Source organism: Oncorhynchus gorbuscha, linkage group LG11 (assembly GCF_021184085.1).
Source record: "Oncorhynchus gorbuscha isolate QuinsamMale2020 ecotype Even-year linkage group LG11, OgorEven_v1.0, whole genome shotgun sequence".
Classification (NCBI taxonomy): Eukaryota; Metazoa; Chordata; class Actinopteri; order Salmoniformes; family Salmonidae; genus Oncorhynchus; species Oncorhynchus gorbuscha.
Genome location: NC_060183.1, coordinates 40,304,016 through 40,592,373, shown reverse-complemented (window position 1 = coordinate 40,592,373; position 288,358 = coordinate 40,304,016). Strand labels below are relative to the sequence as shown.

At 41.9% G+C, this 288,358-nt stretch overlaps 8 protein-coding genes and 1 long non-coding RNA gene across 18 annotated transcripts in view; 7 read left to right on the top strand and 2 right to left on the bottom strand.

The window, feature by feature from the left end:
• LOC124048634 overlaps positions 1-26,902 on the top strand; it is a 29,521-nt gene extending 2,619 nt beyond the window's left edge. The window contains exons 1-4 of one of the 3 annotated variants that reach the window (XR_006841261.1): positions 21,798-21,822; positions 22,604-22,877; positions 22,973-23,166; positions 24,303-26,902. This is a non-coding gene — a long non-coding RNA (uncharacterized LOC124048634). Of the gene's footprint in view, positions 1-21,797; positions 21,823-22,603; positions 22,878-22,972; positions 24,040-24,302 lie in introns of those variants that run through there. The other 2 variants (XR_006841260.1, XR_006841262.1) reach the window with 2 other exon arrangements.
• A 19,719-nt stretch (positions 26,903-46,621) lies between these two features.
• On the top strand, positions 46,622-85,174 carry fer (fer (fps/fes related) tyrosine kinase). Of its 3 annotated transcripts, none has more exons than XM_046369611.1 (19): positions 46,622-46,741; positions 51,593-51,901; positions 53,483-53,656; positions 53,855-53,954; positions 54,482-54,665; positions 59,506-59,643; positions 61,364-61,483; positions 61,614-61,736; positions 65,229-65,418; positions 72,649-72,744; positions 73,031-73,234; positions 73,838-73,960; positions 75,631-75,687; positions 75,832-75,947; positions 76,143-76,237; positions 76,365-76,488; positions 79,388-79,542; positions 80,757-80,879; positions 81,482-85,174. In XM_046369611.1, the coding sequence occupies exons 2-19, from the start codon at positions 51,692-51,694 to the stop codon at positions 81,616-81,618; spliced, it is 2,469 nt and encodes an 822-aa protein (XP_046225567.1). In that variant the 5' UTR covers positions 46,622-46,741; positions 51,593-51,691; the 3' UTR covers positions 81,619-85,174. The 3 variants fall into 3 exon arrangements, with proteins under 3 accessions (XP_046225567.1, XP_046225565.1, XP_046225566.1); XM_046369609.1 differs by having other exon boundaries at positions 73,028-73,234; XM_046369610.1 differs by lacking the exon at positions 46,622-46,741 and adding an exon at positions 48,764-48,841 and having other exon boundaries at positions 73,028-73,234.
• A 250-nt stretch (positions 85,175-85,424) lies between these two features.
• On the bottom strand, positions 85,425-101,170 carry pja2 (praja ring finger ubiquitin ligase 2). 2 transcript variants are annotated; one of them, XM_046369612.1, is made up of 10 exons: positions 101,039-101,115; positions 100,233-100,308; positions 98,079-98,273; positions 96,481-97,522; positions 95,860-96,021; positions 95,064-95,249; positions 91,767-91,878; positions 88,037-88,151; positions 86,052-86,167; positions 85,425-85,914 (listed from the first exon to the last, which is right to left on the bottom strand). In XM_046369612.1, exons 2-10 carry the CDS (start codon positions 100,237-100,239, stop codon positions 85,789-85,791), a joined length of 2,061 nt encoding a protein of 686 aa, XP_046225568.1. In that variant the 5' UTR covers positions 100,240-100,308; positions 101,039-101,115; the 3' UTR covers positions 85,425-85,788. The 2 variants fall into 2 exon arrangements, with proteins under 2 accessions (XP_046225568.1, XP_046225569.1); XM_046369613.1 differs by lacking the exon at positions 100,233-100,308 and having other exon boundaries at positions 101,039-101,170.
• A 1,388-nt stretch (positions 101,171-102,558) lies between these two features.
• Positions 102,559-175,026, top strand: man2a1 (mannosidase, alpha, class 2A, member 1). Its single transcript, XM_046369608.1, has 22 exons — positions 102,559-103,701; positions 104,601-104,858; positions 113,450-113,594; positions 115,364-115,535; positions 117,825-117,952; positions 118,994-119,167; positions 125,019-125,205; positions 130,271-130,448; positions 130,730-130,929; positions 153,743-153,928; positions 154,177-154,291; positions 154,813-154,880; positions 155,124-155,289; positions 155,539-155,769; positions 162,821-162,943; positions 163,289-163,403; positions 166,265-166,398; positions 171,148-171,289; positions 171,589-171,722; positions 171,950-172,141; positions 173,432-173,545; positions 174,300-175,026. The coding sequence occupies exons 1-22, from the start codon at positions 103,561-103,563 to the stop codon at positions 174,450-174,452; spliced, it is 3,456 nt and encodes a 1,151-aa protein (XP_046225564.1). The 5' UTR covers positions 102,559-103,560; the 3' UTR covers positions 174,453-175,026.
• A 1,110-nt stretch (positions 175,027-176,136) lies between these two features.
• Positions 176,137-188,903, bottom strand: tmem232 (transmembrane protein 232). Of its 4 annotated transcripts, none has more exons than XM_046369603.1 (13): positions 188,613-188,903; positions 188,166-188,277; positions 187,487-187,592; positions 187,026-187,183; positions 186,764-186,863; positions 186,481-186,602; positions 179,736-179,884; positions 179,402-179,528; positions 179,161-179,164; positions 178,475-178,653; positions 177,546-177,865; positions 177,353-177,431; positions 176,137-176,956 (listed from the first exon to the last, which is right to left on the bottom strand). In XM_046369603.1, exons 1-13 carry the CDS (start codon positions 188,741-188,743, stop codon positions 176,771-176,773), a joined length of 1,773 nt encoding a protein of 590 aa, XP_046225559.1. In that variant the 5' UTR covers positions 188,744-188,903; the 3' UTR covers positions 176,137-176,770. The 4 variants fall into 4 exon arrangements, with proteins under 4 accessions (XP_046225559.1, XP_046225558.1, XP_046225560.1 ...); XM_046369602.1 differs by having other exon boundaries at positions 178,987-179,164; positions 188,613-188,901; XM_046369604.1 differs by having other exon boundaries at positions 178,987-179,164; positions 187,487-187,587; positions 188,613-188,757.
• A 64-nt stretch (positions 188,904-188,967) lies between these two features.
• On the top strand, positions 188,968-195,970 carry LOC124048630 (solute carrier family 25 member 46). Its single transcript, XM_046369607.1, has 8 exons — positions 188,968-189,447; positions 191,908-191,950; positions 192,138-192,195; positions 192,406-192,483; positions 192,642-192,742; positions 193,321-193,377; positions 193,638-193,695; positions 194,599-195,970. The coding sequence occupies exons 1-8, from the start codon at positions 189,198-189,200 to the stop codon at positions 195,172-195,174; spliced, it is 1,221 nt and encodes a 406-aa protein (XP_046225563.1). The 5' UTR covers positions 188,968-189,197; the 3' UTR covers positions 195,175-195,970.
• Positions 195,971-202,719: 6,749 nt separating this feature from the next.
• Positions 202,720-222,524, top strand: LOC124048627 (WD repeat-containing protein 36-like). The gene is given in 24 exon segments (XM_046369601.1): positions 202,720-203,022; positions 203,539-203,566; positions 203,905-204,005; positions 204,216-204,333; positions 204,534-204,666; positions 205,336-205,390; positions 207,931-208,063; positions 208,224-208,399; positions 209,121-209,241; positions 209,321-209,386; positions 209,526-209,609; positions 209,732-209,886; positions 210,042-210,156; positions 210,251-210,416; positions 210,553-210,661; positions 210,782-210,861; positions 211,098-211,205; positions 212,350-212,447; positions 212,745-212,887; positions 213,168-213,287; positions 220,389-220,470; positions 220,733-220,920; positions 222,155-222,170; positions 222,173-222,524. Coding segments are annotated over 24 exon segments (2,682 nt in total). The 5' UTR covers positions 202,720-202,866; the 3' UTR covers positions 222,304-222,524.
• A 3,038-nt stretch (positions 222,525-225,562) lies between these two features.
• camk4 (calcium/calmodulin-dependent protein kinase IV) lies at positions 225,563-252,748 on the top strand. 2 transcript variants are annotated; one of them, XM_046368093.1, is made up of 11 exons: positions 225,563-226,095; positions 240,417-240,495; positions 240,605-240,667; positions 240,777-240,859; positions 240,965-241,037; positions 243,349-243,439; positions 243,718-243,792; positions 244,147-244,222; positions 244,867-244,993; positions 245,886-246,042; positions 251,146-252,748. In XM_046368093.1, exons 1-11 carry the CDS (start codon positions 225,974-225,976, stop codon positions 251,208-251,210), a joined length of 1,011 nt encoding a protein of 336 aa, XP_046224049.1. In that variant the 5' UTR covers positions 225,563-225,973; the 3' UTR covers positions 251,211-252,748. The 2 variants fall into 2 exon arrangements, with proteins under 2 accessions (XP_046224049.1, XP_046224048.1); XM_046368092.1 differs by having other exon boundaries at positions 225,566-226,095; positions 245,886-246,038.
• A 742-nt stretch (positions 252,749-253,490) lies between these two features.
• On the top strand, positions 253,491-270,316 carry LOC124048626 (E3 ubiquitin-protein ligase KCMF1). Its single transcript, XM_046369600.1, has 7 exons — positions 253,491-253,691; positions 263,219-263,386; positions 263,600-263,739; positions 264,042-264,143; positions 264,292-264,469; positions 264,844-265,132; positions 269,594-270,316. The coding sequence occupies exons 1-7, from the start codon at positions 253,676-253,678 to the stop codon at positions 269,880-269,882; spliced, it is 1,182 nt and encodes a 393-aa protein (XP_046225556.1). The 5' UTR covers positions 253,491-253,675; the 3' UTR covers positions 269,883-270,316.
• The last annotated feature ends 18,042 nt before the right edge of the window (positions 270,317-288,358 follow it).

Below are 288,358 nucleotides of genomic sequence, written 5' to 3'. Positions count from 1 at the left end.
TCTGGCAGCTCCTGACTGATGGGCGGAGACCTACAGGAGGCCTGGTGCGTGGAGGAGGCACGGGATGGCCCGGGCTGTGGGGGAGCACTGGAGCTCTGGTGTGCAGCCTTGGCACCACTCTTCCAGGCTGGATGACCACTTTAGCCCGGCCCCTCCAGAGTGCAGGCACAGGTTTAACAGTGCTGTGGGTGAGCACTGGAGATCTGGTGCATGCCACTCGCACCTCTCCCGTATGCTCCATGCCCACGTTCGCCCGGCACGGGTGGAGCACAGGCATAGGGCGCACTGCACCCTCCCAGCGCCTCGGAGACACAGCACGCAGAGCCGGCGCAAGATACCCTGGGCCGAAACGGCGTACCGGAGACCAAACACGCTGAGCCAGCACAATACGCCCTGGCTGGATGCCCACTCTCGCGTGGCACTTGTGGGGGGCTGGCGACACGTAACACGGTGCCTGACCAGTACTGCGCTTCTTCTGGTAAACACGGGGAGTTGGCTCAGGTCTATCGCCTGACTCCGCCAATCTCCCAGTGTGCCCGCCCCAAAAATGATTTGGGGGCTGCCTCTCGTGCCTGTTGCGCTGCCTTACCTCATATCGCTGCCGCTCAGCTTTTGCTGCCTCCAGTTCTTCTTTGGGGCAGCGATATTCCCCAGCCTGTGCCCAGGGTCTCTTGCCGCCCAATATCTCCTCCCAAGTCCAGGCGTCCTGAACCCTCGGCTCCCTGTTACCATGCTGCTTGGTCCGTTTGTGGTGGGTAGTTCTGTAACGATTCTTGTCTTCGGCTGAAGAGTATGAAAGATCGGACCAATGCGCAGCGTGGTAAGTGTTCCTGTTACTTTCATTTGAACAGAAACACTAAACAAAATAACAAAGGGAGGAAAATGAAACAGTCCTGTAAGGTGCAGCAACACAAAACAGAAAACAACTACCCACAACCCATAGTGGGAAAACAGGCTGCCTAAGTATGGTTCTCAATCAGAGACAACAATTGACAGCTGCCTCTGATTGGGAACCATACCAGGCCAAACACCTAGACATATAACACATAGAATGCCCACCCCAACTCACGCCCTGACCAAACTAAAATATAGACATAAAAAAGGAACTATGGTCAGGACGTGACAATTAAAATGTTCCATTACAGTACCACTGTCCATATTTTCAAGCATAGTGATGGCTGCATCATGTTATGGGTATGCTTGTAATCGTTAATTACTGGGAGTTTTCAGGATAAAAAAGAAACAAATTCATGCGAAGCACAGGCAAAATCCTAGAAAACCTGGTCCTGTCACACCTTGATCAGTTTCACCTGTCCTCATTATTGTCTCCACCCCTCCAGGTGTCGCTTGTTTTCCTGTCTCTCTGTGCCAGTTCGTCTTGTATGTTTCCAAGTCAACCAGCAGACAGGAAACCACAGATTAAACAGACATAAGTGTAATGGCCGAAGCCATACGTGCTTTACTGTGCATAAGGGCTTAGGGCAAAGAGGAGGAGGTGACCCTTAAATACATGATCTATTATGTGGTCCTTCTGTAGCTCAGTTGGTAGAGCATGGCGCTTGTAACGCCAGGGTAGTGGGTTCGATCCCCGGGACCACCCATACGTAGAATGTATGCACACATGACTGTAAGTCGCTTTGGATAAAAGCGTCTGCTAAATGGCATATAATATTATGGAAGGAGCAGGACATCATTATAAAGATTAGATAGAGGGTAAAGGCCACAAGTGCTTAGGGTAAGATAGATATACATTCATTTTAGGACATGAGAGGGTCCTGCCCCCATTGTAATCTAATCAAGAGCGGATACAGGCGTTATTAGACATGAACAAGCTGGAAGCCTGGACTGAAAGATAATGGGGACCGATGACTTGAGGGAAGTAACTTCATTAACATATGGAATGGACTCGTATACTGTGTGTGTATAAAGACAGAGCCAGTGCTCTGGGAAAGTGTGTGTTCCGCGAACCATCTAGGCTTCTGATATGTTTGTATTAAAGGCCTATGTTGAATTCACAAGTTCTTGTAAGTGTTCAATTTTGTTACGATTCTCCACGACACCGCCTCCCTGACCATTCTGCCTGCCTTGACTATGAGCCTGTCTGCCACTCCGTACCTCCTGGACTCTGATCTGGTTTGGACCTTTTTGCTTGTTCACGATCATTCTCTTGCCGACCCCTTTGGATTAATAAACTTCGTAAGACTCCAACCATCTGCCTCCTGTGTCTGCATTTGGGTCTCGCCTTGTGCCATGATAGGTTCAGTCTGCTTTCCACTAAACAATAGGATATGAATTCACCTTTCAGCAGGACAATAACCCAAAACACAAGACCAGATCTACACTGAAGTTGCTTACCAAGATGTGTCTTCCCCTATTCCTGAGTGGCTGAGTTACAGATTTGATTTAGATCTGCTTGAAAATCTATGTCAAGAATTGAGTTCTCCAAAGTTTTGGCATCTTCCAGAATTAAGGCCGCAAATCCACCATAGTAATAGTTAGAATGAATAATATGAAGTTCCAGAAATATGGATAACTATTGCATACAAGGTGCAACCTTTGGTAGGCTGCTGGCAGACTTTGGATGCGGTACAGGAAATCCATGTCAGCCTGGGCTCGTGGTTCACACTGGGTAAGTGAAATGATAGGTTGCAATAATAGGAGTGATCATGCGTGCAGCAAATGACATGTAACTATAACCCAGCGAACAACAAACGTTCCCACAACTTTATAGACGTGCAAAGAATGTTTCCAAAAGACCATTCCTTGATGTAAAATAGTTCTCAGAGTGTAAGATATTACGTTTATTGACATGTTAAATGAGAATGATGTAAGAACATTCATGTTAGGAAAATATTCCATCAACATCCCACCAAATGTATACAAAACATGCTTGCCATGTTCTCAGAATATAAGATATCCTAAACATGTTTCATGGGAACGTTGCAAGAACATTGTGTTCTGAGGGTTAGGTGAATATTCCATCAACGTCCCACCAAAACATACATAGAACATGGTTGCCATGTTCTGAGAATATAAAACGTTAATGTTCTAGACACGTTTCATTGGAACGTTGCAAGAATGTTCCTGTATATCAGTTATCAGGACATCGTCTGATGGTCCCAAAGAAACGTTTTCCAAAAAACAACAATTGTTTCATCATCACAGCAAACTAGGAACATTCCCATAACATTAGCTAAGATTCCCATGAAGTTCGAGTTAGGGTGGCCAAAGAGCTCTTTTTCATGTCATCTGACCATAGTACAACCTGGAGTTTGACAAACAAGCTCTTTGGCCACGCACACCAGTGGTGAGGTTTACTTAAAAAACAGAAGAATATGCAGAGAAGTACCTAATTACAAAGGTAATCATTTGAACCTCGATTCTTTTCTTGATTTAAAAAAAATGACTTGTTTAAAAGAATGCTTTGGGATTTTGTCAATGGGGCCCTTTATCTACTTCCACAGATTCTTCTGATTCTGGGGAAGAAGATAAAGGGCTTCATTGCCAAAATCCCGAAGCATCCCTTTAAACAAATTATTTTTCTCTGAGCAATTTTATTTGTAGAAAATATACTGAACAAAAATATAAACATGGAACATGCAACAATCCCAAAGATTTAAATAAATTCATTAGGCCCTAATCCACGTATTTCACATCACCGGGAATAAAGATATGCATCTGTTGGTAAGAGATATCTTCAAGAAAATAGTCCTCACAATGGGCCTCAGGAGCTCGTCATGGTATTTTGGGGCATTCAAGTAGCCATTGATAAAATGCAATTGTGTTCGTTGTCTGTAGCTTATGCCTGCCCGTGCCATAAACCCACTCTATTCACAATGTTGACATCAGCAAACCGCTCACCCACATGACGCCATACACATGGTCTGCGGTTGTGAGCATTTCACTGTAAGGCTTACACCTGTTGTATTCGGCGCACGTGACAAATAAACTTTGATTTGATTTGAGGCTGGTTGGATGTACGTTCGAGGCGGCTTTATATAGAGAAATTAACATTACATTCTCTGGCAACAGCTCTAGTGGACATTCCTGCAGTCAGCATGACAATTGCACGGTACCCTCAACTTGACATCTGTGGCATTGTCTTGAGTGACAAAACAGCACATTTTTCAGTGGCCTTTTATTGTCCCCAGCACAAGGCGCACTTGTGTAATTATCATGCTGTTTAATCCGCTACTTGATATGCCACACCTGTCAGGTGGATAGATTATCTTGGCAAAGAACAAATGCTCACTAACAGGGATGTTAACAAATTTGTGCACCAAACTTGAGAGAAAAAAGCTTTTTGTGGGAATGGAACATATCTGGGTTATTTTATTTCAGTTCGTGAAACATGGGACCAACACTTTACATGTTGCGTTTATGTTTTTGTTCAGTGTAAAATAGACTATATATACACAAATGTATAAGGACACCCTTTCAAATAACTGGATTTTGCTATTTCAGCCACACCCATTGCTGACAGGTTTATAAAATGAAGCACACAGCCATGCAATCTCCATTGGCAGTAGAATGGCCCATGCTGAATAGCTCAGTGACTTTCAACGTGACACCGTCATAGGATACCACCTTTCCAACAAGTTCGTCAAATTTCTGCCCTGCTAGAGCTGCCCCAGTCCACTGTAAGTGCTGTTATTGTGAAGTGGAAACGTCTTGAAGATGTATTCCCAGTGGCAATTATAGCATGTAAATCTTGGTGGGGCAAACTCCCCCATGCCAGCAAAACCACTACACAACACAACACTAAACAATACTGTATATTAATTGCACGATAACGGTGACAAACAGTGCCCACAAACTGGGCCTACATAAAGCTTTTCCAACTGCAGTCCCAACACCTTACCACTGCTACACCTGGCTATCAGTGGAGACTTGTCTGGCAGCGAACCAGTTCATTCAGCCTCATTTACTGCCTTTGAAAAAAAATATGCTTTATCAAATGTGGTTTCAACTGACAATTGAGATGTACAAACTACGGCATAAGGTGACGACGAGTGGATAAGAGGCAATCCGTAATTTCTATTAAGACATTAATGAGCGAGCTGGGATGGACGTAGTCAATATAACTATTTGTTTAGCACTTTTGAAATGTACAGCGACAGAATTCAGAACATGGGCCGTTCTTACAGCATTCTCCCTGTACACCAAGTCAGAACCATAGGATAAATGCATATAAGCAGACAATGAAAGCTTTGACAATATTCAATGATTACATTTAGCTAAAACAGACTATGGATGATCGTTCAAAACTTATTTTCCAAGTTGGAGCTTGTTTTTTCCTGAGTTCCCAGTTACCTTAAACTCAGTGAAGTCTGAGATTTTCCAGTTCCGAGTTTCCAGTTGTTTTGAATGCGGCAAAAGTCATGCCTACTTGACAGCATGGTCAATGTTAAATGTTTATTCTTTTAAATTTGCCAGGAAAAGAGACCCTTAAACTCAGACTTGGACCACACACCCACTCCACTGAATACCAGGCTAGTGATTGCTTTAGCAATGCTTAGCCACTGATTCCTTCCAAACTCATTGTTGAATTTGCAATTTCAAACTTGTTGTATAATGTTTAACTCCAACGGCCGATCAGCACCGATACGTTTAATCTATAATTTCTCTTCATAATTTCTCTTCATATGACAAGGATTGATAAGGGTTTGCCAGTTGATTGTCGACTTGATTCATGACAATGACTGCTAGCTTGTTAGCTAAGATTTTGAAAGTATCAATCAAATCAAAGCTACGGTAGATATGTGATTTGACGTCATTTTATCTGTGGTCAATGACCTTGTATGGAACATTTCTGGCATCTTTTATTTTAGCTCTTGAAACATGGGACCAACACTTTACATATTCCATGTATATGTTTTTGGTCAGTGTAATTGGTTGTTTTGACTTCTTTCTACCAATGTAATTCAAATGGAAACGGCCCAAGCTGCTTGCTATAGTTAGCACGCTAGTTAGTCTGTCAGGCAAGAAAATAAAATTTGGGCTGCGCTCTTGTAGCGTCAACCTCAGCTGTCACTTTCACTAGCTAGCCATACAGACAACCAGCTAACTAGCCGCTGAAATGAATTGACTAATTTGTGTTTATCTGTTGGTCTTAGTTTATGGTTTGTCATGTTTGCTAGGTGCAGACATTCATAGGCTATACATTGCCTCGTTTTCCTATTATTTGACAGCTTAGCTGTTGTGTTAGGGTAGTGTAGATGCCCGTGCAATGGAGCTCATATGATGAGTTGGATATATGTTTACATAGCCAGCTAACAAGTTGCTTGTTGTATCCCGTTTCTACAGATGCAATTCATTTGGAAACTGACCCAGCTTTGTAACTAATCAGCTAACATTGGCAAACTATGTAGTCTGTCAGGCAACAAAGCAATAGTTGATTGGAGTAGAGAGAGAATCGAATGGGAGGCTTGTAACTATATCACACAATGAATTATGGACACCCATTCTTAGGAAAATGGTTTGTGTATGGTTGAGAAAGAGAGGAAGGAAGAGGAAGGAAGAGAGAAACGTGTGTGAGAGGAAGAGAGAGAGGTTATGTTCCTGACCACTATTTCGTTCTATTTGTTCCCCTCCTTCGGTTACTCTGTTCCACTAGATCAGTGAAAGGGAGTGATGTGAGCTCAGCAGCAAAAGGCAAGGAGGAAGAGGAGAAGTCAGACACTAGTGGGCCACCAAAAGCATTGTCGGAGGAAGGCCAGGTGGCAGGTTAGCTTAGAGGAATGAGCCCACTCCAGGACCAATCCCCCCCCCCCATCCCATAGTTCCTCTCAGGGGGATTGAGACAATGGGACAGGAAGACAGGAATGCAGCTTTTGGTCCCGGGCAGACCGCTGGGACAGGACGGCCCTCACTCCAACATCAGAAGCATAGACCTCTACCACTGCTGTAGTCCTGAATGAAGTGGTGGTATGGGACAACGTGAACAGAACCTTGGGAGAGAAGGTGCTGGGTGCTGTAGTCCTGAATGAAGTGGTGGTATGGGACAACGTGAACAGAACCTTGGGAGAGAAGGTGCTGGGTGCTGTAGTCCTGAATGAAGTGGTGGTATGGGACAACGTGAACAGAACCTTGGGAGAGAAGGTGCTGTAGTCCTGAATGAAGCGGTGGTATGGGACAACGTGAACAGAACCTTGGGAGAGAAGGTGCTGTAGTCCTGAATGAAGCGGTGGTATGGGACAACGTGAACAGAACCTTGGGAGAGAAGGTGCTGGGTGCTGTAGTCCTGAATGAAGCGGTGGTATGGGACAACGTGAACAGAACCTTGGGAGAGAGGGTGCTGGGTGCTGTAGTCCTGAATGAAGTGGTGGTATGGGACAACGTGAACAGAACCTTGGGAGAGAAGGTGCTGGGTGCTGTAGTCCTGAATGAAGTGGTGGTATGGGACAACGTGAACAGAACCTTGGGAGAGAAGGTGCTGGGTGCTGTAGTCCTGAATGAAGTGGTGGTATGGGACAACGTGAACAGAACCTTGGGAGAGAAGGTGCTGTAGTCCTGAATGAAGCGGTGGTATGGGACAACGTGAACAGAACCTTGGGAGAAAAGGTGCTGTAGTCCTGAATGAAACGGTGGTATGGGACAACGTGAACAGAACCTTGGGAGAGAAGGTGCTGTAGTCCTGAATGAAGCGGTGGTATGGGACAACGTGAACAGAACCTTGGGAGAGAGGGTGCTGGGTGCTGTAGTCCTGAATGAAGCGGTGGTATGGGACAACGTGAACAGAACCTTGAGAGAGCGGGTGCTGTAGTCCTGAATGAAGCGGTGGTATGGGACAACGTGAACAGAACCTTGAGAGAGCGGGTGCTGTAGTCCTGAATGAAGTGGTGGTATGGGACAACGTGAACAGAACCTTGGGAGAGAGGGTGCTGTAGTCCTGAATGAAGCGGTGGTATGGGACAACGTGAACAGAACCTTGGGAGAGGGTGCTGTAGTCATGAATGAAGTGGTGGTATGGGACAACGTGAACAGAACCTTGGGAGAGCGGGTGCTGTAGTCCTGAATGAAGCGGTGGTATGGGACAACGTGAACAGAACCTTGGGAGAGGGTGCTGTAGTCCTGAATGAAGCGGTGGTATGGGACAACGAACAGAACTTTGGGAGAGAGGGTGCTGGGTGCTGTAGTCCTGAATGAAGTGGTGGTATGGGACAACGTGAACAGAACCTTGGGAGAGAAGGTGCTGTAGTCCTGAATGAAGTGGTGGTATGGGACAACGTGAACAGAACCTTGGGAGAGAAGGTGCTGTAGTCCTGAATGAAGTGGTGGTATGGGACAACGTGAACAGAACCTTGGGAGAGAAGGTGCTGGGTGCTGTAGTCCTGAATGAAGTGGTGGTATGGGACAACGTGAACAGAACCTTGGGAGAGAAGGTGCTGTAGTCCTGAATGAAGTGGTGGTATGGGACAACGTGAACAGAACCTTGGGAGAGAGGGTGCTGTAGTCCTGAATGAAGCGGTGGTATGGGACAACGTGAACAGAACCTTGGGAGAGAGGGTGTTGTAGTCCTGAAGGAAGCGGTGGTATAAATGTGCAAGGCCCAGAAAACATTGGAGCTTCACTCTGAAGGTGGGTTCAGGCTAATCAACCACTGCTCTTATGTTGTCAAACTTGAATTTGACAACAAATCACTCCATGGAGGAGCTGGGGATAAAACCGAGGACCTCACAATTGGGTTGCACCTCATCCCCTTTCTTTGGTCGACATAATGCCATATCAGTACAGTGTGCTGTTTCATATACAACTCCAATACCATGATGTCAGTCATCTTCCATTATGGTACGGACGGGGATTGAATCAATGATTTGGTTAACAAAACTGACACCTTCCACTTGGCCACCATGCAACTATTTTCTGCTTGGAATATCGAAAGTAGTAGTTGCGTAAAAATGTGAATTTGACACAAAACTCCTTGGAGAAGCGAGGACCTCATGCGCTCCACCTCCGCGCAATACCATGTACTTTTTTTTTATATACACACACACACACCACTCCATTGAAACTACAAGGCCATAATATCAGCAATCCTTAAAGTGGTTGTTGCACTGCCATGGCGCGAGCTTCTAGAACCCACCCAGATGGATCTTGGAGCTCGTGCATGCGCATAGTAATTTAATACCATGTGGTGCTGGGCCAAATCAGATCACACATCAGCATGGAAGGCTGGAGGGAGAGAGTGCCATGTTCATTCAGAGAAGCACAAGTACTATTCCACCCAGATTCACTCCCAGTCAAGAATCATGTTATATTACCAAAACTGTGTGTGTGTGTGTGTGTGTGTGTGTGTGTGTGTGTGTGTGTGTGTGTGTGTGTGTGTGTGTGTGTGTGTGTGTGTGTGTGTGTGTGTGTGTGTGTGTGTGTGTGTGTGTGTGTGTGTGTGTGTGTGTGTGTGTGTGTGTGTGTGTGTGTGTGTGTGTGTGTGTGTGTGTGTGTGTGTGTGTGTGTGTGTGTGTGTGTGTGTGAGTGAAAATGAAAGAGAAAAAAAAACCTGAAAAAAAGAAGCATTGTTACCAGACATCCTGTGCAGGGTCAGGGCCCAGAGGAGCATCATCATTGTTCATATAGGACATTCTGTGGAGGAGGGTCAGAACCCAGAGGAGCATCATCATTTTTCATGTAGGACATTCTGTTGAGGGTTTGAACCCAAATCAGTCACCATAATTGCACTAGAAGGTGAGGGCATTCAGTCGACTGCTCAGACGGGTAGGGCATACCTGCCAATCGATTTTATTAATATACTTCATACATTTTGATTGAGTAATTTAGTCAAATGTACTAAAATATTCTAGATTTGTTGTGTTGAGAGTTAATCTTGTTTTTAATAGTGGGTGTCTTTACATAATGGAAGAGAAAATGAGTTCTTATTGAACAACTATTAAAGAAAAGGTTGTTTTTAATGTCACATGCAAAAGTACAGTGAAATGGCATTCTTCCAAACTAAAATACCAATAACTTATCACTAGAAAATAAACACAATAAATAATAGCAAATATTGAATACACAACAAATAAGAAACCATACCATATTCAGGAATGATTTAAAAAGTCAGTCTCATTACCGTATTTACATGTGCAGGGATACAGGAGTGATGGAGGCAGATATGTACTGTATACGGGTAAGGGCAACAGGGTATACCATTAACAGAGTAGAAGCCGCTTGTATTGTGAGTGGGTGTGCAGGTGGGAAGTGTTACGAATCTCTTTTGGCCCGACAGTCTAGGGGGGATGGTAATGAGACCTGTAACATAACTCATGCAATTTATAATAGTGACAAAGTAAAAGTGAGAACGAAATAACCACAACTGAAATCTATCGTCAAACTCAGGGTTTATTAGTAAACACACGGTAATGGGGGGAGCAGGAAAAGGGGCTGAGCTGGACCCAAGGAAAGAATTAATAAGGATTCAAAAACACCCCTAAACTAGACTAGCCTATTTCAACAACAGCTAACTAACCAAAAAAAAAATACAGTGGGTGGTCCACCCAGTTCTAACTAGTGTATTTAACAAAGTTCACCTACGGGTAGTGTATGCCCATGGGCGACTTGTCTTGTTTCCCCCTTTTACCACCAGCAAACAAACACCATAACCAAAAACAATACTCACAGGTGAGGACAAAGTGATATGGAGGTGCTCAACAAAAAAAAAAGCGGTCAATGCATAAAGAGAGAGTGAAAGCGAGACCCAACAGACATGGCATTTACAGAGAGATTGAGCTCTAGAGCAAACAACTGACAGGGTTTTTAAACCAAGGGAAATGAACTGTGATTGGGTAGGAAACAGGAGGAGGTGTGTCTTCTGATTGTGATTTATTCATTGTTTTTGAGCTATGTCTGTTTGTTTGAAATGTGTGAGAAAATCTGCCTCATCTTGAAAATTCTCAGTAATCTACAGCAGTCTTCTAGAATTCTATTTGGGTCTAAAGGATTAACTAATTTACCGTCTGTGTGGGAAATGGCGTCTTAAACTACACTGGGTCGTTGGACATTCAAGCCAATCACTGCGAAGCATTTTTAGCGTCAGACCAATCAGGTGCAAAATGTTATGCTGCACAACATAAATATGGAGCCTTTGCTGGTAAGTAGCTAGCTAGCTAATTTCGCCATTGCATACATATAACTATATCCATTTCCTACATTTATTAGCGATGGTAAGTACACTTTTTAATAGATATTAATGTAAAAAATGAATTGTAAACTAAGGATCAAGCTACTCAGTAAATTAGCTCAAACACATTGTAAAGAACATAAGCCCCGAGGAGCAGTAGATGATTCCGCTGGCAGAGAATGCAATGAGGAGTGCAGGTATGTAGATGTCTCTACCCAATCAATTAACTAGATATACAAAAAAGTGCATCTCCTGTTTCGGTAGTGTGAGGCAGCAGTACAAGTACAACCCCTGGACAGGACGTTAGTCTGTTGCAGGGCCTTGGATACCTAAAACATGTGTTGTCCCTGCTATGTTGTCCATTATTTCCAGATCATGTATAGAGGTTCTGCGTTTATCCCTTACTAATCGTATAGGCTAATACTGTAGGTTACATGTCAGAAGAAAATGACATACAGTTGGGAGGAGATGAAGAGGCATACAGATGGGCCAGAGAAGATGTCAGCCACAGCCCTCTGCATCTACCTGCGGGTATGTGAGGACCTGGCAATGGTGTGTGCAAGTTGGCCTGTGGATCGCTCTGTGAAAACAGCAAAAGTATGCTCTTGCACAGAGCGACGATCTAGGCAGCTGGCACCCCATGGCCATGAGCTTCTCTAAGCGGGATGGAATAGAGAGGGAAGCCGTAGTTGGGGAGGCCATTTGTGGCCTCCATTAAGACCGTAACCTTACCATAGGCCATGACATTTTTCCTAATTTCTTTTGTCATCAGCACAAGGGCAAGGTTTTTGTTGTCGATATATTGTTCATGAAATAGTTTCCACTGTGATTTTTTCCTGAGACATGGATGGCATCATTTCTGGCCATTTGTTGTCTCTGCATCATTGTGTTCCTGATGTTTTGTATGTCCCCTGGTGTCAAAGTACTCTCCCGTGTTCCAGTCACTTCCCACGTACCTTGGCCCAATTCTGTGCAAGTACCAGAATCATTGACGGTGTTACCCCCAATACGCAGCCAGCTCTGCAGGTAGATACGCACGCAGCCAGCTCTCTTTCCTTCCTCAAGGTTGGGTGGATCTGGCTGCAGTGTTGGTCTTGGGGATCATGACTGTTGTGGATGTCATACAGCCTTTCTATAACAATCATGAAGTCTGTCCTGGACTGCAGAGTGAAGGAGATATAGGCGTTCCATCCCACTCTTCTGAAACCATTGCCAGTTTCAGAACGTCCTCTTGTACACTTGAAAAGGAAATAGTTACCAGCCCTGGAAAGAAAGAAATGGCAGCCAATATAGTTCAATAGTACCCTTCACAGGAAACAACACAGCAAAACAACTGCCTGCTGTCAGTTATGCCTTTTATTTCAAAATGAATACATGGACATGGAGCCATGATCCTAGATCAGCACATCTACTCTGCAATGCTTTATGAATAAAGGACAAGAATATCACCTAATTGCATTTACATAATTGATACCAACGATTACAAAGGTGTCTGGGACTTCTGGGATACTTCGGAGGCGAGGGTGAAATGAGTGGTTGTGAACAGACTTCCTCTCCCTCCTGTGTTCCCATAGCTGCCCAGCAATCCCTATAGTCAGGGCTATGAGGAAATTGAGGTCCATGGGTAGCTCCCAGGCTGCGAGGTTGTCTTTGACCCTCTCCGATAATCCATGAAGGAAGGTGTTGAATAGGGACTCTGGATTCCAGGCACTCTCGGCAGCCAACGTGCGAAAATCTACAGTCAGCCACACTACGGGAATCCTGACGCAGTTGCAGAAGCTTCTGAGTCGCCTTTCTCCCGGACATCGGAGAATCAAACACCTTCCTTACTTCCGCCTCGAACTCCTCCAGATTATGTCACACGGCGGTTTGTTGCTCCCACATCACCATAGCCCAGACGAGCACCCTCCCAGACATCAGCGTTATAAGGTACGCTATCTTCGAGCAATCCGAAGGAAATGAAGAGGGCTGCAGCTCGAAGATGAGGGACAACTCGGAGAGAAACACCCGGCATGTTTCAGGATCCCCAGCATAGCGCTCTGGAGGTGGTAAATGGGGTCCTTGGAGTGCCGGGGTGGGAAGGGGAGAAGCACCGCTAGAGGCGGGGTTACTGAGAGTCTGGGCAGGTACCATTGTGGCTTGCTGCCTATTAGATAGCCCAAAGAATTGCTCCAGTAAGTTATCGAAGGTTTGGTCATGGCGTTCTGCCACAGTGTGGAATCTTTCTATAAGGTTCCGTAGCAAGTCCTTGTGTCTTCTAATGGTGGCTCCTTGTGAGGAGACAGTGTTGCAAAACTGGTCCGAGTCTGCTGGGTCAGTCATAGCCAGTTCGTACTGTCACAACTCAGGATATGACCCAGATGCAGACACAGGAGGCGGATAGTACAGTTCTCATAATATTTATTATACAAGGGGACAAGCCGGGGCAGGTTGAGAGCAGGCAGAGGTCAGTAATCCAGGGCAGAGTCAATGAGTTACAGAACGGCAGGCAGGCTCAGGGTCAGGGCAGGCAGAATGGTTGGAACCAGGAAGACTAGAAAACAGAAACTAGAAAGACTCAAACGTGAAAACACGCTGGTAAGACATGACGGGGCAAGATGAACTGGCAACAGACCAATAGAAAACACTGGTATAAATACACAGGGGATAATGGGGACAAATGGGAGACACCTGTTGGGGGGTGGGGACAAGCACAAGGCAGGTTAAACAGATCAGGGCATGACAATTGGGTACTTTTTCCATGACTGGACAAGACAATAATCTGTAGGCTATGGGCTATTCATGTTAAATTGGCAACAGGATAGATCGGAGGCTTGAGTAAAAAGCAGATTATACGCACATTCAGTCTCTGGTGCAAGTTGACCGAAGTTTGCTGGATGGGTTTGTGTCACGTCACACAGCTAGCCAAATCAAACAATTTCTTTGGTTACAAGTCAGTGAACGAGAAGTAAAGCTGCAGTCTGCAGTGCTCTGTCTGACTTCACCATCTACGGTGGAGCAATTTACTTCATGGAAGGACAAAACTCCACCCCACCAAAACAAGCCAACATAATTTTAGTGCAAGAACTGTTTAAAAAGCTATCATAATTTTCACAGTATCTCATAATGTGTAAAGTGTATGTTTTCAACTGCTCTGGAGCTTTAAGGAAAACAAGTGGGGTCTGACATCAAAATATATATTTTTTGCCAAAACCCCAATATGGCTGTCATAATATTTGATGGAGGTTATATCAGCTGTAAATAGAACACTTAAGTACAACACTCATGCCCATAATTAATGTTTTGGTGTAAATCTACTTTATTCTGAATCTCAATATGGCTAACATGATTACACTCAAACACCTTTGCCTGCTTAGATGTTGCCCTTGTTTATTTTGTATTGTGTTATTCTGTTTTTAAAAGGGGTTCATTTGGCTGTTGGTAAAGCTAGTGTGGTGGAAATTCAATATTAAGTCAATATTCAATGAATCCCTTCAGTCCTCTTATTTACTGCTCTACAAAAAAAGCTACATAGGCATGGGTTCATAGGGTTGGTTCCTGTGCATGACTGGCTGTTTCCCAAGAAACTCCTATCTTAACTCCCAGAACAGATGCTGGGCCTTCTGCCAATTGGTCTGAGGAGGAAGTCACAGTCGCCTGTGTAACGGATGTGAAACGGCTAGCTTAGTTAGCGGTGCGCGCTAAATAGCGTTTCAATCGGTTACGTCACTTGCTCTGAGACCTTGAAGTAGTAGTTCCCCTTGCTCTGCAAGGGCCGCAGCTTTTGTGGAGCGATGGGTAACGATGCTTCGTGGGTGACTGTTGTTGATGTGTGCAGAAGGTCCCTGGTTCGCGCCCGGGTATGGGTGAGGGGACGGTTTAAAATTATACTGTTACACCTGCACAAACCAAGAGAGTGAGAGGAGATGCATACTGTGTACAACTCAAGGCTCTCTCTTCAGACAATTACAATTTCCCTTACACTCAGTTCTGTACTAACGAATGTTACATTTTAAGGTAATCATTATATTATAGCTTAAACTATCAACGGAGGTTCTATCAAAAAATTGACTCCCTTCCGGCGCCGACAGAGATGGCCGCCTCGCTTCGCGTTCCTAGGAAACTATGCAGTTTTTTGTTTTTTTTACGTGTTATTTCTTACATTAGTACCCCAGGTCATCTTAGGTTTCATTACATACAGCCGAGAAGAACTACTGAATATAAGATCAGCGTCAACTCACCATCAGTACGACCAAGAGTATGTTTTTCGCGACGCGGATCCTGTGTTCTGCCTTTCAAACAGGACAGCGGAATGGATCCCATGCAGCGACCCCAAAAAACGACTCACCGGCACACCGTGCACCACTCCCTAGCATTCTTCTTGCCAATGTCCAGTCTCTTGACAACAAGGTTAATGAAATCCGAGCAAGGGTAGCATTCCAGAGGGACATCAGAGACTGTAACGTTCTTTGCATCACGGAAACATGGCTCACTGGAGAGACTCTATCCGAGGCGGTGCAGCCAACGGGTTTCTCCACGCATCGCGCCGACAGAAACGGACATCTTTCTGGTAAGAAGAGGGGCGGGGGCGTATGCCTTATGGCTAACGAGACATGGTGTGATGAAAGAAACATACAGGAACTCAAATCCTTCTGTTCACCTGATTTAGAATTCCTCACAATCAAATGTAGACCGCATTATCTACCAAGAGAATTCTCTTCGATTATAATCACAGCCGTATATATCCCCCCCCCAAGCAGACACATCGATGGCTCTGAAGGAACTTTATTTAACTCTTTGCAAACTGGAAACCATTTATCCGGAGGCTGCATTCATTGTTGCTGGGGATTTTAACAAGGCTAATCTGAAAACAAGACTCCCTAAATTTTATCAGCATATCGATTGCGCAACCAGGGGTGGAAAAACCTTGGATCATTGTTACTCTAACTTCCGCGACGCATATAAGGCCCTGCCCCGCCCCCCTTTCGGAAAAGCTGACCATGACTCAATTTTGTTGATCCCTGCCTACAGACAGAAACTAAAACAAGAGGCTCCCACGCTGAGGTCTGTCCAACGCTGGTCCGACCAAGCTGACTCTACACTCCAAGACTGCTTCCATCACGTGGACTGGGATATGTTTCGTATTGCATCAGATAACAATATTGACGAATACGCTGATTCGGTGTGCAAGTTCATTAGAATGTGCGTTGAAGATGTCGTTCCCATATCAACGATTAAAACATTCCCTAACCCGAAACCGTGGATTGATGGCAGCATTCGCATGAAACTGAAAGCGCGAACCACTGCTTTTAATCAGGGCAAGGTGACTGGTAACATGACAGAATACAAACAGTGCAGCTATTCCCTCCGCAAGGCTATCAAACAAGCTAAGCGTCAGTACAGAGACAAAGTAGAATCTTAATTCAACGGCTCAGACACAAGAGGCATGTGGCAGGGGCTACAGTCAATCACGGACAACAAGAAGAAATCCAGCCCAGTCACGGACCAGGATGTCTTGCTCCCAGGCAGACTAAATAACTTTTTTGCCCGCTTCGAGGACAATACAGTGCCACTGACACGGCCTGCAAAGAAAACATGCGGTCTCTCCTTCACTGCAGCTGAGGTGAGTAAGACATTTAAACGTGTTAACCCTCGCAAGGCTGCAGGCCCAGACGGCATCCCCAGCCGCGCCCTCAGAGCATGCGCAAACCAGCTGGCCGGTGTGTTTACGGACATATTCAATCAATCCCTATACCAGTCTGCTGTTCCCACATGCTTCAAGAGGGCCACCATTGTTCCTGTTCCCAAGAAAGCTAAGGTAACTGAGCTAAATGACTACCGCCCCGTAGCACTCACTTCCGTCATCATGAAGTGCTTTGAGAGACTAGTCAAGGACCATATCACCTCCACCCTACCTGACACCCTAGACCCACTCCAATTTGCTTACCGCCCAAATAGGTCCACAGACGATGCAATCTCAACCACACTGCACACTGCCCCAATCTGGACAAGAGGAATACCTATCACTCATTCATGTATCCTTATGTACATATTCTTTATCCCCTTACACTGTGTATAAGACAGTAGTTTTGGAATTGTTAGTTGGATTACTTGTTGGTTATTACTGCATTGTCGGAACTAGAAGCACAAGCATTTCGCTACACTCGCATTAACATCTGCTAACCATGTGTATGTGACAAATAAAATTAGATTTGATTTGAAATAATTATAGTAAAAGTAAGCCAAATCAACGCATAGAACCACAGACACGTTCAAACCCTTCATTCTGGGTTTTACAATCTGACGAGTAACTGATCCTTATTTCATAGCCTTTACACTTCTAAAACCATTGCAGTAGAGTGGTTTAACTTAAGAATTTTGCTTCATACAGTTACACACATGCTTCCTTACACGGAGGGAAAATGTTATGTTTGTGTGTATCAGATAATACACAGATCGTATGTTTAGCAAAAATGCTGCTTTTCTAATAACCAACTCTGTTGTGTTCATTCGAGTGACTGATTGATTGTACACTGATTGATTGCACATGGGATAAATCATCACTATCACTATTTAAGAAATTTGGCAGTATGTCCAGAACATTACTCTGGAAACCAAAAGGAGTATCTCAGTTTCAAGGTCTCAATGTAGATCAGTATGTAATATAAGATGTAATATAATAACTGAATGGGAACGCCCTTTTCATAGTTTTCATCAAGCTTTGATTGAGTTTGTGAACCTCTCCGGCCGTGATAATAAAGATTGATTCATTTACATTGAGTTTAAGTCCATAGTGGTGAATTTCCACAGCAATTTTGGCCTCACGAATACAAAGGTTTAATCTTCTCAACATGATCCATCAGTGAATGTCTGAGAGGGAACACTGATGGCGCATTCTTGGGAAGACATTAAGGGAAATTCCCATCTCACTAAAAAAGGATGAGGACACGCCCGTAACAGACTTTCACTGTGGGATGCATCTGGGAGGAACACAATATCTACAAGACTTATAAGGACAACTCAACTGATTTCAGTAAATCAATTTAAATAAATTTGCTTAAAAAACAATAAAACTAAACATAAAAATGAGCAAAGGTACAATATTCTTAAGAGAAGGCTATAACTAATCTCAGGAGAAGTCTAGAGTGAGGGCTGTAAAAGCCCCACTGACAATTGTCTGTAAGCATTTATGAGAAGTGTCCTCATGATCTGAGAACCACTGATAATAGCACAAGGTGCTATTGAGCACAAGGTGTTATTTTATATGTGTAGGAAGTAGCAGAAAGTGAAAAAAATCATGTTCAGTTAGCACTCCAAAGGGCAGTCAGGTTTTTTTGTGGCTTTGTTTGGTTATGACAGTTTGCTCTGGGAAAATGGGTATGGAGGGAGCCATACAGGCCCTGTTACAAGCGACAGCCGCCCAACAAGAGGCAACTAGAGCTTAACAAATAGCTCATCAGGATGCAATGCGAATGTATCAGGACACATTACAGGTCCAGCACAGCACCAACCAGCTGCTCAGAGAGGAGCTAGAGAGAAACATCCAGGAGTTAAGAAAAGGCCTAAAGGGGCTAGCGGACCAAATTGGGGCTCAGTTACCAGCTGCAAATACCCAGAGTCGAGCCAAACCTTTTCTTTAAAAAATGACACAGCAGGATGATGTGGAATCTTATCTCAACACCTTCGAAAGGACGGCAGAGAGGGAGAAGTGGCCGAAAGAAGAATGGGCAGGGCTTCTGGCACCATACCTGGTAGGGGATGCTCAAAAAGCATATTTCGACCTGGAGTTGAAATACGAAAGAAGAGCCAATGCAATGTAACCTCTGTGAAAAAGAAGAAGCTGATATATTGTATGCATGTCCTGTGGTAACCACTGTACTTGAAAGATCAAGAAACAAACGGTAAAGGTTGAAGGGAAAGAGGTTGAAGTCCTGCTTGATTCTGGAAGTATGCTAACCCTGGTCGTTGCAAACCTAGTGCCGACTCATAAACTGGATACAAGTCAGGATATCAGTGTTACGTGCATTCATGCGGATACCCGCCCGTACCCCAAAGCCTTAGTAAGCATACAAACCGAGGACGGGCTGCTGGATCATGAGGTCAGCGTGGTCCCAAAGATGTCATATGATGTAATACTGGGTAGATACTTTCCTAACTTTGAAGTTACGCCAAAAGAACGGCATATTTGACAAGCCAACAACCCTGACCAAGCAGGAAGTAGCATGTAGCCTTCAACCAAAGCCAAGAAAAGAGAAGGTATCCCAGGGGCCAACCTCACAGGTGCTAGTAGGGGAGGATGAGGAAGAAGTGGCAGACCTCGTCCATAACAAGCAGCCTGGTACTAGTGGGGCCGGGGTCGATCTGGATCCAGAGGACAACTATCTAGAACCAACAGACATGGCAGGGTCCCTGACTATTTTCAGGACAGCCCTAAACCAGGATCCAACCCTGTAGCGAGCCCGAGCAGAAGTGCAGGTCGTAGATGGTACTCCCATAAATGATGGGACGATGCCTAATAGCTTTCCCCACTTAATCATGAAAAAGGGTTTGGTGTACAGAGTCTCAAAAATAGGGGTTGATGTGGTGGAACAGTTGTTGGTCCCAACCCGGTACCGGAGGACAGTACTGGATCTAGCTCATGTGTACATTCTGGGATGACACCTTGGTATCGATAAAACTCGAGACCGGATTGTAAGGAGGTTTTACTGGCCAGGAATTCAGATTGAAGTGGCTCGGCATTGTGGAGAGTGCCCCGGGTGCCAGGTAACAGCTCCCCGACCAGCTGTTAGAAGTATGTTAGTGCCACTCCCCATAATCGAAACGCCATTTGAGAGGATAGCGATGGATATAGTGGGATCACTACCCAAATACGCCAGAGGGCACCAAAACATTCTGGTCATTCTACGTAGATTATGCCACTCTCTACCAAGAAGCCATTCCCAAAATTATTGCCAAGGAATTAATGCTACAGTTCACCAGGGTAGGGGCTCCAAAGGAGATCCTTACTGACCAGGGACCCCCTTTATGTCCAGCCTTATCGCGGAACTTTGTAAATTGTAGCAGGTGAAACCGTTGAGGACATCGGTTTACCATCCCCAGACGGACGGGCTGGTTGAGAGATTCAACCGCACCCTGAAGTCAATGCTCAGGAAGGTAATCGATAAGAATGGGAAAAACTGGCATCGCTTGTTGCCGTATCCGATGTTTGCCATTAGGGGGGTTTCCCAAGCCTCGCTGGTGTTTTCCCCCTTTGAGCTGGTATATGGGAGGCACCCCCGGGGAATCTTAGACATCGCCCGGGAACATCAATCCATCCCATATACTAGTGCTATAGCGCACGTCACAGCAATGCAAGACAGGATAACCACAGTCATGCCCATCGTCAGAGAGCACACGAGACAACCCCAAGAGCACCAGCAGGCTACCCTGAGGGAATTTCAACCAGGAGATAAGGTGTTAGTACTGGTCCCCACGATAGAGAGCAAACTACTAGCCACATGGAAAGAACCATATGCAGTACTGGAGAGAATAGAATAAGTTAGGAGATGTAACCAAAGGTTACTGGCAAATTCCTCTGACCCCCAGAGCCAGAGAAAAGACAGCCTTTGCAACCCCTGACGGTTTGTTTCAATACACCGTCATGCCCTCACGGTGAACCCTGCCAAGTGTTACATGGGGTTAGAGGAAACAGAGTATCTGGGATACACCGTGGGATGAGGGTTAATCAAACCCCAACGTAAGATTGTGGAGGCAATTGGAGGATGGCTGAAACCAGTAAATAAGAAGCAGGTTCGAGCCTTCCTAGGGTTGACTACCGGAAGTTCATCCCAAGTTATGCCACAGTGGCCGCCCCACTCACCGACATGACTAGAGCCAGAGGGCCAAACATGGTCAAATGGGATGAAAAGGGCCACCAAAGCATTTAGAACATTACAGGAGGCTCTCTGCTATAATCCTGTGCTGGTGGTACCAGACTTTGAGCGAGAGTTCGTGGTTCAGACATGCCTCAGAGCTCAGAGCAATGCTATCCCAAGAGGTAGAAGGGGTGGAACACCCCATCCTGTTTTTAAGCAGGAAGCTGGAACCATGGGAGGCCAACTACTCAGTCGTTGAGAAAGAGGCGCTGGCAAAAAAGTGTGATCTAGAAAGCCTGAAATACTACCTGCTAGGGTGCCACTTCACCCTCATCAGTGACCATTCCCCACTCACTTGGATGCAGAGGGCAAAAGAGAAAAACGCTCGGGTGATGTGGTGGTTTTTGAGTCTCCAACAGTTTCACTTTGACTTGGTCAAATCTAGGGTGGGAGATGTGTGGCAAAGAAGGGGTCGAGTGATAAATGGCAGATATGTGAGAGCAGAACTAATAAACTGGCTCTGCCCTCTCACTAAAATGGCCACCCGATCAGAACTACATATCACAAAATGGCTGACCACCAAAACTACCATTCCCAGAAGCAAGGGGAACGCTCAGAAGGTGGGGCCGACCCACAAATAAGGGGTCAAGACAAACCAGGAAGAAAGAGAGGAGGGGCTGAAAGGATCTGTAAACCATAGACAAAGAGACAATATATATCGTCTGGATTTACCGTGTATGAGCTGGACTGTTTGGACTTACCTGTTGGCGTTTGTGCCTGGACCTACCGAGAACCCGGTTTGTGTACCGAACCCTGCTATCCTTGACCTCGCCTGAGGCCTGGGTGGACCAGGATGGAGAAACAAACACACAGGTACTATCCTGTTTGAAAGAACTCTCATTCTGGGGTGATTTTGGGGACAGTTTCCCGTTTAATTTGTGACAAACTCTCCTAATCTTGAAGAGGTTTGTCACAAGGGGTAATAGTCTAGTTACAGTTTGATATTATACATTTATACTTTTGTCATAAAGTAGTTTTCATTGCAAGTTAAAGCTTGATGTTCGCTAGCTGATGGATGGCTGGATTGCTAGCTAACATTGAACCTACTATATTTGGTTAACTATAGCTAGCTATGACAATCGGTTTGTATTGCTAGTACGCTATGGTTTGGGATTATAGTTAATTGTTTAGCGAGCTAACATTGACGTTACATGTCTAAACAAAAGACCCCAAGTTAAAGCTTGCTGTTAGCTAGCTAACATTCATTTACGTGTATGGACTTTGTAACGTGACCATAGTGCTGTTTTCTCAGAAAGCCATTTCGCATTGCTGGTTACGGCCTAATGTTAGCTAGCTAACATTGACCCTATATTGTTAACTTTAGCTAGCTGTGACATTCAACTTGTATTGCTAGCACTCTATGGTTTGGAATGATGGTTAATTGTTTAGCTGGCTAGCTAGATAGCTAGCTAGCTACATGTCTAAACAAAATACCAAGTTAAAGCTTGCTGTTAGATAGCTAGCTGACGTTAAGATGAACTGTGTGTAGTGATATCGCAGAATGTGTAGTAACATATTAACACATGTAATATGCCATTTCACATCTATTATATAATAATGCTAAAATATTTGTATCTGAAATTTGTCTTTTTAGAATCAGTAGAACACGCCTGACTCTCCTCCACCAGTCATACAAGGATAATGGTCTAATGCCTCCCATCAAAAAGAGAGCTGGCAAAAGCAAACACAGGTTTAACCTGAAGTATGAAGACTTGCAGCGAGTAGTGAACTAAGTCAACAACTACTCCGAGGATAATGTATTACCAGAACGCCACCCAGGCCACAAACACTTTGGTGGATTGCAGCTGCCATCCCAAGTGACAAAACAGCAGTGAGGTGTCTCTACAAGGAATCGATGACAACAATTGGTATGTAAAGCATAAACACATTTTGATTATTTAATTGACCTCCAACATGATTGGCCCTACTTGTATTGATCTCACATTATTGCTGTATTTTCCAGAACCTGTTAAGTCAGCCAAGCTGAAGAAGCAAGAGCAGCATCTCCTGTTTGTTCAGAGTGAGCAGTCTTTCTAAGAGAAGATGGTTGCTGACTGTAAGACCACCTGTCAAGACCTGCATTTGTCTCTGGGGACCCCTACTAAACCAGCAAGCAAAGACATTAGGATGCATTACAGCTTTGATTTTGCTCAACAAGTAAGCAACATTTCATCCTGTATACTGATTAAGGACATACACGGATAGATAGAGCATACACCAAAATATATATTTTTTATACATATATATACATCTATATATTTATATTTTTGGCAACTTTTACTTCACTACATTCCCAAAAGAAAATAATGGACTTTTTACTCCATACATTTTCCCTGACGCCCATTTTGACGGGAAAATTCTCCAATTCACACACGTATCAAGAGAACATCCCAGGTCATCCCTACTGCACTTGATCTGGCGGACTCACTAAACACATGCTTCGTTTGTAAATTATGTCTGAGTGCTGGAGTGTGCCCCTGGCTATCCGCCAATAAAAATAAAGTAGTACAATTGGGCCGTCTGGTTTAATTTGAAATGATTTATACTTTTGATACTTAGGTACATTTTAGCAATTCCATTTACTGTTTACATTTAAGTATATTTAAAATCAAATACTTTAAGTCAAGTAGTATTTTACTGGCCTACTTTTACTTGAGTCATTTTCGATTAAGTTACTTTTACTCTGTGACAATTGTAGTACTTTTTCCACCACTGGATGTGGCTGGGGGTTATAGCATTTCTTTCACATGACCCATCAATTTAGACAAGTGTGTCTGGGTAAGTGTCATCTAATATTTATAAAATATTTGTATAAATGTATTTTGTTTGCTATTTACCTGGACTTTTTCCTTGTTCTAGACTACTACCACTTTTAGTCTATCTTTACTACACTACTCACTGTTAGACCTCACCTGTGAATCCTTAAAGAGATGGGTGGGGCTGGCTTAAGAGGGTGTGAAAAAATGCTGAATGGGTGTAAAGGAGAGCTCTCCAGTAGGTACCAAACCATTCAAGGCCCTTTTCTCAAAAGTAAGTTTACAAGTTTATCAACATTCAAAGCAGAATGACTTTCCAATTGTTCCTCAAAATGTAGTGTATGATATACCATTTGACTTTTTACCAATGTAAAAAAAAAAAAAAGTTCCTAGACAGAATCCAGGTGGTGAGTCACAGTCGCATATGGAAATAATGTTCCCTTCTGACCTCATTTGCTCTATTCTCTTTCTGATATTCTGCACAGCAACAGGGACATGTGATAGACAAGCCTGACTTCTCCCCTCTCTGTGCCCCAGGTGACTGAGGCCCATATGAGGGAGGAAGTACAGCCACGAACACCAGAGTCTGAAGGGAAACATAAACAGTTCAACAACGGATTTAGTATAGGAAAGGGAAGTAGGATGGAGGATACGTGCTGGGAACCAAAAGGGCCGTGTTGTGAATGGTTCAGTACCCCCCAGAAGACTGGACAAGATAGACAGATGGAGATTTCCCTGCGGATGGGACACTGAGCACAGAAAAACTGGTATCTGTAAGAGGGGACTGCGGCCGCAGGGACTGCGGTTGAAAATTAGCCGGCTGGCTAAAACCGGCACTTTTACTGAAACGTTGATTAATGTGCACTGTCCCTGTAAAAATAAAATAAACTAAACTAAAAAAACTTGAAGAGAAAGATTAAAGAAAAAGAGGAAGCCTGGCTGGCCTTTCTCTGAGGGGAACCCTTTGTATCCGCCACTGCCAAATCCTCCACCAGCAGATGGAGATGGTGGCCTTCCACCCCCTCATAACCCACGGGGGTGGGCCTGTGCCCGGTGGAGGACCATGGTATCAGGAGCTGTTGGAGGAGCTGCAGAAGGAGCTGGAGCTGAAGACAGAAAGCAACCAGCCAAGACAAGAACCATAGAAAATGAGCAAAGAGAAGAAGAGGCAGATGAAGAGGTAGAGGATGAGGGGCCCCTTCTGGAACTGACAGAGGGGGAGACTGGAGCTGCTACAACTGTGGGCAGTTAGGGCATTTCTCTAGACACTGTCCTAGAGCTGGAGAAGGCAAAGGAGAGTGGCCGTCCCCACCTGTTGGCATGCATGTGGATAACCCATTTGAAAGAGGTGGACGAAGGGACTACTAAATATAGGATGAGGCAGAAACAGAAGAAAATTAAGAACCAGGAGAAACCTGTCAAACCTATTGACATTTTAGTTGGTAAACATAGAATTCCATTTTTGGTTGGCACTGGGGCCACAGTTTCAGTGTTGAAAATATCTTCCCTGTCTGCCCCCCCCCCCCCCCCCCCCTTAAAGAAAACAATGCACACAGTATGAGCATATGAAATTCCCTGAAGGATTGTCATTGGGATCGAGAGAAAATTGAATATTTCTGTTACTATGTTTGCCACCGGAATGATCAACATGTTGAGGGAGAGCTGAGAGAGCAGTCCCTCTCTTCCCCGTTGCATGCTAACTGAGAAGTGTCTGAACACCTGCATTGTACTGCTGCTGTTCCCTCATGCGAAGAGGAACCAACAGAGATGGCCAAAACAAAAAGAGAAAGTTGAGATGACCATGAATGGGATATACAGAGGAGAAGACTTCGTAGCAGCTGGAGTGCTGCTGACGGAAACTAAGACTAGTCTGTTTGAAGCCCCTGGCTCTGTTCCCCATTGTAGTTTATCAAAAGCTTCTGACACGCAATGGAAAGATGTGGGTGTTTGGATGAAGAAATTAATAGAAGTAACTGACATTTACTCCTGAGGGACTGACCTGTTGCAACATCTACAACCACTGTGATTATTATTTGATTCTGCTGGTCCTCTACGAACGTTTAAACATCTTGAAAAACAATCTGGCCTTAATTTCCATGCACTCTTATAATCTCCACTCATCACAGCCAGAAGAGAGATGGCCACCCCTCAAAGCCTGGTTCCTTTCTAGGTTTCTTCCTAGGTTCCTGCCTTTCTAGGGAGTTTTTCCTAGTCACCATGCTGTTTGGGGTTATAGACAGGTTTCTTTACAGCACTTTGTGACATCTGCTGATGTAAAAAGGACTTTATCAATGCATTTGATTGATTGATTGATTGGGTGGCCTGGAAGTGGTCAACTTCCAACAGCAACTTTCCATTCCCCATACTGGGCTACTGCAATGACAATACCATGAAAATAAACAATTGAAACCATGCCTGTAGTGTTACAAGATAATTCACACATTGATTGGCTAAAAGATGTACCTGAAGAACTGTGGGCTAAATCAAAGACCGACATTGGACACATGAAAGAAGCTGTGCCAGTTGTGGTTAGGGCTGTTAACGCCAGATTAACGCCATACCAGCAGTAAATCATGACCTCTGTAAAATTCCATGTGACCGTTGATTCACCGTAACTCGGCTTAACAGCCATCAAGTCAACCAATGGCCTGGTACTCAGGGCTCTATTGTCCTTCTAATCACTCTGACGTCAATGCAAATGCAGTTGAAAATCAAACACTTCATGATTGAATTTTAATAATCTGCAGAGATAGCAATAGCATAGACAAACATTTTTGAAAAATCTGGTGTATTGACTTACCTTGATTTAACCATGGCTTCCCATATGGACAGAAAAGAGCAGAAGATCTGAGCAGTCCCATCAGGCCCAGTTTGTCAATAACAGGTGGAAACTGATTCTAAAAAACTGTCATAGATATTGTTTCAAAACCAAACACAAGTGCAGCCATTTGGGCACATTTTGAATTCAAGTCAACTGTGAAAGGTCAGATAATAAACCTGGATGAAGCCATTTGCCGAATATGTGAGAGGAAAATATTTGTTAACTTCCGGGTTGGAGCGAGCGGTCGCATCCACACTTCGGTCCGCAGGTAGTATAACTTTTTCATTACATTTCATTATAGTACAACGGTTTGATTGGTCTAATCTTAGCAAGTTCTTCTTAGCTAGCTACATAGCCGTCTTTGTATCAAAGATAATTGCGTAATTATCGTATTTCGTCGTCCTAACGTAGGCTACACTGCTATCTGCCCAAGCAGCTAGCCAGCTAGCAAACGTCCACCGTCTACCGTATAGCAGCACTGTAGAAACTATTTCACACAACTGAACGACTTGATTAGTGTAGTGTTAGCTAGCTACATAGTTGTCTTTGCTGTCTTCGTATTCGAGATAATTGTGTAGTTTAGAGTGTGTAGTCTTAGAGTGATTATCTTAATTTACAGAGGTTAGCTAGCCAGCTATTTGTCGTCCTTGACGTAGGAGACACTGCTAGCTAGCCAACAGCTAGCCAACGTCTTCCGAATAGAACTCAACAGCCCGGTCGCATTCCGCTTCGCTCCACAGGTAGTATCACATTTTCATTTCATTTCATTACAGTACAACGGTTTGATTTGTTTGATCGTAGCTAGCTACATAGCTAGCTACATAGCCATCTTTGTATCAAAGATAATTGTGTAGTCTAGAGCGATTTTCTAGGTTAGCTAGCCAGCTATTGTCGTTCTTTTAACGCAACGTAACGTAATCAACACTGCTAGCTAGCCAGCTAGCCCCCGAATAGCAGCACTGTAGAAACTATTACACTCAACGGAACGACTTGATTAGTGTAGTGTCAACAACGCAGCCACTGCCAGCTAGCCTACAAAGTCAACAACGCAGCCACTGCCAGCTAGCCTACTTCAGCAGTACTGTATCATTTTAATCATTTTAGTCAATAAGATTCTTGCTACGTAAGCTTAACTTTCTGAACATTCGAGACGTGTAGTCCACTTGTCATTCCAATCTCCTTTGCATTAGCGTAGCCTCTTCTGTAGCCTGTCAACTATGTGTATGTCTATCCCTGTTCTCTCTTCTCTGCACAGACCATACAAACGCTCCACACCGCGTGGCCGCGGCCACCCTAATCAGGTGGTCGCCGCGCGCACGACCCACGTGGAGTTCCAGGTCTCCGGTAGCCTCTGGAACTGCCGATCTGCGGCCAACAAGGTAGAGTTCATCTCAGCCTATGCCTCCCTCCAGTCCCTCGACTTCTTGGCACTGACGGAAACATGGATCACCACAGATAACACTGCCACTCCTACTGCTCTCTCTTCGTCCGCCCACGTGTTCTCGCACACCCAGAGAGCTTCTGGTCAGCGGGGTGGTGGCACCGGGATCCTCATCTCTCCCAAGTGGTCATTCTCTCTTTCTCCCCTTACCCATCTGTCTATCGCCTCCTTTGAATTCCATGCTGTCACAGTTACCAGCCCTTTCAAGCTTAACGTCCTTATCATTTATCGCCCTCCAGGTTCCCTCGGAGAGTTCATCAATGAGCTTGATGCCTTGATAAGCTCCTTTCCTGAGGACGGCTCACCTCTCACAGTTCTGGGCGACTTTAACCTCCCCACGTCTACCTTTGACTCATTCCTCTCTGCCTCCTTCTTTCCACTCCTCTCCTCTTTTGACCTCACCCTCTCACCTTCCCCCCCTACTCACAAGGCAGGCAATACGCTCGACCTCATCTTTACTAGATGCTGTTCTTCCACAAACCTCATTGCAACTCCCCTCCAAGTCTCCGACCACTACCTTGTATCCTTTTCCCTCTCGCTCTCATCCAACACTTCCCACACTGCCCCTACTCGGATGGTATCGCGCCGTCCCAACCTTCGCTCTCTCTCCCCCGCTACTCTCTCCTCTTCCATCCTATCATCTCTTCCCTCTGCTCAAACCTTCTCCAATCTCCTGATTCTGCCTCATCAACCCTCCTCTCCTCCCTTTCTGCATCCTTTGACTCTCTATGCCCCCTATCCTCCAGGCCGGCTCGGTCCTCCCCTCCCGCTCCGTGGCTCGACGACTCATTGCGAGCTCACAGAACAGGGCTCCGGGCAGCCGAGCGGAAATGGAGGAAAACTCGCCTCCCTGCGGACCTGGCATCCTTTCGCTCCCTCCTCTCTACATTTTCCTCTTCTGTCTCTGCTGCTAAAGCCACTTTCTACCACTCTAAATTCCAAGCTTCTGCCTCTAACCCTAGGAAGCTATTTGCCACCTTCTCCTCCCTCCTGAATCCTCCTCCCCCCCCTCCTCCCTCTCTGCAGATGACTTCGTCAACCATTTTGAAAAGAAGGTCGACGACATCCGATCCTCGTTTGCTAAGTCAAACGACACCGCTGGTTCTGCTCACACTGCCCTACCCGGTGCCCTGACCTCTTTCTCCCCTCTCTCTCCAGATGAAATCTCGCGTCTTGTGACGGCCGGCTGCCCAACAACCTGCCCGCTTGACCCTATCCCCTCCTCTCTTCTCCAGACCATTTCCGGAGACCTTCTCCCTTACCTCACCTCGCTCATCAACTCATCCCTGACCGCTGGCTACGTCCCTTCCGTCTTCAAGAGAGCGAGAGTTGCACCCCTTCTGAAAAAACTTACACTCGATCCCTCCGATGTCAACAACTACAGACCAGTATCCCTTCTTTCTTTTCTCTCCAAAACTCTTGAACGTGCCGTCCTTGGCCAGCTCTCCCGCTATCTCTCTCAGAATGACCTTCTTGATCCAAATCAGTCAGGTTTCAAGACTAGTCATTCAACTGAGACTGCTCTTCTCTGTATCACGGAGGCGCTCCGCACCGCTAAAGCTAACTCTCTCTCCTCTGCTCTCATCCTTCTAGACCTATCGGCTGCCTTCGATACTGTGAACCATCAGATCCTCCTCTCCACCCTCTCCGAGTTGGGCATCTCCGGCGCGGCCCACGCTTGGATTGCGTCCTACCTGACAGGTCGCTCCTACCAGGTGGCGTGGCGAGAATCTGTCTCCTCACCATGCGCTCTCACCACTGGTGTCCCCCAGGGCTCTGTTCTAGGCCCTCTCCTATTCTCGCTATACACCAAGTCACTTGGCTCTGTCATAACCTCACATGGTCTCTCCTATCATTGCTATGCAGACGACACACAATTAATCTTCTCCTTTCCCCCTTCTGATGACCAGGTGGCGAATCGCATCTCTGCATGTCTGGCAGACATATCAGTGCTGAACCTCGGCAAGACGGGGCTGCTCTTCCTCCCGGGGAAGGACTGCCCGTTCCATGATCTCGCCATCACGGTTGACAACTCCATTGTGTCCTCCTCCCAGAGCGCTAAGAACCTTGGCGTGATCCTGGACAACACCCTGTCGTTCTCAACTAACATCAAGGCGGTGGCCCGTTCCTTTAGGTTCATGCTCTACAACATCCGCAGAGTACGACCCTGCCTCACACAGGAAGCGACGCAGGTCCTAATCCAGGCACTTGTCATCTCCCGTCTGGATTACTGCAACTCGCTGTTGGCTGGGCTCCCTGCCTGTGCCATTAAACCCCTAAAACTCATCCAGAACGCCACAGCCCGTCTGGTGTTCAACCTTCCCAAGTTCTCTCACGTCACCCCGCTCCTCCGCTCTCTCCACTGGCTTCCAGTTGAAGCTCGCATCCGCTACAAGACCATGGTGCTTGCCTACGGAGCTGTGAGGGGAACGGCACCTCAGTACCTCCAGGCTCTGATCAGGCCCTACACCCAAACAAGGGCACTGCGTTCATCCACCTCTGGCCTGCTCGCCTCCCTACCACTGAGGAAGTACAGTTCCCGCTCAGCCCAGTCAAAACTGTTCGCTGTTCTGGCCCCCCAATGGTGGAACAAACTCCCTCACGACGCCAGGACAGCGGAGTCAATCACCACCTTCCGGAGACACCTGAAACCCCACCTCTTTAAGGAATACCTAGGATAGGATAAGTAATCCCCCCCCTTAAGATTTCGATGCACTATTGTAAAGTGACTGTTCCACTGGATGTCATAAGGTGAATGCACCAATTTGTAAGTCGCTCTGGATAAGAGCGTCTGCTAAATGACTTAAATGTAAATGTAAATGTTAAACTCGCAAACACCTCGAATCTGAGAAGCCACCTTCGAATTAACCACCGTGCAAAATTAGCTGAACTCAGAGGAACCTCTGCCACAACAGATTCAACAGGTGGCAGCAAAACGTGGGGCAAGGGGCAGCTGAGTTGTTGCTTAGGCGTTCTCCTGGGTGGAGGAATACAAAAGAGACCGCAACAAATGGCAGAGAATAACTGACTTAATGACTCACTACTTGGTAAGGGAAGTGGTTCCTTTTCATACATTTGAAAAGCAATCGTTTAAATAATTATTGCTGGAAATGGACAGTCAGTATGAGTTATCATCGAGAGCATTCTTTCACGAGCGGCTGTTCCCAATATGTAAACTCAGCAAAAAAAGAAATGTCCTCTCACTGTCAGCTGCTTTTAATAATCACTACAAAGGGTGCTTCAACAAAGTACTGACTAAAGGGTCTGAACACTTTTTTTTGTTGCAAAAAAACGTTTTTGCTTTGTCATTATGGGGTATTGACTAGTCAAGGACCATATCACCTCCACCCTACCTGACACCCTAGACCCACTCCAATTTGCTTACCGCCCAAATAGGTCCACAGACGATGCAATCTCAACCACACTGCACACTGCCCTAACCCATCTGGACAAGAGGAATACCTATGTGAGAATGCTGTTCATCGACTACAGCTCGGCATTCAACACCATAGTACCCTCCAAGCTCGTCATCAAGCTCGAGACCCTGGGTCTCGACCCCGCCCTGTGCAACTGGGTACTGGACTTCCTGACGGGCCACCCCCAGGTGGTGAGGGTAGGCAACATCTCCTCCCCGCTGATCCTCAACACTGGGGCCCCACAAGGGTGCGTTCTGAGCCCTCTCCTGTACTCCCTGTTCACCCACGACTGCGTGGCCACGCACGCCTCCAACTCAATCATCAAGTTTGCGGACGACATAACAGTGTTAGGCTTGATTACCAACAACGACGAGACGGCCTACAGGGAGGAGGTGAGGGCCCTCGGAGTGTGGTGTCAGGAAAATAACCTCACACTCAACGTCAACAAAACTAAGGAGATGTTTGTGGACTTCAGGAAACAGCAGAGGGAACACCCCCTATCCACATCGATGGAACAGTAGTGGAGAGGGTAGCAAGTTTTAAGTTCCTCGGCATACACATCACAGACAAACTGAATTGGTCCACTCACACAGACAGCATCGTGAAGAAGGCGCAGCAGCGCCTCTTCAACCTCAGGAGGCTGAAGAAATTTGGCTTGTCACCAAAAGCACTCACAAACTTCTACAGATGCACAATCGAGAGCATCCTGGCGGGCTGTATCACCGCCTGGTACGGCAACTGCTCCGCCCTCAACCGTAAGGCTCTCCAGAGGGTAGTGAGGTCTGCACAACGCATCACCGGGGGCAAACTACCTGCCCTCCAGGACACCTACACCACCCAATGTTACAGGAAGGCCATAAAGATCATCAAGGACATCAACCATCCGAGCCACTGCCTGTTCACCCCGCTATCATCCAGAAGGCGAGGTCAGTACAGGTGCATCAAAGCTGGGACCGAGAGACTGAAAAACAGCTTCTACCTCAAGGCCATCAGACTGTTAAACAGCCACCACTAACATTGAGTGGCTGCTGCCAACACACTGACACTGACACTGACTCAACTCCTGCCACTTTAATAATGGGAATTGATGGGAAATGATGTAAATATATCACTAGCCACTTTAAACAATGCTACCTTGAATAATATAGTGTAAGTAACATTATATATCTCATATGCATACGTATATACTGTACTCTATATCATCGACTGCATCCTTATGTAATACATGTATCACTAGCCACTTTACCTATGCCACTTTGTTTACATACTCATCTCATATGTATATACTGTACTCGATACCATCTACTGTATCTTGCCTATGCTGCTCTGTACCATCAGTCATTCATGTATCCTTATGTACATATTCTTTATCCCCTTACACTGTGTATAAGACAGTAGTTTTGGAATTGTTAGATTACTTGTTGGTTATTACTGCATTGTCGGAACTAGAAGCACAAGCATTTCGCTACACTCTCATTAACATCTGCTAACCATGTGTATGTGACAAATAAAATTTGATTTGATGTACTGCCAAATTCTCTAAAACGACTTTGGATGCAACTTATGGTATTAAAATGAACATTCAATTCTTTGTCAACAGCTCTGGTGTACATTCCTGCATTCACCATGCCAATTGCACACTATGTCAAAACTTCAGACATCTGTGGCATTGTGACACAACTGCACATTTTAGTGGCCTTTTGTTGTCTCCAGCACAAGGTGTACCTGTGCTTCATATTTTTGTTCAATAAATACAGTCAATGTTGTCATACACTGTAGCCTATTGATGTTTGCTTTCTCACCAAACACAAGAAAGAGGGGTATTTGTGGAGCACAGTGGATGTAAGATGTGTGATTTGTTGGACATTGGCGCTTGCATGTACAGTTCCTTCAGAGTATTCACACCCCTGGACTTTTTCCACATTTCACGTTATAGGCGGAATTTAAAATGGATTCAATTGAGATTTGACACTGGCCGACACACAATAACAGCAAAGTCAAAGTGGAGTTGTTTTTAGAACTGTTCACAAATTTAAAAATGAAAATCTGAAATCTCTTGAGTAAATAAGTATTCAACTTTGTTAAGGCAAGCCTAAATAAATTCAGGAGTAAAACTTTACTTAAAAAGTGACGTAATAAGTTGCATGGACTCACTGTGTTCAATAGTGTTTAACATGATTTTTGAACGACTACCTCATCGCTGTAAGGTCCTTCAGTCAAGCAGTGAATTTCAGATTCAATCACCAAGACCAGGGATGTTTTCCAGTGGCTCATAAAGGGCACCTAGTGGTCGATGGGTAAAATATCCCTTTGAGCATGGTGAAGTTACACCTTTTCAATTTTTATTTGATTTTTTACAACGGGTGGGTCTAATCCTGGATGGTTTAAACCACTTTCCAGCCGGTGTCTATTCCACAAGTTACCTCCGGCTAAATCTATGATGTTAAAATGTATATTTCTTTGTTCCATCTGACTGCGCATTCCAATGTCTCATTTTCAACAGCGGAGATTTGTATAAACCTGTTGCCGGTCTGTCTCTAACATTTGCAACATTGTTGCAATATTCAAATTCGATCTCCAACTGTCCCATAGTAATGAACGTGTAGGGCACGGGACGAGACAGGCAGTGTTTCTCAACTAGTCAGAATCATGAATTAACTGCCTTTTTTCATTTGAAAAAAGGTCACACAAAACTAAGTGCAGCTAGTTTACAGTCTTTCTAGATTCAGTTTGAAGTGATTGTGTTCGCTGTTTTGTTGACTAGCTTCTCTGAACAACAGTGTCCTGACGAGTGAGCACATTTTCTGTGCCAGGCGAAATCGCTCCTCATTTGCTCATTGTTATCCAAATAAATGTCACTAGAAAACAGCTTAAATTCAAATGCAGCTACGTTGCCGTTATTGTGTTACGAAGCGGCTTGTAGCCCATAACAAAGAGGGAGACAACTCTCTTGTATGAAGTAAACTACATACAAATAACAATGGTGTGTGTGTAGTCAGTAGTGTTCAGTGGATGCACGCATAGATGCTGATAATGAGAGGTCAAATCAAAATGCACACAAAGACCCAAAATGCCACAACCAAAAACAGTGTGCATGTGTGGAGAGAGTCTCTTCAATGTATGGGGGGAAAGGTGCATTTATTCCCGGGACACACCCAAGCCCAGATGTGTCCCATTTCGTTGACAACCCTCCCAGCTCCACCCATCGACATCCTATTAAGGAAAACAAGAGCAAAGAGAAAGAATTCGGCAGACAGAGTGGGAGGGATATGAATGTAATCAGCGAATACGGCAATGGAACATTTAGAACAAACGACTGGGTCACGTCCATAGATACTGAACAAAAATACTTTGACTGGGTCGCGTCTGTAGCAACCGAAACGATAGAACGAACAACCCGTCGGCTTGGGTAGTAACCCTAGATTTGTGTCAGGACTATATCTTGTGGAAGAATGAATACATTCATCAAAATAACGTTATGAAAATATGTCAATCATTTGAATATGTTGGTAACCCGTTGTATAAAAGTGATAATGTTCTCGAAACTGGTGTTGAGGATATTGGCACTGTTTCGGGCCTAACGCCCGTGCCAATATATCCTCCAAACACCGGCTTTGAGGGAATTATTACTTAATTGGATGGTGTTTCAATACACCAGTCATTAAAGATACAGGCATCTTTCCTGACTCAGTTGCCGGAGAAAAAAAAAAAAAAGTAAACCGCTCAGGGATTTCATCAGGAGGCCAATGGTGACTTTAAAACAGTTACAGAGTGGCTGTGATAGGAGAAAACTGAGGATGTATCCACAATGTTGTCGTTTTGCCACAATATTAACCTAATATACAGTGCAACAAGGCACTTAAAGCAATACTGCAACAAATGTGTCAAGGCAATTCACTTTTTGTCCTGAATACAAAGTGTTATGTTTGGGGCAAATATAATTCAAACATACTGGTGGTTTCATCATGTTATGGGCATGCTTGTAATTGTTAAGGACTGGAGTCTTTCAGGATAAAAAAGCTGAATGAGTTAACCAGCTTTTCCTCAAGGATTTTTGCCTGTACTTATCTGCTTTCATCCAGACACTGGGAGACAAATTCACCTTTCAGCAAGGCAGTAACCTCAATCACACAGCCAAATTACACAAGTCGATTACCAAGAAAACATTGACTATTCCTGAGTGGCCTAGTTACTGTATTGACTTGAATCATCTTGAAAATGTATGGCAGACTTAAATGGCTGCCTAGCAATGAACAACAACCAACAGAGCTTGACGGTATTCAAAATGTGAACATATTGTACAATCCAGGTGAGCAAAGTTCTTAGAGACCTACCCAGAAAGACTCAGAACTGGAATTGCTGACAAATTTGAGTCCAACATGCATTGACTCAGGGGTGTGAATTGTTACGTTCCTCAGCAAGAACACCAAAAATGTCACTCAAACAGAAGGGGGAATTATCCGAGTCGCTGAACAACAACCAAAACAAAACAGGTGGTGTTTAATAAGGGGTTCTGAAAGATACTCATGAGGATGTTCACTAAAAGTTGTCAAGCAACAACAAACAGATACCTACTAAATGTGTCCAAAAAGAGGCAAACAAAAGAAAATGTCACATTAAACTCCTTTCAAGACAGCTGAAGTATTAGGCCAGCCACTCTTAAATAGCATCTGGGCCAGCACCAGGTGAAACCCCTTCCCACTAACGAGATGGCAACCAGCACAGGTGTAACACATACTGACTAAGGCGGTGACACCAACCGGTGTCATATTGTATATTTTTGTTGGACATGTTTGCTCACCACCAACAGAAAACAACTTCCATTGCTCAACATAACCAACTTAAATGTGCCACCTTGTCAAGTATAAACATGGTGTTTACTGGCTGTCAACAATTAAATTTAAGATAAAACACACTTTTGTTTCTTGTATATATATACACACACACATATATATATATATTCACACATATATATATATACATATATATATATATATACATATATATATATACATATATATATATATATATACATATATATATATATATATATATATATATATATACACTACCGTTCAAAAGTTTGGGGTCACTTAGAAATGTCCTTGTTTTTGAAAGAAAAGCACATTTTCTGTCCATTAAAATATCATAAAATGAATCAGAAATACAGTGTAGTCATTGTTAATGTTGTAAATAACTATTGTAGCTGGAAACGGTTGATTTCTAACGGAATATCTACATAGGCGTACAGAGGCCTATTGTTGTGTTAGCTCATCCAAGTTTATCATTTTAAAAGGCTAATTGATCATTAGAAAACCCTTTTGCAATTATGTTAGAACAGCTGCAAACTGTTGTACTGCTTAAAGAAGCAATAAAACTGGCCTTCTTTAGACTAGTTGAGTATCTGGAGCATCAGCATTTGTGGGTTCAATTACAGGCGCAAAATGGCCAGAAAGAAATACCTTTCTGCTGAAACTTGGCAGTATATTCTTGTTCTGAAAAATGAAGGTTATTCCATGTGAGAAATTGCCAAGAAACTGAAGTTCTCGTACAATGCTGTGTACTACTCCCTTCACAGAACAGCGCAAAGTGGCGCTAACCAGAATAGAAAGAGTGGGAGGCCCCATGCAACATTGTACAAGATCACCTTTCCTACATGACTTCAACTGATACAGTATCGCCTGTCCCTTTATAAGATATAGGGAAGATGTAGTCAAATACTGTATGGAAACTTATACTTACCATCTATTATTATTACCATCTTTCTATTCAGCACTTCAAAAATAAGAATTTTGAAATGTGGGTCTTGTATTTTTTTCTATTGGATTAAATGGTAGTTAAAATGACTAAATCATGAGCCTACCATTTCTGGTAACGAAACAAAATGTTATCTTTGTGAAACTCCAATGAATACACAATGTTCTGAACAAAAAATAGGGGGCATTACAAGTGTTATCAGTTTAGAGTTTGGTACTTAGAATTTTTTTAATATACCACTTACATCTGAAAAATGTGCCACGGCAATTTTAAAAAATTATATTAAACAGCCTCATCTGGAGGATGCATAATTTATTGCAGCCTGAAAAAGCAGACCAGTCAGGGTTGGGTAGGTAACTCTTTCTAATGTAATCCGTTACAGTTACTTGTTACCTGTCCAAAATTGTAACTTTTGGATTACCCAAACCCAGTTACGTAATCTGATTACTTTTGGATTTACTTTCCCCTTAAGCAGCATTTGAAGAAGTCAAAAAGGATCCATCAAATGCATTTGGTGTGTCATGATAGTGGTCTCGGATTTGTGGTCAGACTAGTTCAGATGGAACAAACTTCAACTTTGCCTCTTTCTTTGCTGAATTTAATGTTGTTGAGACATCCGTAATGTTTCATAATGTATTTTTTCCACATACATAATTTCTGAATTTAAAAGTATTCCATGAAGTAATCATCTAGTTTTCAGTATCTGTAATCTTATTACAATATGTTTTGCTTGGAACATAATTGATTACAGTTACAGCTTTGTAATAAACTCAGCAAAAAAAGAAACGTCCCTTTTTCAGGACTCTGTCTTTCAAAGATAATTCGTAAAAATCCAATTAACTTCACAGATCTTCATTGTAAAGGGTTTAAAGACTGTTTCCCATGCTTGTTCAATGAACCATAAACAATTAATGGTTGAATTCAGGAAGTTTAAGCTGCCTATCAAAAAACATTTGAAACCAGTGGACAGCTAGTGAAAAAGGCACTCTTGCAACAGCTGCATAGTGTGGATCCCGGCCTATGGAATAAAAGTGTGGCTTTTATTGCTCAATCTAATTCATGCTGATAAAAAAATTCATACAGAGGCCTAATGGATACGTGCTCAAACTCACACACTTTTGATAGTCTTAAAGGGGCAATCTGTAGTTGTTACATCCATTTTTGGACTTATAAATTATATATATATTCATGTAAAGATATAATTGAATCATATTATTATATGTAGTAGAAAGTGATGGGTAAGAAGAAGAAGCATACACAACCAACCCATAAAGTAAAATGTATCATCCCATATATGGCCAGCTATGTAAACTTTAACATTGATTTATCCTGCAATACATGTCGTTCAATTGGTAAGATACATTTTTGTCTTCTTCTGATGCCTCTTAAGGGGAAAGTAATCTAAAAGTAACTGTAATCAGATTACGTTACTGAGTTTAGGTAATCCAAAAGTGTCAGGTTCGTTGTTGGAGTGAGTAGACCAAGGTGCAGCGTGCACAGAGTTCCACATATTTTAATAAATCGAAACTCACCAAACACAAACAAACAAGAAAGCACAAACGAAAAGTGACGTTCTTGGCTGCTCACAGGCAGCTACACAAAAACAAGATCCCACAATCTAAGGTGGGAATAAGGTCTGCCCAAGTATCCCCAATCAGAGACAACGATAAACAGCTGCCTCTGATTGGGAACCATACTAGGCCAACAAAGAAATAAAAACATAGATTTGCCCACCCAAGTCACACCCTGACATAACCAAATAGAGAATAAAAAAAGGCTCTCTAAGGTCCGGGCGTGACAAAAAGTTACGTTACTGATTAAATTTTGGACAAGTAACTAGTAATGGGAACCTACCCAACCCTGTGAATTATAATATATTAGATTAGTTTATTAGTCATATGCACAGGGTTGCAGATGTAATTGCTTGCAGGGTACAGTGAAATTCTTATGCCCTAATGCTCCGAGCACAGTATATCAGCACCAGGGCATGGCTAGATTGTGTCCAGCTTTTGTGAAATTAACTTTAAAAAGTGGAAATGTTTAGCATTTTAGCTAACCCTAACCCATTTTCTAACCTTAACCTAATTCTCCTAACCTGCTACATTAGTTTTTTCTAAAACTGTTTGAATGATGTCTGTGAGTATAACAGAACTCATATGGCAAGCAAAAACCTGAGAAAAAATCCAACCAGGAAGTGGGAAATCTGAGGTTTGTAGTTTTTCAAACCATTGCCTATCGAATATACAGTGTCTATGGGGTCATATTGCACTTCCTAAGGCTTCCACTAGATGTCAACAGTCTTTAGAACCTTGTTTGATGCTTCTACTGTGAAGGAGGGAGGAATGGGAGCTGAATGAGTCAGAGGTCTGCCAGAGTAGCATGAGCTTATCACACGCGCTCACGTGAGAGTTAGCTTGCGTTCCATTGCATTTCTACAGACAGGCATTCTCCGGTTTAAACATTATTGAAGATTTATGATTAAAAAAAAACATCCTAAAGATTGATTCTATACTTCGTTTGACATGTTTATGACTTTTTGTCTGAACTTTCGCCTGGACTTGTGAGTTTGGATTGTGTACTAAACACACAAAGAAAAAGGAGGTATTTGGACATAAATTATGGACTTTATCGAACAAATCAAACATTTATTGTGGAACTGGGAGTGCATTCTGATGAAGATCATCAACGGTAAGTGAATATTTATAATGCTATTTCTGACTTCTGTTGACTCCACAACATGGCAGATATCTGTATGCTTGTTTTGTTGTCTGAGCGCTGTACTCAGATTATTGCATGGTGTGCTTTTACGGTAAAGCTTTTTTGAAATTTGACACAGCTGTTGCATTAAGGAGAAGTTTATCTAAAGTTCCATGCATAACACTTGTATTTTCATCAACATTTATGATGAGTATTTCTGTAAATTGATGTGGCTCTCTGCAAAATCACTGGATGTTTTGGAACTACTGAACATAACGCGTCAATGTAAACTCAGATCTTTGGATATAAATATGAACTTTATCGAACAAAATGTACAAAACATACAAAAAAAACGTACAAAACGTAAAAAAATAATGTATTGTGTAACATGAAGTCCTATGAGTGTCATCTGATGAAGATCATCAAAGGTTAGTAATTAATTTTATCTCTATTTCTGCTTTTTGTGATTCCTCTCTTTGGCTGTGTTTTTCTGTGACTAGGTGCAGACCTAACATAATCGTTTGGTGTGCTTTCGTCGTAAAGCCTTTTTGAAATCGGACACTGTGGTGGGATTAACAACAAGTTTATCTTTAAAATGGTGTAAAATACTTCAATGTTTGAGGAATTATAATTATGAGATTTCTGTTGTTTTGAATTTGGCGCCCTGCACTTTCACTGGCTGTTGTCATATCGATCCCGTTAGCGGGATCTAAGCCATAATTAAGCAATAAGGCCTGAGGGGGTGTGGTATATGGCCAATATACCACACGACGCAACGCAGAGTGCCTGGATACAGACCTTAGCCGTGGTGTATTGGCTATATACCACAAACCTCCGAGGTGCCTTATTACTATTATAAACTGGTTACCACTATAATTAGAGCAGTAAAAATAGATGTTTTCTCATACCTGTGGTATATGGTCTAATATACCACGGCTGTCAGCCAATCAGCATTCAGTGCTCGAACCACCCAGTTTATAGCATGCATTATAGGAAAATAATGCACGATTTTGAATGCCTTTAAATCCAATCAGAAACGACTATTCAACAGTGCCATGCTATCAATAGCAATAATTTGAGCTGCACTTGATTTAGCTGTGCCATGTATAATGGAACCACGTCCGAAAAGTGCAAACTCCAATGTCAGTCAAGCCATCTCAAATAATTTCAAGCATTTTACATACTATTTGACCTATATCTTAATACTAAGAGCAAATAGAGTTTCAACAGGCATCAAGTGGTTTAACATTTTAAAAAAGTAATGTTTCCAAAAAGAGTAAGGTTTCCAAAACTTCACACCTCAGGGACTTTGTCAGTGTCAAAGGCTCTGATGATCACCTTGCCAGAAAACATGAAAATTATCAATGCCAAATTATTTTGCATGGGTAATAGTCACAAACTCTGAATGAGTATTTATTAGAAAAAAGTAGTAAAACAAAGACTGGGCGCAGGTTTTGTTTGACTGAACTAGGAAATGATACATGATATTTTAAGCCACTAGAGGGTGCTACTACCTTCATGCAGAAATATGTGTTAATCAATATGCAGTGCTTTAAAGGCGCAGTGCAGTCACAAACGTGATTTCCAGTTTTTCGTTAATTATATTTCCACACTATGAGGTCGAAATAACACTCTTTTAGTGTAAGTGAATTTCAGCCTGTTCAGTTGGGATGGAGTTGTTGGCCCACACCATGACATTACAATCTGACCTGATTATTCTGAGCAATGACTAGTCTTGAAAACCGGACCCTAGGCAACACAGTGACTAGGGTCTGGTTCGATGATAGACTCTTTTGTTGAGCTCTGCTACCTGACCGACGGGCCGACGGGCCGACGGGCCAGGCTCAGATATCACTCAATTGATCACTAACACTTTGAAGCTGAGCCATTTGCCCATGCTCTGCTGCGCAGTACAGCAGTATCTGACTAAGATCATAACATAGTGTTAGAAGTGCTTCAACCGTGTCAAATATAAGACAGGGGTTATTGTTTCACAGAAAATAATAATGGTCCCTGAATGGTTTTGTCTTAGTTTAGAGTGACAAAAAGTAGCTAACAGCTCTCTCCTGTCTCTTAATTGAGCAGGTTTTCGAGACTAATTTATGACCAGTCATCTTTTATGTGAATATGTATCCTCATACTATTAAGTGGGGTAGGCTTTAGAGCAGGGGTTCCCAAACTTTTTGGAGACCGTGACCCGATTTGGATTTTTAAAATGTACCAGGACCCCACCATGTAAAACAAGTAATTTAATCAAAGGTCAATGTTTAATTTTTGAATTGGGGTCATGACAATCTATTACAAATCAGTCTGACAGTGATTTATTAAACATACAATTAGAAATACTGCATGAGGGCTTTAAATGTATAATATGAGTTGTTAAATCATTTTGTGGATGATCTGCTCAACATAAGAAATTATTGTTCAAAGTTGAGATTAGAGCTATAACCAGTTGATATTTACACCATACAGTATCTACAAAACGGGGAACTAACTTACAGTTGAAGATCTCTGTCAACTGTATGTGCTGTTATTGTGAAGGGGAAACATCTGGGAGCAACAACTGCTCACCCGCGAAGTGGTAGGCCACACAAACTCACAGAACAGGACCGCCGAGTACTGAAGCACGTAGCTCATAAAAATAATCTGTCCTCTGTTGCAACACTCACTACCGAGTTCCAAACTGCCTCTGGAAGCAATGTCAGCAAAATAACTGTCCCTCGGGAGCTTCATGAAACGAGTTTGCATGGCAGATCAGCCACACACAAGCCTAAGATCACCATGCACAATGCCAAGCATCGGCTGGAGTGGTGTAAAGCTCGCCGCATTAGACTCTGGAGCAATGGAAACGTGTTCTCTGGAGTGATGTATCACTCTTCACCATCTGGCAATCCAATGGAAGAATCTGGGTTTGTCAGATGCCAGGAGAATGCTACCTGCCTGAATGCATAGTGCCAACTGTAAAGTTTTGTGGAGGAGGAATAATGGTCTGGGGCTGTTTTTCATGGTTTGGCCTAGGCCCTTTAATTCCAGTGAAGGGAAATCTTAACGCTACAGCATACAATTACATTCTAGACTATTCTGTGCTTCCAACTTTGTGGCAACAGTTTGGGGTAGGCCCTTTCCTGTTTCAGGATGATAATGCCCCCATGCACAAAGTGAGGTTCATACAGAAATTATTTGTTGAGATCGGTGTGAAAGAACTTGACTGGCCTGCACAGAGCCCTGACCTCAACCTCACCGAACACCTTTGGGATGAATTGGAACGCCGACTGCGAGCCAGGCCTAATCGCCCAACATCAGTGCCCGAACTCACTCATTTTCTTGTGGCTGAATGGAAGCAAGTCCCCCAGCAATGTTTCAACATCTAGTGGAAAGCCTTCCCATAAGAGTGGAGGCTGTTATAGCAGCAAAGGGAGGAACCAACCCCATATTAATGCCCATGATTTTTGGAATGAGATGTTCGAAGAGCAGGTGTCCACATATGTTTGGTCATGTAGTGTATATGGTCCCAGTCCCACCCCTGGGAACTTATTTATGGAGTATGTAGTAGGCAACATTACTATTGTAGTCTCTTTCAACTGATAGTGTAAAAATATGGCTATTATAATCGATAAGAAACATGTAGCTGATAAGACTCTCACACCAAGCAATAGGCCAAGAGAGTTATCAGTTTGTTCCTTGTCAATTATAATTAATAGGACATCCTTACAGTGCGCCTGCCTACATTTACATTTACATTTAAGTCATTTAGCAGACGCTCTTATCCAGAGCGACTTACAAATTGGTGCATTCACCTTATGACATCCAGTAGAACAGTCACTTTACAATAGTGCATCTAAATCTTAAAGGGGGGGGGGGGTGAGAAGGATTACTTATCCTATCCTAGGTATTCCTTAAAGAGGTGGGTTTTCAGGTGTCTCCGGAAGGTGGTGATTGCCTACTTTACAAATGCCTCCATAGAATTTTGTCATACACCCTGCAAGTCGTAAGATTTGATGAACATTGGGGCTTGCAGAAAGTATTCACTCCCTCGACTTATTCCACATTGTGTTGTGTTACAGCCGGAATTTATAATGGATTAAATTTAGATGTTGTATCACTGGCCTACACATAATACCCCACAATGTCAAAGTGGAATTATGTTTTTAGAATTGTTTACAAATTAATGAAAAAGGAAAACCTGAAATGTCTTGAGTCAATAAGTTTTCAACCCCTTTATTATGGCAAGCCTAAATAAGTTCAGGAGTAAATATTTGCTTAACAAGTCACATAATAAGTTGCATGGACACAACCTTATTGATGTCACTTGTTAAACACACTTCAATCAGTGGAGATGATTGACCACTGTGTGCAATAATAATGTTTAACATGATTTTTGAATGACTACGTCATCTCTGTATCCCACACATACAATTATTATCTGCAAGGTATCTAAGTCGAGCAGTGAATTTCAAACACAGATTCAAGCACAAAGACCAGGGACGTTTTCCAATGCCTTGCAAAGAAGGACACCTACTGGTAGATGAGTTAATTAAAACCTCTCTGGGATAGGAGGCAGGATTTTCACATCCGGATGAAAAGCGTGCCCAAAGTAAACTGCCTGCTACTCAGGCCCAGAAGCTAGGATATGCATATTAGTAGTAGACCTGGATAGAAAACACTCTGAAGTTTCTTAAACTGTTTGAATAATGTCTGTGAGTATAACAGAACTGATTTGGCAGGCAAAACCCCGAGCACAATCCATCCAAATAAAACATTTTTTGAGGTCAATCTGTTTTCCATTAGTTTTCTATGGCAAGCCCGTTTTAATAGAAATATACTTGCAGTTCCTATGGCATCCACTAGATGTCAACAGTCTTTAGAAATTGGTTGATGTTTTTCTTTGATTAATGAAGAAGTAGCCCTTTCCTTTCTGGGTGTACAGCCAAGTGGACTGTTTTGTTTGGTGCACGTGACCTGGAGCTCGCTACACTTTCATTTTATCCGCTATTGAACACAGTTTATCCCGTCTTAAATTGTATCGATTATTTACGTTTTAAAATACCTAAAGTTGGATTAGGAAAGTTGTTTGAAATGTTTGGACCAAGATTACAGGTAATTTATTAGATACTTAGTAGTCATGTTGGGCGAGTTGGAACCAGTGTTTTTCTGAATCAAACGCACCAAATAAATGGACATTTTGGGGATATAACGATGGAATTAATCGAACAAAAGGACTATTTGTGATGTTTATGGGACATATTGGAGTGCCAACAGAAGAAGATCTTCAAAGGTAAGGCTGAATTATATCGTTATTTCTTGTGTTGCGCCTGGCGGGTTGAAATATGATTGTTATGTGTTTGTTTGATGGGGTGCTGTCCTCAGATAATAGCATGGTTTGCTTTTGCCTTAAAGCCTTTTTGAAATCTGACACGGTGGCTGGATTAACAAGAAGTTAAGCTTTATTTTCGTGTATTGCACTTGTGATTGTATGAAAGTTAAATATTTCTAATAATTGAATTTGAATTTGGCGCTCTGCCATTTCACCGGCTGTTGCCTAATCAATCCCGCTAACGGGATTTGATCCATAAGGTTTTAATAAAAAAAAAAAACAGACAACAGTTTACAATTGGCTCATTCATCCCACACCTCTCCCCTGTAACTATTCCCCAGGTCATTGCTGCAAATGATAACGTGTTCTCAGTCAACTTACCTGGTAAAATAACAAATAAATTAAATAAATAAAGTCATTAAATATCCCTTTGAGCATGGTGAAGTTATTAATTACACTTTGGATGGTGTACCAATATACCCAGTCACTACAAAGATACAGGCGTCCTTCCTACTGTAACTCAGTTGCTGGAGAGGAAGGAAACTGCCCAGGGATTTCACCATGAGGTCAATGGTGACTTTAAAACAGTTACAGAGTTTAATGGCTGTAATGGGAGAAAACTGAGCATGGATCAACAACATTGTAGTTACTCCACAATATTAACCTAATTGACAGAGTAAAAAGAAGGAAGTCTGTACATAATTGTTTTTAACCATTCCAAAACATGCATCCTGTTTGCCATAAGGCACTAAAGTGAAACTGCAAAACATGTGGCAAAGAAATTAACTTTATGTCCTGAATACAAAGTGTTATGTTTTGGGGCAAACACAACACATCACTGAGTACCACTCTTCATATTTTCAAGCATGGTGGTGGCTACATCATGTTATGGGTATGCTTGTCATCAGCAAGGAAAAGGGAGTGTTTAGGATAAAAACAAACAGAATAACACAGGCAAAATCCCAGAGGAAAACCTGGTTCATCCAAATATTGTTCAATTCAGGTGTGCAAATCTCTTAGAGACTTACCCAGAAACACTCACAGCTGTAATTGCTGCCAACAGTGATTCTAACATGTATTGACTCAGGGGTGTGAATACTTATGTAAATGAGATATTTCTGTATTTTAATTTAATACATTTGCTAACATTTCTAAAAACACGTTTTCACTTTGTCAATATGGGGTATTATGTATCGATGGGTGAGAGAAAAACATATATTTTATCCATTTTGAATTCAGGCTGTAACACAACAAAATGTGGAATAAAATGTGGAATAAATCAAGGGGGTATGAATAGTTTCTGAAGGCACTGTATATCAGGATCAAAGCTGTGTAATTTAACATTTTATATTTCTTTCTAAAACACAATATTTTACACACACGTCATAATCCTATGGTACCAGTACAGAGCTCGAAGCGGAAACCCCTCCCGAATCCCAACTCGGGCAGCGGAGCAAAAGAAAAGAAGAATTCCAAGGAATCAGGAAACACTGAGAAATAGTAGAAGAGAAAAGAAACTATCAGTATAAAGTGAGTGCAATCTGCCATTGATTGTATCAACTGTCTATTTGAACGGAATCGACATGTAGATGTGATATTTGCTAGAGAACGAACACTCGAGAAATGGTTTAGATTTTTTTCCTAAAGAAAAAAAAAAACGTCCAGCCAGGCACCCGACATTAATAGCAGGAATAGCTAAGTTTACCTAGCGGGCTAGCTAGCAAGCTAATCAAAATACGGATAACTTAATTAGCCATGATATTATTATAGCGACCTTTTATAATACATAGCTGTTTATCGCCCGTAAAATAGTCACTGTGGGTAACGTTACCTAGCACGCTACCGCTAAAATAGTTTGCTAGTTAGCCAATGTGAATCAGATTATGTTCAGATTTAGCTAGTTAGCCTACTCTTGCTAATTAACTACTGGACTGTACTTGGTAAGAAGAGGCACCGCCGTACTGTAAGGAGATTTGTCTGTTGTGTTGTTCTAGCTTGCTAGCTAGCGAATGCCTTTGCTTTGCTGCATAATTGTTAACACAAACTTTCCTCGGGATGGGAAACATGTAACGTTAAATAGCCATTTTAGGTGAAACGGTTCAAATTATGTCAGCTTTCAAATAGTTAGTCATGATTGTTATTGTTTTAGCAGAACTGGTTTTGACATATGACAACTTGTTTGCAGTATAACAAGTATTATTGGGTAAAAGTTCAATGCTGCTGTGAAGTACTGTATTATGAATTGCTACAAAATGGGCGGAGGGAACGGATGCAGTTACAGCAAACCTTATCACAGCCAACTGGTCCAATAGGACTTGACAAAACCTTTTGTCACACTCAACCAGCTGTGTCCAATATTCTCTCCCATCATAGATAGGCTATTCGTTGGCCAAATGAAATATATTAGCTAGCAACAGTGTTTGCATACACCTACATTAATACACACAGGTTAGAAATGCAAATCCAGAAAACAATGTATCGTCATCAGTTGTTTCATGTCAGGGACACTGTTTGTCTGTCAGCCTTGAGTTCCATGACCTTTTCATGCCACACCAGTGAGAAGAATGAGGACATTCCTTTACTCGACTGCTCGCTCAGATGGGGTATTCAAGTAGCAGTACCCTCCCTACAGACCCTGTTCTGTAGCACACAGCAAATCCTTGTTGAGCTTAGCTAACTCCCACTGATGATCTCCTTCAGCAGCCCACCACCACCCACTCTAATTGTGTTATTGCTGGTGAGAGAGGATTGTAACAACATCACATGAAGACATTTCACTGTCATACTCCTGTGTGCAAGTGTACAACCACACTGTTTGACTCGTCATTTGTTGCACACATTAGGGAGGAAAATAACCCAAATGTGTCCAAACAACAACATTGTGGCCCATTTGACACCCATTTACTGTAGCTGTTCCAGGCTGCATTAAATCATGAAAATAGTCCGGGCATTGCACCTTGCTCGCTGTCCCTCATTTAGGTCAAATCAAACTTTAGTTGTCATATGTGCCTAATGCAACCGGTGTTACTGTGAAAATCTTACTTACAAGCCCTTAACCAACAATGCAGTTCAGGAAAGAGTTAAGAAAATATGTATACAAATAAACTAAAGTAACAAATAATGAAAAGTAACACAACAAAATGACAATAACAAGGCTATATACAGGGGACTAGCTTTGTCCTGAAACTCTCAATAGAAACTTTATTAGTTCTTTGTGAAGCTCGGACGGAAAGAGCCTATCTTTTACTACAAAGAGTCGTTTGAAATTGAGAGCTGTTCATCTTTATCATTAACTTATTGTTTGACCAGTTTTTCACATCTGTGGGCTTATGAAATGTGCTCATGAAATGCGCTGGCTTTGGTTGAATTTCCTTTTTTGTACCCAAGGTTTGTTGTTGTCACGATACACTGTCAGGTCAAAGTGATCTGTCTCGTAAGTGACACAACAAACTCCCTCTTTTACTTTCACTAGATGGCCAGTCAGAGGCTATTTCTTTATTGTGGATGACTCAGTATGTTATGCAAGCTTAATTTTCAATGTTGTCTTTATAGACCCTAAAGGCTAAGTATTGAGATGTTGCCTGCCGGATGATGGAGGAACCAACAACCATTTTGTGTCAGGGGAAAAAGGTGAAGGTTTACCACAGTTTACAGCTTCCTGTTCCTGAAGCTCCAAGTCCGCAGCTTTGCGGCTCTCTTGCATTAGGAAGCATGGAGAGAAAAAAAGCCTTGAAAGGTGTTAAATGTCTACTAACACAGACCTATTCAATGGTATTTGTTTATCAGGATGTCAAATGCTGAAACGTGTTCTTGCAGTCCACTCCATTGTTTTTGTAAGTTTGTGGTAGTGCTGGGAATTGCCAGGGACATCCAACAATATCATGTGATACGTTTTGCGATTCTATATTTATCTCAATTCTTTATGTTTGGCTTTTGCGATTTAGATTCTGCGATTTTATTCAATTTGATGTTCCAAACATATTGCTCACTATGTCTGCTGCAGAGGAACAAGAGAGAGCCATTAGAAAACAAGTTTAGGAAGAAAAAAGTACTCAAACATGTTGGCACACCATTTTAAAACATGTAAAAATGACTATAGGATGAGAAATACTGGAGTCTCGGCGCAGGTACAACTATATAGTGCTAGCTAACATAACTACCTAGCTATTTTATCATTTTTATCGATACTTGTAGTCACAGTATACTCTACTGTATCGATCTTACCCCATCCCTAGTTGGTGTTTGCCTTCACCACTTTTGTCTCCCTATCAGTCAGACACTGACATTTTGTGGCTTTAGTTTAGTGGGATGAATCAGTCTGGTCATAGTTAGGCCTATAGTTTGTTTTGTATGTTTCAATGTGAGTTTTATCAATCTTTTTTTTTTGTCATATAGCCTACGGTGTTTGAGAATAGGGAGTTGCGGCCCCCCTTAGCGTTCTCTTGTTGGTGTCCCATGGCTTGATTCTTAGGCCGGCCTACATCAATTGCATTATAACCACTTTGTGGTTTTCTTTCATACTCTTTCTCTGGATGCTTGCTGGTGGCTTTTACATTTGGTAGGCGACTGATGACTTGAACATGCACTGTAGTCTGTGTTCCTGAAGATGCTCCCTTGATCTTCTCTGACTAGTAGGTGTTCTAGAAAATGGTCTTTGTTGAGGTCAAACGTGTGGTGTTGCCTGTGGCTACAGGTAAGTGTTCAAAGCCACCTTGTAAAGGGGATGTTAACTGTTCACAGTAATGTAAGGGGCAAGTGGTAGCCAGGAGATCAAGTTTCACAAAAATGCATGGTTGTTAGGCCTAGGCTAATACAGAAGCTATTCTAGAATGGCAAAGTCCCTGTTTAGCTAGTTAACTTTTAGTAGCCTAGTGTATGTCAGTTTATGGGGTTTCCTCAATGATAAAAGGCCTATGTTATCATTTTGAGGATCGGTTCATGCTTTTGTCTTCTGCTGTGAAAGATTTGCTTCTGATCCAGCTTCTGTAATGGTATTTTAAAGCTTGTTTTTAAGTAAACCAGAGACATTAGCTATAAACTGTATAGTTTCAGTACTCGCGCTGTAGAGTGGAGTCATGTACCTCATCCTTGTTAGCCTGTGACTTGTGGGTGGTAAAATTACGCCTTTTGAATTCCTTTCAGGCAGTGTTCACATCATCATGCCAAGAATGTGCAACAAGCCTGAATATTTCACTGTGATCCGTGACCGAAAACCTGACACTCCGTCCACTTGATTTTGCATGGACAGCCTAAATACAATTCCCATGATCTTCTGTATCATTAAATTGTTACAATTCAAGACTAAAAAAGGTTTCCTGAATGTGGAGGTCATTTTAGTGTTTGCTTAGTAGCCTCTTGTTGTGCTTGTCCTGGTATTTATGCTATGACCCATTGATGACACAGGTTAGACAAGTCTGCTTGACGAATGAGGCGGTTCTTGTTAAGTTTCTACATCTCTGAATTTCAGCCACTCCATTCTCATAAGGGAGATTGCACGTTTTCAAATATTAGACCAAGGCACACTATTTGAAGACGTTCCTTTCCAATTAGTCTACAGTGGGTGGCACGTGTGATCTTACTGGGACACACACAAGCACATTCCCAAATAGTAAACCACATTTTTCTACCCTCTGGGATGCTTGGTACATCTTTGACAAATTGTATTTGCCAAACTTTTTACCTTCCAAAACTGATAGTTCAAGATATGTTCTTGGTACCTTTTTTTTTGTTGTACTCCCTTGTGAGACATAACTCCCTTTTTAAAAAAAAGAAGTATTTTGTGTGAGACAATGGAACAGAACAGAAGGCTCGGAGATAATGCGCTCTCCCCCCCTGAGGTTTAAAGACAGATTAAATATCTAGTAGTAGCAGAGGTACAGTGAATCTATCTATAAAGGTTGACCCTTATATCTCATGTTAGAGAATTCACCAGCCTACATCCTGTTGTTGTAGATACAGTATATCAAACAATGGTTTCTGGCCTCTATCAATGTCTCCATGTGGTTTAACAGGCTACTTACCTGAGAGCTGATGAGCTGTGGTGTGATGCGGCTAGGGCTAGTCTATGTGTTGCGTCTCTTGTTACGCTTCAGTTTTGTGCTGTTCACTGTTCTCACACCCACTTCCTGAGCTAAGCTGGTCGTCCTCCCCTCCTTATTCATTATTTCAGAGATCTCTGCCTCTTCCATTAACAGGCTGTTGCAGTCTATAAAGGGTTTGGCTAATGAAAGGAGTGCCTTTTTATTTAGGCTATGTCATAGAAAACCATCCACAAACTGTTTGCTGTACTTTGTAGAAAAATAGGTTTCACCCATGTACTATAGCTTCTGTATGTGCAAATATCAATGCTTCGTTTTCTGTCCCTCTCAATCCTCCTTCCAGGAAAGATGCAGACCTGAGGGTGATTTCCCCGTCCTCTCGGCCCAGCGAAGTGTGAGCCTAAACAGCGTGCCTTGAGGAAGACTGAAGGGAAGAGGGACGATGGGGTTCGGACGGGACCTGCGGAACTCCCACGACGGGCTGTTGAAGCTGCAGGACTGGGAGCTGAAGCTGCTGGAGACGGTGAAGCGCTTCATGACGCTACGGGTGAAGAGCGACAAGGAGTACGCATCACTTCTCCTCAATATCAGCCAGCAGGTGGAAAAGCACGACAACTCCTCCCAGATGGACTACATCAGCAATGTCTCCAAGGTATCAAACTATTCAAACATATCAATACACAGTAAAGACCGGTACAATACAGACCCAACAGTGAACACCGACTACAGCAACCTAAGGCAAGATAGGAGATGATAAGATGGTGGTTTGTTGACCGCCGAAGCCAAAATGATATTTTTTATTTATTTATTTTTTTATTTAACCAGGTAGGCTAGTTGAGAACAAGTTCTCATTTGCAACTGCGACCTGGCCAAGATAAAGCATAGCAGTGTGAACAGACAACACAGAGTTACACATGGAGTAAACAATTAACAAGTCAATAACACAGTAGAAAAAAAAGGGGAGTCTATATACAATGTGTGCAAAAGGCATGAGGAGGTAGGCGAATAATTACAATATTGAAGATTAACTCTGGAGTGATAAATGATCAGATGATCATGTACAGGTAGAGATATTGGTGTGCAAAAGAGCAGAAAAGTAAATAAATAAAAACTGTGGGGATGAGGTAGGTGAAAATGGGTGGGCTATTTACCAATAGATTATGTACAGCTGCAGCGATGGATTAGCTGCTCAGATAGCTGATGTTTGAAGTTGGTGAGGGAGATAAAAGTCTCCAACTTCAGCGATTTTTGCAATTAGTTCCAGTCACAGGCAGCAGAGTACTGGAACGAAAGGCGGCCGAATGAGGTGTTGGCTTTAGGGATGATCAGTGAGATACACCTGCTGGAGCGCGTGCTACGGATGGGTGTTGCCATCGTGACCAGTGAACTGAGATAAGGCGGAGCTTTACCTAGCATGGCCTTGTAGATGACCTGGAGCCAGTGGGTCTGGCGACGAATATGTAGCGAGGGCCAGCCGACTAGAGCATACAAGTCGCAGTGGTGGGTAGTATAAGGTGCTTTAGTGACAAAACGGATGGCACTGTAATAAACTGCATCCAGTTTGCTGAGTAGAGTGTTGGAAGCAATTTTGTAGATGACGTCGCCGAAGTCGAGGATCTGTAGGATAGTCAGTTTTACTAGGGTAAGCTTGGCAGTGTGAGTGAAGGGGGCTTTGTTGCGGAATAGAAAGCCGACTCTTGATTTGATTTTCGATTGGAGATGTTTGATATGAGTCTGGAAGGAGAGTTTGCAGTCTAGCCAGACACCTAGGTACTTATAGGTGTCCACATATTCAAGGTCGGAACCATCCAGTGTGGTGATGCTAGTCGGGCATGCGGGTGCAGGCAGCGATGCTATATTATTAGACACAACACACACCAGTGAACATGTAGATTCATTAAAAACCATATCTCCCTTTTTATCTGATGTTTTTACCAGTGGGGATCCCACACTTATGAATGTGGGTTGTTTTTCTGCTGTTGAGCAGGATGTTGGAAGGGGAGTGTGGAACTGGGTTGGTTATAGTGGGATATCAGCCACAGCGTTGTGTTGAAAGTGTTCTACAGGAGGCGTTAAATGCTTTTGCTTCGAAGAAGAAAACATTTGCACAATACATCATGCCTTAAAGTTCCAGTTGATTTTCCTATATACTGAAATCAGGCGTGACATTGCGATCTCCTATATCCCTCTTTCTCTCCCTCTCATCTATCTTCTTCCACCTACATCTCTCCAGTCTTGGGCCCACATGGTCCAGCAGACGGAACAGCTGAGTAAGATCATGAAGTGTCACGCGGAGGAGCTGAACTCGGGCCCTCTGCACAGACTCACCATGATGATCAAAGACAAGCAGCAGGTCAAGAAGAGCTACCAGAGCATCCACACACAGATCGAGTTTGAGATGAACAAGGTATTGTATGCACTCACCTTACACACATTTACCGTTTCTTCATACACTATCCTCCCTGTGCATTGACTTTATTTACGGTTATGGAGCGTTTGTTGACAGGGTGTTTCACATGTAGTCCGAATATAAACGAGGTGAACTTTACTTATGTCAAAGATGCTTTTGTTGACGATGTGATGTTTCTGACATTATCTCTTCTAGGTGACAAAAAGTGACCTAGAAAAGTTAAAGGGCACCTATAGACAATTGACAAAGGACGCCCACAGTGCCAAAGAAAAATACAGAGAAGCAATGGTGAAAGGTAAACATTTCTACTGAACATTGACAGAAAGCTTAAGTTGAATATGTTTTCGTAGTGGAGTTTTCCTTAGAAATGCATGAAGTCTTAGTAGAAACCATCTGAAGTGCATCAATACCTACCGCACCAAACCTTTGGAGGCAGATCGTATGACTGACATGGGAGGCGAATGATGAGGCACACCCAATTGATGTCCCTCGAATGATGAGGCACACCCAATTGATGTCCCTCGAATGATGAGGCACACCCAATGATGTCCCTCGAATGATGAAGCACACCCAAATTAAACCTCCGTACAAACCAGCAGCACAGCATTTCTTTGGCGCGGCAGACTAGTGGTTAGAGCGTTGGGCCAGTAACCGAGAGGTTGCTGGATCGAATCCCCGAGCTGACAAGGTAAAAATCTGTCCTTCTGCCCCCGAACAAGGCAGTTAACCCACTAGGCTGTCATTGTAAATAAGGATTTGTTCTTAACTGACTTGCCTGGTTAAATAAAACAAATTAAAAATGTCTTCTTGTTTTGATTTCAGGCAAGGAGCCAGAGAAGGCGAGGGAGCGCTACGACAAGACCACTATGAAGTTGCACAACCTCCACAACCAGTACGTGCTGGCGGTGCGGAGCGCCCAGCTCCACCAGGAGCACTACCACGACACCACGCTGCCCCTCCTCCTCGACTCCCTGCAGAAGATGCAGGAGGAGATGATCAGTGCACTGTGAGTGTGTCAAGCGGAGATTCGGGAAGGGATTACAACATACTCATGATATCTCATGGCTTTGAAAAGATGCTGGAGGTCAATGTACTGTGATGTATGCTCCAAGTGTGTTTGTTCTGTTAGGTTACTTTGTTAGGTTACTTTGTTTCAATTCTATATGATGTGTTACTTTAAGTCATGCTACTTTGTTACGTCTTTGTTACGTGATGTAGTATTGAAAAATAAGGTAGGTAAACAACGCTGTTCGCAGTGAGTAAATTAAGTCCTGATACTTTGCATTTTTCCCACAAAGGTGTTTACCCTCCACTACACTACTGGTCCCGACTCTTAGGTTAACAACTGATGAAGGTCTACGGGCTGAAATGTTGTTGGTTAACACACTTGGGTGCATATGTCACTGTGTGCAAAGTGCTCCTTTTTCTGCACTGTCCAACCTAGACGTCCAGCAGCACACTGCAGATTACCATATCTGTAACACCCTAACATGTCAGGCAATTTAAACATTCTTCGGAATTACGTAAATCCAGAATTATTTTAGTATAGCGAGTTAGGAGTTATTGTTTTCATGTGGGACAATCCCAGATGAGGCTTAATTACATAATTTCATAGCTGTCAAGGGATTACTAGGAGGCAGAGGCATTTTCAGATGTCCTGTTTAACTTCTTGATGCACCCATCCCGTTAGCAGGATCATTTTTGTCAACATCCGCTGAACTGCAGAGCGCCAAATTCAAATTAAATTACTAAAAATATTTAATTTTCATGAAATCACAAGTGCAATATAGCAAAACACAGTTTAGCTTGTTGTTAATCCACCTGGCAGTGTCAGATTTCAAAAAAGCTTTTCGGCAAAAGCATATCAAGCATTAATTATTTATTTCACCTTTATTTAACCAGGTAGGCAAGTTGAGAACAAGTTCTCATTTACAATTGCGACCTGGTCAAGATAAAGCAAAGCAGTTCGACACGTACAACAACCCAGAGTTACACATGGAGTAAAACAAACATGCAGTCAATAACAGAGTAACAGAAAAATGAGTCTATATACAACGTGAGCAAATGAGGTGAGATAAGGGAGGTAAAGGCAAAAAAGGCCATGGTGGCGAAGTAAATACAATATAGCAAGTTTAAAAAATATATATATAAAAAAATAAACACTGGAATGGTAGATTTGCAATGGAAAAATGTGCAAAGTAGAGAGAAATAATGGGGGAGCAAAATAAATACAGTAGGGGGAGACGTAGTTGTTTGGGTTAAATTATAGATGGGCCATGTACAGGTGCAGTAATCTGTGAGCTTCTCTGACAGCTGGTGCTTAAAGCTAGTGAGGGGGATAAGTGTTTCCAGTTTCAGAGATTTTTGCAGTTCGTTCCAGTCATTGGCAACAGAGAACTGGAAGGCGAGGCGGCCAAAGTAAGAATTGGTTTTGAAGGTGACCAGAGAGATATACCTGCTGGAGCGCCTGCTACAGGTGGGTGCTGCTATGGTGACCAGCGAGGTGAGATAAGGTTGGGACTTTACCTAGCAGGGTCTTGTAAATGACCTGGAGCCAGTGGGTTTGGCGACGAGTATGAAGCGAGGGCCAGCCAACGAGAGCGTACAGGTCGCAGACAGACCCGTCCAGAGTAGTGATGTTGGATGGGCGGGCAGGTGCAGGCAGCGATTGGTTGAAGAGCATGCATTTAGTTTTACTTGTATTTAAGAGCGATTGGAGGCCATGGAAGGAGTGTTGGCATTGAAGCTCGTCTGGAGGGTTGTTAACACAGTGTCCAAAGAAGGGCCAGAAGTATACAGAATGGTATCGTCTGCGTAGAGGTGGATCAGAGACTCACCAGCAGCAAGAGCGACATCATTGATGTATACAGAGAAGAGAGTCGGTCCAAGAATTGAACCCTGTGGCACCCCCAATAGAGACTGCCAGAGGCCCAGACAACAGGCCCTCCGATTTGACACACTGAACTCTATCAGAGAAATAGTTGGTGAACCAGGCGAGGCAATCATTTGAGCAACAAAGGCTACCGAGTCTGCCGATGAGGATGTGGTGATTGACAGAGTCGAAAGCCTTGGCCAGGTCAATGAATAGTTTATGTAAAGACATCTTTCTCAGCAGACATCTTTCTCTGAGAGCATTTTACCAACCATGAAATCTTATTAAAATCTGTTCATATACACCCACAGGTGACACTTTTAAAAAATAAATTGTAAAAAAAAAATGTAAAAAATCTGGCAAGCGACCACTTAGAATGTTTGGTAATTAGGTATACTAAGGCATTTGTGAAAATTCTATAGTAATATACACCGGGAAAGAGGCTGTGCGTTTGGACAATTAATAGCCACTGCAATTAATAAAACCGAATAAAAACATCTGTTTTGTCTAGGACCGGAGTCTACACAGACCGGTGTGCCATAGCCAATCAGAGCTACAGTAGGCCTTTATACAAACAAGCCATTTGCTACAAGGGCCTGCCATCATTCACTTTGAACTGGACTGTGTGTTTACAGGCAGTTGCAACAGCGTGACTTTTAGATCATTAGAACGCATTTGCCAAAAGCCACAAAATACACCTGAATGGATTTCTGCAATTATGTAAACACCACGGGAGTCCTCTTACATTTGAGAACTTTACAGTCCTATTGATCAAACAAGCATGATGAGGTAGGCTCTCTCTCCCTCAGTTATGCACATCAACAAGTAATGCTAGCCAGAGCAAGATGAGCTAAAATCTAATGAAAGAACATCAGATATACCCTCTCAAACTTTTTCAGCTAGTTTGACGTCAAAATTGCACTGATAAACGATGGGAAATTGTAGCCTCCTTGTCCTTCTGCAGCTTGCCTGCCAATGCATGCTTGTCACAACCATGCACTCAAGTTTACTGACTAAAGTTGGCTAGCTAGCTATTTACAGACACAAATGGGAACACACCACTGACCATTTTACTCTCCGTAGCAGAGCTGGTTAGGCTGTTTACATGTTATCTAGAGCATTCTTGACCAACTATGACTTTTTTTGCCTACATTCAGTGGTTTAAAATACTTATATTAAAAATACTTTGAAGTACTACTTAAGTGGTTTTTTGGGGTATCTGTACTTTACTATTTATATATTTTTACCCCTTTTTCTCCCCAATTTCGTGGTATCCAATTGTCTCATTGCTGCAACTCCCGTACGGACTCGGGAGAGGCGAAGGTCGTGAGCCGTGCGTCCTTCGAAACACAACACAACCCAACCAAGCCTCACTGCTTCTTGACACAATGCCCACTTAACCCAGAAGCCAGCCACACCAATGTGTTGGAGGAAACACCGTACACCTGGCAACCGTGTCAGCGTGCACTATGCCCAGCCCGCCACAGGAGTCGCTAGTGCGCAATGGGACAAGGACATCCCTGCCGGCCAAACCCCCCCTAATCCAGACGACGCTGGGCCAGTTGTGCGCCGCCCCATGGGATGCGGCTAGCTGCGACAGAGCCTGAACTCGAACCCAGTATCTCTAGCACTGCGATGTGGTTCCTTAGACCACTGCGCCACTCAGGAGGTCTACTATTTATATTTTTGACTACTTTTACTTTTACTTGACTACATTCCTTAGGAAAATATAGTACTTTTTACTCCATACATTTTCCTTGACACCCAAAAGTACTTCTTACATTTTGAATGCTTAGAAGGACAGGAAAATAGTCAAATTCATGCACTTATCAACTGAACATCCCTGGTCATCCCTACTGCCTCTAAACACAAATGCTTTGTTTGTAAATTATGTCTGAATGTTGGATTAAAAAACTAGAAAATGGTGCCATCTGGTTTGCTTAATATAAGGAATTTGAAATTATTTATACTTTTGATACTTAAGTATATTTTAAACCAAATACTTTTATACTTTTACTCAAGCAGAATTTTACTGGGTTACTTTTACTTGGGTCATTTTCTATTGAGGCATCTTAACTTTTGCTCAAGTACTTTTTCCACCACTGCCTACGTTTACTGACACCTGTCATATTAAGCGGGTGTTGTGTGTTCGTAAATGTATCAGTTCTGCGCTCTGGCACACTCAGATGAGAGTGCTCTGAAATCGGAGTAGATCGCCAGAGGGAATTTGCAAACGCAAGACATGTGCTAACTGGATGACAGGGGTTCTTGCCAGCTTACCAAATCACACCTGCATCTCTAGTTGTGTTATAGACTCAGAAAAACAATATAAACAAAGGTCAGTCACTCACCCACTCCAATGGCATAACATGACATCCTACGAGCAGCTAGCTAGCATAAACTGGGAATTTCTGTAGTACTCGAGTACTTGTATTACTTTTAGATTTTTGTAGTACTCGAGACCGGACTCGAGTACTACAACATTGAATAAAATTGCACCCAAAAACTATCTTTTGGTATTTGTTTACAGCCGGCACCATATGATGCTAAATGCATCATACCGTCTGTATTTATGTATTTGAAAAGCTATGTATCTTAAACTTGATTACTGACATGCAAAGAATTTGTGACGATATCAGCAATGGGCTAATTTACCGAATAACAAAAGGTGGTTTTGGGGTGCTGTTTTACTTTAAGCAACTATTTCTAACTTTTCTAACTTTTCCCCCTTGTGGAAGTTTGGCAAATTGCAACGACACTTAGGCTGTATTCGAAACAACTATCCCCCTCCCCTGCATTCCATTTCCCGCAACACGGTGGAGAGTTGCACTTGAGTCTTTGGCTTTCAGTTTGGTCCACCAACTTCAAAGAAATATGTATTCAATATTTTTAGTTATTGGATAATATATTTCATAGAGATTTATACTAATAGATAAATTGAGCATATTCTAACTGTGTTTTATGTCATTTTCAGGAAGGGGATTTTGGAGGAATACAGTGAAATTACCAGTCTCTTAACTGATGAAATAGTAAAGGTCCACAAAGAAATACACACGTCCATCGACCAAATTGACCCTGTGTCAGAGTATGAACACTTCATTGAGGTCTACAGGTAGGTTTTTAGTGATTTTGCCTTAGACTGAACTGAAAAACCAACTTCTCTGGTTGAAAACAGCCATGTGGCATTGATGAGTCATAAACATTTATTCTAGTGTCAAAATTGACTACAAAGGGTAAATCGGATCATTTTGGTCATAAAGTCAGTCTTGTCCAAAATCTGAGATTTGTGAGATGATTAGGGGGAAAAATGTCACAGAATTAAGGGAACGCCACCATTTTCTTTGGGTTGGGGTTATTTCAATCCTGCCCACATTTGGCTGCACCCAAGTAATCATCAAGACCCAATCGATAATGCACATGGTCAATTTGGTTTGACTTTGGATATCCCTATGATGCTAGTGAAGGACTAACAGTAAATTACACAATGTACAATGAGTGTACCAAACATTATGAACACCTGCTCTTTCCATGACATAGACTGACCAGGTGAAAGCTATGATCCCTTATTGATGTCACTTGTTAAATCCACTTTATTCAGTGTAGATGAAGCGGATGAGACGGGTTAAAGAAGGATTTTTAAGCCTTGAGACAATTGAGACATGGAGTGTGTATGTGTGCCATTAAGAGGGTGAATGGGCAAGATAAAAGATGTAAGTGCCTTTGAACGAGGTATGATAGGTGCCAGGCGCACCGGTTTGTATCAAGAACTGCAACGCTGCTGGGTTTTTCACACTCAAAGGTTTCCTATGTGTACACCCAAAGGACATCCAGTCAACTTGATGTTGTTCTGAGAGCAAGGAGGGGGGGGGGGGTATTCCTAATGTTTTGTACACTCAATATTGGGACAATATTTTAACATTTCAATAGCTCCAAGTTTCAATTGACTATAAACCTCAAAACCACTATATATTGTGGAAATTCATATACAAATATTGAAAGCATTTAATGATACAACTAAAAGGTGTTCAACATAAAAATATTGTCCCATTTACATTGTGTAATTAATTGGCGGTCCCTAAATAGCCCCACAGATAGGCTATCCAAAGTCAAACCAACTTTGCCACGGTCACACAACAGCCGGCTGAAGCTAATTGGCGAAGGAAGCTACTTCCAGACTCGACCTGATTAGACTGTTTCAAGTTATCTAGAAGGGTGAGTGACTAATTGTGTACTGTTTTGGCAGTGTGTACAAGCGCTTACCGCGTGCGAACACACACACACACACACACACACACACACGAGACAACCACATCAAAGCATGCCTCCAAGACCCAAATCTCTTTCTCAGATACATTTCCTAATGAGGAGGATTGACCTAGAGGCTAAATCAGTCAGTTCAGCCCATCTTTAAAGGAAAATTCCACCCCAAAATTATCTTTTGGTATTTGTTTCATTAGTCCATTGTTGATATAGTCTCAATGTTTTGCATGTCAGCAATCAAGTTTTCAAGATGCATAACTTTCAAAATACCCAAATCTGGCCTGTATGATGCATTTAGCATCATATGATGCTGCTTTTTGCATCATATGGGACAGCTTGCTGTATTTTTGAAGTTAAATATCTTGAAAACTTGATTGCTGACATGCAAAACATTGAGACTATATCAACAATGGACTAATGAAACAAATACCAAAATATAATTTTGGGACTATATCATCAATGGACTAATAAAACAAATGCCCCAAAATAGTTTTGGGGTATTTTCATTGAAGTAACAGTACGTTTGTCCCCATTTTAAATGATTTTGGTTAACGTGAGATGTCATCTTCCAGGTCTCCAGAAACCAAAGAACCGAATGTAGAATTTGACATTTCACTGCTGGAGGAAACAGAGAATCTTCAAGCAAACGAGATCCTATGGAACAATTTGACTGCAGACAGTTTACAAGTGATGTGAGTACAACAATGTATGAAGGGAGGAGAGTATTGACCCTGTCTCGCGCTGATGTTTTGAAAAGAAGGTGGGAGGATGTTGTGAGGAATCAAGGAAGGACTTTTGAGATCCATCCATCTTCTTCCACAGGTTAAAATCCACATCCGATGAGCTGGTCCTCACTCAGCAGAGCCTACGCAGCAAGGAGGATCTTATGCAGGACCTGGAGAACAAGATCGAGGAGTCCACCAGAACATGTGAAAGGAAATCTGAGTACGTTGCTACCTTGTCTGATTAATCAGGCTATAATACACTATTAATTGGTGTTTATACAGTGGGGCAAAAAAGTATTTAGTCAGCCACCAATTATGCAAGTTCTCCCACTTAAAAGGATAAGAGAGGCCTGTAATTTTCAGCATAGGTACACTTCAACTATGACAGACAAAATGAGAGAAAAAAAATCCAGAAAATCACATTGTAGGATTTTTAATGAATTTATTTGCAAATTATGGTGGAAAATAAGCATTTGGTCAATAACAAAAGTTTATCTCAATACTTTGTATATGTGTGTGTGTGTTTGTGTATATATATATATATATATATATATATATATATATATATATATATGTATATATTGTGTGTGTATATATATATATGTATATATGTGTGTGTGTATATATATATATATAGATATATATATATATATATATATATATATATATATATATATATATATATATATATATATATATATATATATATACACACACATACATATACACACACACATATACACACACATATATATATATACACACACACACACATATACACACTATATACACTGCTCAAAAAAATTAAGGGATCACTTAAACAACACAATGTAACTCCAAGTCAATCACACTTCTGTGAAATCAAACTGTCCACCTAGGAAGCAACACTGATTGACAATAAATTTCACATGCTGTTGTGCAAATGGAATAGACAACAGGTGGAAATTATAGGCAATTAGCAAGACACCCCCAATAAAGGAGTGGTTCTGCATGTGGTAACCACAGACCACTTCTCAGTTCCTATGCTTCCTGGCTGATGTTTTGGTCACTTTTGAATGCTGGCGTTGCTTTCACTCTAGTGGTAGCATGAGATGGAGTCTACAACCCACACAAGTGGCTCAGGTAGTGCAGCTCATCTAGGATGGAACATCAATGCGAGCTGTGGCAAGAAGGTTTGCTGTGTCTGTCAGCGTAGTGTCCAGAGCATGGAGGCGCTACCATGAGACAGGCCAGTACATCAGGAGATGTGGAGGAGGCCGTAGGAGGGCAACAACCCAGCAGCAGGACCGCTACCTCCGCCTTTGTGCAAGGAGGAGCAGGAGGAGCACTGCCAGAGCCCTGAAAAATGACCTCCAGCAGGCCACAAATGTGCATGTGTCTGCTCAAACGGTCAGAAACAGACTCCATGAGGGTGGTATGAGGGCCTGACGTCCACAGGTGGGGGGTTGTGCTTACAGCCCAACACCGTGCAGGACGTTTGGCATTTGCCAGTGAACACCAAGATTGGCAAATTCACCTCTGGCGCCCTGTGCTCTTCACAGATGAAAGCAGGTTCACACTGAGCACGTGACAGACGTGAAAGAGCCTGGAGAAGCCGTGGAGAACGTTCTGCTGCCTGCAACATCATCCAGCATGACCGGTTTGGCGGTGGGTCAGTCATGGTGTGGGGTGGCATTTCTTTGGGGGGCCGCACAGCCCTCCATGTGCTCGCCAGAGGTAGCCTGACTACCATTAGGTACCGAGATGAGATCCTCAGACCCCTTGTGAGACCGTGTGCTGGTGCGGTTGGCCCTGGGTTCCTCCTAATGCAAGACAATGCTAGACCTCATGTGGCTGGAGTGTGTCAGCAGTTCCTGCAAGAGGAAGGCATTGATGCTATGGACTGGCCCGCCCGTTCCCCAGACCTGAATCCAATTGAGCACATCTGGGACATCATGTCTCGCTCCATCCACCAACGCCACGTTGCACCACAGACAGTCCAGGAGTTGGCGGATGCTTTAGTCCAGGTCTGGGAGGAGATCCCTCAGGAGACCATCCGCCACCTCATCAGGAACATGCCCAGGCGTTGTAGGGAGGTCATACAGGCACGTGGAGGCCACACACACTACTGAGCCTCATTTTGACTTGTTTTAAGGACATTACATCAAAGTTGGATCAGCCTGTAGTGTGGTTTTCTACTTTAATTTTGAGTGTGACTCCAAATCCAGACCTCCATGTGTTGATAAATTTGATTTCCATTGATAACTTGTGTGATTTTGTTGTCAGCCCATTCAACTATGTAAAGAAAAAAGTATTTAATAAGAATATTTCATTCATTCAGATCCAGGATGTGTTATTTTAGTGTTCCCTTTAATTTTTTGAGCAGTGTATATATATATATGTATGTATGTATGCGTGTGTATATATCTATCTATATATATATACACACACAACATTCTGGCTTGTATATATATTTCCACACACACACACACACACACACACACACACACACACACACACACACACACACACACACACACACACACACACACACACACACACACACACACACACACACACACACACACACACACACACACACACACACACACACACACACACACACACACACACTCTTCACAGACCGGTGCGGCATAAACAATCAGATCTGCAGTAGGCCTGAATGCAAATAGACCATTGTCCTATATGGATCTGTGCCATTTACTTTGAGTTGGACTGTGTTTACAGCATGAGCGGTCGTGAGTAGATGCGAATGTTTTGAGATCAAAGCGAGAGCTGCATGTAGCCATGTGTGCACATTTTTGTTCATATCCTTTGCTAGCTAGTGAGTTATTAGTTATAGATAATTTGTAGTCAGCAATAGTGGAGTGATTGCTACCTACAAGAGCACAAAATGTGTACATTTCTAGATGTCTTTGAAAAGTGAGACTGGTAAATAGTGTTGTATTTTGAGACAGGCTTGAATAAGCTAAGTAGCCAATAGGCAGAGGGTAGTATAATTTGTCTGATTCTCTGTAATAATGGTATGGGAATAATAATGCATTTTATTTTGTAAAGTGGTTTCTTGCATCCAACAACAGTCACCTCCTTGTCTGAAGGACAAGTGGATTAACAGATTTAATGTTAAGCCCTGCATGGTTTTTTTCTTCAAAAGTCTCATGGAATGTAGGCCTACATTGAACACCACACATTGGCTGTTACTGTAGGCTGAATGATAGAACAGCTAGTTCCATGTTAAAATGTTTTGGGATGCATTTTCTCCATTGTTTTTGATGGTAGGCCACTCTTGTAGTCAAATAGTCACACTAGGCTACATGGCCGCTGTTAAAACTGTAACTTAAAGCGGGTATTGCCTCAGTGTTCACAGTCAAATTTGCTCAGTGCCAGGAACATTGGTCTTCACACCCATTAATCAGAGCACAGATAAAGCTTAGCAGTTGGAGCTGTTGCACTGTAGGCTATATATCGCTCTGGGAGAAAGCAAACCCCAAAATAATTTTCCTCATTCCGAGAGGCAGATTAAGCCGTAATACTGTTTGAATTCAGACAAGCGCCAGAGTGTGACCCCCCCCCCTCCTCATATCTATCCCTATCTTTTCACTCTCACATACACATACTCCCATTTTCTCTCTCCATCTCACTGCCCCTCTCTCTTTGTTTCTCTCACAACACACTCATTCACTCCCTAACTCATTCTCCTTCTCCCCATCAGTGCGGTTCTGCTGCTTAGTCAGAAGCAGTCTCTGGAGGATCTGAGGCAGACTGTCCAGTTGCTGCGCTGCACCGTGGCCAAGCTGGGCGCCCAGAAGGACCTGCTCGACCACAAGATGCAGGAGAACGAGGGCAAGGAGCTGCCCCCCATGGTCAACTACGAGGACGACGCGCGCTCAGTCAACTCCATGGTGCGTCAGTGTTGTTGATTTGTTGTTGGTTTTTAATTGGGAAGAACTTACTTGTCTAGCCTGGAATCCAAGCTGATATATCGATGGTGAACCGTGGTGAAACAGAGCCTATCAGTGTGGATTTCAGGCTATTACTTGTCACTCAGACACAGCTTTGTAAATAAGAAGGAATGCAGCACTTTCAACTCGGACTGACCCACGGTATGAACTTCTGTCCTGTCTTAGAACGTTTTGTGTCGAGCCAAACGGTCGTATTTGCCGTGTTATTTCAATGCATTCCCCAGAGAGATGCTGTATATCGTTATGAAGGCATGTATTGATTAGATCAGTGGTTCTTAACCTGGGTTCGATCGAACCCCAGGGGTTCGGTGAGTCAGTCTCAGGGGTTCGGTGGAGGTCAAGACACACATCCGACTCATATGATTTGTGATGACACGCCCTGCTTGGCCATCATTGGCTGCAGGTGATCACGCTACAACGCTTGGCCTATCTGTGCTGCAGGGAATTTGGTGTGCCCAGTAGTCTACTTGTGACTGTCGGGATGGTATGTCTTGTGATTTCTTTCTTAATATTTGAATCCCTTCATACTTACTATGTCGAGCAAAAAAAGAAAGTGGTCGGACGAATATGTACAATATGGATTCACATGTATAATGGAACGTGATGGGAGTCAGCGTCCTAACTGCATGATTTGCAATGCCAAGTTGAGTAATTCTAGTCTAGGACCAGCAAAACTAAGAACACTTCCTTAAGCTGCATGGAGATGGAAAATACAAGAACACAACGCTCGCTGAATTCAAGGTGAAGAGAGCCAGATTCGATGTAAAAGCTACTCTGCCTGTTCTCGGCTTTGTACCCATCAACAAACTGACAGCATCGTACGAAGTTGCTTACCTGATCGCAAAGCAGGGCAAACCACACACCATTGGTGAAACACTCATAAAACCAGCTGTGTTGAAAATGGTGAATATATCATGCTGAGCAAAGAGGCTGAAGTTAAGTTATCCCAAATTCCTCTTTCAAATGACACCATCAGCGACAGAATAGAAGACATGAGCAAAGACATCTTGGCTCAAGTAGTTGCAGATCTGATTTCAAGCCCGGCAAAATTCTGCCTTCAACTCGACGAGACCACAGACGTTTCCAATCTAAGCCAGCTTGCTCTATTCGTGCACTATGTGAAAGACGACGTGATAAAGGAAGATTTTGTTTATTTTGCCTCTTACAACAACAACTAAGGCAGCCGATGTGAAGAAACTTGTGGATGACTTCTTCAAAGACAACAATCTTTCGTGGGTTTCTGCAGTTTGTTTGGACGGAGCTCCAATAATGCTGGGAAGAAAGTCTGGTTTTGGTGCGCTAGTGAAAGCCGATGTACCACACATCATTGTTACGCATTGGATTCAGCACAGGCATGCGTTGGCAACAAAAACCTTGCCTCCAAAACTGGCAGAAGTATTAAATATTGTAGTGGAATGTGTGAACTATGTGCCAACTAGTGCTCTGAGGCACCGCATCTTCAGTGAGCTGTGTAAAGAAATGGGCTCTGAATTCGAGGTACTTCTGTACCATTGTAATGTTCGGTGGTGTCCCGGGGACAGGTGCTGAATCGTGTTTTTGCCGTGCGTGTGGAATTAGCCCTGTTTTTGCAAAAGCACCAACATTGTCATGCAGATTGCTACAAAAATGAGTTCATTCTCATTTTAGCGTACATGGCTGATATCTTCGCAGTTCTCAATCATCTCAATCAAAAGATGCAGGGCGGTGGAGTCAACATCATCGAAGTGGAGGAAAACCTGAAGGCTTTTCAAAAAAAGCTACCGTTATGGAAACGATGAACAGAGAACGATAACTTCGCAAACTTTCCCCTGCTGGACGACTGTGTAAGTAAGATCGAAGATGTATCTGGAATCGGAGACATTTCTGTACCTGCGGAACTGATGCAAGCAATGGTCACACACTTAGATGAGCTTCCAAAGTCTCTCGACGGATACTTCCCTACAAGAGAGTCATATCCAGCATGGGTGAGACAGCCGTTCACGTTTAGTGTTGAGACAACAGATGTCAATGATGAATACCTCGATGAAATCATTGAAATTCAGCAGAGCCAGGTTCAACAGCAACTCTTTAAAACAACAACGCTTTCAACATTTTGGTGTCAACAAATGGTAACGTACCCTGTTATTGCTAAGAAAGCTCCTGAGATTTTCATACCGTTTGTTACAACATATCCTTGCGAGCAATCCTTTGAGGATGCTGGACATAAATGAAGAAAAGGAACAGACTTTGTTGCGAAAAGGACATGAGAGTGGCACTTGCCAAGGTGAAGCCGCGCATTTCTGAACTGGTCTCTGAAAGGCAACAGCAGAAGTCACACTGATTTGCAGTAAATATTCATTATTATGTTTTTGTTTTTGTGTGAAAATCATGTTTTGATGATTTTGTTCTTTGAACACAGTGATGTTGACACACGGTTCATTTTGTGCACCAGTAAATTATATACCTATGTTTTGAATTTGAAAAAATCATAATTTATTTTTCCAATTAAGGGTTCGGTGAATGTGCATATGAAACTGGTGGGGTTCAGTACCTCCAACAAGGTTAAGAACCACTGGATTAGATCAAATAAAAAGGTGTCGACTTTACAGACAAATTCTTACTCACGAGCCCATTCTCAACAGTGCAGAGTTAAAAAGTAAAACAAATATTAACGAAATTAAAAAGGAAATAGTAACACAATAACAAGGCTGTATACAAGGAGTACCAGTACCGAGTCAATGTGCAGGGGTACGAGGTAATTGAGGTAATGCAGTATGTACATGTGGGTAGGGGTTGAAGTCACTAGGCAATCAGGGTATATAATAAACAGAGTATCGGCAGCATATGTGTAAGTGTGTCGGTGTGTGTATGGCGTCAATATGCATGTGTGTGTGTGTGTGCGTGTGTGTGTGTGTGTGTGTGTGCGTGCGTGTGTGCGTGTGTGCGTAGAGTTTAGTGAGTGTGCAAGGGAGTCAGTGAAAAACAATAAAGATTCATAAATAATAGAGGGGGTCAATGTAAATTTGATTAACTGTTCAGTCGTCTTATGGCTTGGGGGTGGAAGCTGTTCAGCTGCATTTTGGTCACAGATTCGGCGCTCCGGTACCACTTGCAGAGAGAACAGCTTATGACTTGGGTGGCTGGAGTCTTCGACAGTTTTTAGGGCCTTCCTCTGATACCGCCTGGTATAGAGGTCCTGGATGGCAGGGAGTTCGGCCCCAGTGACGTACTGGGCCGTATGCACTACCCTCTGGAGCGCCTTGTGGTCGGATGCCGAGCAGTTTGCATACCAAGCGGTGATGCAGCCAGTCAAGATGTTCTCAGTGGCGCAGCTGTAGAACTTCTTGAAGATCTGAGGGCCCATGCCAAATCTTAACGCCTGTGTTGGTGTGTTTGGACCATAATAGATCCTTAGTGATGTGGACACCAAGAAACCTGAAGCTCTCAACCCGCTCTACTACAGCCGCGTCGATTTGAATGGGGTCATGTTCAGCCCTCCATTTCCTATAATACAGATTTCAGTGTCCCTGCATTATAATCATGGCCACTGGGAGCGCCGCATCTGGATAAGCATTTTCTTGTTTGCTTATAGCCCTATACAGCTCATTGAGTGTGGTCTTCGTGCCAGCATCGGTTTGTAATGGTAACTAGATAGCTACGAAAAATACAGGTGAAAACTCTTTCTAAATTATATGGTCTACATTTAATAATTGTGTATTCTAACTCATCGCGCACCAGCGGTTGTTCATTTGTATTTATTTATAGGGGACAATGTACACATAATAAAGAGACACAAAACCACCAACCCTGATCTTACCGGACTCTGCTGCTCTGTCCTGCCGATGCATAGAAAAGCAAGCTAGATGTATATTATCCAGGTCTTTGTTTAGCCACGACTCCCGAGAAGCATAGTATATTACAGTTCTTAATGTCCCGTTGATAGGATAGTCTCAAACGGAGCTCGTCCAGTTTATTCTCCAGCGATGGGACATTTGCCAGCTACAGTTAGACTACCAAACAAGTACATGTCTTAACCTCTGATTAAATGTATTTCACACACATAGCTAGCTACAGTGCCTTCAGAAAGTATTCACACCCCTTGACTTTTTCCACATTTTGTTATAGCCTGAATTTAAAATTGAAAAACAGATTTTTTTATTTTTATCACTGGCCCACACACAATACCCCATAATGTCGAAGTGGAATTATGTTTTTCGAAATGTATACTCAACCCTTTTCTTATGGCAAGCTTAAATATACTGAACAAAAATATAAACGCAACATGTAAAGTGTTAAAATAAAATATCCCAGAAATGTTCTATACGCACAAAAAGCTTATTTCGCTCAAATTTTGTGCACAAATTTGTTTACATCCCTGTTAGAGCATTTATCCTTTGCCAAGATAATCCATCCACCTGGCAGGTGTGGCATATCAAGAAGCGCATTAAACAGCATAAACATTACATTGTACTGTGCCTTGTGCTGGGGACAATAAAAGGCCACTCTAAAATGTGCAGTTTTGTCACACAACACAATGCCACAGATGTCTCAAGTATTGAAGGAGCGTGCGATTGGCATGCTGACTGCAGGAATGTCCACCAGAGCTGTTTCCAGATCATATAATGTTCATTTCTCTACCATAAGCTGCCTCCAATGTCGTTTTAGAGAATTTGGCAGTACATCCAACCGGCCTCACAATCGTAGATGACGTGTAACCACGCCAGCCCAGGACCTTCACATCCGGCTTCATTACCTGCGGGATCGTCTGAGACCAGCCACCCGAACAGCTGATGAAATTTAGGAATATTTCTGTCTGTAATAAAGCCTTTTTGTGGGGGAAAACTCATTCTGATTGGCTAGGCCTGGCTCCCCAGTGGGTGGGCCTATGCCTCCCCAGTGGGTGGGCCTATGCCTCCCCAGTGGGTGGGCCTATGCCTCCCCAGTGGGTGGGCCTATGCCTCCCCAGTGGGTGGGCCTATGCCTCCCCAGTGGGTGGGCCTATGCCTCCCCAGTGGGTGGGCCTATGCCTCCCCAGTGGGTGGGCCTATGCCTCCCCAGTGGGTGGGCCTATGCCTAGATGTGAAATCCATAGATTAGGGCCTAATGAATTGATTTCCTTATATGAACTGTAACTTGGTAAAATAGTTAAAATTGTTGCATGTGTGTGCTTAACAAGTCTCATAATAAGCTGCATTGACTCACTCTGTGTGCAATATAGTGTTTAACAGGATTTTTGAACGAGTACCTCATCTCTGTACCCCACACATACAATTATCTGTATCAGTCAAGCAGTGAAGTTCAAGCACAAAAGCCAGGGAGGTAATCCAATTCCTCACAAAGAAGGACACTTATTGGTAGATGGGTATATAAACATTTTAAAAAAGGATAAGGAATATTCCTTTGAGCATGGCGAAATTACTAATTGCACTTTGGATGGTGTATCAATACACCCAGTCACTAGATACAGGCGTCCTTCCTAACTTAGTTGCTGGAGAGGAAGGAAACCGCTCAATACTAACCTAATTGACAGAGTGAAAAGGACACCTGTACAGAATAAAAAATATTCTAAAATATTCATCCTTTTTGCCACAAGGCACTAAAGTAATAATGCAAAAAATGTGGCAGAGCAATTCACTTTTGTGTCCTGAATACAAAGTGCTATGTTTGGGGCAAATCCAATACAACACATTAGTACCACACTCCAGATTTTCAGGCATAGTGGTGGTTGCATCATGTTATGGGTATGCTTGTAATTGTTTAGGACTGGGAAGTTTTTCCATAATAAAAAATAAACGCAATGGAGCTGAGCACAGGCAAAATCGTAGAGGAAACCCTGGTTCAGTCTGCTTTCCACCAGACACTGGGATGAATTCACCTTTCAGCGGGACAATAAACTAAAACACAAGACCAAATCTACACTGGAATTGCTTACCAAGAAGACGGTGGGTGAGTGGCCGAGTTAGTTTTGACTTAAATCTGCTTGAAAATCTATGGCAAGACTTGAAAATGGTTACCCATGAAGAAGCATAGCCATAATTGCTGCCAAGGGTGATGCTAACATGTATTGAATACTTATGTAAATGAGAAATTTCTGTATTTCATTTTCAATCCATTTGTAAACATTTTGAAAAACATGTTTTCACTTTGTCATTATCAGGTATTGTGTGAAGATGGGTGTCAGAAAAAAAATGTATCAGGTTGTAACACAACAAAATGTGGAATAAGTCAAAGAGTATGAATACTTTCTGAAGGCACTGTATGTGTAGCCTACTTGGACAACGGATCCCCACTTTTCCCATTCTCCCACGAATAGCCTAAGCCACGGGACTTATCGGCAGGCTCATATTTCCCTACGGGAGAGCATTGCGAATCGTAGGTCGGGAATTTTGACCTGGTTAAATGTACATTGAACAACACAGCTTTTTGGCATGTTTTGCTCTGTTTCAATGGGGGAAACAATGTTTGGTTTCCCCAAGTTGTGGTCGAGGGGAATTCGTCCTTATCACGTGAATATCGTATCAGTTGATAGAACATTCCAAATGACCATGAAAATTATTACATCACAATTACTCGGCAGCCATTGCGAGTGCACTTATGAGTTTAGCAGTCAAATTGTCAGGGTTCGAGCTTCTATGACCGTTCTATTCATTCTGTGCATTGTCCTGTACACTTTCATTGTATGGTAGTAGGTCAGTGTGGGTTTTTTTTTTTGTCTTCTGCTGTCTCCAAGGACATATTCATTCAGACTACTGAAATGTTTTTAGTTTTTTTTCTTAAGGACAATGCTGTGCCTGCCCATCTGGGGAGATGAAATGTGACAGTGTGTCTTAAAAGACGATGGTGTCATAGAAAACCAGTTCAGAATGATGTTGCGTACTAGTTTTCCATTGACTTAGTCATTTTAGTGAAATGGGAAACATATTTCATTGACATTGAATGGGGCAACGTATGAGCGCGACATAAAAAGCCTTGTGTTGACTGGTATGTGAGATGATTTAGTGCTGTTGAGCCTCCTTTGGGCTTCAGCTCTCTCTGCAGATAGCTGGGTGAACAGCGGAGGGCAGTGTAAGCACATAGGGATCACTCTAACCCTCCGGAACATACAGTACAGTCAGGTTTTCTATATTGGGCTTGTTCAATTGTTAATGCTCGACTGCTTATCAGTCTAACATATTTCTCTGTCATTTTCAGGACAAAGGCAAAGACAAGATATCAAAGTTTGACACCTTGCGTCATTCCATCGCCGGTATCATCCGCTCTCCGAAATCTGTCCTTGGCTCATCATCTGTAGGTTCTGAAGTCTGTTATTTCAAAAATAGTTTTTAAAACCATTGTTTGTTTTGCCTTGTGTAGTGAGTGTGGAAAATATGTTGTGTATCGTACACATTGCATTCCAATTGTGAATGATCTGTTTTATCATGTCTCGTCAACAATATGTCCTTATCTGAGTGGAGTGACACAGATCTTCCAGCTGTCTTGACTGACAATTGTAGAGTAATTCACAATTGATCCCTAACTGTCATTATCGTATCATCGTAATATCATATTTCATTCCGTCGTACGTGTCCAGCAGTTTTTTGACGTGATCCCGACCAGTGAGAAGCCCCTGGGGGACCAGGAGTGGTACCACGGGGCCATCCCCAGGACCGAGGCCCAGGAGCTGCTCAAACAGCAAGGCGACTTCCTGGTCCGGGAGAGCCATGGCAAGCCTGGCGAGTACGTCCTGTCTGTCTTCTCCGACGGACAACGGAGACACTTCATCATCCAGTTTGCAGACGTGAGTTCTACGTGTTCAGTTGTGAATAAGAGCTGTTTGTCTCCCTGCAGAGCAATTGGGTTTCGGCAGTATAAGAGACAAAAGAAAAGGATGTCTTCGGGTATATTTGATGCGATGATGTGCGTCAGCCAATGATTACTTTGTGTCTGTTACATATACAGAGATACGAGTTCACAGGCAACTTGGTACGAACTGAAACTATTTGACAAGGAATTATATGGTTCATTGATTCAGATGGCAGTTACAAGTAATACTGCTAGTAGTGATTGCTTGTGAAGTTATAAGGTTTTTCGTAAAAACAAAATATGATGATTAGCAAATATTTTGAATGGATTAATGACTAAGTCAGTAGCCTTGCAGTTAGTGTCTTCCCTGAGATTGAAAGATTGGGAGTTTGATCCCCAGCCGAGTCGTACCAAAATGGTACCCGATGCATCTCTGCTTGGCACTCAGCATTACGGAGGTGGATTGGGGGTAAGGCCCTGGGATAGACTAGCGTCCTGTCCAAGGGTTGTGTACTTGCACATCAAGCTGCTCCTATGAGCTGTTCTGGCTTTGCACAAGTCTTTCTTTTTTCACCTACTTTCTGCTCTTTGTCCGCAGAACCAGTATCGTTTTGAAGGCACTGGCTTCCCGACCATTCCTCAGTTAATTGAACACCATTACACCACAAAGCAAGTCATTACCAAGAAGTCAGGGGTGGTGCTTTTAAACCCAGTCGTCAAGGTAAAACATTTTCTCTCATATCCATGTTCATTCACCATGTGATGTAGATCAGAAGTCAGTGGGAGTTGTCTCAACAGGGATGGGAAATGTAATTATTACAACAGCCATCAAGCTGTCTTGGAGGTCTTTTAATGGCACACTGTAAAACTCGTTAATATGGTCAGGTTGTCCAGAAGCGTCTGGTGTTAGGCTAATAGACGTTCAGAAATAAGTCCCGTCAATTTCAAAATTAGCATTTACATTTGATGCTTCTAAAACAGGGAAAAGGATAGCAAGCAACACCCACGTCTCAAGTCGTTTTCAGCGACATCAGTAGTCTAGGCACTATAACTATTAGTCCTAGTTGTACCTTACGAATAGGGCCCCGACTCCTGGCCCTAAATCATGATATTAAAGGTTCTGAAGTTCTTATTTACATTTTCATAAAGTTTTTGTCATTTAGCAGATGCTCTTATCCAGAGCGACTAACGGTAGTGAGTGCATGCATGCGTTTTCATACTGGTCCCATGTGGGAATACGACCCACAACCCTGGCGTTGCGAGCGCCACGCTCTACCAAACTGAGTCACGGAATAAACATACATCGGTTTGCATGACTGCCGTGGTGTTTTTGTACTCGGCTCTCATTTCAGTCAGTTTTCACCAGGTCTTTCATTTGAGATGCATTACGTTTTCGACAGGCTCTCTCACTGAGACTCATTACATCCACTATCTGCCGCTGACATCAGCATGATGTTGATTGATTTTTCCGACGTTCTGACATACCGCACCATCTCAGCGTTATTTGATGTTTTGTTCCGCAGGTTATGGCCATATCCTGAAATATAGTGAGAATCTGACATCAAGTAAATATTTCAGTTTTAATAAGTACTGTGCTGTGATCACAGTTGAACATCTTTCTGTAAGGTTAAGTTCTAACTACACTTACCACAATTTAATGAAACATATTCCAATTGGGCTTTTCAGTCCTCTGTATTAAATGACATTGATCGTGATGTGCTCCAAAAGGTTCCTTGGCTATTTTAGCCATTGACGCTGTTAACCTCTGTTTTCCTGACCTGTATGACATCTTTCATGGCACATTTCTCATGTATAGGTTCGTAGTGCAAATGTATTTTAATATCCGCTATGTGCTGCAACTGGATCCAATATGCCTGACGTTTTCTCAATAGAGGGGAATAAGTCAACACTTTCAATAGCCAGGTTTAATCATAAAGAAGTGCTAGAGTCCTCCTAAGCTACCCGGTTGGTGTTGAACATAATGGGGTTTTAATTGCCCCAGCCATTACGAACACAGGGTTAATGGCTGTTGTCATTACTACTGTATTGGGTCTGCTGAAGCCGCCGAACACTAAGTGTTTTTAAATAGTCTTTTTGTGAGCACTTCATGGCAAAGCGGTGACATTTTACCATTAGGCACCACATCGCACTTGGAAGATTTGATCATTATTTTTATTCAATGAGACTGGCCATTGGAATGTGTTATGTTTAGCTGGGCCATTATTTTCTTGCTCCATGAAAATGTTTTTGAGGCTGAAGTAATTATTTCTCGGTTTTATAGGAATTCTGATATTATAATAGTCAGTCGATGCTTTGTTGCACAGTAGCGTGTGTGGTGTGTGTTTTGTATTTGGTGTTTACATTGCCTGTGTTTTGTTCCATCTTTCGTAGGATAAAAAATGGATACTCAACCATGAGGATGTTCTTCTTGGAGAGCTTCTTGGCAAAGTTAGTGGGTTTTGGATATCCTCTTCGTGTTCACCACACCTGTAGGACAGAGGTGTTTTTTTTTTGGTTGTTAAATTAATATATACTAAACAAACTTTTGTTACTGTATCTCTGTTTTTTTCCCTATCTTTTCTTTGTTCTTAGGGCAACTTTGGTGAGGTATTCAAAGGAACATTGCGGGACAAGACTCCTGTGGCAGTCAAGACATGTAAAGAGGATCTTCCACAGGAGCTGAAGATTAAGTTCCTATCAGAAGCCAGGTGAGAGGAGCAACATATCCTGCAATATAGTGGAGGGAAATGTCCGCAATCAGTCGCAGGTCCCTTTTTTAAGTGCCTAGAAACGTCTGTTCACTCATCTTTGACATATATTTACCTGAACAAACTTTTAGTCTGGTGTTTTAGAGATCTGACAAATGTGTAACTGTCTCGTACTGTCAAATGTTGCTGCTCCAGGATCCTGAAGCAGTATGACCACGCCAACATTGTGAAGCTGATAGGCGTCTGCACACAACGGCAGCCTATTTACATTGTGATGGAGCTCGTGTCAGGTAAGTCCAGTAGCGTACAGTACTGCCATACAGAAACAAACTTTTTTGGGGACTCCGTTGTTGTCCCGTTGTTGTCCCCCCCCGAATGTTACAATTCTGAACATAGATTTTGATATCTTATTGGAAGGAGGGGACTTCTTGTCGTTCCTCCGGAAGAAGAAGGAAGACCTGAAGACCAAACAGCTGGTGAAGTTTTCTTTAGATGCTGCTGCAGGAATGGCTTACCTCGAGCTCAAAAACTGCATCCACAGGTATTGGTTTATGTGTGCTGTATGTTCATTATTCTGCATCGAGTATTCCAGCAAATAGCCCTATCTGTCTAACGTTCAAGAGATTGCAAATGCTTCGAACAGAATTTCAGTTCAGCTGTTCTTATTTTTACTCATGGGTCCTGTTAATGGTACAACATTTTAGACATGAAACATCTTGCCCTAGCAGCAAGCCCACTCCATTTTCAAACCTAACTACAATTCCATGATCCTCCCCCCCGAAGTAAGATATGTGAGAGGACAACATGGATCTCTCGCTGCTTAACACGGTTTACAACACTATCAGCTTTGATAGTAACACCTTGAGCTCTGATCCATTTCTCTATGCTGGCTAATTTGAGATTGTGTTTTCAGTTGAAAACTATTTCCACCAAGCCAGATAGTGGAGGCAAGAGAAAGTGAGGTGCTGCTGCTGCAATCAGTCTTACATTTCTCTTATCACAGCGGGGCTATCAAATCATCTCCGGTGCATTGCTCTTACTTATCTCACCAGGACCAGTGTCCCTGAGTGACAGCCTAATTTGGCCCAACTCTGCGGCTTAGTGCTGGCAGTCAGCAGAAACGCCAGGAGAAGTTCTTTGAAAAATAAACTCAGCAAAAAAAAAAACTCCTCACTGTCAACTGCGTTTATTTTCAGCAAACTTAACATGTGTAAATATTTGTATGAACATAACAAGATTCAACAACTGAGACATAAACTGAACAAGTACCACAGACATGTGACGAACAGAAATGGAATAATGTGTCTCTGAACAAAGGGGGGTCAAAATCAAAAGTAACAGTCAGTATCTGGTGTGGCCACCAGCTGCATTAAGTACTGCAGTGCATCTCCTCCTCATGGACTACACCAGATTTGCCCGTTCTTGCTGTGAGATGTTACCCCACTCTTCCACCAAGGCACCTGCATGTTCCCGGACATTTCAGGGGGGAATGGCCCCAGCCCTCACCCTCCGATCCAACAGGTCCCAGACGTGCTCAATAGGATTGAGATCCGGGATCTTCCCTGGCTATGACAGAACACTGACATTCCTGTCTAGCGGGAAATAATGCACAGAAATAGCAGTATGGCTGGTGGTATTGTCATGCTGGAGGGTCATGCCAGGATGAGCTTGCAGGAAGGGTACCACACGAGGGAGGAGGATATCTTCCCTGTAACGCACAGCGTTGAAATTGCAACAAGCTCAGTTCGATGATGCCCCAGACCATGACGGACCCTCCACCTCCAAATCGATCCCGCTCCAGAGTACAGGCCTCGGTGTAACGCTCATTCCTTCGACGATAAACGCGAATCCGACCATCACCCCTGGTGAGACAAAACCACGTCTCGTCAGTGAAGAGCACTTTTTGCCAGTCCTGTCTGGTCCAGCGACGGTGGGTTTGTGCCCATAGGTGACGTTGTTGCCGGTGATGTCGGGTGAGGACCTGCCTTACAACAGGCCTACAAACCCTCAGTCCAGCCTATTGCGGACAGTCTGAGCACTGATGGAGGGATTGTGCGTTCCTGGTGTAATTCGAGCAGTTGTTGTTGCCATCCTGTACCTGACCCGCAGGTGTGATGTTCGGATGTACCGATCCTGTGCAGGTGTTGTTACACGTTGTCTGCCACAGCTGTCCGTCCTGTCTCTCTGTACACTGTCTTAGGCGTCTCACAGTACAGACATTGCAAGATATTGCCCTGGCCACATCTGCAGTCCTCATGCCTCCTTGCAGCATGCCTAAGGCACGTTCACGCAGATGAGCAGGGACCCTGGGCATCTTTCTTTTGGTGTTTTTCAGAGTCGGTAGAAAGGCCTCTTTAATGTCCTAAGTTTTCATAACTGTGACCATAATTGCCTACCGTCTGTAAGCTGTTAGTGTCTTAATGACCGTTCCACAGGTGCATGTTCATTAATTGTTCATGGTTCATTGAACAAGCATGGGAAACCGTGTTTAAACCCTTTTACAATGAAGATCTGTGAAGTTATTTGGATTTTTACGAATGATCTTTGGAAGACAGGGTCCTACAAAAGGGATTTTTCTTTTTTTGCTGAGTTTATATTGAGTATCTGTCGTCTCACAGAGGGGCTGCGGGGCTGTGCAATTGAAACGGGGGGATACAGGGCTCAATTTGAACATGCCGCACGCACACACTCTTGCGCATACATACACACATACAGAGAGATGGTACAGGGTCATCCCATTCACCTGCTGCAGGGCCCAAACAATCTGTTGTATGTTTTCTCTCTGTAGATTATAAATGTTCACATCATCTGATTTACAGACAGTATGGTGACCTTTAACCTACATGTACCGTAGTAGTTGAGATCCCCGTCTGTCCCGACTCATGTACATGTGTTTTTAGGTGTCCTGATTTGCCTACTATTTAAGTCATTTATTTAATGGCCCATTGTTAATATGTACATTAAAATGGTTATTCATATGGATAGCATCTGTCACAATCAGCAGGCTCTACCACTACATCCATTCACTTTGTTCTGTAAATATTCAGATCTAGCTACTGCACCCAATGTGTCTGTGTGGTGTCTGTGCGTGCGCATAAATTGCTTGTTTGATGGAGATGTTGAGGCAGGCAGCAAATAACGTTGAGAACAGCTATCGAGCTGAACGGTCAGACGCTATGTTGCCAGTCTTGTCATGGTATAGAAACTATTGACTAATACTTCTCTGAGAGCAATGGTTTCCGTTGAAATGCCTGTTAAATGTTGTGGTCATGAGTGACTGTTCGTACACGAAAAGTTAATAAAGGCCTACTGTGTTGTTGTTGTATTTTGAACCCACCACAGCCCATCTTTTTTGTCTACACTCTGGACTTGTCATTCCCTCTGCTGCACCACCCCAATATCACGTAAAGTGATATTGTAGCTCCGTCTGTCTCCCACAGGGATCTGGCTGCCAGGAACTGTCTGGTGGGAGAGAGCAACCTGCTGAAGATCAGCGACTTTGGGATGTCGAGACAAGAGGATGATGGGATCTACTCGTCGTCCGGCCTCAAACAGATCCCCATCAAGTGGACGGCTCCAGAGGCATTAAATTATGGTAAAACTGCGTGGCTTTACTTTTTCACCAATTTCGTTATCAAACCTCCAAATAGATTTGTAATTATGTGCTTAACAGCAACACTGGCCTAGCCCCATAACACTGGCCTAGCCCCATAACACTGGCCTAGCCCCATAACACTGGCCTAGCCCCATAACACTGGCCTAGCCCCATAACACTGGCCTAGCCCCATAACACTGGCCTAGCCCCATAACACTGGCCTAGCCCCATAACACTGGCCTAGCCCCATAACACTGGCCTAGCCCCATAACACTGGCCTAGCCCCATAACACTGTCCTAGCCCCATAACACTGGCCTAGCCCCATAACACTGGCCTAGCCCCATAACACTGGCCTAGCAAAATAACACTGGCCTAACCCCATAACACTGGCCTAGCCCCATTACACTGGCCTAGCCCCATTACACTGTCCTAGCCCCATTACACTGTCCTAGCCCCATTACACTGTCCTAGCCCCATAACACTGGCCTAGCCCCATTACACTGGCCTAGCCCCATTACACTGGCCTAGCCCCATTACACTGTCCTAGCCCCATAACACTGGCCTAGCCCCATAACACTGGCCTAGCCCCATTACACTGTCCTAGCCCCATTACACTGGCCTAGCCCCATAACACTGGCCTAGCAAAATAACACTGGCCTAACCCCATAACACTGGCCTAACCCCATAACACTGGCCTAGCCCCATTACACTGGCCTAGCCCCATTACACTGGCCTAGCCCCATTACACTGGCCTAACCCCATAACACTGGCCTAACCCCATTACACTGGCCTAGCCCCATTACACTGGCCTAACCCCATTACACTGGCCTAGCCCCATTACACTGGCCTAGCCCCATTACACTGGCCTAGCCCCATTACACTGGCCTAACTCCATTACACTGGCCTAGCCCCATTACACTGGCCTAGCCCCATTACACTGGCCTAGCCCCATTACACTGGCCTAGCCCCATTACACTGGCCTAGCCCCATTACACTGGCCTAGCCCCATTACACTGGCCTAACCCCATTACACTGGCCTAACCCAGCAAAATGCAACTACAGTAGTTGGTATTTAGGGACAAAAACAGCTGTTGTATTTTTTTGGAGTATATGATTTGAAGTCTGCAGAAGGTAGCATAGCTTTTTGATGACACAACATCCCCAACATTTCTTCTCCAATACATGGTGGCTGAGAGTGTTGTTGTTGTTGCAGGGAGATACAGCTCGGAGAGTGACGTGTGGAGCTATGGGATCCTCCTATGGGAAACGTTTAGTCTCGGAGTGTGCCCTTACCCTGGGATGACCAACCAGCAGGCCAGAGAGCAAGTGGAGAAAGGTAAGGAGACGTCCCTCCGAGGGTTCAGAGTGTCGTCTTGATTTCCTTTGTCTGACAGAATATCTGTATTGGCTTGGTAGCCGGATCCGTTTGTGCTTTAGCCAACTCCTCTGTTGTTGATTTTTTTTAGGCCAGTGGCCAGAGGAGTATGTGCTCCAGTATTTTGTTGGAGCCTCTTTTTTAAAAATGTTTACCTCGACAAGATCGTTTAACCGATTGTATCTTATGATTTTGCCTGTTTCTAGAGATTTGCTAATGATATCGGACACCACATATGACCATTAGTGGTCTGATGAAGGCATTTCTGACTGGTAACGGTCTTTAAGAATGAATGAACGGTATACTAATTAGGTATAAAACTGAAGGTAATGAGGGAACTCAAAAGACTATGCCACCATAATTATGCATTGATCATCGAGTGAGTCATCTGTGTGTTCTCATGCATTGGATTTGGCCTTAGTTTTCCAAGCAATTGTCTCTATGAGCAGTCGTGAAGAGAACCGCATTGGTTGGTATTTTGTTTTCCAACCTTATACCCCGCCTCGATCCATCCTAGGAAATTCACTGAAAGTGTGTCTGTCTGTCTTTCACCCCCATCTTAGGCTACAGAATGTCCTGTCCACAAAAGTGCCCTGATGAGGTTTACAAAGTCATGCAGAAGTGCTGGGAGTACAAGCCTGAAAACCGGCCGAAGTTTGCCGACCTTCAGAAAGAACTGGCCTCGGTCAAGAAAAAATAGCACCCAGGTAGGAGAAGGGGGACCAAGTCATGCATCACCTCCAGGGAATCATGCCCTTACAACCCGAAGTAAACACCACAGAACGTTACGTCCTTGATGCTACTTGTCTTGATTGTATTTACGGTTTATACTTTGTCACAAAATCACTGTGTTATTTGCCTATGCAACTGTTTTGAGCCATTATCGAGGAGAGAGGTCTCTGCTTAGCTTGGATCATTGTCAAAATACGACCGTATTTCTTTTTAAACCTGGTGTTCTTTTATTCCTGTTCCTTTCTTTCACCTCTTACTGAACCTCAGTAAACTTCAGGTATTTTGGAGCAAAACCATGCAAACTTGGAAAGATTGTAAAATACATAATACGATCATGCTCCGTTGCGCGTAGTGAGCTCCAACTGTACCGGGACAGTGACAAATGATACAAATTATATTTGTGCATCATGATTCACAATTCATTCAGGATTATCTGTAATCGTGGTACCATCCACATTAAGTATTGAGAAGCAAATTATATTCATATTTACAATAAAAGTGACTCCAAAATGGCGCAATACATTATTTACCATTCATTTCTGTTGGGCCCAAAATAATCTGAAACAACCACATTAAACAGCAAATGCGTCCACAAACTTGATGTAGTCATTGTGTGCTATGAATATGGGACCAAATACGGAACTTGTTACTGTCTTAATTCTTTTGGTGCCCTAAAATGGGGCGACTATGTACAAAAAGTACTGTAATTTCGATTCTCTCAATTTGGATAAAAAAATACTCTCAAATTAAAGCTGACAGTCTGCACTTTAACCTCAGTCATTGTATCATTTAAAAGCCAAAGTGCAGGAGTACAGAGCCAAAACAACAACAAATGTGTCACTGTCCCAATACTTTTGGAGTTCACTGTATGACTTCTGCTGTTGCTCATCATTCATTCATAGCCACAATAATGAACATTTTTAGGGCCCTGAGTTTGGTCCTGTTAAGGTAGCATGGTTTATGAGGACGTGAAAAAGGTTTCTGGGCCTCCGTGTAGCTGTGCAACCTCAAACAGACAGAAAAGGTGGATGTACTCTGTAGCTCATTTCAGTCTTTAGACAGATTGCGTATGAGTGTTCTGTTCTCTTTACCAGCAGATCATACCTAGGGGGTTATTATTGTATGTCTCAAGCTTGACTTTGACTTTCCAGGAAGATAAATACTTCTAGCTGAATTTCTTATTTGTGACGATTTTGAGATCAGCTACAATGTCTTTCCAAAGATCAAGTATTCTCTTCACTCACACCATTCAATCTCGGAAACCTTTTCAGTTTAACATAAGGATAAGTGCAATTTGTTACACCATTTTCCTATAATTATTCAGGCAATATAATGCAGAAATATTGCAATAATACTGCCTTAATTATAAAGTGAATGAATGTCTAAGTTGTGTATTTGTAATTAATACAATTTTACTTTTAATACAATAGACCCTCCAGATTGCTGCCTCATTTAAGTATTGGTCTCGGTCAGTTGTTACAACCTCAATAGTTTTGTATGATCTGAAAATTAGAATGTGTCAACTGTACTATCTGACGTGAACTTTTCGCATTTTGTGTCAGAAACAGTCCGCTGTTACATTAGCCATGACAGTTAAGGATCTCCATGCATTCATTTGTGGTATTTTCTACTTCAAACAGACAATTATTTTTGGTGAAACACACAATTGTAAATCATTGATAGACATTGCATTCAGTAATGTACAGTGAACTAGTTTTCATTAAGTATACTTAGGGCCAGTTTTATCTGACCATGCATCCTGACAGGATAAAACTCTGGGACCTAGGGCTTGAATCAATCTATCGCAATTCGCAGAAGATCGGCGGTATGGCGTGATTGAAATGTAAAGATCATTTTTAATTGAGCCGACATATGCAGCGTTTACCGGGAATGTTGCCTTTTAAATTTAAATCGTGCTTTACCGTGAATTTTCTGCAACACGGATTGAATTGAGCCCCTAGGCCTAGTCAATAACTAGGGGCTCTAGTTCTTCCTGGCTCTTTAGTGAATTAGCTATTCCAGTCGCTTCTGTATTCGGTCATTCCTCGAAGGCTGCCATGTTGACTCCATGTAGCCAAGCTCCTTGCCATTTTGTGCTGACAGTCCAGGTGTCTCTTTAAAAGCATCTTCTGTGAATTAAACACATCACATCCATCTCACTTCTTGTCTTTCGAATTTGACAAACATTCCTCTTCCTGTATTTTGTAAATACTTGTAGATGCTATAACCTTTTCCTGTATTGTTTTTTGAATACTAATCTGAGAAAAAAAATGCAATCATAAAAATGTAGGTCACTCTTTAGGACTGTTTCTTCCAATGGTTTATTTTGATAAAGAAAACGTTGTCCGTTTTGCGTCTGCATGATTCATTTGTACATTTTTAGTATGTATAAAAGATATTTGGAAAGATCCTCCTGTTTCCTATCCTCTGTATACAATGTCAAACTGTCATGACCTCGTCTGTCGTCTCTCCAATGACATCCTGTTTACCATGTAGTGCACTACATGGTAAATGGGTTGCCGTTTGTAGACTGGAGTAACAGTTGTGGTTTCTCCAGTCAAATTACCTCCAGATTGGTTCTCTTGCGTTCCAGACGAACTAGTTAGCTTTAGTTGTAAACCCCCCAAAAACATTTTGTACGTGTATTTTTTTAATTAACATGGTCTTTAATAACAAAGGTGTAGAATGAAATGGGTGATTACATCACAACTACTGGCTGAGCGCAATATATCTGTTTAAACAAATTTAAGGCATACACCTTTTATTAGTAACCCTTATTTATTTGACACTAAAATAGTATCCTCAGCATTTTTTTAAAATAAATTTCAGTCTCTTGTTAGTGTATGAAGATATTTGCCAGTGTTATTTGTATTATTCTCATGCAAAGTGACCAAGTCTAGATTTTCCCATGCGTAGTTGGAGATTCACCTCTACACTACTGGCCAATGCATGATATGCAAACCATTATTACATCGGTGTTGAATGGAATTGTATTTTCTTTTGTTACATGTTTTTTTTAGTGACTAATTCTGCTTCACAATTTAAAGTGAATGCCTCATGCTGTATCGTTTATTTTACTCCAAGGCCAACTTTACAGCATTCGAAAGTGTGTGCGTTATGGAGCGCTTTTCCTAAAGTATATTGCTAATATTTGAGTCTGTGTCAGACTCATTTAAAGGGCTGGGATATTTATTGCCACAATAGACCTTTTATATATTTTGATTGCACTTTTGGCCATGTTAAAGAAACTAATCAGAAAAGGCACACTAGTACCTGTTGTGTTCATTGTTTAGCTCAACATGCTTCCCTGTTAATAAAGACCATATCTAAAGTAAAAAATAAATAAGTGGACAATGCACTGGATTTAAGTAATTATCAAATTAATGTTACACGGTTACCCCACTTCAGAGTAAGAATTGAAAAATATCCTTAACTGTATTTTCCCCTTGTTAATGATCAAATCTCATGTCCTGTTTTTTTTTTTATACTGTGTACTTGCAATAAAGCTCTCTTGGCTCTTTGAATTCAATCTCTCAAGTGTTCTGTTTGGGGAGGTGCAGAGATGAATTTCAACAAACCATAATCGTTTATGTCCATTTTCAGAATACAAATATTTGATCCTGATTCTTTTTCATTCAACAGGCAACCAGAGGCTTACAAATGGGTAAATTGTATGAGAGATGGTGTGGTGCCTAATCTTTCCCTCGTATAAATGGCTTTTATACAAACTGAGTAAGGAAGTTATTAATTTTGATAGACTTCTTGAAGACAAAGCCTTGCCCACACTACAGCCTTTATTGAACACGGGAAACAAAATTATTTAGAAAATGAGTACAATAAGGTGCATAATAAGCAGTGCTTTCATCTGTATAAAAAAAAAGTGCATGTAAAATGCGTTAACAAAAATCTGGGCTAAACAAACTGCAATTTCCTATCCTTCATTAAAACACAACAACTTGATTACACAGATAATATTTTCTCAGAAAATAAGCCTGAACTGTCACTCTCAGACATGGAACTTGTTAACATGTGCAGAACTAAATAAACCTCATTCATGAAGTGCTAAATTGTGGAGAGGCAGTGACAGAAAAAGTAATAATTTTAATTTAAGCGTTAGAGGCCTCTTATGGCTGTGGATTCACCGTGTTCCGGCTGCGCTGTGATTGGACGGAGGGATGTACTGATCCGACACAAACGAGGTGGGTGCAGGGGTCTCAGCGACAACAGGCAACAGGACGTGACGACAGACAGGGCAAGTCCCAGACTAGAGAGAGGATACCATAAGTCAAATCACAGGCCAGGTGCTAGACTGATGCCACCATCATTTAAATTACATGCAAGGTTAGTTTATTATTTATTTTTTTAAGACTTAAAAATAAGTAATTATCCACACACACAAACCTTCTGGAGCCAGAGAGTCACGCAGATCTTGTGGAACATGTGGTGGCACGGCAACTGGGTTGCAATCTCATCTTTGACGTACTCACAACAGCAGATGGCACAGCACTGTTCCTGCCCTAGAGAGAGAAAAAGGCAAGGATAAAGATTGAGGGATGCATAGCGAAAGGACAAAGGCTATAAAAAGAGAAAGGCCCAGTCATACTGACACGGAGACACACGGGAAGTACTAATTGTCAGTGTCAGAGAACAGCGCCGCGCCATCGAACACTTCATGTTCTACATCCCCAGCCTCAAACCACACTGTTTTGTATTCACAGCCCCAAGCATTCACGTTCGAATCACTAGATCCACGCACACACAGATGGAACTGTACACTCCGACACATGGCATGACGAATGGCGGCCATCTTCCCTCCGCCTGCATTCCGTGATTTATTCCCGAGGACGCCCGGCGTGTCATAAACTTGACGCGGCGCCAGTGCATGAAAATGTTCTTTCCCCCTCTCACGGTTACATTATGCATTATTTTACAGTTATTTCCTGTCGTGGCACCACATCAGCTATGTAGCAGCGGGATACTGCCATGGGGAATGCGTTGATGTGTTGAGAGATTGTGACACCTCTTTTTTTATGAGCCATTTTCTGGCAGAGTTCGCAGACTAATAAAGACTTTAAGCTCTGTTTATACCACGACGTGGCCAAGAGTGTGTATACATACCTGCTCCTCAAAGATCTCATTCCAAAATCATGGGCATTAATATAGAGTTTCTCCCCCCTATGCTGCTATAACAGCCGCCACTCTTCTGTGAAGGCTTTCCACTAGATGTTGGAACATTGCTGCAGGGACTTGCATTAGTAAGGTCGGACACTGATGTTGGGAGATTAGGCCTGACTCGCAGTCGGCGTTCCAATTCATCCCAAAGTTGTTCAATGGGGTTGAGATCAGGGCTCTGTACAGGCCAGTCAAGTTCTTCACACCGGTCGACAAACCATTTCTGTATGGACCTTGCTTTGTTCACAGGGCCATATTGTCATTTTGAAATAGGAAGGGCCTACCCCAAACTGTTGCCACAAAGTTGGAAGCACAGAATCGTCTAGAATGTCATTGTATGCTCTAGCGTTATGATTTCCCTTCACTAGAACTAGGAGGCCCGAACCATGAAAAACAGCCCTAGACCATTGTTCCTCCTCCACCAAACTGGCACTATACATTGGGGCAGGTCAATCTGCTAGATGGTGGAGTGTTATTCATCACTCCAGAGACAGTGTTTCCACTGCTCCAGAGTCCAATGGCGGGGAGCTTTACACCACTCCAGCTAGGCATTGCACATGGTGATCTTAGGCTGCTCAACCATGGAAACCCATTTCATGCAGCTCCCAATGAGATTGCATGGCTGTGTGCTCGATTTTATACAACTATAGCAACGGGTGTGGCTAAAATAGCAGAATCCACTAATTTGAAGGTGTCCACATACTTTGTATATTTAATATATTAGTAGCTAATTTCTGACTTTAAGACAGTCTGGACTGGACTGCTGGTTGGCTAATGGTAAAACTGACTAAAGACAGAGGTTGGGGATTTACAGAGTGGATAGTCCCACTAATTAGGCTACATGTTTTATTTTTATTCTGATACAAAGGCACTCATCGTGTTGGTATTAAGCACAGCATTACCTAGGCCTATTACAGTAATTAGTGCATGCCAAATTAAAACTAATCTTACTCGTTCCATCACTGAAAATATGTTTTTGCTTGAGCATTTTCAAAGGTCATTCAGAATTTCAACATTGACCAATGAATGGAGTTCTTTACAGTATTGCACCTTCAGTCGTATTTAGCTACTTACACCCAGAAAGAGTGACAATCTCCATTCCCCCCCAATGCAAAGTGGGCAATTGCACACATTAACAATACAGCCAATTCAAAAAGGAACGAAGGGAAGGGCTAGTCTGTTAGGACAAGATGTGGCCCTACCACTGAACTTACCACTGTGGTCCTCCAATATGGTGATCTGAGGCAGACACTCGATGATCTGTTCTGTAGCAGGAGGGTGAGCCTGCTCCACGTCGATGGACAGAGACTCAAGGTGGGCTAAAGCCGCCTGTGAACCAAACAGAAGAACATCAGGTGCCAACGTCCCTACGCGGTAGTTACACATTTTTTAGGAATGTGTCTCGATGTTGTACAAGACCGCAACACGGTGCCACCCTACGTTGACAGACCATCTTGAAATGCACATTTGACGCAAACCTTTGAGCGATGGAATGGTGTTTAACAGATATGGTCCTAAGATGCTTCCATCTGCACTTATGCCTTACGTGACTCATGTCATTGTAGGCAAGGCAAACCAGTTATCATGATTTCCCAATGATCAAAATAAAATAAAAAATTACAGCACAGACTCATTCAGCAGTTTTTACCTGATTAACCTCTTCGAGATAGGGGGCACTCTTAATTTTTGGATAAAAAACGTGCCCGTTTTAAACAAGATATTTTGGCACGAAAAGATGCTCCACTATGCATGGAATTGACAGCCTTGGAAAGAAGAAAACTCTGACGTTTCCAAAACTGCAAAGATATGATCTGTGAATGCCCCAGAACTAATGCTACAGGCGAAACCAAGATGAAGTTTCATACAGGAAATGTCCCAGATTCTGAAGGCGCTGTGTTCCAATGTGCTCCTTATATGGCTGTGAATGCGCCAGGAATGAGCCTGCGCTTTCTGTCGTTTCCCCCCATTGTCTGCAGCATTGTGACGTGTTTGTAGGCATATCATTGGAAGATTGACCATAAGAGACTACATTTACCCGCTATACACCAAGTCACTTGGCTCTGTCATAACCTCACATGGTCTCTCCTATCATTGCTATGCAGACGACACACAATTAATCCTCTCCTTTCCCCCTTCTGATGACCAGGTGGCGAATCACATCTCTGCATGTCCGGCAGACATATCAGTGTGGATGACGGATCACCACCTCAAGCTGAACCTCGGCAAGACGGGGCTGCTCTTCCTCCCGGGGAAGGACTGCCCATTCCATGATCTCGCCATCACGGTTGACAACTCCATTGTGTCCTCCTCCCAGAGCGCTAAGAACCTTGGCGTGATCCTGGACAACACCCTGTCGTTCTCAACTAACATCAAGGCGGTGGCCCGTTCCTGTAGGTTGGTTCATGCTCTACAACATCCGCAGAGTACGACCCTGTCACACAGGAAGCGGCGCAGGTCCTAATCCAGGCACTTGTCATCTCCCGTCTGGATTACTGCAACTCGCTGTTGGCTGGGCTCCCTGCCTGTGCCATTAAACCCCTACAACTCATCCAGAATGCCGCAGCCCGTCTGGTGTTCAACCTTCCCAAGTTCTCTCACGTCACCCCGCTCCTCCGCTCTCTCCACTGGCTTCCAGTTGAAGCTCGCATCCGCTACAAGACCATGGTGCTTGCCTACGGAGCTGTGAGGGGAACGGCCCCTCAGTACCTCCAGGCTCTGATCAGGCCCTACACCCAAACAAGGGCACTGCGTTCATCCACCTCTGGCCTGCTCGCCTCCCTACCACTGAGGAAGTACAGTTCCCGCTCAGCCCAGTCAAAACTGTTCGCTGCTCTGGCCCCCCAATGGTGGAACAAACTCCCTCACGACAGCGGAGTCAATCACCACCTTCCGGAGACACCTGAAACCCCACCTCTTTAAGGAATACCTAGGATAGGATAAGTAATCCTTCTCACCCCCCCCCCTTTAAGATTTAGATGCACTATTGTAAAGTGACTGTTCCACTGGATGTCATAAGGTGAATGCACCAATTTGTAAGTGGCTCTGGATAAGAGCGTCTGCTAAATGACTTAAATGTAATGTAAATGTGTCCCGCCCGGTGTCCTATCTCGAAATTATTGCGTAATCTGTAGGTCCATGCGCGTTCCATTTCTTCAGAAGAGAAAGTCAACTGCCACGATGGATTTTATCATCGATAGATGTGAAAAACACCTTGAGGATTGATTCTAAACATCGGTTTGCCATGTTTCTGTCGATATTATGGAGTTAATTTGGAAAAAAGTTTGCGTTTTAATGGCTTTTTTTTCCTTACCCAAACGTGATGAACAAAATGGAGCAATTAGTCGACAAATAATATTTTTTGTAAAAACGGAACATTTGCTATCAAACAGTCTCCTCATTGAAAACATCTGAAGTTCTTCAAAGGTAAATAATTTTATTTAAATTATTTTCTGGTTTTTGTGGAAAATGTTGCATGCTGAAATAGAGGCATAATCCTATGCTAGGCTAATACTAATACTGTTACACAAATGCTTGTTTAGCTATGGTTCAAAAGCATATTTTGAAAATCTGAGATGACAGTGTTGATAACAAAAGGCTAAGCTTGAGAGCAAATAGATTCATTTCATTTGCGATTTTCATGCATAGTTAACGTTGTGTTATGCTAATGAGCTTGCGGATAGATTTACACAATCCCGGATACAGGTTTTTTTCCGTAGCTAAACATGACACAGAAAACGGAGCGATTTGTCCTAAACAAATAATCTTTCAGGAAAAACTGAACATTTGCTATCCGAGAGTCTCCTCATTGAAAACATCCGAAGTTCTTCAAAGGTAAATGATTTTATTTTAATGCTTTTCTGGTTTTTGTGAAAATGTTGCCTGCTGAATGCTAACGCTAAATGCTACGTTAGCTATCAATACTGTTACACAAATGCTTGTTTTGCAATGGTTGAGAAGCATATTTTGAAAATCTGAGATGACAGTGTTAACAAAAGGCTAAGCTTGAGAGCAAATAGATTAATTTCATTTCATTTGCGATTTTCATAAATAGTTAACGTTGCGTTATGGTAATGAGCTTGAGGCTGTATTCACGATCCCGGATCCGGGATGGCTCGACGCAAGAAGTTAAGTAGAATCCTATTGGAAATGAATGTGTAAAGTTCCATTCATATTACTGAAACAAGTTGAAAATGATGCCATTCTGCTTACTGTTGACAAGAACTTTTGATAAATAGCCCAAAGTCAAAACACTGTTTTGAAGTGTCCAAATCAATAGTCAATACGCAGAAACAGTTTGTGATATATTGAAAACCTAAACATAAAAATGTACAACCTACCCATACATGTGCCACAACAGTAATCAGATTACTCATATTTTATTAAAACTAGCACCATAAACTACATAAGCAAAAAATTTAAAAATAGATGTGGCAATAAAATCACATGTCGATGAGGGGGGAATCAGATTGTATGCACTGTTGAAACTAACCCCCCCATCACAGAAAATGGAACAAACCACTCAATGAATCACGACCCACAATATGATATCAACAGTGATAACTGTTGGCTGCTTTTTCAGGGATAGTTTGTCAAATCCGTGTATTGGTGTGTCACTTTTATAGAGAGGCCGCCCAGAATTGTTCTCTAGTCTGTCCTTTTAAATTAGAAAATGACAAATCTAAATTTTAAAAAAAGGTACAAAATCAAAGACATTGATCTGTTTTAAGCAATACATTGTGATTATTAAACTTTTATACTAACAAAGAAATAGTGTAATTCCCCCCAATTCAATGTGTTCAAAACGTGAGGTTGTCTAATGTAGTAACACATATTGTCCAAATCAAGGAAAGTAGCATAACATAAAAATGGAAAAAATTATTCCATATTTAATTTTAGGATGACCGTAAATGAAGCAAACTGAAGAGTCTAGGACTTGGGCCTTACCTCCATAGCTTGGGCAAGGCGCTCTTCAAGAGCCATGTATGTGAGGAGCTGAGGATCCACATAGGAAATAGCCTGAGCCATCCCAAAGCCCTCTCCAAAGTCATCTAGCAACCTAAGATGAAGCCAAACAAAATGCATTTAATTGTGCTGATTTCTCTCATAACAATAGCATACCATGTAAATTCTTCCTGGTCAGAGAAAACTCCTGGCTTTACATACAGCTTACATTTAGGAAGTGAAACTACTATGTTGTGAAAGTCAGAGTACAGGCAAACATTCCCACCTCTGGGAAACAAAGCATCCATTTTCTAAGATGGGAATTTCAAGAAATTCGAGATGCATTGCTTCGACAGACATGGCTATAATTCAAACTTGAGAAATTCTCAGGTCTTGAACACTGCCTCTGGAGGGATGCGCTAGACACTCGCTGGACATTTGCCCCCCTCTAAGCAGGGCAGTAGAAACAGAATTGTCTAGCTGAGTTCATTATACATACAGTAAAAATACTAATAGCATAGCAATGTTTTTGAAACAGATTAAATGTAATATAGACATTATCACTATATTTGAGACGTGTTTCCAGTGGCAACCCATCATTCAGGGCAGGTGGGGCAGAGAAATTAGAGATAAAATGTATCGGTGCTCATCGGCCATAAACAATACAAGTTAGAAGTCGAAAATTCAACCTTGAGTAGTTTGGAAGGAATCAGTAGCTAACTACAAGCATTGCAAAGCAATCACTAGCCTGCTATTCGGTGGAGAGCGCTTGTGGTCCAAGTCTTGGTTTAAGTGTCTCTTTTCAAAGCTTAAAAAGTATAAAAACAGTCGACACCATGGGCCAGAAAAGGTTGAATACATTGACCATGCTGTCAATCCATCATGACTTCTGCCATGTTCAAAACTCCTGGAAACTTGTAAGTCTTAGACTTCAATGAGTTTAAAACTGGGACATTAAAAAAATTAAAAATACATTTAAAAAAGGGGGTGGCCGCTTAAAAACAGAACTTGGGCCTCTTTCTAGAGCTCCGACCTGAAGATCCGACATCATTTAAAAAAATGTTTTAAATATTTTTTCCTTTATTTAACTAGGCAAGTCAGTTAAGAACAGATTCTCATTTTCAATGACGGCCTAGGAACAGTGGGTCCACTGCCTGTTCAGGGGCAAAACGACAGATTTGTACCTTGCCAGCTCGGGGGTTTGAACTTGCAACCTTCCGGTTACTAGTCCAACGCTCTAACCACTAGGGTACCCTGCCGCCGTCATGATTAGACCTTGTTTTTTCCCGATTTCCCAGTTGTCTTGAAAGCAACATGAATCCAGAGAATGCCAGACTTTGATGACACAATTTGCCCACAAGAAGGTCCGCTGCGACACCTTCCTGTTCAAGTGAGCACAGTAAGGAGAGTCCAAAAATGACTTATATGCTACTGCATAAATTGTGTAATATGCCAGGGAAATGTGTACTGTAGTGTACTTCGCTCATTAATGTCTTAATCGAAACTCTGGATTGCCTCTTATCCGCTTGTCGTCCCCTTATGACATAGTTGGTACAGATCAATTGTCAGGAGAAACCACATTTTAATGAGGCTGAATGAACTGTTCTGCTGCCAGACAAGGCTCCACTGATGTAGTAGTGGTAAGGATTCACTCCATGGTGCTGAAAATAAAGCTCCTCTGTTGAGACAGCTTTATGTAGGTCCTAACAGTTTGGTGGGCACCTTTTGTCACCGTTATTGTGCAATGAATGTATTGTTTAGTGTTGTGTTATGGCTTTTCTGGCATTTTTTATATTTATTTAACTAGGTAAGTCAGTTGAAAATAAATTCTTATTTACAATGACCGCCTACTCCGGCCAAACCCGGACGGCGCTGGGCCAATTGTGTGCCGCCCTACGGGTCTCCCAATCACGGCTGGCTGTGACACAGCCTGGAATTGAACCAGGGTCTGTAGTGACACCTCTAGCACTGAGATGCAGGGCCTTAGACCGCAGCGCCATTCAGGAGCCCCCAGAATTCAGAACAGCCCATGTTCTGAATTCTGTCGCTGTGGATTTCAAAAAGTGCTGAACTAATAGCACCCATCTAAAAAAAAAAAGGAATAATGGGGAGTTTGCCCCACCAAGATTTACATTTAAAAATATAAAAAAATAAACCTTTTTTTTTTTACATTTAAAAAAATTATTATAATAATAATAGTAAATAAATCAAAATTGCCACTGCTTGTTTTATTGAGTTACATTCTGAAATTGCCGCCGTATCCTTAAGGGACGCTCAACAGTGTTCCCCCACTGGCTGCTCTGACCCACCGCCCAGGCAAGAACTCCAGGGGAATCATCAACATTCTCGGTCACAATTTTGAATTTACCTCATACAATAACTTCCACGATATTGATTAAATAAAGCTGGGTTTGTTCTCGGGTAACTTTAATACGCTGAAACCGTACATGTATATTCGTGTGAGAGGGGTAATGCTAACATTGCTAGCTAGCAGTGTTATTGTCTTGCAATCTACATTTAGCTAACGCTTGTACGAACGAGAAAATATAAACTGTCATTGTCCGCACATTATTAAAGGCTGTAATATGGTTTGGTAGCATTATTAATGTGAACCCAATATGTTTGAGGAAAATTTGCTCACATTCGTTGAATAGTTTGCAAGCTTTTACTGCCAGCCGCAACCAAAGGTTAGGCAAGGATGTACTGGAAATTGAAAAGTGTGTACATATTATGTAAATTAGAAACCTGTCAAGCTGCCTCCCCTTAAAATATTTGTCAATGAGAATAGCCTCTAAACACAAAAGAGCCTTAAATTATACCCGCCGTGTAGAAAACATTAGGAACACCTTCCTAATATTGACCTCAGAACAGCCTTAATTCGCCGGGGCATGAACTCTACAAGGTGTCGAAAGAGTCCAATGCTTCCCACAGTTGTGTCAAGCAGGCTGGATGTCCTTTGGGTGGGTGACCATTCTTGATACACACAGGAAACTTGAGCGTGACACACTCTAACCGGTGCGCCTGGCACTTACCATACTCCGTTCAATAAGGAACTGACCTTTTCCCTTTCCCATTCCGCCTCAATGGGCCACATGCACAATCCATGTCTCAAGGCTTAAAACCCTTCTTTAACACATCTCGTCCCTTTCATCTACACTGATGGAAGTGAACTTAACAGGTGACATCAATAAGGGATCATAGACTCTCCAGGTGAAAGCTGTCATGGAAGGTGCTCCTAATGTTTTGGACACTCAGTGCAACTCTCACAATTTGGAGTAGAAAGCTTCATGTTTCCCCCACCTCCACTCAGCGTCCAGGTCCTCGCTCATGCTGGAGTCATCCTCCAGGTTGTTGTTGCCGTCAAGGATGAAGAGGCCCGGGTGGACAAAGTGACTCATGCCGTCGGGGTCTTCGTCACTGCTGCTGCCCGCCTCTCCGTTGTACATCAACCAAGGAATCTCCCCCTCCTCCAGAGGTGGAGGCTCCCTGCACACACAAGGGCTATGTTCATTGGGCACCAGACAGAAGAGAACGGACTGAAACGGGGAGGAACTTGTCCAATAAGGAACACTGATTTTCATTGTGGCAAACAAAGTTTTCACCTTGCAACTGAAAATAAAAAAAAGTGTATGTACTGGAAAACATAGGCTATGCAACTCGCTCTTTATCAAGCTACACACATATGCAAACAAGCCAGAACTACCGTACATCTTAGCTACTTAACTCATCAAAATCAATATCCACGGGAATGATTAAGCCTGCCTCAACGGATTTAATGTAAGACCTTGCTTGGACAGTGTGCTGCTGTGGCACTTAGCTTAATCGTTATTCCAGTCCACACTCTGGTTAAACATCACAGCAGTCACACATGGAGATGTGCATCTGAGGGCTGGCGGTGCTTACCAATGAAATTCTATATACATACAGTTGACTGATGAATGCTAAGTGTAGTGGTCCCCAGTCTCAATTTGAATAGTTTCTATTAGACCAGTCTCAAGCAATTGATTGCATTTATCAGGAGTGAACTGTGTATAAGACCTGTATCATCATGGTGTATTTATTGAACTGTATATAAGGCATGTGTTATGGCGCTTACGCAGGGGGCAGGCTGAGCTCGGGTACATCCTCCAGACTGCTGCTGTTGCTGATGTGCAGCTCGTCCAGGCCGGGCAGAATCTCCCAGCTTTTCTGACGCTCCGTCTCCAGGCCAGAGTCCGACGTCCACGAGGCCGCCCACTCCCCCTCGCTGCACTCCGAGCTGCAGATACACACACGCGCACGGATGTGTAAACACACGCACACACACTTCGCCCTAGTAAACACCAACCAATCCGCTAGCAGAGGTCTTAGCAGTAAACACAAGACCTTCGCGAGCAACCTTTGCTTCCTCAATCCCCAGTTAATACTTTTATCAGGACAACAGAGAGCTTCGTATTCGCACTTTCCCAGAAAGGCTTAATAATATTGCGAGGTGCAATGTCATGGCTCATCAGAGATCTCGAAAATGACCGGTCTACTTTTATGAATAACTCCCAAGTGCAGACAATCTATACTGCTAATGTTTAACTGACGTTTCCCCATCACCGCAATCCAATCCTTATGATTAGATTTCACTGACCATGTACACACACTCGCTGTGCGTTTTGTCATATCTTACTAGGCTCCAAGACCAATAAAAAAAAGGTACTACGTGAAAAAAAAATGTATATTACAATACCTTTCCTCAGCCTTCATGAAAGGAGCACACGTCTCATTGAAATCCTCCAGATCTTCCCAGATCTCATCTTCCTCATCTGAATTAATTTTGCTACCAGCATCTCCATGTTCACGCCACCGCTCTATAGGGCTAAACCCATTCGATTCAGTCTGAGGAAAATCAAAGAGCATCTCCTGGTTTGGCCTTTCTGTTTGCGTCAGAAAGAAAGGAGGCGCAGACACACACTTGGTCTTGCTGGCCTGCTTGGCTATGCCAGAGTCTACCTCCTCGTGGTGAGGACTCTTCCTCTTCTCCAGGTGTGTTTCACTCGTCTGCTTACGAATTTTGGGCCTCACCACCATCTCCGACTGTGTCCCTCTCTGGTTGTCGTTCCCCAGCTCGGCAGGACCTTTGGGACCGACGGGAGAGCCACCGGCTGCTAGGTCATCTGGTATATGATGGTCATCAGTGCCGTTTTCCATGTGTTCTGTTGCGTTGTGTTCCGATATATTCCTCTCAGGCGGGGGTTCCTCTGTGTTTGAATCCGATTTAGGATCCGTTCTAGAATCTTTCACTGACTCAGTGTCTCTGAGGGAAGAGTCTGTCCCTTCACACGATTTTGTATACAAATACGAGTGCAAACCGCTGAGATAGTCAAACTCCTTGCCCAGCTCGAAGATCATGTCATCCAGTCTTTTCTGGAGACCGTGAGACAGGTCGGAGCTCTGCCCCTCCTCCTCGCCTCCACTACTGTCCGGCTCATAAGCATCAATATTTACAAAGCTCAATACGCTAGAATTAGATGGGTTACTGTCCTCGGAGATAGGCCACGCACTGGCCTCAGCACTTTTCTTCAAGACATTTTGGTCCTGGTCACAGGCTACAGGTGGATCACACTTTAGTTTCTTGTAATGGACAGAGAGGGCTTCCGATGGCTTCCTAGAAGTTGACGGTTTCTTGCGGGGAGGATCTTTGCCAGATTTGGCTTTTACTTCTGGGCGAACCGAACTCGATGACACAGGAAAGCTGGTGTGAAGCATCGAGGAGATGTTCCCTTTTGAAGCTAGAGGAGGAGAGGGAGGCATTTAGTCACAGCTAAATAAAACACAACCAAAACGTCTACCATGACTTGTCAATACACAATGATCACACTTGTTGAAAGAGAAAGGAAGAGAGACAATAGAGCAAAGACAGAAAAGAGCAGTCCTTGTTTTCTGAATACAGATAGTGTGCAGCAGCTCCAAGCAGACATATTTTATTAAAAAGCGGAATAAGGGATTCATAGGCTTAGCTGCTTGCTCACACTGCATTCCATGTCACAGGATAAATCAATCCAAACCTCAAGCTATGCAGTACTCGCTCACATGCTGCTGACTACCCTACACAATCTGCTTAATGGTCTGCCATGGATGATATCACAAAAACAATAAACACAACTTTCATTGATTTGCCAACCTTGTTATCATTGCTAACATGCAGAGATATAGACCTGTATCATTGCTTGAAAGATAAAAATATGCTCTTCAGACTCAAATAGCCTACATCTTGTCCCTCGGCTAATCAATGCACTGCAAATGGGACTCAAAAGCATAATAGATGTATTTGCACAGTGAACGTACGTATGGAATGCGCTCTGTTAACACCGTCCATTTCCGTAGCTGGCCAATCCTCCACACTGGCTGGGTTCCTGTGCTTGGCAGAGGTTGGACGGAAGCTAACGTATGCATGCCTCCTGCCATATCTCCTTCCTGTTATTGTGTGATATCCAACAGCCGGTTTGGGCCAGGCTGGCTTGCCAGCTTCCTGACCCATCACTAGAGAGAGAGAGGAAATAACAACATTGAAATACACAGCTTCAAAACTAAAAGCTGCAAACAGAGTGACTGATGGTTTAATCGAAACCTGAAAGTAGACCAATTGTGTGAAAAGAGGGGAGGGTGAGAAACTGCAACTTTGAGCTTTGATCCATACAAAATACAGCACAGTAAAGATACAAGAAACATTGCTGCAAGCCATTACAGTTGTGGTGTGCTTCTTTACACTTACAATCTGTCTGGAAATGTTGTCAAAGGAAAGTAAAAACACTCAAATATGATTAACATGGCATGAAAGAAAAGTAAACCATCATGGTATTGCTAAAATTCTTATTAATCTACAAATGTGGCCAAAATTGGAGATAAATGGAAAAGGCAGAATGTATATACACCATCAAATGCAGTACTACCAGCAGTGCTATGAAATTATCCAAAGAATGAATGATATGCCTCCCTCTGGCTGGGTTCAAATAAAATGTTTTGTCACATTCGCAGGATACAACAGGTGTAGACCTTCCTATGAAATGCTGACTTACAAGCCCTTAACCAACAATGCAGTTCAAGAAAAAGGGGTAACAAAATGTTTTAAAAAATAAAGTACAAAAATAAAATAAGTGATACCGAGGCTCTATACAGGGGGTGCCGGTACCGAGTCAATGTGCGGGGGGGGGGGTACAGGTTAGTCAAGGTAATTTGTGCATTTATTTTACCTTTATTTAACTAGGCAAGTCAGTCAAGAAAAAAAAATCTTATTTTCAATGACAGCCTAGGAACAGTGGGTGAACTGTCTGTTCAGGGTCAGAAAGGCAGATTTGTACCTTGTCAGCTCAGGGATTTGAACTTGGTTACTAGTCCAACGCTCTAACCACTAGGCTACCCTGCCGCCCCATGTACATTTAGGCAGTGGTGGAAAAAGTACCCAAATGTCATACTTGTGTAAAAGTAAAGATACCTTCATAGAAAGTGACAAGTGAAAGTCACCCAGTAAAATACTACTTGAGTAAAAATCTAAAAGTATTTGGTTTTAAATATACTTAAGTATCAAAAGTATAAATCATTCCAAATTGCTTAAGATCAGACGGGACAATATTTTTTTTTTTTTGTATTATTTACAAAACAGCCAGTGGCACACTACAACACGCAGACATAATTTACAAATGAAGTTTGTGTTTATTGAGTCCTCCACTTCAGAGCCAGTAGGGATGACCAGGGATGTTCTCTTGATAGGTGTGTGAATTTAATCACTTTCCTGTCCTGCTAAGCATTAAAAAAATGTAACGAGTACTTTTGGATGTCAGAAAATGTATGGAGTAGTAAGTACATTATTTTCTTTAGGAAAGAAGTGAAGTAAAAGTAGTCAAAAAAACAGTAACTTAAAAGTACAGATAACAAAATAAAATACTTAAGTAGTACTTTAAAGTACTCTTTACACCACTGCATGTAGGTAGGGGTAAATAGATAGTAAACAGCAAGTAGCAGCAGTGTAAATAGGGGGAGGGGATTCAATGTAAATTGTCCAGGTGACCATTTGATTAATTGTTCTGTAGTCTTATGGCTTGGGGGGGGGGGGCAGTAGCAGAGAGAACAGTCTATGACTTGGCTGACTGGTGTCTGACCATTTTTTTGGACCTTCCAGTGGTTAAGTTTAACATATCGTTGCATAACAGAACATGCATTATCATCATCATGCCTTGTGGAAGTAACCAGCAACATTACTTGCGTAAGGTGCAACATTATTTAATAGCCAGCTAATGGTAAACAAACATTTAGCTAGATTATGGCGCTAACTAGACTGCCCTGATTGAAACGGAATAAGCAATACTGTTGCTTGTTAGCTAGAAAGCTGAATAATTACTGCAACCGGCTTGCCAATGTTGTCTTGCTTGGTTAAAAAGTTATTTTCATGACGTCATTAGCTTGCTAGCTATTTGCACCCAAGCAAAAATGTAGCAAACTTACGATTCATATTCGTTGTTTAATAGTCACATGTTCCAGGTGTGGTTGCAGGGTAGCGCTCCAACAAGTGAAATCAAATCTTGAAAACGGTAAAGAGAGAAATATAACTACATACATCATAACTGTGGCAGTGACGAATAAATATTGCATGTCCATTGGGGATGGAGGCAGACTAAAGACTTGAGGTGGAAATGGCTGATAATAGGAGGGGGCAGAGTGACCCTTGAGGGGTTGGGTTGTACTTGTAAGGGCCAAGTGAGGAAAAAAAAAAATCAATAATACACATTAACAACTGCAACATTGATGAATGTCGTTTGGGTACGGGCAGAGTAAACGTCCGTTGTGGGGGAATATCAGGGGAGAGCAGGTAACGCGTTAGCTAACTTAGCTGACTAACGTTAGTGGTGGCTATTCAGCAGCCTGATGTGATGGTCTGGAGGTAGAAACGATTGGCCTCGATACGATAACAGTAACGTTAGTCAATATAGCTGATTATTAGTGCGTGTATTTTCACAAGATAACATTTTTATTTGTAGATGGAACTTGGAAAAACGCTTGGCCCTGGCCTAACGTTGGCTAACTAACTGTGTTGTGTTAAGCTAGCTAACGTTAGCTTGTCAACAAAAAAAAGCTTCCCTCTTCTGGTTATCAACAAGGCATGCAGTAAACTAGTTGGCTACTGTAGCTATTTTCAAACGACAAGGGACAAAACATTTCAGATGTTATCAATCAAATATTATCGATCACCTTATTTTCAACTAGCTTGCTTATTTGAACCAATATCAAATACAAAATAATGGTCGTATTACCTGTCCCCGACACTTCCTCTCCGTCCGAAACTGCGAACAAACCTATAAGCCAACGTCATCCGCAAAGAGTGTCATGTGACTGGCTTTCTCCAATCAGAATGTCCGAGACTGCATTAGCAACATCAGTAGTGAGGAGTAGGAGTACGCCTTTTCAAACATTGTTTTAAGCTTTGTTTGACTATTTACATTTACAGCTGATTCCGGGATTGTATATCGATTCGATCCTTAAATATTTGTCATCCGGTTTGTCATCCGGTTTAACAGTCAGTTAAGAAGAAATTCTTATTTTCAATGACGGCCTAGGAACAGTGGGTTAACTGGTCTAGGAACAGTGGGTCAACTGATCTAGGAACAGTTAACTGACTGTTCAGGGGCAGAACAACAGATTTGTACCTTGTAAGCTCGGGGGTTTGAACTTGCAACCTTCCGGTTACTAGTCCAACTGTTCCTAGGCCGTCATTGAAAATAAGAATTTCTTCTTAACTGACATGCCTAGTTAAATAAAGGTAAAATAAATAAACATCCACTGGTACACCTCCAATTGACTCAAATTATGTCAATTAGCCTATCAGAAGCTTCTAATGACATAATTTTCTGGAATTTTCCAAGCTGTTTAAAGGTAGAATTTCTTAACTGACTTGCCTAGTTAAATAAAGGTACAAATAAAAACTTGTCCTAGGGCTGCAATTCCAGTACATCTCAGCAGAGGGAATAGTAATATATTGACATAGTTTCCTTATATACATGTTATTACATTTATAGTTTAAAATGTCCATTCCGAATGCGCTGTATGTATGAGCTAGGCCTACTATCACATTAAACATTTTTTTCTTTAGATACTATCTCAAAATGTTGACTTACATCTCTGACAGTTTTTTTTTTACATACTATCCAAACATTCTGATATACTATCTCGAAATGTGGACTTTATTATCTCAAAATGTTTAGATAGTGTCAACTTTTTTTTATGGTGGTGGGAATGAGCTTCTATATGATCTGGCTAATAATGGGAGCCTCAAGGGGGAAAAAATGGGCCGGTGTGGGGGCCAAGGTGGATGAATGAAGGCTGTGTTTCACCAGGCTAAAGAGGTTGCATAGAAATCTGTTCCCAACTCAGCTTGAGTTCCAAGCCAAGCAAGGGATGGGGATCCTAGAAGCTTGCTTTACAAAAAAATCCGACATTGCAGCAAGATTCATTAAGTTATTTAAACGAGTAAATGATTGACTGACAAATCTAGATGATTTGATCTTGATGATATAATTACATTTCTTTAAAAAACAAGTATGTATTAATATTATTATTAATATTAGTAGTTGTATTAATAATATTATTAGTATTAGTAGTAGTATTAGCCTAATATAAATAGTGGATAATTTACACTCCGAATTACTCCATTAATCTATCCATATCTTTTTTACCTGTTAAATTTGATCCAAATTATATTTTTCGTCACCAAATGATGTCAGAGGAGGCGTATGCAAGTTTCGGTTCTCCTGTGCCCTACTAGGCTACTACTATGGCCCGGAGAGAGAGAAGGGAGACGTTTCTCAGCTGTGAGATTACATTCACAAAGAAAACTTGTAACGCAAAGAATTGCACGTTCGTCTCGCTTTACTCAATCGATTAATGCTGAGTGAAATGTGTTTCGTTTTCAATTTTATTTGCTTATCTCAATCTTACAATCAGAATGGAGTAAGAAATGATTTTTTTTGTCGGTGGAGCTTGTCTATTTCCGCAGATGCTGTTGACGTTTGCAATGAAATAGCGTCCCTTCTTTCTCTCTTTTTCAATTCCAAATGTTGAAAATATGAACGCGATCAAGTAGAAGCTGGCATTTGGACAGCCTGGAATCATCAGTGGCGCGCGCTGAACATGCCCATGCAGCTGTTTTCACGAGGTCTCTGGTGTTTTCTGGAGTTAATGACCAAGTTTTGGCAACACAAATGAATCATTGGAGGCGTGGTTTCTGGGAGATACTACAGTGGGATAAGGGCAATGATCGCAAAACGATGGAGTTGGAAACGTTTACGCATTGTGCGCTGGACTAAAAACGCAGTAACGCACGACTTTACCTGTGCGCCTCAAATGAAAGTTGTGAGTCGGTAGGCGGCGCACGTTCATACCATATGGTTTTCACTTCCTCGCTTAATTTGAACAGAAAACAAATACAGGAAGGAGACGGGGTCGATCTGCTGAATCACACTAATCTTTCACACTAAAACTTTGCGACTGACGACGCAGTCTGTGGTTCAGGCTACCTTTGGGTGACAGATCCAGCTTTTTAAAGTTTATTGTACATAGGAGGGAATGTCAACAATTATGTAAGTTCCGTCGTAACACATTAAAGCAGAATGTATTACTATTTTATAAAAGAGTTTTAGGAATAGCATAGACATTTTCCGATCCTCGCCGCGGAGTCAAGACATCGACCATTCGCAGAGGGGGATTTACATGACTATAGGTTATTGCTGTCACTCAATGCGATCAACTTCGATTCATCTGGCAGTATCGATTGTAAATTATGATAAGGCTCAATCGGCAAGTCACTGTTTTTGGCAGTGCCATATTTTGTGTAGTGGTCTTCTCATTGTACCTGATGCTGGATCACCTGCAATTAGACAATACCAAAAGTCCAAACAACGGTGGGGATAGATTGCAAAATGTAAGTCTGACTTATTTTTCGTACGATATAGCCTATGACTGATGAACCTTGTTTTTACATAGTTGCACAAATATTAATGAATTTGTAAAGTAGCCTATTTCCTCAAAATCGTATCAACTGCTACTGTGTAGATAACTGGTGTTGATTGGCTGCTGTAGGCATGGGCACGGTTAGTAGGCCAACTACTAGTTTTTTCATTGTTACAATGCACCAACGTTCTAGACAATGTTTAACAGTTTTCGCTTCCAGACAGGAAACACATTTTCAACTGATATATAGTTATCGTCTTGAAACATAAATGGTTCCAATAAACACAAGTGTATGACTTTTCTTGGAAGTCCTACGGTCATATTCATTTTGAGATCTTGATATCGTGGGGTTGTGTGTCACATAATTCCATTCCTGAATCAGTGAAAACGAGTATTTCTAGGCAATCGGGTTGCCTCCCACAATAACAATGTTCCAGCATAACATACACCCTCTTATTATACACCTATTTTGCGCCTATTGCTATTGCCCAAGGTATGAGATATCGAGACTAAGTGAAACTGGTAAAAGTGGACATGTTTGTGCAACAAGAAGGTGACTGACCTCTTGTTATCTCTTTATTCGTCATTTCCACTTCCTTTCACTCAGGGCTTAACAATTATCCCTATGACACTTTGGATTTGTGTGTAATATAGTATGCTATATTTGTCACCATGGAGGACATACCCATAGGTCCTCGTTTTGGTAACAGTATAGTAAGGTTACTTTTATTAAGGGTTTATTGACTGTCTAGTTTATTGACTGTCATTATAACTCATTTATCAACGGTTATTGCATAATAATTAGATGCATACTGTATTGTATAAAGCCAGTGAACTTGTTTTCCTCCATCACTTCTTTTCCTTGACCAGGGCCAGTTGTCAATCCTGCAGGGTAAGATTGACCGCTTGGAAAGACTACTGGCAGAGAACAACGAGATCATAACCAACATCAGGGACTCTGTGATCAACCTGAAGGAGTCGGTCAAGGATGGGGTTCCTGGTGGAGGGAACATGAGCCAAGGACCCTACCCAGAACTGCTGGCTTCGCCTCCACTGGTCCTGCCTATTGACTCCCAAGACTGTCAGTTTGCAGCAAGGGAGTTCTCTGAGCCAGCAGATGGGGTGCAGGTAAGACTTTTAGAGAAAATCAGAAACAACTCAGGTATTTGTAGATGCAATGCTGTTGTAGGCTTGAACATCGATTTGAGCTGTAAAGCATCCTCCGGTGAACGTTTGAAGTGGACAAAACTTCAATGGACAGCGTTATAACTGCCCGTGTTATTTTTACTGAACTCTAACCTATTTTGATAAGATGAATTCGTTATACGGAGCGACATCATCGTGGTCTCATTACCACGCTGAATTGCTCCTACCATCAGTGTGAAATATGAAGCCTTGCAATAGCCACGGGGGAAATCCTTGTTACAGTGTGACGTGACTATGGTGTTAAAATGAAGGACAAATGTAAAAGCCATTACACTATGTGTCATGAATATTCTTCATAATTAATAACATGATAGTGCTGAGAGATTAGTGCTTTTTGCGGTTGGTTTGGTTTCGGTCCGATTCTAAAAAAAACATCAACTTTTTCGGTTTTGATCATTTTATAAATATTAAATACAATACGTGGATTGAATGCTTTAACAACACAGAATAAAACAATTAATAAAAGTCCCATGATGGCAGTGACTGCCCATTACCGCATTACCATCATTTATTCACATTACTTTAATAAAATATTTCAGTTGTGGTGTATATTACATTTATTTTATTTGATGACATTGTTATTTCATTCCAAGTCATCATCTCTGTACTACTGCTGCCTATGCTGTCTGACAAAATCACTATTTTAGTAGTTCTTCAAAGTAAATCATGTATACTTTTATGACTGCTGAACACCAACTATCAATCACTTAGCTCACGTATTTTCAGGTAGAGATACCTCCCGAAGCAACTGCTCTCTATCCCTCTCGATCGTGTATTATTTTGTCTCCCACGCCATGTCTGCCCCACACAAACCTATTGTAGCAGGTGTAAAAGAAACACACAGACCAGACAAGTAGGCACGCAATGGATTGTGGTCATTGTAGTTAATTACCATGTTTTCTGCGCTAAACCATGTAGAAGATTGGCCTCTTGGAAACTAGAACTCCCTACTACCTCACATAGTTTGGGCTTGATCTGATTTACCTCTAGAGAAACTATGTTTTGAGCAAAATAAAATAAAACATTAAATGGAATTCAAATAATGGAAACAACATTGGTCAATTAGTTGTTTAAAAACAAAATAATTACCAAAATGTTGGTTAATTGCTCAGCACCTATATCATGAGCATGTGGGGTGCGTGCTATGCCACTGCCTATAACTAACTATAAGTTAAAGCTACGATATGTCATGTTTTGAATGGCCCGACCAAATTCACATAGAAATGTGAGTCATAGATATTTCAGTCTCATTGAAAGCAAGTCTAAGAAGTGGTAGATCTGTTCTATGGAGGGGACTGCAGTTTGACTTGAAATACAGGTTTCTTTCAGTAGAGACAATACCTTTAGGTACAATTATGTCAGTCAATACTCAAGAATGTTACGGATTAAAAAGAAACCTGCCACCCCTGTGCTTAAATAGACAGAATGAGTGTATATAGCCACCGTGTGTGTATATTTTAAATTTTTTATTTTAACTTTATTTACCTAGGAAAAGCCCATTGAGACCCAGAGTCTCTTTTTCAAGGGAGACCTGGCCAAGAAGGCAGCAACAATCAATACATTTCATAATTAAAACATACAACAATACAACACAACATGATCCAGCCTAAAAAAAGCATTTTACACTCCTTCGTAACAGAGTCTCCATTCAATATATTAAATTCATTCAGGGGCACTAACATATCTATATGAAGCATGGATTGTAGACTATTCCATGAATCTGGTGCATAAGAAGAGAAGGCAGTCTTGCCTAATACTGTGAATGCCCTGGGGACTTTAAGTAGCAACCACCTAGCAGACCAGGTATGGTAACTGCTGGTGGTGACTCTTTGATCCACCTCTACGCAGACGTCTCCATTCTGTATACATCTGGTCCATCTTTGGACACTGTGTTAACAAACCTCAAAACGAGCTTCAACGCCATACAACACTCCTTCCGTGGCCTTCAACTGCTCTTAAATGCAAGTAAAAAACTAACTGCATGCTCTTTAACCGATCGCTGCCTGCACCTGCCCGCCCATCTAGCATCACTACTCTGGACGGTTATGACTTAGAATATGTGGACAACTATAAATACCTAGGTTTTTGGTTGGATAACAAGTTGTCCTTTAAAGTTCATTTGAATAATCTTGAGACAAAGCTTAAATTGAAATTGGGTTTTTATTTTCGTAATAAGGCTTGCTTCCAGCTTATTGCTAGAAAGAATCTTGTTCAGGCCACTTTTCTCTCTGTAATTGATTATGGTGACTTGTTGTATACATTTTACATTACATTTAAGTCATTTAGCAGACGCTCTTATCCAGAGCGACTTACAAATTGGTGCATTCACCTTATGACATCCAGTGGGACAGTCACTTAACAATAGTGCATCTAAAACTTAGGGGGGGTGGGGTGAGAGGGATTACTTAACCTATCCTAGGTATTCCTTAAAGAGGTGGGGTTTCAGGTGTCTCCGGAAGGTGGTGATTGACTCCGCTGTCCTGGCGTCGTGAGGGAGTTTGTTCCACCATTGGGGGGCCAGGGCAGCGAACAGTTTTGACTGGGCTGAGCGGGAGCTGTACTTCCTCAGTGGTAGGGAGGCGAGCAGTATACGCATGCAACCTCCTCTGTCTTACAGAGACTGGACTCTGTTATCATGCATCCTTGTGCTTTATTACAAATGTCAAGTCACTCACCCACCATTGCACCTTGTACCAAATGGAAGGTTGGACCTCACTTTATATGCGCAGAAAGATATGTTTGCATGTGTTCATCTACAAAACCCTTTTGGGTAAACTCCCTCTTTACCTGTGTAGTCTGGTCTGCTTTTATTTCAATTTTATTTTATTTCACCTTTAATTAACCAGGTAGGCCAGTTGAGAACATGTTCTCATATACAACTGCGACCTGGCCAAGGTAAAGCAAAGCAGTCCGACAAAAAACAACAACACAGAGTTACACATGGGATAAACAAACATACCGTCAATAACACAATAGAAATATCTGTATAAAGTGTGTGCAAATGAAGTAAGGGGGTAAGGCAATAAATAGGCCGATAGTGGCAAAGTATTTACAATTTTGCAATTTACACTGGAGTGATGTATGTGCAGATGAGGATGTGCAAGTAGAAATACTGGTGTGCAAAAGAGCAGAAAAACAAAAACAAATATGGGGATTAGGTAGGTAGTTGGTTGGGTGGACTATTTACAGATGGGCTGTGTACAGCTGCAGCGATCGGTAAGCTGCTCAGACAGCTGATGCTTAAAGTTAGTGAGGGAGATATAAGTCTCCAACTTCAGTGATTTTTGCAATATGTTCCAGTCAGGCAGCAGAGAACTGGAAGGAAAGGCAGCCAAAGGGGGTGTTGGCTTTGGGGATGACCAGTGAGATATACCTGCTGGATCACGTGCTACGGGTGGGTGTTGCTATATGGTGACCAGTGAGCTGAGATAAGGAGGAGCTTTACTTAGCAAAGACTTATAGATGACTTGGAGCCAGTGGGTTTGGTGACGAATATGTAGCGAGAACCAGCCAACGAGAGCATACAGGTCGCAGTGGTGGGAAGTATATGGGGCTTTGGTGACAAAATGGATGGCACTGTGATAGACTGCATCCAATTTGCTGAATAGAGTGTTGGAGGCTATTTTGTAAATGACATCGCCAAAGTCAAGGATCGGTAGGATAGTCAGTTTTACGAGGGTATGTTTGGCAGCATGAGTGAAGTAGGCTTTGTTGCGAAATAGGAAGCTGATTCTAGATTTAACTTTGGATTGGAGATGCCTAATGTGAGTCTGGAAGGAGAGTTTACAGTCTAGCCAGACACCTAGGTATTTGTAGGATGAAACTTTTTCTATGAATTAGCCACCTGATGTGACAATGCTAACGTTCTCTGGCAGAGTTCTAGCTCTTGTAAAGGTCATGAAGTTAGTTTTTTGTATATTCAAGAACAGTTTGAGACCATAAAGGGAGGCCTGCAATGACTGAAAAGCAGTCTGGAGCTCTTCAACAGCCTGAACCAGAGAAGGAGCATTCGGAAAGTATTCAGACCTCTTGACTTTTTCCACATTTTGTTACTTTACAGCCTTATTTTAAAATATACTAAATAGTTATCCCCCCCCTCATACATCTACACACAATACCCCATAATGACAAAGCCAAAACAGGTTTTTAGACATTTTTGCAGGTTTATTAAAAATTCAAACTGAAGTATCACATTTACATAGTTGAAGTCGGAAGTATACATACACTTAGGTTGGAGTCATTAAAACTTTTTTCAACCACTCCACAAATTTCTTGTTAACAAACTATAGTTTTGGCAAGTCGGTCAGGACATCTACTTTGTGCATAACACAAGTAATTTTTCCAAAAATTGTTTACGGACAGATTATTTAACTTAGAAATCATTATATCACAATTCCAATGGGTCAGAAGTTTACATACTCTAAGCTGACTGTGCCTTTAAACAGCTTGGAAAATTCCAGAAAATGATGTCATTAGAAGCTTCTGATATCATTTGGAGGTTTACCAGTGGATGTTTATTTATTTTACCTTTATTTAACTAGGCAAGTCAGTTAAGAACAAATTCTTATTTTCAATGACAGCCTAGGAACAGAGAGTTAACTGCCTGTTCAGGGGCAGAACGACAGATTTGTACCTTGTCAGCTCGGGGGTTTGAACTTGCAACCTTCTGGTAACTAGTCCAACACTCTAACCACTAGGCTAACCTGCCACCCCAATGTATTTCATGACCTACCTTCAAACTCAGTGCCTCTTTGCTTGACATCATGGGAAAATCAAAAGAAATCAGCCAAGACCTCAGCCTAGACCTACACAAGTCTGGTTCACCCCTGAGAGCAATTTCCAAACGCCTGAAGGTACCACGTTCATCTGTACAAACAATAGTACGCAAGTATAAACACCATGAGACCACGCAGCTGTCACCTAGAGATGAACGTACTTTGGTGCAAAAAGTGCAAATCAATCCCAGAACAACAGCAAAGGACCTTATGAAGATGCTGGAGGAAACGGGTACAAAACTATCTATATCCACAGTAAAACGAGTCCTATATCGACATGAAAGGCCGTTCAGCAAGGAAGAAGCCACTGCTCCAAAACAGCCATAAAAAAGCCAGACTACGGTTTGCAACTGCACAAGGGGACAAAGATTGTACTTTTTGGAGAAATGTCCTCTGGTCTGATTAAACAAAAATAAAACTGTTTGGCCATAATGACCATCATTATGTTTGGAGGAAAAGTGGGGATACTTGCAAGCCGAAGAACACCATCCCAACCGTGAAGCACGGGTGGCAGCATCATGTTGTGGGGGTGCTTTGCTGCAGGAGGGACTGGTGCACTTCACAAAATAGATGACATCATGAGGGAGGAAAATTATGTGGATATATTGAAGCATCATCTCAAGACATCAGTCAGGAAACATCCGTCAGTCAGGAAGCTTGATCGCAAATGGGTCCTCCAAGTGGATAATGACCCCAGGCATACCTCTAAAGTTGTGGCAAAATGGCTTAAAGACAACAAAGTCAAGGTATTGGAGTGGCCATCACAAAGCCCTGACCTCAATCCTATAGAAAATTTGTGGGCAGAACTGAAAAATCGTTTGGAGCAAGGAGGCCTACAAACCTGACTCTGTTAACCCAGCTCTGTCAGGAGGAATGGGCCAAAATTCACCCAACTTATTGTGGGATGCTTGTGGAAGGCTACCCAAAACATTTGACCCAAGTTAAACCATTTAAAGGCAATGCTACCAAATACAAATTGAGTGTACATAAACTTCTGACCCACTGGGAATGTGATGAAAGAAATAAAAGCTGAAATAAATCATTCTTTCTACTATTATTCTGACATTTCACATTTTAAAATAAAGTGGTGATCCTAACTGACCTAAGACAGGGAATCTTTACAAGGATTAAATGTCAGGAATTGTGAAAAACTGAGTTTAAATGTATTTGGCTAAGGTGTATGTAAACTTCCGACTTCAATTCTAAGAATTCAGACTCTTTACTCAGTACTTTGTTCATGCACCATTGACAGCGATAACAGCCTCAAGTCTTCTTGGGTATGACGATACAAACTTGGCACACTTGTAGTTGGGGAGTTTGTCCCATTCTTCTCTGCAGATCCTCTAAAGCTCTGTCAGGTTGTATGGGGAGCTTCGCTGCACAGATTGTTTCAGGTCTCTCCAGAGATGTTTGATCGGGTTCAAGTCCAGGCTCTGAAGGGGGAGGTTTCATCAAGGATCTCTCTGCACTTTGCTCCGTTCATCTTTCCCTCGGTCCTGACTAGTCTCCCAGTCCATGCCGCTGAAAGACATCCCAACAGCATGATGCTGCCACCACCATGCTTCACCATAGGGATGGTGCCAGGTTTCCTCCAGATGTGTTGCTTGGCATTCAGGCCAAAGAGTTCAATCTTGGTTTCATCAGACCAGAGAATATTGTTTCTCATGGTCTTGATTCATTTCGGTGCCTTTTGGCAGACTCCAAGTGGGCTGTCATGTGCCTTTTACTGAGGAGTGGCTTCCGTCTGATCACTTTACCATAAAGGCCTGATTAGTGGAGTGCTGCAGAGATGGTTGTCCTTCTGGAAGATTCTCCCATCTCCACAGAGGAACTCTGGAGCTCTGTCAGAGTGACCATCGGGTTCTTGGTCACCTCCCTGACCAAGGCCCTTCTCCCCCGATTGCTCAGTTTGGCTGGGCGGCCAGCTCTAGGACGAGTCTTGGTAGTTCCAAAGTTATTCAATTTAAGAATGATGGAGGCCACTGTGTTACATTTACATTTACATTTAAGTCATTTAGCAGACGCTCTTATCCAGAGCGACTTACAAATTGGTGCATTCACCTTATGACATCCAGTGGAACAGCCACTTTACAATAGTGCATCTAAATATTTTAAGGGGGGGAGGGAGGGTGAGAAGGATTACTTTATCCTATCCTAAGTATTCCTTAAAGAGGTGGGGTTTCAGGTGTCTCCGGAAGGTGGTGATTGACTCCGCTGTCCTGGCGTCGTGAGGGAGTTTGTTCCACCATTGGGGAGCCAGAGCAGCGAACAGTTTTGACTGGGCTGAGCGGGAACTGTACTTCCTCAGTGGTAGGGAGACGAGCAGGCCAGAGGTGGATGAACGCAGTGCCCTTATTTGGGTGTAGGGCCTGATCAGAGCCTGGAGGTACTGAGGTGCCGTTCCCCTCACAGCTCCGTAGGCAAGCACCATGGTCTTGTAGCGGATGCGAGCTTCAACTGGAAGCCAGTGGAGAGAGCGGAGGAGCGGGGTGACGTGAGAGAACGTGTTCTTGGGGACCTTCAATGCTGCATAAATGTTTTGGTACTGTGCCTCAACACAATCCTGTCTCAGAGCTCTACGGACATTTCCTTCGACATTATGGCTTAGTTTTTGCTCTGACATGCACTGTCAATTGTGGGACCTTATATAGACAGGTGTGAGCCTTTCCAAATCATGTCCAATCAATTGAATTTACCACAGGTGAACTCCAATCAAGTTGTAGAAACATTTCAAGGATGATCAATGGAAACAGGATGCACCTGAGGTCCATTTCGAGTCTCATAGCAAAGGGTCTGAATACTAACGTATGTTATGTTTTTCATTTTTAATAAATGTGCAAAAATGTCTACAAACCTGTTTCCACTTTTGTCGTTATGGGGTATTGTGTGTAGATTGTTGAGGATTATTAAAAAATATATATATTTTTAGAATCAGGCTGTAACATAACAAAATGTGGAAAAAGGGGTCTGAATACTTTCCGAATGCACTGTATGTCATCATGTTTCTTCTTGACACCAATCATGATAACAAGCTATTTTCTGCGCTTCATGTTCCTGTTATTAAAACCATGGCTTTAGTAAGGGTTCTTGTACCATTCCATACTGGACATATAAACCCATGACAGACAACACATTTTATCATCTTGTCCTCTCGGTATCACATTCCAATTATTCCGTTATTTTATTTGGCAGTAAAACAAAGACAGATATTTAAGTTGGCGCGAGTCCCAGAGAAACCCCAAGCAGCCTCTGTTGCATTAGAAGTTCCATCTCTCATTTGCATTCTTCTGACCTGCCGATATCACAGATGTGAATGTTATCATACACCGATTTCCAGGAACAGATGCGTTGTTTTCTTATTCTTTTTCTTTCTTTCCACTGTGGTGGAGTAGGGCACTTAATTTGACTGCTACTTGGACATAAAGTGAACACAAAACTGAAGCTGAAGCAAATACATTAAACTTCCTTGAAACACATTCTAGAGTAGGCAACATTGCCTAATAAAGTGACGCTTTGCTGCAAACCAGTGACACAAGACTGACTATCTGTGGCCATATTGTTCAATACTTTCAATACTACTAATCATACATTGTTGATAATAAACAGGTGAAATATACTTCAGTGTATGTTAGCCTTCTTCACGGTAGTCGTTTACCTCAAAGAATATCCCACTATTTTTCTCAGGGGAGAAAACAGAAACAGGGGTTGGAGTCTTTGTTTTTTGTGTGTCTATTTCAGTTACTGGATGTTTATGACCTTCTGACCTTTGACAATCCTGATGGGGGAGTGTGGAAACAAGGATTTGACATCACCTACCAGGAGAATGAATGGGACAGCGAGCCACTGCAAGTCTTTGTTGTGCCCCACTCACACAATGATCCTGGTAAGCAGTGCACTACTTCAGAGAGCATTAAAGGGACACCACACTCCAAAACCAAATTGTGTGGTTCTTCACAGCCCGATGGCGTGGGACATGGATTTGTCTTGACATAAGACTACCTTTGAGGTTTAAAAAAAAACATCCGCTCACATTTCATTTTGGAGTATATTGTCCCTTAGAAGCTAACCTAGAAACACTGTACTTTCCTCTGTGACTTCTTCAACGCTTTGTTTTCTCTACTTAATACAGTCACACCTCGTGTAGACAGGAAGCAAGGCGTAGGCAGCTCCTCAGCAGTCAGGAATCATATTTCTAGGTTAATTGTGTTTCATGGTCTCCCAAGGGAGCAAGCATTATACCACAGTATACATTGTAAAGACAAGCATTATACCACAGTATACAACGTAAAGACAAGCGTTATACCACAGTATACAGCGTAAAGACAAGCATTATAACGTAGTATACAACCTAAAGACAAGCATTATACCACAGCATACAACGAAAAGACTACATTATACCACATTATACAATGTAAAGACTACATTATACCACAGCATACAACGTAAAGACAAGCATTATACCACAGTATACAACGAAAAGACCACAGCATACAATGTAAAGACTACATTATTCCACAGTATACAACGTAAAGACAAGCATTATACCACAGTATACAACCTAAAGACAAGCATTATACCACAGTATACAACGTAAAGACAAGCGTTATACCACAGTATACAACGTAAAGACAAGCATTATACCACAGTATACAACGTAAAGACAAGCATTATACCACAGTATACCATGAAAAGGCTACATTATACCACATTATAAACTGGGTGGTTCGAACCCTAAATTCTCACAGTCGTTGTATATCAGACCATATACTACAGGTATGACAAAACATGTATTTGTACTGCTCTAATTACATTGGTAACTAGTTTATAATAGCAATAAGGCACCTCAGGGGCTTGTGGTATATGGCAAATATACCACGGCTAAGGGCTGTAACCAGGCACTCCGCGGTGTGTCGTGCTTAAGAACGGCCTTTAGCTGTGGTATAATGGCTTTATACCACACCCCATCGTGCCTTATTGCTTAATTATACAATATAAAGGTCGTAGAGCAATTGATGAAAGTCTTGTCCTGTTACCACTAAAACAAAAACAATTGATCAGACGTATAAGAAGCCTGTTTTCTATACATTTCCTCACTGTTACATTTTCCACAGAAACAGAACATTTGAACTATGTATTCCAGTGTGAAGGCGTAGTCCCTCACAAGCATTCTAGAGACGAAGGCGTCAGTGCAGGCAATAAGAGTGCTGGTAGTTCCGGGTGCTTGTCACATCGTGTGTATGCTCAGTAGCAGCATCTGCAGCTCAGTAACAGCCAGGTCCAGTCTATTCTTTGTTCCTGAGATTGGTTAACTCTTTAGTAACCTGAGCTGTCTTTCTATTTTGTCTTGCAGTGGAAAGAACAATGCAATTTTCAGATTTTTTTTATTTTTTATGCATTGATTTTCATTGGAAATATGATAACATGTGAAATCAATGGATGTGGTAAATTGATTGAACCACATGTTCTGCTCATTCACCTGATGATGATAATGATGGCTTTATTGAATCCGTTCGTTTAATCTATGGCAGACAGACAGACCACATAGCATTTATGTAGAACTGAGCACACATAGATTGTTCCCGTACACACCACTCTACAGTCGTAATGTATGCTCAACCACTTTGTCATAGTTGTCCATTTGTTCATTTTCAGGATGGCTGAAGACGTTTGACGACTACTACCGGGACCAGACCCAGCACATCCTGAACAACATGGTGGTGAAACTCCACGAGGACAGCCGCAGGAAAATGATCTGGTCCGAGATCTCCTACTTCTCCAAGTGGTGGGACAACATCGACGGCCAGAAGAGAGACGCTGTCAAGAGGTAGGAGTTCTGTCTGTGTCTTTCTAGCTTCAAGTTGAGACTGAAATCAACGCGAGCAGCAAATCACCAGCGGTGAAAAAAAGTTCCCCGTTTTCATACTTGATTAAAAGTAAAGATACCTTAAAAGAAAATTAGTCAAGTAAAAGTGAAAATCGGCCAGTAAAATCCTACTTGAGTAAAAGTCTAAATGTATTTAAATATACTTAAGTATGAAAGTAAAACAAATCCTTATATAAATTAGACCATTTTCCTGTCCTGCTAAGCATTCAAAATGTAACAAGTTCTTTTGTGTGTCAGGGAAAATGTATGGAGTAAAAAGTACATCATTTTCTTTGGGAATGTAGTGAAGTAAAAGTAAAAGTTTTCAAAAATATGAATAGTAAAGTAAAGTACAGGAATAAAACAACTTAATTAGTACTTTCAAGTATTTTTACATAAGTACTGTACACCACTGCAAATCACTTATGGATTCTGTTAGTGTATACTTGATTTAGCTTGGCTGCTGTAAACATGGAAGCTAATTCCTTAGTGGATTTGCAATAATATTCCGATGCTCCTGTTATTCCCATTTTAATTAAAGGAAGGTTATACCTTGCTTAGGGCTAGCAGTTTTATAGGGTTTATTAAAAATGCAATGACATTAGAAGTGAAGAAGTTGTAGATAAATTAACTCAACCTCACAGCCTGAGATTGTCATTATACAGTATGTACAGGTAAATCAATGGCCCCGTCCCAGTTTACAGTACAACTATTCTTTACCTGGCAGCAGGAGTTCATTGGTTTGAATTGCCTTAACAAGCCAAACTGACTCCAAATGGTCGAGAGGTCATAAAATCAATTGTGCTTGTGAGAGGCACATGGGCTCACACATGCTCTCTCTCTCTCTCTCTGCCTCAGTCTCTTTGCTGTTGATAATGTCCCCTTGAGGATGTAACAGTTGTCAGGAGTTAGGGGGTTCTCTGCGAACGACATGGAGGGAGTGATGGGGATAGGGTTTTCCGCTTCAGAAAACAGCCCCAAAGGCAAAGAGGGTATCACAAATGCTGTGTGCATTGGCCATGCTCACGATGAGCTACTGGCGGGTAAGGTTTCAGCACTAAGCCTTGGGAGATTACAAAACGGTGTATGAAATGCAATAAACATTTCAGCTGCAGGTTAGAATTCCAATTAGGAGCACAAGCAAAAACAGCCTTAAGGTGAAGGATGGAGGAAGATGAAAAATCCAACACTAATATTTATTCACTATTGATTTGATGCGCAGGGAGTTCAAAGAGAACCAGATCCATTCCTTTTTTTTGTTGGAGAATATTCCGTGTTTGCTCTTTTTTTGAAGGGTGCTGTTGCTCATTTAATAACTTATTTTCTTTGCAGGTTTTCATTTGATGTCAGCAAATTCAAGGTCTGGCGCTTAATGATAAAATGTCCCCCGTTACAGTACACGGAGAACTATCGCTCAAGAAATTCAAACAAACAACCTCATTATTTCTTCGGCAAAACACCTTTAGGATTTGAGAGGAACTTGTTTTTGAGCAGCATGTTTGGGATTTGTAGGACGGCCACATCCATCCTTCCTCGTTAGAATGCAGTGTTGCTATCGGCTCAGTGAAGATGGCACCTGCTTTCCTCACTCCAACTCTTCATCGCCCGGACAGACCTACACTACACCCCGCTCCCGCCCGTCCAATCATAGAACAGTGAAAGAAACCCACCGGTGATTGAATGATCCCAGAGGAAAATCCGGTTTCCAAGGAGAGAAAATAAAGAGCTATTCCTATTCCAAAAAGGGCTGAGTCGTCTTACTTTGTGTTGCTGCTCCATGCAGCAACATAATATAGGGACTTGCCAGGGACACGTTAAAAGAGGTCTGCAGATGAAATATGCTCCGCGAACAGGGGAACGATGCTGACTCAAAGTCAATGCAAGAGGTTTCTAGTAAGAGGGGGGGGTATCTACTAAAGTGGTTGGTTTCACTCTCAGGACATAGGAGTAAGATAATTAAACAGCAACGGAGGAGGAGATGGATCTGATTATTGCAATGTGCAGAGGCCTTGATTTCTCATGCAACTAAGATGCATGTTTGACACCCTCAGATTGTCGTATTGTCCATGTCATGATGTTTGTGACAGAAAGCATCTCTTTTTAATCCACAAGGTCAAATTCACGGAGCTGCAGGGTTTTTTGGATCGCTTCGCGGTCTGTTTGTTTATATTCTGGTTTGCGAGCTATGAGACGGTAATTGACTGAGTTGACAATCTGAAATCCGGATCCTTTTGCTCGTTGTTGTTTTAGTCTGGTTGAGCGAGGCCAGTTGGAGATTACAACTGGAGGCTGGGTGATGCCTGATGAAGCCAACTCACACTACTTTGCATTAATTGACCAGCTATTGGAGGGACACCAGTGGTTGGAGAGAAATTTGGGTGAGTACATAATAAATATATCAGGCATTTGTTATCTGGAAAGAGATCGTAAAAAAAAAATGTTGTTGGCAAACACAACATACACTGAGTGTACGAAACATTTGGAACATCTTCCTAATATTTTGTTGCTCCCTCTGTTTCCCCCCTCAGAACAACCTCACTTCTTCAGGGAGATGGGACTCTACAAGGTGTCGAAAGTGTTCCACAGGGATGCTGGCCCACAGTTGTGTCAATTTGGCTGGATGTCCTTTGGGTGGTGGACCATTCTTGATACACACTGGAAACTGTTGAGCGTGAAAAACCCAGCAGCGTTGCAGTTCTTGACACAAACCAGTGTGCATGGCACCTGCCACCAAACCCCGTTCTAAGGCACTTCAATATTTTGTCTTGACCATTCACCCTCTGATTGGCACGCATACACAATCCAGGTCTCAATTGTTTCGAGGCTTAAAAGTCTGTATTTAACAGGTCTCCACCCTTTCATCTACAGTGATTGAAGTGGATTTAACAAGTGACATCAATAAGGGATCATAGCTTTCAGCTGGTTTCACCTGGTCAGGCTATGCCATGGAAAGAGCAGGTGTTCATATTATTTTGTACACTCACTGTGAAGCTGTTTGTTTTCCTGTGCTGGAGAGACAGGTGTGTTTACACACGCATCCAGTCACAAATGATAGCTACTTGTCAGTGATTTGTCTTGACTTAACACTCTCCTAATGTTTTGTACTCTCAGTGTATTTGCTCAACATATTTGTTATTTTGCGTGATTGACACAAAATGATTGGCATACTTTAACCATCAGAGATTTGAACTTTTTACACATGAACACATTAACCCAGTGGCAGCTAGTGACTTAAAAAGTTAGGGAGGATGACAAATGAAGACTGGTTGATTGAACGGGGGCGACCTGTGTAACAGATGTTTATCACAAAAAAAATGTAGGTGATGTTTCATTGTTTTCTTGTTTATCCATTTTTCCTCAACATTTTGAGGAGAGTTGTTTGCATGAACCTGAATCTTCCTTCTGGTTTTCCCTGTTAGGCGTGAAACCCGAGACGGGCTGGGCTGTGGACCCGTTTGGCTACTCCCCTACCAACGCGTACCTGCTGAAACAGGCTGGCCTGGCCAACATGCTTATCCAGAGGGTGCACTACTCCGTCAAGAAACACTTTGCCAGTCAGAAGACCCTGGAGTTCTTCTGGAGACAGAACTGGGGCAAGTATGCAGACTGACTGTGTCCCTTGTGGCTCTCTCAGGGTGCTTTCCCAGAGCCAGTGTTTCCCCTAGCTAGATTGTTTTCTAGGCGGGGTGCTATGGCCCTCAAATAAACACCCAGTGCCTCTTTCAGATCTCTGCCCGGATATCTGCTCCTCATGCCTCTATTCTCAGTCGTTCGGTGTTTCAGGCGCTAGCTCACCCATTGAATTTAGCATATTTAAAGTCCTAGTTTTAATTCTATCGGCAGAAACAAAAGAACATGACCTCAGAGTGACTACTTTATACTCGGTGGAAAACGCATGCTTCCAGCTACTTCCATTTCCTTGACATATTTGCTGTGGCAGGTGCTGTGGATGGTTTGATGCCCAGTGTTGAACTCTGGACAATCAGCTTGTGTAACTAAAAGCGCTAGGATAGGCGACAGCAGCATCTGCTGTGGACGGTATTGACTCATACTAAAAGCGCTAGGATAGGCGACAGTAGCATCTGCTGTGGACGGTATTGACTCGCTCAGATCATCGCAGAGGGATTTCTCATGCGTATCACATGCAAGAGCATGCTTGTCTCTCAAGGCTCCGATTTTGTTTGGCGTCATCTTATAGCATCTGTGGTATAGGGGATTGTCTCCTTGTATGGACTGAGGCCTGGCTTTAAAATGTCTGGCAGGCATTTCATGCGATGAACAGATCTCGGTTCAAATAGTATTTGATTTCTTTCAATTTGTGTTTGAGCTTGAACGTAGTGCCAGATGGGCAGGGTTTTCACTTTTGAAACAATTACGTTGGTTCCATTACACCAGGCAAGCTCAATCGAGTACAGCTGAAGCATTTGAAAGAAGATAAGTACTATTTGAACCCAGGTCTGATGATGAGCATGCTGATTGATAAGAACAATGGAGACCACATCCTCATAACCAACATAAGGGGTTTCACATTTGCCGTGAACCATCTGCTTTGTGTGTCTGTGTGTGCCTGCGCGTGCATGTGACAGTTGGTAACAGTTAGTGGGTCCATGTAGCCATGTTGGAACCAACCGTCCCCCAGACGCTCTGTCCAAAAACGGGTGATTACTCAAACCCCTAAGCCAAATGATACAGTACTCATTAATGATTCTCACTGGGTAGACAGATGCTGAAATCGTCTGCAATGCCAGAGCATCTGTCTCTACAATTTTTTATTTACGTCATGAAAATGATCAAATACTGTTATGGTTATTTAATAGTAGACAATGATGAAAGAGCAGATCAGTTTGTGCTCTGTTCTTATGGTTCACTTTTATCGAAGTGTTTTATGTTAGAATTGAATACTTGTTGATGCTCCTCGGGAGGCTGAAAAGATTTGGCATGGGCCCTCAAATCCTTATAAAGTTCGACAGCTACACCATCGAGAGCATCTTGACTGGCTGCATCACCGCTTGGTATGGCGATAGCACCGCCCTTGACCGTAAAGCGCTACAAAGGGTGGTGTGAACAGCCCAATACATCACTGGGGCTGAGCTCCCTGCCACAGGACCTCTATATCAGGCGGTGTCAGAGGAAGACCCCAAAAATGGCCAAAGACTCCAATCACCCAAGCTGTAGACTAGTAGTCAACCAACTAGTAGTCAACCAATAGTCAACCAATGGTACCCAAACTATCTGCACTGACTCTACCTTGCACTGACCTTGCACACTCACTAGACTTTAAATACTCACTCACACACACTACATTGTCTCTCCCACGCAAATCCCTCACATATTCAAATACATAATGAACACACACACATACCGACACAACACAAACATAAATATGCACACGTACACTCACACACATAATTTTACACTCATCATTTGCTGCTGCTACTCTGTTTTTATTATTATCTAGCCCGATGCCTAGTCACTTTACCCTATCTACCTCAAGTACCCCGTACCTCTGCACATTGATCTGATACTACCTGCTACTGGTACTACCTGTATATAGCTTCATTCTTGTGTACTTTATTTGATTCATTTTTGTTAGTTAGTGTTTTATTTTTTAAAACTGCATCGTTGTGAAAGGTTCGTAAGCCAGAATTTGACTGTAAAGTTTATACCAGTTGTATTTGGCGCATGTGATAAATACAATTTGATTTGAGTAGATTCGTTTGTTTGGCTATGTGGTGCCATTCTGCCAGGGGACACTCCCTAATTATATAGCTTAGTCTCTGGACAATGTTTTGAAACATACAAATAAAAGAGCACCTACATTATATACATGAGATTTTTTTTAAAGTCGTGTTTTTTAGCTTTGAAGACTTGAATGAAATGAACGTTGAATGAACAGTCGGTTGGTCTGAGAATGTTGTTTTACCTGCAACTTACTGGTCAAATAACAGTAGAATACAGTATATTATTAAGCTTTCTATAGCTAGTGTGTATGCTGCTTACCTTCTCTGTATGTGTAACGATGTGCGCTGAGAGTCGGGAATCAGGTTCAGGGTGAGTGAGTGTTTTAAGAAATAAACACAATACAACGCAACGCAACACAATACAATACAATACAACACAATACATACAACACAATACAACATAAGAACCACAAACGACGCACAGACAATACACTGGAACAGAAACAATAATGCCTGGGGAAGGAACCAAAGGGAGTGACATATATAGGGCATGTAATTAAGGAGGTGATGGAGTCCAGGTGAGTCTGATGACGCGCAGGTGCGTGTAACGATGGTGACAGGTGTGTGCCATAATGAGCAGCCTGGTGACCTAGAGGCTGGAGAGGGAGCACACGTGACACTGTTCCCTCTACTCAATAACAAACGCGGGGTCAAATACATGTCATGGAAAACCAACACTGATGTAGGGGTTGGAAACATCACTCTGCTATTGTTTTGAGAGACAGACATCCTGTGGCATAATAGAGTGCATGGTTTGAAATGTGCAATGTCACACTGGCAGATCCATATGGGAGGTGACAGCATCCTCCAGCTCAGGAAGCAGGCCACTTCCACTGCAGGACAAATAGGATTTAATTTACATTTTACATTTAAGTCATTTAGCAGACGCTCTTATCCAGAGCGACTTACAAATTGGTGCATTCACCTTATGACATCCAGTGGAACAACCACTTTACAATAGTGCATCTAAATATTTTAAGGGGGAGGGGGTGAGAAGGATTACTTTATCCTATCCTAGGTATTCCTTAAAGAGGTGGGGTTTCAGGTGTCTCCGGAAGGTGGTGATTGACTCCGCTGTCCTGGCGTCATGAGGGAGTTTGTTCCACCATTGGGGAGCCAGAGCAGCGAACAGTTTTGACTGAGCTGAGTGGGAACTGTACTTCCTCAGTGGTAGGGAGGCGAGCAGGCCAGAGGTGGATGAACGCAGTGCCCTTATTTGGGTGTAGGGCCTGATCAGAGCCTGGAGGTACTGAGGTGCCGTTCCCCTCACAGCTCCGTAGGCAAGCACCATGGTCTTGTAGCGGATGCGAGCTTCAACTGGAAGCCAGTGGAGAGAGCGGAGGAGCGGGGTGACGTGAGAGAACTTGGGAAGGTTGAACACTAGACGGGCTGCGGCGTTCTGGATGAGTTGTAGGGGTTTAATGGCACAGGCAGGGAGCCCAGCCAACAGCGAGTTGCAGTAATCCAGACGGGAGATGACAAGTGCCTGGATTAGGACCTGCGCCGCTTCCTGTGTGAGGCAGGGTCGTACTCTGCGGATGTTGTAGAGCATGAACCTACAGGAACGGGCCACCGCCTTGATGTTAGTTGAGAACGACAGTTTGTTGTCCAGGATCACGCCAAGGTTCTTAGCGCTCTGGGAGGAGGACACAATGGAGTTGTCAACCGTGATGGCGAGATCATGGAACGGGCAGTCCTTCCCCCGGGAGGAAGAGCAGCTCCGTCTTGCCGAAGTTCAGCTTGAGGTGGTGATCCGTCATCCACACTGATATGTCTGCCAGACATGCAGAGATGCGATTCGCCACCTGGTCATCAGAAGGGGGAAAGGGGGAAATTTAATCTCACTTGGCCGCAGTGGTGTGTATTCATAGATGCCAAGGGGAAGCCAGGCTCCCCAAAAAATGTACCAATTAACATTTAAAAACATAAAATGATTTATCTTTCGTCTCTCTGTGTTTCATAATTTTCCTTCAATTCGCAAGAGTATCTCCCAGGAGAAAGCATATAAGCGAGCGAAACAGCGCCCCTCTGTCTTTCAATTGTGAATGCCATCTATCTGATGCTGTCTGTTCCAAACGAGTATGACACTGTTGCCACCCGTAGCATTGAAGGCAAAGGAAGCCAGCGATAAACCGAGATAAACTGAGAAGGCTCATCTGTGAATGGTCCTGGCACACCAAAACAAAGTGTTAAGGGAAGCTACCTTGGATTTTGGAATCACTCCTATCAAATCCCATTGAGAGCATATGTTATTGACAGAAAAACTTTAATTGTTGCATCTCGTGTTGTTGTCCTTCCTGTTGTTAGCTAGCTAAAATTAACCCTTTCCTAAATTAGCCATGGATGGACATGGGGATTTGAACTTGTGGTTTTACTTAATTCGTCGTAAGTCGCTCTGGATAAGAGCGTCTGCTAAATTACTTAAATGTAATGTAATGTAAATGTACTGGCCAATGATTATAACGGCAATTGTGAACCAACCATTAATTCATACATTGTTGTGCCCCTGGCCTGAGAGGATGGAAGTTCAACATGTAGCTAGATGTAGAAGGCTAATGCTAACTAGCTAACGTTACCCATGACTGGAAGTTAGGCTCGCGAGCAAGCATTTTAGCCAAGAAGCCTAGGACAACAAAAAATAAGTGTCTACTATATGAGTGGTAGACCGTTTTGTCAACATGAAAGAGAGGAGAATGGCATTGGCGTTTCTCTAAAAGTAGGTCAACGTGTTTTTCTACTTGCAAGAAACACGTACGCACGCACACACACACACAAATCAGAACCATGGACAGCCACATCATATTCAGCTTACGTTGATTGGACTAAATAGTTTTTGGTATCTGTTAGTTGTCATTGTATTGGACTAAGCATAGGTGATTTGATGTTCAAATGGTGCTGGAATAGTAAAGGCAGCTCTTGTTTTCTTTGCGACTTGCCGTAACTCTCTGTGCTTCAAAGTTTTTTAGTGGTCTTTAAATGTCGGAAACATTAACTTGCTTGACCATGCAACTGTTTGTTACATGCAATATGCTTTGTGGACTTCACTGGGCAGAGGTTGCCATCTGGTTTTGTGATAAAACAAAGCTGTGGTTTAATTTATTATGCTGCTGTGTCTTTTATTGTCTCGGCATTTGAATTAACAGGTTACAAACATCATCATTATCATCATCCCCAGTGATTTTACCCACGCACCGCTACTGCTTGGTCGTAGCAAATTAGTCATCGGTTCAGTGCCAGATCAGATTATATCATCCAATTTTATTTTATATAATTTTATATCATCATACAAGCGACCAGGAATTAGTTGTTATTTCTAATAAGGGATAAATGTTAGTACTTTTGAATATTGCGTGCATACAGCGGCCAGTCTCTTTCAGATAGAAATGTCAACAGTTTTTTTTTCAAACAGTTTTTAGACATTGCATGCTAGCTATATGTTTATAGTCCACATTCTGATATGTTGTCATAAGAATGCTTGTGCAAATACCACACAAGACGTACCGTTAGGAAGAAAATACATATTTTCTATGTTCTATTCTAATACTCTATTCTATTTCATGTTCTATTCTAATACTCTATTATGTTTCTATGTTATATTCTAATTCTCTATTCTATTTCATGTTCTGTTCTAATACTCTATTATGTTTCTATGTTCTATTCTAATACTCTATTCTATTTCATGTTCTATTCTATCTGTGTGCAGACCCAGCCTCCAGCACGGACATTCTATGTCACATGATGCCCTTCTACAGTTACGATGTTCCCCACACGTGTGGCCCAGACCCCAAGATCTGCTGCCAGTTTGACTTCAAGAGACTTCCTGGTGGGCGGGTCAGCTGTCCCTGGAGGGTCCCCCCTCAGCCAATCACGGATGGAAATGTACAACAGAGGTGACCAATCATTTACATTTACATTTAAGTCATTTAACAGACGCTCTTATCCAGAGCGACTTACAAATTGGTGCATCCACCTTATGGCATCCAGTGGAACAGTCACTTTACAATAGTGCATCTAAATCTTAAAGGGGAGGGGGTGAGAAGGATTACTTATTCTATCCTAGGTATTCCTTAAAGAGGTGAGGTTTCAGGTGTCTCCGGAAGGTGGTGATTGACTCCGCTGTCCTGGCGTCGTGAGGGAGTTTGTTCCACCATTGGGGGGCCAGAGCAGCGAACAGTTTTGACTGGGCTGAGCGGGAACTGTACTTCCTCAGTGGTAGGGAGGCGAGCAGGCCAGAGGTGGATGAACGCAGTGCCCTTGTTTGGGTGTAGGGCCTGATCAGAGCCTGGAGGTACTGAGGTGCCGTTCCCCTCACAGCTCCGTAGGCAAGCACCATGGTCTTGTAGCGGATGCGAGCTTCAACTGGAAGCCAGTGGAGAGAGCGGAGGAGCGGGGTGACGTGAGAGAACTTGGGAAGGTTGAACACCAGACGGGCTGCGGCGTTCTGGATGAGTTGTAGGGGTTTAATGGCACAGGCAGGGAGCCCAGCCAACAGCGAGTTGCAGTAATCCAGACGGGAGATGACAAGTGCCTGGATTAGGACCTGCGCCGCTTCCTGTGTGAGGCAGGGTCGTACTCTGCGGATGTTGTAGAGCATGAACCTAAAGGAACGGGCCACCGCCTTGATGTTAGTTGAGAACGACAGGGTGTTGTCCAGGATCACGCCAAGGTTCTTAGCGCTCTGGGAGGAGGACACAATGGAGTTGTCAACCGTGATGGCGAGATCATGGAACGGGCAGTCCTTCCCCGGGAGGAAGAGCAGCTCCGTCTTGCCGAGGTTCAGCTTGAGGTGGTGATCCGTCATCCACACTGATATGTCTGCCAGACATGCAGAGATGCGATTCGCCACCTGGTCATCAGAAGGGGGAAATGAGAAGATTAATTGTGTGTCGTCTGCATAGCAATGATAGGAGAGACCATGTGAGGTTATGACAGAGCCAAGTGACTTGGTGTATAGCGAGAATAGGAGAGGGCCTAGAACAGAGCCCTGGGGGACACCAGTGGTGAGAGTGCGTGGTGAGGAGACAGATTCTCGCCACGCCACCTGGTAGGAGCAACCTGTCAGGTAGGACGCAATCCAAGCGTGGGCCGCGCCGGAGATGCCCAACTCAGAGAGGGTGGAGAGGAGGATCTGATGGTTCACAGTATCGAAGGCAGCCGATAGGTCTAGAACAGTGGTTCTTAACCTTGTTGGAGGTACTGAACCCCACCAGTTTCATATGCACATTCACCAAACCCTTAATTGGAAAAATAAATTATGATTTTTTCAAATTCAAAACATAGGTATATAATTTACTGGTGCACAAAATGAACCGTGCGTCAACATCACTGTGTTCAAAGAACAAAATCATCAAAACATGATTTTCACACAAAAACAAAAACATAATAATGAATATTTACTGCAAATCAGTGTGACTTCTGCTGTTGCCTTTCAGAGACCAGTTCAGAAATGCGCGGCTTCACCTTGGCAAGTGCCACTCTCATGTCCTTTTCGCAACAAAGTCTGTTCCTTTTCTTCATTTATGTCCAGCATCCTCAAAGGATTGCTCGCAAGGATATGTTGTAACAAACGGTATGAAAATCTCAGGAGCTTTCTTAGCAATAACAGGGTACGTTACCATTTGTTGACACCAAAATGTTGAAAGCGTTGTTGTTTTAAAGAGTTGCTGTTGAACCTGGCTCTGCTGAATTTCAATGATTTCATCGAGGTATTCATCATTGACATCTGTTGTCTCAACACTAAACGTGAACGGCTGTCTCACCCATGCTGGATATGACTCTCTTGTAGGGAAGTATCCGTCGAGAGACTTTGGAAGCTCATCTAAGTGTGTGACCATTGCTTGCATCAGTTCCGCAGGTACAGAAATGTCTCCGATTCCAGATACATCTTCGATCTTACTTACACAGTCGTCCAGCAGGGGAAAGTTTGCGAAGTTATCGTTCTCTGTTCATCGTTTCCATAACGGTAGCTTTTTTTGAAAAGCCTTCAGGTTTTCCTCCACTTCGATGATGTTGACTCCACCGCCCTGCATCTTTTGATTGAGATGATTGAGAACTGCGAAGATATCAGCCATGTACGCTAAAATGAGAATGAACTCATTTTTGTAGCAATCTGCATGACAATGTTGGTGCTTTTGCAAAAACAGGGCTAATTCCACACGCACGGCAAAAACACGATTCAGCACCTGTCCCCGGGACACCACCGAACATTACAATGGTACAGAAGTACCTCGAATTCAGAGCCCATTTCTTTACACAGCTCACTGAAGATGCGGTGCCTCAGAGCACTAGTTGGCACATAGTTCACACATTCCACTACAATATTTAATACTTCTGCCAGTTTTGGAGGCAAGGTTTTTGTTGCCAACGCATGCCTGTGCTGAATCCAATGCGTAACAATGATGTGTGGTACATCGGCTTTCACTAGCGCACCAAAACCAGACTTTCTTCCCAGCATTATTGGAGCTCCGTCCAAACAAACTGCAGAAACCCACGAAAGATTGTTGTCTTTGAAGAAGTCATCCACAAGTTTCTTCACATCGGCTGCCTTAGTTGTTGTTGTAAGAGGCAAAATAAACAAAATCTTCCTTTATCACGTCGTCTTTCACATAGTGCACGAATAGAGCAAGCTGGCTTAGATTGGAAACGTCTGTGGTCTCGTCGAGTTGAAGGCAGAATTTTGCCGGGCTTGAAATCAGATCTGCAACTACTTGAGCCAAGATGTCTTTGCTCATGTCTTCTATTCTGTCGCTGATGGTGTCATTTGAAAGAGGAATTTGGGATAACTTAACTTCAGCCTCTTTGCTCAGCATGATATATTCACCATTTTCAACACAGCTGGTTTTATGAGTGTTTCACCAATGGTGTGTGGTTTGCCCTGCTTTGCGATCAGGTAAGCAACTTCGTACGATGCTGTCAGTTTGTTGATGGGTACAAAGCCGAGAACAGGCAGAGTAGCTTTTACATCGAATCTGGCTCTCTTCACCTTGAATTCAGCGAGCGTTGTGTTCTTGTATTTTCCATCTCCATGCAGCTTAAGGAAGTGTTCTTAGTTTTGCTGGTCCTAGACTAGAATTACTCAACTTGGCATTGCAAATCATGCAGTTAGGACGCTGACTCCCATCACGTTCCATTATACATGTGAATCCATATTGTACATATTCGTCCGACCACTTTCTTTTTTTGCTCGACATAGTAAGTATGAAGGGATTCAAATATTAAGAAAGAAATCACAAGACATACCATCCCGACAGTCACAAGTAGACTACTGGGCACACCAAATTCCCTGCAGCACAGATAGGCCAAGCGTTGTAGCGTGATCACCTGCAGCCAATGATGGCCAAGCAGGGCGTGTCATCACAAATCATATGAGTCGGATGTGTGTCTTGACCTCCACCGAACCCCTGAGACTGACTCACCGAACCCCTGGGGTTCGATCGAACCCAGGTTAAGAACCACTGGTCTAGAAGGATGAGAGCAGAGGAGAGAGAGTTAGCTTTAGCAGTGCGGAGCGCCTCCGTGATACAGAGAAGAGCAGTCTCAGTTGAATGACTAGTCTTGAAACCTGACTGATTTGGATCAAGAAGGTCATTCAGAGAGAGATAGCGGGAGAGCTGGCCAAGGACGGCACGTTCAAGAGTTTTGGAGAGAAAAGAAAGAAGGGATACTGGTCTGTAGTTGTTGACATCGGAGGGATCGAGTGTAGGTTTTTTCAGAAGGGGTGCAACTCTCGCTCTCTTGAAGACGAAAGGGACGTAGCCAGCGGTCAGGGATGAGTTGATGAGCGAGGTGAGGTAAGGGAGAAGGTCTCCGGAAATGGTCTGGAGAAGAGAGGAGGGGATAGGGTCAAGCGGGCAGGTTGTTGGGCGGCCGGCCGTCACAAGACGCGAGATTTCATCTGGAGAGAGAGGGGAGAAAGAGGTCAGAGCACAGGGTAGGGCAGTGTGAGCAGAACCAGCGGTGTCGTTTGACTTAGCAAACGAGGATCGGATGTCGTCGACCTTCTTTTCAAAATGGTTGACGAAGTCATCTGCAGAGAGGGAGGAGGGGAGGGGGAGGGGGGAGGAGGATTCAGGAGGGAGGAGAAGGTGGCAAAGAGCTTCCTAGGGTTAGAGGCAGATGCTTGGAATTTAGAGTGGTAGAAAGTGGCTTTAGCAGCAGAGACAGAGGAGGAAAATGTAGAGAGGAGGGAGTGAAAGGATGCCAGGTCCGCAGGGAGGCGAGTTTTCCTCCATTTCCACTTGGAATGAGAGTGATATACTGTGTCTCTATAAGAAACCAATCTTTATTGTTCTATCGAATTTACATGAAACAGGAAATTGTCTTTGGCTTGAGGCTCACAGTTACTAACAACACTTGACATTCAAACACAACAAAAGCAAAGCTGGTCACAAAGGCTTTGGGTCCTCAATGTAAAGTGTTTCTTAATCGGTGGTCTGTCCTGTAGCTTTCTTCTCCCTAGTACAGACAAGTATTAGAAAGACTGGTTTATGGGGTAGACAGACGGTCCACATTCTCTCCACAGTTTGATAATGTTATGGACAAGGGTCAAACACTTTGTATGAATAAGATGGGACATCGAAGCTACTGTACGATAATATTTTGTGGTAATAGGAATTTCAGATGGCCTTTGTTTTTCTAACACAAGATAGTCTCTGATGATAAGTGGACTTTCTGACACAGTAGCAAATCCACTTGAGACTAGAGAATTGACCACACACGTGAATGCACGAACACACACACACACAGATAATTCATTGTTAATTATCAATCAATCAATAAAATGTATTTATAAAGCCCTTCTTGCATCAGCTGATGTCACAAAGTGCCGTACAGAAACCCAGCCTAAAACCCCCAAACAGCAAGCAATGCAGGTGTAGAAGCACGATTACAGCTTAATATGTCATGAAAACGGTGAATTCGTTGTAGTATAGTGACTCTTTTTCCCATGATCCGTAGGGTTCAGATGCTGCTGGACCAGTACAGGAAGAAGTCCAAGCTATTCCGAACCAAGGTGGTGATGGTCCCCCTGGGGGACGACTTCCGCTACACAGAGGCCTTGGAGTGGGACCAGCAGTTCCAGAACTACCAGAAGCTCTTTGACTACATGAACTCTCATCCAGAACTACACGTCAAGGTCTGACTTTGGGAGCTGGAATGTTGCGTTGAATATGCAGGAAGTTTTCCTTTTCAAGCGGCCAGGTTTATTTCAGGTTTATTAGGTTTGCAATAGTGGAAGATGGTGGGGGTTAAGGTTTTGATGCAACACATCATTGGAATGACTGATGGTCGATCGTGAAATGGTGTGTTTTGTTGGCTTCCCACCCTCTAAATAAAGCAGAAGAGTAAACTACCCTACAGCATTAACGATAGAGTTTGATAGAGTTGATCTCTTCTAACTGGCGTATTCTGTTCTAGGCTCAGTTCGGCACCATCACGGATTACTTCAATGCTCTTCGTAAATCGGCCACAGACCCCGGTCACACTGTTCCCTCTTTACCTGTGGTCAGCGGAGACTTCTTCACCTACGCAGACCGAGATGACCACTACTGGAGCGGCTACTACACCTCCCGACCCTTCTACAAACGCCTGGACCGCGTGCTGGAGTCACACCTCAGGTGGGAGCACAGACCGTTATTTTGTACCAACCTGTTTGTCTTTCTCTGTTTCTTTTTCTCTGTTTCTTTTTCTCTGTTTCTTTTTCTCTGTTTCTTTTTCTCTGTTTCTTTTTCTCTGTTTCTTTTTCTCTGTTTCTTTTTCTCTGTTTCTTTTTCTCTGTTTCTTTTTTCTCTGTTTCTTTTTTCTCTGTTTCTTTTTTCTCTGTTTCTTTTTCTCTGTTTTACAACGTATTCTAATGTCTTTTTCTACGTCCTATACATTTTTAAAAAATGTATCTATATTGCTACATTTCAAATCGTCATCCGTCAACCAAAAGAGATTACATAGATTATTTTTTTACAAGCAGTACAATTTCAACATAGAAAGTGAATCACTGTAAGTGCATGTATTGGATGACTGGTTAAAGAGCAACTGCCCCTAAAACAATGACCTTCGCATTTAGAAAACAACCTATGTGGCATCGATATGATACCGAAACATTTATTCTAGTGTCAAAATGTACTACTAAATGTAAATAGGATCATTTTGGTCATGAAGTCAGTCTCGTCCAAAACAAGAGTTTCTTGAGACTTTTGGTCGTGACTGCCTCACAACGTAAATTAAGGTTGGGTTTGTTTCATTTCTGCCTACAGCTGGCAGCACACAAGTAATTATCAATTCAGAGTGCAGCTGCACGTGACCTAATCGTAATGTCTGTGGTAAATTAGGGTTGAGTTTGAATATCTCTATGGGGCTAGTTAGGGACCATCGTTAAATTACACAATGTACATGGGACAATATAAAAATTCCAAGTGGTCCAAATTTCAACCTTAAACCAACTATAAATTGTAGAAATTCATATACAAATATTGAAAGCATTTAATGAGAAAACTAAAAGGTGTGCAACATGAAAACAATTTTGCCATAGTCGCACACCAGCTAGCTTGAAGCTAATTGGCTAAATAATTTGGATAGCTCTCCCCACCTGCGAACACACAAGAGACACCCACATCAAACCACACACCGAAACCAACTCGTGTTTGAATTCAGTCTTGGCCGCTAGCATTTCTTAAAAGGGCTTGATAGTACTACACCTGTTGTATTCGGCGTGTGTGACAAATAAAGTTTGATTTGATTTACCAGGAAGACGAGTGGTTGCCAAGGTGTCAGCTCACGGAGATCCAATTCAAATAAATAATTCTGTAACTCAATCAAAGACATGGTGAAACTAATCCACTGTGCAATATAAAAATGCACAGCATTATAAACACATAATTGATTGGAGAAATTGTTATTTTCACATTTGAAGCTCTGAGACATCCCAAAAACTGTGAATAATAACCCACATCTCAAACTAAGCCTATTACAATTATTTACAGGCCTTTTTGATTGAAATAATATGCTTGTTTGATATTATTTTTGTTGCATTCGTAATGATGTTTTTTTTTTTTACCAACCTCTTGCGTATTGATGAAAATGAATCCAATCAAATATTCTAATTCAGTCTTCTCACTCCAAAGTGTTGAAAGAAAGGAAAACCAATCTAATGGTCCACCATCTAATAACCTTAAACACTGACCAGACAGACTTGACTTTAATGCATTTAGTACTTGTAGACTTTAAACTTAATTCACAGGCTTGAGAAGATCTCCAACAGGTCGTTGCCTTTGATCCAGTCTGTTTCTTTCTTTAGTAAAGGTTCATGTAACACGTCATTTTGTTTTAGGTGGTGCGTTGTCCGCCTGCTACCCTTCGACCTGTCTGGCTTGGTTGGACCTGCCGGGGGTAGACACCCTCTCCGGCAAGGAGACAGTCCAGTAGACTAATTACTAGCCTTAATTAGTACAATGGACAGTCTCTCCCAAATTAGTACAAAGGACAATCTCTTCCCATCATCTGCACGGTCAGTTAGAGCCCGTGTTGAGTGTGGTGTTGGGAAGGTTAGTCATGATTATAGAAAGGGTCTGTAAGGCTTGTGGGATATTTCTCTGCCTGCGTCTTCTAGGCATAGAGCCACAACTTTAGGGTCGCCAGGGCATAAATGAAGACATGCAGGAAACCGACAGTTGATGTTGGTTTTACTTGTATGTAGTACCATTTAGCAGATTTTAATATACTTCACTGAATTTACTTCACTGTTTACACTGTGGTGTAAATTCACATTTACAGAAATGTTCATTCATTCATTAGTATACTATAGTTTCTACACAAGTGAGCCTTGTGGTTTGGGCTGGTCCCCAGCAACTACTTTAGATAAATAATCAAATGTCGTTTGGTCTATTGTTTGGCTAATTGACAGCCAACTTGGCATTCCCTCATGTACACTGCAAGCTTAAAAGGCAACTTTCTGATTTGGCCTTGTTTAGATTTGGTTTCGGGAGTCGGTGCTCCTTCCACGGGACGGTTGAGCTAACGTAGGCTAATGCGATTAGCATGAGGTTGTAAGTAACAAGAACATTTCCCAGGACATAGACATATCTGATGTTGGCAGAAAGCTTAAATTCTTGTTAATCTAACTGCACCTTCCAATTTACAGTAGCTATTACAGTGAAGGAATACCATGCTATTGTTTGAGGAGAGTGCTAAATTTTGAACAGGAAAAGTTATAAATAAACTAATTAGGCACATTTGGGCAGTCTTGATACAACAGTTTGAACATAAATACAATGGTTCATTGGATCAGTCTAAAATGCTGCACATACACTACTGCCATCTAGTGGCCAAAATCTAAATTGCACCTGGGCTGGAATAATACATATGGCCTTTCTCTTGCATTTCAAAGATGAAGGTACGAAACAAATACAAAAGAACGGTTGTTTTTTTCTTTGTATTATCTTTTAGCAGATCTATTGTGTTAAATTCTCCTACATTCCTTTCACATTTCCACAAACATCAAAGTGTTTCCTTTCAAATGGTACCAAGAATATGCATATCCTTGCTTCAGGGCCTGAGCTACAGGCAGTTAGAATTAGGTAGGCCATTTTAGATGAAAATTTGAAATAATGGGCGGATCCTTAAGAGGTTCTTTAACCAACAATGCAGTTCAAGAAAGAGTTAAGAAAATATTTACCAAATAAACTCAAGTAAAATAATATTAAAATTAACAATAAAATAAAAATACCAGTACCAGTTCCGAGTCAATGTGCGGGAGTGGGTCAATTTAAATAGTTGCATTGACCCACCACGGATGCTGTGCCACCAGAGACTTTGGGTTCGAGCCCAGGCTCTGTCGCAGCGACCGGGAGGTCCATGGAGCGACGCACAATTGGCCTAGCTTCGTTCGGGTTAGGGAGGGCTTGGCCGGTAGGGACATCCTTGTCTCATCACGCACTAGCGACTCCTGTGGCGGGCCGGGCACAGTGCACGCTAACCAGGTCGCCAGGTGCACAGTGTTTCCTCTGACACATTGGTGGGGCTGGCTTCCGGATTGGATGCGCACAGCGCCCTTGGTTGGGTTGTGTTTCGGAGGACGCATGGCTTTTGACCTTCGTCTCTCCCGAGCCCGTACGGGAGTTGTAGCGATGAGACAAGATAGTAACTGGTCCTTCTGTAGCTCAGTTGGTAGAGCATGGCGCTTGTAACGCCAGGGTAGTGGGTTCGATCCCCGGGACCACCCATACGTAGAATGTATGCACACATGACTGTAAGTCGCTTTGGATAAAAGCGTCTGCTAAATGGCATATATTATTAGTAACTGCTAACACTTGGATACCATACAATTGGAGAGAAAAGGGGGTAGTAAAAAAAAAAAAGTTCTACAGATGCTCCTGACTGGAAGCATCACCGCTGGCAACTGATCTGCATCTACAGAGGGTAAGTGCGTACGGCCCAGTACATCACTGGGGCAAAACTTCCTGACATCCAGGACCTATACACTAGGTAGTGTAAGAGGAAACCCCCAAACATTGTCAGACAATAGACTTTTCTTTCTGCTACCGCACAGCAAGCAGTACCGGAGCGCCAAGTCTAGGACCAAAAGGTTCCTAAACAGCTTCTACCCTCAAGCCATAAGACTGCTGAACAATTCATCAAATGGCCACCAGCTGTAGTCAATGAACAGCATTCTCACATAGGTGTTTCTTTTGTCCAGGTGGGAAAGGGCAATGAAGGGAGTGCGATTGAGATTGCGTCGCGGCTCGGTTTCCCTTTGTAGTCTGTAATAGTTTTCTAGCCCCGCCACATCCGATGAGTGTCAGAGCCGGTGTAGTAGGATTCAATCTTCATCCTATATTGACGCTTTGCCTGTTATGGTTCGTCTGAGGGCGTAGCAGGATTTCTTATAAGTGTCCGGATTAGTGTCCTGCTCCGTGAAAGCGGTAGCTCTAGCCTTTAACTCGATGCGGATGTTGCCTGTAATCCATGATTTCTGGTTGAGATGTGTACGTATGGCCACTGTGGGGACGTCGTCGGCGATGCACTTATTGATGAAGCCGATGACTGAGGTGGTATATTCCGGATTCCTGCCGCTCTAGATCATTACACAGCATCATTGTTCCGGATCATCGCAATTAGCTAGCTGCAAACGAGTGGCTACTTTTAGCTAACGCCTCTGTCCCGAAGCAAGCACCAGCTAGCCCCGGCCCACTAGCTTTTCTGAACGCGCTGTCCCCTGCTCGCCTAGTGCAGTAGTGACTACCGAACTGTACCCTGACTCACCTATTACTGCTCTTTTGACGCTAAGAGCACTATTTTTATGTCTGGAAAATAATTCCCAAAGTAAATGGCCTATTTCCCAGGACCAGATGCTAGAATATGCATATAATTGACAGATTAGGGTAGAAAACACTCTAAAGTTTCCAAAACAGCATGCGAAACCCTGAGAGATATCAAACCAGGAAGTGGCTTCTATTTTGAAAACTCCATGTTCCATAGCCTCCCATTGCTCCATTTAAAGGGAGGTGTCAAGGTGTCAACAGTCTTCAGACAGTTTCAGGGTTTTATTTTGAAAAATGAGCCAGAACGATAACATCGCGTCAAGTGGTCACATGAGTTTTGCTCGCTCAACAGAGTTTGGATAGATATTGCTTTTCCCTCTCCTACTGTGAAAGACATTTGCGGTTGATATATTATCGATTATATATTTTAAAAACAACCTGCGGATTGATTATAAAAAACATTTGACATGTTTCTGTTGACATTACGGATATTATTTGGAATTTGTCTTCTTTGTCGTGACTGCTCCTCCCTGTGGATTTCTGAACATAATGCGCCAAACAAATGGAGGTATTTTGGATATAAAAATAATCTTTATGGAACAAAAGGAACATTTGTTGTGTTAACTGGGAGTCTCGTGAGTGAAAACATCCGAAGATCATCAAAGGTAAACAATTAATTTGATTGCTTTTCTGATTTTCGTGACAAAGCTACCTGATGCTAAGTGTACTTAATGTTTTGTCATGCGATCGATAAACTTACACAAACGCTTGGATTGTTTTCGCTGTAAAGCATAATTTCAAGATCTGAGACGACAGGTGGATTAACAAAAGCTAAGCTGTGTTTTGCAATATTGCACTTGTGATTTCATGAATATGAATATTTTTAGTAATATTATTTGACTGAGGCCCTATGCTTTTCAGCGGTTGCTGATGACAATTATCCCGCTTAAGGGATGGGTATCGTCAAGAAGTTAATTAAGCATCTCCAATCCAAAATTAAATCTAGAATCAGCTTCCTATTTCGCAACAAAGCATCCTTCACTCATGCTGCCAAACATACCCTCGTAAAACTGACTATCCTACCGATCCTTGACTTCGGCGATGTCATTTACAAAATAGTCTCCAATGCTCTACTCAGAAAACTGGATGCAGTCTATCACAGTGCATCCGTTTTGTCACCAAAGCCCCATATACTTCCCACCACTGCGACCTGTATGCTCTCTTTGGCTGGCCCTCGCTTCAGATTCGTCGCCAAACACACTGGCTCCAGGTCATCTATAAGTCTTTGCTAAGTAAAGCCCTGCCTTATCTCAGCTCACTCGTCACCATAGCAGCACCCACCCGTAGCACGCGCTCCAGCAGGTATATTTCACTGGTCACCCCCAAAGCCAACTCCTCCTTTGGCCGCCTTTCCTTTCAGTTCTCTGCTGCCAATGACTGCAACGAATTGCAAAATTCACTGAAGCTGGGGACTCATATCTCCCTCACTAACTTTAAGCATCAGCTGTTAGAGCAGCTTACAGATCAGTACATAGCCCATCTGTAAATAGCCCAACCAACTTTGTTTTTGCTCCTTTGCACCAGTGTCTCTACTTGCACATTCATCTTCTGCACATATATCACTCCAGTGATTAATTGCTAAATTGTCATTATTTTGCCACTATGGCCTATTTCTTATATAGACTTTTCTATTGTGTTATTGACTGTACGTTTGTTTATTCCATGTGTAACTCGGTGTTGTTTGTGTCGCACTGCTTTACTTTATCTTGGCCAGGTTGCAGTTGTAAATGAGGACTTGTTGTTCTCAACTGGCCTACGAAGTTAAATAAAAGTGAAATTGTTTTATTTTATTTTAATTTTTTTAAAGACCATTAGATGAATCCCAGAACATATTACAGTCTGTGCTAGCAGAACAGTCCTGTAGCGTAGCATCCGTGTCATCTGACCACTTCCGTATTGATAGAGTCACTAGTACTTCCTGTTTTAGTTTTTGCCTGTAAGCAGGATTCAGGAGAATGCAATTATGGTCAGATTTGGCAAATGGAGGGCAAGGGAGAGCTTTGTATGTGGAGTGAAGGTAGTCTAGAGTTTTTAAAATCTGGTTGCACATGTGACATGCTGGTAGAAATGAGGTAAAACGGATTTAAGTTTGCCTGCATTAAAGTCCTCGACCACTAGGAGCTTCTGGATAGGCATTTTCTTGTTGTCTTATGGCCTTGTACAGGTGGTTGAGTTGCAGTCTTAGTGCCAGCATCGGTTTGTGGTGGTAAATAGATGGCTAGGAATAATATAGATGAGAACTCTCTTGGTAGATAGTGTGGTCTACAGCTTATCGTAAGGTACCTAACCTCAGGCGAGCAAGACCTCGAGACTTCTTTATTATTTGACATCACACACCAGCTGTTATGGACAAATACTGTAGACACTTTCCAGAAGTAGCTTCTCTGTTCCTGACTATGCATGGGAAATCCCGGCAGCTCTTGATTATCCGGGCCTTCTAATCTAGTGTTTCCTCTATGAATACACTTGAGATACACCTCAAAGTACCATGTACCCAAACTTCTGACCAAAAGTTTGGCTACTTTCTACCGATAACAGGGCAAAGACCCTTACTCGGAGTGTTTAGAACTGTGTTCTCAGCACATATTGATTTCATTTGCTTTGTCTTTTGAGATAAGGGTCTAATCTTACAGGCTCCCTGGTGGGAGGCCGTCAAAGTGGTCAGTGCAGGACCTAAGCACACAGAGAGTGTGAATCTGTTTGAACTTCGAACCTCTTCTGTCCTGCTGAGGTCTCAAGACTGCGTACACATCTATTGTTATGCATGGATGGTTCAACTTCATAACAGGAAGGAGTTTGTTAGATTCAGTCCACCAACAAATACAGTAGGGATGGATTTGTGGATTTTCATTAAACACAGGACCGTATTTGCATTTGATGGTGTCTAAATATAGGAAGGGAGATGGCTTATCAGAATACAGTCGTTAAATTAGTCTTGGCACTCAACCGGCGGCTCCTTTCAAGCTGCAAACAAGACTGTGCACAGTATGTGGTGTATGTGTGCCTGCTCTCATCCTCATTCATCTGAAAGAGATGTTCCCTTAAGTCATTGTCTCATTCTGTACATGTGTTCTTCTCCTTGGACGAAGGTAGAGCTATTGGCTTTTTACACGGTGCATTTGGGTCAGTTGCCTCAGTGTGTTGTATTATGTTAGAAGCTCTCAAGATGCAGTCATTGCATTAAAACCAATGATTTTCTTAGAGATACTACCACAAATGAGAGGTGTTGTTCCACCATTGTAACAATCTAGAAAGACACAATAAGACATAAAACATAGTAAGATTATCAGGATGCGCAATATAAAATATTGAGGTACGGTAGAGAAAAAGCAGTAATCAAGTTATACATTAGTAAAAAACTGTCCTATGACTTTAAGAGTGCTTATATTCTCCCAGTTCTCCATCCCTCAGCTTTATACCAAACCAAGTGGCAGGGCTGCCATTGGGCTGAAACTAGGGCTGTGGCGGTCATGACATTTTGTCAGCCCGTGATTGTCATGCAAATAATTGCCGGTCTCATGGTAATTGACAGTTAATTACCATGATATATTACCATAAACACGTTCAGGATCTCCTAACCTACAAGCCCCTGATGCAGACCATTTGAACATCTACATTTTAAAAAGTCTAATAAATCAATTTAATATAGCCTACGGCATTTATTTTAGACAGGTCTATTTATTTTAGACAGGTCTAAAGAAACATGTAGCCTATTTCAGAGGTCTAAAGAAACATGTAGCCTATTTCAGAGGTCTAAAGAAACATGTAGCCTATTTCAGAGGTCTAAAGAAACATGTAGCCTATTTCAGAGGTCTAAAGAAACATGTAGCCTATTTCAGAGGTCTAAAGAAACATGTAGCCTATTTCAGAGGTCTAAAGAAACATGTAGCCTATTTCAGAGGTCTAAAGAAACATGTAGCCTATTTCAGAGGTCTAAAGAAACATGTAGCCTATTTCAGAGGTCTAAAGAAACATGTAGCCTATTTCAGAGGTCTAAAGAAACATGTAGCCTATTTCAGAGGTCTAAAGAAACATGTAGCCTATTTCAGAGGTCTAAAGAAACATGTAGCCTATTTCAGAAGAACAACATAGCATATTCTGAGTTGTCCTTGTGTTAGGCCCAGTGGCGGCTGGTGACCTGACAAATTGAGGAGGATGATATAGACGACAAAGTGTGTTTCAAAAATCGTCACAGACTAATTATGTTAACCTAAAGCATTTAATAAAGACATTTATAGTAAACTATTATGGGAAGGGAATGAGAGGGCTACTTAAACTGTGTTGGAAAGGGATCACAGCAGTGATTGAATGAGGGTATGAGGCATGAGTTGAGGTGTTCAGAGGCTTGACCAGTGCAGGACAGGATTTGACAGGGAAGATACAAAACTATAAGACAGCACACTACACAGTTAGACAAAAGAGATAAGAATGAGTTAGTCCAAGCAAGGAGTAAAATCATTGATGAGTAATAATGTGATTGTGTTTCTGTATGTGATTGACTCTACATACAGGAATGAGAGAAAATTGATAGGGGTACTCACAGTTCTTTGAGGGGAAGCGTTCATTGTGCAAGTGGATGAGTGGGCACATGAGACGTAGCTTCAGTTCATGTCAGGAGAGAGTTGACAATGGTAGTGGAGTGGAGTGGTCATCACCTCTTAAATCAGGAAACAAGAGGGGACTTAATTTCAAACAGCTGTAAATACAAACAGTAAATACATTCCATTACAGCTGCACCATCGTAGGTTTGGACAACGAGTTTCTCTGTGAAGTTAAACTCAGACATCTCAAAATTCATGAAGTCAAACAGACTGCGCACCTCGCCCTCTTAAAGTATCCCAAGAAACATTCCTGAATAAAACCCTGTTTCATCCACATATCTGACAATAACTGACAACTGCACGCAGACTGGTGACACCATTGGTCTTAAATTGTCTCGTTTTTATCCAATACAGCGTGTCAGATGTTTAGGTGTAGCCTAGGCTGCTGAAACATTTCTGTCGTGAGTTTCTGCTTGTGTCTGTCCGGAGTGGTTATGTGTTAACATCTTTGCTAAATAAATACAGGAGGAAAGTGGAAAGCCTACCTGAGCATGCCCTGCTTTTGTTTTTTTCGTTAAGCTGAACACAATCGATGTTCTTCAAGTCACTGTACCCATCTTTCGACCAAGGCTCAGACTTTCCAAAAGCAGACAAGGCCAGCAATACAGACGGCTTGATGAAAAGCTCCCTGTTAACCAGCTATACTTTTGATGTCAGGTGGTACTGAACGCCCTCATCTTTTCAACCTTATTCATGAAACTAATCTCAGGCAGAAGTCGACTCTCGCTTTTCATTCGCACCTCTTCCATGTACCCCAGAGAATGAAAGGGGTTCTTCAACAAAAAGTCCACAACATTTTCGTCAGCGTTGGCCATTCACTCATTCTGGCAGAGAAATCTGCACACTCGTGCTGATATGGAAGTTAGCAAGGCAAATTTGAATAAATTGCACTAACTGGGCACAAAAATAAAATTCTAATACCAAGAAAACAATGTATAATATACCTCCACCATCACCTGTAATTTGAAAAAAAAAACTAATTTGAATTGAATAATATCCCCAAAATCTCTATCCAACAATGTCACCAAGCCTCTCAACACATAGAAACCCCCATAATGCTCTGTGGCACAATCACACTACAACTCACTAGGTTAATTCTCTGGATGGACACCATGTCATTTCATACTGCAAAAGCTTTGATTGGTTGGAGAATGTCCTCCGGGAGTGGTCATAATTACCATGTACGTCAATGGAAGGGGGAAAGGCCTAGGAGCCTCCTAGGTTTTGTATTGAAGTCAATGTAGCCAGAGGAAAACGGAAGCTAGCTGTCCTCTGGTTATACCATGGTGCTACCCCAGACAGGGCTGTTGAAGTTACTGTAGACCTTCATTGCAAATCAGTGTATTTTAATCAATTATTTGGTGTCATATGATAATATTTAGTGTAGTTTAATCTAAAAAAGATAACTTTTTCAATTTCTCTAGTGTACGTGGGACGGTAGCGTCCCACCTCGTCAACAGCCAGTGAAACTGCAGGGCGCCAAATTCAAAACAACAGAAATCCCATAATTAAAATTCCTCAAACATACATGTCTTTTACACCAATTTAAAGATACACTTGTTGTAAATCCAGCCACAGTGTCCGATTTCAAAAAGGCTTTACGACGAAAGCAAACCAAACGATTATGGTAGGTCAGAGTCAAGTCACAGAAAAACACAGCCATTTTTCCAGCCAAAGAGAGGAGTCACAAAAAGCAGAAATATAGATCAAATGAATCACTAACCTTTGATGATCTTCATCAGATGACACTCAAAGGACTTCATGTTACACAATACATGTATGTTTTGTTCCGTAAAGGTCATATTTATATCCAAAAATCTGAGTTTACATTGGCGCATTATGTTCAGTAGTTCCAAAACATCCGGTGATTTTGCAGAGGGCCACATCAATTTACAGAAATACTCATAATCAACATTGCTTAAAGATACAACTGTTATGCATGGAATTTTAGATCTACCTCTCCTTAATGCAACCGCATGTCAGATTTTTTTTTAACTTTACGGAAAAAGCACACCATGCAATAATCTGAGTACGGTGCTCAGACGACAAATCAAGTCAAACAGATATCCGCCATGTTGGAGTTAACAGAAGTCAGAAATAACATTATAAATATTCACTTACCTTTGATGATCTTCATCAGAATGCACTCCCAGGAATCCCAGTTCCACAATAAATGTTTGTTTTGTTTGATAATGTCCATCTTTTATGTCCAAATACCTCCTTTTGTTAGCTCGTTCGGTTCACAAATCCAAACTCACGACGCGCGGACAAGTCCAGGCGAAAGTTCAGAAGAAAAGTCATATTACAGTTCGTAGGAACATGTCAAACGATGTATAGAATCAATCTTTAGGATGTTCTAAAGACTCTAAAGGTTCTAAAGACTGGTGACATCTAGTGGAAGCCTTATGAAGTGCAATTTGACCCCATAGACACTGTATATTCGATAGGCAATGAGTTGAAAAACTACAAACCTCAGATTTCCCACTTCCTGGTTGGATCAGGTTTTTTGCCTGCCATATGAGTTATGTTATACTCACAGACATCATTCAAGCTGTTTTAGAAACTTCAGAGTGTTTTCTATCCAAATCTACTAAGTATATGCATATTAAGTTATGGCTGAGTAGCAGGCAGTTTAATTTGGGCACGCTTTTCATCCAAAATCCCCAATGCTGCCCCTACCCTAGAGAAGTTAATGTTTCACTATTTTTTTTAATGAAATTTCCCTGAAGAGGATGGTCCTCCCCTTCCTCCTCTGAGGAGCCTCCACTGGTTAGACCCTGGATCTGGCTATGCCATATGGCTGTGGGCTTTGCTTAGCTGTCACACCCTGACCTGAGATATCTCTGTTTTCTTTATTATTTTGGTTAGGTCAGGGTGTGACGAGGGTAGGTATGCTAGTTTTTGTATTGTCTATGGGTTTTGTATGTGTAGGGGTTTTGTAGGTCTAGGTAGTATGTATGTCTATGGTGGCCTGATATGGTTCCCAATCAGAGGCAGCTGTTTATCGTTGTCTCTGATTGGGGATCATATTTAGGTAGCTATTTCACCTTTTGTGTTTGTGGGTTCTTGTTCTATGTTAAGTTGCCTGTCTGCACTCCTCCTATTAGCTTCACTGTTCATATTGTTATTTTGTTCAGTGTTCATTCGTTAAATAAATAAGAATGTACGCTTACCACTCTGCGTCTTGGTCCGATCATTATGACGAACGTGACATTAGCAGACAAGATTTGCTTAGAATTCTGTGGCATTATTTTATAATATCTTTAAAGCATGAAGAATACAATTGAACATAGCTGAATAAATTAGTAAGGATATTTTCTCCAAACTATTTCTGAGGGAGTGAGGTCCTACTATATGCTTCATTTTGAGATATTTATGCAACTTTAGTTGTATTACAAAGACTATATTTTTAGATTTTGGCAGGTTATGTTTTTAAATATGCAAGCATAGGCAGCATATCCATAAGGCTAGGGGGAAGCTATTCCTAAAGTGAATTGAAATAAATTACCCAAATGATATAGGCTAACTACTCCCATCTATACAGAAATAAATCAAATTATTCATAATAGGCTACTAAAGCATGATTTGGCCACCGAGGAGCATTACCTTCTTTAAATCGTATTGCCTACAGTCAGAAGGAAAAGTAGCGCAAGCTATTTGAGGAGATGATTGTTGCGTTGTGACTGTGAATAGTAGAGAGGCCAAGCCAGGCATACTGCAATATTTCAAAATACAATCACAGGAAAACATATTTTGGAAAGCAAATGTTTATAGCTGTAAAGAGAAGACAATGAAAAGACTAATCATTTCAAATTCTCAACTTAATTGAGTGGACAACAGTAGAGCCTGTCTTATTGGCACCAGTGGAGAGAATCTGCAATATCCCCAGTGAGCACATTCACTATTTATCATTATTGGGTCCATGTTACTTAAAAGTTTGTTTTTTGGACAATAATTTCCTCCAGTTTTGATGGACGGCATATTCAATTTGTGTCTCTCCTTCTTGTAGGCCTATTACATGGACAACGTTGTTTGTCAGTGTCAGCAGAGTAGGGTACCCTGTAATTTGGCGTATTAAGAACGATTCTGCTAATGTCTCCAGTCATATAAAGAGTTGTACAATTGCATGAAATGTGTTTATAAAAGTCCATATTTTTCCCATGCAAAGAAAGAAGAAATGTATCTGATATAGCCTAGGAATATACTCGCTCAGCCATTCATTGAGCTCTATTTTGTTTTTGCGAACAACGATTGAGTTATATTATTAGCCTAAATGATGACTATCCAATCTACTCATCACATTAGGAATAGTAGACTATCTTACATACGTCTGCAAATAGAATGATGCATGAAGTGCTTTATTATAAAGGTGCATTTTTATGGTGAAAATGACTTTGCCCAAACTTGAAGCTCACACGCCATCTATGTGTGCCAGGTTGTAAAGTGGATTCATGTGCTTAAAGTTAAGAATTGAGCAATAAATTTAGCAGCACGCGAAATCTGGGATCCTTTCTTTAAATAGTTGCCAGTCAAATCTCTGTTGTCACATGCTTATAAGAACACGTGTTTCGCTAGGCTCTGTGGGCTCTGTGCTCTCCAACCATGTTCCAGGGGGTCCTAAAGCCTATAGGATACGTATGGAGTTATTTGGTCACTTTAGTTGTGATACAATCAAATTCTAAGCCTATGCGCTAGGCTACATGATGTGTGTGACTATGATTAGAAAAATAAAAAAGGCATGTGGTGTTTCTTGTCTTACTGCACATGCTGGGCATCATTTACATTCAGAATGTAACCGTTGTTATGCACCTGTCGGAACAGTAGCAGGGGAATAAAATACATGTCATCTATGCACTTAATTAGCAAGGACGCTTTTCCTGTGGTTCATTTTCATGCCAGCCAGGTAGACTATACTCCTGCTGTAAAGCAAAGCAATGTGCTTAATATTACCAAGACAGTCGTGAAGAGGGCACGACAACTCCTTTTCCCCCTCAGGAGACTGAAAAGATTTGGCACGAGAAAGCTGGGATCCTTTCTTTAAATAGTTGCCAGTCAAAAACTCTGTTGTCACATGCCCACAGGGCCTAGCAAAACACGCGTTCTTATAAGCATGTGACAACAGAGATTTGACTGGCAACTATTTAAAGAAAGGATCCCAGCTTTCTCGTGCTGCTAAATTTATTGCTCAATTCTTAACTTTAAGCACATGAATCCACTTTACAACCTGGCACACATAGCGTGTGAGCTTCAAGTTTGGGCAAAGTCATTTTCACCATACAAATGCACCTTTATAATAAAGCACTTCATGCATCATTCTATTTGCAGACGTATGTAAGATAGTCTACTATTCCTAATGTGATGAGTAGATTGGATAGTCATCATTTAGGCTAATAATATAACTCAATCACTGTTCGCAAAAAAAAAAACACAGTTCAATGAGTATATTCCTAGGCGAAATCAGATACATTTCTTCCCTCTTTGCATGGGAAAAATATGGCCTTCTATAAACACATTTCATGCAATTGTACTACTCTTTATATGACTGGAGACATTAGCAGAATCGTTCTTAATACGCCAAATTACAGGGTACCCTACTCTGCTGACACTGACAAACAACGCTGTCCATATAATAGATTTGTCATGGGTCCCCAGATCCTCAAAAAGTTCTACAGCTGCACCATCGAGAGTATCCTGATCGGTTGCATCACCGTCTGGTATGGCAACTGCTCGGCATCTGACCGTAAGGGGCTATAGAGGCTAGTGCGTACGGCCCAGTACATCACAAGCTTCCTGCCATCCAGGATCTATATACTAGGCGGTGTCAGAGGAAGCCCCCAAAGATTGTCAAACTCCAGTCACAGACTGTTCTCTCTGCTACCGCACGGCAAGTGGTACCGGAGCGCCAAGCTAGGACCAATTGGCTCCTTAACTGCTTCTACCCCCAAGCCATAAGACTTCTGAACAATTCATCAAATGCCCACCAGAACTATTTACATCAACCCCCCGCCACTATTTGTTTTTTTACACTGCTGCTACTCGCTGTTCATTATCTATGGATAGTCACTTCACCCCTACCTACATGTACAAATGACCTCAACTCACCTGTACCATTTGATTTATTTATTCAACTAGGCAAATCAGTTAAGAACAAAATCTTATTTTCATTGACTGCCTGTTCAGGGGCAGAACGACAGATTTGTACCTTGTCAGCTCGGGGTTTTGAACTTGCAACCTTTCGGTTACTAGTCCAACGCTCTAACCACTAGGCTACCCTGCTGCCCCGTTGACTCTATACAGTACCCCACTATATATAGCCTCGTTATTGTTATTTTATTGTGTTACTTTTTAATAATTTTTTACTTTAGTTTATTTGGTCATTATTTTCTTAACTTGTTCTTGAACTGCACTGTTGGTTACAAGTAAGCATTTCAAAGTAAGGTCTACCTACACCTGTTGTATTCGACGCATGTGACAAATAAAGTTTGATTTGATTAGAATATTATAGAAAGCTGATGGGATCCTCCTCTTTTCAATAGAGGCCATAAAAACTCAGTTTTCTCACGCAATTGCATAGCCTACAGAAATGTTGTGTGACATGTGCTCATGGGCTCTCATTAAGTGTTTCATTCGATTTTTGAACGCATTTGCGTTGATTTTAGAGTGATTAGAGGGGCAATAGATTGATGAGTACTTGGACATTAGCACTGGCAGTTAGCACATTAGCTAATGACCTTCAGCAGCATCAGAGCACAGATTTGGAGAAGCCTGGTTACCATGACTAAACGGTCACGTGGAATTTGACTGTGTGACCGCAGGTGCGGCGGTAATACAGTCACCATAACAGGCCTAGCTGAAACACAAACTCAAGAGTTGTGATTTTAAAGGCCCAGTGCAGTTCCTGGGTTTTAATATATACAGTATATTTCCGCACCATGAGTTTGGAATAATATTGTGAAAATGATAATAATGCCCTTTTAGTGTAAGAGCTGTTTGAAAAGATTGCCTGAAATTCCTGTCTGTTTTTGGTGGGTTGGAGTTTTAGTCTTCCATGGTGACATCACCATGCGGTAAAATGAGTTATTAGTCCAATAAGAAAGAGTTCCAAACCTCTCTGCCAATAACAACTCGTTTTCAGTTTCCCCCCCCCCACTCAGACCACTCCCAGACATTCCTGGCAAACATCTTGCTGGAGAAATTGCTCTTGCTACGAAGCTATGTTTCTTTTTGACCATTTTCATTGAAAACCATCATAGTGAAGTACTGAATTGTTACCAAGAAATGATTTGATATTCAGATAAAAACAGCTGCATTGGACCTTTAAAACTATAACACTGATAGTGTCCGATTCCCTGACAGCACTTACAGGGCTTGAGCAGTTAAAAAGAACACTCTTCCATCAGCTGTTTTCCTTTGATACTCTCTAGGGATAGGGCTGTTACGGTGTTCCGTATTACCGCCGCACCGGCGGACACGAGTCATGACGGCAGTCAAATTCCATGTGAACGGTTGTGTCACAATAATTAGGCTTCTCCAAGCTCTGATGCTGCCGATGGTCATTAGTAGCCTACCAAACTTGCTAACTGCCTGGTACTCAAGCACTCTTTTGTCCCTCTACTCACTCTGACATCAATGCAAATGTATTCAAGAATCTAGTCAAACACTTCATGAGAGTCCATGAGTTCATGTTGCGCAACATTTCTGTAGGGTATGCAATTTTGTGAGAAAACAGAGTTTTGATGGTCTCAATTAAAAAGAGGAGGATCCTATCAGCTTTCTATAGGCTGGGCCTACTATATTTATTTTTAAGCTTGACTAATATTAAGCACATTGCTTCTTTTACAACAGGAGTGTAGCCTATCTGGCTGTCATGAAAAGAACCACAGAAAAAGCGTCCTCCTTTCACTATTTAAGTTTATTTTTTTAAATCCCCTGCCCGTTTCTGGACAGGTGCGCGATAATGGTCCATTCTAAATCAAAACAAATTTCCCACATGTATGTTTTTGTACATGTAAAGACAAGATTAAATCAATAATAATTTAATGGGTGACAATATTAGACTATCACTTGTGAATTATATATTATCACTTGTGAATGATGCCCAGCTTGTGCTCAGTAAGTTTTTTTTGCAACTTTTAAAAATCATAATCACACACCTCATGTAGTTTTGGTAAGGTTTGTAATCACGACTAAAGTGGCCAAATAACTTCTTAAAATTAAGCATATTAATCCGCTTTACCACGGGTGTAGAGCTGGTATACATTTGTTTTTTTGGTACTTTTTACCCCTTTTTCGTGATATCCAATTGGTAGTTACAGTCTTGTCCCATCGCTGCAACTCCCGTACGAACTCGGGAGCGGTGACGGTCGAGAGCCATGAGTCCTCCGAAACATGACCCCGCAAGCTAGCCACACCAATGTGTCGGAGGAAACACCATACAGCTAGCGACTGAAGTCAGTGTGCATGCGCCAGGCCGCCACAAGGAGTCGCTAGAGTGCGATGTGACAAGGACATCCCAGTTGTCCAAACCCTCCCCTAACATTGCCTTAGAAGGCTGCGCCACTCGGGAGGCCTAACTGGCATACATACGTGAGTATCAAGTTTGGGGAAGATCATTTTCACCATGAAAATGCTAACCTTTATAATAAAAGCATTACATGCAGAATAGCATTTGCGGTCACTTTCCCCGCTAATTGATTGCATTTTGGAACATTTGCGCTTTATGATGTGAAGAAATAGCCTAATAGTTGATCAACATTTAAGCTAAATGTTCTGATCTTTTGCGTCAGCCTCATTGCTTAAACACGTTTTTTGGATGCTAATGGTTGTATTAATTTGGGATCTATCGCATCCCACAACTGTCTCAGACTATGTTTTGAATATTTCTTTCTCTCAAATAATATAATAGGTCAGCTTTTGTACTATTGGGATAGTAAATTGACATAGGCTAGTTCTTTTGCTGGATAGTTCTTTCAATATCGTCAATATACGCCTCGGAATTGGATAAGGACATGAGCCGTTCCGTCCCTGATGTGCCCGTCTTCACATGGAGCCTGTGAAAAAGACCTGATCACGTGACGGGCATTGGCTACTAAGAATTGAGCTATCTGAGAGAGCCATGTGAGTGAAAGGTGCTTCGGAGCCCACAGCCAGGAGAATGGAATTATATTTAATATATTCAGCCCTAGGGCTTAACAGTCACTGGCCGCAAAAGGCATGGATTTTTTAGGGGGCATTACTGCCACACAATGGGGATGCCACCGAGAAGTTTGAGGCGTTATCAAGTGCTTGTCAAATTGTGAATGAGAGACTGATTAAGTGTGTGTACTGCTCAAAAAACAAAGCATAGCTCATGCCTTTCATGCAACTTTTTTCAAATCATCATTAGAGTTGCATCATGCAGCCTTAGAATGTATTAAAAATCTAAACATATAGCCCAACGTTTGTATCACAACCACAATTGCATAAATAACTCTAAATGAAGCAAATAGGAGGACCTGTTTCTTTGTTAACCCCTCAACACAGAATAGCTGCATGTGAGCACTCCCTCAAATCATTTGGAGGAAATACCCTTTCTATTTTATTCATCAATGTTCAATTGTATTCTTCATTCATATAAAATAGTGCCACGGAATTCTAAGCAAATCTTTTCTGCTAAATTAACTAATGTAGCCCACAGCCATATGTAGCCCACAGCCATAGCCAGATCAGGGCCTAACATAAGGACAACTGTTTAAAGAGTTACAATCTCCCATATTAAACTCTGAAGATCTTTACCTATCACATCCCTAAAACAGTCAACATATTAATGATAACCTTTTCTCGTATCATCATTCTGAACAGTCATAACCTTCTTGGATCTGCAAAACCCCCAGCCTTACTTATGATTCAGTACTACATAAATTGGTTTAATTATTTATTTACTAGCCAACTAAATAATAACACAGATTAAACATACACACTTCATACATAATTAAAGGTCCCTAGTGGACTGACACAATATGGTGGCTTTTTACATAACAACATGGAGAGGGAGAGAGAGAAAAAGATAGAGAAAAAGACACTTATCATTGATACATTTTCAAAACTATTCTCACAGTAATCATATACTTTGCACACGAACCACCACCCTTTTGGAAAAATAAATCATGATTCTATTTATGTGTGAATGTCTTTGTCCGTCATGTAGTCCTGAACAGAACTAAAGAGTTCACTCTGTTCCATTCGCTCCTGAAGCTGCTTCTTTGAAGATAGGCTAGCCAGCCGTGTCCATGGTTCCTAGTGGGGTGATGAGAGTAGTGTAATATGATGGTGTGAGGAGAGTAGTACAGTTGGATGATTTGAAGAGTAATAGCATGGTCCCACTTAAATGAACATTTCTAGATATTTGACTTAGGACAGCTAATCAGCCGTGCTAGTGATTGTCCTAGAGGGGAGTTTTCTCCTCTCTCCACCTCGTGTTAATAGTCAGAGTTTGAACCACTTTACATGCACAGCTGCAGCCTGGCGATGTTCTGGTCTAGTCTGGGAGGTGAGTTTCTTTTTTCTTTACCTCATGTTGAGGTTCAAAGTTCCAACCATTTCAAACGTGTAGGCTACCGTTTTTCTGGTCTAATGTTCATTTAGTTACCAATCCTTTTATGCACTCTGGCCGAAGTGGATGGTTCCGTCAGTCTGACTGTAACGATGTGTGCTGAGTGTCGGGAAGCAAGTTCAGGGAGTGAGTTTTTTAATAAATTAACACAACATAATACAAAATGAGAAACATGAACAAAGCACAGACATGACGCAGGAACAGAAACAATGATGCCTGGGGAAGGAACCAAAGGGAGTGACATATATAGGGCAGGTAATTAAGGAGGTGATGGAGTCCAGGTGAGTCTGATGACGCACAGGTGCGCGTAACGATGGTGACAGGTGTGCGCCATAACAAGCAGCCTGGTGACCTAGAGACTGGAGAGGGTGCACACGTGACACTGACACGCTCTCTGACCTCACTCTGTCTACTTATGCACAGTTTATAGGAGATAGATTCTATTATGGCTCCTAAAATCACATTCCTACTTAATACATTCATCATTTTTCATATTATATGCATGTATTTGATGGAATCTTGACAGACAAAGGGGATATACTTTCCAAGTTACAGTATTTCCTTTATACCATTTTTAATGACACGACAAAAGAACTATTCCTCACGTTCTTATGTTAGAAATATTGTTCCAGTATTTGGCGGGAAGACTGTCTGTTAACAAAGGGATTCCTTTGGTTAATATTGGAGGGGACAAAAGAGAGTCCTCTCCTCCTGTAATTTACAAGAGGGTGTGAACTGTCAACCCCCCAGCAGCTCCCTCCCCCCTTCTGTGGGTGAGAGAGGGCCTGGCTACTGTCATCCACCGCCGAGCTGATCTGACCCATTTTGATCCTCACATGGCAGTCATGTCACTATGCGTGGAAGCCAGGAAATGCTAAATGTGTTTATGTTCATTAACGGTCAATTACCATGAGAACGGCAGTTATTTGCTTGATAATCAACGAATGACAAAATGTCATTACCGCCACAGCCCTGTCTAGGGAAAATGAAAAGACCTCTATTTTGGGAGAAGAGCAGCTCAGTTTTCATTGTTGTGGCTCGGGGTTAAATGGGTTCCATAACACAAGCTGAGACTCTGATTGCAATCAAATACGGGAGATTTCCAACTGTGGTCAATTTGGAGTACTTTTCTTACGCTCTTGGCCCCCATATATCAACAACTATTTTTCACTTCACTGAATGCACTGACATGAGTGAACAGAGCAAAACTTTTTGCAATGGAAAACAAAAATCTGCGGTCTTATTGGACAAATCAGATACAGTGCCTTTGGAAAGTGGTCCGACCCCTTGACTTTTTCCACATTTTGTTAGGTTACAGCCTTATTCTAAAATTGATTCAATTGTTTTATTTTTATTTTTATCTCATCAATCTGCCCACAATACCCAATAATGAAATGAGGATTTAGACATTTTTGCTCATTTATAAAAATGTCAAACTGATATATCACATTTACATAAGTATTCAGACCCTTTACTCAGTACTTTGTTGAAGCAACTTTGGTTGCAATTACAGCCTCGAGTCTTCTTGGGTATGATGCCACAAGCTTGGCACACCTGTATGTCCCCCATTCTTCTCGGTAGATCCTCAATCCTCTCAATCTGTCAGGTTGGACGGGGAGCGTTGCTACACAGCTATTTTCAGGTCTCTCCAGAGATGTCCATGCTCTGACTGGGCCACTCAATGACATTCAGAGACTTTGCCTCAAAGCCACTCCTGCGTTGTCTTGGCTGTGTGCTTAGGGTTGTTGTCCTGTTAGAAGGTGAACCTTCACCCCAATCTGTGGTCCTGTGCGCTCTAGAGCAGGTTTTCATTAAGGATCTCTCTGTACTTTGCTCTGTTCATCTTTGCCTCGGTCCTGACTAGTCCCCAGGTCCCTGCCGCTGAATAACATATCCACAGCCTGATGCTGCCACCACCATACTTCACCATAGAGATGGTGCCAGGTTCCCTCCAGAAGTGACGCTTGCCATTTAGGCCAAAGAGTTCAATCTTCGTTTCATTAGACCAGAGAATCTTGTTTCTAAATGGTCTTGGAGTCCTTTAGGTGCCTTTTAGCAAACACCATGCGGGCTGTCATGGGCCTTTTACTGATGGGTGGATTCCATCAGGCAAACTCTACCATAAAGGCCTGATTGGTGGAGTGCTGCAGAGATCGTTGTCCTTCTGGAATGTTCTCCCATCTCCACAGAGGAACTCTAGAGCTCTGTCATTGTGACCATCGGGTTCTTGGTCACCTCCCTGACCAAGGCCCTACTACCCCGATTGCTCAGTTTTGTCATGCGTGCAACTTCTTCCATGATGTTTGCCACTGTGTTCTTGGGGACCTTCAATTCAGCAGAAATTTTTCGGTACCATTTCCCAGATGTGTGCTTCGACACAATCCCGTCTTGGAGCTCTACGGACAATTCCTTCAACCTCGTGGCTTGGTTTTTGCTCTGACAGGCACTGTCAACTGGGGAACCTTTTATAAACAGATGTACGCCTTTTCAGATCATGTCCAATTAATTGAATGTACCACAGGTGAACTCCAAGTTGTATACACATCTCAAGGATGATCAACGGAAACAGGATGCACCTGAACTCAATTTCGAATCTCATAGCAAAAGGTCTGAATACTTATGTAAATATTAGATTTCTGTTTTTTTTTATTTTTTTTATACATTTGCAAACATTCCTAAAAACCTTTAACTTTTGAATTATGGGGATTGCTGTTGATTGCTGAGTATTAAAAACATTTTTTTTTTTTAATAAGGCTGTAACTTAACAAAATGTGGAAAAATTCAAGGGGTCTGACTACTTTCTGAAGGCACTGTAGCATCTCCCTGTTCAAAACGTTTCCCCCCTAATGAACACGGCCCGTGTCTATCTTCGTGTCATGGAAAGGCATACTGAAGAAAATAACCCTTCTCTCTGTCTGTCCTTCAGGGCTGCTGAAATCATCTACTCCCTCACCCTGGCCAATATTAGGAGGTCTGGGAAGCGGAATGATTTTCCAGCAATGGAGAATTACAGACTGCTCACTGAAGCCAGGAGGAACCTGGGCCTGTTCCAGCACCATGACGCCATCACAGGCACCGGCAAAGAATTGGTAGTGATCGACTACGGTATCAGGTATGACTTTTTTTTTATTGCTTGCTTTATTAGTTTTCATTGTCTTAATTGATGGGGAGAGATGCAGTTCAAACGTGAACACGAGGATTAATCAATAATTGAATGGATTGGCACTGACATGGTTTTGTGATTATTACCAGCATCGTGCTGTAGACGTTGGTTAAATGAAAGTGAAACATGATATATTTGACTCAGAACTTTGACTGCTTTCCTTTGGGCATTGAATTAGAACAAATCTCCCTTCTCAGATTGTTTCATTCCATTTTGAATTTGAAACAAGTGATCGTCAACTCCGCTCACTGGCTGGTGCTGAAGGACAAAAGTGCATACAGTTACAGTCCCTCAAAAGCCTTCCTTCAAATGGTGAGTAAAAAAAAAAACGCTGGCATTTTAATTTTAGTGTTGAAACACAAGGTATAGTGATTTTCAAAGGGTGACAGTTTATGGCGGTGATGCAGGGAGTGAAATGCGTGACATAGCTACATTTGAAGTGTTTACTAGACTCTACTTTCAGCCAAATCCCTGAAGGTGGCACAACATCAGGATTTGAATATGCAAATTGCCCGGGCAGGAAGTCAACATCAATTTTCAGAGTAATGTAACCTCTTCCACTTCCTTGTTTCGCTACAGCAGCTGAAAAGACGCTCGATATGCATCTCACTCACCCAAACCTAATGAAAATTGTGTTCAAGTGAATGAGCCTTAGATGTTTAAATAGCTTTTCCGTTTTGAAAAGCATTACCAACACCAGAAAAATTCAAATTAAATATATTTTTTTGAAAACTAGTCTATAAGGACTGGATATAGCCCGTGGACTGTGTGTTGGTGTAGCTATACCAGATTGGTGTTCTTTTGCAAATCAACTCTAATCTCATTTCTCTCAGGATGATATCCAGCCTGCTCAAGATGCCCTGCCTCGAAAAACAGTTCTGAAAATCAGCTCACAGCCTAGGTAAGGCACCGTACAAATCTTCCTCCCTTTTCCCTCACACATTCTGCCTGTTATTATGACCCCTTTCACATTGCAAACATGATTTAGAATAAATACAGGACGTAATAGTCTGGTCAGGTTGAACAGAATGTTCAATGTTCAACCTGATGACAACAGCTGTGGAATCTTTTGTTTATGACCAATTTGCCTTTCAGACTTTTCAAAGCGTTAGCAACTCGCACCAACCTGTCTATTTTCCTACAGGTCTGTGGTCGTCTACAACCCCACGGAGCAGGACCGCACGTCAGTGGTGACTGTGTATGTGAACACTCCCCATGTACGTGTGGTCACAGACCACGGTCGTCCCGTCGCCGCTCAAGTCAGCGCGGTGTGGAACGAACCCACCACAGCCTCCACAGAGGCCTTCCAGGTACAATTGTCCATTTTTTGTCGTTAGTGTTTGTATTTAGCCTTTATTTATCCATGTGAATGTTATTTATCGATAGTTTTTTATAATGGCAGTATCAGGTAGGACTATGAGGTTACCACGGAGATTAATTGGAGATTAACTGGAGATTGATTACCAATGTGTTACCAGTTCATTGTGATTAAATTTTTTATGTTCATGCATGCTTTCCCCCACATTATCTCATGTTATGGTGTTTTCTCTTGGGGTCAGTTGTCATTCATAGCGCAGGTGCCAGCGCTGGGTCTTGGGGTGTACCAGTTAGGTGAGGCTGCGAGCGGCAGAGCGGAGACTGCAGAATACATCTTCTTTAGGCAGAGCGGCGAGCTTTCCGTCAACGTGAAGCACTTCACAGTTAACATCCCCCAGGACGCCTCCACCCCCCTCAGCATCCACAACGCCCACCTCCAGGTCTGGAGCTCCCCCATCACCGGCCTGATGGAGGTGAGACATGCACAGCAATGCATAACAAAGCATACCGTTGCACGGTAAAGCATAACATGACATAGTTTAGTAAAGCATAGCATAGTAAAGTATAGCATAGTTTAGTATAGCATAGTTTAGTAAAGCATAGTTTAGTAAAGCATAGTTTAGTATAGCATAGTTTAGTAAAGCATAGTTTAGTATAGCATAGTTTAGTAAAGCATAGTTTAGTAAAGCATAGTTTAGTAAAGCATAGTTTAGTATAGCATAGTTTAGTAAAGCATAGTTTAGTAAAGCATAGTTTAGTAAAGTATAGCATAGTTTAGTATAGCATAGTTTAGTAAAGCATAGTTTAGTAAAGCATAGCATAGTAAAGAATAGTTTAGTAAAGCATAGTTTAGTAAAGCATAGTTTAGTAAAGCATAGTTTAGTAAAGCATAGTTTAGTATAGCATAGTTTAGTAAAGCATAGTTTAGTAAAGCATAGTTTAGTAAAGAATAGTTTAGTAAAGCATAGTTTAGTAAAGCATAGTTTAGTAAAGCATAGTTTAGTATAGCATAGTTTAGTAAAGCATAGTTTAGTAAAGCATAGTTTAGTAAAGCATAGTTTAGTAAAGTATAGCATAGTTTAGTATAGCATAGTTTAGTAAAGCATAGTTTAGTAAAGCATAGTTTAGTAAAGTATAGCATAGTTTAGTATAGCATAGTTTAGTAAAGCATAGTTTAGTAAAGCATAGCATAGTAAAGAATAGTTTAGTAAAGCATAGTTTAGTAAAGCATAGTTTAGTAAAGCATAGTTTAGTATAGCATAGTTTAGTAAAGCATAGTTTAGTAAAGCATAGTTTAGTATAGCATAGTTTAGTAAAGCATAGTTTAGTATAGCATAGTTTAGTAAAGCATAGTTTAGTAAACGCATAGTTTAGTATAGCATAGTTTAGTAAAGCATAGTTTAGTAAAGCATAGTTTAGTAAAGTATAGCATAGTTTAGTATAGCATAGTTTAGTAAAGCATAGTTTAGTAAAGCATAGTTTAGTAAAGCATAGTTTAGTATAGCATAGTTTAGTAAAGCATAGTTTAGTAAAGCATAGTTTAGTAAAGCATAGTTTAGTATAGCATAGTTTAGTAAAGTATAGTTTAGTAAAGCATAGTTTAGTAAAGTATAGCATAGTTTAGTATAGCATAGTTTAGTAAAGCATAGTTTAGTAAAGCATAGTTTAGTATAGCATAGTTTAGTAAAGCATAGTTTAGTAAAGCATAGTTTAGTAAAGCATAGTTTAGTAAAGTATAGCATAGTTTAGTATAGCATAGTTTAGTAAAGCATAGTTTAGTAAAGCATAGCATAGTAAAGAATAGTTTAGTAAAGCATAGTTTAGTAAAGCATAGTTTAGTAAAGCATAGCATAGTTTAGTATAGCATAGTTTAGTATAGCATAGTTTAGTAAAGCATAGTTTAGTAAAGTATAGCATAGTTTAGTATAGCATAGTTTAGTAAAGCATAGTTTAGTAAAGCATAGTTTAGTAAAGCATAGTTTAGTAAAAAGCATAGTTTTAGTAAAGTATAGCATTAGTTTAGTAAAGCATAGTTTAGTAAAGTATAGCATAGTTTAGTATAGCATAGTTTAGTAAAGCATAGTTTAGTAAAGCATAGCATAGTAAAGAATAGTTTAGTAAAGCATAGTTTAGTAAAGCATAGTTTAGTAAAGCATAGTTTAGTAAAGCATAGTTTAGTAAAGCATAGTTTAGTAAAGCATAGTTTAGTAAAGCATAGTTTAGTAAAGCATAGTAGTAAAGTATAGCATAGTTTAGTATAGCATAGTTTAGTAAAGCATAGTTTAGTAAAGCATAGCATAGTAAAGAATAGTTTAGTAAAGCATAGTTTAGTAAAGCATAGTTTAGTAAAGCATAGTTTAGTAAAGCATAGTTTAGTAAAGCATAGTTTAGTAAAGTAGTTTAGCATAGTTTAGTAAAGCATAGCATAGTTTAGTAAAGCATAGTTTAGTAAAGCATAGTTTAGTAAAGCATAGTTTAGTAAAGCATAGTAAAGCATAGTTTAGTAAAGTAGCATAGTTTTTAGTAAAGCATAGTTTAGTAAAGCATAGTTTAGTAAAGTATAGCATAGTTTAGTATAGCATAGTTTAGTAAAGCATAGTTTAGTAAAGCATAGTTTAGTAAAGCATAGTAGTAAAGTATAGCATAGTTTAGTAAAGCATAGTTTAGTAAAGCATAGTTTAGTAAAGCATAGTTTAGTAAAGCATAGTTTAGTTTAGTAAAGCATAGTTTAGTAAGTTTAGTAAAGCATAGTTTAGTAAAGCATAGTTTAGTAAAGCATAGTTTAGTAAAGCATAGTTTAGTAAAGCATAGTTTAGTAAAGTTTATAAAGCATAGTTTAGTAAAGCATAGTTTAGTAAAGCATAGTTTAGTAAAGCATAGTTTAGTAAAGCATAGTTTAGTAAAGCATAGTTTAGTATAGCATAGTTTTTAGTAAAGCATAGTTTAGTATAGCATAGTTTAGTAAAGCATAGTTTAGTAAAGCATAGTTTAGTAAAGCATAGTTTAGTAGCATAGTTTAGTATAGCATAGTTTAGTATAGCATAGTTTAAAGTAAAGCATAGTTTAGTAAAGCATAGTTTAGTATAGCATAGTTTAGTAAAGCATAGTAAAGCATAGTTTAGTAAAGCATAGTTTAGTAAAGCATAGTTTAGTAAAGCATAGTTTAGTAAAGCATAGTTTAGCATAGTTTAGTAAAAAGCATAGTTTAGTAAAGCATAGTTTAGTATAGCATAGTTTAGTAAAGCATAGTTTAGTAAAGCATAGTTTAGTAAAGTATAGCATAGTTTAGTATAGCATAGTTTAGTAAAGCATAGTTTAGTAAAGCATAGTTTAGTAAAGCATAGTTTAGTAAAGTATAGCATAGTTTAGTATAGCATAGTTTAGTATAGCATAGTTTAGTAAAGCATAGTTTAGTAAAGCATAGCATAGTAAAGAATAGCTTAGTAAAGTATAGCATAGTTTAGTAAAGCATAGTTTAGTAAAGCATAGTTTAGTATAGCATAGTTTAGTAAAGCATAGTTTAGTAAAGCATAGTTTAGTAAAGTATAGCATAGTTTAGTATAGCATAGTTTAGTAAAGCATAGTTTAGTATAGCATAGTTTAGTAAAGCATAGTTTAGTAAAGCATAGTTTAGTATAGCATAGTTTAGTAAAGCATAGTTTAGTATAGCATAGTTTAGTAAAGCATAGTTTAGTATAGCATAGTTTAGTAAAGCATAGTTTAGTAAAGCATAGTTTAGTATAGCATAGTTTAGTAAAGCATAGTTTAGTAAAGCATAGTTTAGTAAAGTATAGCATAGTTTAGTATAGCATAGTTTAGTAAAGCATAGTTTAGTATAGCATAGTTTAGTAAAGCATAGTTTAGTATAGCATAGTTTAGTAAAGCATAGTTTAGTATAGCATAGTTTAGTAAAGCATAGTTTAGTAAAGCATAGTTTAGTATAGCATAGTTTAGTAAAGCATAGTTTAGTAAAGCATAGTTTAGTAAAGTATAGCATAGTTTAGTATAGCATAGTTTAGTAAAGCATAGTTTAGTAAAGCATAGTTTAGTAAAGTATAGCATAGTTTAGTATAGCATAGTTTAGTATAGCATAGTTTAGTAAAGCATAGTTTAGTAAAGCATAGCATAGTAAAGAATAGCTTAGTAAAGTATAGCATAGTTTAGTAAAGCATAGTTTAGTAAAGTATAGCATAGTTTAGTATAGCATAGTTTAGTATAGCATAGTTTAGTAAAGCATAGTTTAGTAAAGCATAGTTTAGTATAGCATAGTTTAGTATAGCATAGTTTAGTAAAGCATAGTTTAGTAAAGCATAGCATAGTAAAGAATAGCTTAGTAAAGTATAGCATAGTTTAGTAAAGCATAGTTTAGTAAAGCATAGCATAGTAAAGAATAGCTTAGCAAAGTTCTTTCTTCCCACCCCACACTAAGACCCCCATTCCACTACCTTTTCATGCTTTTGTTTTATTATATGAGCTAAGCAAGCTTTGTTTTTATACTTACAAGGCCATCAGGCTTGATTGGGCTATTTTGTCTTGTAGTAATGTGGTGCCTGCCCGTATTTCCATAAACCTTTATTTTAACAATACATGTAATTGAAAAATACAAATATTTCATAACATATTTTTGGGTCAGTAGGTACCCAACATAAGAACAGGAGGTGGTGGTGTGTTCGACTCAGTCACTCATATAGATATAGAGGTCTATAGAGCACGTCTGCATTCCTGATTTCTGCCACCGTTAGTTTACCTCTATTTACATGAAGCTCAGAACCACTTGTTTGTCACACATGGCCCTGTTTTATCAACTGCTGTGGTGATCAATGGGCAGTTTATCGCCTTTGTCAAAAGACTATGTAGCTTAAAGTTATATGTGTATTTGTATTTATTTTTGCAATACAGATGATGACGCTACAATAATACACATTTACAATAGGCCTGTATCTGAAAAATACATACATACTGATGATATATATATATATAATTTTAATAGCAGGACACTGCAAAGTCCATTATCCCTCTGAATAGTATGAATTAGGCTGTTTGAAAAGGTTTGAATCCAGAGTAACCTGCCCACACACTGCTGGAAGTAAAATAGACAAACCAAGCTACCGTAGTAGGTCAAAGATGTGTGCTGCAAATCCTTGGTAGAGCATGGGTGAAGTACGCATTGTGGTGCTCAGGTGAATTTCAGATCAATGCCGGCTTCTCACTTAAAACACCATTTTTTGTTGTTTTTAATTTCCATGGTTTTTACACCGGAAGGTGACAACTACTGAAGAAGTGCATAGTACCACATTACCTGTAAACAATAATGAGTTATTGCAAAATATAAGATTTACAATCAAACGTACATTCATCAGATATAGTCAACGTTGTACATACAGTTCAGGGATGGCCACAATTGCTCTTGAAGAGCTACAAGGTTATGCAGGCTTACTTGTTCAAGCACAGTTCTACCACACCTGTACAAAATATTTTTAAGAATACATATTTACAAATCTGACGTTGGATAGGCGGTCGAAATCCTTCAGCTACAAATGTTCTTAGTAACGCTGTACACAGCAGTCCAACCCCAGTAAAAGAGAACACATTCCCACATGTATAAATGGCATCTATCCTGGCCATTAAGCAGGCTGGGGCATTCCCTGCAGCACAAAGATTGGTGTAGAGGTCCACTGCTCTTGTGTGCACGTCAGGAGAGGGGATAATCAAATACTTGTTTAACAATTCAACTGCAGAGCTGGTAAGTCTGCCATTTAAGCAGTGTGCCCCTGGGATGTACCGTAGGGATGGCATGCATCTGACGGATGAGGGCAACGACGTCCTCCTTGAGAGATTGAGAGCTGGTGTCTCCACCGTAGTAGCAATGACGCACACACTAGTACTACATACACGTCACACTCCCTGTCCCTTGCCACTCAAAAATGTCCAACAAACCCCAAATCGTCTTTTTAAGACACCCCTAATAAATCTAAATTAGCACTAGTGTGTGTGTCGGGAAAGGGAGGGGAATGTCAAAAACTATACACGAAAGAGAATCGTCAAAATATCAGGGCGGTGACGCTAACCTGTACACTACGATCCCTGTTAGCTAGCTTATTTGTTTGTGCTCTGATTACACACAAGTGTCCAGGTCAGAAGTTTACACAGATGACTTCAGTCAATATGAAAAACCTTCCATAGCAAAATATACCTAGCGCCCTCTTTTTGCTTCTCATCCAACTGGTGTTAGCTAAGCTAGCTTCAGCTGCTAGCCTTCTACTAATTAGCTATTACTGTTGCGCAGCAGCCAAGTTGCTAATCCTGGTTTTAGATCTCTGAGAATCGGCTGAAAAGATGTTAGCATTGTCAGAAACGCTACAAAAAGGTAGCACATTGTTGGTTTTTATTGGGAAGAAATGTGAATCAGGGGCGGCAGGTAGCCTAGTGGTTAGAGCGTTGGGCCAGTAACCGAAAGGTTGTTGGATTGAATCCCCGAGCTGACAAGGAAAAATCTGTCGTTCTGCCCTTGAACAAGGCAGTTAACCCACTAGTACCCGGTAGAATGTCATTGTAAATAAGAATTTGTTCGTAACTGACTTGCCTAGTTAAATAAAGGTTCAATAAAAATAAAACGTGCATGCGAGAGCGGTAAATTGGGAATTTTTATTTTTTATTTTATTTTTATTTTATTTTATTTTTACAGGGACAGTGCACATTAATCAACGTTTCAGTAAAAGTGCCGGTTTTAGCCAGCCGGCTAATTTTCAACCACAGTCCCTGGGCAGGTAATAAAAACTGTTACACCTACAAACATATTCAATCCAAATGGATTTAAGTCTAATGGTCACCTTATGGGCGCCGTAGCGTCGTTTTAATCGATGACGAAAAACTGAGCTAGGTTTGGGCAAAACATTGTCTGACAACCCTGTCAGAAATCCGGTATAGTGGTTCTCGGTAACGGCCGGAAGGGTCATGACGAGAGGCAGGGGAGTGTGTTGTACCTCCAATCAAATTGGTTTTGAATTTTCTTAGACATTGGTGTCATATTGGCTGAGATAGGATGCTAGAGAGATTTGAATTTACATTGAGCTTCAATCAATCCCATACTATAGTCGTGGTGACCGGCACGGCTATAATTCAAGCCTATTCTAATATTAGCAGTGAACCAGAGTCATGAAGTATTTCGTGACTGTGACCTGCACTGAAAGGTCGCAAGGAATGTATCACACTTCTAGACTGTTAATGGTACTGACGTGGTATCAAACCAGGGTCGTCTGTGTGACAGAAGACTACATTATTCCTCTGAGCTAAAGCAGAGGCATGAGTTCACGGGAAACAAAACAAGTCGTCAGGTCTTCAGGCGAGATTATAGTCGTCACACAAGCTCATCACATTGTTCACCAAACCACCTCAACTACAACAACACAGGATACAGTCTGTGTCGTATTACAATGGTTAGCTCTCTTTATTCATGTCAAGCTGCCAATGTAATGGTGATGATGCAAGTGTCGAATCCGACCTTCTTCTGACTGACATCCGCAGAGATTGAAGCTGAAAGAGGACGGCTCAGAACACCAGATCAAGGTGGAGTTTGCGTGGTACGGCACAACCAGCAACCGAGATAAAAGCGGAGCCTACTTGTTCCTGCCTGACGGGGAAGCCAAGGTAACTCGGCAACTTTATTAAACGTGACTGATTCTCCTTTGTCAACGTGTAGCATTACAGCGGCACTGAAACCTTGTAAAGAAGAGAGTGCTTTCAGCTCTTACAGTAAAGGGAAAGGAGATACCAAGTCAGCTGCACAACGGAATGCATTCAACCCGAAATGTGTCTTCTGCATTTAACCACTGAATCAGAGAGTAGTTCTGTTACCCCAGTTTCCCTCTCTTTTCTCCCTTATTTGTGCTCCCTTGCCGGCACACTCTCTGTATGAGGTATTATTGGCAGAGGATGGATGGGAGAGGGTGTTATGAGTGATTTGATCCCCATTGGTTTTCTGTGCTCCTCCAGATGTACTCTCCCGCTCGGCCTCCAGTGATAAGGGTTACCAAGGGATCTGTGTTCTCTGAGATCACCACTACCTTCGATCATGTGACGCACACTCTACGCCTCTATCATGTTCAAGGTAACGATGGAATGTGTGTGCGTGCGCATGTGTGGCCAATCTACAATTGACTCCATACACTGTTACACCTGATCAGTGATCAACTGAAAGCATTTGTACAAACATGCATGCGACCTTCGTAGCCTGCACGTATCAAAATCAGAAAAACAGAGTGTTGAAGTATCAGAAACACCCTGAAACGTAATGTTTTGTCTTTGAAATGGGAGAAGATCCAAAACCCTGTCTGTAGATGAGCCACGCGAAGACTCACTCAGTGAGCTTACTAGGATAGTCGAGAGAGAGGGAGAGAGACGGTTTAGTCGGTGCAAAAAAATCTTTTGAATGGCTTGCTTTCAAAAAGAAAATGTGTGCTGTTTTGTTTGCGTGCTCGTCGATAAAAAGGAAGCTGCAGTCATGCTACCCAGGGAGCCCCTGAAGGGCTGCATGTCATCACACAGCCAAACAGGCCTTAATTGGACCCAGCATGCAGATTTGTTACTGAAGAATGGTTTCATTGCATATTTTGACCTGAGGGTACAGTATATAGAGATACAGTCTACATGTTGCGAGACGTATCACTATAGTTGTAATTTACCCATTTGGAATTTTTCACTGTGACATTGGTCCTCTATTAATGTATTTACGATATTTAATGGCTCAATGTTGAGACCCAATTGACTTTTTACTGCTTTTGCATTCAACTAAAGTCTATGTACTGTAACTGTGGATGTTTTCTTCTTAGATATATTTATTCATGTTTTGCATTATTTCCGGGGTTATGTTTATGTTTTTTCATCTGAAGAACTGGGGCAAAACAAATTCAACTGTGTTTTTATTTCTCCTCTCGGTGGATTAATTAAGTTAGGTATGTAAAATTATATCAAACAATGCAAGATGTATTCCCAAAAAATGTACAGTACCAGTCGAAAGTTTGGACACACCTACTCATTCAAGGTTTATTTTGTATTTTTTTACTGTTTTCTACATTGTAGAATAATAGTGAAGACATCAAAACTATGAAATAACACATATGGAATCATGTACAGTCATAGCCAAAAGTTGAGAATGACACAAATATAAATTTTCACAAAGTCTGCTGCCTCAATTTGTATGATGGCAATTTGCATATACTTCAGAATGTTATGAAGAGTGATCAGATGAATTGCAATTAATTGCAAAGTCCCTCTTTGCTATGCAAATGAACTGAATCTCCCCCCAAAAATTCCACTGCATTTCAGCCCTGCCACAAAAGGACCAGCTGACATCATGTCAGTGATTCTCTCGTTAACACAGGTGTGAGTGTTGACGAGGACAAGGCTGGAGATCACTCTGTCATGCTGATGCTGAGTGGTGCTTGGAATCTTTTTTCTTCCTCTGTTAATCATGGTTATCTGCAAGGAAACACATGCCTTCATCATTGCTTTGCAGAAAAAGGGCTTCACAGGCAAGGATATTGCTGCCAGTAAGATTGCACCTTAATCAACCATTTATCAGATCATCAAGAACTTCAAGGAGAGCGGTTCAATTGTTGTGAAGAAGGCTTCAGGGCGCCCAAGAAAGTCCAGCAAGCGTCAGGACCATCTCCTAAAGTTGATTCAGCTGTGGGATCGGGGCACCACCCGTACAGGGCTTTCTCAGGAATGGCAGCAGGCAGGTGTGAGTGCATCTGCACACACAGTGAGTCGAAGACTTTTGGAGGATGGCCTGGTGTCAAGAAGAGCAGCAAAGAAGCCACTTCTCTCCAGAAAAAACATCAGGGACAGACTGATATTCTGCAAAAGGTACAGGGATTGGACTGCTGAGGACTGGGGTAAAGTCATTTTCTCTGATGAATCCCCTTTCCGATTGTTTGAGGCATCCAGAAAAAAGCTTGTCCGGAGAAGACAAGGTGAGCGCTACCATCAGTCCTGTGCCATGCCAACAGTAAAGCATCCTGAGACCATTCATGTGTGGGGTTGCTTCTCAGCCAAGGGAGTGGGCTCACTCACAATTTTGCCTAAGAACACAGCCATGAATAAAGAATGGTTCCAACACATCCTCCGAGAGCAACTTCTCCCAACCATCCAGGAACAATTTGGTGATGAACAATGTCTTTTCCAGCATAATGGAGCACCTTGCCATGAGGCAAAAGTGATAACTAAGTGGCTTGGGGAACAAAACATCAATATTTTGGGTCCATGGCCAGAAATTCCCCAGACCTTAATCTCATTGAGAACTTGTGGTCAATCCTCAAGAGGCGTGTGGGCAAACAAAAACCCACAAATTCTGACAAACTTCAAGCATTGATTATGCAAGAATGGGCTGCCATCAGTCAGGATGTGGCCCAGAAGTTAATTGACAGCATGCCAGAGCAGATTGCAGAGGTCATGAAAAAGAAGGGTCAACACTGCAAATATTGACTCTTTGCATCAATATTGACTCTTTTCATGTAATTGTCAATAAAAGCCTTTGACACTTATGAAATGCTTGTAATTATAGTTCAGTATTCCATAGTAACATCTGACAAAAAATATCTAAAGACACTGAACCAGCAAACTTTGTGGAAATTAATATTTGTGTCATTCTCAAAACTTTTGGCCATGACTGTAGTACATGATTTTATATGTGTCATTTCATAGTTTTGTTGTTTTCACTATCATTCTACAATGTAGTAAGTAGTACAGATAAAGAAAAACCCTTGAATGAGAAAGGTGTGTCCAAACCTTTGACTGGTACTGTATGTATTCGGAGACTCACTAGGAGTATAATTAATACATCGAAATCAAGCCAAAAGAGGAAGGAAGCGTATAAATATGTGCTGTGAATATGCTCTGTGATTGTGTGCTGTGAATATGCTCTCTCTCTCTCTCTCTCTCTCTCTCTCTCTCTCTCTTTCTCTCTAGGTGTGGAGGGCCAGGCGGTGGAGATCTGTAACTCGGTAGATATAAGGGGGGAGTTCAACCGTGAAATTACAATGAGGTTAACATCAGATGTGGACAGCAAGGATCGATTCTTCACAGACCTCAACGGATTCCAGGTACTGTTACTGTATGACCTGTCTCTCTCTCTCTCTCTCTCTCTCTCTCTCTCTCTCTCTCTCTCTCTCTCTCTCTCTCTCTCTCTCTCTCTCTCTCTCTCTCTCTCGCCCTCTCACCCCCCCTCTCCCTACTCAGGCACTGCCCCCAGATCATTCAATGAGTGAATGAGAATTGTATTTTGTACACACAGAAGGATACGTGTACAGGGAAAACGGTCACAGCTCTTCGAGGGCCACTTTGAAAGGAGATGTAGCCTTGCAGTCACCCCTGATATTTAAGATATCACAGACACATGCATAGAGTGAAGAAAGCAAGGACAAAGAGCAACCGTACACAAGTTATACACAGTGGAACATTTTCATTTTCATTTCTAGTAGGAATGCACAATTACAGCCCAGTCCCTAGCTATCCAGTTGTGAGAAAACACTCCACAATATAACGGAGCCACATATACTGCTTTTCTTGCTTCTTGCTTCTGAACTGGAGATTTCTATGCGAGACTGTGCATGGACATTGAGCACGTCCACAGTTACGACAAGAGCAATTAACTATGATACAAATGGCTAGTAGCATTAGCTTGACATCAAATGTACATAAAACTGGCTGAATGTGGGTATATTTGATGTCCAAATTCGTATAAATGACTTCTTGGACGTCTTCCATTTTGTCACGACAAAGTTTTGAATTGAAAACGAAGTCAGAAATGCAGATTTAAACGATTACATTTTGTTCAGGGGAGAATCTTTCGACAGATCAGTGTCTGAGCTCCTTTGCCAATTAGACACTCTGCCGTAATTCTAGTGAGAGGCAGTGTTTTCTCTCTAAATCTCCATTTGCATGGTTTTGGCAGTCGGACCTTACTTTCAGTGATTAAGAGGGATTTACTGCCATCAGAGATTAAATATATTTTTTCTCCGACATGCAACGCTACACGCAAACAAACAATAGAAAACCCAGCTGAACAGCTTCCCGTACCCATTGTAGTCAAAACAAAGACGGTCGGCTTAAGATCCCACTCAACACACTTGCTCACTGGTGATACAGTATGTGTGGGGCCCATAGTTTTTCCCTTGTAGGATAAACTGTGGGTCCCTGTTGACGCCTTTAAAACTTCTTTAGGGATAGGCTTCCCGCTAGCGGGACAACTTCCTGTGAATCTGGAGGGCGCGCAATTCAAATAAATAATCATAAAAATGATGGATATTAAACATTTAGGTACATATAAGTGTCTTATATCGGCTGAAAGCTTAAATTCTTGTTAATCTAACTGCACTGTCCGATTTACAGTAGCTATTACAGCAAAAACATGCCATGCGATTGTTTGAGGATGGCGCCCCACATCAAGATATTTTTCCACTGGTACAGGTTTCATACATTCAAAAATAACGATTGAATATTCACTTACTTTTGAAAATCTTCCTCTGATTTCTCATCCAAAGGGTCCCAGCTATAACATGTAGTGTCAGTTTGTTAGATAAAATCCTACTTTACATCCCAAAAAGTATGTTTAGTCGTTCAATGTGCAGAGAAAATCTACCTCTAAACTTTTACTTGCCTTTCGTCTCTCAAAAAAAACATCTGGTTGGTTTTTCTTTAGATTTTCTCCTACCTTATTAATTGTGTTATATTCTCCTTCAATATTTTAATATTTCTACAAACTTCAAAGTGTTTTCTTTCCAATGGTACTAATTATATGCATATCCTGGCCTGAGCAACAGGCAGTGTACTTTGGGCACGTCATTCAGGCGGAAATGGAGAAAAAAGGGGCCTAGCCCTAAACTAGGGCCTTAAGGTTTTCCTAGTAAGGTCACATGGTTCCTCAACATCACCTTGATATGTGACCAGAGACGGAAGAGGAAATGAGACAGCTCACTCACTTTTTTTACCTGGTTAATCAATGAACGAAGCAGACCAGACCCAGCTGCTTTCGCAATGGTGCCTATGGGAGAGTCACCCCTTAACCTCTTGGTCCTACCTGGCACGCAGGCGTCCCATCTAGAGATCTGGAAATGCAAATGCGCTACGCTAAATGCTAATAGTATTAGTTAAAACTCAAACGTTCATTAAAATACACATGCAGGGTATTGGATTAAAGCTACACTCGTTGTGAATCCAGGCAACAATTCAGATTTTTAAAATGCTTTTTCGGCGAAAGCATGAGAAGCTTATTATCTGATAGCATGTAACACCCCAAAAGACCCGCAGGGGACGTAAACAAAATAATTAGCATAGTCGTCGCTACACAAACCACACAAATAAAATATAAAACATTCATTACCTTTGACCATCTTCTTTGTTGGCACTCCTAGATGTCCCATAATCACTATTGGGTCTTTTTTTCGATTAAATCGGTCCATATATAGCCTAGATATCGATCTATGAAGACTGTGTGATAAACGGAAAAAAATAGCATTTCATTACGTAACGTCATTTTTTTAAATTAAAAAAGTCGATGATAAACTTTCACAAAACACTTCGAAATACTTTTGTAATGCAACTTTAGGTATTAGTACACGTTAATAAGCAATACAATTCATCAGGAGGCGATGTAAATTCTATAGGTGTCTATAGGTGTCTGGAAAAAGATGTCCGGAGAGCTCTCGACCAAAACATCCGGTCAGAGACCGGAGGGAATCGGTTCCCTTGTGTCGGTTTGACCAAGAATCAAAGCCGAATCAAATGACAAGACTCTAGACATCGTGTGGAAGCTGTAGGCACTGTAACCTCGGCCTCATTTAATTCGGTTCTTCTTGAACAATTCCTGGAAGTGGCACATGGATATTTATTTCCATTTTCAGTGATCAGATTTTCCTGCACTTTTCGATGAAACGCACGTTCTGTTATAGTCACAGCAGTGATTTAACGAGTTTTATAAACGTTTGAGTGTTTTCTATCCACACATACTAATCATCATATGCATATACTATATTCCTGGCATGAGCAGCAGGGCGCTAAAATGTTGCGCGATTTTTAACAGAATGTCCGAAAAAGTAGGGGGTAGGACTAACAGGTTAAACAGACCAGAACTGTGACAAAAAAAAAATTCAATGGTAAAAGTCATCAAATCAAATTGTATTTGTCACATACTTCGTAAACAACAGGTGAAGACTAACAGTGAAATGCTTACTTACGGGCCCTTCCCAACAATGCAGAGAGAAAAAAATAAAAAAATGACAGGGGAAAAAATGATAACACAATAAATAAATACACAATGAGTAACGATACACAGAGTACCTGTATCGATTCGATGTGCAGGGGTACAAATGAATTGAGGTAAACATGTACATATAGGTAGGGTTAAAGTGACTAGGCAACAGGACAGATAATAAACAGTAGCAACAGCGTATGTAATGAGTCAAAAGACTTAGTGCAAAAAGGCTCAGTGCAGATACTCCAGGTAGCTATTTGGTTAACTATTTAACTAACCATTTCGCAGTCTTATGGCTTGGGGGTAGAAGCTGTTCAGGGTCCTGTCGGTTCCAAACTTGGTGCATCGGTACCATTTGCCGTGAAGTAGCAGAGAGAACAATCTATGACTTGGGTGGCTCGAGTCTTTGACCATTTTTTGGGCCTTCCTCTGACACTGCCTGGTATAGAGGTCCTGAATGGCAGGGAGCTCAGCCCCAGTGATGTGCTGGGCTGTACACACTACCCTCTGTAGCACCTTGCGGTCGAATGCCAAGCAGTTGACATACCAAGCGATAATGCAGCCAGTCAAGATGCTTTCAATGATGCAGCTGTAGAACTTTTTCCAGATCTGAGGGCCCATCCAAATCTTTCCAGCCTTTTGAGGGGGAAAAGGCATTGTCGTGCTTTCTTCGCGACTGTGTTAGTGTGTGTGGACCATGTTAATTCTTTAGTGATGTTGACACCGAGGAATTTGAAGGTCTGGACTTGTTCCACTATAGCCCAGTCGATGTGGATGGGGGAGTTTCCTGTAGTCCACGATCAGCTCCTTTGTCTTGCTGACGTTGAGGGTAAAGTTATTGTCCTGGCACCACACTGCCAGGTCACTGACATACTGACATCCTCATTATAGGCTGTCTCATTGTCGTCGGTGATCAGGCCTACCACTGTCGTGTCGTCAGGAAACTGAATGATGGCGTTGGAGTCGTGCGCGGCTGCGCAGTCATGGGTGAACAGGGAGTACAGGAGGGGACTAAGCATGCACCCCTGGGGGCTCCCGTCTTGAGGCTCAGCGTGGCGGATGTGTTGTGGCCTACCCTCACCAACTGGGGGCGGCCCATTAGGAAGTCTAGGATCCAGTTGCAGAGGAAGTTGTTCAGTCCCAGGGTTGTGAGCTTAGTGATTAGCTTGGAGGTCACTATGGTATTGAACGCTGAGCTGTCTTCAATGAACAGCATTCTCACATAGGTGTTCCTTTTGTCCAGGTGGGAAAGGGCAGTGTGGAGCTCAATAAAGATGGCATAATCTGTGGATTTGTTGAGGCGTTATGTGATTCGGAGTGGTTCCAGGGTGTCTGGGATGATGGTGCTGATGAGTGCCATGACCAGCCTTTCAAAGCATTGCATGAATAAAGATGTGAGTACTACGGGGCGATAGTCATTTAGGCAGGTTACCTTTGCTTTCTTGGGCAAAGGGACTATGGTGGTCTGCTTGAAACATGTAGGTATTACCGACTGGGTCAGGGAGAGGTTGAAAATGTCAGTGAAGATATTTGCCAGCTAGTCAGCGCATGAGTGGGACCTCTTCATTTATCCACCATCTTTGATGTGATTTTCTTGCAGATCCAGTCTAGAAAAACCATGGCTAAACTTCCCCTCCAGGCAAACTTTTACCCCATGACCAGTATGGCCTACCTTCAGGACCCCGGCACCAGACTGACCCTCCTCACCGCACAGTCCCTGGGCTCCGCCAGCCTCAAGAGTGGTGAGTGCAGGCCTGGGGATTTGTTTTCTGTTGTCTATTGGAAGGAGGGCATCAGTACTTTAATTGTCCAGTAAAGATGACATCCCTGCTCGGGTTCTAAGATTACCATCTGTACAGTACATAGTATCATCTGCTATTTTGGCACCAGGATGTGAAAAGAAGGAGAGATATGACTTGATTTAAAATGAGTGCAGTTTCTATCGTGCTGTTTCTTGCCAAGCAATACATGTATATACACATTTCTGCTATGTAAACAGAAGGCAATGTGATATTGAAATAGATCAACTTTTCCCCTCCAGGCCAATTGGAGGTGATCATGGACCGTCGGCTGAACCAGGATGATAACCGCGGGATGGGCCAGGGCGTCCTGGACAACAAAGTTACTGCCAGCTCCTTCCGCCTGCTACTGGAGAAGAGGGCCAAGGCCGATGGGGTACTAATACCAGGAATTTGAAGCAATTTTGTCATTTTCGTAGTTACTGTAGAGTGTAGCTCTATTGTAGGTTTACTGAGGTTCACTGACAATGGAGACTAGATTAAGACGATTAAGGTTCAAACATTGTCATTATAGTACATTATGATCAATCCTCTCTTTTCCCAGTTACTTTTGCACCAGAGTATTGCCCTAACGCGTCCATGTCCCTGCTTTGATATTTCCAGGGGGAGAAACTCTCTACCCTCAGCTACCCGTCTCTGCTGAGTCACGTGTCGTCGCTGTACCTGAACCACCCTCTGATCCCCATGGCTGTGAGCACGGAGGCAGAGTCCCGGTCTCTATCCCCCTTAAGCCCTCTGGCCTCATCACTGCCCTGTGACATCCACTTGGTCAACCTACGCACCATCCAGTCCAAGGTGAAGGTTTTCGTATTGCTACATAATACTTTCTTCTCTTTTCTCTCTGTGGAGCATAAGGCCGCAACAAGCCGTACATCCTGTTGCTCTTTTACCTGTGCAGTAATGTTTTCATTTCCCTTGCGTTAACAGGTTGTTACCTAGTGATTTAATCGTTGCGTTGTACTTGCATATTCATGGCGTTCGGGACATTTTTCGAATGAACCCGTTCCTTATTCCCCAAAAAAGAAACGCTCGCGTCATTTGCTACTGTATTCAAACGATGAATTACTATGTAACATGTTAAAACAATGCTGTTGCCACAGTACTTACAGTGGTACCACATAGGAGCAACTCCTTACAAAAGGGTCACCAGGTTTTCTAAAGTGATGAGTGCATCGCTGTGTTCTCTTGGTCATTGTCTTTAATATGATTAAGCACATCCCTGACTGTATGGATTACCCTGGCTGTATGGAATACTGGCTTAATTGCTTGTTAGGACAAAACACACACTCAGCACTCCTCCAAGGGGCTCTCCATTCATTTCCTTATATAATCTCTGTAAATATACACTACATCTGTATGTTGTAAGTCTTCAATGATCTCCTCTTTGTTGTTGCATGGCCCATCAACTCTGATAACACCGCCGTCTATCATGTCAAAGGTCGAGCTAATTGTTCCGGGGATCTGCCGACCAATTTGCTCGATTATCGATTGTACAGGCACGCTCGGACATCCAATTTAAACAAATCAAAAGAGGAGACGGGCAGAATCGTTGAATGTGTTTTCGACGAGGGCTTTGTACTCAATTATACAAATACTCACATGATGACACCACTGCCGCTACTACCCACTACTAACACACTTAGTATGCACTGTGGCATCTCCATATACTCAGCCAGGAACTGTGGATGTAAAAACAAAAAAAAACTGTTTCTGAAAGGGGGATGAAATTGACTGCAGTAACCCTGCTTCAGAGTCCGAACCTGGGTTCAAATACTACTTAAAATCTTTCGATCTTTCTTGCCTGGTATTCCAGATAGGTGGGGTGGGGTTTGCGGTATTGAGACTATTCTATTGGTCCATTCATCCAGACTAGCTCAATAAAGCACTGATAAAGTGTTTGAAATGATGTAGAACAGTATTTGAACCCAGGTCTGTTGCAGAAGCAGCACCTCGAACATGGCTGTGGAAATGCAGCTGACCGGTGAAAGGGTGGTCTCTATAATTGCCCCAGTGTTTAGGCTGAAGGGGGGGAGAGAGAACAGGAGGGGTCTTTATGGGGACTGAAGTTTCTCACTGGTCCTACAGGAGGAAGGGGGTGGGCCGTCGGACGAGGCGGCTTTGATTCTGCACAGAAAAGGCTTTGACTGCGCCCTCTCCAATAGGAACACAGGGCTACTGTGTGCCACCACGCAGGGGAAGGTAAGGCCTGCCACACACATACCGGCACACTAGCACACACAGGAACACACACGTTATACACACACACACACAAATTAAAGTTGTGATCAAACACTTTATTAATTAGTGATTAAAGGGAATTTTAACCTGAGGGTTGCACGCGATGCTCTTTATTCAAGCAGCTAGTAGTGTTACAGAAATTAACTTCCCCTCCAGCAAAAAAGCTAGAGTCACTTGCCACAGAAAATGTGCAGTGAGGAAGGAAATTCCTTTCATTACATTTCCTCCTTTTCCAATGTCATGACAACTGTAACAATGCAACCATAATCAGTTTAAGTGAATACTTATCTCTCTCCAATAGGAAAATCAAGGCTGTTATGACCAAGAGTGTGTTCATTAGAAAATGGCCAGAGTAGATGGTGAAATCTCTGTTGACCCAAGCACTAAATCTTAATATATTTAATATGCCTGTTAAGTGTCCAGTTAGCTTCTGTCCTTCTGTAGCTCAGTTGGTAGAGCATGGCGCTTGTAATGCCAGGGTAGTGGGTTCGATCCCCGGGACCACCCATACGTAGAATGTATGCACACATGACTGTAAGTCGCTTTGGATAAAAGTGTCTGCTAAATAGCATATATTAAAAGGGTATTTCATCGTGATCATCGGTGTCAATTTATTTTATTGAACCTATGCATCAACGCCTTTCATAATGGGTTTTCCTATTGAAACATGCGGGTATAATGCCATTGTTCATGTTTTGGATTGGTTTTCTCACAGATCCGCATGGAGAAGCTGTTTTCTGAACTGAAATTCCAGAGCATCACCCCTGCGTCTCTTACTCTGATGCACACGCCTGAGAAAGGGCCGAACCAAGAGGAAATCAGCCTTAAACCAATGGAGATCAGCACATACCGTGTGCAGCTGACATGAGCGCTGGCCAGAGAGTCGGTGATCGCCATGGAACATGCCCAACATCCGGCCTCTGTTCCTGTGCCGAAAAAACATAGTCAGCGAGGCTATGCAGAAGCCTGAAATGCATAGGACATCCTTGGAACAGACAGAAGGAGGGAAAGGGGAAGAAGAGAGGGAGGACGAGAAGGAAGGAGAGAGGTGGAGAAGGAAAGAGAGGCAGGAGGAGAAGTAAATGGAACTTGCTTAAGCTTAATTCTACAAGTGCAATATTATATTGTTTGAGTCCAGTATACCTAGTTATGCTGCAGTCTCAGGTTCTGTATGTGTTGGGAACATTTGTGTTGCAATTTCACATGAACTCACTCTATTGGGAAGACCACATTTTCAGATTTCCTTTTTCCACAGATATGATTTTGTACAATGTGATTCTTTGTTTTCTTTATACTGAGGTATGGCTTCAATCATAGTGAATATTGCTTCATGTCCTTGGCGTGCCTGAAAAAAGATTTGAAGGCCAACTGATTCTAAATATTAATTCAATATTTTTTTAGCAGTCAACATTTATATGTGATAAATTGTTAATTACAAGTGAGATCTTGTTTTGTTGTTCGTTCCAAAGAGCAAGAAATGTGCCTTATTTCACAGTTCTATAATGAGCCTTATGTACATATCTTTGTATGTTGGTCTTGGGAGAAAATTGTCACTTACAATTTGCTATCGATGCAAAATGAATGCATTTCATAGTTGATGTCACAGGATTGACATGTGGTATTACATTAATTGATATGGGTCTGTTATTGTGACCTTCATACAGTGGGGAGAACAAGTATTTGATACACTGCCGATTTTGCAGGTTTTCCTACTTACAAAGCATGTAGAGGTCTGTAATTTTTATCATGAGTACACTTCAACTGTGAGAGACCGAATCTAAAACAAAAATCCAGAAAATCACATTGTATGATTTTTAAGTAATTAATTTGCATTTTATTGCATGACAAATATTTGATACATCAGAAAAGCAGAACTTAATATTTGGTACAGAAATGTTTGCTTGCAATTACAGAGATCATACGTTTCCTGTAGTTCTTGACCAGGTTTGCACACACTGCACCAGGGATTTTGGCCCACTCCTCCATACAGATCCTTCAGGTTTCGGGGCTGTCGCTGGGCAATACAGACTTTCAGCTCCCTCCAAAGATTTTCTATTGGGTTCAGGTCTGGAGACTGGCTAGGCCACTCCAGGACCTTGAGATGCTTCTTACAGAGCCACTCCTTAGTTGCCCTGGCTGTGTGTTTCGGGTCGTTGTCATGCTGGAAGACCTAGCCACGACCCATCTTCAATGCTCTTACTGAGGGAAGGAGGTTGTTGGCCAAGATCTCTCGATACATGGCCCCATCCATCCTTCCCTCAATACGGTGCAGTCGTCTTGTGCCCTTTGCAGAAAAGCATCCCCAAAGAATGTGTGGACAGGTGTCTTTTATACAGGTAACGAGTTCAAACAGGTGCAGTTAATACAGGTAATGAGTGGAGAACAGGAGGGCTTCTTAAAGAAAAACTAACAGGTCTGTGAGAGCCGGAATTCTTACTGGTTGGTAGGTGATCAAATACTTATGTCATGCAATAAAATGCAAATTATTTACTTAAAAGTCATACAATGTGATTTTCTGGGTTTTTGTTTAAATTCCGTCTCTCACAGTTGAAGTGTACCTATGATAAAAATGACAGACCTCTACATGCTTTGTAAGTAGGAAAACCTGCAAAATCGGCAGTGTATCAAATACTTGTTCTCCCCACTGTATATGTACTGTGGTGAGTGATAAAACATTTTTTGTTGCTTTACACAGCTATCACATTTTTTTATTTTTTTAAATCACATCTTATGATAACCTCAGTGCAGTATATCTACTGCTTCAACAGAGATGTGCAACGTCCTCACTTACGCCACCTCTACTGTCGTTTTGTGAAGCTCCTCTTGGTAGAGCACACAAGTCGGATGTTTGGTTCCATTCAATCACTTGCAGGTAAAGGGAAACTGCACTGCGAGTTCACTTGGAATGTTCACACAAATGTCTACCAATGTTACTCGCTAAGAGTCACATTTTGTCCATTCTTTTTTCTATCTTTCTGTAAATATAATGTGAGATTAAAAAAAGGATGAAACCCAAGTTACCTTGGCCAATTAAATGACATAAAGTGCATAAAACAATTTGCACTTGTTGTAAAGACACAATTCCCTCCAAAATAATGCTAGATGCAATCACCATGGTAAAAATGTTTTTTTTTATCAGTATTATAACAAAGAGCATAGCACAAGTCATGTATGTCTCTTTCAGATTCAGATTTGACCTCCCGTTTGTTGATATTCAGGCAGCTCATATGGTTTGGTGTCCTTCTTGACTTTCTCCACCCGCCTCCTCATAATCTCTTTGAAATGTTCCTCTTGTTCCTTTTGTACTTTCTCTAATTCATTTTGTTCAGCATCTTCCTCCTCTGCCATTTTGATCTGTAGTTCTTTTTGCCACTGTAGCGAAATGAAAATACAATTGACTTGAATTTCCGTCCCAACCATAGTTATTTTCAACCATCATCAGAAATGACAATGACTTTGATTAAGTTATCACCGCTAATATACTAAACCATGCACAGTAAGGGTTGGCTAATGCGCTTTTAGCAAGAGAACATCCTCAAAAAGCAATCAGGGTACAGTATATCCCCCGGCACAATGCCACCATAAGGAACACATCACACACACTGGTAAAGGACATTCATTTCTAATTACACTCTATGATTTGTTTTTGGCACATCTCTATTTATGCAAGGGACATTATCAATACAAAATTGACATTCATAATTGTAATCTGCATGTAATCTTGCGTGAATCACTTTTTATGTATGTGCCTTAATGTAATGCTCTCACCTGGTCCTCCACAACTCTCATCAAGTCAACATCTGTACGTGCATTGAAGTCCATGTAAGTTTGATGTTTCTTACTTTTTCTAGGATAAATGTAATAACATCATGTTCAATTACATTTCACTTCTTTTCCATAGTTACATCAAGTATTGTAGTCATAACATAGAACAATTTAGACAAAAATCTGTTTCCTGTACCCCGGGGCACTGTGATATTCCTCTGGATGTCTGGTTGGATGCTGCGTCTTACTGGCAGGGCCAGGGAGTGTTTCTTTAGGCAGTGGAGAACAGGCTTCCAGCCTAGGCCTGTTGGAGGGAGGTGGTGGTTCCTTCTTGGCCTTGGTGTGGGGGGTGAGCTGGAGAGGCGTGGGGGGAAGGTAGAGCTGTGAGAGGGTACATGCTAACCTCCAGGTGATCAGTTGGCCAGGTAGACTAGCGGGTACGCTAGAAGCAGAGGTAGATGATGATGGCTTCCCTCCCTCACTGAGAAGACTGCTCTCTGAAACATTCATTTCAGCCTAGGAAACAAAGAAAAGAGCACATATATATTGCAGTGCCTTAACTTATGTTTAAAAAATAATAATAATAAGTTAAGTCATTTAGTAGTTATGCATTTCATTTGCAAAAACTTGGACAGAGTATTAAACAATGCCATGGTAATAACCACAGTAATGATAAAATATGCTAATCTTTAATTGGATCCATAAATCACCAAAAACTGCCTTTGTTCCCTTCGTTTCGATCACAAGTAAGAACCAGTTTTACATTTTTTCTGATGCAAATTATATTTCAACTAACAATAAATGTGTGAATAAGAAGCCAAGTTGCTTTTGTTTGGATTTTAAGATTGAATCCTAATGATATTCGTTATTTCAGCTCAAATTTCAACCTTTTCCTAATGATGTTATTCAGCTCCAACCTGGTAAGCAGATATGTTTGTGCTTTAAACAATACTTTGTAAAGGGAAAAGCAGTTGTGACAACACAGCAGTTGAAAAGTCAAAGACATCTCTTTTCTTTGAGAGTAAGTTGACATTTGAGAGGAATAAGGCCCAGAGTTTTTCCTGACCATGTGACCGGACTAGGAAAAGATCTGCACCTTAAGAGATATCAAAAACAACTCGGCACCTCTATAACCCGGGCGGCATCTCCGACTCTCTGGTCAGTCTCTTGGCACAGGTGTTCCTGCAGAGTGATCCAGGCCACATTCCTCAGCCCCTCCTGCAACACAGCTCCGCTGAGCCCTCGGCATATGCACACCAAAGCCTGAACAGCACTGTAGCGCAGCTGCCAGGCCTCGGCGCCAGCTAGCGAATGAACAGATGACACCACACTCAGTGAAAACCCTGACAAACTGGAGACCAGGATAGGGAATTACTGCTTTAGACTTTTGGTGTAAAGATAATGGCTAACGCAAGCTGTGTCATTGGATCATACTCTTGCTTTAAACTGTAATGTATGCAATGGAAGTTTAGGCTAATAAGTCATATAGGCATCAAATCTGAAGATGATGAAAACTCTATAACTCCCACAAACAAAACCAAAACAAATGTGGCTATTTTTGTACAATGCTCATGTTACAGTGTTTGTTTGCTTGTTTTTCCACTATCTCCATCCGTCATGCCACTTCCTGGACTTACAGTGGTTCAGAAGTTTAAGCAGTCCATCAGTATTGTGATATCCTGGAGGGGTTTGACTGCCCAGCAGAGCTGTTTTCTGTATCTCTGCATTGCTGCTATGCTGGCATATGTCTGCTAACACAGTGGTATAGATGTGTTCCAACTGCCATGGCCAGCTACCACTCTGAGACATACCTTCCTGGAAAAGAGAATGACATACTTTTAGCACGAATGAAAGAAATGAAAAGAGAGAGAAGTTCATTTAGTGTGTGGATTATGGGCCGGCATTACCAGAAACAGATTTAGCCTAGATCTGGGCTAAAAAAAAGCATGCTCAATGGAGAATCTCCAGTTAAAATAACTTTTAGTCCAGGACTAGGCTTAATCTTGGTCTGGGTAACCAGCCCATAATATGTATGGCAGTTAATAGCTTTACGTTTTCTTCTATAATCCCATCCTGCTCTGTCTTTGGGTTGATGTGGAGACTCATCAACATCTGAAGGCACAACAAGCTGGACTTTGCAGCCTCACCCAGAACCATTAATCCTAAAGCACAGTCCACCCTGGATTAAAAAAGATTAAATTAAATGTATTAATTTACAATAAAACACTTTGATTTGGATGATTACACAAGTATTTATGACTTGATACTGTTATAAAATAAACATTCATATATTTATGAAGAATGATACGCCAGGAGTAATGTATGCACTAATGAAAACGTTTGACTGCTGGAGAGAACAAAATTACAACACACAGCCCAAACCAACCAGTTTTCTTTCTGCAGCTCCTCTCTCAGCATGATGAGGTGCTGTGCCACTTGGGAGAGCTGGCGGACATTGTTTTGTACGCAGTACCAACTGAGAAGACAATGCCAGAGCACCTGGTTCATGTCATACTCCTGACAGTCTGCCTGAGCCTACAGTACACAACAGATCACATATGGAAAGCATCAGGACGTAGCTACGGGAACAGCATACAATGGGGGGTCTAATCTTGGACGTTTATTGGTTGAAACTTTATTCCAGCCTGTGTCTATTCCACAAATTACCACCGGTTAAAGCTATGACTTTGAAATGCCTATTTACTCTGTTCCATCTCACTGCGCAATCCACTGTCTCGTCAACCCAGCCAGGCAATTTATATGAATTGCTCAACTTGATCTCCGCTGTACAAAGCATCTTGACATTATCTCCGGGTTCTCTTAGACTAGCAACTGGTTTTCAATAGCGGATATTTGTATAAACCTTACTCTGTCTCACTGACATTTGCAACATTGTTTCAGTATTGAAATTCGACCTCTAGCTGTCCCATAGTAATAAACTGTGTAAGGGTCGGGATGAGAATGACAGGCGGGCAGCTTTTCTCAGCCAGGTGAAATCATGAATCAGCTGGCATAATTTGTATGGCTATAGGGAAAGAATGGTCGATAGAAAACTGGTGAACGAAACAAAATGCAGCTAGTTTGCAGCTTCAGTTTGAAGTGTTTGTGTTTGCTGTGTTGTTGGCTAGCTCCTCTGAACAATAGTGTCCTGATGAGAGAGCACATTTTCTATGCCAGGCGAAATCGCCCATCATAAACTCATTGTTGTGGATGCAGATCTGCCAACTCTCACACATTGGCAGATGGACACACACATTTGACCCTCTTCTCACGCATTGAAAAGTACTGCTTTTATTTTTCGAATTAGTTAATTGTATAGTCAGCGCGTTAACTTTTCAACTGTGCTCCAAATCGTTTTGAAATCGGAGCATCTGCGCCTGCAATTTAACACCACGAGCGGAACCTCTGCCGTCCTGTTTTGCAACAGCACAGTGAACAGCGGCACATTGAAGCATATGATTGGTCTAGTTATGTAAGGGATCAAGGGGATTGAATGCATGTTTTAAATAAAGTGTAGAGTGTAGCTGAATGCAGACGAGAATGTTATTCGCTGAGTTTATAAAACGGTAAAAGGAGCAGCACGGCAGTGCTGTTTTATGTACAATGGCAACATTTTGTTTTGCTGTTACTCCCGTCACTATTATTGCAGAATGCAGCCTTTTGACAACATGTACTAAAGTCGATTTAATCCACACTCGCATTAGTCCCCACTCCCCTCGAATTTGCATTTAGGCTGTGACAAAGACAGATTTACAGCAGTGGTGGTCACTGCCGTTTGTGATGATGATTTTCTATTACAGCATGTTTGATGACTGTCATTCACATTCCATTCACCCAATTCAATGTAACATCGATAGGTTTAGGCTACTGCATGATCAAATTTTCCCTATACCCATCACGAGGTTGCTACAACCTAGCCTGAATGAAAGTTTACAACATAGGTGCACACAGGTTGAGAGAAAAATTTGAGATGACAGACACATGGACAGACAGTGACCCATTCAATACCGCCTTGCACATGCTTGCCTGCTCCTAGGTTATCTAGGGTGTAATCATTCGTCCAACAGTTGCAAACAAGTTTCTATTGGACAAATTCTGGTAATTTTTCCCCGTTTCGTTTAAGACATTTTTTTAAACAGAATCGGTGGAACTAATACCCACCTGATCATGCATAAACACAGTTCACTTTCATAGCAGCCACGTTGTATTCCTTCTCGCCTCTATGCACTCTCCTCCTCTCACCGTTTCCCTTTGTTTGTGGACTTCAATAAACAACACATCAGCTCTATGTGACCAGGCGAAAAAACCTTTCCAAGCTAAACCATGTCATAACCGCTACACACAGTATACATCGTTGTACCTATATTAGCTAAAGTAACATTCTAGTCAACATAGCTAATAAAACAAAAACATTAGTAAACCCACTACAATCATGCAGTAAGGTCACAGTGTACAGTCAGTAAGCAGTTACACCGGCAGGTGCCGGTGGCGATAAATTAATTAAACAAAAAGCGTACCTTGACATGGAAGAATTCCAGTGATATGTTGGATAGTCATAGCCACCTAGCTAACATAGCATTCCTCTGTTTTAGCCAGGTGTTGAGTAACTAAACAAGCCAGCTACATTTGCTAGCTAAGTAAGTGAAACTAAAAGTGAAGGAAAAATGATACTCTCACGCCCTCTCTCGCTTCTCCTTCATTTTTTAATAAATTCATATGTTGAAAACTGTTCAACTATTGTCTTTCTCTTTGAGTCAACTACTCACCACATGTTATGCACTGCAGTGCTAGCTAGCTGTAGCTCATGCTTTCAGTACTAGATTCTGATCCTTTGATTAGGTGGACAACATGTCAGTTCATGCTGCAAAAGCTCTGATAGGTTGGAGGACGTCCTCTAAACTGTCATAATTACTGTGTAAGTCAATGAAAGGGGGTGAGAACCAAGAGCCTCCTTGGTTTTTATATTTAAGTCAATGTACCAAAAGGAGGATGGAAGATAGCTGTCCTCCGGCTACTCCATGGTGCTACCCTACAGAGTGCTGTTGAGGCTACTGTGTGTTTTAATAAATTATTTGGTGATATGTGAATATATTTGGTATAGTTTTATCTAAATTGCTTTTTTAATGTTTTAACATTTTTATGAAATTCACTGAGGAGGATGGTTGCAGAAATATGGCACAGAAGAAGTATTTTGTTGACACAGCTTCCAAAATGGAGCATTTCATTAACTGCAAAACCACTCATGTCATCTACAGATTGGAATGTCCACAGTGCAAGGTGTTCTACATTGGACGGACAAAGAGAAGCCTTCAAGACCGCTTAGCGGAACACAAGTATGCCATTCGGGTAGGCAATGAAGACTACCCCATGGCAAGGCACTACAAGTCCTTACACCATGGCAACCCTGCCTCCAACAAGCTATGGGTATTGATCATATTCCAGCCTCTATTAGACCGTCTGAAACAGCTAAACCAAAGGGAAAGGTTTTGGATTTACAAACTACAGGCCACTAAATACCCTGGTTTAAATTAAGATATGGATTTACAAACTACAGGCCACTAAATACCCTGGTTTAAATGAAGATATGGATTTACAAACTACAGGCCACTAAGTACCCTGGTCTAAATGAAGATATGGATTTACAAACGACTGGCCACTAAGTACCCTGGTCTAAATGAAGATATGGATTTACAAACGACTGGCCACTAAGTACCCTTTTTTAAATGAAGATATGGATTTATCACCTTTCCTGTAGGGTCGTGAGAGGTCCCTTTGTTGTCATTTAGTGGACATATTGCTCAACTACCCTCAGCTATGTTTAGACTGCTGTGGTCCGTTTGCTAGTGTACTATAAAATAGATGGCTCTCCTATTCTTAACACTTTGCCCAGTCATGTTCAAGGTTAGAACTACCTTTCTAGGTGTTCTGATGCTTTAAGCCTCGATTAGCATTTTGATAACATATCTACAGTATTTAACTGTTTTTTTAAATGTATGTGTATAGTATTGCTTACTAGGGTTGTCCAGTGAATTCTGTAACCACTACCTCTTCAAATCAGGGTTGATTGGAAAAAGCTGTTCAAAAGAGGACATTTTATTATCATATCTTTGTACTCCCTGACGAAGGCCATGCAGCCGAAACGCATCAGAGTTTTAAAACTTTGTTTACATTGAACATGCCATACAAATAAAGGCATTTTAATTAATTATATGAAGAGTGCCTTGATCCTCCTTTTCTTTTGATTACCAATTTACACCTTTTACCAAAGAGCACCTTCTGTCTACAAAAACCTACTATTGTGAACCTTAGCATCTTCTGTCTACAAAAACCTACTATTGTGAACCTTAGTAGCTTCTGTCTACCAAAACCTACTATTGTGTACCTTAGCACCTTCTGTCTACAAAAACCTACTATTGTGTGTTAGCAGCCTTCTGTCTACCAAAACCTACTATTGTGTACAGCTTCTGTCTACAAAAACCTACTATTGTGAACCTTAGTAGCTTCTGTCTACCTTAGCACCTTCTGTCTACCAAAACCTACTATTGTGTACCTTAGCAGCTTCTGTCTACAAAAACCTACTATTGTGAACCTTAGCAGCTTCTGTCTACAAAAACCTACTATTGTGAACCTTAGCAGCTTCTGTCTACAAAAACCTACTATTGTGAACCTTAGCAGCTTCTGTCTACAAAAACCTACTATTGTGAACCTTAGCACCTTCTGTCTACAAAAACCTACTATTGTGAACCTTAGCACCTTCTGTCTACCAAAACCTACTATTGTGTACCTTAGCAGCTTCTGTCTACAAAAACCTACTATTGTGAACCTTAGCAGCTTCTGTCTACAAAAACCTACTATTGTGAACCTTAGCAGCTTCTGTCTACAAAAACCTACTATTGTGAACCTTAGCAGCTTCTGTCTACAAAAACCTACTATTGTGTACCTTAGCAGCTTCTGTCTACAAAAACCTACTATTGTGAACCTTAGCAGCTTCTGTCTACAAAAACCTACTATTGTGAACCTTAGCAGCTTCTGTCTACAAAAACCTACTATTGTGAACCTTAGCACCTTCTGTCTACAAAAACCTACTATTGTGTACCTTAGCAGCTTCTGTCTACAAAAACCTACTATTGTGAACCTTAGCAGCTTCTGTCTACAAAAACCTACTATTGTGTACCTTAGCAGCTTCTGTCTACAAAAACCTACTATTGTGAACCTTAGCAGCTTCTGTCTACAAAAACCTACTATTGTGAACCTTAGCAGCTTCTGTCTACAAAAACCTACTATTGTGTACCTTAGCAGCAGCTTCTGTCTACAAAAACCTACTATTGTGAACCTTAGCAGCTTCTGTCTACAAAAACATACTATTGTGTACCTTAGCACCTTCTGTCTACAAAAACATACTATTGTGAACCTTAGCAGTGCTTCCCTTCTTTTTATTTTTTTCACCTGAACTGTGGTTTTTAATTTTCCACCCTGGTCATAGGTTGTACCCATGTCAAAATACATAGCATTGCATTATCTTTAAACAAGTAACATTTTCCTGGAGGAGGACCCCCCCCCAGTCCCCCGTCTAGCAGTTGTGCCAGGGGGCAATGAAATTCACATAGCAAATCTCACTTCCCAGGTATCAAATTTGAGACACTACCTTTAACTCTCACAGTATCTGGTAACCACAGTGAGACTATTTCTTTTTGATTTTTCCGTCAGCTTTCTTCAAAAGTTGGCAGGCCTGTGGGTGTATCCAAATAAATGTCACTAGTAAACAGCTTAAACAAATGCAAATGCAGCTACTTAGCTGTTATTCTGGCTGCACTGTTTGACGTGACTGTAAGTTAGCTGCAGTTGACTAGCTAGCAAGCAAGGGATAAGAAGGTTGCCAGCCAGTATGGCAATGGAACATCTGGAATGAACAACTGGGTCGCGTCCATAGATACAGAACAAAAAAGACTTAACGACTGGGTCGCGTTTCTGGCAACCAAACCGATAGAACGAACGACCAGCCGGCTTGGGTAGCAAACATAGATTTCTGTCGGGACTATATCTCCTGAAAGGATTAAATAGTATGAATAAATTAATCAAAATATATTTTGTAATGAAAATATTTCAATCATTATTTGAATATGTTGGTAACCCGTTGTATAAAAGTGATAATGTCCTCGAAGCCGGTGTTTGGAGGATATATTGGCACGGTTTGCCAGCACTCGACTTTGTCTCGGGACTAACAACACCGGTGCCAATATTTCTTCCAAATACCGGTTTCGAGGGCATTATCGCTTAATTAATCACCTAGATAAGTCATGTTGTGTTATGACACAGTGCAGAATTACACATATTGACATGCATTTGAGTGAACGTGAATACACTTTTCCAATGTTAATCTTACACTAATCTTAAACCAAATTCATTTTTGGGATAGACTGGATTTAAATGAATATATGCCACTTAGAAGAGTATTATCCAAAGCAAATTTTTCAACCAGCAGCACTGGTAGAAAAAGTACCCAATTGTCATACTTGAGTAAAAGTTAAGATACATTAGTCATTTTCTATGCAGGTAAAAGTGAGTCACCCAGTAAAATACTACTTGAGTAAAAGTCTAAAGCTATATCATCTTAAATGTAATTGCTAAAATGTACTTCAGTATCAAAAGTAAAGTATAATTAATTTCAAATTCCTTATATTAAGCAAACTAGACGGAACCATTATTTTAAATTTACGGGTAGCCAGGAGCACACTCAAACACTCAGACATCATTTATAAACTAAGCACATCTGTTTAGTGAGATCAGAGGTAGTAGGGATGACCAGGGATGTTCTCTTGAGAAGTGTGTGAATTGGACCATTTTTCAGTACTGCTAAGCATTCAAAATGTAACGAGTACCTTTGGATGTCAGGGAAAATGTATGGAGTAAAAAGTGCATGATTTTCTTTCGGAATGTAGTGAAGTAAAAGTATAACTTGTCCAAAAATATAAATAGTAAAGTAAAGTACAGATACAATGACCTAAGTAGTACTTTAAAGTACTTTTACTTGATTACGGGTATATACTATGGGCAGCGCTCTTAACAACTGTTCAATCAGGACCAAAATAAATATTTTAGGAGATTTGTTAGAATTTGTATGTAACTCTTACTGATGCTGAATCATCTTCAAAAGGTTCCAGTCCACAAATGATCTCCCCTGAACGTAACATGAAGTGCACTGAGAGCAATATGTTTGGATACGGTTGGTAGCATGGCTCACACTGAGACAGAGCTAAAAGGGAAACAGTTTACAGCCATTAGTTGTGTTTTTCAACAACACAGTTCACATCAATTAGTAGACCCTGCATGGGAACACACACAATAATTACACTATTACAGGATATTGCTATGCAAAAGTAGAATGAATCACGATTTATCCATCTAGTACTCTACCTTTTAAAAAAACGTGAAGATGGGATTTGCTTCTTTGGTATCCACTAAGGTTTCCAGAGATGTGAAAGAGAAATAGTCTCAAGAAGACCAAATATCCCAGCTAAAAGAGCACAATAAAGTTGCAAAGGTGAACTAAATATAATACAATTCAAGTTCTTACCCTGTTTTAGGAGTATGGCTGTTCTGTAAACTTGTTACATAAGGTATTTTTTCCCCACACAGTGACAGGTACTTAAAAGAAACCTAGATCTGTCCACTCTACCTTCAGTATCTTCACTTCGCAGGTGTACAAATTGGGCTTCTGGGACGTATCAGTACAGACCCAGTACAAGACTGACTCTCCAAGGTAAAAGAGGGCGGGAATCTGTTCTGCATGCACTGGAGCATGGTCCAGTGACACCAGAAGGGAATCCAGGGAATCTAAAGAGGTAACACAATGTTTGTCTTGATTTAAACAAAAACAGTATGTGTTAACAGCTATGGCATTAACATATTATTCATTATCATTATAATTACCAAGGCCCTAAATCTTTCCTGACCATGTGACCTGACCAGGAAATCCTCCAGGCTCTAATTACATAGTTATAGTAATCTATAGGGCCCTGGGTTTTTAAATGGTCAGGTCAAATGGTCAGGAAATAAATCAGGGCCCGGCCCAATCATTACAGTACAGTTATTGAAAAGTGCACTCTATGCACATTAGGTTTCTCAATAATAACCTACCATTTTGAATTTTACCACGGCACAAACCAAGCAACAGCAGCTCTGCCCATGCCAGAGGAAGCTGAACGTGGTAGCCCTCACCCATGCATTTCAGTCCAGCTCTGCGCTGTTGAGGAAAAATATGATTACCGTGAGGTGTACAGCAGGGTTGGGGTCAATTCCATTTCAATTCCAGTCAATTCAGAAAGTAAACCAAATTCCTATGCCAAATTTTCCTAATTGAAACGCAAGAAGAGAATTGGAATTTCAATGTACTTCCTGAATTGACTGGAATTTAAATGGAATTGACCCTAACCGTAGTGTCCAGTTAAATAGCCACACATATTTGATTTTGTCACCATCTGCTGGGAATTCTGTGAACTGTCACGGGAAATGGTTGAGAAATGAATGCGGGACATTGACACCTGGGCTGCGTTCAGTACGAAAAACATTATGGTACGTCCAATTAAACGGGAAAGGGGAGGGTTGGGGAACGCTGTCAGCATGGCCGCTGCTCTTTAAATACGTACCTTCAAAGTCTGTTCAATAAATTTAAAGAACGTTTTGGTGAAATGTGTTATTCAGTACAAGCCGGTATGTAATGTAACAAACGTTTAAACGAACTGAACGCACCCCTGGATCGTTTGCAACAGAAAATTAAAATATGAGCATGTATTATTAGATAAGTCCAGCTAAACACCTTGCTTCGGCTAAGTAGTTGTCGTGCCAGCTCATTATACTTTTCTTGTTCCTCAGAGCCATGGGACTTGTTGTACTTTCTGATAAACTCCTCTGTTATTTCAAATGGGTTTCTGTAAAATATATACATTTTACCATACAGTAGGCATATGTGAAGACAACAAACATACAGTAGTAGGCTAAGCATTTTTTTTACGAAGAGGTATGGGTATATACATTTTACAAAAATATATCGAGATTTGAAACAGTAAAACATAATTCTGGCAGTCTCCTAAATTGAGCACCCCCAGTCTAGCTCATTTTGCAGACAGAGCTTGAACCAGCAACTCTGAGGTTATTGGGCAAGTTCACCACCACCTGTGCCATATGGTCCAGACCTTTACACGCATATAGGCTACATTACATAATTAAGATCAAAAAGGGACAGTGCAGTAAACTCAGTCCTTACCTGGTAGCCTTTGAATTGGTTGTGATTGTTAATTCCTGAGCTTTTTTGAAAAGTCTTTTTTGCAAATCCTCTTTGTGTGTTTGGGAAATTATACCCAAATTATGGACAACTGGAACTTTAATTATAGGCATTTTGCACAGTTTTATAAATACAAAATGACAACGTTGTCAGCTTTTATCATTTTGTAGACACCTGTTTTCCTCGCCTACGTCTATGGAATTTCACTCTCATCTCGTGTACATCTGTCTCGTATGTTTGCTGTGTTTCCATGGACGCATGGCAGCGATGTCAAATAAGTGCACAAAAAAAATACATATCCCACAATGCAATTTGGACGCGGAATAGAACGAAACCACTTCCGGTTGATCAGTTGACAGTTCATTCGCGTTGTTTTGCTAGCTATATCGCTAGCTATCTAACGACGTCATTTAGAGTGGCTAGCTTTAGCGGGTGAAATTGATGTTATACAGTGGTTAAGTTTTATATTTAATGTGTTCCTCGTAAATTTTGAGAGCGATATAGTTACACACATTTGACCAATCGTGATACTAGGGAGCTGTCACTCCTATTTAGCTCTCAGGCAGCATGACTTCTCGGCGTCCGGACAATTTTGATGGCTTAGGTTACAGGGGTAGGGAGGATACGGCTTTCAGTGGGGGTTACAGTGGAAGGTCATTTAATAATTCCTCTAGTGTTGACCTACAGAATTGGGTAACAACACCGCCAGATATTCCAGGTAGCCGAAATTTGCATTTTGATGACCGCACGCCCCCATTTGAGGCGGCCCCTGCAGCGCCTGGTGCTCAAGATACCCTGCCCACGGCTCCTCCATCCGGTAAGGGTTCGACATCATGATCATTCCAGCAATGCTGGCCCTTTTCATTAACAGCAACGACAATGACACAGTATCATCACTGGGTCATGAGTGCTTCGAATGTTAAAGCATTCACACATTTCAGCTGTCTAGCTAACGTTAGCTTTTAAATGTTAGCAGAGTCCGTGTCAGTAGAAGACGTTTTGCTTCTTCGCCTTGAAATCGATATTTACAATTTACCAGTCACAGCTGATATGTGTGCAATATAGGGATTCAGTGACATTGAAGTACAATGCCAGTCATTCATATATTATAAAGTCACTTTTCTGGTTATTTGTACCTTTTTTAGGTTAGTTGTGGATTTGTGAACATTGATTGATGTCAATTAGGCTTACACTCCAGCTAATGGCATATTGTTGACACAGCTCAGGATGGAGTATATTGTGGGTGTCTTTAACAATGGTAATTTCCATGTAAAACGGCCCATGAGCACCAACATATGAAGTTCATAGGAGCATGTCAGATGAAAGCTAAGTGTCTAACAGAATTTCAGAAAAATCGTTAATGGAAATTCTACTATTGAATTGGCTACATTAGGAAATCATAGTAGTCACAAACCACAGTTGGTTTGCTGCTACTGTCTTCCCTTCCACTGGCATTCTGTTATGTTCAGCTCATAACCGTTTTCTTTTTCTGTCGTCTGGTGGTCAAGGCAATAGTGTGAAAAGTCTAGACAACCCCTCCCTCTTCCTCCATCTCTTTCTCTCTCCAATTAATGTAACTTCCCCCGGCTCTTAATGAGACCTATTCATGAGCCCCCTCTCTTTCCATTTACTGTAACCAGCATCCTCACCCACTGTGCATCGACCGACACCGGACGTCCATGGACATTTAAAAGTACTTGAGATTTGGTCAGTCTGCCTTGTCTAGCCCTGTTTTCAACGTCCACAGACGTCTGGACCAGCCTTCATTTGGCCCAAAAATAGACGTCCATGACTGGTTCAGATTTGGTCCGATCCGTAATGACGTCTATGTTCACAAGTTTGGACAGCACAGTACAGTTCATCTCCATCGTTCATTGAAGTTGATGGTTCATTTATAACAAAACCTTTCAATATTGCCAATCATTTCAATGAACCATTTCACTAGTAAAGTGGAAAAACTCAAGGGAAACAACAACAGTGAACCATTATATCTTCGTATAAAAGATCTAATAATGAAAGTGAAGGATTGCCTGTTTAGAATTTGATCTAGTTCATGTAGGAGAGTTGGAAAAACTATTGTTATCCCTTATGAAATAAGATTGCTGTTAGAGTGCAGTATAACTGCAGTACAATACAGTTAGAGTGCAGTCTAATTGCAGTATGCTGCAAATACTGCGTCCAAAATAACTTTTTTTTTTTTACTTCAGTCTTTTTGCAGTGTAACTGCAGTTATTCTGCAATTATTGTGTTCAAAATACTACAGTTGACTGCACTTACTGCACTTTTACTGCAGTTTATACATTTCAATCTCATTTTGTAAGGGTATTTATCAATAATGATAAGCCACCAGGTATTCTCAACCTTGATTGGAATGGTAGCAGACTGTATTGCCACCATTATTTGCTATATCTTTAACCAAAGCCTAAAGGAGTGTGTGTGTCCACAGACGTAGACGGACGCTTAAGTAATTCCGCTGCCTAAAAATTGTAAAGCACCCTTTGCTGGCTCTAACAGCTACCCAATCAATTTGCTGCCTGTTCTTAGTCAACTGATGGAGAGAATTGTGTTTAACCAAATACAATGCTATTTTTCAGAGAACAAGTTAACTGCTGACTTTCAGCATGCGTATAGAGAAGTGCACTCAACTTGTACTGCACTGACCCAGATGACACATGATTGGTTAAAAAAAATGGAAAATAACCTGCTAGCACATGGTTGGATAGTTATTTATCCAATAGAACCCAGAGAATATTCTTCAACGACAGCTTCTCTAAGATCAGATATGTCATCGCTGACACCCCATTCTTTCTGCAGACATCTTTTGAATCATCATTCTGAGTGGATATTTAATATTTTTTGGGAAATGCGGTGCGAAAACTGAGGGAGATTTTACCGAAATTCTGTTACCAAATTTTGCATCTGCGCAGTTCTTCCAGTAAATGTGTTTTTGAAAAATGTTCAGTGTAAATGTTTTTTGTTTGGCATTGATTTCAAGTGAAAAATTAGGAGTCTCAGCGCAATTCCCATACTGTGGAATAGCCCACATCTGACTAATACGTGTGCCAGATACCCGGTTTGTAAACAACATACACAATTAAAATAGTCTGCTGCTACGCTACTCAATCTGTGACGCTCAAAATAGTTATAAGAAACTATCACTTATTAAGTGACTATAGTCACTTGAGTGACTATGACTTATTAAAATAGAGCAATAAATAAGGTTTGCGATTAAATGTTGCTGTTTGATATTCACATGTATTTGTTCTTTCTCTTTCAGAGCAGTTGAACAGATTTGCTGGATTTGGTATCGGGCTTGCAAGGTAATTCAGTGTTTGGCCTATCCACGGCGGTAGTTCACCAGTAATGTCAAGAGATGACTATAATCCAACATTGAATTCATAAGAAAGAGAAAAAAAATTTCTACGAAAAGATATTTACGTCATTGAACATTCCATATACAGTAGAAGTGTAATATTCATTTATTCACACGATGACTTCTTCTTCCAGTCTCTTTACTGAAAATGTCCTGGCTCACCCTTGCATTGTGTTCCGTCGTCAGTGCCAGGTAAGCATACGGTCAGGTTAGATACTGTATGTGTTCCACCTGAGGTGTAGTCTTTAGACTTTTCTACCATACAATATATCAATCTTCCTGGGTATATCACAGTTGTCCATTAGAATGCTCCAGTGCGCTTGAAGTAAGTATGAATGAAGTAAGTAGTAATATTAAATGTTCATTATTCCTAATTCTGTTTTTTTTTTTTGTGGCTTCCAGGTCAATTATCATGCCAGGTGCTACCATCTGTCCCCATTGACTGCTGTTAGTGTGATGTATAATGTCACCAAGAGTCAGGTAATAAATGTTTTTCATGATCCCAAATACCCAACATTCACAATTAGTCCTAACAGACAGTGTATCGCAAGAAATCGTTCAAAGGATATTGAAAATGTGAATTCGGGGCTGTCATTTTGTTTTATGCCGGTATATTGTTGTGATTTCTCTGCTTGCAGGGTCCTAAGGCCTTATGGAAAGGAATGGGCAGCACCTTTGTGGTACAAGGAGTCACATTGGGCACAGAAGGCATCATTAGTGAATGTACTCCACTACCACGGTATGGATTATATTTTAGAGAAGAAACCTAGTTTACAGGTCGCAAGAAACCTCGCTAACGGGTCTGAACAAATATTGTCCTTAGTCATCGCCTGATTGCCCACCATATCCTATTCCTTATGGATTAGCTTTGACAAGACTTCAATGAGCACATTTTTTAAATGTTTTTTTAATGCTGTTGATAAAAATCGAGCACATCTACTGCGAGTCATTTTAGATACCGTTAAGTGTAAAACTTGCATTCACGTTGTAATGTAGCCTCTACCAGAACATGTTGAAGTGGCCGATTCTACTCAGAGGGGCCATATATATCAGCTTCCAAGGTTTCCAGTGAGATGAGCAAGACGTCCCAGTACCAAAATCAAAGACCACTAAGGGGGGGGGACACACAAAACATAATACAAAACTATCGCACATACTTCAACAGTAACTGTTCAAGCGACACAAAAACTAGTTTCAACCAATCTTTTTAAATTCTTAAAAGTCACAATCCTGTTGAATCTCCTTATTTGAACATATGCAATAAACAAATATGAACTGGTACCATGGATAGAGGTCTGACTATGTTTGTTTCCTCAGGGAACTCTCCCACAAATGGAACCCCAAGCAAGTTATTGGGCATTTGGTTCTGAAAGGGTAATAACATTTATTTGCTTTGTTTTATAATGGATGGTTTTCATACTGTAAAAAGTAGTGACAAAGTATGTTTGGTGAAAGTGGGGATTCAGTTGCATAACTATTGATTGCCAATGGATATATTTCTCAAAACGGTGCAGTGTAATTGAAGGGAATTTACCCTTAGTAAATGCTGGTATCAGATGGTGTTGATAATATCTTTATTTCGGTAGAATGCTTTGATCTCTTGAACAGTCATTGTGTATCTCTCTTTCTTACAGTTTGACCTATGTGGTTGCCATGCCATTTTACTCAGCTAGTCTCATTGAAACTGTGCAGGTCAGTGAGTCCATACTTATATGAATGATGATCCGTTTGTGGTCGGTTGTATTTTGGCCACCCTTATCTTGTCCATCGGTATCGCATCTATAACTCCCCTCCACTTTCTAACTAACTTTCCCTAAAACATAAAGATAATTGTGAGCGTGAAGACAGTGGTGTAAAGTACTTAAATAAAAATACTTTAAAGTACTGCTTATGTAGTTTTTTTTGTGGTATCTTTACTTTATTACTTATATTTTTGACAAATTTGACTTCTACGTTTAAAGAAAATAATGTACTTTTTACTCCATACATTTTCCCTTACTCCCAAAATGCATAGCAGGACAGGAAAATGGCCCAATTCATGCACTTATCAAGAGAACATCCCTGGTCATCCCTATTGCCTCTGATCTGGCGGACTCACTAAACACAAATGCTTTGTTTGTAAATTATGTATGAGTGTATGAGTGTGCCCCTGGATATCGGTACGTTTTAAAAACAAGAAAGTGGTGCCGTCTGATTTGCTTAACATAAGGAATTTGAAATGATTTATACTTTTACTTTTGATACTTACGTATATTTTATAACAAATACTTTTAGACTTACTCAAGTAGTATTTTACTGGGTGACTTTCACTTTTACTTGAGTTACTTTCTATTAAGGTATCTATACTCTAACTCAAGTATGACAATTGGGTAATTTCCTACCACTGTGTGAAGATCGTTCTTCTACCAAAGATAAATATGATCTTTATGTTTTTGAGAAACTCCACCTTTGTCAGTATCAAAGAATCCGTACATTTTACGATTCCTTTGCAGATCTGGTCATTCCAATCCAAACACACAAGCAAATATCATTTCAGGCCATTCTTAACTATTCTGCCATACCATACCAATGCTGTCCCTTGTTGTGTGTCCCCAGAGTGAGATCATCCGGGACAACCCTGGCATCCTGGACTGTGTGAAGGAGGGTGTGGGCCGGGTCATGGGCATGGGCATCCCCCACAGCAAACGCCTGCTGCCCCTGTGGGGCCTCATGCTCCCCACCGTGCTCCACGGGGTCCTCCACTATGTGGTGAGCTCCACCGTGCAGAAGCTAGTGCTGTTCCTCCTGCGCCGGAGGAGCCCGGCCAAACAGCCCGTGGACGGCTCTGAGACCGTCCAGACCATGCTGGACGCCTACTTCCCTGAACTCATGGCCAGTTTCGTGGCCAGTCTGTGTGCCGACGTCCTCCTCTATCCGCTGGAGACGGTGATGCACAGGCTCCACATCCAGGGCACGCGCACCATCATCGACAACACGGACCTGGGCTTTGAGGTCCTGCCCATCAACACGCAGTATGAGGGTATCAGGGACTGTGTGAATGTGATCCGGCGAGAGGAGGGAGCCCTGGGATTCTACAAAGGCTTCGGCTCCATCGTGGTGCAGTACTCGCTACACGCCGCCGTGCTGCAGATCACCAAGGTGATCTATTCCACCTTGCTGAAAAACGCTTAAAGCAAAACAATGGAATATATTCCTAAATGTTTTTTGGTGCGGTGGTTCCCCCCTTTGAAATCTGTTTTTTTCTCTCACATGAGTCAGGGTTGTACTCACTGCAGAGGATGTTGTCCTAAAAAAAAATGGAGGAAAAAAGGAAAATACCAAAAGATGACTTGTTTTTTTTCTGTCCAGAAACACATTTCGAGTGGTGTTCCTCACGTAATTGTCACCACTTCCACTGTGTCACAAAGCACTTGATATGTTCTATAACGTATGGCATCAACAAATATCCCCAAATAGTCATGGAAGTTAAGTGTATATTTCCTTCTATCTGTCAAACAAACTCATCCTGACATCATTTATGTGAAGTATCAGTCAGTCTTTTCTGCAAATCATGTTGACACGCTTTCTTTGCGCTTTTCTGCTTTGTATGAATGCGACAATCTGTTGGTTTTGGGTTTGTGTTAGCACTAGCAGATAATGGATTGTGCCAGAAATGTATGTACAGAATGTCTTTAAATTATTCTTTGCTTTAGGAGTGATAATGTTGTGTGTGTAGGTATGTAATCAAGTTGTTCACATTTTGGCATCCACAGAGTACAGTACATTGTAAATTTAGGAACAATTTAAAGATATTTAGTACGAGACTAGGAACATGAGCAGATCATGTATAATTTGTGCAGATGGATGATTGAGTTCAGGGATTTTAAATTATTGAACTGCCTCTAAGTGTTTAAGGACTTTACTTTCAGAGTAGGGAAATGTATAAGATCGCTTGAGAACCTTGCTAAAATTAAATGGCTGACTTATATTTGGTGTGCGTTTGTGTAATTTGAAAAATGAGTTCTCCAATGCCAAGGACTGACAGTGATAAAGTAGCTACATCATTGACTCCAAATGCAGTAGGATTACCAACCAGCATTCAGATAGTTTACCTCGGAGACATACACCAATTGTTCAAAACATTAGGCATAGACTGACCAGACTGATTTTGCCTGTTAAATCCATTTCAGTCAGTGTAGATGAAGGGGAGGAGACAGGTTAAAGAATGATTTTTAAGCCTTGAGACAAGGATCGTGTATGCGTGCCATTCAGAGGGTGAATGGGCGAGACGCAAGCTAGAGTAGAATAGGACTTTATTGTTCATCCAGGATGGACATTTTTCTTTGGCATCACCTTCCATTAAAAGGATCACATATTTAAGTGCCTTTGAACGGGGTATGGTAGTAGGTGCCAGGCACACCTGTTTGAGTGGGTCAAGAATGGCAACGCTGCTGGGTTTTTCCAAACTCAACAGTTTCCTGTGTGTATCAAGAATTGTTCATTACCCAAAGGACATCCAGCCACCTTGACACAACTGTGGGAAGAATTTGAGTCAGCATGGGCCAGCATCCCTGTGGAACGCTTTCGACACCTTGTAGAGTCCATGCCCTGATGAAGTGAGGCTGTTCTGAGGGCAAAAGGAGGTGCAACTCAATATTGGGAAGGTGTTCCTAAGGTTTTGTACACTCAATGTATATGTCTCTTATTTACATGTACTGGACCTCAGTATAGGGCTTTTAATTGTTGTATACAATGTTCCATCCACCCACACTAGTCTCGTCTACCAGCCAGCTCTACACACAGGTAGATATTATATTCCCAATAAAAAGCTTTTTGGAATTCAACTAATAATTATAGTGGAAATCATAGGTAGGCAAAAAGTATTGTATCAGCCATCATAAGGGAGGTATGAAGAATTCTGCTCTAGGTACCAAGGGATTTACCTGGGGCAGTTACACTGAACAAAAATATAAATGCAACATGCAACAATTTCAAAGATTTTACTGAGTTACAGTTCATATAAGGAAATCAGCCAGTTAAAATAAGTTCATTAGGCCGTAATCTATGGATTTCACAACTGGGAATACAGATATGCACCTTTTGGTCACAGGTACAATAAGAACAAAGTTAGGGGTGAATCAGAAAACCAGTCTAGGGTGTGACTGGGGCTATTGTGGTGACGTGTTACCGCCACACTGGCAGTCATGAGTCATGACCGCAGTATCACCTTTCGCAGCAAGAGGCCGCATGCTCCTCAAACAGTGGTGGATGCTTGGAGTGAAATAAGAGTATCCTACCCAAAAGGCGGGAAAGCGCCTTCCATTCGCTATTTGATAATGGGCCATTCGAAATCAAAACTAATTTAACACAGTATTAGTAAAGACAATAATACATTTAGAATAGTCTGATGGGTGATAATATGATCACTTTTTGAGAGAACAGTGTGTGCAGCCTGAGGCAAGGAACAGGGGGCAAGCTTTTTTTGTGACTTTCTCAAGTCATCAATAGCCTATAGTCGCATCATGCAGCCTATTTATGTATTGATTTCTAAGACATTCTAAGGTTTGAATCAACACAGCTAAAGTTGCCAAATAAATCTAAATCTAGCGTAACTCACTCAGGAATGGGAAAAATATATATTTTTTTTTATTCAGCTAAATTTAATTATATTCTTCTTACTATAAAATCATATAATATCAAATAATAGCAAGGGGCTTATATGCATATCTTGTCTGCTAAATGAACAAGCCTACAGCCTATGCTATGTGAGAATGCTGTTCATCGACTACAGCTCGGCATTCAACACCATAGTACCCTCCAAGCTCGTCATCAAGCTCGAGACCCTGGGTCTCGACCCCGCCCTGTGCAACTGGGTACTGGACTTCCTGACGGGCCGCCCCCAGGTGTTGAGGGTAGGCAACAACATCTCCACCCCGCTGATCCTCAACACTGGGGCCCCACAAGGGTGCGTTCTGAGCCCTCTCCTGTACTACCTGTTCACCCACGACTGCGTGGCCACGCACGCCTCCAACTCAATCATCAAGTTTGCGGACGACACAATAGTGGTAGGCTTGATTACCAACAACGATGAGACGGCCTACAGGGAGGAGGTGAGGGCCCTCGGAGTGTGGTGTCAGGAAAATAACCTCACACTCAACGTCAACAAAACTAAGGAGATGATTGTGGACTTCAGGAAACAGCAGATGGAACAGTAGTGGAGAGGGTAGCAAGTTTTAAGTTCCTCGGCATACACATCACAGACAAACTGAATTGGTCCACCCACACAGACAGCATCGTGAAGAAGGCGCAGCAGCGCCTCTTCAACCTCAGGAGGCTGAAGAAATTTGGCTTGTCACCAAAAGCACTCACAAACTTCTACAGATGCACAATCGAGGGCATCCTGGCGGGCCGTATCACCGCCTGGTACGGCAACTGCTCCGCCCACAACTGTAAGGCTGTCCAAAGGGTAGTGAGGTCTGCACAATGCATCACCGGGGGCAAACTACCTGCCCTCCAGGACACCTACACCACCCGATGTTACAGGAAGGCCATAAATATCATCAAGGACAACAACCATCCGAGCCACTGCCTGTTCACCCCGCTATCATCCAGAAGGCGAGGTCAGTACAGGTGCATCAAAGCTGGGACCGAGAGACTGAAAAACAGCTTCTATCTCAAGGCCATCAGACTGTTAAACAGCCACCACTAACATTGAGTGGCTGCTGCCAACACACTGACTCAACTCCAGCCACTTTAATAATGGGAATTGATGGGAAATGATGTAAAATATATCACTAGCCACTTTAAACAATGCTACCTAATATAATGTTTACATACCCTACATTATTCATCTCATATGCATACGTATATACTGTACTCTATATCATCTACTGCATCTTTATGTAATACATGTATCACTAGCCACTTTAACTATGCCACTTTGTTTACATACTCATCTCATATGTATATACTGTACTCAATACCATCTACTGCATCTTGCCTATGCCGCTCTGTACCATCACTCATTCATATATCTTTATGTACATATTCTTTATCCCCTTACACTTGTGTGTATAAGACAGTAGTTTTGGAATTGTGAGTTAGATTACTTGTTGGTTATTACATCATTGTCGGAGCTAGAAGCACATGCATTTCGCTACACTCGCATTAACATCTGCTAACCATGTGTATGTGACAAATCAAATTTGATTTGATGATTTGATGTAGCCAGATAACATACAACAATAGCCCAACTCATATTCTGTTGATCTAAAATATAGTTAAAACATTTTTTTACTAGGCAAGTCAGTTAAGAACAAATTCTTATTTTCAATGACGGCCTAGGAACAGTGGGTTAACTGCCTGTTCAGGGGCAGAACGACAGATTTGTACCTTGTCAGCTTGGGGATTTGAACTTTCAACCTTCCGGTTACTAATCCAACGCTCTAACCACTAGGCTACCCTGCCGCACTTATCTAAAATAGATCATGGATTGTAATATATTAAATTAATGTATTATTAAATTGGATTTATTGGAGATGCTAAATGTGTTTATGTTAATTATTGGTCAATTACTATGAGACCGAAAGTCTTGCATGACAAGAGCCAGCTGATAAATTATCAGGACTGCCAGAGCACTAGTGTGTGAACACCCTTTGCCTCATGCAGCGCTACACATCTCTTTCACATAGAGTTGATCAGGCTGTTGATTGTGGCCTGTGGAATGATGTCCCACTCTGCTAGGAACTGGAATATGCTGTTGTACACGTAGATTCAGAGCATCCCAAATGTGCTCAATAGGTGACATGTCTGGTGAGTGAGTATGCAGGGCACGGAAGAACTGGGACATTTTCAGCTTCCAGGAATTGTGTACAGATCCTTGCGACTATGCTCACCCACATGATACCATACAGCAATATGGCTGCCATCTTCCCGGTACAGTTGAAACCGGCATTTATCCATGAAGAACAAACTCCTCCAGTGTGTTAGTCGCCATCAAAGTTGAGTATTTTCCCACTGAAGTGGGTTACATTGACAAATTGCAGTCAGGTCAAGACCCTGGTGAGGACGACGAGCATGCAGATGAGCTTCACTGAGATGGTTTCTGGCAGTTTGTGCAGAAATTCCTCTGTCGTGAATACTCACAGTTTCATCAGCTACCCGAGTGGCTGGTCTCAGACGATCCCGCAGGTGAAGAAGCCGGATGTGGAGGGGCTGGTGTGGTTACACGGGGTCTGGTCTACGGTTGTGAGGCTGGGTTGGAAGGACTGCCAAATTGTCTAAAACTATGTTGGATGGGTCTTACGGTAGAGAAATTAACATTCGGTTCTCTGGCAACAGCTCTGGTGGACATTCCAGCAGTCAGAATGCCAATTGCACACTCCCGCAAAACTTGAGACGTCTTTGGCAATGTGTTGTGTGACAAAACGGCACATTTTAGAGTGGCCTTTTATTGTCCCCAGCACAAGGTGCACCTGTTTAATGATCATGCTGTTTAATCCGCTTCTTGATAAGCCACACCTGTCAGGTAGATTATCTTTGCAAAGGAGAAATGCTCACTAATAGGAATGTAAAAAACATTTGCACAACATTTTAGAGAAATAGTATTTTTCTACATATGGGAAATGTCTAGTGTCTTTTATTTCAGCTCATAAAACATGGGACCAACACTTTACATGTTGCGTTTATATTTTTGTTCATTGTAGATATCAGGCGACCACAAGAGCTGCTCTCTCTCCAGGGGAGGCTAGATGAGGGGACAGTATGGTGGTCAAGTGTAAGGTATGCTTCAGGCTGCATGTGTTAGGCTGCCCAGTGCAGAATATACCCTCACACACAGACCGATGTCTTCATTATGATAAAATGGTCTGACTAAGCTCAAATGTCAGTAATGGCCACAGTTGTGGAAACTCCATTTTTGAGAAAAGTGAAATAATCTACTTGATTTGATCAATTTGTATGATAACCCTTTGGTGTGTTGTCAATCAGAGGTGTACCCTTTTCAATCTGAGTACATAGTGGTTATTCAAACTGAGATCAGATCAGATTTTATGGAATGTGGTGAGTGGGTTGAGATTTCTTCTATGTTAGATGAATTGACCATTAGTTTAAAGTACATGCCTATATGATTCATACTGTGAGTCACAGTTTATTTTGTTCATGTGATAATTTTTCATTTATGGAGTGACATTATGGGTAAAAAAGAAAGGGGATTTGAGAGAGTATAAAAGATGCCCGGTCACTGAAATGTTCAGTTCTCAAATTAACACAAAGATGAGAAAGGCACTGATTGGTAAATGACTGCATTTTACAATTGATTGGTAACTGATTCAATTGAACACATGTTGACTTTGACAGCTTTCCTGGCTTCTTTCTGACATGTTGTAATTGTGGTATTGGTCTGTGTGTCGAATTCATTTTTTTGCAGGTTATGTCACACTGGCTTTTGCAGTGTACCTTGCTGACAGCATTTCAACAATGCACAAGGGATGTCTCCAAAAAATGCAGGATGAGGCTATAAATGATATCATACCAAAATATAACATGGATGTAAGTCAGATTTGTAAAAGTTTGTTTCTTTGAGTGTATTAATTATGTTGTTGATATTAGGTTTGTACATTCTGAGATTCCATGAGGTTTGAAACACCTACGTGGTTTCATTTGCAGGCAATGTGGAAAACGCACTGTGGAAGTTGGAGACCGAAGCATTATAACAAGGTAAACTCTTAATATCCTATCGGTTGGATTTGACTTAGACCAAATGTTTTTTTTTCTTCAATGACTTAAAGCCATCATATTATACATTTCATTTCACTCTGCAGACAATCCTGCCTAATTGCATTTTCAAATGGTCTCACTGCCCACTGCCCAGTGGAAAATGCGTTAATTACGCACGGATGAATATGGAGGAATTGAGGAAGATACAATGTAGTTTGGCATCTTCTGCAAAGGTGAGTATTTTGAACATTCTTATCTGTCATATTTTCCATATTTGTCTGTCATTGTTATTGTTATAACAGACAGTAATCACATGGGGTTTCTCTGAAATCAAAGGTACAAATAGTATTGTCTTTGATTGTATGTTTGATTTTCACAGGGTGAAGAGTGTGGGAATCTGAAGGGCATTCCGAAACGGCCATGTAAACGAGTTCCATGCAAGTTCTTGGAATGCTGGCAAATTTTTGTATCTGCAAACCTGATTGATATTTTTTTTAAATCATAGCCACATTTAAAACCAGCAGCAAAAAAATAGTTTGATATTGTTTTATAAATCAAATATTAATCATTTGTTTATCAAGTATTTTCTGTAAAAGTACTTATGCAACCTTCTTTGGTTAAATCTACCTATGTTCTATATGATTGCTTATTTTCAGATATGACATTTTTCATTTCAACGTATTTTTTATTTGGTTATTTTAGGTTTGCTTAATGATGTCTTATTTCTGTATTTAAACAATAAATGATAAACGTTTGATAATAAACACTGTAATACCGTATTTTGATTTAGCTACAACACAAAATATGGGGTGGTGGATTAATTCATTATTTTATTCTCAACAGACACACACGGCAATATATTCTTTACTATACTAATAATTTATCAGACCGTTTCAAGATTTTGTTGATACTTTTATTTGCAATATAATAGAGATTGAGAGGGTTAGATATTTATGGAGGGAATATCAGGAAATTTATCATGCGGAAGTTATATTTCTCTTAAATCCAGTCTATCGGACACATTTCAGTGTTACACAAGATGTGTTCACGCTTTGAAAACATTGAAGAACCACAGGAACAACATTATTCTGCCTGCCGTTTTTAAATAGATTACGAAAAAGGTCTCTACATTTGATAAAGCATTACTTGATACACATCAACCTAAACATGCCTGTGGGTAGTAAAAAGGGAAGCGTTATATTTTCAGGCTTCAGAGCATTGGGACTGTATTCGAATCACCTCTCACACGTGGTACGGTACCATAAGAAACATCGAGAATTCTACATTGTAACAGCCGTGGGAAACTGTTTCCACACGTACAATGTAAGTACTTATGTTGATAAATGTAACGATAAACTTAGCTATTTACTTGTCACATAGCAATCATTTAAAACATATATGATGGTAGTGTCTTTGCCATTTCCTGATGTCAACTAGATCGATGAAACAACATAGCAGAAGGATGTGCCACGAATGCAATGCCAGATTTTGAGGGCAGCCTTTTCTAAAATAACATGATCTACCCTTACGAAAGAAGATTGCAGTCAGAGTGCACAGTACGCTGCAAATACTGCGCCCAAAATACCACAGTAGACTTCAGTTACTGCACTCTTACTGTAGTTTCAAAACCGCTAGATGTTTTTGTAAGAGTACATTGTTATTTGATAGCTCGCTGATTCTCATATTATAATCGGAGTGGTTATTCAGTGGTCCCATTGGTGATCATCGTTAGTTCTGTAGCCATAACAGTGACTAAAAAGACAAGTTATAACATCAGTTCACCTTTTTGCACATTCCATTGTCCATTGTTTTGTTTGGTAACCATTTGCAATGTTACAGGTCAAGAAACTTGGAATTGTTGCTGTCAGTAAGTAGGACTCCATGTATATTTATGTAGTTTAATTTAAAGGTAGTCTTCCTGATATGACGACATCATCTTACACAGTGGGACATCCTCCCTACAGAAATCAACAGCAATCAAATGCATATCTGCCAAAAGAGCCACTGTTTGCTCTTCCTAATGTGGGCATGTGTCAAGGGAGGGCATACACCCGGAAGATTGGATTCTGTTGATGTCTGTAAGAGTTTCCCGACTGTGTATGACGATCACTCATATCACCAAGTCTCGCTCCCTTATTAATTCACCGGTGTTACAGTTTCAAACAATTTGACTGTAGATTTAAGGAATGTATGCATTTTCCCAAGGTAATGCACTTCCAGGGGACATATCATGCCTAGCGGCTGATCGGATGCTGGTCTATGTTGCAATTGGCGGGAAAGTATCAGCATTTGCCAGGAACAAAGAGGTGAAGTATCCATTCCATCACTTATATAATGAATATATTATGTGATCTATTTTTTTAAAGACAATGATGTCAAACTATTTAGGCCACCTACTTGTCATGACACGAGGCTAGCTGAGGGCACACACTCGCTTTAGCTTCAATGTTACGTTGACGTAGAGTGAATGACATTGCTTATAGTCAACTGACTGTGAGATTGTTGCGTCTATCCAGGTCGTTCACATGTACACCGGCCATGGAGCTGATGTTCACCTCCTGCTGCCTTTTGGGGATCACATCATTTCTGTAGACCGGGACAATGCTGTCATTGTTTGGGACGTGGAGTCAGAGGGTTTGTGTTGCAAAAATAATGCAGAACTGATCATCGGGATCATTGTTGAGTTTATCTGTTCCAATGAACCTAGAGTTGAACATGTTTTGGTAAATTGATTGTTTTGAAATGATGATCATTAGTTTTTCATTTTCCAGTCAAACCAGTTTTTGTGAAGTCAATTATATAGTTTTGTTCTCTTGTGCTTGTTTGTCCCACAGAGGAGTACCTGCAGATAACATTTGACAAAGTGTCATTTGAGGTGTCTGCTGTAATGCACCCAAGCACTTACCTGAACAAGATCCTGTTTGGGAGTAGCCAAGGAGGTCTCCAGCTCTGGAATGTCAAATCCAAGTACGGTCATTAATGTAGTTTAAAAATATTTTGAACAGGAGCCTCCCGGGTGGCGCAGTGGTTAAGGGCGCTGTACTGCAGCGCCAGCTGTGCCATCAGAGACTCTGGGTTTGCGCCCCGGCTCTGTCGTAACCGGCCGCGACCGGGAGGTCCGTGGGGCGACGCACAATTGGCCTAGCGTCGTCCGGGTTCGGGAGGGCTTGGCCGGTAGGGATGCCCTTGTCTCACCGCACTAACCAAGGTTGCCAGGTGCGCAGTGTTTCCTCCGACACATTGGTGCGGCTGGCGGGTTAGATGTGCGCTGTGTTAAGAAGCAGTGCGGCTTGGTTGGGTTGTGTATCGGAGGACGCATGACTTTCAACCTTCGTCTCTCCCGAGCCCGTACGGGAGTTGTAGCGATGAGACAAGATAGTAGCTACTAAAAACAATTGGATACCATGAAAAAGGGGTAAAGTGAAACAAAAAAATTATAATATTTTGAACTAAAAAGTATTGGTTGATAATTTAATTATAATTTGTTTGTGAAATCATAAAACTGATTGAAGGACAGAACAACCAAAGATCTGCATTAATGCAATTGCAATTGTGCTTTGTCAAACTTTGGTCTTAAATGTAGGAATGTTTGCCATGTTCTTTGTGCTCATTAAGTGCATTTCTTTTGTGTCTTAGCAAGCTTCTGTACACCTTCACTGGGTGGCCATCAGGAGTTACAGTGCTTCAGCAGGTTGGTTAAAATACCATTTTACTTTTCTCAAAGCTGAAAGTTTTTAGGTTGAGGAACAGTCAAGCAAACGCATGTTCAACTCCTTTCAAATACTGTATAGAATGAAGGTACTGTGTAGCCTACATTCTGACTCGGGAAGACATGCAGGCAGAGGCAGAAATCTGATGACGGCAGGGCCAGCAAAAATGTAGGTGGTCCCATATCTGGGCACTCAAACCATAATTAAATGATCAATAAAGCATAGCCTACGCTATACCCTGCTGTATTCAGTCACCCATAACAAACCATCTCATGTGATTTCGACATTACAGACCAAATAGCCTTGTAGACCTACGGAAATCCACGACTCTTGCTTTTTACCATGCGACTCTACACATAATAAACCGTAGGCCTATGTGGCGTTGATAATCACAATAGGCAGCCGTAGACTAGAACAGCGGTCACCAACTTTTTCTTGTTCTAGATCACTTTGAGTGAAAATGTAAGCAGGGTGCGCCTACAATGTGATGTCAATGAAATTATCAGTATGCTATAGGGCCTTCACTATAGTGTATGGCCGGAGAAGCACAGGGCAAAGTTCTATTTCCAATTAAATGAAGCTCTTAAAAATGATAGGCTATCTACATTGACTGGAAATAAATACTTCATGCATTTGCCTCTTTTCATATATAATAAGAGGTCCGATTTCTCCATGTAGGCCTACTCCTTGTTATAAATAACGTACAGTCCCTTGTATTTGAAAACTCAAGTCACAAGCTAGGCTATATGATAACCCTGGTAATAGGTCAGTTGCTGTAGCCCATTACTTGCGAGGCACATCAGACTAAATAGAAATCCCTTTTTTTTTTTTCCATTTCACTGGACCGATGGTCATGTGGGGCGGCAGGTAGCCTAGTGGTTAGTGTTGGGCCTGTAACTGAAAGGTTGCTAGATCGAATCCCCGAGCTGACAAGTACAAATCTGTCGTTCTGCCCCTGAACAAGGCGCTGTTCCTAGGCCGTCATTGTAAAGAAGAAATTGTTCTTAACTGACCTGCCTAGTTAAATAAAGATTTTTTTTTTAAATGTCTTAGCGGAGTTAGTGCGAAGTGAGGTGTTTAATGATTTCTAAAAGTGTTGATTAAAAACAGCATTTTAGTGCTGATCATTGTCTCTGACTGTACTCTAACTGTCTTTAAGGCCCTTGATTAGATCAATGCAATCAGTGATTGATATAGAGGGGAACTTGAGGCCCTTATAGGCAAAATACTTATATCAAATGACTTGGAAAATGCTCCAACGTCCTCTTCTATACACGGTCTCTTGAGATGTTTTTTTTTTACGGTATGTTTTGTTTGGCAGTTTTACATGTTTTTGTTAGCCGAGTTGTTTAGTGAGTCTTAGCTGACTAGCTAACGGTTAGTAGCCTACATAGCCTACACAGCGATAGCTACTGCTTGCCATGAATTTCATCTGAGGGTGTATGCATGTTTAGGCCAGTCCCGGTACTCATTTTGGGTGCCGGTACCGTTTATATTTCGTTGCAGGTACTCTTCAGTACTTTTGAGATAATATTCTATAAGAAGTGCAGGAACTCAAGCAGAAGAACATTTGAGGTGCTGATATACATTTCCTGTGAGCCCCTGACCAAGTCAAGTACTGTGCTTAAGTTTAAAGACAAATAGAACATTTCGCTCAAAGACATTATCTGATTGGGTGGGCCTGGCTCCCCAGTGGGTGCTGTGCCTTAGCCCCCGCATACAGGTAACTGACAAAATAAAGGAAACTCCAACGGCCACCACGAGCCAGAACAGCTTCAACCTTTGGCCCTTGGCATAGATTCTACATGTGTCTGGAACTGTATGGGAGCGATGTGACACCATTGTTCTGCGGGTGGCTTTATTTGGCCTCCTAAGTTTAATGAGCAGAACATTTTTATAAAATTTTAAAACACCAGAAAATCAGCTCCAAGTGATTTTTATTTGGGAAATCTGTTCCCAAGTATTCCCACGCATAATAGAAATAAGTGAATTTATACAAATGTAAGCAAGGTTTGAAATTATTATGTGTCAGTCAAATTATATTGGTTTGCTGTCTTAAAATGATTTTTTTATTGTCCCCCCCCCCCAACCATCCTCTCAAGAAAAGATCAGCTATGTTTGGGATCTACTGTGTAGAAAAGTTGGCTTGTGTGCAATCAGAAATTCAATGTGCGGGCCCCCCCCGAGTGGCGCAGTGTTCTAAGGCTCTGCCGCAGCCGGCTGCACGGTGTTTCCTCCAACACATTGGTGCGGTTGGCTTCCGGGTTAAGTGGGCACTGTGTCAAGAAGCAGTGCGGCTTGGTTGGGTTGTGTTTTGGAGGACGCACGGCTCTCGACCTTCGCCTCTCCCGAGTCTGTGCAGGAGTTGCAGAGATGAGACAAGACTATAACAACCAATTGGATATCACAAAATTGGGGAGGAAAAAGGGTCAGCGTTTTTCATTTTTTTTTTTTTAAAATCAATGTGTTTCCTGTCGAGCTTATTTCTCTCTCACCCATTTCCTCTAAACCGCCCCCTCAGACCCCAGCTGTGGACGTTGTAGGAGTTGGTCTATCATCGGGTCAGATCATCATCCACAACATCAAGTTTGATGAGTCACTGATGAAGTTCCAGCAAGACTGGGGCCCAGTCACTTCCCTTTCCTTCAGAACAGGTGACATCCCCAATTGCACGAGGTGTTGTCGTAATGATTATAACGATAAACACAACATTGTGTGGCTTCATTTTGTGTCTGGTGCGTCACTGCTTTGCGTCCAATATAATAAATAAAATGTTTACACACCTCTTAACACTTTGATGTGATTGTCTTCTAGATGGCCATCCAGTAATGGCGGCTGGTAGTCCTATTGGACATATTGGGCTGTGGGATCTGGAGGAGAAGAAGCTTGTTTGTCAGATGAGAGATGCCCACAACACAGCTATCGCTGGACTAACATTCCTCCATGGCGAGCCTCTTCTCATCACCAATGGGGCTGATAACAGCATTCGGGTTAGTGTTACTTAAATTGTGTTACTTAAATTGTGTTACTTAAATTGTCATTCACTAGAGGGCGGCACTGTACAATTGCTGTAAAAAGTTGTATTTTTTTATTTTTTTACTACACATCGTAAGGAAGGGGTGTCAAACATACTGCTACATTTTCACTTGAAACTGTGTGGAAATGATTGTGTCTACGTTACTTTCTTGACTGTGTCCAGCTTGCTAATAGTCACCGACATGAAAGCTTGACAGTCAGGGAGCATCGAAAATTTAAAAGATTGAAAACCGAACGCGCTCCCCCCGGACCTCTTTATAGACCGAATGCGGCCCCCAGGACCTCTTTGTCGACCAGGCCCCCGGGGTAAAATTAGTTTGACACCCCTGTCTTAAAGCTTGTATTTGCAAATCTCAAGTTGCAAATTCAGCTCTGCTAACACATTCTTGTACCAAAATATTTAACCTTTATTTAACCTTTATTTAACTAGGCAAGTCAGTTAAGAACAATTCTTATTTACAATGATGGCCAAACCCGGACGACGCTGGGCAAATTGTGCGCCACCCTATGGGACTCCCAATCACGGCCGGATGTGATTGTCTTGGATTCTATCCAGGGACTGTAGTGACGCCTTCTTTCACTGAGGTGCAGAGTCTTAGACTGCTGTGTTACTCGGGAGCCCTCAAGATTTGGTATTCAACCATAGAGTTTTGAATGATCAGTCATATTCCTCAGGTGTGGATCTTTGACACGGCGGGGGGAGGAGGCCGTCTACTCAGGAGTCGTCAGGGACACAGCGCCCCGCCCACTAAGGTCCAGCACCACGGCCTGAACGGACATCACATTCTCAGTGCTGGTATGTGTGATTTGCTTTATCAGGCAGTTGTATAAGTTTTTTTTTCTCTCTAATCCGCTGTACTCTTTCTTTCCCTAAGGTCAAGATGGTACTCTGCAGTCGTTCTCCACTGTTCATGAGAGATTCAACAGGAGTTTAGGACATGGTACGATTACATTTTTTCTGTTGTAGGAAAAATTTCTGTTATGGACTATGAGCTGTCAATTTGAGTACTGTTTACCTGTTTACCTGCATGAATCCTTGTTTGCTCTATTCTTCATGACAATAAACCAATTGGTAACTAGGTTCCATCAACAAGAAGAAATCCAAAAAGAAAAGCTTGAGGTATGACAAACTAAAGCTTCCTGCCATCACCACTTTCGCCTCAGGTATGTTTAGCAACAACGACAAAAAACTCTAAACAAGTCGGTTTTTCCTGTAGAACTTTTATCATTGAATGGGATTTAATTTGTAAAAACGTTTGTTTTCTCTGATTCTATGTGGGATGTAGAAAGTGCCCGCCAGAGTGATTGGGACAGTATAGTGGCGTGTCATCGAGGGTACCTCATGACGACCACCTGGAACTATCAGAAGGGTGGCATGGGAGCACACAAGCTGGAGCCGAAACGCTTCAACAAGAACCGCGCTCTCAGCGTCCATGCTACGGTAGCTAAATATGTGTAAAAATGTGTTGTTCTTAGTGTCAAATGAACCCAAACGATTTGATGAGTTAGTTTATAACACAAAGTTTATTACACATTTTGAAACAAACATAATGTATGCGCTATTTCTGTTTGTTAAAATGTGTACTTTCGCCTCAGGCGGTAGATATCACATCTTGTGGTAACTTCGTGGTGATAGGACTCTCATCTGGACATATTGACGTTTACAACATGCAGTCTGGCATGCATAGAGGTCAATATGGAGAGGACGAAGGTAAGTACCCCCAGAAAGACAATTACCGATGTATATTTGGCTCGTGCTTTCCGTGAAAGATTCAGCTTCATTCGTCCCATCTCTGACCCTGTAGCTCACAGCGGGGCGGTGCGCGGCGTGTCGGTGGATGGACTCAACCAGCTGACCGTGAGTGCCGGAGCTGACAAACTGGTCAACATCTGGAAGTTCAAATCTAGGAAGCTGGTCCTCTCCATTGACCTGGGCACCTCGCCCGCCACCACACACTTGCACCGGGACAGGTACGGGACAGAACACCACAGGGAGGAACAGCACTGACACGACTGCACGTCTTCCTAACTGATTTTTAGTTTTCACGTGGTTATAACATAGCTGTAGGAAAGTGTCTGATTGTAGTCTTTTCTGTCCCTGGTAAAGTGGGATGTTTGCCATCGCGCTGGACGACTTCACTCTCAATGTTCTGGACATGGAGACCAAGAGGATTGTCCGCAAGTTCTCTGGCCATCGAGGACAGGTCAATGACATGGTGAGTCGTTATCTTTCTTGATCTCCCTTTCTGTTTTTTTTTTTACTCTCGATTTTTGATCTCGTCCCCTCTTTCCCTCAAATATCTTTTTGATTTTTCTTGTCTGACGTTTCTCCTCAGGCTTTCAGTCCAGATGGTCGCTGGTTGATAACGGCAGCCATGGACTGTACTATCAGGACATGGGACCTTCCCTCTGGCTGGTAAGACTAATCCTTCCGCTTCTGGAGCAGCTTCTCGTCATTTCCTCTTGCCAAAACCTGAAATCGTTAAGATTACTTTTGTTCAGATTCTTTAAAAAAAAGGGGGGGCTTTATCAAAAATGTAGTTTATCAATGAATCTCCTTCAAGTGCTCTGCAGGGGAATTTCCCTCTCAGCCTTCAGTAATTGACTTGATTTATTCTCTTTTTTTCTGTCACTGTTAACTTCCTTTCCTAGCCTGGTGGACTGCTTCTTGGTCGACTTTGCTGCAGTCAGTCTGACCATGTCACCCACAGGGGACTTTCTAGCCTCCTCCCATGTTGACAACTTGGGGATCTACTTATGGTAAGAGTCACCCACATCAAAGAAAGACTGTGTGGTGGGTGGAGTCAATGATTATCTGAGGTTATATCCTTATTACGGAACCTAACCTGCTGGTTAATGTTCACACTAACAGCCAACCAAGCATTAGATGATAAAGGAACATTCTTGATTTGCTTAGTCTTTGAATAAATGGGACCCAGCAAATTAGTAGTCATATGGTCAATTGTTACAGCGTCTATTCAATTGAATAGATATTTCTGAAGGATTTATTTGTTATTTATGAAGGATTTGAGTTATTTCCTTGTATTCAAGTAGTTTTCTGTGACACACTGTGTTGCATGTATATTGAGTAGTAGTATCACATCCAGTATAATACTATTCAGGATAGTAACTCGTAGTATTCAGCAATAATAATAATGTATGACATTTACCAGGCGCTTTTACCCAAAGCGACATTTTAACGTACGGCAGGTCCCGGGAATTGAACCCACTATCCTGGCGTTGCAAGCGCCATGCTCTACCAACTGAGCTACAAAGCACAACATCATAGTAGTATTCAGTATTAGTAATTCAATCGAGTACAGGCCCAGCTGAATGAACAACAAAGACCGAAAGCAATATGAGATTTTGTGAAATAGTTTTGGGGGAATGGTTTCGTCTCCGAGGGAAGATCCTCTGAGCTAGATGACCCGATGACGGGTTGCCATATGCGGGGCTGCTGGCATCGAAGCCCTCTCCCGCTAGAGGAAAGGAGTTCCCATGACGGGCCTTAAGGTTATAATAGCTAGTGGTGGCGGATGGTTGTTGAAAACTGAGAGAGAGGAAGGTGATGCGTGCGAGATTGAGCCCACAGGTTAGACGGCATGTGTGAGGAATGTGCATCATTGTGCCGTGGTTATAGGCTCTACGCTCAGGAGGTGATTGACATTCCACATATGGCTAACAGGGAAGAGGAGAAACGAGACACTATGCTGATGATGATTAGTTTTGTATTCATTCCCACTATGCCCCTAGAATAGGAAATAAAGTGACTTCTGTTATGCTTACTGGATGACGTATATATGAGCATTCAGACCAGCCTTCCTGATTTTGAACATTACTACATTAGTGTTATTGTTGAGTGAGCATCCCATGTTGAGTGAATTCCGTATGGTTGTGTTTCCAGGTCCAACAACACGCTGTGCAGTATGGTGTCGCTGCGCCCCCTGCCTGCAGATTACGAGCCCACCGGGATCATGCTGCCAGGAACCTATTCCAGCCAAGGTACCGACTGAACAGCCACTGTACCCATGTAGCACTTACTCTGTACCGGGCACGAGGGGCTCGAAAGTCCCCCACACCATCTGGACTGGCACATGTAACTGTGGTACCAGCCAATTATTCAAGCGGTCCTTTTGAATATTTTCTAGATGTTGGTGGAGAAAAACGATACTGTGCCGTAATGTGTGTGGCAGAGTACTGTACATTCAAATGCTTGAAATAGCCTTTCTGGAGCTTAAGCAATATTAGATGGTAGTTGATGGTATCCGTTGCCAAAGAAACATGAGTTTTCTTGTGCAGATGAAGAGGGAGAGGGAGATGCTGATCTCAACACTGAGATGATAGAATATGAGTCTCCTGAGCAACTGGACGAGCAGCTGGTCACCCTCTCTCTGCTGGCCGACTCTCGCTGGAAGAACCTGCTGCATCTCGACATCATCAAGGTGAGCATGTCACACTGTGGTTGTCTGTGGAGGGAAAACGGGTCAGCTACACAGTCTCAAGCCCAGGTTGTCTGTGCGACTCAAGACTGTCTTAGCCCTCTGAGCTAAACCTAAGGCAACACATTTCTCCTTACACTTGCAGTGACTGACGACGCGTGTGGTAATATCATTGTCATCGCTTCGTAAGACAGACTTTCACAGTGCTCATATGTTTTAGTTTTTGTTATGTCGGAAATGAGAAAATTGAAATGAGATTGGTGTTTTCCCCTTTCACATATAGAAACGGAACAAACCCAAGGAGCCCCCCAAGGTTCCAAAGGCTGCCCCCTTCTTTATGCCCACCATCCCAGGACTAATACCACAGTTCGCCCCCTCTGAAGGCTCCAACCAGGGGGAACAGGTGAGAGAAGTTAGCTACTTCTTGAAGTTCTGATAATAAACAGAACTCCATGAATGACCCTGAAACCACAACACTGTAAAATCCATTTTTATAAAAAAATTATTAACATTCATGTAAATTACAGGAGCTGGAATCCTTAATGTTGAAACTGCCATGTCTGTTTGCGATGTTCAAATCAAAAATCAAGTCAAATTGTATTTGTCACATGCGCCATATACAATAGCAGGACCTGCCAACGTGCACGCTTTTTGCGTACCAGCTGCACAATTCTCTGTCCATGTACGAGATCCGAGTTAAAAGTATGCAGAAATGAATAGGGACTGATTATTATATATATATGTATATTTTTTAAACAACATTTGAATAACAAATAAACCCGCTGAGTAAATCTAACCTATTGTTGAGCTGCAACACCCAGGCGTCTACGGAGTTTGTGTCAACGGACACGGAGTTGAATAAAATCATTATTGGACGTAGCTACCCCCGTGTTTGCCCCTCCTCCTGTTTGATGTGATGCTGAGTTTGCCGACTCAGCTGTACGTAAACACACGGGCAAGTCTCTTTTCGACTCTGTGTTGTTGTGGAAAGATAAACACTAATTGTTTCAAGCTTAACATTAGCGAACATAGGATGGACATTCAGTGGGCTCTAAAGTGCCAGCAGTTCACTCGCATTTTCTTGCGAAAGAAATTAAATGCAAATGCGAAAAAGAACTGGTCGCATTTGTTGTGAGAGTGATAGACATTCAATTCTGCGTCCCATTAGTTGCATTTTCCACCTAACATTACGAGGATCACGCAACCTGATGGACTGTGACTGAAACGATGATCCATGTCAGAAGCATTTACAAAAGTATAATCCCAAATAAATATTAATATCTTGGCATTAAATATGGGAGTCGGGAGTTTAGAAGAGGGCGCGATGAAGAATGAATGAGTGTCCTGTATTGGCTATAGAGGCAATGCTTCTAAAAGTCTTTGCACTAGATTTGAGATTTGATCCATTTCGAAAATCTGAAATGATGTATGTGCTGCAAAGAAATCCAATTGGCACCTTCACATTGCCAACAGGCCGACTGCCAAGATCTCATCCCTCAACTTTTTCACGGCATGCTATCCCTGCATTATTTCTGAGGGAGCCTCTGTTGATCTGGTGGAAGATGAGTTTAGACTATCAGGCAGCAACCTTTTGAGCAGAGTCTGGTCAACATGCGCACGGATCAGGCCTGGAGAGAAATCTGCACAATGAAAAGGCGGGGCAGCCCGGTCTATTCCCACCTTTCGACTGTGATGCTGTGCATATTGGTCATATTCCACTGCAATGCAGACTGCGAACGAATATTCAGTCTCGTTTTCCCAGGACAGAACCCAGTACAGAGCCTCCCCCAGTACAGACATGCTGAGTGCCCTTGTTACCAAGGTTTTAATGATTGCCAGAGGAACTGTTTGCCACGGAGAAGTCTATCCTGATGCCCTGCTGCGTGAGGCTAAGTCTGCTAGCTGCCAGGCAAATCTGTCTAGGAAATTATTTCCTGAACATTTGAAGCTCTCCAGAAGATGTGTTCTTACCCACTGCTTCCTATCATAGCCTTTTCCTTTTACATGTTTATTTGATACTGATTCTCTGCTTCAAACATTTGTTGTTCTTATCAGTTTTTTTTTATTCCCATGGATAAGACCTTTGTACATTTTGTACTTAAACAAATAACTTGTTATTATATGCTTAATTATTTATTTTTTACTCCAAGAATAAAGGCCCTTTGTGTTTTTTCTAATTACATATTGTTAGTGACTTTTACCGTATGTGTAACTGGAATGCTGTCAAAGTATTCCAACCTTTTTATCGACTTGATTTGGAACAATTCTATAATTGCGATCAGACTCACGAACAGCGCGCACACGTGCGGGGGAAGGAACCCCAATTCGGGGAGTGCTACGAGCGCGTGTTGAATCTCCAATTTGCCGCGTGCGTCTGGTACTCTAAAAAGTTGGACAGGTTTGGCAGGTCTGCAATGGGTGTAGACCGTACAGTGAAATGCTTACTTACAAGCCCTTAACCAACAATGCAGTTTTAAGAAAAAATACATGGGGTACTGGTACAGTCTATGTGCGAGGGCACCGGTTAGTCGAGGTACATGTAGGTAGAGTTAATATGCATAGATAATAAACAGAGTAGCAGCAGTGTAAAGGGGGGGCGACAATGCAAATAGTCCGGGTAGCCATTTAATTAGATGTTCAGGAGTCTTATGGCTTGAGGGTATAAGCTGTTTAGAAGCCTCTTGGACCTAGACTTGGTGCTCCGGTACCGCTTCCCATGCGGTAGCAGAGACAACAGTCTATGACTAGGGTGGCTGGGGTCTTTGATAATTTTTAGGGCCTTCCTCTGACACCACCTGGTGTAGAGGTCCTAGATGGCAGGAAGCTTTGCCCCAGTGATGTACAGGGCCATACGCACTACCCTCTGTAGTGCCTTGCGGTCGGTGGCCAAGCTGTTGCCATACTAGGCAGTGATGCAACCAGGGGTGGCCTGTCAGGAAGTCCAGGATCCAGTTGCAGATGGAGGTGTTTTTTCCCAGGGTCCTTAGCTTAGTGATTGGCTTTGAGGGCACTATGGTGTTGAACGCTGAGCTGTAGTCAATGAATAGCATTCTCACATAGGTGTTCCTTTTGTCCAGGTGTGAAAGGTCAGTGTGGAGTGCAAAAAGATTGCATCATCTGTGAATCTGTTTGGGTGGTATGCAAATTGGAGTGGGTCTAGGGTTTCTGGGATAATGGTGTTGATGTGAGCCATGACCAGCCTTTCAAAGCACTTCATGGCTACAGATGTGAGTGCTATAGGTCGGTAGTCATTTAGGCAGGTTACCTTCGTGTTCTTGGGCACAGGGACTATGGTGGTCTGCTTGAAACATGTGGGTATTACAGACTCAGGCAGGGAGAGGTTGAAACTGTCAGTGAAGACCCTTGCCAGTTGATAAGTGCATGCTAGGGGTACACGTCCTGGTAATCTGTCTGGCCCTGCGGCCGTTGACCTGTTTAAAGGTCTTGCTCTCCGTAGCTGATGTGAGTGTCATCACACAGCCGTCTGGAACAGCTGATGCTGTCATGCATGTTTCAGTGTTACTTGCCTCGAAGCGAGCATAGAAGTAACTTAGCTTGTCTGGTAAGCTTGTGTTAATGGGCAGCTCGCAGCTGTGCTTCCCTTTGTAGTCTAATAGTTTGCAAGCCCTGCCAAATCCGACGAGCATCGGAGCCGGTGTAGTACAATTCGATCTTAGTCCTTTATTGATGCTTTTCCTGTTTGATGGTTCATTGGGGGGCAGAGCAGGATTTCTTATAAGCTTCCGGGTTAGAGTCCCGCTCCTTGAAAGTGGCAGCTCTATCGATCAATCAAATTTTATTTATATAGCCCTTCGTACATCAGCTGATATCTCAAAGTGCTGTACAGAAATCCAGCCTAAAACCCCAAACAGCAAGCAATGCAGGTGTAGAAGCACGGTGGCTAGGAAAAACTCCCTAGAAAGGCCAAAACCTAGGAAGTAACCTAGAGAGGAACCAGGCTATGTGGGGTGGCCAGTCCTCTTCTGGCTGTGCCGGGTGGAGATTATAACAGAACATGGCCAAGATGTTCAAATGTTCATAAATGACCAGCATGGTCGAATAATAACAAGGCAGAACAGTTGAAACTGGAGCAGCAGCACAGTCAGGTGGACTGGGGACAGCAAGGAGTCATCATGTCAGGTCGTCCTGGGGCATGGTCCTTGGGCTTAGGTCCTCAGAGAGAGAGCGAGAAAGAAGGAGAGAATTAGAGAACGCACACTTAGATTCACACAGGACACCGAATAGGACAGGATAAGTACTCCAGATATAATAAACTGACCCTAGCCCCCCGACACAAACTACTGCAGCATAAATACTGGAGGCTGAAACAGGAGGGTTCAGGAGACACTGTGGCCCCATTCGAGGACACCCCCGGACAGGGCCAAACAGGAAGGATATAACCCCACCCACTTTGCCAAAGCACAGCCCGCACACCACTAGAGGGATATCTTCAACCACCAACTTACCATCCTGAGACAAGGCTGAGTATAGCCCACAAAGATCTCCGCCACGGCACAACCCAAGTGGGGGGCTCTACCCTTTAGCTCAATGCGGATGTTGCCTGTAATCCATGGCTTCTGGTTGGGATATGTACTTACGGTCACTGAGGGGACGACGTCATCGATGCACTTATTGATGAAGCCAGTGACTGATGTGGTGTACTCTATGCTTCTCTGTGTGTGTAGTAAAAGTGGTCGAGCTTTGTTTTTCTCCTCCTAAAACGAATTTGAGTTTTTCTGCATTAAAGTCCCCAGCCACTAGAAGCCCCGCCTCTGGGTGAATGTTTTCCTGTTCACTTACGGCCGTTTACAGCTCATTAAGTGTAGTCTTAGTGCCAACATTGGTTTGAAATGGGAAATAGACATCTATGAGGGATATAATGAAAACTTTATAGGTAGATAGTGTGGTCTACAGCTTATCATTAAATACTCTACCTCAGACGAGCAAAACCTTGAGACTTCCTTAGATTTTGTGCACCAGCTGTTTACAAATATACAGTTATAGTTTACATACACTAAGTTGACTGTGCCTTTAAACAACTCGGAAAATTCCATAAAATTAGGCCATGGCTTTAGAAACTTCTGATAGGCTAATTGACATAAATTGAGTGAATTGGAGGTGTACCTGGTGGCTATATTTCAAAGCCTACCTTCAAACTCGGTGCCTCTTTGCTTGACCTCATGGGAAATCAGCCAAGACCTCAGAAAAAAATGTAGACCTCCACAAGTCTGGTTCATCCCTGGGAGTAATTTCCAAATGCCTGTGAAGGTACCACGTTCATCTGTACAAAAAATAGTACGCAAGCATAAACACCATGCGACCACGCAGCCGTCATAGCTCTCAGGAAGGAGACTCATTCTGTCTCCTAGAGGTGAACATACTTTGGTGCGAAAAGTGCAAATCAATCCCAGAACAACAGCAAACGACCTTGTGAAGATGCTGGAGGAAACGGGTACAAAAGTATCTGTATCCACAGTAAAACGAGTCCTATATTCGCATAACCAGAAAGGCTGCTCAGCAAGGAACTGCTCCAACTGTGCCATTAAAAAAGCCAGACTACGGTTTGCAACTGCACATGGGGACAAAGATCATACTTTTTGGAGAAATGTCCTCTGGTCGGATGAAACAAAAATAGAACTGTTTGTCCATAATGACCATCGTTATGTTTGGAGGAAAAAGGGGGAGGCTTGCAAGCGGAAGAACACCATCCCAACCGAGAAGCACGGGGGTGGCAGCCTCATGTTGTGGGGGTGCTTTGCTGCAGGAGGGACTGGTGCACTTCACAAAATAGATGGGATCAAAGGGGGGAAAATTATGTGGATATATTGAAGCAACATCTCAAGACATCAGTCAGGAAGTTAAAGCTTGGTCGCAAATAGGTCTTCCAAATGGACAATGACTCCATGCATACTTCCAAAGTTGTGGCAAAATGGCTTAAGGACAACAAAGTCAAGGTATTTGAGTGGCCATCACAAAGCCCTGACCTCCATCCTATAGAACATGTGTGGGCAGAACTGTAAAAGCAATGTGTGAGCAAGGAGGCCTACAAACCTGACTCGGTTACACCAGCTCTGTTAGGAGGAATGGGCCAAAATTCACCCAACTTATTATGGGAAGCTTGTGGAAGGCTACCCATAACGTTTGACCCAAGTTAAATCATTTTAAAGGCAATGCTACCAAATACCAATTGAGTATATGTTCGCTTCTGACCCACTGGGAATGTGATTAAAGAAATAAAAGCTGAAATAAATAATTATCTCTACTATTATTCTGACATTTCACATTCTTAAAATAAAGTGGTTATCCTAACTGACCCAAACCAGGGAATTTTACTAGGTTTAATTGTCAGGAATTGTGAAACTGAGTTTAAATGTATTTGGCTAAGGTGTATGTAAACTTCCAACTTCAACTGTATATAGACCGCCACCCCTTGTCTTACCAGAGTCCGCTGTTCTATCCTGCCCGAAAAGCTTAAAACCCACCAGCACTATGTTATTCATGTCGTCGTCCAGCCACGACTCGTCCAGTAAAACACAAGATATTACAGTTTTTAATGTCCCATTGGTAGTATATACGTGATCCGAGTTTGTCTATTTTATTATCGATTGATTGTACGTTGGCTAATAGGACCGATGGGAAAGGTAGATTACCCTCTCGGCGACGGATCCTAACAAGGCACAACAACGAAGTTAGTGCAAACAACGAACACTGTTTTTTTTCTCTGACATGGGCGACGCTAGAGCTCAACTACACTGTGGGACCTGACATTATATTTTGTGTTAGGGGCCTGGTAGGGTCTGTTTTTTTCCATCAATAACGAGGCAGGGCCCGGGTATCACTAAATTGATCACTAACATTTTGAAGCTGAGCTATTTGCTCGTGATCTGCTGTGGGGTACTGTCATATCTGACTAGGATCATAACATGGTGTCAGAAGTGCTTCAACCTCATCAAATATAAGACAGGAGAGATTCTTTCACAGAAAATAATAATGTTCCTTGAGTTTTGTCAGAGGTCAGAGTGACTAACAGTCTACTGCTCTCTGTCTCGTCATTGAACAGAGTAGCCCAAGCGGAGCCATTTGCTATAGATACTCACCGATACAGAACCGCCATGAGCAGAGCGAACAGCATGCAGGAGCGACTGACAGGCAGCGAGGAGTAGCTAATGCATTTGCTAACAGAGGAAGTTATTTTGGATTTCGGGCAGGGTCGGTCCTTAAAATTTGTCAGAAGCAGTCAGACCTGGGTAGGGTAGGGCCTGAACGTCGCTGGCATGGGTAGGGCTTGGACATGAAATTCATGCCTGTGCAGGGCTCTAGGCGACCCTCCCCACCACTGCTTTGTCAACAAAACAATAACGGCTGTAGGGTGGACAGTGGCGCTGTTTCCCCTACTACTGATTCCAACTTTTAAAAAAGGTTGTTTGCTTTTCATATTATCCCCCCTCCCATAACAACTGTTATTTGGTTTAAACAATGCTTCTTTTGTTTACTTTTTTCACAGTCAAAGATTGTGAATTTTGGAGTCCTGGCACAGAAGTCCCATTTCTACCAACAGCTAGAATCTGCTATGCTCAGCAACAAATGTAAGTCTGAATCTCACTTACCAAGCTATTACTCACCGCACCTCTTGCAAGCATAGCAATTCCTCTAACCCCAAATCAATTCTGAGGCCACAAAAACTCAAGAATATCTTTTGGAATCACAATACTTGGGCCTACTGCTATGAAGTCAAGTCATTAGCATGTGCACTAACTAAAGTATTATTTGGCACGACTTTGCATTTCAAATGGCATGTACCTGAGGCCAATACAATGAATAACCCATCCTCATCATCGTTTCCTCCAGATAATGACCCTGTGGGGTTGCTGAAAGAGATGGGTCCGTCTGGGATTGATGCTGAACTCCGAGGTCTGGCCCCTGATATGGGTGGAGACGTCTCCGTCTTACGAGGTTTCCTGAAGATGGTGGCCAGCATGCTGGACTCCAAGAGAGACTTTGATCTGGCACAGGCCTACCTGGCTCTCTTCCTAAAGGTAACCACATAAATATCATAGTCACTAACACTGCACATTTAATCAGCTGCTGTTATACCAAGGGTTGCGTTAGTTCACAACTGTATTTTCAAAATGCTGTATTTAATTTATTTGTATTTTTTAAACTGCCTGTGTTTAATATTGAAAGTCGTGTTTTTTTGTTGTTGCTTCACATAGTGATCAAGGCCGTGCAATTATAGTTTACCATCACAGAAAATACATTAGTGGGACATATTCCGTGGAAAATAGCTTCATTTTCATCAGATGAATACAGAAGTGCAATGCTATTTGGCTAGTTGTAAATGAAAGGTATTTTTTGCAAAAACAATTATACATGGCCATCATATTTATCATAGAAATAATGTAGCCAGCTACATTTCCTAATGTTTTGCCTGAAGTGAATCTTCATTTTACAGGAGAAACCGAGAAAAGTACCAGAGAAAATAGCTACACATCAGTCAGAACGCTGTCTGCTGATAGAATGCCCATTCGTGAATTCTCATCTGAGTGGAGAAGTGCAACTGAAGCACAAAATCAGTCGGATGCTGAGCAGAAATTACAATAAGGAGCATTTTAGATCTGGTTTACAAAACACTGCAAGATATTTCTTTTTGCGTTTGATCTATTTGTCTGGGTGAAAAAGACCGAGTTCTGCGTTATTGCAACCACTGTATACCTGTGGAAAGACAGTTTATTTTTTATTTAATCTACATTTGATTGATTTTGTTGTTTTTATTGTTACAACATTGTCCAATGTTATTACTACAGTAATTGTATCGTTGTTACAAAGGTGTAAGAGCAGCTTAATGGTATCAACTCCAGATGCCACTAGATGAAGGGGAAAGTTGTTTTCTGTTGCATTGACTGTCATCCACTTACATCTGCAGCCAGCAGATGGCATCAGAACATTATGATTGGAAAGAAAAAAACAAACGTAAAAATTATCTGATACACAACGCCCTATTCGATCAAAACTAATACCCAGATTCCCTGTAGAAGTCCAGTAAAAATGGAACAAGAAAACATGTTTGACTTGATACGCAGTTCTATTGTATCCCTCTTAAAATACAATCTATTTAGTTGAGTACCTTCATTCAAATTGCGTCTCTATAGAGCATGAAGAATGATGTTTTGTCTTCACAGGCACGTTCTGAGGGCAAATAACAAGTGTGTGTGTTCATGTATGGCTAGACTTACATCCATCGCTAACCCTGGTTCGTCTCTCTCTCTCTAGCTGCATCTTAGACTGATCTCCAGGAACCAGGGCTGATGGAGGAGGCATCTAAAGTATCAGAGAAACTGGAGGAGACGTGGACATCCATGCAGACACTTTTCAATCAGAGCCTGTGTTTGCTGTCATACACCAAGAGTGCACTGCTTTGAAGCGTACCTCTCCCAGTGTTGTTTTTCACCATAAATGTTATGTATAAATCTCTACACAGTATTCTCGGCGCAAGTATCACAGTTGATGCAAGACAAATTGGTCACATTTTATATGAAGTGCTCTCATAATGGTCTGAACAAAATATGAAGTTCAATGAAACTGTGGTTGATGGAAAACCTGATGTAACCGTTTAAAATAAACATTGATTTTTATCATTGTATTTGTTCACTTTGTTTGTTCCTTTGGGCTGCTTTAGTTTGCTTTGTTCCCTGCTGTCTCAATAGATAAGAGGATAAAGCTCAGGTGCATCCTGTTTTCATTGATCATTCTTGAGACATTTTAACATCTTGATTGGAGTTCACCTGTGGTACATTCAATTGATTGGACATGATTTGGAAAGGCACACATTTGTCTATACTAGAGTTTCCCCCATCATCAATCTAGACACAATACCCCATAATTACGAAGCAAAAGGTTTTTTAGATTAAAAAATAAATAAAAACAAAACATTTACATAAGTATTCAGACCCTTTACTCAGTACTTTGTTGAAGCAACTTTGGCAGCGATTACAGCCTCGATTCTTGGGTATGATGCTACAAGCTCGGCACACCTGTTTTTGGGGAGTTTCTCTTCAGTGCAGATCCTCTCAAGGTCTGTCAGGTTTGATTGGGAGCGTTGCTACACAGCTATTTTCAGATTTCCCCAGAGATATTCGATCAGGTTCAAGTCCGGGCTCTAGCTCGGACACTTAAAGACATTCAGAGACTTGTCCCGAAGCCACTCTTGTGTTGTCTTGGCTGTGTGCTTAGGATTGTTGTCCTGTTCAAAGGTAAACCTTCACTCCAGTTGGAGGTCCTGAGCGCTCTGGAGCAGGTTTTCATCACAGATCTCTCTGTACTTTGCTCCGTTCATCTTTCCCTCGATCCTGACTAGTTTCCCAGTACCTGCCGCTGAAAAACATCCCCACAGCATGATGCCGCCCCCACCATGCTTCACCGTAGGGATGGTGCCAGGTTTCCTCCAGACGTGACGCTTGGCATTCAGGCCAGAGTTCAATCTTGTTTTCATCAGACCAGAGAATCTTGTTTCTCATGGTCTGAGTCTTTAGGTGCCTTTTGGCAAACTCCAAGCTGGCTGTCCTGTGTCTTTTATTGAGCAGTGTCTTCCGTCTGGCCACTATCATAAAGGCCTGTTTGGTAGAGTGCTGCAGAATTGTCCTTCTGTAAGGTTCTCCCATCTCCACAGAGGAACCTCCCTGACCAAGGCCCTTCTCCACCGATTGCTCAGTTTGGCCGGGCGGCCAGCTCTAGGAAGAGTTTTGGTGGTTCCAAACTTCTTCCATTTAAAAATCATTGAGGCCACTGTGTTCTTCAAAGCTGCAGAAATGTTTTGGTACCCTACCCCAGATCTGTTCCTCGACACAATCCTGTCTCTGAGCTCTACGGACAATTCCTTCTACCTCATGGCTTGGTTGTTTCTCTAATATGTACTGTCAACTGTGGGACCTTTATATAGAATAAGGCTGTAACGTAAGAAATGTGGAAAAACTCAGTCTGAGTACCTTCCGAATGCACTGTATTTTCATTGTGTTCAGTGCTGTTGGGGATTATAGTTTTTGTCTCATGACGGAGCAGGTAGTGGAGCAGATGGTGTCTCTGTGTGCCTCTCTCTGTAGCTAGGCTCTGTTGGAGTCCTAGAGGATGACCAGCCACGCATGGGCTTGGGATAGGGGTTTTAGTCAAGCCTGTCATTTTTATGGTATGGAAAATAAAGCAATAGAGTAGCTTTTTGTTAGTGTATTACATCTTACTGCATCTTTTACATATGAAAGTGTTGTCATTGAATAATGATAATGTTAGTTACTGGGCATCAATTTAATTTCTGTGATTTGTCAGTGTTTAATTGTAGGGCAGTATTTTTTTTATATGCCCCACAACATATATGTTTGCGGGAATATTAAGGCTACAGCGTAATTACATAGTTCTGATGGTAGGCCCAGAGCCATATACAGTGTACATATTTTTAAACAATAAGGCCCAGAAGGGGTGTGGTAAATTGACCATATACCACCCCCGTGCCTTATTGCTTATATATATATATTAGTTCATTCAAAAAGTATTCAGACCCCGTGACTTTTTCCACATTTTGTTACGTTACAGCCTTATTCCAATAGTTTTTTTCTCTCATCAATCTACACACAATGCCCCATAATGACAAAGTGAAAACAGGTTGTTAGAAATGTTTGCAAATTTATTACAAATAAAAACAGAAATACCTTATTTAAATAAGTATTCAGACCCTTTGCTTTGAAACTGAGCTCAGGTGCATCCTGTTTCCATTGATCATCCTTGAGCTGTTTCTATAACTTGATTGGAGTCCACCTGTGGTAAATTGATTGGACATGATTTGGAAAAGGCACACACCTGTCTATATAAGGTCCCACAGTTGACAGTGCATGTCAGAGCAAAAACATTTACATTTACATTACATTTAAGTCATTTAGCAGACGCTCTTATCCAGAGCGACTTACAAATTGGTGCATTCACCTTATGACATCCAGTGGGACAGTCACTTAACAATAGTGCATCTAAAACTTAGGGGGGGGGTGGGGTGAGAGGGATTACTTAACCTATCCTAGGTATTCCTTAAAGAGGTGGGGTTTCAGGTGTCTCCGGAAGGTGGTGATTGACTCCGCTGTCCTGGCGTCGTGAGGGAGTTTGTTCCACCATTGGGGGGCCAGGGCAGCGAACAGTTTTGACTGGGCTGAGCGGGAGCTGTACTTCCTCAGTGGTAGGGAGGCGAGCAGGCCAGAGGTGGATGAACGCAGTGCCCTTGTTTGGGTGTAGGGCCTGATCAGAGCCACGAGGTCCCAACGGTGTTGTCTGTAGAGCTCCGAGACAGGATTGTGTCGAGGCACAGCTCTGGGGAATGGTATCAAAAAATGTCTGCAGCATTGAAGGTCCCCAAGACCTAATCGCTGCCAAAGGTCCTTCAACCAAGTACTGAGGGTCTAAATACTTATGTGATATTTCCAGGGCGTTTTTCTTTATTATTTTTTTATTTGCTAAAAATCTGTTTTTTCTTTGTCATTTTTGGGGTATTGTGTGTAGTTTGAGGGGGGGGGAAAACAATTGAATCAATTTTAGAGGAAGTCTGTAACAACAAAATGTGGAAAATGTCATGGCGTCTGAATACACTGTATATGGTAGGCCTATGTTCATGTTATAAAAAGCAACACAATTATGTCTGGTAGTTATGGTAACATGACGTGCTTGATTGTGACCTCAGGTAAAGGTAACTCAATTGTTTTTGTATGTTAATCCAGCGACAGTAAGACCCGGTGGAAACCCTCTATAACGCAGACTCCACTGTCTGCACACTTTCCTTTACACTGAGTGCAATATGGTAGCAATGCTGGGCTGGAGGCTGTGAATAATATGCATTTAGGACCAAGCTCATTACGCTACACGGTCCTTTAAATGGTCTTGTAACTCATATTAGATTCTTACGAAAGGCTGTGTTTTTTTGCTTTGGAGAAGATAACGGTCTCAGCTTGACTGCATTACAACTCGCTTTTCTTCAAACCACTGTAACTGAATCAAGCCTTGAATCGCCGCAGGGGAGACGAGCTGTCAAGATACTTATTACATCCGTTTGGATAGCTGGTGATGCTTAAAGTCACTATGCTCTCGTCCAGAGCAGGGGCAACCCCAGCTCCAGACTACTGGATAGATGGATCGAAGAAGGAGATCTTGGCTGACTACTATGAGTTGGAGTCCGAATTGGGACGGTGAGCATCATCTCGCTCTACAGTACTACTGTATTCAGTGTTCTCATGTTTTCACTGCCTTGATATCGCCAGGAGTCGCATTCTGATGATTTTCTGGTCTTTTCAAGCTATAATTTTAATAATATATTAGTTAGTGATCGAAGGACATGCAGCAAATGGTATTTCATCTATTATATAAACACTATTTTGTTTTAAATGGAAATAAATTCTGCATACAACACAGGAGAGAATGCATTCGTTTACCACAATTTCCTTCCTAGATTAGCATCCCCTGATGTTTTTGCTAAAGAAAACGATTATTAAAAACAATCAAAAATAATAATTGTCATCTAAATAATTGATATACAAATAATTGACAAGGCAATAAAAAGTTAACTGTCAATTTCCTTCATACCCAACCTGGTCAGAGCATTTAGTAATATTCTGTACGTAAATACGTTACTTTCTATTTAGTATGTTACGTTTTGTATGGTATGTATTCATTTGTGGATTTCCATCACCCATTTCGTATAATACCTTGCATTCGTAAACTATTCAGACCCCTTGAGTTTGTCCACTTACATTGCTCCCGAATGGCACAGAGGTCTACCTCACTGCATCTCAGTGCTTGAGGCGTCACTACAATAATAATAATAATAATAATAATATATGCCATTTAGCAGACGCTTTTATCCAAAGCGACTTACAGTCATGTGTGCATACATTCTACGTATGGGTGGTCCCATACGGTTCAAATCCAGGCTGTATCACATCCGGCCATGATTGGGAGTCGCATAGGGCGGCGCACTATTGGCCCAGCGTCGGCCGGGCTAGGCCATCATTGTAAATAAGAATAGGTTCTTAACTGACTTGCCTAGTTAAATAAAAAATACATGCGTAAAAAAAATTACAGCCTTATTCTAAAATCCATCACAATGGCAAAGCAACATTTTTTTTAATGTTATGAATGACAATTTGTATTATATTAAGTTGTAAAATGTACGATATGTTACGAATTCGCATAACCTATTATGCTAAGAATTTGCTAAATGTCCAACATGTTACGAATTAGCAAACGTATTAAATGTTACAAATTCTAGCTATGGTTAGGTTTAGGAGTAAGGTTAGGGGAAGGGTTAGCTAAAAGGGTTAGGGTTAGGTGAAAAGTTAGCTCAAAGGTTAGGGCAAGGATTAGCTAAGTAGTTGCAAAGTAGTTAAAGTTGCTAATTAGCTGAAATGCTAAAGTTGTCCGTGATGAGATTAAAACTGGCAATCTTTGGGTTGCTAGACGTTGACCTTTTTTTGTTTTTGCTTTAAGTAACCATCTGTCTTATTTAACCATACGAAATGTAACATATCATACTAAATGGAGTGTCTTGGATTTGCATACAGATTAATACGAAAAGCTCTGAGACCAGGCTGTCATACTGGTAATTGTCCTTTTATGACCATGGTCCACTGAGAAAAACACAACTCTGTTTGGTCATGTTTATCCTCATAGCACTTTTCTGTACAACTGTAAACACTTCCAAAGCATGAAAAAATAGATACAAAGAAGTTTTGCTCATCACTTTTTCTCGTGAGTTATAGCGGTACAATTAACATGATTTGAGATACTCTGTGGCTTACATAAAGCAAGTCACCTACCAAAACAGTCTCCAGGCAACGACATTGTGAGACAACAGCAGCAAGTTTGACGTTGTAATGTCACATGCACAAGTACAGTGAAATGCCTTTCTTGCCAGCTCTAAAACCAACAATGCAGTAATCAATAACAATGTAATACTAAAAATAACAAGGTAGAACAAAAACGCACTGTAGAACAAAAACACACAAGATATGGAAGTAAACAGCTGCTTTCATGGCAGATTATAACACATTCAGTAGGTGGTCTGGTGACATGATATGACCTGGTGCATGTTTTTTTATTTATTTCCTTTACGCCTTACATTCTGAACACCTGACTGAGGTGTATGTTTGTTTACTTGTTGATTTGGATCCCTATTAGTTTCTACAGAAGCAGCAGCAACTCTTCCTCCTGTGGTCCACGAAAAACACAAAACATGACAAGTAACATAACACTCATGCACTGATAGACAGGGAAAGTCACACAATAGGCTACAGTATTAAAGGAGCGGTATTGATCATGCGCTGGCACTGCGTTACATGGCTCTGGCTGTGCCGTCACAATCACACGAGAAGAGCCCTACTCCATATTCATAACTAATTGTATTATACAAGGCAGTCTGATAGCATCGGGACAACAGTTGCACTCAAGGATCTGCCACTGAGCCATAATCAGGGATATGGAATGGAGAGAGGGAATCTAATGCATAGAATCAGGGAAATTAGAGCCATCTACAGAAGTCCCAAAATGGACCTGCTTCTGCCCATGCTGCTGTTGGTCGTGAGCAGGGAGATGGTGGCCTGTTGAGTTTGAGTTAATTCAAGTTGGTAATTGATTTTGGTAAGATGAAATAGGTGATATTATATTTAGGGCTGAACATAGGCTATCCATATCTGTTGGCTCAGAGGAAGGGCCGGTGCCAGAAGGAATCAGTTGGACGTGCAATGGGTTCCATAGGGGGGCACATAGGACCTCCTATGTGTGCAAGCGTGTGCACATGGGTGTAAATATAATAGGCGGTGTGTGAGTTTCAAGTTTGGGGAAGCTTACAATTTATCCTACCATTTATGCCAATCTGAGTGGCAGTTATGATTATTTTATAGGCTTATACGAATTTTCATGGAACAGTTTCATTTCAATAATAACGTTTTAGTTTCTCAAAATCATCGTCTCAAAATTAATCAAACATCTGAATTAAAAAAAATAATAATAAAAGTAAAAATTAAACTAATGCGAGAGCACCAGCCTCTGCTATATGGACACGTTGATGCACCGTGATCTATTGGCAGCTAAAGAAATTAGCTAATGGAACAGAGACAGCCTATAGGCCAATAACTGCCATCGTGACCTAAATAAAATACATGTACATAGGCCTAAAGCCAATAAATAAAAACAGTATAAAATATCCTGATGAAAATGCAGGTTCTTTTAATTGCATTCATATATCTACTCCACCTGTCTGCCTCCCTTTTTAATCTATCTCTAGTGAAGTGAAACATTGTATCAAATCTGTGAGGACAGACGCTGAGAGACGAGAAGCAAGTACAGGAATTGAACTTTCTTTTATAAATATTTTTAAAAGTTTTTAGTTTTGTCTTATTGCTACTAAAGTGCTGTGATTGTGAAGTTGAAACGTACTGTATAGGAGCAACAATTGCCCAGCGGCAAAGTGGTAGGCCACACAAGGGGACCGCCAATTGGTAAAGCGCGCAGCGCCTAAGAATCATCTGTTCTTGGTTGCTACACTCACTCAGTTCCAAACTGCCTCTGGAAGCAACGTCAGGACAAGAACTGTTCGTCGGGAGTTTCATGAAATGGGTTTCCATGAACGAGCAGCCGTAAGCCATGCCCAATGCCGAGTATCTGCTGGAGTGATGTAAAGCTCGACACCATTGGACTCTGGCACATTGGAAACTCGTTCTCTGGAGTGATGAACCACACTTCCAGCAGTCCGACGGACAAAGCTGGGTTTGGTGGATGCCAGGAGAATGCTACCTGCCCTAATGCATAGTTCCAACTGTAAAGTTGGTGAAGGAGGAATAATGGTTTGGGCCTGTTTTTCATGGTTTGAGCTTGGCCCCTTAGTTCCAGTTAAGGGGAATCTTAACACTACAGCATACATTGACATTCTAGACGGCCATTTTTTGTTTCAACATGACAATGCCCCAATGCACAAAGCAAGGTCCGTACAAAAATGTTTTTTAGAGATCGGTGTGGAAGAACTTGACTGGCCTGTACAGAGCCCTGACCTCAACCCCGTCGAACATCTTTGGGATGAATTGGAACGCAGACTGTGATCCAGGGCTAATCGCCCAACATCAGTGGCCGACATCACAAATGCTCTTGTAGCTGAATGGAACTAAGTCCCCTCAGCAATGTTCCAACATCTAGTGGAAAGCCTTCCCAGAAGAGTGGAGAATGTTATGGCAGCAAATGGGGAACCAACTCCATAATAATGCCCATGATTTTGGCATGAAATGTTTGACGAGCAGGCATCCATATACTTTTTGCCATGTTCTGTAAATGTTTGAGCTTTGGTGCCTAAATAAAGGAATGGTCCCTTTTCAGAGCTCTCTGGTGGACATTTTGAATGTTCCTCCAGGGGCTTTTCGTGCAGGGCCATTCATTCTACCCCCTGGAAGTGTATATGGCAGCTTTTCCAGCCTTTTGCTAATCCTGCTTGTGGTAGAGTGCTTTGTAAGCAGCGTCTTTCCCACAGGATTGTGCAGGCTATTTCTATGGCAAAAGGCAGGAATTAGCTAACAGTGTATGTGCCCACTCAATTAAAGGGTTGCCTGCAGGAGATACTGTAAAAATATAAACGCCACATGTAAAGTGTTGGTTCCATGTTTCATGAGTTGAAATAAAAGATCCTATAAATGTTCCATAATATACACAAAACGCTTATTTCTCTTGAATGTTGTGCACAAATTTGTTTTCATCCCTGTTAGTAAGCATTTCTCCTTTTCAAAGATGAACCATCCACCTGACAGGTGTGGCATATCAAGAAGCTGATTAAACGGCATGATCATTACGCAGGTGCACCTTGTGCTGGGATCAGGCCACTCTAAAATGTGCAGTTTTGTCACACAACACAATACCACAGATGTCTCAAGTTTGGAGGGAGTGTGCAATTGTCATGCTGACTGCAGGAATGTCCACCAGAGCTGTTGACAGAATTTAATGTTAATTTCTCTACTATAAGCTGCCTCGTTTTAGAGAATCTGGCAGTACGTCTTTGATTTTTTTGTTGTTATTTTCTAATAACCAATGTATGTGTTCATGCAAGTGACTGACTGAACGAATTCTCACTATCTGTATCTGCTATTTGCAGCATGCCCAGATCCTTGTTTTGAGAATGAAATATATCTCAGTTTCTAGGTCTCAACTTAGAGAAGAAACCTCATGAGGTATTGGTCTGTCACATGCATGACCCAGTATTGGTTGGTCACATGAATGAAGCAAATGTTAATGATGAATTAATTATGAATGATGTATAAGCTAAATTATGCTAATGTAACTTGTCTGTATATAAGAGAACTAACTGGACTTCCCCAGAAGAGCTCCTGATCTTGGTGCATTAGTTTGGTTGGAACCTCTCCAGCACGCTGATAATAAAGAATGATTCATTTAAGATTGACTTTGAGTGTCCCTGTGTAGAATTTCCATGGCATATCCAACCGGCCTCACAACTGCAGACCATGTGTAACCACGCCAGCCCAGGACCTCCACATCCGGCTACTTTACTTGAGGGATTGTCTGAGACCAGCCACCAGGACAGCAGATGAAACTGCACAACCAAATAATTTCTGCACAAACTGTCAAACGTCTCAGGGAAGCTCATCTGTGTGCTCGTTGTCCACACCAGGGTCTTGACCTGACTGTAGAGGGCAAATGATCACCGTTGATGGCCACTGGCATGCTGGAGAAGTGAGCTCTTCACGGATGAATCCTGGTTTCAACTGTGCCGGGCAGATGGCAGACAGCCACAGCGTGTTCCAGGCGTCGTTTGCTGACGTTAACGTTGTGAACAGAGTGCATGTTTGGGATGTTCTGCATCGACGTGAACGACAGCGTGTTCCAGTTCCCGCCAGTATCCAGAAACTTCGCACAGCCATTGAAGAGGAGTGGGACAACATTCCACAGGCCACAATCAACAGCCTGATCAACTTTATTGATGCGGAGATGTGTTGCGCTGCATGAGGCAAATGGTGGTCACACCAGATACTGACTGGTTGTCTGATCCACTTCCCTACCTTTTTTTTTACAAAGGTATCTGTGACCAACAGATGCTTATTTGTATTCCCAGTCATGTGAAATCCATAGATTAGGGCCTAATGACTTTACTAATTTCCTTAGTAAAATTCAGTAAAAACTCAGTAAAATCTTTGAAGTGGTTGCATGTTGCATTTTATATTTTTGTTCAGTGTATTTGTGCTCTAGGAAGCTGGGAATCACCACAGACTTTTGTGAGGTTTTATCGCCTGAATTTCGCTGTCCCCAGTGTATGTAGCACACAGTGTGCTTACATCTGGGACAAAAGGTCATTAGGCAGCACGCAGATTGCACAATACCCAGGTACAGCAGGTTTTCCTGTCCGGTTAGAACTCTGGGTAGTCTGCCGTGGGCCATTTCATTTGGTCTCCGGGGTCGGCTTTGAGCTTGATTTCATATCCTCATCGCTGTGTTGTACCAAGTTGTCCGACTGAAAGGGAACGTACTGTTATGACCATTACTACTGTTCCCTGAAGGAGGGAAACGAGGTACAACACCCCATTTCCCTCCTTCAGAGATCAGTAGTTAGTCATAACTGTATGTTTTTTTTCTCTCTGCTCAATTCACATGGTCTGGAATAACTACTAGCCCTAGTTATACCATCAGGCACATTTTTAAAGCTTTGAACTCAGTCAGAGTCCAGAGTGAGCTACTGGACCCTGAGTCTAAGCAGACAGGCAGTAGCCCCAGATGAAGGCATAATGTAGCTGAATGTACTGTAGCGTGTCTTGCTCCTGAGAGTAGCAAGCAGCATCTCTTCTGGGATGACATAATGTTGCGTGAGTGCAAAACTGAAACAAGAGCAGCTTGTGTAATATATAGGCAGGCAGCATTGAGCTGCATCAGCAGAGAGATGCCTTCACTCAGATGACTTGTTTCGTTGGTTTAGAAAAGCTTGAGGGTTATTGTAATTACTGGGATTGGGAAAAAGACCCAGTAGCTTTTAAATTGAAGTTAATTTGTTATTTCCATCCATGTTGTGTAAAGCCACGTGACAGACACTGATACCTAGGCTCTTTGAGGACAACCTTCAGATGTGCAAAAATAGGCATCTTTGCCATCTGAAATAAGCTTGTCAATATCCTACATTGTTCTACATTAGTCACATGTCATGCTGGAGATGTTACACGTGATTAGATTTTGCCTGTTACTTATTAAAGAGGACGAGGTCAGTGTGGTTTCCTGGGGAAAATCCTGTTGTACCATTCAGAGGGCAGTTGCTTATTATTATTATTATTATTATTATTATTCCCCTCATCTGTGTCATCCTCTCCAGGGACAGTTAACTTTATTAATCTAATTTGCATATTAAGATTTTTGTAGAGAATTGGAGTAAGATGTAAAAGGACCCTTGAACACCAACGTGAAGTTCATAAGAACATGTCTAACTGGGTGTCAAATGAAAGCTAAGAGTTAATAAAAATAAAGGCATATATAACATTTGGAATAAGCAAAGGCTTTGATTTCTGGTCAAACAGATGGAAAAGAAGTCTTAGAAAACGTCTACCAGAAAGTCTTAAAAGGTATTACCAACACAGCAAAACACAATAATGTTGAAGTAAAGACCGCTGCCAACTCATATCAATACTTATATTTAGTTTTGGTGAAATTTTTCTGCCATCTGTATGTTTAAGAATCATTGCCTTGTGACTTGAAATTCCGTAACCAACAACCCACATATCTTTAATATATTTAAACAATTCTCTCATGAGGAGGGAGGATAATGAAAGTTCACAGAAGTAACAAGTAAAGGTAGACCTGTCAATTAGTTAGTGTTTGTATTGATATCAAATTTGTTTCTTAAATGATTAAAACTCGAAATTCCATTACCAAATTGGTAACGGAATTTCTGCAATTGAATTGGTTGCAATGGAAATCATACTGTAGTAGTCACAGATCACAGTTGGGTTCACAAGTTTGGACAGTACAGAACAGCACAGAGTGCAGTAAAGAAAAGTAGAGTTCATTAAAGCACACTAGAGTTGAGTAGACTGTACTGCACTGAACTCTACTCTTTAAAAAACAAACATTTATTTCACCTTTATTTAACCAGGTAGGCTAGTTGAGAACAAGTTCTCATTTGCAACTGCGACCTGGCCAAGATAAAGCATAGCAGTGTGAACAGACAACACAGAGTTACACATGGAGTAAACAATTAACAAGTCAATAACACAGTAGAAAAAAAGGGGAGTCTATATACATTGTGTGCAAAAGGCATGAGGAGGTAGGCGAATAATTACAATTTTGCAGATTAACAGTGGAGTGATAAATGATCAGATGGTCCTGTACAGGTAGAGATATTGGTGTGCAAAAGAGCAGAAAAGTACATAAATAAAAACAGTATGGGGATGAGGTAGGTGAAAATGGGTGGGCTATTTACCAATAGACTATGTACAGCTGCAGCGATCGGTTAGCTGCTCAGATAGCAGATGTTTGAAGTTGGTGAGGGAGATAAAAGTCTCCAACTTCAGCGATTTTTGCAATTCGTTCCAGTCACAGGCAGCAGAGAACTGGAACGAAAGGCGGCCAAATGAGGTGTTGGCTTTAGGGATGATCAGTGAGATACACCTGCTGGAGCGCGTGCTACGGATGGGTGTTGCCATCGTGACCAGTGAACTGAGATAAGGCAGAGCTTTACCTAGCATGGACTTGTAGATGACCTGGAGCCAGTGGGTCTGGCGACGAATATGTAGCGAGGGCCAGCCGACTGGAGCATACAGGTCGCAGTCGTGGGTGGTATAATGTGCTTTAGTGACAAAACGGATGGCACTGTGATAAACTGCATCCAGTTTGCTGAGTAGAGTGTTGGGAGGCAATTTTGTAGATGACTTCGCCGATGACGAGGATCGGTAGGATAGTCAGTTTTACTAGGGTAAGTTTGGCGGCATGAGTGAAGGAGGCTTTGTTGCGGAATATAAAGCCGACTCTAGATTTGATTTTCGATTGGAGATGTTTGATATGAGTCTGGAAGGAGAGTTTAGTCTAGCCAGACACCTAGGTACTTATAGATGTCCACATATTCAAGGTCGGAACCATCCAGGGTGGTGATGCTGGTCAGGCGTGCGGGTGCAGGCAGCGAACGGTTGAAAAGCATGCATTTGGTTTTACTAGCGTTTAAGAGCAGTTGGAGGCCACGGAAGGAGTGTTGTATGGCATTGAAGCTCTTTTGGAGGTTAGATAGCACAGTGTCCAAGGACGGGTCGGATGTATATAGAATGGTGTCGTCTGCTTAGAGGTGGATCAGGGAATCGCCCGCAGCAAGAGCAACATCATTGATATATACAGAGAAAGGAGTCGGCCCGAGGGTTGAACCCTGTGGCACCCCCATAGAGACTGCCAGAGGACCGGACAGCATGCCCTCCGATTTGACACACTGAACTCTGTCTGCAAAGTAGTTGGTGAACCAGGCAAGGCAGTCATCCGAAAAACCGAGGCTACTGAGTCTGCCGATAAGAATATGGTGATTGACAGAGTCGAAAGCCTTGGCTAGGTCGATGAAGACGGCTGCACAGTACTGTCTTTTATCGATGGCGGTTATGATATCGTTTAGTACCTTGAGCGTGGCTGAGGTGCACCCGTGACCGGCTCGGAAACCAGATTGCACAGCGGAGAAGGTACGGTGGGATTTGAGATGGTCAGTGACCTGTTTGTTGACTTGGCTTTCGAAGACCTTAGATAGGCAGGGCAGGATGGATATAGGTCTGTAACAGTTTGGGTCCAGGGTGTCTCCCCCTTTGAAGAGAGGGATGACTGCGGCAGCTTTCCATTCCTTGGGGATCTCAGACGATATGAAAGAGAGGTTGAACAGGCTGGTAATAGGGGTTGCGACAATGGCGGCGGATAGTTTCAGAAATAGAGGGTCCAGATTGTCAAGCCCAGCTGATTTGTACGGGTCCCGATTTTGCAGCTCTTTCAGAACATCTGCTGTCTGGATTTGGGTAAAGGAGAACCTGGAGAGGCTTGGGCGAGTAGCTGTGGGGGGGAGGGGCGGAGCTGTTGGCCGTGGTTGGAGTAGGCAGGCGGAAGGCATGGCCAGCCGTTGAGAAATGCTTGTTGAAGTTTTCGATAATCATGGATTTATCGGTGGTGACCGTGTTACCTAGCCTCAGTGCAGTGGGCAGCTGGGAGGAGGTGCTCTTGTTCTCCATGGACTTCACAGTGTCCCAGAACTTTTTGGAGTTAGAGCTACAGGATGCAAATTTCTGCCTGAAGAAGCTGGCCTTAGCATTCCTGACTGACTGAGTGTATTGGTTCCTGACTTCCCTGAACAGTTGCATATCGCGGGGACTATTCAATGCTATTGCACTCCGCCACAGGATGTTTTTGTGGTGGTCGAGGGCAGTCAGGACTGGAGTGAGTACTCTACTGTATCACTCGCTGCTCCCGAGTGGCGCAGCGGTCTAAGGCACTGCATCTCAGTGCAAGAGGCGTCACTACAGTCCCTGTTTTGAATCTTTCATCACATCAGGCCGGGATTTGGAGTCCCATAGGATGGCACACAATTGACCCAGGTTTGTCCGGGGTAGGCCGTCATTATAAATAAGAATTTGTTCTTAACTGACTTACCTAGTTAAATAAAGTTTTTTTTTTTACAATTTCACCTATGAAATACTCTTCTGTACTGTGTTGTACTTTTACTGAACTCTACTATGCTGTACTTTGAAGTCCAAACTTGTGAAACATAGACGTCTATGATTTGGTAGGATTTGGTCTTGTCTGGACCAATCAAATTTGATCTTGTTTGGGGCAGAACTCATTAAAATAAAAGCCAGTGTGTAGAATAATACTCAAATATGCAAAGGAGGATGTTACATATTTATACCTTTTGTTTTACCTATTTAGGATACATTACCATGAAGAGAATGACATTCATATCCAGAATTATATATTTCTGTAGATCAGGGACCCATGATGAAACTCCGTTACCGCAATTCCGTTACATGGTATAAATCCACGTCACCTACTGTAGTTCAATAACCAAAATAGATTTTTAGTCAATGTGTCATGTCATAGCTGAAACCCCATTCTTTCTGCAGACATCATTGAATCTTAATTCGGAGCAAATATTTAACTGAGTTTTAGGAAAACATGGCACATGAAAAGATTTGACCGAAATTCTGCACAGTTCTTCCAGTAAATGTGATTTTGTTCAACTTTGAAATGGTTTTTGTTTGAGATACATTTTAAGTACAAATTTGAGTCCGTTACAGTGGAATTGTAACAGTAAATGAGTATGACAAACATGGACATTACAAACAATTTAGCCTACCTAAAGAATTCCTTCCGTAAAGCAATATTGTCCCACCTAAAGTATTGCATTTGGCTGCAAAATTAAATGTCAGCATTTGTGGGAAAAGCTATATGAGCTTGTGTTGTTCATTGATACTAAATGTTTTAATGATGTGTTTGTCTTAGTGCTGTGGTTGGATATGACCATTCCAGAGTGATGAATATGATCCGTTAGTCAACTAGTGGAATTCATCACTGATGATCTGGGATGGAGCTCTCTGGCCTTGATGTCGAAGACCCATCTGTTAATTAAATCCCTCAACTAAATCTGATGATAGCAGTAGCTAATTTCCCTGTGTGCGTGTGCACATCTAGGGGAAAAAAGGTGGTCTCTACAAACTAAAAGGGTTCCTCGGCTGTCCCCATAGAAGAACCCCTTGAAGAACCATTTTAGGATTCCATGTATATCCTTTTCCACAGAGAGTTCTACATGGAACCCAAAAGGGTTCTCCTATAGGGACAGCTGAAGAACCCTTTAGTGGTGCAGGACAGACCAGGGTCTGGATATATGCAGATCGCAGTACAGCTTTATATGCAGATCTCTTTTGCCCGTCCCTCTTGAGCTTAGTGCTAGAACAGACAGCAACAATAAGCTTCATTCTCAGGGTGTCAGACCAACAATAAGCTTCATTCTCAGGGTGTCAGACCAACAATAAGCTTCATTCTCAGGGTGTCAGACCAACAATAAGCTTCATTCTCAGGGTGTCAGCCTCCGAGGCTAAATGGTCTAGCATCTTGACTCATATGCTGTGTCTACAATGACTTTCGAATGAAATAACGCTTATCTCTCCAAGAGTTGAGAGGCTCAACACAATGCTATATAATTCAAGTGTGAAATCATGGCATAAGGATGACAGAAACAATGCAGGGAGAAGTTGAATTGGGAGGTGGATTTATAAAGTGGATTAACACATGCGTTGACTAAAATAAATGAATGGAATAAGTGGGTAGTTTATTCAAGAACTGACTCAGATATTTAGACAGATTTTGTTAGACAATTACATAAGGAGGGCACATAGTAGACTATAGGCCTAACTATGTATTGCTGTAACTTTTTCAGTTCTTCGTTGTATCGTGGCATGTCTGCGTATTTCAAACTCTTACTCCTCTGCCAATGAGTGGCCATTTTGACGTCAGATAGGAAAGTGGTCATTACACGTGCTCTCATCCATCACAGAGAAGAAAGCAGGGCAAACTCATAAATATAGATCCCTATTTTCTGTACGACATTAAGATTGCATGATTTAATGAAACGAGGCATTGTAGAAATTACACGGGTGGATCCAAAGTGGAGTGAGGAGGGTACTCTAGGATGAGGTCATCTCGTCAACCTGAAAACAATTTAATGATATTTTGTTTATTAGTGTTTATTAGATTTGTGTTATTTGCTTAGGTAGGCATTTGCCTTTGCCCCCGAGCTGCACAACAATAGTGTACAGTCCTTTGCCCCTGCATAACAATAGTGTACAGTCCAAGTCTAGTTTCTCTCTCCTAAGACTCTTGGCTGTTGTTGTGGTTGGATTGAAGCTGTGAGCTGGCTGTCATGCCTGCCTTATGTCTGCTCACATGGACCTGCCGTGAGGGTATTTCCCACAGGAGGGAGGGAGGGAGAGGGGGGAGAGAGAGAATGTGGGAGATGAAGAAAGAGAGAGGAGGTTTGGGTGAGAGGCAGGGAAAGAGAGAATGTGTGGTAGGGGCAGAGAGGCAGAGAGGATGTGTGTAGGAGTAAGAGAGAGAGGGAGAGGGAAGAAAATCTGTTCTGTATTTCTGGTGTAATGGTGAGTATCGAGGTCTGGACACCTAATGAGAGCCCAAGTGCTTTCCTCTGAACACAGAAGCTGCTTCTCTCTCTCTCTCTCTCTCTCTCTCTCTCTCTCTCTCTCTCTCTCTCTCTCTCTCTCTCTTTCTCTTTCTCTTCCCTCTCCCCACTAATTTGTAAGCTGTGCTACCAAATTTGATTTATTTGCACATTGGAGGCGCTCCAATAGCCTACCTTTCTCTATACTGCAGACAGCACAGTATGTATCCCTCTTGCTTTCTTGAAGCCGTTATAGCAATCTTCTCTTTAAAATGTCATATCAACTCCTCTGACAATAGCAGGGTCATGTTGTACCTGTAAAAGATTTCACATGCAAAGTGGAGCTCTTATTCAGAACTAACAGTACTACTTACGTTTGAATAAATACAAAGTAGATCTTTAGTTGGCTTTGTAGCTCAGGGCCCTCATTTCAAAAGTGCTTATCTAGAATCATCCTCCCCTGTCCATATAACCGTATTCCGCACTCCTACTCTGACAAGCCCTGGGCTTTTAATACCAAAGGAAACACAATTAATGACCCCGAGCCAGTGGCCAAGGTGTCCGAACCGCTGAACACATGACAATGTAAAAATCTAATCAAATCCAACTTTATTTGTTACATGTGCCGAATACAACAAGTGTAGACCTTACCGTGAAATGCTTACTTACAAGTCCTTAACCAACAGTGCAGTTCAAGAAGAGTTATGAAAATATTTACCAAATAAACTAAAGTAAAACGTAATGATGGTGTTGTATTCGTGTTTGGCCATGCAGTCTTGGGTGAACAGGGAGTACAGGAGGGGACTAAGTATACATCCCTGAGGGGCCCCAGTGTTGAGGATCAGTGTGGCAGACGTGTTGATGCCTACTCTTACCACCTGGGGGCGGCCCATCAGGAAGTCCAGGATCCAGTTGCAGAGGGAGGTGTTTAGTCCCAGGGTCCTTAGTTTAGTGATGAGCTTCGTGGGCACTATGGTGTTGAACGCTGAGCTGTAGTCAATAAACAGCATTCTTACATAGGTGTTGCTTAAATCCTGAAGGAATAGAGACCTAATCTCCATGTTTGCCTACTACTCTTAGAATTTATAGGCCTATGGGATTGTGGTGAAATTTGTCTACCTAGCGCTCAGATTTGAACGTGTCAGTACAGAGAAAATACAACGCTGAGTTTCTTTGGGAGAATTGCCAACTGACGCTTCAGACAAACACTCTAGGCAGTACGCAGCCATAATGGAAGTAAAGAAGAACCTCATCAAAGCCTATTCACCATTTCCTTGCGCTGTTTGCACATCATGTCCCTACCCACTTGACAGTTGCTCTTGTATCTTAACTGTGTATTCCCTCTGCATTTAGGGGAGCGACATCCGTGGTGTGCAGATGTCGACAGAAGGGAACACAGAAGCCATTTGCGGTGAAAACGCTGAAGAAGACAGTGAGTTCTCGCTGTATATTCTCCATGGAGTCTTCGTGCAGTCCTTTTACCCAGAGACTACAACACGCTAAAGGTCCTTCCTTAACCCAGGTCTGTTTTGTGTCTGCAGGTGGACAAGAAGATAGTGAGGACAGAGATAGGTGTCCTACTTCGACTCTCTCACCCAAACATTGTGAGTGTTCTACAGCACTTTTGGGCTGTCCTTGCATGGAATTAACAATTGCTGTTGTGTTTTTTTTATCAATGCGGAATTTATGTTTGTTTTGTTTTACTTCTTCCAGATCAAACTAAAAGAGATATTTGAGACCCCGTCAGAGATCAGTCTGGTCTTAGAGCTTGTGACTGGAGGAGAGCTATTTGATAGGTTAGTTAACTGCCCTAATGGTCACACACACACACACAAACACGCACACATACTCTCTTTACCATTCCTCTGTTACAACAATCGCAACACATGTTATTCTCTCAGGGTTGTGGAAAAGGGCTTCTACACTGAACGGGATGCTGCTGATGCTGTCAAACAAGTACTAGAAGCCGTTGCAGTGAGTTGACTTCCTTCCTCTGACGCCTGTCAAAACGTAGGCCAATAAATGTCTAGCAAGCTCTTGACATACTGTAAAACCATCACACATTCACTCCGCCTGTCTCCTTATCGATACATTATAAAGGGCAAAAGGGAAATGGAAGGCTTTTTCCGTAATCAAATCCCAAATTCACTGTCATTTGAACCAGCACTGTTGGATCAACAGTGGACACGGTTTAAGTTCACTTCATTGCGCTATCGCATAACCAAGCGTGCGTCTCTCACTGAGCTATCTTTGACATCTTATCCACATGGCCATATGTCATATGGCATGAACTTGTTAGTGTCTTGTAAGAGATCTCCTTCCATGGTCCTCAGTTAGCAACAAATTGATGTTGCCAAGGAGATTAAATAGTGAGACAGACAGGGAATTTTTAAAACATCGAAACCAGCCTAGGACTTGGTGTTGTAGTCAGTTTACATGACGCAACAGCTGCTGTTTTCCCAACGGGTCGACTCAAAAGAGGACAACCGGGCTTTTCTTAAAGTTTCCTTGTGTTGTTGAGCAAGTGCTGAGAAAGTGTTTGTTCCGTGTTGATTTGGAGTGATTCCTTTGCATTGTACACGGCCACTTGAAAGACAGCAGAGAGCTTCTGCAGTCTGTGTTACATGACAAACTCCTTCTGGATATCTAGCTAAACGTCCCAGTGGAGCATTGCGGTAGCCTCGTTTCCCGCCAATCTCACTGACACATACATCTACATTTAAGTCCCCACTCTGTTTGTGACAGATTCCTTCATTATAGGCCATTCATTTGGTGTTAGCATCATAACACGTTGATTCTTTTGGACACGTTATGCTGTGATAACGGAGAATCCGGAGATTCTTTGTGACGTTTTTTTTTTACTATTTTTTTTATTTTTACTACTACTTTTTTTTACTATGTCAAAAGACGGTGTTAGGCTAAGGTTCTTGATATTGATTTTACCATTGAGAGCCTATGCATCTCAAAATAATATTTGTCCTCGTTGGCCAAATACATCGGCTGGCCCACCTCTCAGGTAGGCCCTGCTTTACTTTCTCTGGCAGAAGAGCACCACAGTAAATTTTTTATTTTATTTTACTAGGCAAGTCAGTTAAGAACAAATTCTTATTTTCAATGACGGCCTAGGAACAGTGGGTTAACTGCCTGTTCAGGGGCAGAACGACAGATTTGTACCTTGTCAGCTCGGGGATTCGAACTTGCAACCTTTCGGTTACTAGTCCAACGCTCTAACCACTAGGCTATGCCGCCCCACAGCGAGTCGTTGGGTTACAGTACTGTACGAATAGCTTTTTTTTTGTGGTGCGGGGGCATCCGTGGGAGGCGTGGGATGTGGTGGAGGCTACTGTTTTAGCTCCTTTCCTCCTTCTCTTCTTCCCTCCTTTCCTCCCTCCCACACTCCACGTATCGGATGAGAGGAGAGGAGAATTCCCCTCTGACATCATAGCGAGATCACACCGGGGGAGGGGGGGGGTCACAATACATAGTGTGGGGAGAAAATGATGCCTTCGTTCACTGTGAATAACGTCTGTTCAACCCAAGCAGAAAATATGTCTGTTTTGTTTCGTAATAAGTGTAGCTCCTTCAGTGCCAACTTTGATGCTTAGAAATGTATTGTCAGTGCCAGTGGAATGGAATGTGGTTTTCTTTAACAGCTTTATGTTAAGAGTTTACACAAGAAACCAGGGATTTGGATATACACCCACCCACAGTGTGCAGATGATATAAACCGGTATCATTATCGAGACAGTGAGCCATAGACTTGTCAGAGGAGGTCTACATCCATGACACTACAAAGTCTGAGAACACATTGCTTTCCCTCACTCAAATCCCACCTTTGTCTTTCCAATGACCAGCGTTACCAAGGCAGCTGCCTTGTGCTGCTGTTTTCTGTAACTGTGCAGAATTCCATGGCCCACGCTGCCTTGTTTGATGAGTTACTGTGGTAACACAGGTGAAAGTCCTCGCTGAACCCCAAAAACAGTTTAAAACATGTTTACATCCAGTACACAGTATCATAGAACATTGTTTAACAGTGTAATACACTGTTTTGGCAACAGTAAGAAAGAGGTTGTGAAAAGTAGTTGAACTTTGCATTTTGCTTATACATTTTTAACAGTGCGCTATAATGCAGGAATGTTACTGTTCTGCGTGGAAAAGGAACTGTGGGGGTAGATAACGCCCCCAAAATACCTAACAGTCCAGCTCCATACTCACCACCAGACAGATCAATAACACTATATGTGTATAGGAGTCAGTTATGCTGCTGTCTTGTGTCTTTGGGCAGTACCTGCATGAGAACGGCGTGGTGCACCGAGACCTGAAACCCGAGAACCTCCTATATGCCACCTCAGCACCAGATGCTCCCCTCAAAATAGGTGGGTGCGTAAGTCAATACACTGTGGGATTCACTACGATTATCCCAAAGAACATCCATTGAGCCTGAACAAACTCTGCTGTGCTATCAGATACAGAACTGAGATATTTGGGGAATCAATGCCAAAGAATCTATTCTATTCTTTTCTTTTGTTTTCCATTCTATTGTACAGGTGTTCTATTTTATTTTATTCCATTCTACTATTTTATTCTAATACCAGATAATGAGAACTTCCAGAAATAGGCATGATCTCTAATACAGCTCTCTTTCTTTTTGCAGCTGATTTTGGACTGTCAAAGATCATTGACGATCAGGTCACAATGAAGACAGTTTGTGGTACACCAGGATACTGTGGTGAGTTGTAACCCATTACTGTGATGCTATTTCATTCACTTGGAACAAAGTAATAGACAGTGCCATTTCAGACATAGCAGATTGTTGTTGTTTTGGTCATGCATGCTTTACCTGCCAAGTTTTGAGCAGAGATAAGTACCCTGAGGATAGTTTGCACTGTATATTGTAATACTTATCCACATACTACATAGTAAGTTCTTCCTTGGATTAATTAGTGACTAAGATTTCCTTACTCTGTTTTTCATCTCTGTTTCTCTCCCTCCTCTGTGTTGCCCCCCCCCCCCCCCCACATCCTGTGCTTCTCTTTCCCCTCCTTCCCTCTCTATCCTTCCCCCCCTCTCTGCCTCCCTCCAGCCCCAGAGATCCTGCGAGGATGTGCTTATGGACCTGAGGTTGACATGTGGTCGGTGGGCGTTATCACTTACATCTTGTAAGTGACACCAGCCCCTCAAAAGTGTACTGGAACCGGAACCCTGAATCACATCATTGAAAATACATCAGTTCCTTTTGACACTGAACAGTTTTGTTCTTTTGTTAGCAGAAAACAACAACAACAAAATGCATCAAGAATGTGTGTTGTTTATTTGATAAGAGGAAGTACAGACCCTTTTTTAATTGCATTTTTAGGCCATTTTGGTTTCTGGATCAAGGGTGTTGGTGCATTCATGTTTAAGAGCAGCTGAGTGTTTTTTTTATCTCCTCACATACTGATTGGTATACATAGTATGTGGGTGTGCGTTCCCCGTTATACAGCAAGCAGTAGTTCAACTGCAAGCAACAGCATTCAGAAGAAGCACAGTGGTGTACAGACTACCAGTTAATTAATATTAAACTGTAAAAAAAAACATATTTTGAAGGCACATCAATCTGGGAGAAAAAGAGAGGGAGTTTCTTGTTATTCTGTCCAACATTTAAAGGCAAACCATAGTGTGAGGAGGATTGCCATCTCCAATAGAGTTGTAGCTCAGGCCCCTGCGGCTGTCAGAGCCTGTCAGACTGTGCCAGCCAGTGAATCAATAGACAGGAGCTGTCTGTGGTTGATGTATACCTCATTTTTCATCCTCCCTCTGACAGGCTATGTGGCTTTGAACCGTTCTTCGATGATAGAGGGGACCAGTACATGTTCAAGAGGATCCTCAACTGTGAATATGAGTTTGTCTCCCCCTGGTGGGACAATGTGTCCCTCAATGCCAAGGATCTGGTGAGTTCTATGTACTGTTACCAGGGGTCCAGAGGTTACCACAGTTCAGCTGCCGGGTTGACATTCCCCTCTGGTACCTAGACCTAATTGATAAATCCGTAATTGGTGCAGAATGCAAACCTAACCAGCATGAGGGTTCAATTCTTGCCCTGTCGACTACTGGCTTGGCTTCTGAAAAAACATAGTGTGCTGTACTTCCAGAATGACCTTGCAGACTTTTATGCCTGCACTTTAGCATCCGAACGCTTAGACCATGGGTTAAACAATGGCGAACGTGCATAAAGATGGCAGAATTCCGATATGACGTCATTGTTTTAGCACTATCGACACTGAGTTTTTAAACTGCGGCACGCGATATGGTTCAATGTGCCAATAAATCAACACAATCTACTTTTTTTTCCTCTTTCGGTTTTTCAAATTGCCGCCGTCCTGGAGATGAAATTGGGATCATTTATACTCTGCTAATGACCATACATAAAAAAAATAGAATAACAGAGAGCAATGTACAATAAGGTGAATTTAGCAAAACAAGGAATTTGTGGTAAGTGCATGGACCTCCATCTTTATGCACCTCTGCTTTTGGTTAGGCATATGGTTGCGTGCTGCATTGTAGCATTGGGTCAGGTCGACTGTTTCCCAGCTGAAGGGTCAGTGGGAGTGTGTCCATGTAGGTGTGTCTGATTCATAAAATAAGATAAAAAGGAGGGTAACTAGACTACATCCATCTCCTACTGTATTTCTGCATTTTATCTCCAAATTATGAACTGGGCCGACTTGTTATGGGGACAAAAGGAAACTGCATAAACAGCATCCAAGCAAATAATGAATTCAGACTCAGTCTCAGTGACCCAGTTACTAACCATATGCTACTGTATGTGCTGCTGTCCTGTAGGTGAGAAAGCTGATTGTCCAGGATCCAAAGAAGCGGCTAACGACCTTGCAAGCACTGCAGCACCCCTGGGTGACTGGGAAGGCAGTTAACTCAGCCCATATGGACACTGCTCAGAAGAAACTGCAGGAGTTCAATGCACGCCGAAAACTCAAGGTAGGTACAAAAACAAATTCTGTCTTTTTTTTGTACAGTAGTTGAGGGCAAGTAGTACCATGTATAATTTATTGATGTCTCGCCATTTTAAAGTTAGGATTGTGTGCTTGTGTCAATATCCTTTGACTGAATACAGTTGAAGTCGGAAGTTTACATACACTTAGGTTGGAGTCATTAAACTCCTCTCATTCCACTCCACACATTTCTTGTTAACTATAGTTTTGGCAAGTCGGTTAGGACCTCTAATTTGTGCATGACACAAGTAATTTTTCCAACAATTGTTTACAAACAGATTATTTAACTTATAATTCACTGTATCACAATTCCAGTGGGTCAGAAGTTTACATACACTAAGTTGACTGTGCTTTTAAACAGCTTGGAAAATTACAGAAAATTATGTCATGGCTTTAGAAGCTTCTGATAGGCTAATTGACATCATTTGAATCAATTGGAGGTGTACCTGTGGATGTATTTCAAGGCCTACCTTCAAACTCTGTGCCTCTTTGCTTGACATCATGGGAAAATCAAAAGAAGTCAGCCAAGACCTCAGAAAAAACTTGTAGACCTACACAAGTCTGGTTCATCCTTGGGAGCAATTTCCAAACACCTGAAGATACCACTTTCATCTGTACAAACAATAGTACGCAAGTATAAATACCATGGGACCACGCAGCCAACCATACTGCTCAGGAAGAGATTAGTTCTGTCTCCTAAAGATGAATGTACTTTGGTGCAAAAAGTGCAAATCAATCCCAGAACAACAACAAAGGACCTTGTGAAGATGCTGGAGGAAACGGGTACAAAAGTATCTATATCCGCAGTAAAACGAGTCCTATATCGACATAACCTGAAACGCCGCTCAGCAAGGAAGAAGCCACTGCTCCAAAACCGCCATAAAAAATCCAGACTACGGTTTGCAACTGCACATGGGGACAAAGATCGTACTTTTTGGAGAAATGTCCTCTGGTCTGATGAAACAAAAATAGAATGGTTTGGCCATAATGACCATCGTTATGTTTGGAGGAAAAAGTGGAAGGCTTGCAAGCCAAAGAACACCATCCCATCCGTGAAGCACGGGGGTGGCAGCATCATGTTGTGGAGGTGCTTTGCTGCAGGAGGGACTGGTGTACTTTACAAAATAGATGGCATCATGAGGAGGAAAATTATGTGGATATATATTGAAGCAACATCTCACAACATCAGTCAGGAAGTTAAAGATTGGTCGCAAATGGGTCTTCCAAATGGACAATGACCCCATGCATACTTCCAATGTTGTGGCAAAATGGCTTAATTGAGGACAACAACGTTCAAGGTATTGGAGTGACCATCACAAAGTCCTGACCGCAATCTTATAGAAAATGTGTGGGCAGAACTGAAAAAGTGTGTGTGAAAAAGGAGGCATGCAAACCTGACTCAGTTACACCCGCTCTGTCAGGAGGAATGGGCCAAACTTCACCCAACTTATTGTGGGAAGCTTGTGGAAGGCTTCCTGAAACGTTTCACGCAAGTAAAAAAAATTAAAGGCAAATACTAATTGAGTGTATGTAAACTTCTTACCCACTGGGAATGTGATGAAAGACATAAAAGCTGAAATAAATAATTCTGACATTTCACATTCTTAGGATCACCACTTTTATTTTAAAACTTCTGGGGCAGTATTGAGTAGCTTGGATGAAAGGTGCCCAGAGTTAACGGCCTGATCCTCAGTCCCAGTTGCTAATATATGCATAGTATTATTTGTGTTGGATAGAAAATACTCTGTCGTTTCTAAAACTGTTTGAATGATGTCTGTGAGTATAACAGAACTCATATGGCAGGCAAAAACCTGAGAAGAAATCCAAACAGGAAGTGGAAAATCTGAGGTTGGTCGATTTTCAACCAAGCCCCTATTGAATACACAGTGGGATATGGATGAAGTTGCACTTCCTAGGGCTTCCACTAGATGTCAACTGTCTTTAGAAACTTGAATGAGGCTTCTGCTGTGTTATGGAGCCGGATGGGAGCTCTTTGAGTCAGTGGTCTGGCAGAGAGCCAGGTCCAGGTCACGCGCATTTCACATGATTAGCAACCTGCGTTCCATGGCTTCTCTACAGACATAGGAATTCTCTGGTTGGACCTTAATTGAAGATTTATGATAACATCTTAAAGATTGATTCTGTACTTAGTTTGACATGTTTCGTCGACCTGTAATATAACTTCTTGAAGTTTTCGTCCGACGTTCGGATGGACCTGCACGAGCATTTGGATTTGTGTACTAAACGCGCTAACAAAAGTAGCTACTTGGACATAAATAATGGACATTATCGAACAAATCAAGCATTTATTGTTAAACTAGGATTCCTGGGTGTGCATTCCGATGAAGATCGTCAAAGGTAAGGGAATATTTATAATGCGATTTCTGATTTCTGTTGACTCCAACATGGCGGATAATTTTATTTTCTGAGTGCCGTCTCAGATTATTGAATGGTTTGCTTTTTCCGTAAACATTTTTTGAAATCTGACATAGCGGTTGCATTAACCTTTGCTCCTACCTGGCAGGCAGGCGTCCCATCTAGAGCTCTGGAAATGCAAATGCGCTACGCTAAATGCTAATAGTATTAGTTCAAACTCAAACGTTCATTAAAATACACATGCAGGGTATTGAATTAAAGCTACAGTCATTGTGAATCCAGGCAACAAGTCAGATTTTTAAAATGCTTTTCGGCGAAAGCATGAGAAGCTATTATCTGATAGCATGTAACACCCCAAAAGACCCGCAGGGGACGTAAACAAAATAATTAGCATAGTCGGCGCTACACAAACCGCACAAATAAAATATAAAACATTCATTACCTTTGACCATCTTCTTTGTTGGCACTCCTAGATGTCCCATAATCACTATTGGGTCTTTTTTTCGATTAAATCAGTCCATATATAGCCTAGATATCGATCTATGAAGACTGTGTGATAAACGGAAAAAAATAGCGTTTCATAACGTAACGTCATTTTTTAAAATTCAAAAAGTCGACGATAAACTTTCACAAAACACTTCGAAATACTTTTGTAATGCAACTTTAGGTATTAGTACACGTTAATAAGCGATAAAATTCATCAGGAGGCGATGTAAATTCTATAGCTGTCCGTCTCGAAAAGATGTCTGGAGAGAGCTCGACCAAAACATCCGGTCGGAGACCGGAGGGAATCGGTTCCCTTGATTCGGTTTGACCAAGAATCAAAGCTGAATCAAATGACAAGACTCTAGACATTGTGTGGAAGCTGTAGACACTGAAACCTCGGCCTCATGTAATTCGGTTCACTTTGAACAATTCCTGGAAGTGGCGCATGGATATTTATTTCCATTTTCAGTGATCAGATTTTCTTGCACTTTTCAATGAAACGCACGTTCTGTTATAGTCACAGCCGTAATTTAACCAGTTTTATAAACGTCTGAGTGTTTTCTATCCACACATACTAATCATATGCATATACTATATTCATTTACATTTACATTTAAGTCATTTAGCAGACGCTCTTATCCAGAGCGACTTACAAATTGGTGCATTCACCTTATGACATCCAGTGGAACAGTCACTTTACAATAGTGCATCTAAATCTTAAAGGGGGGGGGTGAGAGGGATTACTTATCCTATCCTAGGTATTCCTTAAAGAGGTGGGGTTTCAGGTGTCTCCGGAAGGTGGTGATTGACTCCGCTGTCCGACTCCGTTGACTCCCTGGCCTGAGTAGCAGGGCGCTGAAATGTTGTGCGATTTTTTTTAACAGAATGTTCGAAAAAGTAGAGGGTCGACTGAAGAGGTTAAGGAGAGGTACATCTATATTTCCATGTCTAACAACTGTATTTGTTGACATTTATAATGAGTATTTCTGTAAAATGATGTGGCTCTCTGCAATATCACCGGATGTTTTTGGAACTAGTGAACTTAACGCGCCTATTTATACTGAGATTTGTTTATATAAATATGAACTTTATCAAACAAAACATACATGTATTGTGTAACATGAAATCCTATGAGTGTCATCTGATGAAGATCATCAAAGATTAGTGATTAATTTGATCTCTATTTGTGCTTTTTGTGACTCCTCTCTTTGGCTGGAAAAATGGCTGTGTTTTTCTGTGAGTTGGTGGTCACCTAACATAATCGTTTGTGGTGCTTTCGCTGTAAACGCCTATTTGAAATCGGACACTGTGGTGGGATTAACAACAAGGTTATCTTTAAAACGGTATAAGATGCATGTATGTTTGAGGAATTTTAATTATGAGATTTCTGTTTTGAATTTGGCAACCTGCACTTTCACTGGCTGTTGTTATATCATCCCTTTAACGGGATTGCAGCCCGAAGAAGTTTTAACTGACCTAAGGCAGGGCATTTTTATTAGCATTAAATGTCAGGAATTGTGAAAAACTGAGTTTAAATGTATTTGGCTAAGGTGTATGCAAACTTCCAACTTCAACTGTATATTTGGAATGCAAACAGATACAAACATATACTGAGTATACCAAACATTAGGAACACCTTCCAAATATTGAGCTTATCCCCCCTTTTGCGTTCAAAACAGCCTTAATTTGTTGGGGCATTTTACAAGGTGTCGAAAACGTTCCACAGGGATGCTGGCCCATGTTGACTCCAGTTTATGTCAAGTTGGCTGGATGTCCTTTGGGTGGTGGACCATACTTGATACACACGGGAAACTGTTGAGCGTGAAAAACCCAGCAGCATTGCAGTACTTGACACAAACCGGTGTTCCTGGCACCTACTACCATACCCCGTGCAAATGCACTGACATCTTTTGTCTTGCCCATTCGCCCTCTGAATGGCACATCCACAATTCATGTCTCAATTGCATCAAGGCTTAAAAATCCTTCTTTAACCTGTCTCCTCCCCTTCATCTACACTGATTGAAGTGAATTTAACAAGTGACATCAAGAAGGAATCATAACTTTCACCTGGATTCACCTCATCAATCAATATCATGGAAATAGCAGGTGTTCTTAATGTTTTGTATACTCAGTGTAAATGATTGCTATAATTTGTTTATTTATCTGCACAGTCAGAGTGGGCCTGCACGTTAATCCTAAACTATGTCAATGAATGATTTGTTTGTTGACAGGCTGCAGTAAAGGCCGTGGTGGCCTCGTCACGATTGGGCAGCGCTGGCAGTCACGGCCACGCTGACAACAGCAAGAACAGCAACTGCAACAGCGCCACCAATCAGGAAGGAGCACAAGAGGAGCAGCCACGGAACGATCAGTCACAGATCCAGGAAGGATCCTAACTGTGGATCTCCTCTGTTGTTGCATGTCACCCTGTGAAGCCATTCTACCCTCCTGTTGGACTGTGAGGTTTCTGAGAGGAACCATATATGGTCTCACCTATACTGGAGATACTCCGCCTGGCTTTATTACATGTGACTGATTTAATTAAAGGATGTACAACCATACTGACTCAGCACATTGCAACAATATGCCACAAGTATTTTAAGTACACATGAAACCAGAGTTTACGACTGCGCATGCCCATTTCTTAACTCACAAAACAACTTCACTGGATGGTTTATTTATTCCATTATACCATGTCATAACTGCAAAATGACATCCAAGTGTTCACAGTATTCATTTGCCGGTTTATAGAGTAATTCATAACGATGGTAATCATCATGCTGCTCTGGTGGCAGAATATAATATAGACTGGAGAATTGATTTAGGTTGATTTGCATTACTGGTTGAGTAGGCCAACAGTATCTGTTTGGAGAACGGGTTGGGCACATTTTTCAGATGGTCATAAACTGAACCTTTATTACAACGTCTAAGGAGAATGCCTTATTGTATCTTATTAACTGTGTTTTTACACTCCTTTTGTAAGAAATATTGAGTATCTTGTTAAAGGTCCAATGCACCTGTTTTTTTTTATCAGAATATCTAATAATTTCAGGGTAACAATATCAATTAAAATAGTCAAAAGAAACAAAAATTGCTTCTTAGCAAAGACCAATTTCTCAAGCAAAGAATTTTGCTAGGACTGTCTGGGAGTGATCGGAGTGGGGAGGGGAAAACTGAAAACTAGCTGTTATTGGTAGACAAAAGTGATGTTATTTAAAAGTGTAGAGTTGTTTTACAATTAAGAACTTTTTCTTTTGTATACCAAAATGGTTGTGTACAACTGAAAAGGCACCCCAGTTTTTTTTATTGCCAAATACACAATTTTCATGGAAATTGAAGAGTAGATATTCAGTGTCAAAATTGGTTGAGTCTGTTGCTTTATTCGATAATATCCCACCTCTGTCATGTACAATGGAAGAGGCTGTTTTCTTGTTGCAAATATTTCTCTCTCATTAATCCATTAACTGACATGCCTTGTAGTTGAATGTTTGTTAGTCTACAAAGAAAAAGGTTGGCTGTGTATTGAATTTTTTTGCATGATTTTGCCTGCAGTATAAAGGAATGTTGTGGTTAATATATGAAATGTATTCAACAACGGTTGTCCATTTGCATGTGGGAATGTTGAATTGAACTGCTGCGGTTGTCTGTTAAAATGCCCATTAGTTTACTTACATCTCATGACAGATGCAATCTGTGTTAAACAGTGAAGTATTAGAGGCCTTCTGAAGGCCCCAAGACGTCAACTTGATATTCATTTTATATGCTCAAGGGAACATTTAATCATTCAGTGTCGTCTTAAAATGGTTACCATTAGGATTGATTTGGTATGGACTGCAGGAGAAAAAATTAAACTTTACAAAGTTATATGTTTGAGTGGTTTTGTATATCTGACAGCTTATGTACTTTTTGAACAAATAGTTTTATCAAGTAAAGAATAATGGCAGTATCCTTAACATGTTTGTATTGACCTACCATTTCCAGTGTTTTCGATTAATTGTAGATTCATTAGGCGGGGGGGGGGGGGGGGTCTCCATCACCCAGTACTGGAGGATGCACCTATACTGACCAATGTCTATGGTTTTGTAAGTATAGCGTATGTAACAGGTAAAGAGAGAGAGAGAGTGAGCTGTAAGGGAGATCTATGGATCTTGTGGTGCAAAGGTGAAAGCACTACTCCCTGTACCACAAAATCCCTGGCCTCGAGGGCAGAGGCAATAGTATTCTCACATAGCTATGCCATGCTACAGAATTACCCCTCTCTCTCGAAACGTCCTTGCATTTGCACCAAGCCCTGAATGCAAACCTGTAAGCTCCTCCAAATGCCATCCCACTGCCGTCACCAGTGTAACAGGTCGATGTGAAGAAAGAGTGATGGGCATGATCACTGAGCATGATCCATGGATGGATCCTGCAGCATGGGGAATTATTAGATTTTTTTTACATCAAACTAGTCAGGGCTTGGGTGAATAACTTTCTTGTCTCAGTTAATAAAAAATTACCATCTTCAGTTGAACAACCACAAAATACATTATTGTAAAGGGCGCCTCCTAGTGTTTTTTCAGAAGACTGCGAATGCTCTGTCTCAGTACTTCTTCATGACAGACGGGGAGGGGGAAGCAGAGAACTGTAAGCTCAGTATCCATCTTAAAGAGAAAATAGGAAAGAGAAATCGCGTCCCAGGGTTATCCCTCAAAAACGGTATCTTTTCCTCCTGATCCGTGCTTGGGAGCCCCAGGAGGGGGCTGTGTCATCGGCTGTAGGATGTCCCGACATGAGGGTAAGTGAAAAATAGACGTCCTTAGCGTCGCAGACTGAGCGCTGAAGCTTGCTAGCTAACATGCCATGTTTCGTATTGCAATGCATTGGACAGGGCTCATGATGGCGGCCACCATGAATGTTCAACCTTTTCCCAACCTCCTGATAACTGGGTGGAACCAGGCAGTTTTTCTTTAACGACAGTCTCCGAATTCATTAACAGTCATGTTTCAAATAAGTCATACGTCTAGTCAGGGGCATTTTCTTTTAGCGAGTTAGCTAATGCTAATTAGCGTGCTAACGCTAGCTAGCTAAACTGATGATGGTCCGACGGTTGCTAACTAGTTAGCTAGGACGTTAACTAGCTAGCCAACTAGCGTTCTTCAACGCTGTGCACAGTAGTAGTAGCTCGTTTGAAGTGTCCAGACTTTGGTGAATGGAAGGGTGAATGCGTGGTATATTTTGGTATGGCCACAGATTGTTTTCAGAGCTAGTCAGTTAACTGGACTTCGTGCTGAAATACTCAGTCACCAAGGTTTTGGTCATTGAATGCACTGTCATCAATGTATCGTTAGTTTGAGGCCCTCCGTCAGTGGGCCAAACCTAGGCATGTATCTAACTAGCTAGCTAGTCTATCGTCACTCAATTATCTAACGTTAGCTACCTATTCTAAGTAAATTCATTAACGTTAGCTAGCTAATTAGGGTTATCGGAGTAGAAGAGTACCGTATACCAGCAAACTAGGTAACTGTAAGCAGAGTGAAGTTAGCGAAGGTTAGCCAAGTTAACTCTGTTAGAGCACGGATTTGGAGAACAACCAGTTTGATAGCTAGCCTTCTCTATCTGGCTTGCTAGACACATTTGTTCACTTGTGCCATATTAGGTCTGGATAACTAGCCAGGTCAGGCTTTTCCCCCCCAATGAAGTTAACGTTGTAGCTAACTAAGGATCATAATTTTTCAATTTAGACCCGTTTCTGGTGAGGTTTGGAGAATAATTCATTTTAGCTGGGCTGCTGCAGAGGATCTGTGCGAATATTATGAAGGCCTGTTATGAAGTCGGTGAATTGGTGCATTGGCTAGCTATGTCAAAATGACATACAGGTACCAAATAGGATATTTTTCTAGGCAGCACGCCTTTTATCCCTAGTCTGGTTGTGCTCTGTTAATCTATTACATTCCACTCGTGTCCACTCTTGTCATTAGCAAAAGAGACTGGCCTTTCGGGAAATCTTCAAATATGAACATTCTATCATTAATGAGCTCTAGGAGATCAGAAGATTTAATACAAAATTGATAACCCTCACAGCTATCATCCAATCACAATATTTATGCAAATTAGGTTGATAGAACGTTTTCCTAACTTAATTCATATATTTGATTGGAAACATTCAAACATTGGGTATTCTGTTGCTGGGTGAACAGCATTCCTGTTTATTGCATTTTTACAAATATGGTCACCACAGAATCTCTCGCTGTTCAAACTTCTCCTCCAGTTCACTGTGAATCTCCTATTTTATATCCTGCAAGGTGCTTTTTTTCTTCTTCTCTCAAGTAGGTATATATTTTTTAGTTGCTCAAAATAAGTGAATTGCCAGGGAACTCGCAATATGATATTGTCACAATACTTAGGTGCCAATATGATATGTATTTAGATTATATATGTATTGCAATTTCAATACTGTGATTTTATTGCGATACCATGGTCCAAACATATTTCTCACCATATGTCTGCTGCGGAGGGACGAGAGACCTATGAGAGAACGAGATTTGAGCAGTAATGGAAATAAGTGAGGAAAACAAATTGGCTCCCTATTTTAAAAAGATGGAGAACAAGCTATGAGGGGAAAATACTGGAGTTTTCGTGCAGGTACAGCCAACTAGCAGAAAAATAATATTGCAATATTGTCAAAACAATAAAATAAATAGTTAAATAATATCCCTATATGTCACTTGATTTCCTCAGTGTTTTAACTATGTTGTCTGTTTCATATCTGTAATCATCAGTCAAAAAATATAAATGACCAGTTTATGCTTCAAAACCAACTTTAAGAGGTTTTAAAAATAGGTTCTATTTGACTCAAAATTCCATGACATACAGTAAGGCATTGTTGGTAGAATAGATGGATGCAGTTAAACATAAATATTTAAGTGATGATGCCAGAGAAGCCGGTGTTTGAATGATATGATGGCACGGGTGTTGTTAGGCCCAAGTCGAGAACAGACTTCGAGGGCATTATCACATTATACAACGGGTTACCAAAATGTTCAAATAATGATTGACATATTTTCATTCAAAAACTTTATTCATACTATTTCATCCATCCACAAGATGTATATCGGTTTGGTTGCCAGAGACACACGACCCAGTCGTTAAGTCTATTTGTTCTGTGTCTATGAACGCAACCCAGTCGTTCGTTCTAAATGTTATATTGCCATGCCGGCTGGCAACCTTCTTATCCATTGCTTGCTTGCTAGCTAGTCAACTACGGCCACCTTACAGTCATGTTATGTCAAACAGTGCAGCCATAATAACAGCTAAGTAGCTGCATTTGCATTTGTTTAAATGTCACTAGAAAACAGCTTATTTCGATACATCCATAACTAGGGTTGCACATTTTGGGGAATATACAGAGGTGGAAACTTTCCATGGGAATGAACAGGAATATATGGAATTAATGGAAATATATGCAAATGAATGCCATTTAAATGTAATTTTTTTCGCATTGGATACATTTACTGTATCATATGGAGACAGAAGCATAAACCTTTTACCTTATCATAAGTAGACATAATTGCAAATTATTACATCCTTCCAATAAAACAAAAACAATGTAGTTACAAATTGAACTTTAATTAAATGAGTTGACTCTTCACATGGGATGATTTCACTGAACAACAAAAGGGAATATTGAATGATCCCCAATGATCCATCACATCTCCCAAAAAATGTTCAACATGCATCTGTAAAATTTTGGAATGACTGCCATATTGCATCTCCATCCCAAAGCCCTTGCTTGGAAGTGTACTTCACCAGACTGCCAAGAACCTTGCCCTCATCCAGGCCAAGGTGGTGAGACACGGTTGTGATGACATCATAGGCCTTGTTGATCTCTGCACCAGACAGGATTCTCTTGCCAGCATACTTGGGGTCCAACATGTACGCTGCGGCGTGTATGGGCTTCAGGCAGAAGTCTTCACGCTTTCTGATGTATTTCAGAACTGCAGTTTCCTCTGCTTGGTGCAACAGTGAAGTGGACAGGGCAGTACGAATTTCTTCTCTTACATCTGTAAGCAGAGTCTTAACATCAGACAGGTTGGCATTGTCTCCCTCAATCCGTGCAATGGCTACTGCTATAGGTTTCAGGAGTTTCAAGCTCCTTACCACTCTCTTCCAAAATACATCATCCAGGAGGATCCTCTTGATGGGGCTGTCCATATCGGCAGACCGTGATATGGCCATTTCTTGGAGAGACTCCTACCCCTCCCTAACAGGTGTTGCTGGGCAGCTTCAATGTGGTGCTCTTATTCTTCTCACTTTGCTCGGTGAGGTAGATTGCTGCTATAACTTGATGACCCTTCACATACTTAACCATTTCCTTGACTCTCTTGTAGTGTGTATCCATTGTTTTCAGTGCCATGATGTCATTGAGGAGCAGATTCAATGCATGCCAGCACAGCCAATGGGTGTGACGTGAAGGTAGGACTCCTCCACTTTAGACCAAGCAGCCTTCATGTTCAGAGCATTGTCTGTCACCAGTGCAAATACCTTCTGTGGTCCAAGGTCATTGATGACTGCCTTCAGCTCATCTGCATTGTAGAGACCGGTGTGTCTGTTGTCCCTTGTGTCTGTGCACTTGTAGACTACTGGTTGAGGGGTGGAGATGATGTAGTTAATTATTCCTTGCACACGAATATTCGACCACCCACCAGAGATGATTGCAATACAGTCTGTTTTGTCTATGATTTGCTTGACCTTCACTTGAACTCTGCATCCAGCAAATTAATAGATAATGCATGTCTGGTTGGAGGGGTGTATGCTGGGCAAAGACCATTCAGAAATCTCTTCCAATACACATTGCCTGTGAGCATCAGAGGTGAACCAGTTGCATTCACAGCTCGAGCAAGACATTCATCAGCATTTCTGACTACGTTCCTCCATTGAGTCAAAATAAACTTCTCATTCCAGGAGGACCATGAGCTGTTGCTATCGATAGATAAGGTGTCTGATTCGTCATTTTCACCTCAACTAGAAGTAAAGGGACTTTTGTCAGAGGTTGCTTGTTGTGAGCGCTGAGGGAACTTTATGCACTTCGCCAGATGATTCTGCATCATTGTTGCATTATTCACATATGATTTGGCACAGTATTTGCAAATGTACACAGCTTTTCCTTCTACATTAGCTGCAGTGAAATGTCTCCACACATCAGATAGTGCCTGTGGCATTTTCTTGTAAAAGTTGGGAAAAAATCCAAATACAATTCCATGTACAGATAAATAGTGAAGAAGTTAGATTAAACAACTACTTTGTAAAATAAATATTTTAAAATGAAACATTTATGGAAACAGGTGAATTAACACTCAGTTAGCAGGCTCAAGTAAGCTAAAAACCCACATGGTAGCAAAAACTAATTAGCATTGTAATTAAATTGTTAGAAATGATTTAAAAACACTTTGCTGTAGGCTACTATTTACTAGTTAACAAGAAATCATGTATGTCATAACCCTATTCACCCCACTCAGTATTGTAATCAAAACTTACCAGAAAGCATGTAGTCCTTGGCTCAGACAGTGTAGTAGTGTGTGCTTAATAGCATCTTACTAGTGTGCAAGATCTTGAGAATCAGCTGTACATGTGATGGAAGAATGCACTGTGCATGCAGAGGGTTGCAATTCTAATTCTAATTGGGGATAGTTTAACCAAAATATGCCATAAGACCTAGAATTGCCTTGTGTATCCCACAAAAAAGCTAACCTTTTTGATGAATTTAAGCAAAATTACCCAAATTCCCAGGCTTAACTTCCCATGGAAATATCCCAGACGTTTCTGGGTCCAGAAATTAGACCCACCCATTGGTGGCATCCAGGATTAGACCCACCCATTGTATAAAATTCACCAATACATGTCTTGGTAGTCCCAAACTATTGCTATCAGCTGACCTGGTACATTGTTTGATGCTGCCACCCATTCGGGATGCACCGTCAAACACCAGGCCCGCGGGCTGAATAGGACACAGAAGCGAGTATAAATGAGTCAACAGTCTTTATGAAATTAGACCGATGCGTCGCATAGGTTAAGTCCACTTCAGTTGTAGTTTTATTTACTGCAGTGTCTATTAATTGTTAAAACACACGGCTGCTTTCCCATTTTATATTGCTATGGAAATGCCTTACTATACTTCATTCCCAAACATTCCATGAATTTATGAAAATGACCTTATGTAAGTGCTTGCTTGTCAGAAGAAGCAACAACTGTAATTCTTCCTGGGGGGTGACAACAGATTTTAATAAGATTTCATGTTGCTAAAATGCGGTCAATTCCACTTTTTAATAAGAGAGGAGTCATGATAATCGGCGTATTTGCGAGGAATGACGACAGGTGCCAGTTACATTACTTTCCCCATTAATGGGCTGCCTAGTGGCACAGCGGTCTAAGGCGTTTCTGTGCAAGAGGCGTCACTACAGTCCCTGGTTCGAGTCCAGGCTGAATCACATCCGGCTGTAATTGGGAGTCCCATAGGGTGACGCACAATTGGCCCAGTGTCGTCCGGGTAGGCCGTCATTGTAAATAAGAATTTGTAAATAAGAATTTGTTCTTAACTGACTTGTCTAATTAAATCAATTGAATTTTTAAAAATGTATGGGATGCAACTGAAGCAAATGTAGCTCGATTTGAATCTTGTAGGCTAATATTTTCTGTATCATTGTTTCTCTCTCATTACGGAGTCCTCTCTAGCCACTTTGAACAACATGATCTTGCATTGACACTACCTTTTCACAAGGCAATGACTGCAGCAGGTTTGTAACGGTATTCACACAGTCGGTATTAAATAGAATGTTTCGGCCCTACCTACCTGTGGGGAAATCAACCTGTTACTTAGATTACCCCACAGGCTCACAGCCCAAAATGTAATTTTAAAAAGTAAAGCTTTCTTGTAATCCATTTGTTTTAGTCAATTACAAAACTACATTTTAAGAAAAGTACAACATGTCTAAAGATTACTTTAAAAAATGTCTTGCTCCCTCGCGTTCTTACGACCTAGAAAAACTTAATATTGTAGGGCTACTGACCGGAACGATAAGTTAGCCTAGACCAACAACACAAATATATTATACAGCTACAAGTAGTGAGTGGCTTTAAATGTCTTAGCTATGTGTGTGGTAAACATATCACAGCTATGTGTGGCCTACCTGAACACGGCATCCCCACATTTCCCACACAGAATAGTCTGAATCCACAGGGCTCTTCTCGCAGGCTCTATTTCCCTACTTCGGAGTATTACAAACCTTAGGTTGGGATTTTTTTTACTTGGCTACATGTACATTGAACTACACAGCAGCTTTTCGGGCATGTTTTGTTATTTCTCTATAACAAAATAACTTTTATAATGGGGATCAATTGGAAAGAATTTAGTTTTCCCCCAATTTGTGGGCGTGGTCAAGGGGAATTCCTTATGGGAATACAGACTGCGACTGTTTGTTTGTTCTACAAATTCTATATTTCACCAAATATGCACGCACCCAATGTCCCATAACATTGTCATGGAAAATATTCATGTTTCCGTCGACCAATCAGCAACTGTGCCGTAAATTCGGCTGCGTATTGAGATTGCCGAAAGGCCAGCAGTCTCTTTGGCAAATGACAGGAGTGAAATGTTAGCTAAAAATACTGGTACCCAGGCTACTTTTATCCAGAGTCCAGACAAGCATTGCATAGGGGCAATTCCACAGTAGGAGTGACACTGAAACCAAAAATGTCAAAAGTTTGAAAACATTTTCAATATCTTTAACATTTACTTGGAACAGTGCAAAATCAAAGTCTGGTAACAAAATGATGGCACAAACTGTCATTCTGTGGTGTGAAAGACACCGTTTTGCAAGTATAACAAGATTTTTCTATTGGGCAAATTCAGGTAGGTCCCTCCCCGTTTCGTTTGCTTCAGTTTAAGAAACGTTTTGCAACAGGCCTCATTTATAAACTATTGCATACGTACAAAATATGCCCCAGAACATGCGTGCACCAGTTTTCACGCAAAGGTTGGCATTTATAAAAACTGAACATGATGTGAGAATGTGGTTATCCTCCCACAAACTTTACATCATGCGTACGTGGTTGAAGTATTGCTTTGCAAGAAGGCAAATGAGTGCAAATGGGAATATAGGATGACTTATACATAACAAAAAAACAGGTAGCTAAATATAATAACAAGATGCAATAATTTGCTGTTCGTGAGAAACTATTTATTTGATCTTTACATTCATTCTAAAATAATGACATCTATTTCCAATTCAAATTCCTCACCTTTTCTGACTGTGATGGTTTCATACTCGTGAAATAGCCTATAGTCCTGCAACAGGGGATGAATGGTAGCCTATCCTAACATCTCATGTCATTTGGACCCACTTCACAGCAGTAAATAGATAAGCTACCGGTATTTTGCTCTATGCGATCCGAAACACAGTTTAACGGTAGAGCAGATGGTTCTCCTTTTCCGTTGACATTTTGTAGACCACGTCTGAATACTGTAATGTCACATTTCTCAAGTAGACAAGACACTTTCATTTATAAACATAAATATATCATGACCATTGCACCTTTTCTAGCCGCGATGAGTTCATGTTCGGAGTAGCCCTACAACAGATTGGCATCTCTCATTTAATTGGGGCTATTATCATTGAATGTTCTCTTTTCACCTGAAAGGGATGTATAACATATGGTGTAATTTAACTGGTGAACAGACAGTTGATATTTTTTTGCATTAAATTGTAGGCCACAACTGTAAGTAGACCTACTATAGTAAAAAAAAAAAGTTTCCAGAGTGGACAATATTTAAGAATTCACGGGCAGTGCAGCATATTTAAGGTTCAGGGGAAAGTAAATACCAAAACATTATTTAATTAAATTATATGTTCACAGGTTCACAGCCATTTGCAATTGTTTTCGTATTTCCGAAACCGCAAATGTCACTGCAAAAAAATATATATACAAATCTGCCAACACATTTAATCAAGTTCGCTATTGATATTTCCTTTAGATATTTGGCAGGGTAGCCTAGTGGTTAGAGCGTTGGACAAGTAACCGGAAGGTTGCAAGTTCAAACACCCGAGCTGACAAGGTACAAATCTGTCGTTCTGCCCCTGAACAGGCAGTTAAATCCACTGTTCCTATGCCGTCATTGAAAATAAGAATTTGTTCTTAACTGACTTGGCTAGTTAAATAAAAAATACAAATAAATACAAATTCTGTCTTGGCCCAATTCCAATACTTCCAAATTATTCAGCAAAAAGGGGGAGTATTGTAACTTGGAAAGGTGAATGATGGGCTTTATTCAGGCGGTAGGTCTGATTTATAACGGGAAACATGCATATGTAGTCATTTCATGAATAGCGCCTGCAGGTATTTAGTATAAAATGTGTGCAACGGTTATAAATGAGGCCCCTGGCCTCTGAGTAGTGTAGCAAGGGGTGTAATTCATTTGGTACCATTTCCCATTAGTGCTTGATTGTCATCAAAGGATGGGAAGTCAGCTGCTGTTGTCATCATCACAGAGCAAGGGCATATTCTCAAATTGAAAATGTTGAGAATCCAGACAATTGAATGACCAATCTTGTACAGAAGTTTTCAGTTCTCATAAATGTCTGACCATACGTGAGCAAGGAACAGCAGCCTTTTCTTTTTTCAGTTCCTACACTTTGTATCCGTTTTGTCAGTTGCCTAAGGAGTGATAAGGGCTATGTGATAAATGCCTTGGGTTTATAACTGTGGTGAAATTGTCTGATAAAAGCAGCAGTAACAAAGTGAAGGTGGTGGTTATAGCAGTTTAGATAATGTCCTCCTTCAGACCGGCGTCATCATGAGATGACAAAGGGACAGGAAGCGGACATTGGGGTGCCTTTTTCAAATGGTTATTTTTATTTTCACTGTCTACGTGCTCCGTTTCTGTTCTCCAGATCATCTCTTTTGTCTCTCTTTAGGCCTGCTTAGTTTATTATGTAATATAAAGCCCGGGCAACAAATGGGAAAAGAATACGGACAAATGCATAAGAGCCGATAAGATGGGGCATTATTATTCAGTGCCAGCCAGGCACACACTGGCATTCCTTAATGACTTGCTACTGACTTTTAGGTGGATTGTCTTCTCGGTTGGCATTTGTGGATTAGTGTCAGTGCCAAAGACTGGCTGATGAGTGTCAGCCAGCCTCGGAGCAGACCACTTTCTCTCTCCCTCTCCTCCTCTCTCTCTCTCTCTCTGGTCGTAGGCCTACTCCACGCTATCATGTATGCAATTAGTCTATACGTTGACATTCAGTCCTCACCCTTGTTTTGCAGGTGTGAGCTGTGACGCGTGTTTAAAAGGGAACTTCAGAGGGCGCCGGTACAAGTGTTTAATTTGCTACGACTACGACCTGTGCGCGTCGTGCTACGAGAGCGGCGCCACCACAACGAGACACACGACAGAACACGCCATGCAGTGTATATTAACCAGGGTAGACTTTGGTAAGGACATTTGCTGCGTAGATTAGACATTTATAATATGAGTTTTTTCTTCTTCTGACCACGTGGGCCCAAACTGGGCTTGGAGTTCTTCTTGGTCCGGTCATGTGGTCAGAAAAAAAACACCTTGCCCTAATTGTATTTTATATAAAATGTTTGTGTTATGATGATGATGATGATAACAGCGACTCTAAAGACAGATTGTTTTCTTTGCAGACCTGTATTACGGCGGTGAGGCGTTCTCAGTAGAGCAGCCCCAGAGCTTTTCTTGTCCTTACTGTGGTAAAATGGGATACACAGAGACATCCCTACAGGAGCATGTCGCCTCCGAGCATACAGAGACCTCCACAGAGGTGGTGAGTGGACACATCATCCTAGTGTTTCATCTAGCTTTACTAAGATGGGAAAGACCATTCCCCCAGTCTAGCTCTGTTGCCCCTTTTGCTTAGAAAATGTCCTCCATTGGTTTCAATAGGATGTTTTTGGCGTTTACGTCCTCTTATAAGAATCTATGGTTAGATTAGATTCCAGGGCTCATGGACGCATTAACACAATTCTCAAATGGTTATTTTACAACTGACGCTTGTCAATAACTTAAAATAACTTGAGTGGTCAGTTGAATATATCCAGAGGGTGTTTACTGCTTGCTTTATTTCAGATCTGTCCAATATGTGCTGCGTTGCCGGGCGGGGACCCCAATCATGTGACCGACGACTTTGCTGCTCATCTCACACTTGAACACAGAGCACCTAGAGATTTAATATCTTTTCAATGCAGCTCTTCTCTGTCTGTGTGTGTCTGCTTCTGCGCGTGTGTGTACACCATTGTGGGCAGGGTGTGTGTTGTTTCTGATTATTCCAAGTACTTGCGAACCCTTTCAACTCTGCTCCTTAACCTGCCTGGTTTACGATGAGTCCAGCGGCGTCCGGCACGTGCGTCGGATGTTCCACCCCGGTCGCGGGCTGGGCGGTCCCAGGGCACGCAGGACCAACATGCACTTTACTAGCAGCTCCACCGGGGGGCTCTCCTCCTCACAGAGCTCCTCGTACTCACCCAGTAACAGGGAAGCCATGGACCCCATAGCAGGTGAGCAGTGCACCTGGTCTGACCAGCCTCTGTCTGTGTAGTCAACGACAAGCAGGGTCTTTCCCATTGAGATGGATAGAGAATCTGGTTGTCTGCTCTTTACTCCCTGATCTGTGTTCACTTCTGCTATTTTATTCACCAGTCTGCACTGGATTCACTTGAATGTTGACTTCAGTGGTTATCTTTCCGTGAGATGTAATGGTTCTGGCTCTGAATCTCGTATGAAGTATAACCTGCATTCCTAGTGCTGTGCCTCTTTTCTGTGACAGTCTTACTGTATATCACATTCACCTGTCTCTACTGGAGCCTAGTTTGAAACTATTCATCTCGCTAGAAGAAACTCGGAACACACTTCTTCATCTCTCCTCCCACAGAGCTGTTGTCTCAGCTGTCGGGCGTGCGGCGCTCGGCGGGCGGCCAGCTCAACTCGTCGGGCCCGTCCGCATCTCAGCTGCAGCAGTTACAGATGCAGTTGCAGCTGGAGCGCCAGCAGGCCCAGGCGGCCCGGCAACAGCTGGAGACGGCCAGGAACACCACGCGACGCTCCAACCCCGGCGGCAACATCAGCGCCACCATCCCCCCGCCCAGCGCCGTCGCCAACTCGGCCGGCGTGGCCGAGAGCAACCCCATGGCCTCCCACAGCTCCCAGTTCCTGCTCACACGGTGAGTTGGTCGATCCCTCTGAAGTGTACATGTGAACAAAGCCTTTAAAAAAATGTTTTTTAACTTGACTATATTATAAATGGAAGGCTCTGTACACACACTGTTCGCTGTTACTGCTATCAGGCCCCAGGTGTTGAATGCCCCAAGTGTCCTCTCCTTACTACCCTTTTTCGATACCACATTGTGAAAAACAGTTTGGTACTAGAATTTTGTTAGTTTTTGTTCCTCTTATCAAATGTCTCACGTTTGTAAATCAACTAATTGTTTATCATAAGATCATAAGGCATGAACAGAATACATCAGTGATTCATATTCGCTGCAACTTTCTGAAGAGGCAACGGCATGGGAATACCTGTCTTGTGTGTGGTGCGCGTGTTCACCACTTTGTGTATCTGTTAGTATTGCCTAATAAATCGGACTGTGATACCAATTCTTGGTATAACGCCTGCAACAACTTTGAAAGTGTCCTTACAAGCCAGAATGTTGATTAAAATACAATTTGAACTTACTCTACAGATTCTGTGTTGGTCCTTCAGTGGGTCGAAATTTGAGATAAAATATCCACAGGAAGGTATTATTCGCCAGACTTTTTAGAGCGCCGGTGCTGCCGTTATTTGAAAACCTGGCACGTGTGCAAAGCCATGTTAACACTAGTGATCGGAGAAGAAAATCGATAGAAGTTTTGGGACAAATTGATATCAGTATTTGACTACCGAGTATTGATCATCCTATAGCTTGTTCTACATCTTTTTAAGTAGTCAACATGTTTTCAGCTCTTATTTCTCTGACTGATCAAGCTCGTTTTTTCATGCTCTTTGTCTCTCTACAGCAAACTTAAAAATGTGCGATATGTTTGGAACGTCAATCGCAATAAATTTGCAGTGTTGAATTGCAATACATATAGAATCGTGAAAATTGCAATACATACCTAACTATCATGATAATATCGTATTGTGAGGTCCCTGCCAATTCCCAGCCCTAGTAAACACCTGCAAGACTTCGGTTTGTATGCATGCATCGCATATACAGTGCATTTGGAAAATATTCAAATTTTATTACTTTAAAATCCTCAATCTACACACAACACCCCATAATGACAGAGGAACTAGGTTTTTAGACGTTTTTGCTTATTTATTGATTTATTTTACTAGGCAAGTCAGATAAGAACAAATTCTTATTTTCAATGACTGCCTAGGAACAGTGGGTTTAACTACCTGTTCAGGGGCAGAACGACAGATTTGTACCTCGTCAGCTCGGGGATTCGAACTTGCAACCGTTCGGTTACTAGTCCAACGCTCTAACCACTAGGCTACCCTGCCGCCCATGTAATGAATATAAAAAAATTACAATGAAAACCAAGCCATGAGGTCGGAATTGTCTATAGAGCTCCAAGACAGGATTGTGTCGAGGCACAGATCTGGGGAAAGGTACCAAAAAATGTCGGCAGCATTGAAGGTCCCCAAGAACACAGTGGCCTCTGATTCTTAAATTGAAGAAGTTTGTAACCACCAAGGCTTTTCCTAGAGCTGGCCACCCGGGCCAAACTGACCAATTGGGGGAGAAGGGCCTTGGTCAGGGAGGTGACCCAAGAACCCAGTAGTCACTTAGAGAGCTCCAGAGGTCCTCTGTGGAGATGGGAGAACCTTCCAGAAGGACAACCATCTTTGCAGCACTCCACCAATCAGGCCTTTTTGGTAGACTGGCCAGACGGAAGCCACTCCTCAGTAGAAGGCACATAACAGCCCGCTTGGAGTTTGCCAAAAGGCACCTAAAGACACTCAAATCATGAGAAACAAGATTCTTTGGTCTGATGAAACCAACATTTAACTGTTTGGCAAGCGTCACTTCTGGAGGAAACCTGGCACCATCCCTATGGTGAAGCATGTTGGTTGCAGCATCATGCTGTGGGGATGTTTTTCAGCAGCAGGGACTGGGTGACTAGTCGGGATTGAGGGAAAAATGAACAGAGCAAAGTACAGAGATCCTTGACGAAAACCTGCTCCAGAGCTCTCAGGACCTTAGACTGGGGCGAAGGTTCACCTTCCATTAGGATAACAACCCTAAGCACACAGCCAAGACAATGCAAGAGTGTCTTCAGGAAGTCTCTGAATGTCCTTGAGTGGCCCAGCCAGAGTCTGGACTTGAACCCGACCGAACATCTCTGGAGACACCAGAAAATAGCTGGGCAGCGACGCTCCCCTCCTACCTGACAGAGCTTGAGAGGATCTGCAGAGAAGACAGGGCATATAGCATGTGTCAAACTCCTTCCGCTGAGTGTCTGCCTGTTTTCACTCCACTCCACTTGATAGATGAATTAAGCTCACTAATTAGTAAGGAACTTCACTCACCTGGTTGTCTAGGTCTTAATTGAAAGGAAAAAAACAAAAACCTGCAGACACTTGGCCCTCCGTGGAATGAGTTTGACACCCCTGGCCTATAGGTTAGCATGCTTCTCTCTATATTCAGCTATTAATAGGCTATATGTATTTTAAAATGCGGTGTAATATAATTTAGAAATGCAAGTCATTACTCTATTCTTCAGAATTGCATATTAATTATACATTTGTTTCTGAAGTATGTAATTTTGAGGGAAAATTCTACATCTCAAGTAGGACGATGCCTCTAAAGGGTCAGAGACACACCAAAAAATCTTAATATCTTTAGGTACTTAGCACCCCTACCCAGTGTCGACAGTTAACATTTTGTTGTTCACGCAGCCATTTAACCACAGATCAAATAAATACTCCAGACCACAAGGTGGTGGCAGCTTGTTTTGTATTTTGCCAGCATTAGAAAACAGATGGCTAAATTGCAAGCTGTGCAAATGTTTTTGCTAGTTAGCTAGAATTGTTAGTAAGCCCTTGTGGCAATCTGGCTAGTATCAACAACTACACTGAACAAAAATATAAACGCAACAAAGTGTTGGTCCCATTTTAATTTCTCTACCAATGTTATTTTTGTGAATTTGGCAGTACGTCCAACCGGCCTCACAACTGCCGACAACGTGCAACCCCGCCAGCCCAGGACCTCCACATCCGGCTTCTTCACCTGCGGGATAGTCGGGGGGGGGGGGGTCAGGACTATTTCTGTCTGTAATAAAGCCCTTTTGTGGGGGAAAACTCATTCTGATTACCTGGGCCTGGCTCCCCAGTTCAGTGGACCAGGCTCATGGCTGCCCCCTTGCCCAGTCATGTGAAATCCATAGATTAGGGCCTAATGAGTTTATTTCAATTGACTGATTTCCTTCTATGAACTGTAACTCATTTTTGAAATTGTAGCATGTTGCGTTTATTTTTGTTCAGTGTAGGTAACTAGTACCATTTATAATTAAATCACAATGGATATTTTTTTTGGAAAGCAGCCAAGAGTCAGTGTAGAAGCGAGCTAGCTATGTTGTGCTATTGCATATGGCGACGCTAACCGTTAAGCTAACATTAGCTAGTAAGCGAACTGGCACTGACAGTAGGAGAGAATGATTATTTATTCATCATACTAGATGGCTAGCTTGGTTAAACAAAATATGTAAAGACTTGCTCTAGAAAAAATGTGCATTATGCAGCTTTGTTTTTAGTTAAAACCATTCTGATGAACTGGGAGTGGATTACACTGGGTAAAGTGCCCTCTTTTGCTTTTCTTTTTCTTGTCACTCCTGTCGGCTCTCCCACGTGGAGGTTCATGCTCTTTGATTGGCTCAAAGTCAAGTTGTCCACCACTGCCGAGCATTGCGAGTCCACAAGTAATGGTGGGCATACACTACACGACTTTTAAAATGCTAACAACTTGAACGTGCTCACATTTTCAGATTTCCTTGTCCTAAATGTTTCATTCCGTCTTCCCTCAACTCCAGGACGTGGGTGTTCACATTACACGATGATTGCCTTGCGTTTGTCGAGAAAAAGATGCTGACACGCAAACATTGAGCTGCTTTATTAGTGTGCAAATTATTATTTGCAGAAACGTCAACAAATTTACGGAGGGGCTTAATTTCATATTATCTTTTTGGTTTCTGTCAGTAGTTCGCAGATGTAATATTGGTGGAGTATGTTTTGCATGGAGATTTAATCTAAGGACCAATGGAAAGGTCTAAAATGAGCAAACTGGGCCATGTAAAACTAACTTGCCCATTTGAAAAGGCAGCCACGTTCTCTCCACAGCTCCATCAACAGCTCCATCAATCTTCCATCACCTCGGTCCACATGGTGCGTGTTGTTGCTAGATTTTTTTCCTAGACCTAAAAATCATTGTGGACTTAGAAAAACAAAATTGAATGTTCTATTACATTTTATTTTTTTAAGTGTGTAACAATCTGTCATTCTCCCCGCTTTCTTTTTTGCCGTGTGGTCGAGTATCGTGATGCTAACCCTGGTATCAAAGTCTAAATACTGCTATGACAACACTACTGCAGTAGTCCCGGCCTCTGCTCGGTGCTAACCAGTTCCCCTCTTCTTTGTCCTGCTAAAGGTTAAACGAGCCCAAGATGTCGGAGGCGGAGCGGCAGGTGCTGGAGGGCGAGCGCGCCGACCGCAGCCTGTTCGTTCAGGAGCTGCTGCTGAGCACGCTGATGCGCGAGGAGAGCTCTTCCTCGGACGAGGACGAGCGGCGAGATTTCGCCAGCTTTGGGGCCATGGGCTGCGTGGATATCATGCCTTTAGACGTGGCCCTGGAGAATCTCAACCTCAAGGAGAGCGGTACAGGCAGCTACGGCAGCAGCTCGAGGAGCTCTAAGGAGCCTCCACCGCCTCCTCTTTGATGTTATCCCAGCACCACGCAGACTTTGTCCTCTGTGCTGCTACTGCCAGTGATGGGCGGGCGGTGCAGCAGGCTGTATTTTGGTTTGTTTTTTGGTGATTGTAATTTCAGGTCTGTCACCTTTGTTACATTGTGTACAACCATAAAAAAGGAGAACGGGAGCGATTGGGGAAAGTGCAAGTGGATGAGTGCGCAGCGCCGAGCGAGTGATGAAGAGAAAATAAATATATAAATATATATTAAAAAGTTGATAATCACATAATTTTTCTTTAGCAGGTCAGCATTAGGTAGCCGTGGCAGACCTCTGCTTCCTGTTCTCATGCAAAAGGCTCCTTTATAAATACTCCACATTCAAAAACTGAAGAGGAATCAGACACCCTCTGATGAAGCTGCTGTGTGTATTTATGACTTAACTAATAAAGTGCTTGAATGGTTTACCATAACTACTGCATGAGGTTCTTTGCAGCGTGCATGACTTTTTTAATGACCTTATCGTCATTAAAAAGCTCAAAAAATAAAATAAATCCCCATGCTTTTTTTAAATCTTCAACCATTTTTAAAAGGGTTACATGATTAGAGTTTTTCTGAAAAATTGAATATCACCAAACAAAACTGACACGCTGAAAAGTTTAGGAACTTTTACAACTTTTTAAAAATTTTAATAGAAAAAAGCAACCTATTGGAATCTGTTGTAGCTTTTAAAAAGAAAACAATGCAATGTGTTTGTCTCTCGGCCCGGTTTGTCCTTCCCTCTCTGTGGCACCATCGTCTGTATATAACAACGTGCGGCACTAATGTCAACTCAAGACGTCTGCGTCTACTTAGCAGATGATCAAATAATACAGTACTAGGAGCAGAAAAACAAGATCTTGCCTCTGACATTTTTCCTAGATGTTGATGTTTTAGTGATAAGCAGTGTGTAACCACCAGATGTAGTTTCTAATTTATGCACCTGTACAGAAGAACTAGTCTCTCCCATTCTCATCAATCGCACTCAACTCTGCTCCTCTCTCTGCTTCTGTAGGCCCAGACTCCCTCCCTGCATTCAGTTGTATTTCTTCTCTTTGTTGAGGAAGGGGAGCTCGGGACTCCACATTGCAGCCATTGTTTTTTTTTGTTCGACTTACGTTCAGATTTAGTTTTTCAGCTGAAGATAGCACAGCACCTTCTATTTATTCCCTTTTTTTTCTCTGATTCTTTAAAGCCTTGTAATGAATCATGCCACCTCCATGCCTATACTCTTATACTCTATGTAAAATACAATGAGATGTATATTGAATTTGTGCGTTAACTTTCATAATGGTTCTAGGACATGGGCAGACTTTTTTTTTTTTTTTTTGTTAATGTAAATTTAGAATACTACAATAAACTGCGCACAGCTTTTGATGAAACGAAGCACCTCCCTCTTTATCTGTCTGATGGCGTGTTATCCGGCTACTGTATAGGGCTTTTCACACTGCTGAGCTGTACCAAGCTGTACTAGTAGCGCATCCACCATAGTCCCCGGGAACCGTGCTGGAAAGGGCAATGTGGAAAAAGAAAAATAACAAACCCAGTACAGTTTGGTTATGGTCTGCACATAATTGTGAAACGGGTATATCGTTAAAGTCAGAAGTTTACATACACCTTAGCCAAATACATTTAAGCTCAGTTTTTCACAATTCCTGACTTTTAATCCTAGTAATAATTCCCTGTCTTATGTCAGTTAGGATCACCACTTTATTTAAAAAATGGGAAATGTCAGAATAATAGTGGAGAGGGTTATTTATTTCTGCTTTTATTTCTTTCATAACATTCCCAGTGGGTCAGAAGTTTACATACACTCAATTAGTATTTGGTAGCTTTACCTTTAAATTGTTTAACTTGGGTCAAACGTATTGGGTGGCCTTTCCACAAGCTTCCCACAATAAGATGGGTGAATTTTGGCCTATTCCTCCTGACAGAGCTGGTGTAACGGAGTCAGGTTTGCAGGCCTCCTTGCTACACACGCTTTTTCAGTTCTGCCCACACATTTTCTATAGGATTGAGGTCAGGGCTTTGTGACGGTCACTCCAAAACCTTGACTTTGTTGTCCTTAAGCCATTTTGCCACAACTTTGGAAGTATGCTTTGGGTCATTGTCCATTTGGAAGACCCATTTGCGACCAAGCTTTAACTTCCTGACTGATGTCTTGAGATGTTGCTTCAAAATATCTACATAATTTCCCTCCCTCACATGATGCTATCTATTCTGTAAAGTGCACCAGTCCCTCCTGCAGCAAAGCACCCCCACACCATGATGCTGCCACCCCCGTGCTTCACGTATGGGATGAAGTTATTTGGCTTTAAGCCTCCCCCTTTTTCCTCCAAACATAAGGATGGTCATTATGGCCAAACAGTTCTATTCAGACAGGAGGACATTTCTCCAAAAAGTACGATCTTTGTCCCTATGTGCAGTGTCAAACCGTAATGACTTTTTTATGGAGGTGTTGGAGCAGTGGCTTCTTCCTTGCTGAGCGGCCTTTCAGATTATGTCGATATAGGACTCGTATCTATATCCACAGTAAAACGTTTGTACCTGTTTCCTCCAGCAACTTCACAAGGTCCTTTGCTGTTGTTCTGGGATTGATTTGTGGAGGTCTACACATTTTTTTCTGGGGTCTAGGCTGATTTATTTTGATTATCCCATGATGGCAAGCAAAGAGGCACAGAGTTTGAAGGTCGGCCTTGAAATACATCCACAGGTACACCTCCAATTGACTCTCATTATGTCAATTAGCCTATCAGAAGCTTCTAAAACCATGGCATCATTTTCTGGAATTTTCCAAGCTGTTTAAAGGCACAGTCAACTTAGTGTATGTAAACTTCTGACCCACTGGAATTGTGATTATAATGAATTTTAAGTGAAATAATCTGTCTGTAAACAGTTGTAAGAAAAATTACTTGTCATGTACAAAGTAGAAGTCCTAACCGACTTGCCAAAACTATAGTTCGTAAACAAGAAATTTGTGGAGTGGTTAAAAAACTAGTTTTAATGACTCCAACCTAATTGTATTCAAACTTCCGACTTCAACTGTATGTGTCGCAATGTTCAAGGCTTTAATAAGATATTTTATCTAACTGGGTGTGTACCATAAACAAGGCTCAATCAAATACTCTAGTGCAGCACCAACTTCCCTGGACCTAAAGACCACTGGACCCCGGACGCCACTGAACCCTGTGCAGTTTTAAGGGATACTTTGGGATTTTGGCCCTTAATATTTTTGTTCAGTGTAGATAAATGCAACAATGTCATATTTTGAGTTACAGTGAATTGAAATAAATTGGCTACTAATATATGGATATCACGACTGGGAATACAGATATGCATCTGTGGGTCAGAGATAAGGTTGGGGTATGGATCAGAAAACCAGTCTGTATCTGGTGTGACCACCATTTGCCTCATGCAGCGTGACACCTCTCCTTTGCATAGAGTTGATCATGCTGGCCTGTGGAACATTGTCCCACTCCTCTTCAATGGCTGTGCAAAGTTGGAACACGCTGTCGTACACGTTGATCCAGAGCATCCCAAACATGCTCAATGGATGACGTGTCTGAGTACGCAGGCCATGGAAGAACTGGGACATTTTCAGCTTCCAGGAATTGTATACAGACCCTTGTGACATGGCCGTGCGTTATCATGCTGAAACATGAGGTGATGGTGTTATGGAACATTTGATTTTTATTTCATCTCATGAAACATGGCATGGCACTTTTTACATGTTATGTACGCTAATTTCCTTCAAACCGGACACAGACATGAAAATGGAATCCACGAGTTCATCTGACTCTGGGGAAGTAGATAAAGGGCCTCATTGCCAAACTCTCAAAGTATCCCTTTAAGCTCTCACCTCTATCTATGCACTGCAATGGCTTCCCTTGTTCTACTACCAGTATGACAGCAGTGGGCAACACTGTACTTATTCTATAGCTGGAGGACAGCTGATATCTCCAGGAGTGATAAGTATAATTTTTGTATATCTGTTGTCTAGTACTTTCTTTTTGCGAGCTAGGGCCACCTATTTTATTAAGTGTTGCCTGTCTTCCCAACATTTTGGTGTGTGAACAGCTGACTGCTCATAACTTGCAGATGCTTGTTGATACAACCAGGTTTGGTAATCGGTGGCTGTACTGGAGGGGGAGTTGTAACCTGCCTAAATGACTACCGACCTGTAGCACTCATGTCTTTAGCTATGAAATGCTTTGAAACTCACATCAACACCATCATCCCAGAAACCCTAGACCCACTCCAATTCGCATACCACCCCAACAGATTCACAGATGATGCAATCGCTATTGCACTCCACACTGCCCTTTCCCACTGAGACAAAAGGAACATGTTCAACACCATAGTGCCCTTCAAGCTCATCACTAAACTGAGGACCCTGGGACTAAACACCTCCCTCTGCAACTGGATCCTGGATTTCCTGACGGGACGCCCCCAGGTGGTAAGGGTAGGCAACAACACATCTGCCATGCTGATCCTCAACACGGGGGCCCCTCAGGGGTGTGTGCTTAGTCCCCTCCTGTGTTCCCTGTTCGCCCACGACTGCACGGCCAAGCACGACTCCCAACACCATTAAGTTTGCCGACAACACAACAGTGGTAGAACTGATCACCGACAACAATGAGGCTGCCTATAGCAGGGGTGGGCGACTCCAGACCTCGAGGGCCTGATTGATGTCACAGTTTTGCCCCAGCCCCAGTTAACACACCTGACTCCAATAATCACCTAATCATGATCTTCAGTTTAGAATGCAATTAGATTAATTAGCTGTGTTTGCTAGGGATAGTGTGTCACTTTTTCTCCAATCAGGCCCTCAAGGACTGGTGTTTCCCACCCCTGGCCAATGGGGAGGAGTTCAGAGACCTGACCATGTGGTGCAAGGACAAAAACCTCTCCCTCAACGTGATCAAGACGAAGGAGATGATTGTGGACTTACAGGAAAAGGAGGACAGAGTACGCCCCCGTTCTCATCGACGGGACCGTAGTAGAGCAGGTTGAGAGCTTCAAGTTCCTTGGTGTCCATACCACCAACAAACTAACATGGTCCAAGCACACCAAGACAGTCGTGAAGAGGGCATGACAAAACCTATTCCCTCTCAGGAGACTGAAAAGATTTGGCATGGAACCTCAAAATGTTCTACAGCTGCACCATTGTAAGAACTGGTCCTGTATCCATAAACCATCTCAGAATAGAACATTTGTCATAAGTGCTGAGAATAGAGACATTTTACTCCTACTCTTATGAAAAAACTATTCTAGCTATGCATGAAGCCTCTTCAGTCATAAGAGTCGCACCTAGTCGACAGATATTTAGGGCATCTCATGAGATGCAATTGCTTTGGGGTTGTTAAAATGTTTTGATATTTCTAAACTCAGCAAAAAAAAGAAATGTCCTTTTTTCAGGACCTTGTCTTTAAAAATCATTCGTAAAAATGTGTCCTCACCAGACATCACCGGCAACAACGTGGCCAAAGGGCACAAACCCACCGTCGCTGAACCAGACAGGACTGGCAAAATGTGCTCTTCACTGACGAGTCACGATTTTGTCTCACCAGGTGTGATGGTCAGATTTGCGTTTATCGTCAAAGGAATGAGCGTTAAACCGAGGCCTGTACTCTGGAGCGGGATCGATTTGGTCTGGGGCGGTGGGTCACAGCATCATCGGACTGAGCTTGTTGTCATTGCAGGCAATCTCAATGCTGTGCGTTACAAGGAAGACATCCTCCTCCCTCATGTGGTACTCTTCCTGCAGGCTCATCCTGACATGACCCTCCAGCATGACAATGCCACCAGCCATACTGCTTGTTCTGTGCATGATTTCCTGCAAGACAGGAATGTCAGTGTTCTGCCATGGCCAGCAAAGAGCCTTGTTCTCAATCCCATTGAGCACGTCTGGGACTTGTTGGATCGGAGGGTGAGGGCTAGGGCCATTCCCCAGAGATGTCCGGGAACATGCAGGTGCCTTGGTGGAAGAGTATGGTAACATCTCACAGCAAAAACTGGAAAATCTGGTGCAGTCCATGAGGAGGCGATGCACTGCAGTACTACATGCAGCTGGTGGCCACACCAGATACTGACTGTTACTTTTTATTTTGACCCCCCCTTGTTCATTGACACATTATTCAATTTCTGTTAGTCACATGTCTGTGGAACTTGTTCAGTTTATGTCTCAGTTGTTGAATCTTGTTATGTTCATACAAATATTTACACATGTTAAGTTTACTGAAAAAATGCAGTTGACAGTGAAAGAACTTTTCTTTTCTTGCTGAGTTTATATGATCACTCCATACATAATCTAGACCTACATCCAACAGTATCTCTTGCGTTTGTGACAACGATATCACAAGGCCTAATTCACATTATATGCTTAAATACTTAAAACCACTAGGCTAATAAATGTGTTTTTCTTGCGATTATTTAATTACCTACAACATGTTATTTCAAGTTATCCATTTGGAGCGCATTCCTAAATTTGGCCAATGGGAGGCATCTAGGGCTTTTGTTAACTTGAATTGTGTTGATGAAAATGACAGCTAGACCTTTCAAACGTTGTATGCAACATTGTATGGAATATTGTCGGCAGGAGACTTGATGCCTACTATGCAAAACCAATTAAGAGTTATTAAACAAGAGTGACGAGTCTGTTGATATAAAAGTAATATTGTAAAAAGTCTGCTTTTAAATGACCATCAGATTTGGTAAAAAAAAAAAAAAAAATTTATACAGGCCAACTATGGAAAGCTGTTTTAACATATATAAATGTAATTATTCATGTAAATAATAGTTTTTTTTCAATAAAAAAATGATTTATCAATGTTAAATATGTAATTACCAATATCAAAAATGTATTAGCATTATCAAAAATGTATTAGCAATATCAAAAATGTGGTCAGGACTGCGACTACTAGACCATTCAGGGACACTCAACACCACTGGTGTGTCTTTGGCATTAGAATTTGTGTAATTGTTCCTCTGAAAAATAAAACTATCACTAGGTTAGGTTTTCATGGCGGGTGTTCCTCTTAACTTTTTACCTGTCCTTTGCTATCATATTTATTTTGATCTTAACATATACTTTATGTACAAAGTACACTACATGGCCAAAAGTATGTGAACACTTGCTCATCAAACATCTCATTCTAAAATCATGAGAATTCATTTGGAGTTGGTCCCCCCTTTGCTTCTATAACAGCCTCCACTCTTCTGGGAAGGCTTTCCACTAGATGTTGGAACATTGCTGCGGGGACTTGCTCCCATTCAGCCACAAGAGCATTAGGGAGGTCGGGCACTGATGTTGGGCGATTAGGCCTGGCTCGCAGTCGGTGTTCCAATTCATCACCAAAGCTGATCCACGGGTTTGAGGTCAGGGCTCTGTGCAGGCCAGTCAAGTTCTTCCACTCCGATCTCGACAAACCATTTCTGAATGGACCTCTCTTTGTGCACTGGGAATTTGTCATGCTGAAACAGGAAAGGGCCTTCCTCAAACTGTTGCCACAAAGTTTTAAGCATAGAATCGTATACAATGTCATTGTATGCTGTAACGTTAAGATATCCCTTCACTGGAACAAAGGGGCCAAGCCCGAACCATGAAAAACAGCCCCAGACCATTATTCCTCCTCCACCAAACTTTAGAGTTGGCACTATGCATTCGGGTAGGTAGTGTTCTCCTGGCATCCGCCAAACCCGACGGACTGCCAGATGGTGAAGCGTGATTCAGCACTACAGAGAACGTTTCCACTGCTCCAGATTCCAATGGCGGTGAGCTTTACACCACTCCAGCCGACGCTTGGCATTACGCATGGTGATCTTAGTCTAGTGTGGCTTCTAGGCCATGGAAACCCATTGCATTAAGCTCCCGACGAACACTTATTGTGCTGACGTTGCTTCCAGAGGCAGTTTGGAACTCTGTAGTGAGTGTTGCATCCGCGGACATAGGATTTTTATACGTATGAGTTTCCGCAATCGCCGGCCCTGTTCTGTGAGCTTGTGTGGACTAACACTTCGCGGCTGAGCCTTGTTGCTCCTAGATGTTTCCACTTCACAATAACAGCACTTACAGTTGACCAGGGCAGAAATTTGACAAACTGACTTGTTGGAAAGGTGGCATCCTATGACGGTGCCATGTTGAAATCACTGACCTCTTCAGTACGGGCCATTCTACTGCCAATGTTTACTATGGAGATTGCATGGCTGTGTGCTAGATTTTATACACCTGTCAGCAATGTGTGTGGCTGAAATAGTCGAATCCACTCATTTGAAGGGGTGTCCACTTATTTTTGTATATAATGTATACAAGATTGTTTGGGTCTTTATGGGGTATTGTGTGTAGATTGATGAGGAAACGTTTTTTTTTACAATCCATTTTAGAATAAGACTGTAAAATAACAAAATATGGAAAAAGTGAAGAGGTCTGAATACTTTCCGAATGCACCGTAAACATAAAATGTCAGACTTTGACAAATTAAGTTTAATTGATCAACTGCACCACCTGCTCAATTTTGATTATGTACTGTATCTCCAAGAAACAATGCTTTGTCATCAGCCAGTAGAGTTATTCTTATTTTGCTGTTTTATGTTGATAAACCTTGAATGTCTGAACCATTCAGGACAGTCAAAGATAATAGTTCCACCAAAATCGAAAAAATAATTGGAGAAAGGGGACACCTTTGACGCATACCTTTCAGTACTGCGCCTCCCGAGTGGTGCAGCGGTCTAAGGTACCGCAGTGCTTGAGGCTTCGCTACAGATCCGGGTTCAATCCCGGGCTGTGTCGCAGCCGGCCGGGCTTGGGAGACCCATGATGCACCGCACAATTGGCCCAGCGTCGTCCGGGTTAGGGAGGGTTTGGCCGGCCGGGATGTCCTTGCCCATTGTGCTCTAGCGACTCCAGTGGCGGGCCGGGTGCAGTGCACGCTGACACAGTCGCCAGTTGTACGGTGTTTCCTCCGGCACATTGGTGCGGCTGGCTTCCGGGTTAAGCGAGCAATGTGTCAAGAAGCAGTGTGTGTTTCAGGGGATGCATGGCTCTCAACCTTGGCCTCTCCCGAGTCTGTATGGGAGTTGCAGCTATGGGACAAGACTGTAACAATTGGATATCACAAAATTGTGGAGAAAAAGGGGTAATAATCATTTTCATTGTGGTAGGCATTTTCTATCCATACATTATTTAAACATTTCCGATAAAGAAGTTTCAAGAAGAAAAAAAACATTGGAATAATTTTCTTCAGTTGTGTTCGACTGAATAAAGCCCTTGACCTTTTCAGCAAACCTGTCACCATCCTTGAGATCAAAATTTGAATTGTTCAAATTACCATAAAATAAATTCACATGCTCTGATACTTCTACAGGATTAGTGTTAAGATTGTCATTTATCTTAAGAGCTGAACAGAACAGTTTATTTTCTGATTCCTTTTTTCTAAGGCAAAAAAGTAACTAGTAGTATTTTCACCTTCTTCCAGGCATTTGGCTCTTGAATTTATAAAGGCACATTTAGCCATGTCAACGTGCATTTACTACAGCATGTACTAAGTGTTATGTCTTCTTCTACTGTAAGATGAGCTTTTATAAGCAGATCATTCAGATTTTCCATTATTTTATCTTCCTTGGCTGAGTAAAATGTTTTACTATGCTTAATTCTATCAAAATAAAGTTGCATACTCCATGTATAAACTCCCAGCAATTTAATGGGTATTTACCAACATTTCGAAACCACTGTGCCTTCCTCAGGGTAATATCATGAATATTTGAACCAGGTTATGTAGACAAACAGTGCAATTAGTGCAACTAATGAAAATAGGGAGGGGTGTGTCATAATGATTAAGTTAATTCAAATGAATTAGTGAAACTGTTAAACTATTTTTTCATGGCATATTAAATATATTACGCTATTGTTATCATATAGAAACATTGAATATTGTACATCATATTAGCATCAACATACGTTATTGTTGAATTCAATTTCACATTTGTTACCTGTAATCTTTTGGTTCAACCTTAATGTGTAATGAGCATCATCAACAGGGGGAACATATTTGGTGTACGCTAATAAGCTGTAGAAAGAATATATCAATTAATGAGACTTGTTCATAAAATAAAGATTTGTTCATAAGAAGGGCCTGAGATCAAAGTCAACATTCAGACCACTAGGGGTCAATGTTTTGAGATAGGATATCCTGTAAGCCTCCCTTTGCAGTAGTAGGATCTCGATGGTTACCTCCTCTCCTTGGTAGAGCAACATGCTCAATGCCTGTGTATTTGAGGGAGGAGATTGAATGGTTAGCTTCAACAAAGTGAGCTGCTACTGGATAGTCAATGTTCTTACACCTGATTGAGCTGCGGTGTTCAGCTATGCGTTGTTTTAATCGTCTTTTTGTTTGTCCTACATAGGCTTTTCCACATGAACAGGTGATGAGATGGATTAATCCCTTGGTCTTACATGAGATGGTACCTCTAACAGGGATTCTTCGACCTGTATGTGGGGGTCTGAAGAAAGACGTTTTTAATAGTGCTATTGCACTGTGCACATGAGCCACATTCGTAGTTCCCATTTGGGATAGGTGTCAAGAGTATCTTACTATGCTTTATTGCCAATTCTGTGACTTTAAACTTAATGTGTATCTTTGTAAATATACCATTTGCTTGTTCCCAAAGAATCTCCTTAGCAGCTGGTTTAATAGTGTCAATGAATAACTCATCTAGTAATAAATTATTATTCAATTTCCAGTAACCACAAATATTGTTACTTTTTTTCTTTAGAACCAACAATACTAAGGACTATTATCTTATGATTAGATAAAGATGTTCAATGGTGTGAGATTTCTGAAACTGCAAACGAAAAGTTCTGTTAGCATTGCTCCAAGTTAAGTCTTTTTCATTTGGGTTCAAAAACCATCAAGTGCCTGATACCAACAACTGGTCACAAATCAACGAGGAAGCCTTGAATCTTGATTGTTGTCCTTGGTGGCAAGTGATCTCTTAAGTCACCCGGTGCATCATTAAAGCTCCTCTATATGTTTGTCATGGAGATTCTTCCATTTCAAAGACAGTTGTGTAAACATAGTCATGGCCTTTGCAGTACTGTCACTCGCCAGACAGATAAACAATTGCTATTATTATTATTCTTTTTTAAAGTTAGCTAAAGGCAGTAACTTAGCTATCTAACTAGTGAACCTGGCTGGATAGCCAACAGGTGCACAGAGAAAGTTCATTTTTGGGTCTCAACTAACAGGCAGATCTTCTTGATTTTGGTTCAAAAGACATACTGTTAAATTCCTTTCGTAATGGAGATAGGTTTGCGGTTCAATAAATCAATGGAAATCAACTCGATAACTGTCCCAGAGTTCACATGGATGCTGCTGCCCTCGTCGCCATCTTGCATGGCCCCCGACAGCTGCCATAGCTAGTTTGTTTATCATGCAATATGACTACGTTGTACCTGTCTTGACTGCTTCAAACCTGGAGAAGCTAGTTCAGCTAGCTAGCTAGGCTAGTTGGGGCTGGATGCGCTTTCTCGCCCTACACAGCTACAAATAAATGGCTCTTGGTCATTGTAACCGATCCTTCTCCTTTTCGTCATTACAATTCCATCTTCCATTGATTAGATATATCCTTATTATTCCACAACAAGCTACACGTGCCTGACACGCCACTCTCCAAAAGAGCAGCAGCATACAGTAAATTGTACAATTTCTCTTTGGATTTTTCTCTCCTGCAGCAGTTGCGTTCGGATCTGTACGGGTCCTTCCGGATAAGTCAGTTAAAATGACACAGACCGGAGACCTGTGAAAATCATATCAGATCTGACCCAGACCCGTGACCTGATTTAGAATTTTGGATCTGGACCCACTCGGGTTACGGATCGGGTCCAGGTCGATCCGTGAAGAACTCTTCACTCTCACAGTGGTTGTCTGAAGCGTGCTATAGACTAGAGTTCACAGCTGGCGAATGGCAATGACTCACCGTGGTTGGTTATTCCCCATTTGCAACACTGTAAATAAGCGTCATGGCGTCGTCACCACCATTCCTTTGCGGTACTGCAAACTGTCATGATTACCAGCTGAGAAACTTGTATGAGTTGATTTCATTCCTAGCTCAGAGTTTGCCTGAAGATCATTCTAAAACCTACTCTGAGCTGGGATTCTTTTGTCTTAAAACAGGTTAACAGGATTCACCGTTACAGGTTAACAGGTTCACAGGTTAACAGGATTCACTTTTCACAGGTTAACAGGATTCTGTTCTGAGATGCTTTGTGGATAGGGCCTTGGCCTAGGCACCACTTCATCCTGCTCAGCAAGCATTACTGGTATTGGTTTGTCTGTGTATCAGGGTCTTTGCTACGGGCCAGCTGCCATTGTCACTTAACTGTGGGTTTATTTTTAGATCCCAAAGTTGCCCTTCGGGATGCCTTTCACGACACTGCAAGGGCTGGTTCTATAAAATAGCCACCAGAAGCAATGGCGGGTTTACATGTCACGTATCAATGGACATCCCAACACAGTGTTCAGATACTCTGCCTATCAGATGCCGAACAGAAAGCTGGGTTATGTTCATTAGGCACCAAACTTAATAAAACGGACTGAAAATCTGAACTTGTTTAATAAGGAATACTCGTTTTCTGTTGCAAAATGTTTTGGTATGGTGTGCCTGAATTAACGCAACCCTGATGGTGGCACTGGAGCAGTAAATCATTGCGAGTTATAAGGTACGTGGATCAGATGAGTCCATTATCTCGTGGCTACTGGGGTACAATGGCAAATGACCTCTGACAGCAATTCTACGAGAGATTGGAAGCGCGGTATTGAATTCTGCTGCAGGTTGGTAGCCTACATGCAATAAATCATGTAAATGGATATGAAATTAAATCGGCATATACCTGTAGCCGGTATATGATTTCATATGATTAGCTAACAAATGAACAGCTGCTCAAGGAGGCCCAAATCTCAGATGTAATTCAATCCGCTTGGGGTTCTATGAATAAGATGTACAGAAGATAATGTATGAGATTGGTATTCTAAAGCATAACTCAAAGGAGACAACGTATTGTAAGACATACCACCTTTATTAAATGCACAGTATTACAAGGAGCATTTCCATTAACTGCAGAGAAGCTACTCTTATGATGCACAAAGCATAGAATTGATTGATAGAATGGACTGATACTTAAGCAGTGGGATTGAATCTGTCGGGAGAAAAAAAACACACACACACACCGCAGCTCAGGGGTATCCCATACAAATGCCTGTATACACTCGGACTCTCACACGACATCTCCACAGGGATGAAAAAAAATCTATTATGCTTTTTCCTATTTACAAAATAAATCATTGACACTTCTCCCATCCCAAAATAGATTACATTCAAAAAGGTCCCATCCCTTCTAGATTACATTCAAAATGATACACTTTTCATGATGCAAAGTCACAGTTATTCATCTGAAGGAACACCAAAAAAAGAAGCTACAGTCAGAGATAGAGATGAGTGGTTGGGGGGTTGAAAATATGGCCTCTGTCCCCATTGGGTCACCTGGTTACTGGATTTGGTCCTTTTGACGTTCCAGGTGACCAAGAGTCTATGGCCTTCTTTCTCACAGACAGACAGACAGACAGACAGACAGACAGACAGACAGACAGACAGACAGACAGACAGACAGACAGACAGACAGACAGACAGACAGACAGACAGACAGACAGACAGACAGACAGACAGACAGACAGACAGACAGACAGACAGACAGACAGACAGACAGACAGACAGACAGACAGACAGACAGACAGACAGACAGACAGACAGACAGACAGACAGACAGACAGACAGACAGACAGACAGACAGACAGACAGACAGACAGACAGACAGACAGACAGACAGACAGACAGACAGACAGACAGACAGACAGACAGACAGACAGACAGACAGACAGACAGACAGACAGACAGACAGACAGACAGACAGACAGACAGACAGACAGACAGACAGACAGACAGACAGACAGACAGACAGACAGACAGACAGACAGAATCACTCAGTCATAACCTATATGGTCCTTCCATCCGATAGGAAAGCAGAGTGAGCGGGGATATAGGACTCAGAAGATACAGTTGAGTGAAATCTCTCCAGTTCCAAAGTAAAAAAACATACAATAATTATTATTATTATATGAAATTATGAACAAACACAAATACTGTTTTATTTTCTTCCCACAAATAAACGTGTATTTACATATTGCCAATGGCCCATAACACATATTTCTTTACTGTCACACGTTTTTGATATGGTACCTGTTTATAACAGAATATACTATAGACCATAATATTAATTTAGACAAATATCAGAACTGTACAGAATGGATTGCAGATTATAGGCGAGAGTATTCAAAGCAGACACACATGACTATAATACAGAACGGACTACATTGCATTACGACATTTTTCAGACCGCATCACTTTTTCCACATTTTGTTACGTTACAGCCTTATTCTAAAAGATTAAATTAATTTTTAAAAATCCTCAAAGTACACACAATACCCCGGAAACAGGTTTTTAGAAATGTTTGCAATCTTTTTTTGTTTTTAAATAACAGAAATACCTTATTTACGTAAGTATTCAGAGCCTTTGCTGTGATATCAAAATTGAGCTCAGGTGGATCCTGTTTGCATTGATTATCCTTGGTTCTACAACTTGATTGGAGTTGACTTGTGGTAAATTCAATTGATTAGATATGATTTGAATAGGCACACATCTGTCTATATCAAGTCCCACAGTTGACAGTGCATGTCAGAGAAAAAAACCAAGCCATGAGGTCGAAGGAATTGTCCATAGAGCTCCGGGACAGGATTGTGTTGAGGCACAGATCTGGGGGAGGGTGCCACCAATCAGGTCTTTATGGTAGAGTGACCAAACAAAAGCCACTCCTCAGTAAAAGGCACATACAGTTGAAGTCTGAAGTTTACATAAACTAGTTTTAATGACTTCAACCTAAGTGTTTCAACCACCCCACACATTTCTTGTTAACAAACTATAGTTTTGGCAAGTCAGTTAGGACATCTACTTTGTATAGAAGTTTGCATACACTAAGTTGACTGTGCATTTAAACAGCTTGGGAAATTACAGAAAATGATGTCATGGCTTTAGAAGCTTCTGATTGGCTAATTGACATTATTTGAGTCAATTGGAAGTGTACCTGTGGATGTATTTCAAGGCCTACCTTCAAACTCAGTGCCTCTTTGCTTGACATCATGGGAAAATCAAAAATATCTGCCAAAAATGGTAGAACTCCACAAGTCTGGTTCATCCTTGGGAGCAATTTCCAAACGCCTGAAGGTACCACTTTCATCTGTACAAACAATAGTACGCAAGTATAAACACCACGTAGCCATCATACCACTCAGGAAGGAGACGCATTCTGTCTCCTAGAGATGAATGTACTTTGGTGCGAAAAGTGCAAATCAATCCCAGAACAACAGCAAAGGACCTTATGAAGATGCTGAAGGAACAGGTACAAAAGTATCTATATCCATAATAAAACGAGTTCTATACCGAAATAACATGAAAGGCCGCTCAGCAAGAAAGAAGCCACTGCTCCAAAACAGTTTGCAAATGTACATGGGAACAAAGATCGTACTTTTTGGAGAAATGTCCTCTGGTCTGATGAAACAAAAATAGAACTGTTTGGCTATAATGACCATAGTTATGTTTGGAGGAAAAAGGATGAGGCTTGCAAGCCGAAGAACACCATCCCAACCGTGAAGCACAGGGGTGGCAGCATTGTGTTATAAAGGTGCTCTGCTGCAGGAGGGCCTGGTGCACTTCACAAAATAGATGGAATCATGAGGGAGGAAAATTATGTGGATATATTGAAGCAACATCTCAAGACATCAGTCAGGAAGTTAAAGCTTGGTCGCAAATGGGTCTTCCAAATGGACAATGACCCCAAGCATACCTCCAAAGTTGTGTCAAAATGGCATAAGGAAAACAAAGTCAAGGTATTGGAGCCCTGACCTCAGTCCTATATATAATTTGTGGGCAAAACTGAAAAAGCGTGTGCGAGCAAGGAAGCCTACAGACCTGACTCGGTTACACCAGCTCCGTCAGGAGGAATGGGCAAAAATTCACCCAACATATTGTGGGAAGCTTGTGGAAGGCTACCCAAAACGTTTGACCCACGTTAAACAATTTAAAGGCAATGCTACCAAATACTAATTGAGTGTATGTAAACTTCTGACCCACTGGGAATGTGATGAAAGAAAGAGATAAAAGCTTAAATAAATCACTCTACTATTATTCTGACATTTCATATTCTTAAAATACAGTGGTGATCCTAACTGACCAAATACAGGGTATTTTTAATAAAATTAAATGTCACGAATTGTGAAAAACTGAGGTTAAATGTATTTGGCTAAGGTGTATGTAAACTTCTGACTTCAACTGTAACAGAGTTGCCAAAAGGCACCTAAAGGACTCTCAGATTATGAGAAACAAGATTCTCTGGTCTGATGAAACCAAGATTGAACTCTTTGGCCTGAATGCCAAGAGTCACGTCTGGAGGAAACCTGGCACCTCTCATCACCTGGCCAATTCCATCCCTATGGTGAAGCATGGTGCTGACAGCATCATGCTGTGGGGATGTTTTTCAATGGCAGGGACAGGTAGACTAGTCAGGATCAAGGGAAAGATGAACAGAGCAAAGTACAGAAAGATCCTTGATGCAAACCTGCTCCATAGCGCTCAGGACCTCAGACTGGGACGGAAGTTCACATTCCAACAGGACAACGACCCTAAGCACACAGTCAAGACAATGAAAGAGTGGCTTCGGGACAAGTCTCTGAATGTCGTTGTGGCCCAGCCAGTGCCCGGACTTGAACCCGATTGAACATCTCTGGAGAGACCTGAAAATAGCTGTGCAGCGATGCTACCCATCCAACCTGACAGAGCTTGAGAGGATCTGCAGAGAAGAATGGGAAAACTCCCCCAAATACAGGTGTGCCAAGCTTGTAGCGTCATACCCAATAAGACTTGAGGCTGTAATCGCTACCAAAGGTGCTTCAACAAAGTACTGAGTAAAGGGTCTGAATACTAATGTAAAATGTCTGTATTTCGTACATTTGCACAAAAAAATAAATATATATATATATAGACACTGATTTTGCTTTGGTATTGTGTGCCAATTGATGAGGGGGGGGACAATTTAATACATTTTAGAAAAAGGCTGTAACGTAACAGAATGTGGAAAAAGTCAAGGTGTCTGAATACTTTCTGAAGGCACTGTAAATGCTGGAACTGGTCAAGAAAGAACCAACCATTGACAGACCACTGACAGACCAAATATGTTAGGATTTTTCAGCGGTATGTTGCAGACAGTCCAACATAGCTGGGGGCAGATTTCTGTTGTGTTCAATAAAGGATGCAATTAGTGATAATACAACAGTTGAACTGTCTGTGGCTCAAAGCATAGGAGTTTGGGTGTGCATTTCTGAAGTGCACTTAACATGATCTGTTGTCTCAGCAAACATTACTGCACTGAATTATCACCATATCAAAAGCCAAATGTTATGGCAACTGGGGGCTTACGTAGTATCACTGATAAACAGTAGTGTAGAGATCACGTGTATGTGTCAAAGGGACTCCAGTAAAGAGAAGATGGAAAGATTGTACGTTGATATCACTGCAGAAACAATCTGATTGTACCTTACAAAGAGACGGACACGTTTAGCAGAGCACTGTGACATTAATGGTCCTTTTCCATATTGACTCGTCATTCTTCCTTGGAGGGAATGCACGATCACCATGAAGATTCAGTCAAAAGCAGGGGAGATATGGTGGTTGACATTGTTTTGCTAATCATACTTTTTCTTGCAGAGACACCATTTTTTCCCCAGAAATTCTTGCGGAACCCACCCCTTTTTTTTTTTACAAAAACAAATAACCTTCAATTAATCACATTTTTATCTCTTATCAAAAGGAAAATAAACAATAAATACATTTACTCAATACAATTTTTCAAACGTGTTTGTAACTGTAACTGGAGAGATTAATTTTGACACCCAACAGCAGTCCCCCACCACCACCACTAATGGTCCCGACTCCGACCTGGTACAGTGCCTTGCGAAAGTATTCGGCCCCCTTGAACTTTGCGACCTTTTGCCACATTTCAGGCTTCAAACATAAAGATATAAAACTGTATTTTTTTGTGAAGAATCAACAACAAGCGGGACACAATCATGAAGTGGAACGACATTTATTGGATATTTCAAACTTTTTTAACAAACCAAAAACTTAAAAATTGGGCGTGCAGAATTATTCAGCCCCCTTAAGTTTGCTGCGATTACAGCTGGAAGTCGCTTGGGGTATGTATCTATCAGTTTTGCACATCGAGAGACTGAATTTTTTTCCCATTCCTCCTTGCAAAACAGCTCGAGCTCAGTGAGGTTGGATGGAGAGCATTTGTGAACAGCAGTTTTC

What these genes read in the sequence shown, in the direction of transcription:
- fer (XM_046369609.1), top strand. Translation starts at nt 51,692, where the DNA reads ATGGGGTTCGGACGGGACCTGCGGAACTCCCACGACGGGCTGTTGAAG. An exon ending in TTGGAGAGCTTCTTGGCAAA is followed by an intron (nt 75,688 to 75,831) that starts GTTAGTGGGTTT and finishes CTTTGTTCTTAG; the next exon opens with GGCAACTTTGGTGAGGTATT. An exon ending in CAGAGAGCAAGTGGAGAAAG is followed by an intron (nt 80,880 to 81,481) that starts GTAAGGAGACGT and finishes CCCCCATCTTAG; the next exon opens with GCTACAGAATGTCCTGTCCA.
- pja2 (XM_046369612.1), bottom strand. An exon ending in TAACAGAGCGCATTCCATAC is followed by an intron (nt 97,523 to 98,078) that starts GTACGTTCACTG and finishes CTCCTCCTCTAG; the next exon opens with CTTCAAAAGGGAACATCTCC. An exon ending in CATATTGGAGGACCACAGTG is followed by an intron (nt 86,168 to 88,036) that starts GTAAGTTCAGTG and finishes TTCTCTCTCTAG; the next exon opens with GGCAGGAACAGTGCTGTGCC.
- man2a1 (XM_046369608.1), top strand. Translation starts at nt 103,561, where the DNA reads ATGATAAGGCTCAATCGGCAAGTCACTGTTTTTGGCAGTGCCATATTT. An exon ending in GTGCTGGAGTCACACCTCAG is followed by an intron (nt 130,930 to 153,742) that starts GTGGGAGCACAG and finishes TCTGTCCTTCAG; the next exon opens with GGCTGCTGAAATCATCTACT. An exon ending in ACGCCTCTATCATGTTCAAG is followed by an intron (nt 163,404 to 166,264) that starts GTAACGATGGAA and finishes CTTTCTCTCTAG; the next exon opens with GTGTGGAGGGCCAGGCGGTG.
- tmem232 (XM_046369602.1), bottom strand. Translation starts at nt 188,743, where the DNA reads ATGCCTATAATTAAAGTTCCAGTTGTCCATAATTTGGGTATAATTTCC. An exon ending in GCGAAGTGAAGATACTGAAG is followed by an intron (nt 186,864 to 187,025) that starts GTAGAGTGGACA and finishes GTGCTCTTTTAG; the next exon opens with CTGGGATATTTGGTCTTCTT. An exon ending in GAATATCACAGTGCCCCGGG is followed by an intron (nt 177,432 to 177,545) that starts GTACAGGAAACA and finishes CATTTATCCTAG; the next exon opens with AAAAAGTAAGAAACATCAAA.
- LOC124048630 (XM_046369607.1), top strand. Translation starts at nt 189,198, where the DNA reads ATGACTTCTCGGCGTCCGGACAATTTTGATGGCTTAGGTTACAGGGGT. An exon ending in TTTGGTATCGGGCTTGCAAG is followed by an intron (nt 191,951 to 192,137) that starts GTAATTCAGTGT and finishes TTCTTCTTCCAG; the next exon opens with TCTCTTTACTGAAAATGTCC. An exon ending in ATAATGTCACCAAGAGTCAG is followed by an intron (nt 192,484 to 192,641) that starts GTAATAAATGTT and finishes CTCTGCTTGCAG; the next exon opens with GGTCCTAAGGCCTTATGGAA.
- camk4 (XM_046368092.1), top strand. Translation starts at nt 225,974, where the DNA reads ATGCTTAAAGTCACTATGCTCTCGTCCAGAGCAGGGGCAACCCCAGCT. An exon ending in AGATGCTCCCCTCAAAATAG is followed by an intron (nt 243,440 to 243,717) that starts GTGGGTGCGTAA and finishes TTCTTTTTGCAG; the next exon opens with CTGATTTTGGACTGTCAAAG. An exon ending in GGCGTTATCACTTACATCTT is followed by an intron (nt 244,223 to 244,866) that starts GTAAGTGACACC and finishes TCCCTCTGACAG; the next exon opens with GCTATGTGGCTTTGAACCGT.
- LOC124048626 (XM_046369600.1), top strand. An exon ending in CAGAGACCTCCACAGAGGTG is followed by an intron (nt 263,740 to 264,041) that starts GTGAGTGGACAC and finishes GCTTTATTTCAG; the next exon opens with ATCTGTCCAATATGTGCTGC. An exon ending in TCCCAGTTCCTGCTCACACG is followed by an intron (nt 265,133 to 269,593) that starts GTGAGTTGGTCG and finishes GTCCTGCTAAAG; the next exon opens with GTTAAACGAGCCCAAGATGT.